We start from the raw sequence: 288,358 nt of genomic DNA on the forward strand, positions 1-288,358 counted from the left end.
GATGGAGGCGGGGAAGGTCGGAGAAAGCAAAGGGGGTGGGGGTGATCTTTTCAAGAAACACCCAACTGCTCCCTTTACCTTTTCTGCCTCCACTATGGGGGGGCGGGGGGGCGAGAGAAAAAGATGTCAATGACCATTGTTTGCTCGTTTGGGATATTGCTCCGCCCCCCGAGTCTGTCGTAAACCTGGCGCCGGACTAAAATAAACCCCAGATCCCGCAGCTCTAGGGGCTCGCCGCGCCGCGACTCCTGGTCACAGGCGCTGCCGCCGTGGCCGAGGTGGCGGCGACGAGTGGCCGCAGCGTCCCGCCCGCGCCCGCCCCGGGCCCCCCTACCTGGCCGCCCGCCGAGCCATGTCGTTGAGCCCCAAGCACACGACGCCCTTCTCCGTGTCCGACATCCTGAGCCCCATCGAGGAGACCTACAAGAAGTTCGGCGGCGCCATGGATAGCGCGCCGCCCGGCCTGGGGGCGTCCCTGGGGGCCGCGGCCGCCGCCTACCGTGCGCCGCCGCCGGGTCCGTCCTCCCAGGCGGCGACCGTGGCGGGCATGCAGCCTCCGCACGCCATGGCGGGCCACAACGCGGCGGCGGCGGCTGCGGCGGCGGCGGCGGCAGCGGCGGCGGCCGCCACCTACCACATGCCGCCAGGCGTCTCGCAGTTCCCGCACGGCGCCATGGGTGGCTACTGCAACGGCGGCCTGGGCAACATGGGCGAGCTGCCCGCCTACACGGACGGCATGCGGGGAGGCGCGGCTGCCGCGGCCACCGGCTGGTACGGCGCCAACCCGGACCCGCGCTACTCGTCAAGTGAGCGGGGCCAGGCGCGCGGGACGGAGGGCAGCGGACGGCGCGGGTTTTTCCTGCCATGGCGCGGGGGGCGCTGGGACCTGGCCACGGGCGCGCGGGGCGCCCTGGAACTTTGCGCGCGCTGGGATCCCGCCGGGAGCGCGCGGGATGTCCTGGGACCCTGCATGAGCGCGGGGGTGGGGTGGGGGCGCTGGGCCCAGCCGGCGGAGTGTGGGGGGCGCCGGGCGTCCTGCGACCCCGACCGCGGTCCGGTTGACGTCGCGGCCGCAAGGGCGCAAGAAAAGCCGGGCGGAGGCTGACCGGGCTTCTCCTTGGGCCCCTCCCCAGTCTCCAGGTTCATGGGGCCGTCGGCGGGCGTGAACGTGACCGGCATGGGGTCGCTGACGGGCATCGCGGATGCCGCCAAGTCGCTGGCGCCCTTGCACGCGGCGGCGGCGGCGGCGGCGGCGGCGCCGCGCAGGAAGCGCCGCGTGCTCTTCTCGCAGGCGCAGGTCTACGAGCTGGAGCGGCGTTTCAAGCAGCAGAAGTACCTGTCGGCGCCCGAGCGGGAGCACCTGGCCAGCATGATCCACCTGACGCCCACGCAGGTCAAGATCTGGTTCCAGAATCACCGCTACAAGATGAAGCGGCAGGCCAAGGACAAGGCGGCACAGCAGCTGCAGCAGGAGGCCGGCCTGGGCCCGCCGCCGCCACCGTCCCCGCGCCGCGTGGCCGTGCCGGTGCTGGTCAAGGACGGCAAGCCCTGCCAGAACGGGGCCGGCCCGCCGACGCCCGGCCAGGCCGGCCCGCAGCCGCCGGCGCCGACGCCCGCGCCCGACCTGGAGGAGCTGTCTCCGAGCCCGCCCGCGCTGCATGGCCCGGGGGGCGGCCTGGCAGCCCTGGACGCGACCGCGGGGGACTTCGGCGGCGGCACGCTGGGCGCCAACCTGCTCTACGGCAGGACGTGGTGACCGCGCGTGCCGGCGGGGAGGCGCGCCGGGGCGGACTCCACACGGCGGCCGAGTAAGGACGCTCCCTGGAGAGGGGCAGGCTCCAGCCTCTCTGCCGGAGGTGAGACGGCAACCACCCCGGGATTGAATAATGACTTTCACGCCCGGAGGCTTTGAGGTGGTGATTTCCTCCTTCTAGAAGTTCCTAAATTGTGTGAAAAGCCGGCTGAGTCCACATCCACCACGTCCCTAACCAAAGCTCTCGGAGTTTTAAACGTTGGAAGAAACTTCGTTGGTGTTTGTAGCTCTGCAAATCAACCGAGCTTTAACAATGAATTCTTGAAGTGGAACTTATCTTGGGAGATTAATTTTCGAAGCCCCCGCCCCCTTTAAGTGCAATTTCATTAATGTTTGATTGAAAGTAAATTGAATTCTAGCTCAAGGTGGATCATGCACATAGCAACATTATTGCAGAGGAATTATTGCCATTGAGAGAAATGGAATAAAAATAATCAAAATACTGCTTATACGGATTGATATAGCTTTTTAAATTTAATGCTGATTTTGAAATGTTTTGGTCATTATTTGGCAAATGAGTGTTTGTATATTACCCTAAAAAAGGATTTCTCCCCGTAAGAGGCAGCTCATTAAAAGAAAGAAGGGTTGTAAACTACTTTTTATATGGAAACTGGCCTCCCAGAATCAACGGATAAAATATATATCCCTATCTGGAGTAGACAAACGTTATTTATTCTTTGTAAGGTATTTCCTTGTCTGAATTTGAATACCTTGATGATGTACTAGAACCAGCAAGCAAAATTTCTAAAAAAGCAATTAAATAATCTGTATTTCAGAGCATGTCAAGAAGAAAGGATAAGCTGATTTATTGAATTGTAATCAGTATGTAAAGAATGAGTAAAGTATTTATAATTTTCTCATCACATGTAGAACTTAGTAGGGGTTACACACCAATTTTGTTGGTGTTTTCTTGTACAAATTATGTATTTACTCTTTAATATGCCAATTTATATTTCCTATGCTTCAAAAGAATATTTAAATATAACTTAAAAGAACCTTAAGAACTTTTTTTTTTTGGTAAAAGTCAAGTGGTCATTTCTTTTTTACTTAGTTGTGTAGGTTTGGTTTGGTTTGGTTTTACACTAGTTGGCATTATATGACAACATAGCTCTGTTTACTCATGATTTAAATAACTGGTAGCAGAGTAAAAATACTAAAAGAAAGCTGAATAATGTGAACTTATAAAATGAATGAAAATTAAAGACATAATATAGATAAAGCATGATTTATAAGTGAACAAAACAAAATCACCAGAGATCCTAAACCTCTTCTGCATTTGAAGTTTGGAATTATAGTTTGAAGCATTTTATTTCACTTCATTATTTGAGCGTTTTTCTGAATGTGTAAGGTGAATTCTTAAGATGTTTTAGATGTAGCACTTTCTCTAAATGTATTTTATATAACTAATAATAATTTTTAAAACTCAAGTTCCTTTCACAAAGGGGAAAAACACTAAAGAAGCAAGGAGATCAGGCTTTATCAAGGGGCTGTGAGTGTTTTTTTGCACAATGATAATTGACTTCAAACATTTAACATACAAAAGAATTTGAGAAGAAAAAATAACACGAAAATGGTGCCATACACCTACGGGAAATTCTCCCATTGTGGGCTTTTGCATATTCATAGAATTGACTTTGAAAATATTAGCCAAGTTAACATAACTATAGCTGATGTGCCAAATTTTAAAGTGCTTGTTTATTGATTTGATTCTTCATATTAGTACCAGAATTCTGAAATTTTACTTCTAGAAAATGTGTTCCAAAAGTTCATATGGTTTGTAATTTTTTTTTTACAGCCCAATTATTAACAAAAACATAGATATGGACTAAGGACTCCAAGTAACATATTTAAAGAAAATAAATATTCACAGACAGTTTTTTCCTTGATAATTCATTTCTGGAACAACAACAACAAAAATCCCTTAGACTAAGTGAACTCTCTGTCAAAAAGATCACTAAGAAGAAACAGGCTTCTTTATATTTTCTGAAAGTGTGTTTGGTACAGGCATACTTTTTCCTTTAAGCCTTCCTTTAAATAGTAAAGAACCCAAGCCCGAAGGAACTCCTATGCAGGAACTGGGATTCACATTCTACACCCAGAAATGAACTGAGTTTATGTGGACACCTCCTGGAATTAGGATAAGGTTTGATTTTGAAACATTAAAATAGGAACTTTTTAACTGTAGAATTCCACATTCTTGATTAATGCTTAAACAAGAGCTTTTTTCTTCTTTTGCAATTAGTGCTTTGCCAGATCTTTTATAGAAAACACAAACAGCCAGACTAGGTGAAACTCATTAACTGAAGAGGAGGATAAGTGTCTTTGCAACCAAGAGGGAGGGCGGGCTGGCGCAGGGATTGAGTGGAACAAAGCGCCTCCAAAGTTTAGCAGCGGCCACAGCAAAACCTGATTTCAGAAATGCTAGCTGAAGATGCGACACTTGCCTAAATATTTAGGGGTTTTAAAGTAATCTAACTCATCTTTTCCAATTGAGGCACAGAAACCCAAATCCAGAATCAAAATTGCTCAGAGGAACAGCAGGGATTGCAGGTACTTTTATGAAATCTGTGTTGGGATGCAAGTTGAAGTGTGTGTGTGGGGTTGCATGCGTGCAAGCATGTGCACGAGCAATGTTGAAGGATACAAGAGGGGTGTTTTGTATGTGGAAGGGGGAGTGTAACCTAGTTGTCCTCTATTTAAGACTTTGCTTAGAGCTAAAATCTAAAGGTGGAAACAAGTAGTCAGACTTTTATCAACAAAGACGTTGTGTTCAAGCCCCACTTTCTTGGACTGTTTACTTTCAATTTAAAGCAAATCAGAGACCCAATCTTGTTCACTAGATGCAAGTACTTTCCAAAGACTTGCTTTGTTAGCTGCACTGAATACTGCTGATTTAGAAAACATAAAGATTCATCCACTGGAGTTGTGCATAAGCTAATGCACTATGTGGTGGCAATATACATTTCAGCTCTAGTTCAAAGCATAAATGACAAGGCCCAACACAACACTAGTGTTCAACACAACACTAATGTGTGGATAAAACCCTAATGTTAATTATTCCAGTCCAGTTTTTAAAAATATTGCCACTTGCCATGCCCAAGCCCAATGAGCACTAGGATACATTTTTTTTTTAAAGCAAATAAATCAATAGACTTTTGCTGCTAGTGAGAATTGGTGAGCATCTGGAGGAGATTCAGAGAAGACTGGGAAGCCTGAGAACTGCGTGCACGTCTAGTCAGGAATGCCCTCTCACCACTAAGTACGGAGAGAACCGTGATTTCAAGATCACTTCTAATTATTTTTAAGCCTGAAGGTACTGGAAGCTTCTGAGAGGCTTTTTGATTTCACTTGTTTTTGCTTTAGTATGGTTACCTGCAATTGAATGAAAGGCCATTTGTTTCCGTTTTAAAATTCCGTGTTGCGCTTATTTCAGTAATTGTTTAGGTGATTGCTAATAAAAGTTTAGCCGCGAATATTGCCTAACAAGTTGTGTAAACTCTTGCGCAGTCGTGAAAGGCACTATTCCCAAGTCACACACGCACAAATTAAAGCACGTCCGCCCTTTTGCTTGCGTTCCTTGTATGCGCTATCAGGAAGCACGCAGCGCGGGCACTCAGCTTCGGCCTGGGTGCAGGAGAAAGCAATCCATGGAGAACGGCCGCCTCTTTGTTAGCTTGACCTTCCTGGTCAGGAATGGTGGGCAGTGGGTGCCAGGACTGGACCGGCGGCCATGCGGGCGGGAAGCGGGGCGCCGCGGGAGCCACCGGCGCCTGCGGATGTGGAGTCGAGTTGACCCGTCGGGGAACGTCTAGATTCTAGATTTCGAAGCATTGCTAAATTCTTCAAATTGCAGCCTCTTTCCTTCCAGGTCCGCACCCTTGCGGGAGCTGAGAAAAGCGAGAAGCGGCCGCACCGCGTTGGAGACCCAGGGAGGATGCGGCGCCCGGCCCAACTTCCCCAGCTCGGGCCCCGCGGGTTACCCCCGCCGCCCCACCGCCGCTAGGAACCCACCGCGTGTGCGGACGGCTTTGTGCTCCGAGCATTGAGCATTACCTCACTGCTCCTTAAAGGAAGACAGCTGCTCATCAAGGGCTCTCAGCGCCACGATACAGTCTGCCGTCTCCAGGTTCTGAGATTTAAATATTTTTCATATGAGACCCTGAAAAACTTAGCCCTGCTTAACGATGGTGTAATTGAGGATAGTTACTTACATCAGATCATGGAGGGGATATTCATAGCTTTAAGCATTCCATTTAAAGTTCCAAAAAGCGTTTACCTGTTGAAATGACGGCATTTTTCTGGAAGATCCAAACGTGGGGACAAGTTGGAAAGAGAAGCAAGGAGGGATTAGGAAGCCAGGGCGAAGGAGTGGAGCAGTAAGGGCTAGAGGGAAACTAGCCCTCCTAATCTTCCCATCAGGCTTTTTGCTTATCTTCACAATACTTTAAACATTACTTTTCAAATTTAACTTGTTTTGATCAGTTACATGTAATGGTGAAGTCAAAACCAATTATTTCACAGACACGCTCATGATAGCCTAAAACAAAATTAAAGATCTGAGGAAATAGGGGTTCTGTAGAAGTATGGGTCTGGGGTACTTATAGAGCCAGAGTTTAAGATATTTATTATGGGCTCCTCTGGAATATACAGTGCTTGATTTAGGTGCTTATACACTGCTAACATGTAGAAGAGAGAGATGTGTATGAGAAGGCATTGTCAGCACTTGCACGTATTGCGAAGGTAACATTTAACGGCTGTGTTAATTCCCAGTGGTGAGACTCTACTTCAACAATAAAGGAGCCTGTGCCATTCAACCATCCTCAGCAATGAACTCAATAGCTTCAAAATACCCCCAATCCAAGGTTAGGATGGGATTTTTTTTCCACATAGATTTTAAGACTAACAAGTGTGCCTTTGTAGAATATTAAGGTGAAACTGTCTTAAGTCAGAAAGTCAAAGAGAAACCTTATTTTACAATCTGAGGCTAGAATGGAAAAATGGGAACAAAGCAGCAAGTCTTTCTACGTGCCTCTCAGTTTGTCGTGGCAAATGAATATGCCCATGGAAGTGCTGTGTGTGAACTGCAAGCATATATCTAAGGAATTAGTGTGCTTAGCAACAAGGAAAAAAAAATGAGTACAAATTAGAATCTACTGTGAAGTAAGACATAAAATATGCCAAGGAACATAGACTATTTAGCTGGGAATTAGTCTCAGGCTTTTTTTTTTTCCTTTTTTTTGCTCTTCTATTGTGTTGTGCATTTTTTTCTTTCAATTGAAGTAAAAATGACCTATAGCACCATTAGTTGCATGATTCGATATTTCTATACATTTCAAAATGATCACATGTTAATCTGTCACCAAAGATATTGTGATGTTATATCCCCATGCTGTACATTTCATCCCATGACTCATCTATTTTGTAACTAGAATTTTGTACCTCAACCTCCCTCACCTATTTAACTCATCCCCACGCTCTTGAATTTCTTAACTTTTCTGACTTAAAACAAGTCCTTAAAACTGCAGCACAAGTCTAAATGAAATTTGTAAAATGTAAAAAATTGATTCTCATAAGATCTTACAGTTCACCAAATCAGTAGCAGACATACATGCTAATATACGGGTTGTCTGGATTGTCTTGCTGACCATATTCTATTAAAATCTACTTCCTTACTGACTTTCTTTTGACATCTAAATGTGAAAATGAATTGTTTTCTGAAATACTGACTTTGTCTTTTTATCTTTTTAGGGCCACACCTGTGACAAATGGAGATTCCCAGGCTAGGGGTCCAATCGGAGCTGTAGCCGATGGCCTACACCACAGCCACGGCAACGTTGGATCTGAGCTACGTCTGCCACCTACACCACAGCTCGAGGCAACGCCGGATCCTTAATGCATTGAGCAAGGCCAGGGATCAAACCTGCATCCTCATGGATACTAGTCAGATTTGTTTCTGCTAAGCCACAATGGGAACTCCTGAAATCTGATTAAAAAAAACACATGTATGTGGCCAAGATTTTTGCTTTAAATATTGTAAGAGATAAAAACAACAAAAGAGACCAGAGTTTTAATTTTTTTTTTTACTAAAGTCCAGAAAGTTCCATATGACAAGTACATTAATGAAATGTTCCCAAAGAAATAGTGAACAATATACACTCTAGTTGGCTGAGGGTTCCAGCTCAAGAGTTCATACCTAATTCTTGTGCATTAAAAATCAGCATGGATCTTAGATGATCTAGAATACACTGTGTTTTGAAATCCACAGCTGGTTTGATTTTTAACCATAATGAAAAACCAGTATTCCTATTCCATCAAATATGTTTTACAAGCAATAATAAATTCAGATCCACTGTATTATGCACACACATCTTTGGAAAGCAACATAAAACAGTGAGATCAGATCAGTAGAAATATACACATTTAAAAGAAATACACAAAATACTGTAGTTTTATTAAAAACTACTACTTGAGAAAGAAATCTTTCCACAAATAGCATAAAACTGTAGAACAATGAAAGGATTTGGGAAAGCTTTACAAAAGCCTAATTCCAACTGTATCTTCCTGAGGGTGGTGGCAAAGGGTATTTCCTTCCTTCTCTGGGATATCCCTAAAACAGAAAAAGCAAAGAGGTTATTTTCTGGATTAACATCCCTGCACAGTAATTAACCTTATTTTTCTATGGAAACACACACTGTAAAGAAGGTAAATATGTCTTAAAGGAGTACCACAGGGAAGGTCTCCATAGCCTGCAGCTTTACATGAAGCCGGTTGCAAAGCTGGCAGAAATGCTATCACTGACAATGGAACCAAATGAGCCTTAACAAGCGCTGAAGAGATTCCTTAAAATGCACACAAATGAACACTGCTAAGTGTCTTGTTTTTGTAAAACATTTGTGGTTCTCAATTTTCCCTACCGCCCTCATGGTAATTCAAGCCACATTTATGTATGGTAAGGTGCTCATCTTTAGACATATTACACAGGAGAGTCATTTTGCTTAACCAAGGCAGGAGCTTGCTGTGCCAGTTGTGGCTTAATGAACTATTAATTTTAAGGTTTTGTTTGTTTGTTTAGCCATAAATAATAGAGCATACCACATTATGTTATTACATAATCAATTACTCGCAACATGCATAAATTTCTAATGTGCTTGCAAATAATAATTCATCTCCTATACAACCTGAAGATGAAATGTGACACCCCTCCCGACAATCTTCTAGGCCTCGGGGATTCTGAAATGGACCCCTCCTGCATGGTGTCACTGAGAGCACTTCACTAGTTTAAATTATAACATGAATTAAATTATAGCATCAATTGTGATTTAATAAAAACATCTTAGGGGAGTTCCCATCGTGGCGCAGTGGTTAACGAATCCGACTAGGAACCATGAGATTGCGGGTTCCATCCCTGCCCTTTGCTCAGTGGGTTAAGGATCCGGCGTTGCCGTGAGCTGTGGCGTAGGTTGCAGACGCGGCTTGGATCCTGCATTGCTGCGGCTCTGGTGTAGGCTGGCAGCTACAGCTCCGATTAGACCCCTAGCCTGGGAACCTCCATATGCCGTGGGAGCGGCCCAAGAAATGGCAAAGAGACCAAAAGATAAAAAATAAAAAATAAAATTAAAAATTTAAAAAAATATAATGACAAAAAAAATAAAAAATAAAAAATAAAAACATCTTAGCAGAAAAAAAGACTGAGAAAGAAAGGTATCTCCACAAGGTCCTAAAAGAATTATAATAAATGTACCAACTGGTTACTCGCTATCTCCTAAGTGAATAAGAATTTCACCCCCTGAAACAGCTCCTTTAAAGGGAAGATCTCCTCTAAAGGAGGCAGGAGACACTGAACTGGGCTCAGATGTTACTGGTGTCCCCAGCTCTGCTGCCAAACAGCAAGACATTGAAGGTTTTGGCTCCTGACTGGAAGATGAGGAGACTGGCCTAAACTTTCTTCAGGGCTGCTTCTAGTTGTAAGGGTGCCTTCCTTTCAGCAAGATTCTAATGTAGGCTGCCGGTGTCACCCCGACTCCAGTGCATCAACAGTCTCACTCTACTGAGTCTATGGACATACTTTTGAGAGATCTTGGGCTGCCAGTATTCAAAGTAATATTCTATGAACTGATTCTAAAGAACTATAACCAGCTTCTCTCAAAAGACAATTGATTATTTTCTTGTAAAGTGAACTGAGACTTTGAAGAATACACCAAAAAATATGGGGAAAAAAAGGTTTTTTTTTTTTTTTTTTTTTGGCTGTCAGCAGAAGAGTCTTCTTAGCTGACAGAACAGTGGGACTCATGGCGAGAACTTGAGTTAGAAAATGAATATTCGCAGCTCTGCAGAAGGCTAGACAACATCAGGTAAGCAACTGAAAACTTCTTCACGTCACTGTGGTGCCAACTCCCTGAACACCACATGCTCTGAATCACAGCACCCAGATCCTGTTCTCTTGCAGGCATGTGATTAAAGAGCATATTAAGTACTGACCAGGGTATCAAACGGCTGGGGGACAAAGAGACGGAAGCAAAATAGAGCTCAGTCTTAAACAATGCTAAAACTGGATGCTATAAAGAGAAGGAAATGAAGCTTACACTTACTGAATTTGTGTAGGAATTACTATACTCATTCCACGTATAGCTGTTTAAATTTAGTGTTTTTTTTTTTTTTTTTAAGTGGAAAATTATGTAGGAGAGATTTCTTTCCATGAAGAGATGAATCAAGATAGAAAACTCCTAAGAGGAACAAAGATAACAGCTGAAAAGGTGAGATGATTTTTTTCAGCTTCTAGAAAATTACCATTCATTTTGACAGATCTAGTTTCTATTAAAACAAAGAGCAATATCCTTAAAGGATAAACAATGCGGAGTTCCGGTTGTGCTCAGCAGGTTATAAACCCAACTAGTATCCACGAGGATATGGATTCGATCCCTGGCCTCACTCAGTGAGTTAAGGATCTGGCATTGCTGTGGCTCTGGTGTAGCCAGAAGCTGCAGCTCTAATATGACCCCTAGCCTGGGAACTTCCATGTGCTGCTGGGGCAGCCCTGAAAGGTTTAAAAAAAAAAAAAAAAAAAGATAAGCAATGTGTTTTGCTGATGGACCATATCTGTGGTAAACACCAGACTGCTGTGTTTAAAGGGGCTTTTCGGGAGTTCTCCCCATGGCTCAGTGGAAATGAATCTGACTACTATCCATGAGGACGCAGGTTTGATTCCTGGCCTCGCTCGGTGGGTTAAGGATCCATCATTGCCATGACCTGTGGTGTAGATCGAAGACGAGACTCGGATCCCGTGTTGCTATGGCTGTGCCTGTGGTGTAGGCAGGTGGCTGCAGCTCCAATTGGACCCCTAGCCTGGGAACCTCCACATCCTGCAGGTGCGGCCCTAAAAAGACAAAAAAAAAAGGTGGGGGAGGCTTTTCGTCTGGAAATTCTTTAGCATCTTCAAGGCATATTCTATGCAGTGAGGCAGATGCTCACTCTGTCTACATTTGTAATGAGGGATCCAAGCTCAGAGGAGCTACTCCATCAACACCTTATCCAGAGATGTTTAAGAAACAAAACAAGAACCATGGAGTCCCAAGAGGCACGGCACGTCAGAGTGAGCAGTAGCTCCCCACCCCACGCCCACTGGCATCACCTGTCTCCCTCCACGGTCGTCGCGTCTGGGTGGGTACCCGCCTGGCCCTGCCAGCATCTGATACTGGTTTGGCTGGAAGGCTGCGTTCTGGGTTTGAAGCATCCGGTTCCATGGCAGCAGAGGTTCAGCCCCAACACCCCTGGAAATATACCATGTTTGCATTAAAAGACAAGTGTGAGTCAGAACCAAAAGCCTAAAATCTGGCAGCTATCATCTCCAAATTTTAGGACACTCCAACATGTCTAGATCTGTTGTGTGGGACACACAGTATTGGAGCGGCCTCACATCCTGTGTAGTTTCACATGTTTCATGAAGTACCAGCATTTTTATTTAAAAGGGTGTTTAAACTCAATCGAATCAGGAAGGGCTGACTTAAAAAAATATTTTGTTCACTTTCAATTGTAAAATTTCCTTTTCATAGTCACTTAAAGATTTGGCCCCAAGATCACCATGTTGGCAACATGTAAGATGCTATCCAAAGAGTAAACATGTGCAAGACAGGAGAATGAGGCTTTATTTTTAAAATGTCCAGGCTCGTTCTTGGAGTTCATTCTTTCCAGTTAATTGCAGGTTGCAAATGAATTCTTACTGCTGAGTACTTCGAATCTAGGGTAGGGGACTTGGCTGTTTTTTCCCATCCATTATTCTGCTCAATATGTCAGAAGGTCCAATCGGGAGGAAACCTTTTCAAGTTCTATTGATGCGGCTTTCAATTGACCACGGTGACCTAGCAACATGAGCACTAATTGGCACGGGCTGACTGGCATTTGGTGTACAGTTTACATGGGAACACAGACTCAACAGCTATTATAACCCAGTTTGCCAGCCCAGATTACTAGTCAAAAGAAATGTTTTAATTGTCTTCAAGTGCCTATTTTAACTTTGCAGATATAAAGCAACAGGTATGATGTATTAAATCATAACAATTTAAAACTGTCACAAAGACAATGAAGCAAAGCTTTACCCTCTAAAGGCAGTCACCATGTAACTCAGAACTTTCTTGAGGCATTTTCCTCAACTTCCATTTTACAGAACAGTCACTACGATGAATAAACAGAAGCAAAATTCTCCAGTATATTTTAACATTAGAAGCTTTGGGGCCATTACAGATGTTGGGAGGAATTACAGTAAAACTTTCAAGTTCGCTAAAGCACTAACTAGCTGGTACCAATATTAACCCCTGACAGAGTATGAATTTCACTTCCAAGGTCTTGGGGGTGGGGCGCAGAAGTTAGGCTCACTGGGTAATGCATTCTTCTCACAGCTATTCAAGCCTGAATCCATCCCCTCTACCCGTGACTCTCCTCCCTTCATTGGGAGGTTGCCTTTTTTTAAAAAAACAAAAAAACACCAAAGATAATTATTTGTGTGTGATGGCTCTCTAAAGGAACTCTAGAAAGGCCAATGCTAGTCTCCAAAGTTACTGGTGAAACCAGAGCCCTAATAATATCATTTGTTGTAGGTGAAACAAAATAAAATGAAAAATAAATTTGTACCTCAAAAAGAACATGCATAATATATCCAGAGCTTTTAATTTTTTGGATTCACTGACAGAAATATGTTTTAGGAGTTCCCGTGGCTCAGTGGTTAACAAACCTGACTGGTATCCATGAGGACATGGGTTCGATCCCTGGCCTTGCTCAGTGGGTTAAGGATCGGGCATTGCCAGGAGCCGTGGGGTAGGTCACAGATGCGACATGGATCTGGCGTTGCTATGGCTGTGGTGTAGGCCAGCAGCTGTTGTTCCGATTTGACCCCTGGCCTGGGAACCTTCATATCCTGCGAGTGTGGCCCTAAAAAGACCAAAAAAAAAAAAAAAAATTTTTAGCAAGAATGCCTCATCTGTTCAGCAAGAAGAGCTCCACGTACAGAGAAGGGCAGGGTCTCTTCTGGTCTCTGCAGAACTGGGTGGTGAGGTCTGTGCTGTGACCAAGGACGATCATCAAAACTGGCCATTAACACAAAATCCCTCTTGCCACAAGTACAGTTCACACATTCTATTAACAGTGACCAAATCTTCTTCTCAGTTTTACGAAGCTAAAACTCAAATGAGTTTCAGGAAAATCTACTGGTATGGATAAAATACATTGCAAATGCAATTTTACATTATTTAATGTTCTAAAAATAGATTAGGAACAAAGCTATCATTTAAAAGTACAAAGTTCTCCTTTCTGTTGAAGATGACTACTTGAAATATTTATTGACGCCCCCCAAAATTATAAAAATAACTTAATTAAAATTAAGCAGAATCAAGTAAGGGATGTGGACTACCTTCTTTCGCTTTTTAGTGGCAGAAAGGCCTTTCTTTTCCACAAGTTTATCATATTTCTGGGGTGCTCCCGTCGTGGCTCAGTGGTTCACAAACCCAACTAGTATCCACAAGGACTTGGGTTTGATCCCTGGCCTTGCTCAGTGGGTCAAGGATCCGGCGTTGCCGTGAACTGTGGTGTAGGTTGCAGATGCAGCCCAGATCCCACGTTGCTGTGGCTGTGGTGTTGGCCGGCAGCTAGAGCTCCAATTGGACCTGTAGCCTGGAAAGCTTCATATGCTGCAGGTGCGGTGGGCCCTAAGAAGACAATAAAAAAAGTTTATCATATTTCTACATTAATTATATCAGTCTGCAAATACTTCCAAACTGAAATCTGCCTCGGAAGATCATTTTAAACCTGGGGTGGAAGTGCTGAGGATACATTTAACTTTTTAAAATTAGTAGCTACGGATCTCAGCAACTTATCTGAGATATTCGGCATCAGGAATGGCAACAATATTCTTAAGCTTCTAAATAACTTTTTTTTGGAAAGTAGCTGGCCCATGAGGGTATTTTTAATTTACATATATGGCAAATCAGCTTTTAACAATGTTCTATGACTGAACTTAGCAGCCATAAGTGAAAAACTAAATGGCCATCTTGGATATGGCAGAAAGAGAATCCTCCACTGGCAAGGATGACAGAGACATAAGGGGCAGAACTCAGGTGATGACGGGAAGGCACAGGCTAGACCAAGCTCATCCTGACCATAGGATGGAGGGGGGGAGAGGGTGGGTGGCAGGCCGCAGGCTGTGCCTCTTGCATTTTTAAGTGAAATGAATTCATGAATTACAAACACTACTTCGAAGTAGGAAATAGTTCAAGAAACAGTATAGTTTATAGATATAAAAAAAGGTACACTCAAAATTTTCTTCTCTAATGGGTTCTCAACCATTTTCTCAAAATAGTGCAGTGAAAGAGTTTTGAACCAATGATCAGTAAAACCTGGTTCTACTAAGAATTCTACTTACCAGTTGTGACATCTCAACAAAGTCAACATGACTGTGAGTTTGTCTTTTCTCCTCTGTGTCTTATAAGGTCAGAATGGTTAGACTGACACATGTTACAGAACTGAGTGATGCACTGTGTCTGCTAAGAGGCTGGCTAATGGGGAAGTTCAGGAGGCTGCACTCAAACTTTGTTTTCTTTATGAATAAATGGTGTATTTCTTAAATGACCAAGATTTAAGACATAAGAAAGAATTCCGTTTTGCTCACGTTTAACTTTTGCTTTAGGGCATGATTTACTTCTGACTGAAACTAAAACAAAGATGCCCACAAAACTTGCCCCCCTATCTTCTGGGTGTCAGAGTCAGGAAGATCCCAACTTGGCTTTGACAGAAGAGATAAATGATGGATGCCAGGACATACAGTGATGACCTTAGGAAAACCTGTAGTGTGTCAAGGTGAGGAAAGCATTAGACCTGAAGAAAGTGGGCCTCAGGAGGGAGGTGGCGCCTTTACAGAATATGATGCTCAACACTCTGAGAATTTCCTTTGAGTGAAGTTTCTTGGTAAAGAATGGTACAGAGGAGGCGTTCTCACCCTGGCTCAGCAGAAATGAATCTGACTGGCATCCATGAGGATGCAGATTCAATCCCTGTCCTCGCTCAGTAGGTTAAGGATCCAGTGTTGCCGTGAGCTGTGGTGTAGGTCGCCAACTCAGCTTGGATCTGGCATGGCAGTGGCGTAGGCTGGCGGCTACAGCTCCAATTTGACCCCTAGCCTGGGAACCTCCAGGTGCCAAGGGTACGGCCCTAAAAAGCGAGGACAAAAAAAAAAAAAAAAGAATGGTACAGAAGAGGGACCTTAGATGAGCTACTGGACTTTTGTGTGCCTCAGTTTCCTCATCTGTAAAAAAAAGAAATATCTACTTCGAGTGGTGGTAGGAGGAATAAATGAATTCATGTTTCTGGGAATTCCCACTATGGTTCAGCAATAACAAACCCGATTAGTATCCATGAGGTTTGATCTCTGGCCTCGCTCGGTGGGTTAAAGATTCAGCGTTGCCATGAGCTGCACTGAGCTGTCACAAACGTGGTTCAGATCCCTAGCTGCTGTGGCTGTGGTGTAGGCCTGGGAACTTCCATATGCCGCAGGTATGGCCCCTTTAAAAAAAAAAAAAAAAAAGAACAAAGAAAAAAAAAAGAATTCATGTTTCTAAAAGCATATATAGCACAGTGCTGACATTCATAAGCAGGTGACAAATATTGGTGATTACTAAAAATCTGGGAAAAACAGCAAGCAACAAAGTGGTGACACCAAATCTTAAAATCAAACTTGACAAAGGTAATGTAGAAAGACAGTTATTTAAAATGATATCTGTTCAAATGTGATAATTTGTAATTTAGAAAAAATTTACCCCTTACACATTTGTTTGAAAATGGTGCTACTATGAGGATGTTCAAGTGTGCTTGGAGCACTTAAACGGAAAACAAAACGTAAATACAAGCAGTATCGGGTGTTTTAAATTAAAATGCAGCTTGCACCAAGTAATTGATACTAATAATAAACCACTGAATAACATAATTTATTTTATCTACTTGGAAAAAAGAATGAAGTTTTGGAGTCTCTAAAGAAAGAATTCTCTTAAAGGGGGTACAGGTTATAACCCTGTTCAAATAACAACACTGTATTCATTTCAGATGTGAACAGATCAGACTGCTGAAACAGCAGAGGACAGGAGAACAAAACAGATTAGAACTGGGAAGGCAAAGAAGGAAGCCGGGCACAGAGGGGGCTTAAATTCGTTTTAGCATTTACTAATGCTGGCAAAAGCAGCAGGACACGACAGACTTTAAAGCTGCTCTTAAAAAATTATTCTTCAGATGTTAATATAATTATTCATAACACGCCTAGCTGTCTTGTCGTGCAGAGATCACCTGACTTAGGAGCCACAACTTATCAATGAAAGAACACATGTCAAACACCCCTTGTTATTAAATCATGTCACACTCTCCCTAGTCCGTGGTACTTATTAGACTGCAGATCCCATAATCCTCTTCTGAGTCCCTTCTGCGTTTAATTCAGTTCAGTCTTAAGTAGTTAAAGAAACTGTTTTCAGTGGCAACTAATAACTACTGACCTACAGTGACACTGAACTACAATAGGCTTGTCAGCCCTGAAAAAGTTGTACCAAAGAAGCTGATTAGGACCTCAAGAGGTCTGCAGCAAGGATCAATGGCTGGTCTGTGCTGACGCTGCACTGCCGGCACAGAAATGATAAAAGTGGAACACCATTAGTTACGCCTCATTAAGCTGCACAACCCTCCTAAAAAAGAAATTTGTTTAGCCCGACCAAAACCTAATACAATTTTAAGCTTTCTGTGTTGCATTTTTCAGGGCCCCTCAAAAGCTTCAATAAAATAAAGGCCAGGAATCAAGAAAATAGGCAAGTACATAAACATGAATTTTACTTCAACATGTAAATCATCTATTTTCCAAGGGATAGAGAGGCACAGGAGAGGTTAGAAGGAAGAAGGTATATGTCAAACCATAAAAGAAGCACAATCCCCAAATGCTGACGTGAAAATTATTTAAAAGTCATATTTGCCTTAATATTTATTACCTGTCGAATCTCTGCTGCTGGAAAAGGGGAGGAGGACCTCGCCAGGAATCCGGAGGCCTCATATCTGGAAGAGAAACAGGAAAGAGTTAAACATGAAATTTTTGAAAAGTAATCATAATTCAGCTACCCACATATTTTATCATTAAAAATTCTTGAAACAAAGTGAGACAGAATATAAACTAAACAACTAACACAATTACACAACTAGAAAAGTAAAAAGATAGAAACCAACAGAGTCAGTACATTTGTTTAGTAAATTTTTTCTCTGATAACAAAACATAGTTTTAGAAGCCGTGGTCATTAAACTCACACATTTCTCTCTCCTTGGCTCTATGTGGGAGCCTATATGTAAAGGGATAGATATATTTTATGTTATATTTTAAATGCTGGGCAAAAGGAAATGATTTTGGTTTTATCCATAAATACAAACTGAATGAGGAATAACTTGCAAAGAAATCCTAAAATTTGCCTCCTTACAATATACACAGGAAAGAATTGGCCTCGCTAGGCTGACACAAGCAGACGGCACACTCTTCCGAACAGGCCGGAAGACATGCTCATAACGGGACTGCCTCCTTTTCCACCACTTTCCCGGGTCAAACCTCTCCCCCAACACAAAGCAAGAATTAAGCAGCTGCTGGTCCTCTGTGTAACCGGCATGACGGGCATCCACGGCACGGCCAGCAGGCTGGTATCGACCAACTGCCATTCTGGCCCCAGTATCGGTCCCCTCAGCCACCCTCTGGCTGGGTCTGAGAGTGACCTTTAATTAGCAGCTGTCCCAGGAGTTGTCTAGCGAGGCCTCGGTGTGAGGACGGTAGCCTCCTCCAGACTCCCGAGACCCAAGGACGACAAGGCTTATGGTAATGTATTCAGACTCACATTTTAATGGAAACACAAACTAGAAACATGCTTTTCAAAATTACTTTCTTAAGGGAAAGAAGAAATGAAAGCTTATCTCTGGTTAGGAACCAAAAAAATGCAATCTGGGTTTACTTGGTGGGAGAAAAAGAAAGAAAAGTAGAATTGTGCTTTAAAACTCTTTGCAAAGGAGACTCTGGCTGCTCACCGGGATTTCAGCGTGAACGCCCTGCCCCGGCCCTGGGTGTCCTCCACCTCCACAGGCCGAGGTGCCACCTGAAGAAAGCCCCCAGTTGGATAAACATGCCATCGCAGCCACCCTCCCCAAGGCCATGGCCACTCCAGCAGATGCCCACCGTGACCTGAAAGAAAGGCAGTCTTCCTAGTTCCCTTTTATCTATTCTTTAATCTATTTTAAAAAATCTATTCATTTATGAAAACCAAACCTGCAGGGGTCAAAGAGAACAATGCTGAGGAGGCTTCACAGCGGTCATTAGATAGTCAAAACCTGAACGGACACTCAGAAATTCATTACCACATAATCCACAGAAAACAGGGACAGGATGCCCGGTCTAGGCCCCAAATCACTTCTGAATCACTCACTACACAGCTCATGATCATCAGAAAATCATAATTTGAAGAGGTAAAACTAGAAATTCTTACAAGACAGCTATCATTTCATCTGTGTGGTTTATTTCTATGGAAAAACTTTAAAAACACTTACTCAATACACTACATGATTTCCAAAGAACTATGAGAAAGTAATCTACTGAAAGTAAAGCCAACATTTGGGCCACTTTTTCTGATCATTACTTTGTTAAACTTGTAGTCCATAACTATTCAGATATTGTACAAAAATCACATGAGTGAGAACTGGTTAAAATATTCCCAGCAGTACCATTTTGGTGTCTTACATATATAAAATTAGCCAATAAAACAAAAGTCAAAAGAAACAGAGTAAATTTCATTCAGACCCCTGTCTAGCTCTGTACTTCACAGGTCCCAGAATCATGGTGGTCACCCTGGAAACAGACTTCTTTTTAACATTAAGACTTAATTCGTGATCCTGGCTGCATGGCGTCTCTCTCCATGTATGGTATGGTCACAGAATGCTCACGGTACTCATCAAAGCTTCTACAGGATCTCTAATAAACGTAGACTTGAATGTAATAAAAAGACACATTTACATTAAGAAAAGCCTTCAGAGATGTTTATCCTGATGGTTTATGAAAAATAAAAGCAGGAAAAAGGAGTTCCCATCGTGGCGCAGTGGTTAACGAATCCGACTAGGAACCATGAGGTTGCGGGTTCGGTCCCTGCCCTTGCTCAGTGGGTTAACGATCCGGCATTGCCGTGAGCTGTGGTGTAGGTTGCAGACGCGGCTCGGATCCCGCGTTGCTGTGGCTCTGGTGTAGGCCGGTGGCTACAGCTCCGATTCGACCCCTAGCCTGGGAACCTCCATATGCCGTGGGAGCGGCCCAAGAAATAGCAACAACAACAACAACAACAAAAAAGACAAAAAAAAAAAAGCAGGAAAAAAAGCTGGTACATTTTCTCCCAGGAACAGTGTAACTGGAGAGAAGTCCTCACCATCAGGAATACAGATTCATTAGATCCAAACACGCTACATGTTCGATTAAGCACGCCAGTATTACTAAGTTCACTAAGTATAAACTTTTTTTTTTTTTTTGGAAGGGGGAACCCTTCTCGATAGTCTGACTATATACCTGTACGTGTCTAGAAAATGGAAAAAGTTCCCATCCCACCAATTCTGGTATGCCAGGTGCTTCCCACTCAGTTTGGCTTTTACCATTTCTCACCTCCAGGACAAATTTTTTCTTTTTTTTTTTTCACATAAACTCAGCATATGCAAACACTATAGTTTTTTTTGGTTAAAAATCTAAGCAAATTTTGTGAGACTTTAAAACAAATTCTGCCACACAATTATTAAAATATATCTTGTTTTCAATCTAAAAAAATTTTAAAAAAGGATCAAAGACAAACTTCAAGGCTATCTTTAAACAAATCTCTTCATGTGGCTCTGAGCAATATATATGGCCCTTAAGTGTTCATAAAGCAGAAATATTTCCTGGCTGAGAAGTAATGAAGTAGAATGTAAAACAAACTTATTATCATTCATTTGTATGGCTCTAAGAGAAGATCCATTTGAGAGGGAGAAAAAAAAATTCTGAGATAGTGAATTGCACTTCAGAAAGGCATAAGCAAGAGAGAAAAAATGACAGCTAATTTTTTTCCTGTGGTCTTTAAAAACTTATCCCTTTTCTAGAGCTCCAAGGCCACATACACCAAGCCTCCACCAATAACTCAAGTGACAATTTACCTAATCAGTGTGGCAATCACAGAAAAGATTCCATGTTTACTGATGTGCTAATCAAAAATCACTTTTCCAATGCGGCTGACAAGTTTACCAACTGAAATGAAGAGAAGTGACATGTCATGTTCTCTAGGCTGTAGAAATGAACGCTTTATTCATGCTGAGTACTCAGGGCTGCACTTGACTCCAACAAGTTCCCAATACCCAGACAATCACCCATCAGCCAAAAACTGACACATCAAAGACAAATCAAGGACCGGTGGTGGGAAATGCCTTCAGCAGACACTCAAAAGAGCCGGCAGTATGACCAAAAGGCTCTCCTTGAGCATAATTCTGCACTGCATGAAGGAATAGCTATGATACTACAAATATTTCAAAAGACTGACTAAACGGTTTAGATCTCAATCTTACTAAAACTATTTCTAGCCAAATTTTAAAGTTCAAAATTCTATAAAGAGGAATACTGATCTTTGATCACTTAATATTTTCATAGTACTCAATATGTGCCAGGTGCTGTTTCAAGTGCTTAAGAACTTAAACCCATTTACTGTGGATATTTTGTGAGATGGGTGTTCTCTGAACTGTTTTAGAAACAGGAAATGAGAGTACTGACAAAAGGTGACAAGGCTACGAAGGGAGGGAAAGCCGGGAGACCCCCACTACACTGCCGCTGCACGTGCACTTGCGGTGTCAGCCGAGGTGACTCTTCACATTATTTCACATCGGAATGGCCAGGAAAACCGCCTCTTCAACCAGGAGGCTCAGACACCCAGGGTCTTAAGAAGGCCAGACTGGGGATCTACAAACTACTTTCAATATTTCCAAAGTTTAGAATTCACATGATTACACACATCATAAGACAGGAAGAAAAAATAAGCATACTTATTATTAACACATGAGCTTTGGCAGGAAGCATCATGACAAACACAAATTTGTGGGGAGAAAATAAGAAAAGGTCTTGGGAAAAACATCTGAAACCACAGCTCTTCTTAAAAGGTAATACTACCCTAAAACTGTATTAAAAAAAATACAACTATAAATGTAAATGTAAGGGATCAGATACCAATTGGAACAGGAAATATATGGGGAGATATGGATGGATGGAGGGAGGGATGGAGGAACAGACCACTTGGACACAGGCAGGGATTACTTCTATCTGCACAAATATGAAATCCAGAGGTCACAAGAGACCATGAAATACACACGCCAGAAAAGCCTTAACGACAGTAAACTGAGAAAAAGAAAAACCAAATCTTCGCTGAGCTATGTGTAAAGAGTATGGGGGAAAACATCACAGAACAAGGAATTTCCCTTCTTGAGAGTGGCAGCATTTATCTGTGCTTGTCATACAGTATGACCAATTTTATAACCCTGTGATGACCATTCTAGATTAGGCCAATTATTTATCCAACACGTCTCTAACTACAGGGAATACTCTGCAAAATGACACAGCTGCCTTCCAAGGAGTCCAATCCCACAACCTCCAGTTTTGCTAGGCTTTCTCACAACCAAGGGCAATTAAAAGCCATTAATCTTTCCAAATCCTTCTTAGATGTTTACACTTCGGGCTTAGACGCACGAGCCTCGATTTTCTTCTCCAGGCCTGCCCTCGCTCTCTCGAGCAGGGATCGGCTCCGTGTTGCTGCCTCCGGGGAGATGATGTCAATGTCTTTGGGCACATGGGCGTTCACACACAAATCTGAGCCCTCACATGCTTCCACCTTCCTCCATCCTCCTGCGCCCCCAAATCCGTCAAAGGCCGGGCGAGGCTCCCAGGTGCCTGCAGTGCGCAGGAGCCCCACCCTGAACCTTCTCTCTCCAGCAGGTCACACATTTAATCATCCAGCCCTTTAGTTCCCCACTCCCACCTTCTCCACTCAGAACCCACTTCAGACCTTCATTCTCTCTCCCTAACGAGAACCACCGCCAAGACGTCCCACAACAGAGTATTGGTTCTGGAAAGGAGATGTAACTGCATACTCTCCTGCTTAAAAAAAAAAAAAAAAAAAAAAAAAAAAGCTTCAAAAAGCTCTTCAAAAGACAGGCTCGCACACAGACCACCGACTTCTAGGATTAAAACACAACAGCAATCTCCTTTACCAGAGAACAGAAAGGGAGGAAACACTTTCTAACGTGTTTTTTGAGGACAGAACATGTGAAGAAAGTCATAAATTAATCTCTCTTAACACAGAGAGGAAAAAATATCCCACAATATACTGACACAAAGAAGGCAGTAACATACAGAAGAAGACTGATGTACCAGAAAGAATCTGGCTCACTCCACCAATGACAGGCTGGTTTAACAGTCAAAAAAATCAGTGTGTGATTTCACCACAAAACAGAAGGAAAAAAGAAACATAAAACATTATAATCTCAAGAAATCGAGGAAAAGCATTTGATAAAATTTAAGACCCACTAGAAACGAGTTAACAGAAGGAAACTCCCTCCATCTGATAAAGGTGAAAAAACTATTGCAAATGTCATATTTATTGATAAAATATTACAAATTTTCCCCAAAGACTGGGAATGAAACATGATGCCACCATCACCCCTTACATTCAATTGCACTAGAGGTCCTAGCCAGTACAATAAAGTAAAAAGTCCAAAAGATGTTAAGATTAGAAGATGAATACATAAAACTCACTGCTTGCAGGTGACATAACTGAGTAGGGAAAAAATCCAAAAGAACATACAAACTTTCAGAATAAAGGAATTTTAGTAACACTGCTGGATTCAAAGTCAATATTCAAAACTCAAATATTCTGTATACAGCAACTGGAAAATGACATTTTAAAAGATATGACTTAAAAAACATGAAAACACCTCAAATATATGAGAATATTTTCCGTTCTCAATTTGTTATTGTTATGATTTCAAGGCCTATAGAAAAGAGATAAGAAGAGTCTTTCACCCACAGTCCCCAAATGCTGGCTCATCATCCAACACTAAAGGGAAAAGGCAAGCTATTAAGTGAAAAAAATATTTCTAATACAAAAAAAAAAAATCTCATAACCACAATATAAAAGAACTACTACAAAGCAAAAAGAAAAAGGCAGACAACCCTGTAGAGAAATGGACAAAAGACTCAAATAGGCACATCATCGACAAAAGGTATCCAAGCGGTCGATAAACATGAAAAAAATGCAGAATTCCTGTTGTGGCTCAGCGGGTTAGGAACCCAACTAGTATCCATAAGGATGCAGGTTTGATCCCTGATCTCTGGCCTGACCCAGTGGGGTTAAGGATCCCGCACTGCTGCAAGCTGCGACATAGAGCACAGATCCAGCGTGGCTGTGCTATAGGCCGCAGCTATGACTCCAGCTCAACTGTTAACCTGGGAACTTCCATATGCTATGGGTGTGGCCCTAAAAAAAAAAAAAGAAAAAAGAAAAAAATACTCCACTATCCACCAGGAAGAGGCTAATTAAACATCCACCAGAATGGCTAATGGGCTGACAATACCAGGGGTTGGTTAGAACAGGGAGCAGCTACACCTTCTCTGCACTGCTGCTGGAATGCGACCTGGGCCATGTGTCTGGCACTTACGAAGATGACCATGCACATAGCCTTGACCCTGTAGTTCTGGAAATGTACCCACCAGAAGCATTTAAATGTGCCTCGAGACATGAGAATTTAACAGCAGTTCACTCCAAGCAGCCTCGATTTGGGAACCAACCCCAACACTGCCCCAACCGAACAGGAAAATTCATATGATGGGGCACTGTGAGCAATGACTATGAATCAAGCCCGTTATAGCAACAGGTGGATAAATCTCAGAAGCAAATATAAGACAAAAGAGGGCAGATTTTGCAGTTCTGCTGTGGCACAGTGAATAGTTACAAATGTGACTGAGAATTCCCATTGTGGCCCAGTGAATTAAGAATCCACCTAGTATCCATGAGGATGGGGGTTCGATCCCTGGCCTTGCTCAGTGGGTAAAGGATCCGGCACTGCCATGAGCTACAGCATAGGTAGCAGATGTGACTCAGATTCTGTGTTGCCCTGTGGCTATTGTGTAGGCTGGCAGCTGCAGCTCTGACTCGACCTCTAGCCTGGGAACTTCCATGTGTGCAGTGGGGTCCTAAAAAGCAAAAACAAAAAAGAAAAAAGAACCTGACCGCAATGGCTCAGGTTGCTGCAGAGGTGCAGGTTCAATCCCCAGCCCTGCACAGTGGGTTAAAGGATCTGGTGTTACTGCAGCTGTGGTGTGGGTTGTAGCTGTGGCTCGGATTCAATCCCTGGCCCAGGAACTTTCATATGCCACGAATGTGGCCCTAAAATAGAAGGGGGAAAAAAAAGGCAGATTTTTAAAAAGCATTAACAATGTAAGAGACCATTAGATAAAGTTAAAAGAAGAAGAAGAAGGAAAAAAAAAAAACCTCAGACAAAACCATGGAATTCAGGATAGTGGCTGCCTTTAACACACAGAGGTAGTGGCTGAAAGAGGACACAAAGTGGGGTGGGGGGGAGCATGGGGGGCTTCTCAGGTTCTATTTTCTATTTCTTGATTTGAGTGGTGGTTACATAAGTATGATCATTTCATAAAATCAATCTAACTGTACACTTACGATTGGCATTTTGTAACACTTCAGTAAAAAGTATAGGTGAAAACACACATATAATAACCTCAATTTCAAAAATTAGTAAAAGAATCACTGCTTATTTCAGGATCATGGCCTATGGGCTTTTAAAAAATGTTTTACCTATCACATGCCACATTTTAATTAACATGTATTACGGTTATTTAACATACATTTAAACTACCAGTAAAAAAAAAAAGAAAAAAAAAAAGCCTGCCCACCTCTAATCAGTTCTAATGTGTGCTCTCCAACTAATTTTGTATTCTAACCTTAATAACTACCACCCAACTACTGCAATGTACTCAAGCTCATTATTTTCTCTCAGCCTGGACTATTCCAAATTCCCCCTTGTTGGCTCGATCTAAATTTCACATCCATAAACTTTTTCACTCCTCCCATCCCCACCCTCTTGTTTTTAAATATAATGAGAGGGAGTTCCCGTCGTGGTGCAGTGGTTAACGAATCCGACTAGGAACCATGAGGTTTCGGGTTCGGTCCCTGCCCTTACTCAGTGGGTTAACGATCCGGCGTTGCCGTGAGCTGTGGTGTAGGTTGCAGACTTGGCTCGGATCCCGAGTTGCTGTGGCTCTGGCGTAGGCCGGTGGCTACAGCTCCAATTCGACCCCTAGCCTGGGAACCTCCATATGCCGTGGGAGTGGCCCAAGAAATAGCAACAACAACAACAACAGCAACAACAACAACAAAAAGACAAAAAAGACAAAAAAAAATATAATGAGAGTCCTAGCACTAATCCCCAGGTGACTCAATGTTTACAAGTCACCAGGCAGACAGGGCCACTTATTTCTTGCTCAAAGTCAAGACCTACTTAACAAATTTCCTATTTTTTAATGAGGTAATTAAAGAGATTCTAACTGGATCAGATTCTAATCAACGTTTCTTTGTAAGTATAAACAAATTTTACCTGATAAGAGATATAAAAATGGCAAGTGAAGAATCAAAGTAATAAAAGGGAAGAGGGAATCCCACAACTTGAAATAGAATGCCCAGATACTGACAAGAGTCGTCTGTTTACAAAGAGGGCAAACTAAGAACTACAGAACTGTAGTCTTGAAGATACAAAGTTCTTTACCTCTGGTAGGACTTTGATAAGTAAAAGAACATTCTCTTTTCTTTCATTTACTGTTGGGGCAGGATCCTGCAGGGTGGAGGGGGACCGCAGATATAGTACCTGGATTTACATGAATCCCACCTGAGTGATTTTCTGGGAAGGCAGTCCATGGCTTTTACAGATTCTCAAATGGGTCTATGCTCCCTTGGTAAGATCCACTGGTCTAGGCAACGTTTCCCAAAGTGTGGCACATATCACAGGTGGTATAGAAGATGATTTTGGTGGCGGGGGGCAGGGGAGAGTCCATGAACAAGTTTGGTTTTTTTTGGTGGCTGTATTCATTTTGTTGCATATTTGAAAAAAAAACAGCAAACACATCAAACCCATAATATATTAATATAATTTATGAATTACGAGAAAATTACAAATTAGAAAGCTTACTGGTAAAAGCAAACAAACAGTAAAGGTAGGAAATCATTCACACATAAATATGCTACCAAAACCAGAAACTGAGAGAAGAGGAGGGTAGAATACTGCAGAATACTGGAGATACATTTGCAATTAAGAGACCAACAACTTAAAACAATCTTGTGTGTTTGTGTTTGTGTGTGTGTGTATACAGACCCCTATATCAAAACCCCATGGTAAACCGCAAGCCAAAAATCAACAAAAGATAAACACACAAATAAGAAAAAGCAATCCCAACACCACACTAAAGATAGCCATCAAACCACAGGATAAGAGAACAAGGGAAGAAAAAAGACCAACAAAAACAAATCCAAAACAATTAACAAAATGGCAGTAAGAACATACGTATCAATAATTACCTTAAATGTAAATGGACTAAATGCCCCAACCAAAAGACAAAGACTGGCTGAATGGATACAAAAACAAGACCCACATATACACTGTCTTCCAGAGACCCTCTTCAGTTCTAGGGACACCTGCAAACTGAATGTGAGAGAATGGAAGAAGATATTTCATGCAAACGGTAATCAAAAAGCTGGAGTAGCAAATACTCATGTCAGACAAAATAAACCTTAAACAACGTTACAAGAGAGAAAGAAGGGCATTACGCAATGATCAAAGATCAATCCAAGAAGAAGATGTAACAGTTGTAAATATATACACACCCAACAGAGGAGCACCTCAATATATAAGGCAACAGCCTTAGAGGGAAAACAACGCTAACACAATAATAGTGGGGGACTTTTAACACTCCACTTACAGCAATGGACAGATCAGACAGACAGAAAATCAATAAGGAAACAAGGCCTTAAATAACACATTAGATCAGGTGGACTTAGTAGATATTAATAGAATATTCCATCCTAATAAAATTTATGAATTTAAAATAAATCAATTTAAGTTTTAATCAAGCTTTCACGAAGTTTTAAGTGAGATGTCCAGGATAAACTATGATGGGAGCAGGCGGAAGATGACCTTAGTTAACATCAAATGGAAGGAAGGTGCTCAGCACAGAGCGTGTGCTTTCACCTCTGCTACTTGAACTTCGGAAAGATTTCTTGATGTAAAGCCTTATTTCCGGTGCCTTGGAAATCTCCAGGCACCACTGTCTTGAGAAGTCCTGGCTAAACTAATCCACAGAGATTATACCTGGCTCTGGCATCTGCAGCTCATCCCCCCTCCCCCATGTGGAAGCTGTGACACCATTATGGGTTAGAAGTAAATGGCAAAGAGCCCTAAGAAAAAAGGAAGTGATAGGGAACGTGTGAATAAACAGCTGGTTTAACAATGAACTTGACAAGCTCTCACCATTCAATGGTGAGAGCTCTTTCAAAGTGATTAGACCCCTCTGTTAATGTGATGGCTTGATACATATTCCACATACATGAACGGAAATACTCAGAAATGCTACTTGTTAAATCTGGGGGCAGGGGGAAGCAGCTAAGTGAACCACTGCACCACATGCATCTCCCAGAGGTTCTGATTCAACTCTGTACTTCCCTCAGTAAACAGAGTGAAACTGCTGAAGTCCACAAGTTTTGTGACAGAGTCTCACAACGCTTGATTCAGTGTCATTAAGCCACACAGAGAGACACACAGACACAAATCAAGTGAACACAAAACCCTGAGAGAAGGAGATCGTCAAAACTCATTTCATTCTTCTAGATGCTGCCGTGGCATATGGAAGTTCCTGGGCTAGGGATTAAATCCAAGTGGCAGCTGTGACCTGTGCCACAGCTGCAGCAACACTGGTTCCTTAACCTCCTGTACCACAGAAGGAACTCCCAGAACTCATTTCTTATAGGGCTTCAGGTTAAAAATGATTTTCTACCTAAATTAGCATAAAAACAGTGCTAAGTACATAGCCCAACAATCATCACTTTATCTGGTTCTTTCTCTGATAGGTATAACTTTGGTTTAAAGAGTTCTGAGGGTTCCCTGCAATACAGTCGTCCTCCATCTTTTTTTTTTTAATTTAATTTTTATGAACTATTTGAAACATTCAGAAAAAAACTTAAATGAATGACACTTGGATTTAACAAACGTTAGCATCTTGCCACACTGTCTCCTCCCTCACCAGGCAGGGGGTGACTCCTTGGGCAGTAACCAGGCAAGAGAAACAGAGAAGCAAAGTATTCAGCGGTTTTGAGCACTTGGCCCATGACACATGCTTTCTTGAAAATAGGCATAGCCATGGAGCTCAAACATAGCATAAAATGAAGAACACTTTAAAATTAATACAGGAGTTCCCATTGTGGCTTGGCAGTTTACGAATCTGACCAGTATCCATGAGGATGTGGGTTTGATCCCTAGTCTTGCTCAGTGGGTTAAGGATCCGGAGTTGATGTGGCTGTGGCGTAGGGCCGGGGGCTGTAGCTCCGATTTAACCCCTAACCTGGGAACTTCCACATGCCGCACCTGCAGCCCTAAAAAAAGTAAAATAAAAAAGTAAAATAAATACAAAATCTGTGAAACCTAACATCCAACTCTTTCTCTCACTTCCACAGCAATCCAAATGTCATGTAGTTTATATTTTTATGGTTAACATTTCTGATCCATTTCTGTCCACAAAACAAGTTATATGGGGTCATGTAGTTTATATTTTTATGGTTAACATTTCTGATCCATTTCTGTCCACAAAACAAGTTATATGGGGTCAGGGAAAGGCCATCGTCTACACTAATCACAGGTTAGAGGCATAGTTTTAACTACTGTAATGCCTGTCTTTATGTCAGGTAGCTACTGAGATATAATTTGGATCAAGAAAGAGATATTTTTGTCCTCCAAGTAATTAAGTGGTTCCAATCACATATCTATTGTATTTAATTGCCCCACTACTTGTATGAATGAAATAAAAGCAGTTTGTTTCACATACCTCATACCTATGTTCATTCAGAAGCAGATTTATAAATGAAAGTAAGAAATCAAATTTATTTTACTCAATTAACTATATATAGGTAAGATAAAAATATCTGAGGAGTTCTCCTGTGGCACAATGGGTTAAGGATCTGGCACTGGCGCTGTAGTGGCTTGGGTTGCTGCTGTGGCAAGGCGTGGATCCCTGATCTGGGAACTTCCGCATGCCTTGAGCATGCTCCCCCCACCCCAAATCTCAAAGACTGAATGAAGTATTCTCTTATAATTCTTTGAAATATTATGTTTTTAAGTCAACTATCTCTGCACTGACACAATCACTCTTTTTAGTAATAACGATCAGAAACCATCCTTTGTTATGGTATTCAAGTTAGCATGGAAAATAACCAACCAGTGAAAACTTACTTGACATAAGCTTTGGAATCTGGGTTTGTCCTCTCAGCAGGGGCCTGTACAAGTTTCCCTGGTAAGTTGCAGGTGGTGGTGCAGCATTACCGTAAACGCCAGGTCCTGAGCCTCTCGGCATAACATGGCTACAAAAGGAACCCCCAGCCAGAAGAGAATGATATACACATCTATCCATCATCACATCATGGTTGACACTACTTAAACAAGTGCTGGCAGCCGCCAGAGCTGTATTAAGATAATGCAAACTTAAAATATTTTAATGAACACAAGTTCAAAACAGCACCTGATAATGTGACAGCAAGTGTTCATTTGTCACATCAAAATTCTTGATAATCATGTAAATATTAATTACTTTATGCAAAAAATAATTGGTCTATTTCTCTTTTTTTGCTTTATATTTAGTTTTATCCTTAAAGGCTCAGGCTGTTGTTGTTTCTATTCGAACACCGTAGGTTTGAACTGTGCAGGGCCATTTATGGGTGGATTGTTCTCAGCAGTAAATACTAGGGTACTCCACAATCCATGGTTGCAGAGAGCGATGATAAGCCGATTTTCATCTCCTCAGAGGGTACAGTGCACCAACCCCAGAGCTTTCACGGGTATATATACTACTACTCTATATCTTACAATTTTCAATTTACTATGTCAAACATTTCCTAGATCTTTTACAGTCTTCCTCAGTGTGACATGTATACCTAGAGAATATTTACATGTCGATGTCTCCTATTTTACTAAATCAGTCCTTTCATTTAGTATTAGTAGTACAGATAACAACATTTAGAGTCCTGGGCATATAACCAGGCTCCTCTAAAATTATTTTCTCACGATAAATTCCAAGAATTAAGAATCAGGATCAAAAGTTCAGAGTAGGGGGTTCTCTTGTGGCACAGCAGGTTAAGGATCTCTATCACTGTCACTGTAGCAGCTCAGGATGCAGCTGTGGTGAGGGTTTGATCCCTAGCCAGGGAATTTCCACCAAAAAATAGAGAAAAAAAAATTCAGAGTATCTTTAGAACATAAGACTCTTTTCAGAGGTATTTCTGTTCTGTTTTCCAACATGGCTGAAATAATTCAAAAAAGCTATGAGTTGTATTTCTTTTACTATTAAAAATATAGACTTCTAAAACAACCAACCACAATTACAGCCAACATTTATACAGTGTTTACAAACTCTCAGAATTCCCATCTCGGCACAGGGAAAATGAATCCAACTAGGAACCATGAAGTGGCAGGTTCGATCCCTGGCTTTGCTCAGTGGGTTACGGATCCGGTGTTGCTGTGAGCTACGGTGTAGGTCACAGATGCGGCTCAGATCCCACGTTGTTGTGGCTGTGGCGTAGGCCAGTGGCTACAGCTCCAACTGGACCCCTAGCCTGGGAACCTCCAATGCCGAGAGTGTGGCCCTGAAAAGACAACAACAACAACAAAAAAAGAAACTCTCATAAGCAGTTAATCCCTACAACAACCTCATGAAGTAGGTATAACATTATCCCCATGTTTCACACAGGAAACAGAGGCACAGAGCGGCAAGAGTGACTTGAACAAAAATATCAAGTGGTAAGACAAGGCATCTGAATCCAGGCCTTTAGGATCCAAAGTCTGTGACCTTAACTGCTGTGTCACACTCTCCCTTACTAGTCACTGTATGAAATATATGCTGTGGATGCTAACCTACTGCCTAAAGCCCGCCCTGAATCTTCCTATGAACTGGGAAAATCTATTTATGAGTTAACATCAATTCAGAAACAATAATTCATTAATATTTGCCCCAGAACATTGATTTATCCCAGTTTTACATGCTGTTTTATGTATAGTTGTCTCTATAGTGAGGAAAAAGAATTCAATGGCTAGTAAGGACAAAGGATGAAAAAACAGAAATTCATGTAAGAAGAAATACAAATGACCAGCAGACATATTAAAATAGATGTGATCTCACTAACAGGCCAAAAATGCAAACTCAAGCCAACAGTGAGGCACTGCTGCTCGAGCAATGGGTTGGGCAAAACTCAAGGAGCTGGTGGCTCTGTGGGCACTGAGGTCCTGGTGACACTTAAACAGAGCCCCTGCCAGATGTTAATTTGGCTAACATTTTCCTGAGGGTAGAAAAAAGTCTTATTCTTTTGAAATAACTGGTCAGAAGGATAGCAAAATCTCTTAAAGAGAAAATAATGGAATTCTCAAGCAACACAAAGCAATAGTAAGCCAAAGAGAAATGAATTAAAAAAAAAAAAGAAAAAGCAGAAAAGTATCAAAGTCATTAAAATACCCACAAAATAGTAGTATTTAATGGTCTCAAATATTTGTGGCATAAATGCTGACTTAATGCTTTGTGGAAGATTCAGAAAAAGCAAATATACACAAATAGAAAGCTACCACTCACCCCAAAGTCCTAAAGGCTGAAGGATCCAGGTGGACGGGCCGCCGGTCCCGGTTGAAGCCGAGCTGGGGCTTCCACTGCCTCCCATTGCTGGATTTCTCCCAGTCGCCAGGTTTCAGCACTGGTGCAGGTTTTCTAAGTATTTGAAAAATACAATATTTAGCTATAGGGATGAACAATGTTCATACAAAAGACACCTAGAGTTTATGTTTTATAACTGAGTTGTTAATTACCTTGCTCCTGGAAGCATTACGGCTTTGAAAATGTAATCTTCAGCAAACTGTGGGTCTTTAAAATTAATACTAGAAGAGAACAATACACAATTTAATGATGTCACTGGACTTGCCTAGCTTAACTACCATGTAAACTGAGGGACTTTTGATCTTTTAACGGAATAACTAAAATTCAAAAGTATTCTCCAAAATTACTTTAGTAATAAATAAATCATGCCCAACTGCCAAATGGCTAAATATCTTCCTCACCAAACCACTGCTGGTTCCTAGGATGGGCCTCAGGCAACTTTCTGTGGAAGAGCTATGTTCTAACAAACTGTAGGTGATCACAGAGAAACAGCAGACATTGCCCACCCAACTCCTGAGAAATGCCAGCATGACATCAGAGACAGGGCCAAGAGAGTCACGACAACAAAACTTAACAGACACCTTTCATTTTGTCAACCATTATCCCTCTAGGTCTTAGGGAAGATCAGCTATTGTTGCAACAAGGATGCAAACACCAAAAGAAACATTTGCAAAATCAGGAAAATGAACACAAATAATCTGTGGGGGGGGGGGGACATTAAACCTCCCAGTTGGAAGCCCATATCCTGCTCTACTAATGCGTTTTTCTGTGAGAATATAATAGCCACAACTTAAAAATACACAAAGGCTGCACAATGAGACTTTTAACAAGCTAAGTCAAACTTCCTTTCTGGTGGGTGGGTGTGTGTGTGTGTATGTGTATGTGTGTGTGTGTGTGTGTGTGTGTGTGTGTCTCCCAAAGATTGGTAAGCACATGAGTCTACCTTCTGACACAGCAATGCCTCTTCGAGGACTCCGGATATGCACCTGGTTTATACTGGATACTCATAACATCACTATTCATAATGTTGAAAAACTGTAAAACCTAAGTGTATAAATAATACTGAACTGGTTAAAGAAACTATGGTTCTTTCTAAAAAATGGTATCCTCAGTATTTTTTGAAATGTAACAAAATCCTTAATGTCGTGGGAAAAATACACACACAACAGTCTAGACATACATTCATCATAAGGTTATGTGTACGATTAACCTTTCATTTCCTTCTTTGTGCTTTTTCACTATTTTCTCAAAAATCTTCCCAAGATTATAGATTCGAGTTGCAATCAGTTTAAAAAGGCTTTCTTGAACTGGTTAACATTTTAGAGAGCAGTTTTTTTTCTCTTTAACTACTGCCACTTAATGACAGAGAAATGTTTGTTGCAGGATTTACTGTGTATTTTTAAGTACACAAAAACAGCTTCATGTACAATAAAGACACAAGGTGGTCAAGAACAGCTGAACAACATTCCACCTAATTCAATCTGCTCCTCTTATAACTCACTCTTCATGTGGCAACTGTCTCTCCCTCAAATGTTCTCTACTCAAGATGGCTTAGCACAGGGCCAGGCGGGACAGGCAGTGTGAAATGTTTAGGGATACAAAGTAAAGACAGAAAACTGATAACAAAGCAAGGTTTGCAATTAAAGTATCTCAAAGCAGTTATCTTAGTGCAAGCAGACCTTTTGGGCAATTTACTCAACACATTTTCAGACTGCCCACTGCACACACAGTCTCAGGGTGGGAGTGGAGCACAAACACTGACCAGGCATCGAACCTTCCCCCTCTTCCAATACTGGAAATAAACAAGCAATGTTTCATACCAGTTCAATAAGGAAAAAAGTCAACAGCAGACACAGGAAAGATGGTGAATCAAAGCATGTGTGTGTACATGCCTTCCACGCACCCGTCCTTGTACATGTGGGTAAAATGTGTGTGTACGGAGGATCGGGGATCTTGGATCTGGGACCAAGGATAACATCACCCAATGGGCTATGACTAAAGGTGGGTCAGGACTGGTGGAGGAGGGCAGAGGAAATAGCTGGAGCAAAGACATGGAAAGGGGTCCCACGAACAAGGAGCGGCCGAGTTGAACTGGGGCAGCCTTTTCAATGGGGGTCAGAGAGAAATAACGAGCCCCACAAAAAATGATGAGTCACTAGGTTCTCAAGTCTCCCGAGGAAGATACAGAACTAGCACCGTTCTAAAGGCACAGGACACAAACTGGCTCATTACAGGCAGCAAATCAAATGTTCTAAGTTCTCTTTCTGGGTTCTCAGGTGAGACCCCCCCAGTGAGAAGGGCTGAATGGAAATGAAATAGGATGTGCACAGAGGTGGGCAGTAAGATGGGCTGGCTGAGCTGGAATGTTGACAGGAAGGGCTTGTTCTGGCCACAGCGAGGCTACTTCAAGCTGTCAGAGAGTAAAGGCAACCCGAGATGCAATCCAGAATGAACGGCCAGCCGCAGCACATAGTGAGAAGGCGCAGAGAAGCAGGAGTAGGTCACCGCACAAGTCATCCGCAAGTCATGCACAGAAAGACCTGACCTACCAAAGAAAGGAAACAGCCAAGGAACAAGCTCCTAGGGAGAAGAGAGAGTCCCAGGTCACAGGGATCATCTCCTGAACAACAATGAGGTTTGATAAGACAGCTGAAATTAATGTTTGGGAAAGCAAATCCATTTATTCATCAAAAATGTACAGTTTATCATATATCAACTGTTCCTCAATAAAATTGCTTTAAAATTCCATTATTCCCACTCATGCTCTGAAAGGGAAAAAGTTTCCAAGCTACTAGAACAATCTCTAAGATCTGTCCCACTTCCCCTCACGCTGCACTCAACAGAGAGACCTATGTGCTTAACATGGCGCAAGCCATCAGAAGACTAGCCATCAGGGGACAGAGCGGGAGTATCTAAAAATAAGTCTGGAGGTCCCTACTGAAGGGACAAGGGACACTACTTAAGATCTGAAAGAGGAACACCTTCTTTTCCCTTAGATCCTTGAGGACAGTTTGAAGACTTGTTCTCTCTCTGAAAAGAGTTATGCTCTCACTGGTTCAGAGATTTTTAATGTTTTAATTTGTTCCCCAAAATGCATATACTAAGAACTACTACGTTTTTTGAAATTAAAATAACAAAAGAAGCTAAAGACAACTCTACTGTACTTTTCCAATGTGATAACATCAGTCACAACTTAAACTTCCTAACAGTTTAGGACTTAGGCAGGAATCCCTTAGCCAAAGACCCAAAAGGTAATTTTTTACTTGGATCCAAGCTTTCAAAGTTTCTTTTTTTTTTTTCTTTTTTTCTTTTTCGGGCCACACCCATGTTATATGGAAGTTCCCAGGATAGGGGGTGAATCAGAACTACAGCTGCCAGCTAACGCACAGCCACAACACCACCAGATCCGACCCTTGTCTGCAACCTATACCATAGCTCAGGGCAATGCCAGATCCTTCACCCACTGAGTGGGGCCAGGGATCAAACCTACATCCTCATGGATACTAGTCGAGTTCGTTATCACTGAGCCACAATGGGAACTCCTTTTTTTTTTTTTTTTTCTTTTTTCTTTTTTGGCCACACCTGCAGCATATGGAAGTTCCCAGGGCAGAGACGGAATTTGAGCTACAGTTGCACCACAGCAGGAGTTTTTTTTTCCCAGAAAAGTTTTATGTAATTCAAATTCTTACAGGAACACTGAAAATAACATAAACCATTTTATTATACTAAAATATATGAATAAAAATAATGGAAATAATAAAGGTGAAAAAATACAAATTACTCTGAGAAATTTCCACCACCAGAAATAAAAGGCAATAATTGTGGGGAGTTAATCAGGAGAGGGAAAGCAGCAATACTGAGACAGCCAGAAGCACCGTGACAGAAGAGATGTGCTAACAGAACAGCTTCTGAACTCAACAGGCTGCCTGGCTGAGGTCAGAGAATTAGGTTTTGATTTATACTGTTTGGTGAACAAAGAAGTTTTTATTTTTTTCTTTTTAAGGCTGCACCTGTAGTATATATGGAAGCTCCCGGGTTAGGGGGTCAAAGCAGAGCTATAGCTGCAGTCTACACCACAACCACGGCAACACCAGATCCAAGTTCCACCTGTGACCTAGGCTGCAGCTTACCGCAACGCCAGATCCTTAACCCACTGAGCGAGGCCAGGGTCAAAGCCACACTATGTTGGGTTTTTAACCACTTCTCCAGGTGGAACTGTGCAGACTCAGCCAGCGTAAGCTTCTATCCAACATACCAGCTCTGACAAGGGACTGCATTTCAGATCCCTTCCTTGATTAGTAACCTCTCTATTATTTTATTGTCTTCATAAACACACTGAGGACAAAACAAAAATTTAAAACCTAAGCATAACTGAAAGGAAGGAAACTGAATAGTGCTTTTATTTGTTATCACAAGTAGCACTTTAAATACTAGTTGTAAGAAGAAAATACCACAGACAAGTCTCAATAAAAAAAAACCAGAATGTATAACACCTTTTCCAACTGCATTTGCTTTGAGAATTATCCTTAGATATGTATTTTAAGTACTATCATAGAGTGTTAGCACACTTCACAATGAAAGTGGAAAACACCAAATATCAAGTTTTATTTTTACCCTTCCCCGATACATCCCATAATTAATGCTTAATCAGCATATCAATGCAAACTGTTCTTGCAAGGGAAGCGTCATGATTCGTATTACTTGACATTTTAAAGGACTTAAAGAGTTTATAGGACTTAAGATGCCTTTTCTGACATTCTCTCAGAAGAAGTTAACCAGCTCAGTGTCCTATGAAGGATTATAGGCAGCAAAAGTTTGATTCTTCTGGAATTGCTGTTGTGGCGCAATGGGATCAGCGGCATCTCTGGAGCACTGGGATGTAGGTTTGATCCCTGGCCTGGCACAGTGGGTTAAGGATGTGGCGTTGCCACAGCTACACCTGTGTATAGTTTAATTCTCCCAAATGTTTTCAACCATCAAATCTGTTCCTGATTCCATGGCCTCCCACTTCTTCGGGCTTTGGGTTTCAAGCTACCTGCTTTCCCACCATGAGTCTTACAAACACCACAGTACTGGTCATATCAAAATCCTCAAAGAGATAAAACATTCTGTCCCTTGCCTGATCCATCCAAAAGTGAATACACAAAAGTTTCAGTAACAGTTCTCTGAAGAGTTCAGTCTGGCTTCCTTTTTTTTTTTTTTTTTTTTAAATTTTCCCTTTGGCCACACCCATAACATGCAGACGTTCCTGAGCCAAGGATCGAACCTGTGCCACAGCAGTGATAACACTGGATCCTTAACCTGTCGAGCCACATGGGAATGCCTTTCTATCGCAAAAAAAGGAAAAAAAAAACAAAAAAAAACAGTCTGGGTTTTTAGAAGACCTTGGCAAACACAGATTCCAACACCACAAACAACCGAGCTTTTGCCTAGGTTTAGAAGGATGCCAGGTGCCATAAGAGAAAAAGAGAAACCTGACCGTGCCACTAATGAAAATAAACTCTCTAAAGATTATGTAAATCACAGATTACCTCTGAGAAGAAAAGAGAAGCAAGGAAGAGTGAGCTACAAAAGAGATCAGTGGGACATGGAAGGGACCAGCCTGATGGCAAGGAGGGGCGATGGGGGTATGGGCAAAGAGCTATGGCTCTGCCGAATTATGGGAAGAATGGAGATCTCTGAGGGGCAGCAGTGTTTAAGAAAGATGAGACAAGGAAAGTGGAAGTAAAAAAAAAAATCAGCTGGGAGACCACTACAGCAATCAGAAAAAGTGCAAAACAGGCTCCCTGGGAAAAACCAGATATGAACAATAATTGGAAAGAACAAAATATTCCAGAGCAGTGGTGATCTGTGGAGTGAGGATCCAGAGATCCTAGGTCTGGCACTCTGGTCCAGGGTGAGAATGAGAGACGACAAGGAGAGTGGAGAGGTGTGCAGGACAAAAGGTCAGTGTGCTCAGAGACTCAGGTGAGACAGATGGGTATGTGTGTGTGTCTACTACTCCAGATCAACAGAAAATTGTGCTGCTGCAACATGAACATAACTTTTTTGTAATTTTAAACCTACATACAGGTTTTATATATTTAAAAATCACAAAGAATTATTCTAAAACTACTATGTCTATTTGTTTGCAAATATCTTCTCCCATTCTGTAGGTTCTCTTTTTGTTTTATGATTTTCTTTGCAAAATTTTCTTTTTAAGTTTAATTAAGTCCTATTTGTTTATCTTTGTTTTTACTTTCATTACTCTAGGAGGTGGGTCCAAAAAGATACTGCTGCAATTTATGTCAATGTCAAAGAGCGTTTTTGTCTGTTTTCCTCTGTAAGAGTTTTAAAGAATCCAGTCTTATATTTAGGTCTTTAATCTATTTTGAGTTTACTTTTGTGTATGGCGATAGAGAATGTTCTAATTTCAAACTTTTACATGTAGTTGTCCAGTTTTCCTACTTATTGAAGTGCTGAAATATCTGCAAATGAAGCAACTGAAAAGGGATTAATCTCTAAAATACACAGACAACTCATGCAGCTCAATATAAAAAAAAAAAAAATCCCAATCAAAAAACAGGCAAAAGATCTACTAAATGGGTATTTCTTCAAAGAAGACATATAGACGGGCCAAAAAGCACATGAAAAGGTGCTCAACATTGCTAATTATAAGAGAAATGCAAATCAAAACTATAATAACGTACCACCATCAAAAATTCTCCAAACAATAAATGTTGAAGAGGGTGTGGAGAAAAGGGAACCCTCCTACACTGTTAGTAGGAATGTAAATTGGTATAACCACTATGGAGAATAGAATGGAGGTTCCTCAAAGAACAGAACTACCATATGATTCAACAATCCCAGTCCTGGGCATATATCTGGAGAAAACTATAATTCAAAAACATACATGCACCCCAATGTTCACTGGAGCACTATTTACAATAGTTAAGACATGGATGCAACCTAAATGTCTATGACAGAAGAAAGGAAAAAGAAGATGTGGCACATATACATAATGGAATATTACTCAGTCATAAAAAAGAAGTGAAATAATAGGCCCACAGGTGGGCCTAGAGGTCATCATACTGAGTGAAGTAAGTCAGATGGAGAAAGACAAGTATCTCATCACTTACATGTGAAATCTAAAAAATAAATAAATAAATAATGACACAAATGAACTTACTTACAAAACAGAAACAGACTCACAAGAGTTTGAAAACAAACTTATGGTTACCAAAGAGGACAGGTGAAGTGGAGGGATGGATTGAGGGGTGGGATGGGCATATGCACACTACTGTATATGGAATGGATGGTCAGCAGGGACCTGCTGTAGAACACAGGGAACTCAAACTCAATATTCTGTGATAATTTATACGGGAGAAGAATCTAAAAAAAGAATGGAGATACACACACACACACACACACACACACACACACTGAATCGCTTTGCTGTACAACAGAAATTATCACATTATAAATCAACTATACTTCAATATAATTTTTAAAAGTGAAAAAATACTATGTCTAAATTCCAATGGTGGAGGCAGAACAGAATGAAGGGAGATGGCTCAGTTCTATTCAAAGTTAAATTACTACTCTGTTGAATGACTTATGGAAATAGAATTGGACAAAAAAAATCCTAGGTCACAGCTAACCATATTCTCTAAGGGTCCTTCTATGAATGTAACACATGTAAATACCTCTAAGATATACTTTCTCAACCCTACAGGTAAGACCTAAAATGATGGCAAGAATCACCTAAAGTCAACTTGAGGAAACAACTTCTCAAATATGGACTATAATTCCAGATGCATCTAAACAGAGAAGGGGTAAGTGTCAGGAGTCAAAACGGACAGAAATAGCAGGCAGCTGGCACTGGAAGCTACATTTTCAGATTTTTTTGTTTATAAATAGACAAAACAACACTGGGACACAAAAACAGCAGCCCTGACACAAATAAACACACACAAAACTACTGTAAGCTGCCTCTCAGCCTCAACATTATTACCCCTCAGAGAAAATTACCTCATAAGGTAAGAGTTAACTCTAGTCTTTCATGAATCCTTAGGAAACCAACTCAAGTCAATTTTATCATGAAGCTATATATTCAGCATATACCTGACTATACACTTGGATCTGAGATTTGTTGCATAAATGTAATAATCTTGTAAAAAGAGTGGATACCAAACAACATCATAAAGACCCCTTCGGGCTTAGAAATCACCACCACCATCACCATCATCACACAAAAAAAACCTCCACGATTTGTCAATTCTCTAACTCTTCCTTGGGCAACTCTCTATCCTAATTAGAAAGTTAAACAGAATTAACTATTTCTAGAAGGCAGGAAGGCAGGCCCTTGAAGTCATGCCAAGAAACTGAGGAGCAGAGCAAACATGTACAAATCCAGAAAGGACCGGGAGCGGTAACTGGTCTGAAGCTGAGCTGGGAGCACTGAGCCCGAGGGCTAATACCAAGGGAACACACAGGCTCTGCTGGAGCTGGATTGTCGGCAGTGGTCAGAAGAGCCTGGCTTACAGTTCTGAACTCTGCCCTTAACAGAAGAGCCTGAAGACAAAGAGCCAGGACAAGCTATGTGCAAAGATAAACAAAGACTGTGGGTAAAGATAAATAAAAGCAAGTAATCTAGAAAGATTTTCTAAATTCACAATGGTTTTCTTCAACTAAAAGCCTTTCTAGAATGGCAGTTGCTATCTAAATTCATAAAAGATATAAAAATAAACATGCTTATACTTGACAATAAGAAACCTAAGTAAAATCCAAAATATTCTCTGAGAGTAAGAGAAATAAGAATGTATGGGAGGGGAGTATTCAGAAATTGCTTTTACAAAATCCTTGAATTCCTGGAATGTGTTTGCCCTACTCTCAAGATTGAAGAAAACAACAAAAATAAACCCTCATCAAAATTAGTAATTATATATAAGTTACACAAATGAGTGGTGAATTTGGTGACTCATTTTTCTAAACAATCATATTTTACATACTCAATAAAAAATGCTGTCACCATTGAAGAAATGAAGTATAAGTTTTCCAGACAGCAGAAATTAGCCCTTTAAGTTTATATCAATGATTGATTAAAAAATTCCACAAATTCATTCTATCTCATTTTAACCAAAGTAAAGCACATAATAGTTTTGTTTTTAAACTCTGCAAGGCCATGATTTTAAATATAATTAAAATAACCTGTTACAATGCAGTGAAGCTCTGTGGGCCTCCAGAGTGCAGACTGTCTGTGCCCACACAGCAAACCACTCCTAGAAACTCCTACTTCCTACCTCCCACTTTTCTAATCCAGGAAGAATTAGAGGTTGTTAGGGGAAACCAGAAAGCAGAGAAGCAAGCTTGTTAAATCAGTAACCTTAACAATATACATAATTTAAAGTCAAGAGGCTCTACTCTGAGGTTTGCAACACAGGGACTCTCCAATCTCAAAGCACTGCTGGAATAATAGCTGCCATTTCCCTTGAATCAGAGGTCTTCTTAAACTTATTTGCAAGTTCAGAGCTGTATTCTGGGCAAATGCCGTGAATCTGGGGAAACTTACCTGATTGTCCCGTTCTGTGTCAGATCTCTTAACATGGGAACAGGAGAACATACTACTCTGAGGAGAAACAAGAGAAGAACCATCTGTTTGTAAACTGTAACCTTCTGGATGAGTGGAAGCAAGACGTCGCTATGTTTGTTAGGCTTTAAGAACCAGAAATCATAAAAGTGCACCAACAAAAACAATAAAATCATATATATCTTTTTAAAAGGACCTTTTCTTCCTCACTAACAGAAAACAAATACGGGCAAAGGGCTTATATCAGAATTTGTAAAGAATACCTACACACCAAAAAGGGAGATTGAATGGGGGAACAGATAAAAGAATAGAAAAACAGTATGAGTATTTCATAAATAAGAAAAACCAAATAGTTAAGAGATATACCATATGGTATTCAAGTTTATTAGTCATCAGAGAAATACAACTGTCAACCACAAGAGGATCCCAACAAGCACCCACCAGACTGACAAAAATTAAGGTGGTGACAATCCCAAGAGTTTGCAAGAATAGAGAACAACAAGATCTCTCACAAACTGACACAGAGATTACAAAACAGTGTAATCATTTTGGAAAACCACCCAACAGTATCTAGAAAAGATGAAGAAACATGTATTTTACAAGCCGCAATTCCAGTTGATCACAAGCTCTGATCTTAGAACCTTTTTACACTCCTAACAATAAAGGACGCCAAAGAGCTTCTGTTTATGTTGGTTATATCTACCAATATTTACTTTCTGAAAATTAAAACTAAGACATTTAAGAAATAACTAATTTAAAGATAACAGAAATAGGGAGTTCCCATCGTGGCACAGCAGAAACGAATCCAACTAGTATCCTTGAGGACGCAGATTCGATCCCTGGCCTCCCTCAGTGGGTTAAAGGATCTGGCGTTGCTGTGAGTTGTGGTGTAGGTCGCAGACGTGGCTTGGATCTGGTGTTGCTGTGGCCGGCAACTATGGCTCCAATTAGATCCCTAGCCTGGCAACCTCCATATGCCCCAGGTACGGCCCTAGAAAGACAAAAGACAAAAAAAAAAAAGATAACAGTAATAAACGTATTATAAAAAACCTAGTAGGACAACCTTGTAATAAGGCAAACATTAATTTACATAACGTTTTTAAATGGAAAAAAAAAACCCCTACATTTTATAAAGTAAAACAAAACCAAATAAGAATATCATTGTTTTAAATTTCCTTAATATATGGCTTAATATCTATCTTAACAGCAGATTCTATTACCTGATTCTGATTCAACCCATTTTGAGATATGGCACCACATTTAGCCTCTGGACAACTCCAGGATACACTCAAGAGGAAAACAGTAAGAAAAGCAAACACCATCATAACACCCTAGTATTATGAAAAGAGTTCTGACTTTGTGGATAGTCTCATAGTGTTTTAGTGACCCTATGTGCCTGAGACAGCTCCTGGTACAAAGTGACAGAGCTACTAAGTTCAAGAACTGGGCTTTGAGCCCAAGTCTTTTTTCAGTCCAGAGGTTTTCTATTGTGTTTTTCACTACTTTCTCATTATTATTAGAAAATTAAACATTTAGGCAACAAAGTAAAAATGTTAACTAAACATCTTTCCAGTCACCCCGTATTATACACAAATGAATGCTTACTGATCAGGAAGAATGGCTTCTTCATCCAAAGAAAACTTTCCTTGAATCCCGTGACATAGTTCAGGTGGTACGTCCACTGACTATGGAAAAATACATTCCTGATTACAGACCCAAAGAATGAAAAGCCAGAACTCAAACATACACTGGTGTTCAATGTTCACAGAAGCACCATCCTTAACAGTTCAATTCAAGCTCCCAAAAATTCAACAATTCAAGTTCCCAAACAATTCAAGTTACCAACAATGGATGAGTGGATAAACAAAATATAATGTATACACATCATGGAACATTATTCAGATATAAAAGAAAGAAAAATCTGACACAAGATGGCTGAACCTTGGAGTTCCTGTCACGGCTGAGCAGAAATGAATCTACTATCCCTGAGGACGCAGGTTCAGTCCCTGGTCTCGCTCAGTAGGTTAAGAATCCGGTGTTAACATGAGCTGCAGTGTAGGTTGCAGATGTGGATTGGATCCTGCGCTGCTGTGGCGTAGGCTGGCAGCTACAGCTCCAATTCGACCCCTAGCCTGGGAACCTCCATATACCACAGGTGTGGCCCTAAAAAGACAAAAAAAAAAAAAAAAGGCTGAACCTTAAAAACACAAGAGGACAGATATTATCTGATGAGATTTATGTGCGGAATGAAAATTAGGCATATTCATAGAGTCAGAAAGTAGAAGATAGGTTACCAGAGGCTGGTATATACTTGTACTGGTATATACCACAAGGATATACTGGTATATATCAGGAGGAGGATGGAAAGGTATTGTTTACCACTGTTTAATGGAGACAGTGTTTCTGATTGTGAAGAAGAAAAAGTTTTGGAAATGGGCAGTGGTGATGGTTACACAACACTGCGAATGGTCTTAATGCCATAGAATTATACACTTAAAATGGTTAAAATGGTAAATTTTGTTTACATTTTACCAAAATTTTAAAAGTGTATTCCTGATTAATCAAATAAATATACTATCTAAAAACACGTCATGACGGAACAGCTCATACCTCTGTGGAGCCTGTTTTGTACAGCTCTAATACGAAGTCATGCAGTGGGTGATGTTTCCCCACAAATAAAACATCTCCTCCAAGACTGTTTCTTCTGGCTGGGGGGAGTAAAGAATAAAGATCAAACAATTATATTTGCAAAAGTAATTTTTATAAGAACAAAATTAAAAGCAGCATCTAAATTTAAAACATTTAATTATAAGGCTTTTGAAAAACGAATTTAACAATAATAGGCCTAAATAGGTGATATATCTTACAGAATAAAAAAGACAAGAAAGTTTCAAAAACAATAATTATCAGAAAAAATAACTAAAAGATATCTGAATATAGGACTGTAAGATAAGGGTCAACGTTTCCTCATTTATACAGAACTCAATTTCTTATATACAAGATATATAAACATTCTCTGAGGAAACACAAACAAAAAACTGTTTCATCTGGAAACAAAACTATTCTAAGGATGGTTGATAGAGAAATCATTTCTATAGGTTTTTTTATACCAGTGTTAAATAAATTTCCCAGCTGAGCCCAGCCTTGAAATTTCCCAATATTTTAACTATCAGTATTAATGACAAAATCCCATTTTTGTGAAAAATAACATTTCAAGTTAGCACTCTGAGAGCAAATGCTTTTGACTCAACTGAACCTTCAAGCAGTTATTGTTATTTGCAGGGTGTGGAAGGACGAAGGGAAGAAGAAAGATGGAGAAAACAAACACTTATAACTTAAAATTTTCATTTAATTACTATACAATTTACAGATGCCATAACAAAGAAGTAAATCCGTTACAAAGAAGTAAAATCAATGATTTATGCCTTTATGAAAAATCTGACAAACGAAAAAAAAAGGTTCAGAGTTGCCCCTGTGACACAGCAGGTTAAGGATCTGGTACTGTCTCTGCGGTGGCTCGGGTTGCTATTGAGATGCAGGTTCCAGCCCCAGTCCAGCGCAGTGGGTTAAGGATCCAGCATTACTAAAGCTGTGGTGCAGGTCACAGCGGCAGCTCGGATTCAATTCCTGGCCCAGGAATTTCCATATGCCTCAGATGCAGCCAAAAAACAAATAAATAAACAAAAAAAGATCTAATTTCAGAAGGAAACTCAGACGGAGGCTGGGTGGGCGTCAGTCTTACTCTCTTCAGGAGTGAGGTCTGGGTACACCTCTTCCAGGGCAGCTCGCAGTCTTCGCTCATCCACGAAGGGCAGCAAAGCCACACCTGGGAAACAAACACACACCAACCGCCCCGACCATTAGGATCACCTCAGTTCCAACTGTCCAAGTGAACATTTCTAGTAGAACAGCCCTGCTAATATAAAAACGTTTTGAAACCGAGCTCTAATATTTCGCCTAAATTCAAATGTAGAAGAAAAATACTCCAAATTTTCCGTCCTTAAAATGGCTCATGTGGCAAAGCATGTTTGATCTTAACTTTGTGATAAAAATTTTTTTAAATTAAATGAACAAGTGGCCATCTAGACACCAGTGTCTTTTCTGCCTTCCTTTCTAGATGCCCTCAGGCAAGCCAGTCAATCTCCTGAGGGCTTGGGCTTATTCCTTCATTGTTCTAGGACTGTGGTTTCTTCTGTAAAGACAGATCATTCAACAAAAATACTCAGAAGTTCTGTTCAACTAGAATACTTGAAATGTCTTCTCTAGACCTAAAACTGCCTAGTATTCTGTTACATGTTAAAACCTAATAATTAACTTAAACACAAAAGAACTTTAGAGACTTGTTTGTTTAAATAACTTTGGGGGAGGATAGAATAGATGTTCATTTTCAGCCTGAAAATTGTCCTCTGAAGTGCCCTGAAATTAAGGTCATTGTTTTATTTGGACTTAGCATAATCTTCAAAGAAACACACCAGTAACACAATATCTATTACCAGAAAAATATTCAGTTTTTGAGGCACAGTAACTCCTGCTATATATAGAATAAATAGCATTTTAGCCAAATAAAAAATTTAAATAATAAAGAGAAATGCCAGATGGAACTAAATAATTCTGCGAGACTACTGCCACTTAAAACTGCTGTATTTGGAGTCCTGTCCTGGCTTAGTGCTAACAATCCCGACTAGTATCCATGAGGACACATGTTCGATCCCCTGGCCTCAGTCAGCGGGTTAAGGATCCGGCATTACCATGAGCTGTGGTGTAGGTTGCAGATGTGGCTCAGATCCTGCGCTGCTGTGGTTGTAGAGTGGGCCAGCAGCTACAGCTCCAATTCAACCCCTACTTAGCCTGGGAACTTCCACATGTTGAGTGCAGCCCTAAAAAGACATTAAAAATACAAACAGGAGTTCCCGTCGTGGCGCAGTGGTTAATGAATCTGACTAGGAATCATGAGGTTGCAGGTTCGGTCCCTGCCCTTGCTCAGGGGGTTAACGATCCGGCGTTGCCGTGAGCTGTGGTGTAGGTTGCAGACGCGGCTCGGATCCCGCGTTGCTGTGGCTCTGGAGTAGGCCGGTGGCTACAGCTCCGATTCGACCCCTAGCCTGGGAACCTCCATATGCCTCAGGAGCGGCCCAAGAAATAGCAACAACAACAACAACAGACAAAAGACAAAAAGACAAAAAAACAAACAAACAAACAAAAAAACACTGCTGTATTTGATTATTCCTCACCTTAAAATAAAAGGTTTCCAAAGTTGTCATTAATTATTTAGCTGCCATATATATATATATATATATATATACACACACACACACACACACACATACATACATACATATACATAATTTTTTTTTTTGCTTTTTAGGGCCACACCTGTGGCATATGGAGGTTCTCAGGCTAGGCAGGGGTCCAACTGGAGCTACAGCTGCCAGCCTATACCACATCCACAGCAACATGAGGACTCATGACACAGCCACAGCAACATCAGATCCAAGCCGCATCTGCAACCTACACCACACACAGCTCACGGCAATGCCAGATCCTTAACCCAGCCAGTGAGGCCAGGGATCGAACCTGCAACCTCATGGTTCCCAGACGGATTTGTTTCCGCTGCGCCATGACAGGAACTCCCCATATTTTCAAAGTTGGGAAATTTGTTCAATTGTACTCAGGAGAATATACATTATCATCATCATTATTATTATTATTATTATTTGGTCTTTTTTGCCATTTCTGGGCCACTCCCACGGCATATGGAGGTTCCCAGGCTAGGGGTCTAATCGGAGCTGTACCTGCCAGCCTACGCCAGAGCCACAGCAATGCTGGATCCGAGCCTCGTCTGCAGCCTACACCACAGCTCACGGCAACGCCGGATCGTTAATCCACTGAGCAAGGGCAGGGATCGAACCCACAACCTCATGGGTCCTAGTCGGATTCGTTAACCACTGCGCCACGACGGGAACTCTGAATATACATTATTTATATACATATACATGTTAAAAAGAAACTAAGTTCTAGTATGAATTTTATAGCACCTAAAAAATTGGGTAAACATGATGGAAAAAAACCTAGAGAGTTGTTCAAATGTAGTCATACATCATGAAAAAATATAACATTTTCTAGCTTTTGTCTTCTACCTACTAGATTTAGGATCTAAGCAAACTGTCAGAAATACTTTCCCACAGTGTCAACTCCAGAAGCTAACTCTAAACAATAAGCAACTTGCAGTGCTAAGAAAGCAATATGGTTGATCAAACCAGCCCCACTGGCCAGGGTTGGAAGGAATGCCTGCACCCAGATGTGCTGATGGTAAAGCCTGAGAATGAGCTACTTTTTCCTGAGCACATATTTCCTACGTTACCTGCATTGGCTCTTTTAATTCTCTCAACAACCCAGAGGCAGCCCAAATGGTGGTCAGACTCTCTGTGCCCAGATCTTAGTTCTGCCGCTGTGTGATTCTGATTAAATTACTCAAATTCTCTGTTCATACGTGAAATACACAGCATTCATAATGTCCATGCTATATTCGTCATATATATACCAAGCCAATATTATAAAAATACAACATCGCTATTACATACAATGTTGGTAAGTACACATGTTCCATAAATGTTGGAAAAGTACCCAGATATATTTTACCTTCTATCATTTTAAGATGTCCTCAACTTACACGAGAAATTAACCAAGTATTATCATTATATTCCATAAAGTCTGAAAGATAACAGTACTAAATTTTACCTCAAGAAAGGTTATGTTCTTACTAGAGAGTCTAATAAATGAAAAAGTGATTTCTTAGTTATGATACCAAAAGCAAAGGCAAAAAACAAAATAGTTTAAAAAAACTGGACTTCATTAAAATTAAAAACTTACGCATCCAAGGACACCATCGACAGAGTGAAAAGACAGCCCAGAGAATGGGAGAAAATACAAGCAAATTATATATCTGATAAGAGATTAGTGTCCAGAATACATAAAGAACTCCTAAAACACAACAAAAGCCCAGTCAAAAATGGGCAGGAAGTTCCCCTGAGGCACAGGCGATTAAGGATCCAGCAATGCTGCAGCTGTGGCACAGGCTGCAACTGCAGCATGGGTTCAACCCCTTCCCCAGGGACTTCCACATGCCATGAGTGCAGCCAAAAAAAAAAAAGAGAGAGAGCAAAGGCCTTGATCAGATACATTTCCAAAAAAGATACAGAAATAGCTACTAACCACATGAAAAAACTGATCAACATCACTAATCGGTAAGGAAATGAAAATCAAAACCACAGTAAGATACCACTTCATAGCCATCAGAATGACTATTACCAAAAAAAAGAAACAATAAGTGTTGGTGAGGTTGTGGAGAAACTGCTACTGAGGTATATACTGCCTTACTTTTCCTTTTATACTACAGTATAGCAAGTTTTCTACATGCTTATATACATTTACTTATCCATTTAATGAACACAAATAAACTTACTTATATTTTAATTTACTACCTCCTATTCTCCTATGTCTCCTCTCCCTTTACGTTAATCCTCCACAAACCATCTTCAAAAACAACCTAATTCCCCAACGCATTTATCCAGAACAAAACAGGACCAGAGCACATTTACAAGGCCCCAACCAATGGCATTTCTCATTATCATTCCATCAAAGTAAGATGAAATTCTTATTACTACATAAATCAAGTCTACCCTAAAAATCTCATAATTATTACAATTAGTAAATTATTATTATTAAATTGATACTATTCCTCTTTGCTCCATAATTCTGAGTCATTTTACTGGTCTCTGCACCCCGGGGAACAATCAAGGAAAAAAAAAGTGAAAACATGGTATTACCAAATACGCTTATCATTTGAGAAAAATATACAGTGGAAGAGGTTAAAATGCTTTGCTGAACGGGGCTTTGGTGTCAAACAATAGCTGGCTTTTTGTGAGAGAACTTACTGTGTTTTACAGTCATCACACATTTTTTGAGTGGTAAATATGACCTTGAATTTAGTACTAATTTTTATTGGCCATTCTTACAAAATGTGTGAACAGAGGAACAGATAAGTAATATATAGATAAATAAGAAATAAACTTTAGGAGTTCCTGCTGTCGCGTAGTCGGTTAAAAATCTGACTGCAGCAGCTCAGGTCACTGCAGAGGTGCAGGTTCGATCCCCAGCCTGGCACAGTGAGTTAAAGGATCTGGCATTGCCACAGCTGCAGTGTAGGTTGCAGCTGCGGCTGAGAGTCAATCCCTGGCCTGGGAACTTCCATATGCTGTGCGTGCGACCATTAAAAAAAAGAAAAGGGATGTAAAATTTAGGTAATGGTTAATGTCAAGTATTTAAATTATATTTCTAACACATTTTTCAAAAGTTTCCATGGTAAAACTGGGCTGTGATGATCACTGTACAACTATAAATGTAATAAAACTGAATTAAAAAAAGAAAAGTTTCCACGGAGTGTGAACCAATCTCCACATGGACATGTTTCTATGATCTCTCAGCAACTCCAACTCACGAGGTGTCAATGGTAAGAAGGAGCAAGTCCCAAGTGCCATTAATCAATCACAAAGGAGATCAAAGACAGAATGATTAATCTATTTCAACCCAATTTACTGTTTATTGCAATGTGACTATTAAAATCATCAGTCATTGCTAATACCAGGTTGGAAGGCAAAATATAAAATTTTTACATACAATTCTTAAAACATTTATCTTTTACAGAAATTCTTCTGTCCCACAAATCATGTTTGCTCAGTTTTACAAAAAAGAGAATATTATTTTAACAAAAAGGAATAATGTCTAAATTTTACCTTGCCATGCATACTTCTTCCCATTCAAATCAATAGCAAAATCTTCTGGGTAGAAGTCAATTATACTAGAATCCTATACCAGGGAAACAAGTAAAGATTCAAAAAGGAAAGTCATACATTTCTGTTGTAAAGAAATTGATATTACTCTTGATCACAGGCCTGATAAGAAAATGAGCTTTCATTCCTTTAACAAAGGGTGTTCTTTAAGTTGCAGGTCTAGTGAAATAAAATCAACAATTTTATTTTAAAAGAGGCGGGGGAAATCATTATTATAGAAGAACATGAAAGCAGACAGCTGTGGGCCCAAGACAGTGAAGAATTTACTGACAACTCACTCTCTAGCTGGGTCTCACTCCCCACACACAAAAGCAGCTCAGAGGGGATTACAAGTGGCCCAGTCTTCTGAGCTCTGTTAGCCACCACACAGGCTGGAACAAACAAAAATGATGCCCTACAGGTAGGCTGAGAGCAAAACAACTCTTCAAAGAACTTCTCCCAAACACAAATCGATTTTATTTACTGGGTACTGATGGCCAATGAAAGCAGAGAAATAAATAAATAAATAAAGTTGTGAAAAATATACAGAAGAACTCAAATACTTTGTTTCTACACTTCACTCTCTTACCTATGAGATGCAAAAGCAACTGTGACTAATGTTATTAGTAAAATGTACAACAAAACCCCGTTACCAACACAGTCAAAATACTAAAGACTCACAGGATCGCTCATGAGCTTCCGCCATGATGGAGGTAGAAAGTTACCACTTGCAGCTGGAAAAACTCCCATAAGTTGTTCCAGTGGTTTAAACTGCAGAAAAGAAAAAATCTTTAACATATGACACACAATTTTTATCTAAGCCCAATTCTATAGATTTTATGGCTCTAAATAGTTAAGCTTACCGGTTTTGTACCCTTCTCGAAATCAGAGGGCATATCTGCAATACCTTCGAAGTCTGAAGCGAACGGTGCATAATGGAATGGATAATACCACTTCCAGGACGCACAGCCCTAGAATCATTAAAACCAAGAATCTATGTTAATGATATACACAGAAAAAAAACAAATAAAGATTAGACCAACCCATAATATTCTAAAATACGTGACTTCTAGTGTGTATTCCATAGATTATTTCTTACATGAGTCCTAAGTTAATGATTAAATCTGAACTTTTTACTTCATACCAACGGCCCCTTGATTTAAAAAATACTGCAAAACATCTTTAATAAACAGTAGTTAATACCAATCTTTATATTCACAAACACAATTTGTTGAAGATTTTTATCCTTAAAATGTGTTTGGTGGCGTTGCTTTACAATTCTAGAGCTGCCATCGTCAAAGAAAATGAAGACCAGTTTCAGCTACACTCACTGAGCCTACAGGTAGGGAAGGGACATCACTGTGACTGAGAATAAAAAGGGCAATAGTTTCATTTTACAATTCCCTGTTACATTTTCAGTGGTAACTTTCTCTTTATTATAAAAGTATTTAAGCAAGCTTGTTTAAAACAAACAAACCAAGTTATATTCACAGAAAAAAGAAGTCCTACTGATACGCGTCTTGACTCTGTACCTGGTGAGTTAAAGTCTTGGTAGGAGTAAAACGTGAAAATAAAATATTTTATACTTGAAACTGAGCATATTAAGTTACTTTCTACTTACTAATTTCATCTATTCCCAGACGACACTAAACTTGCTTTACTCGAGCACAAAACCAGATATTAACTATCAGTGTTGCAATCCCCATATGCCTACCTAACCCCTCACCAATCTGACATCTCAATTATCAAAGGCTTTAAGTCAAATACAGATTACTCCAATTAGAAAGCACTTCACGTAATATCACTACATTATACGGAGGAGAGTGCATCATTCAGATCCCTTTCAAATTCTAATTCTAAAAAGCCTAGTATTTTCGGGCTTCCTGTTCAGTCATTTAGTTACTATTACTTGGTTATGTTTTGATTCCAATTAAAAAAACAGTAAACTTCAGTCATTTGAAAGACAAAATACCCTCAACCAGACTCCCTGATGTTGAAAGCTTTTAACACACACAAAAAAAGAGCTTTGTTTATACGTTAACACCTAAGAAGCTTTAGAAACAAGTATCATTTAAAGTAATGAAATTCTAAGTAGGAAGCCTAAAAAAATGAGTCTAGGTTTAACTTCAGAATACAGGTCAGTAATATATATTATTATAGAAATTATCTTCCTAAAATGATTAGCTAGATTTGGAGGAAACTATTCTCTTTGTACCTGGTAATAATATCGAAGAACCCAGCAGAGCCCTTCAACATAAGACTGCACAACTTTACGACGGAATTTTTCATCAGCTGCGTCAACATCAAATTTGTTCTTGTAGTAGCGTTGTTTCCAACCAGCTTCCCATAACCTGAAAACCAGGTAAAGCCAGTTTATGCTGAATTAATATACTTCTGATAACTGTGATATGTAAATGAACAGTAATACTAACAAACAGCTTCATTTAACTATTTCTAAAAAGTCCACTCACAGGATTTATTACCAATTCAATGATAAACATTAAGAACTCAAACAGGAGTTCCCGTCGTGGCGAAGTGGTTAACAAATCCGACTAGGAACCATGAGGTTTCGGGTTCGGTCCCTGCCCTTGCTCAGTGGGTTAACGATCCGGCATTGCCCTGAGCTGTGGTGTAGGCTGCAGACGCGGCTCGGATCCAGCATTGCTGTGGCTCTGGCGTAGGCCGGTGGCTGCAGCTCCGATTAGACCCCTAGCCTGGGAACCTCCATATGCCACGGGAGCGGCCCAAGAAACAGCAAAAAAAGACAAAAAAAAGAACTCAAACAGTGACTCTAGTAAGATCGTTATAAAACTACATTTAAAAAAAGAATAATCACTTACTAGATAAAGAGCACTTGTTGGCTTAAATTTTCATATTGTTTTACATACTTTCCAATTGTGGAATAATTCTAAAACTACATTTTAAAATTCAAATACTGAAGAGACATTGATGAAATTAATACAAAGAAAGTCAAATTACTTCCAAAAAAACCCAAAAAGACCGCAACGACTTACATGGGTCATTCTTTTCAAGGTAAAAAGCGGTTTATAAAATAATAATCTAGGCCCCAGGCAGTAGTTATGCATATACCTAACCCACTCTCCCCACCTGTGGGCCCCTCTGAGCTCAGAGCCGATGGCTGAAGGGAAGAATACATGCGTTTTGTATGTTCTGACAAAACTTAGAAACAGGTCAACCATTCACTAAATTATCATTAATCGCTAGAGACACAATGTGAAGAACCACATTTTCACCCAGAGCATATATTTTTCTAATTACTCATTTCTCAAACTCTAGGAAATTAAAACATTTTCTTGAAGGAACACAAAGAATACTCCCCCCAATCCCAAATCAGGACAGATCAGGAATATCAAGCTGACTCTACATTAATGTGATTGTCCACCACATGCCAGATCTGACAAATGAACTGCAGTCATGTTTCAGAATTCAGGTATGCCCAGAGTTCCCTTCCTGGAGCAGTGGAAATGAATCTGACTAGGAACCTATTGAACCTGAGGCTGCAGGTTCAATCTCTGGCCTCGCCCAGTGGGTTAAGGATCCAGCGTCGCCATGAGCTGTGGTGCAGATTGCAGATGCGGCTCAGATCCTGCATTGCTGTGGCTGTGGCGTAGGCTGGCGGCTACAGCTCCGATTCCACGCCTAGCCTGGGAACCCTCGTATGCCTCAGATGCGGCCCTAAAAAACCAAACAAACAAAAAACCAAAAAACAATACAGGTATGCCCTTCTTTTCACAAGTTTGCTTTATACCACTTTGCTTTTACAAAAGACCTAACATTAATACATGTTCTCCCTAATCAAAAGAAATCCAATGAGGATCTTCCCTTTAAAAAAACAAAAACAAAAAAGGGCAACAACAAGTGGAAATCATGTTCACCACGCACTCCAGGAGCAGTAGAGTCCTCTCCAGCTCCTTCCCCAGGAACCCACACAGAGCATCCAGCCCTCAGAGCTCTAAGTTGTGTCTGTGGGCTTCTGGGCTTTATCTCCATTTGTTTTGTGAGTCTGTCAGCAAGATGTGTCCTAAGGTAATTGCTTCTTCACTCTATGCCATTTTGGCTACGAAAGGTTTCATAGGCATCCTCCACTTTCAGATAGTGGGGGAGACCTGTACAACCATATCAATTTTCATTTCCCCTCCAAAACACAAAGCATTCACAGAATACCAATCAGGAGAAATATCCTCTATCCATAATGAGGATTATTACCATTTTACAGAAAATATTAGGAGAATAAATACTAAGACTCTCAAGCTTTTTTTTTTTTTTGTCTTTTTAGGGCTGCACCTACGGCACATGGAGGTTCCCAAGCTAGGGGTCTAATCGGAGCTGTGGCCGCCAGCCTACGCCAGAGCCACAGCAACGTGGGATCCAAGCCACCTCTGCAACCTATACCACAGCTCACAGCAACACCGGATCCTTAACCCACTGGCAAGGCCAGGGATCAAACCCACAACCTCATGGTTCCTAGTCGGTTCTGCTAACCACTGAGCAACAACGACAGGAACTCCTCAAGCATTTCTTTTTTTTTTTTGTCTTTTTGCTATTTCTTTGGGCCGCTCCCGCAGCATATGGAGGTTCCCAGGCTAGGGGTCTAATCGGAGCTGCAGCCACCGGCCTACGCCAGAGCCACAGCAACGTGGGATCCGAGCCGTGTCTGCTATCTACACCACAGCTCAGGGCAATGCCGGATCGTTAACCCACTGAGCAAGGGCAGGGACCGAACCCGCAACCTCATGGTTCCTAGTCGGATTTGTTAACCACTGCGCCACGACAGGAACTCCAGGCATTTCTTGATAGAAGCATTTCTACTTTGACTATCCTTAGCACTAGGTTTAAACAAGTACTAAATAAATCAAGTTCACTATTAAGCTAGTACTAATCATGGCAGCCTCATAGCAAAACAAAAAAAAACACTCTAAGAGGAAAATCCCTTGTCACAGAAGCAGAGGATAACAACTCAGGTCAGGTAAATGTTCCATGACAAGTCACCACAGATCTCAGAATCTGACATCAAAGGATATCTGGGAAATGCAGAACCATACATGACGCTTGTGAGGTTCCTAATCATAAATATAAGCATACCATCTACATCTTATATAAGAAGCATTAGCTGCAGACCACTATTGTTTGTTTAACTTTTGAACTATATCATTTTGGTAAATTCTTAATGAGTTGCTTTTATTTAGACTGTTGGCCTTTTGCCCTTGGAGTCCAAGATTCAAACTTGGATTTAATTATAGGAGAGGACCGTTAATCTTATTATATAAAGATCTCCAACTTCTGGACAAATTAAAGAAACAAGTTCCCTTTTATAAATGTTAATAAGTATACAGCTAAAGGGAAACTTTTCTGTCATGAAATGTAAGTGTGCATATGTTAAGTTCGTGGTTTTTAAAAATATACATATTTATTTCTTAACCAAATGACTTACGCATATTTCATCTTGAGGAAGAAACTTTTCAACTGATTAAAGCAAAACTCTATGAAGTATCCAAGTGTAACTGAACTTTCTGGGTTAAGCAGCCTGAAAATTTAATCTCAACACAGTAACATTCTGATCACATAGGCAGAGCTAAATACCTCATGTCTAGCCGATCTAGTGCCTGGTCTCAGAGGAAAAAGTGGCTTGGAGGACGAAAACCTGCACGCATACTAATCTAGATACTTAGGTTTAACAGCTACAGCTTACACATCTCACTGGAATTTACTGACTATTCTAACCCTCCAGATTAATTACTGGTGGATAAAAAGATCACAGGCAAGCATCTGAAGGCACTGCTGCTCTAAGCTAAATAGCATTAATTAGACCGCCTCTATTTCAGCAATTTGCTAACAAAGTGCTACCAAAAAATGGCTTCACCTGACGTTATCCTCTGGCTCAGGTTCACTGTCACTGTCTTCTGCTTTTCGCTTAATTCCTCCTCTTGGAGACGGGGAGCCATCAGAAATGAAACTCGTATTAGGAGATACTGAAGGACTCTGCAAACAATGATGACATTACAGAGGAAGGACTTAATTACTCGTTTCACATAAGAAGTGACACCTAACTGCTATTACCACCATGCTTCATGGTGATCCATTTTTTTAGGCTGTTACATCAATATGGTAAATATACTTAGAAAGCACAAAGGCTGATTGTGGCCTATTACACTCCCCTCTTCCCCCCGTCTCAAAAAAGTAGTATGGTACCAAGCTTCCTATGCTTAAACTCAAAAGAATTTGAACATTCTTAGGGTAAAAACTGATTCAGAAGGGGGGAAAAAAAAAACCATTAATTTTATAGATTTAAAAAAATTATTATTTATATATTTTTTCCCTTTGGGGCTTTCCTGATCTTATGAATTCACAATCACTTTACACCAAAGAGCAAAACTGTAAAGGGGATATATATATATATATATATTATATATATATATATATTATATATATATATATTATATATATATATATATTATATATATATATATATATATATATACACACACACACATACACACACACACACACGAAATGAGTAACACATAAAATAGTGAAGCTGGTGACAATGAAGTTAAATGGTATGTGTTCAACCTAGTATAACCACTCTGGAAAGTAACAGTTTAGTAATAAGACTCTGCCAGATAACTGCTGAACTATTTTACATACGCTGTTTTTAAAATTCAATGTATAAATACAAATCTATCAGTCATCTTAGAAAAAGCACATCTAACTGGTATTTCAAAGACCTTGATACTCCACTTTAAATTCAGTATTATTCTCTTCCCTTTGTACCTAACTCAGTAAAGATAGGAGTACCCCATAGTATTTTAATATTTAACTAAAAAATTAAAATCTTCTGCAACTTTAGTTTTATGTTAAATGACCAAAAACATAAGTGGCAGGAAAAGTTTCCATAGTAAAGGTTTTGTCCTAATAGTCACAGCATATTAGATATTATGAATAAAGTAAATTTTTTAAAATTAAGAGCTCAGTATTTTGATGAGACTATAAAACCTTAGCATGAAGATAGTTTACATCATGGGCTAAGAGAGTTTGGTTTCTTTTTCAGTCTTTTTAGGGCCACACCTGTGGCATATGGATATTCCTGAAGCTGGGGGTCAAATCGGAGCTGCAGCTACAGGCCTGCACCACAGTCACAGCCACACTAAATCCAAGCCACATCCTCAATCTACGCCACAGCTTGCAGTAAAGTGGGATCCTTAACCCAATGAGCAAAGCCAGAGATGGAAACTACATCTTCATGGATACTAACTAGTCAGGTTCTTAACCCAATGAGCCACAATGGGAACTTCCTAAGAAAGTGTGTTACAACAAAGCAAAATCATGTATCAAATACAGCTTGTAACACTTTCCTTTAAAAAATGTATAGTGCCCCACTGTCTTAGGATAGAGCATGAGGGAAGATAGTATGAGAAAAAGAGTGTGTGTGTGTGTGTGTGTGTGTGTGTGTGTGTGTGTATGCTATACAGCAGATACTGACATAACACTGTAAATCAACTATAATAAAAAATTATGTGTTTTGGATAAAAATATACCATGCTCATGGATTGGAAGAGTTAATATTATCAAAATGACTATACTACCCAAGGCAATCTACAGATTAAACACAATCCCTATCAAATTACCAAGGACATTTTTCACAGAACTTGAACAAAATTTTTTAAAGTTTGTTTGGAAGTACAAAAGGCCCAGAATAGCCAAAGACATCCTGAAAAAGAAAAATGGAGCTGGAGGAATCAGGCTCCCGGACTTCAGACTATACTACAAAGCAAGAGTCGTCAAAACTGCATGGTACTGGCACAAAGACAGAAATATAGATCAGTGGATAGAAAGCCCAGAATTAAACCCATGCACTTACAGCCAACTAATCTATGACAAAGGAAGCAAGACTATACAATGAAGAAAGGACGGCTTGTTCAATAAGTGGTGCTGGGAAAACTGGACAGCCACATGGAAAAGAATGAAACTAGAATACTCCATAACACCATACACAAAAATAAACTCAAAATGGATTAAAGACCTAGATATAAGACCAGACACTATAAAACTCTTAGAGGAAAACATAGGCCAAACACTCTCTGACATAAACGACAGCAACATCTTCTCAGATCCACCTATCAGAGTATTGACAACAAAAACAAAAATAAACAAATGGGACCTAATCAAACTTCAAAGTTTCTGCACAGCAAAGGAAACCCTAAACAACCCAAAAAGACAACCCACAGAATGGGAGAAAATGTTTGCAAGTGAATTGACTGACAAGGGATTCATCTCCAAAATTTATAAACAACTTCTGCAGCTCCATACCAAAAACAAAAAAAACAAAAAAGACAAAAAAAACAAAACAAACAAACAAAAAAAAAACCCATCCAAAAATGGGCAGAAGATCTAAACACACAATTCTCCAAAGAAGACATACAGGTGGCCAAGAAACACATGAAAAGATGTTCAGCGTCACTCATTATTAGAGAAACGCAAATCAAAACCACAATGAGGTACCACCTTACACCAGCCAGAATGGCCATCATCCAAAAGTCTACAAACAATAAGTGCTGGAGAGGGTGTGGAGAAAAAGGAACCCTAGTACACTGTTGGTGGGATTGTAAATTGGTGCAACCACTGTGGAAAGCAGTATGGAGATGCCTCAGAAAACTAAACATAGAACTACCATTGGATCCAGCAATACCACTCCTGGGCATCTATCCAGAGAAAACCACGACTCGCAAAGACACATGTACTCCATTGCAGTAGTTCACTGCAGCACTATTTACAATAGCCAAGACATGGAAACAACCTAAATGTCCATCGACAGAGGAGTGGATCAAGAAGAGGTGGTACATATACACAGTACTCAGCCATCAAAAAGAACGAAATACCAGCATTTTTTGCAACATGGATGGACCTAGAAACTCTCATGCTAAGTGAAGTCAGCCATACAATGAGACACCAACATCAAATGCTTTCACTGACATGTGGAATCTGAAAAAAGGACAGACGGAACTTCTTTGCAGAACAGATGCTGACTCACAGACATTGAAAAACTTATGGTCTCCAGAGGAGACAGTTTGGGGGGTGGGGGGCTGTGCTTGGGCTGTGGGATGGAAATCCTGTGAAATCAGATTGTTATGATCATTATACAACTACAGATGTGATAAATTCATTTGAGTAATAAAAAAAATGAAGAAAAAATAAAATAAAATAAAATGAAAAAATGTGTCAATTTCACTCATGATACTGTATGGCCAATACTGTCCAACCCCACCCCCCCAACACGGCCAATACTGTAAAAAAAACAAAACCAAACAGGTACTGCTGTACTTGGAAAATGACATGGACACTGGTTTGGGTTTGAAACACCAAGTTCAGCCTTTCCCAGCTGAACAGCCTTGGCAATTCACGTAACTGTGAGCCTCAACCTGAAACAAGGATACAAGATGCTCCCTCTTCACAGTGAGGCAAGGATTCAATGAAACAATACATGTGAAAGATCAGTAGCACACCTGATGCACTATGTCGTCATTATTTTTAAACCCCACACTAATTCATTTGGATTAGATTATAAAAGGAAATTGTATAAAAAATAAACTTCCTCAAATTGACAAAATACAAATTTTATCTTTGGATAACAAAAATAATATATCTTCAAGGAGGAAAAAAAAAACAAGGGCAGGGGTTTGCTCTTTAATACTAGGCCTCCACTGCTCTTTTCTCCTCTCTCTCTACCAAAAAAAGTATTCTTTCCTAAACATACCAGATTCATACCAACTCATTAAAAACTTTTTTTTAAAAAAAGCTGGTTTGCAATCAGATTCTGTTAAATTGAGACTGGCTGCAGATGTAATGAAGCCGTACTTCAGAATGCAAAATTTAAGAACACATATTGATGAAGAAAGAGAAGCCATCTGATAAAACACTGATAATATTGACCATCAGTAGACACTAGCCAAGTGCTACAGACTAACATGCCCAAACAGCTAACACAAACAGAAGTACATTAAAAGCAAAAATCCATAACTTTAAAGGCCATCTTTAGAAGTTTCCATGTGGCACAGTGGGTTAAGGATCTAGTGTTGCCACAGCTCTGGCGCAGGTCGCAGATGCAGCCTGGATTTGATCCCTGGCCCAGGAATTTCCACAGGCTGTAGGTGTAGCCGAAAAAGGAAAAAAGGGGGGAAGGAATCTTCAAATGAACTGGTAATAAAACTATGATTTCCTTAAATTCAGAACACTCTAAATGAAAATCCTTCTATGCAAAGACTCCAACAGAGATAACTTGTGTCAAGAGGAATTAAGACAGGATTAAATAAGCAACAGAAACACCAGCCTCCCCACTCTTACTCTTGTAATGGCAGACATTACTAATCAACAGTGGGCCTAGTTCTAAGGAGCCTGAATATAATACTGGAATCCTTCTCAGGGCAATCACAGGCGGCAAAGTTTAAACCTTTCTTGCCTCCCTGCAGTTAATTAAAACAAAAACGCATTCTATCAGCAACATGTGCTTGCCAATGCCAGTTCCTTTCAGTTCCACTCTTTGGGGACCGCAGTCACTATGATCTCAAATGATGGACGTCAGCTTTTTCTGTTTTACCCAAGTGTCTCATTGCAATCCTTTGCCCTGACCCTCCACACCACACTCTGCTAAGGGTGTAAAGAGTAAGACAACAAAAAATCAAACAGAACAAAAACCCAACAGAAAGGCAGCCTTCTTCTCTCAAGAGATGCAAAGCCTCATTCCTCAAATTCCGAAACTAAAGTCCTAAAACTTCTAGTTGTGAATTTGTGGGGATGTAAATTCAACAAGCCTCCTGAGATGGCAAAAATTCCATATACAGGAGTGCCCTACAACAAGGGACTGAGCCATCAACAGGATAACTAATAAAATAATGAAACAAATATCCAAACTTCCACACTTCCTTGGATATATTATAGTAAAAGTTTACATAGTATCTTTTATCCTTCTTCAAAACTCTCTCTCATGCCTACTGTTCTGAAATAAGCCATAGCTCTGGCTATCTGCTGTCTGTGTACACCAGTTCATGCTCCGTCCCCTCACTGCTGCTTGCTGTCCTGCCATGTGCCCTGAGCTCCTGGTCCTTTGTCAGTACAACAGGAAGCTAATGGACTGCATACAGCCTTGCTGGCTGAGATGATCTGCTTCTGCAGAGTGGATTACAAAGTTCAAACCAGGAGGGACACCGCAAGGCAAATCCATACAGTTTCTGAGTTTATAAATAGGGAGCAAGCAGAACTTGGGTAGTGAGAGCTACCTTAAAATACATACTCAGACCTATTTCATGACTGACTTGGAGAGTGAGAGTTAAGGCAGGAAGGAATACTTGTATTTAACAGACTGAGGAATACTATTCTGCAAAATGCCCATAACTGATCCCCAGAAGGAAAGGAGACACAAGGCAGCAAAGCCCAGCCTCTTCTCTTGCTGCAGGTATGAGATGTCTCAATGCCCCCTCATGCTCCTCCAGCACTTTCATACCTTTTGGGGAGGGGCAGGGGGCACTGCAGCCACTCAGCCATCTATACTTGCATGTACTTTCTTTCCTGTCACATAATTTAGATATGTTTGTATTGATAAAGATGGTTGAACAGAATTACATATATCTCAAGGCAAAAGGAATTGAGAAAAATCCTAAAACAACTCCGGGCTAAATGATCAAATTCACATACAATTGCAAGGGGCAACTGAGAGTTGCCACTCCTCAATGCTACATAAAAGTAAGCCACTTACAGAGTTATTCTGCATCCTCATTTCATAGGCTGCTTGTCTCGGATTACTGGCTACTTGAGATCCTGGTGAATTTCTTGAGCCCAGGGCGTGAGGAGTTAATATTCCACCAGGAGAGAAAGACGGTTGATCTCTCTAACATACATGAAAATAAATGAATGCAGAAATTAAAATTAAATCATAACACAGTAAGATGACAGGAAGAAGAAAGGGCAATGGAAAGAGTTCCCACTGAAAGCACTTAAAAGACAAAATGGATATATGATAAAAGTACTGTGTTGTCTACACCTTGATAAGGTAGTAACGAAACCTTGTAAACAACAGTCTGCAACAGTAACTCTGCTCTCAAAGCGCATATAATATACATATAAGGTGCTGGTAGATACACTGGGTGTTTGAGAATCCAGTACTTTCACTTCCACTCTGTGGAACAATTCTAGTCTCATTAGGCTGTTCCACTCCATCTACCTATAGCTTCTGAACACACGGAGACATAATTTCAGGCAAATAAAAATAACACAAAATAAATCATAACATAACACTTACCTTAATGGTAAAAAAAATACTTCAAGAGTTTTATTTCTACTTAGGAAATACAATTTTATTTACCTTTCATCTTCCCGGAATTTAACTCTTTGGTAACAATTAATTAAAGCTATTATAGCTAAAATATGTGACAGCTGTAGTTGATTGATAAAGCACTTTTAAAATAGATATTGACGGAAAGAAAATAATAATATATGGTACAAACTATTATGCATAAAATGAAGAAGCTACAAGGATATATCGTACAACACAGGGAATACAGCCAATATTCTGTAGTAACTGTAAATGGAATATAACCTTTAAAAATTGTGTATCACTGTATTATATGCCTGTAACATATACTACTGTACATCAACCACACCTCGATTTTAAAAGTTAACTTAAGAAAAGAAAAAGAAAATAATATATAAAGCAGAAACCAAATATGCTGCTCCCAATCCAAGTGGTTTGAAACCTACCTACAATAATAAATAACTCTACTTTTCTCCCTTCTAGGTTCCTGAAATTTCTCACACCCAATAAAATATAATAATGATGAAAGGCAGTCCCCCAACTCTGTGAGTGTAAAACTGAGGAAGGAAGACAAGAACCACCAGAGGTACTGGACAGGACTGTGCGACCTGGACCAAGGGCAGAAGCAGTAAGGGAGGCGAGGCTTGGGGTCAGGAGGGGACCGCAGGGGAAGTGCTGGCGGCTAGAGCTCCACCAGACCAGTGTGCTCTGCAGGCCAGACTAAGAGATTTGGACTCTGAAGGGACTAAGGTCTCACTGGTGACTTCGAGCAGAAAAACCACAAAGCTCCAAACCTCCTGTTCTAGGAAGACAAAGACACAGAGTGTAGTGACTTGCAAGGAGATACAAAGGATTGGCAGTTTTTATCTCAAAAACAGTATCTGATTATTGTAAACAACACAAATTGCTAAATGCCCCCTTGGCCCATCCTGCCCATCAAGTGCTTCCCTGCAGACTCCAGAGAGAGAGGGAGCTCAGAGAGGGTACCACGTCCCTAAGCAACTCCTATTGGGTAAGGAATAAAAAGCTACTGGACTGACCATCTCTTCTCAAATCGTAAACTTATACTATTACCAGACTGAGGGAATTAGTTAAAACTTACCTTCATTCTCTTTCTTTTTTCTTTCTGTCGTCTTCTAAAACTGTCCTAAAAGTATAAAATCCACATATTCTGTCAAATAATTACACAAAAATGTAAGAGTTAAACATTACCAGGAATGATTCAGGAGACAATTAAAGTTTTAAAGGAAGACCCCAAAAACCTAGGGACATAATTAAACTAAGCAATGGACTGTACGTTCATAACTGTAAATGGATGAAGAGCGCTCTAAATTGGGTTTAGATACAATTTATACTGTTCCTCTTAATTTTTTTTCAGATAGTCTTTAATATCATTTCAGGAAAGAATGCAAGACTCATGACAAAGACCTTTGGTGTTACCCTGGAATGAACAGGCTGCCGATATGAAGAAGATACAAATAAGTGAGAAAACAATTCTTCAAGTTGTAGCTGAATATAGCTATTAAGATGATAATTTTTAAAAATCAACAAGACAATTTAACAATGAGCCTCTATTGGGCTCATTGTTCCTAACCCTGTAACGTGTGGCACAAGTGGGAAAAGAGAGCAGTGGGGCTCTAAGTAAACACTCCCCACCCAGATTCCAGCAAGTTGACCTAATGAAAGAAAGGAAGAAAATTCAGACATCTGTACTGCTTATCCTGGACCAGTTTAATTCACAGGAAAAGGTCCAGTCTACAATGATCTTCCCCTCCGGTATTTTCAAAATGTAGCCATGGTTTCAAGTAGACAGGATTTAGGTTGCTCTTGCTCCCCACTGACTGGGCCATTCAGAGGCCTCCTCTCCCCAGAAAGCACCGCTCCCAGCCCGAGTTCCTGCGAGTATCACAGCTGAGGCAGCAGCAGGGCCCGCAGGGCTGCACTGATGAAGCATGAGCTGCTGCACCTCCATCATTCCAAGCCAGTGCTGCCCCTGCAATATGATACTGAGCTCAGTCTCGGGCATGTGCCTTCTGGAGGAGCGATGAATGCTGGATACAACGGGATCCTATGGCGTGAACACCACCAACTTCTCTAATCAAGCTCTTGCCCCCATCGTAATGAAACGTCTCTAATCTGACCATGACTCCTCCTTGCTCTCTGCCCTGGCTGCCAGGACACTACACTCACCTGGCTTGCTTTCTTGCTCTCTCACGCGCTTTCACTCTCTCTCTCTCTCTCTCTCTCTCCTTGTGGGCCTTTGTTCCAACCCCCACCCTCTCAAGGCTGGTGTTCCTCTGGGCCCAGTACTTGGACTGCTCCACTTCTGTGTTCTCACGGAAGTAATCACTTGTCTCATGGCTTTAAGACCGTCTATACGCTGATGACTCCCTGACCAGGACCTCTCCCCACTCTACTTCCCCACCGGGTGTCTTAAACCAGCATGTCCACAACAGAATCCCCACCCCCAGCTCTGCGCCTCCCAGTCTTCTCAGCACAGCTGCTCAGACCAGACATCTCTCAGAAACTTCGAGCCACACCTGGTACCTTCCTTCTCTCACAGCTTGGACTGCATCTCTTAGCCAAGCCCATGGCTTCTAGCTTCCAAACATGTTCAGAATCCAGCTTCCTATCACCCTCTCCGTGCCGCCACGGACTCCCTTAGATTACCCCAAACAAGCCTCTTAACTGGGCACACTGCTCCTGCCCATGCCTCCACACAGCAGCCAGAATGACCCTTTCAGAATATGTATCAGATCCTTGTCACTTTTATGCTTAAATGATACAGACTCAAAGCTGAAGCTCTGTAATGACCTAGAGCGTTCCACCAGATCCAACACCTTGCACCCTCACACCCTCCCAGTCTTTACTCCAAACCTTTTCTAGGGCTGCAACCTCCCCATCGCTGCCATCTGAGACACTTCCCCACCTGCTTACATTTCCTCCTCAGTCCTTATCACTAACACACGACACAGCTTACTCCATTTATTGTCCATTTCCCCCGGAAGAATATCAGCTCCATGAGGTCAGAATTTTTGTTTTTTTCTGTTTTGTTTTTTGTTGTATCAGTAACACTCAGAATACTATATAGCACGTGGTAAACACTTAATAAATATTTGCTGAATAAATGAACATTTGCAAGATGAAAGGTGAATATCAAAGCTCGTAAAGTAAAAAGCATGCATTTCTGATCTGTTCAATTTTAATAACAAACACTGATGTATTCCTGTTCTACTATCTACTTTGCTATTTCTAAGGGAGAACCCCTGGACAGGCCTTACTGGCTTTAACCTTTGTTTGTGCAATATATGCCTTTGGAAATCTGTCAAAAGCCGCAGACACACTTCCCAGGCAAAGACATACTCCCAGATACTTTTACATTGAATTTCTGAGGGTTCATATATTTCCCCAACGCCCAACCATGTGACAGACATCATATGACATCGGGGACACCAAAAAAGATCCAAAGCTGTAAAAGGCCCTCCTCTCTGCCAGGCCAGTAGGAAACCACATTTACTTAAATCTGAAGCACCCAGGCATCTATCACATGTCACACATCCACTCAAATGCCAAACACCATCAACATTTAACAGTACAGAATCTGCTAAAGCCACATAAAACGACTTTTCTAACATGATGTCTTTATACCAAGTAGTGCACAGTACGTGTGGTTTTGTCTTTAAGCATAAATGGCAGGAGGTGAAGTAGAACCACTGTAATTGTTGAGGACTTAAGTTAGACATTTGATATCCCAAAGTTAGTTCTGTTATTTGAATTTCACCTGTAAAGATTACCAAGTACCAATAACTCTGAAAGCATGCTTACAGTCCATAAACAGTACCCAAAGTTCTAAAGAAGAGGTCCCTAGCAGCAGTAAACAAAGCTGAAGAAAACATAAAACCTTGTCAGATGCAATGACATGATTTAATCTGCTAGGAGATCTAAAGCAACAGAGCAACAAATGTCATGCTGCCATTTGCTCGCAACAGATGAGTTTAGAATGTCAGTTTTTGAAAGGATTTCCTCCTCTTTCCCTCTGCTCATGGGACTCACTACTTTCCTCCCTTGCTCCTCCCCTCCACCCTCCCCGCTCCCCAGGGCTGCTGAACCAAGCTGAGGACTCAGGGCCTGTCCCTCCCACTATGACACCTTGGGCAGCACCAAGGGCTTCTCCTCTCTTGAGGGACCTCTTCCCAACTCTCTAGAACTGGCTCCTCCTTCTCCTAAAACACCCACACAGCTCTAGGCTCCTGATGGAGGCATTTCCACTCTCTAAGAGTTCTCAGGAATTTCAAGTTCACACTCACAATGGCACGAGCTATCTCCCATCTGCTAACAGTCCTCAAATCTCGTCCCACATACACCCATCCAACTGGTCCCTGGACTTTTCTCCTCTCAGGTGCCTTTGGCCCTTCATAGTCAGTATCTGCAGAATCAAACTCATCTCAACCTCATCCCACCCTGTCCTGCTCTAACCCCGGGGCTCTCAACTTCAGTGACCGGCACCAGCAAATTCCCAACTGCCCCAGTCAGAAACTTGGACTTTCCACCGTGGCACTCACTCACCCTACCACGTGTGGCCGATTCCCAAGCACGTGCTGACTTAATTTCCTTCTTTTACATCCACCTTTCTTACTCAAAGCTGCAACCCACTGCCTTGTCTGATGCAATCTAACCCAGACCCCCACACTCTGCCATCAGAGGACAGAGTTCCTAGACCCAGAACATAAATGATGTCTATAAAACACAGCAGCCACTAGTTCAAGTCCAGCATTCTTCTAGCCTTGGAACCCTCATTTCATGTCCTACTGATTAGACAGGTGTTTGGATTCATATCTTAATTAAGATTAAGAAGAGAGAAAAAACTACATTGCAGCTCACACAGTATGCAATACACAGTTCCACACAGCAAGCATCACGGCTTGTAAAAAATCATCAAGGCACTGACTTCTTAGGATTATGTTGACGATTGATACACTATAATGATTTAACAGCGCACTCAAAGAGGTTAAAAGGATAATCACAGGATCATCATAGCCTATTAGAGACAGGAGCAATTTAGCTACTGCAATAGAAACACTTTACCTCATCATCCTTTCTCTTTTTAAAAATGCTATCCTCAACTTCACCAACTGCTAACATGATCATCTGTACTCTCTGCAGATTGACATAACCACTTTCTGTAAGGTAACCCTGTAAGTGATAAAATACATGTGAAATGATCTTCTCACAAAAGCAAATACTTCTGTTTTGAAATGATTCAAGAGTGAACTTACCCCAGTTTTGTGTACCACATTTTTGTATATGTTAACCAAACGGTCAATTGCACCTTCCCTGCCACCAGGAAACAAACATCACGCGTTAGGACCAGAGTGTGCACTGCAAAGGCAAGAAGGCTAGACAGCGGTGTGGAGACAGACACACACACACACACACGTACCTAATCTCTAAGGATGGCAGGTGAGGAAGGAAGTCATTTCCCACAAAGAAGCACATGAAGACCCAGTCGTCAATGCTCCTCTCCACATCAAACGTGAATGGCAGGCTGGCCATGGTGAGCTCTCTTTCCAAATACTGCAACCAAAAAGGAACACCACCATTAAAGCCACCAAAAGGCACCCGGCTTCAGCGCACTGACGCCAAGGGCCATGCTACCTACCTCACGAAGAACACTGAGACGTAGGAAGATGAACTCTCCCTCTGCACTGGGAAGGCTGTCTGCCAGCTCGTCGTGCTGCGAGAGAGGGAGAGAGGGCTCAACACGTCTCCTCTGAACCCTGGAATTTTCTCCAACCAGACAAATGTTACAGCTTTTTCTAAAGCAAGATTCATTTTAACATCACCAGTATTAAAAGAAGACCCCATCAAACCATTTTAAAACTAAAAACTACCCGTAATTTCAATCACACCTAGACCAGGGATTGGTGAACGTCCTTTGCAAAGGACCAGCCACTAAATATTTCAGCTCTGGGGGAGACACAGACGGTCTCTGTTACATATTCTTTAATGTTTTATTTTCTTGTGATAATCCTTTAAAAACAGAGAACCTTCTTAGTTCACAGGCCAAATCTGGGGGCCGTGCTATGCCGACTGCTGGCCTTCACCCACCCAACACTAACACTCTGATGCATGTGCCTCACCCTTCTCTGTGAGTATGTATACGCCTTACCTGCTTTTTTCACTCAATGTGTCCTTGAAAGAGCTACCATATTCTTCAAATAGAAACCCCTTTAAAGGAGAATGGATATAATCAAGTGAACCCAAAATATGTAGAAATTAGGAGTAAGCTAAAAGTACCAAGAAGTTTAAATATTTGATCCGTAGTTCCTTCTAAGAAGAATAACCATTTGAAACAAACAACTTCCATAAAAGAACCATGTGCACTGGGCATGGTCACCTATGAGACCTCATCATCGTGTAGACTGAAGCTGTGTCAGGAAAAGTGGAGAGGAGAAAGAATGAATGCATGTGGCTGTTAACATGTTTACTTTCAAGAGCTCTGAAAGATACATCTTCAGCAGAGGTAACAGAGCAAGTAAGAGCCTAATTAACCACAGCCTTCCCTTTACACAGTTTAAAATGAGGCAACCTTAACATACTTAAGTGCCACTGAACGGTACACTTAAACATGGTCAAAATGGTATATTTTCTGCTCCATAAATTTTATCAATCAAAAATAAAATGATAAACTTTTAAACGCGGTTGCTACCATCTCAAAGTTCTTACCTTTCCCTTCTTTTCTCTTGGCAAACCTTCACAGTCCTTGACCTCATGTCCAAATTGATTACAAAGACCACAGGGTTTGGGTTTGTTTGGTTTGAATTCTTCTCTGATAATGGTAAAGTTGGGTTCGTGTGTAGCAAGGCCGAGCATAATGAGATCAGCTATCAAGCAACAACAGAACACTCAACAGTGAGCACTTCCAGAAGACCCTTACCATAGCCAAAGGCAAGACACTGTCATGATGCAACACATCAACACAGAGAAGCCAAAGTGTGCACACAGAGGCAGCAAAGCTGAAACGCCTAAAACTTCCATGGGTCTAGAATGTAATTACCACTGAGGAGTCAACACTTGGAAAGTTTTCATTTTAAAAGGTTGAAAAATAGAAAAATAGAAGTTCCCGTCATGGCTCACTGGTTAACAAACCCGACTAGTTTCCATGAGGCTGCGGGTTCAATCCCCGGCCTTGCTCTGAGGGTTAAGGATCTGGCGTTGCTGTGAGCTGTGTTGTAGGTCACGGACATGGCTCAGATCTAGAGCTGCTGTGGCTGTGGGGTAGGACGGCAGCTGCAGCTCCGATTTGACCCCTAGCCTGGGAACCTCCCTACGTCGTGGGTGCGGCCCTAAAAAGACAAAAGACAGGAAAAAAAAGATTGAAAAATAAAGGCAGATGAACACTAATCACAGATTAAACAAGTGCATACTAGTTCCCTTTCAGACATAAAATAAACAAGGTATTTTAGAATTCCCAGGCAACCACGAATAATCCATTACTACACACCAACCCATCAACCTACTTAATCTAAGAGATTCAGATCCCAAAGAAGAAACTTACCATCTGCTCCACACAAGCAATGATGAGTGTTTGGGTCATGGTTAGGCTGGGCTAAAGAGAGGGGAAACACGTATTATATTTATATATTGTATACCACAGGAACATCACATTTTACTTACTATTTTCTACACAATGGCTTGTCTTCTTTTAATAGAACATATAATCAAATATTTATAAGTGAATTTTACCTCTCTGTCTTCTAATGTAATCCATGATTTTATGTTCCCCTTCACCAGGAGCACTAGCATCAGACAAAATAACCTGTAAAAATAGTTTTTAACATTTTTAGTTCATCCCCAATTTTCTAGCACAAAAATCAACAGAATTGAGTTATCTTAAAATAAATTGGGATAATTCTATTAAGTGTTACTAATTGAAAAATTTTCTTAATATGGTGTGTATGTGTTAGACATCAAAATTATTTCATTGGTTAACTCACTACTTGCAACAGAATAAAATAAAATGTTTGGATCAAACTTAGCCATCAGAAAAACAGATCAGTTCACATGTTTCTTCTATGCTTACTGCTACTCAAGTATAGAGCACCAAACCACACAAGCCCTGAGAGTAATCAATAAAAAACCCATTAATGGAGTTCCTGTTGTGGCTCAGCAGTTAACAAACCCAACTAGCACCCACGAAGACTCAGGTTCGACCCCTGGCCTCGCTCAGTAGGTTAAGGATCCAGCCGTTGCCGTGAGCTATGGTGTAGGTTGCAGACTCGGCTTGGATCCTGCGCTGCTGTGGCTGTGGTTTAGGCCGGCAGCTACAGCTCTGACTGGACCCCTAGCCTGGGAACCTCCATATGCCATGGGTGCAGACCAAAAAAAAAAAAAAAGATGAAGTGAGACCAAAAAAAAAAAAACCCATTAAATATGATGTACCATATCTAATTAACAGGGAAACAAACCAGTGAATCTAAAATTATATAAAAGTTTGCTTGAATTTTACTTAAATCCCAGGAGACTATAGCCATTCTTTAAAGGCAGCCCCATGACTTTAATCTTGCTGTATTTTGATTTCTAATAAAAGAAATTACTTTCATATATATGTATTTTAAATCATGAGCCCCATTTTATGGCTTCACAGTGATGGTAAGAAGACAAAATTGGCACTGAGAGAAAAATTCAGCTGTCTCTAACTGGACCAAACAGGCACCCCACCTCTAAAAACCCGGAAGATTCGCTTTGCTCTAACAGCCAGCCAGCATTTTATGGGGGAGAAAAAGGACAAATAATAATACCAGTCACATCAAAGGAGAGCCTCAAATCACGACCGTGATCTTTCTGAAGGACGAAAATGTGGAACTTACTGTCAGATTTTTCCACCCGGGGTCATTATTTAAACGATCAGCTATGTAATAGCGAAGGCATTTAGCAAGATTGTCCATGAACTCAGTTCCCTAAAATGATAGAAGGAAATAAATTAACCTATCATTTAAGAGTTAGCAATAGCTAGCAAAGTATGAGACTACTTACTGGTGTAATACAGTTGCTGTCAAATCTCTCTTTTATTTCTTCTGGAGGAAGGAAGCCACCTAGAGGAAAAGGGGCAATGCTTTGTTCTCCCCATAAACTGTGAGGTAAATTACTCAATATTAGACCAGAACAACAAAAACAAAAGTTCAAATACAAGAGAAAGAGAGGTGTTGTCACCTGAGGAACAATGTTCCCCCTTTTCCAAAGAAAAGAAGATTCCTCCCCTCATGACTGTCAAACAATATATGGTGTACAAAAGATATTACACTGTTTTACAAACCTATAAAAAAATTAAGATGTTCTTCCTAATGCCCCTGCGACAGAACACACACACACACACACATACACACAGGTTAGGGGTTCTAATTCCAGTAACAGTTCTTAAGGTGAACGAGCCTTAGAAAAACAAAATTAAAATGCTGAATTAATCACAGCTTTAAATGATAAGAAATAAAATTATCAGGTAGAGGGATTTTAAAGTCCTATTTTTCCCTCTATATCACTGATTAGATTTTTCTAAAGACACAAATATATAGAATAACATCTTCAAGAAAGAAGACATCTTTAAAACCAAAGACAATCTGCTAAAAATAAAAACAGGCTGTAGAATATTAACTACAAACTGCAGCTAAAATAGGTATATATTTACATACATACATATGTTTAAAATAACATAAAATACATTCTAATCACAAGCCTAAGCTGAATACACTGTCTCTCTTTTCCCACCAGCCAAATGTAACATCCTGAATCCATGATGGTGGCTTTCCCGGTCGCCATTCTGGCTTATGTAAGTCACTCTGCCAACACGCACTCCACCCCCACACAAGTGTCTCGTGAGAAGCGGTCTCCAGAGGCCTCAGGACCCCTGGTCTTCCTGCCCTCTGAGACTTAGCCAACTCCTACCTCTGGACCCATCAGGGCTGTGATTCTACCCTACAGGTCCCTCCCCTAAATTGAGGGAACACAGGTGCCCGCCCCCCACCTCAGTACCTGTCACCTCAGCTTGTACAGAGCATGTATATGACTGAGAGAAAGCCTTGTAGCACAAGTCCCACCAGCCCAGGCCTCATACAGGCCTGAATTCTAAGAAGGAGTGAACAGGCCACCAAGCCTGACCTGAAGAAATGTTTACAAAACGGTAGTTTTCTAGCAGGCCCCACAGGAAAAGGAAAAAAGAGGCACTTTTCATGAACCTCTAGTTTATAGGTACATAAAAGTGAGCTGACTGGCTGCACTTGTGCTGACAGAAGTTGACAATTTGCTCTCCCTTCCAGAATTCCCTCCCTTTATTCCCAACTTTCCCTTTTACTAGAGAGTTTGGAAATGAACAGGCTTATTAATGGAATTAAGGATTCTATTAACTACTTTTCCTGAACAGTGAACATAAATTTCCCCTGCATGTCCTGGAACCCCAATTAAATTAAAACCTGATCTACTTGTAAGGAAAAGGTGCCACCCCTTCTGCAAAGACTTTATAAAAAGTCCAACTTCAAGATGCACATTCTTTACCTTTTGCCAGTATTTCTTCCCTGACTCGCTGCTTCTCTACTGCTGCTTCCATTCCTTCTTTGGATGCTCTGAACCTCCTTGAACGCTGCTGGTTCATTTTAGCGCGCGGTGCCTGAAAACGTGTATTTCATATTCACATAATAATATTCACAATATTTGTATGTAACTAAATCTGTACATTATCTTGAGTAAGTTGTTCTTACAAAAATAATACACTTGGGAGTTCCCGTCGTGGTGCAGAGGAAACGAATCCGACTAGTATCCATGAGGTTGCAGGTTTGATCCCTGGCCTCACTCAGTGGGTTAAGGATCTGGTGTTGCTGTGAGCTGTGGTGTAGACTGCAGACGCGGCTCAGATCTGGAGTTGCTGTGGTGTAGGCCGGTAGCTATATAGCTCTGATTAGACCCCTAGCCTGGGAACCTCCATATGCCACAGAGATGGCCCTGAAAAGCAAAATAATAATAATAACAATAATAATAATAATACACTAAAATGGAAGAGTTAAGTAACATATCTCAACAATCCTTCCACCACAGACAGTAGATCCTAAGAGCTTAAATTTGGACCAAGAACCTTAAAAGCTGAGCCCAGTCAGATGAGTGAGTGGCGTGTCAAAAGGACAAATCTCGGAATCTCCACCGTGGCTCAGCGTTAATGAACCCAACTAGCATCCATGAGGAAGTGAGTTGGATCCCTGGCCCCACCCAGCGGGTTAAGGATCTGGCTCTGCCATGAGCTGTGTGGTGGTTGCAGACACAGCTCAGAGCTGGCGTGCTGTGGCTGTAGCATAGGCTGTAGCTCCGATTTGATCCCCTAGCCCAGGAATTTGCATATACTGTGGGTGTGGCCCTAAAAAAGAAAAAAAAGGACAAACCACCCATGAAGCCACAGCACTTAATACTGTAAGGTCCATGACCTAAAGGCTTCTTCCACTGGGTATGGTGCTTCAAGGCACTCAAAACACAAAGCTTCCTTTATCCAAAGACTGAGCCATCATGCAGTGAGTGAGCAGTTTCTACGGAACCAGGACCAAGAAGCTATGCCCACACCTGAAAGGAAGGATAGTTTCCAAATGGGATTCCAAAATCTTTTCTGTATTTTTCACAGTAACTACCACTCTCTCTCAACAATAAGGTGCAGCAGGTAGAAAGGGAACAAAATCTGAATCAAAAGTTTTTTTTTTTGTCTTTTTGTTGTTGTTGCTATTTCTTGGGCCGCTCCCGCGGCATATGGAGGTTCCCAGGCCAGGGGTCGAATCGGAGCTGGAGCCACCGGCCTACGCCAGAGCCACAACAACGCGGGATCCGAGCTGTGTCTGTGACCTACACCACAGCTCATGGCAACGCCGGATCGTCAACCCACTGAGCAAGGGCAGGGACCGAACCCGCAACCTCATGGTTCCTAGTCGGATTCGTTAACCACTGCGCCACGACGGGAATACTCCCAAAAGTATTCTTAAATCATTCTAACCAAATATAACGTCAATCACTGGATGAGCCTGAATGAAGTGAACTGAACTGTAAGGTTCTGAAATTACTGAACTGGGTTTGGGGCTGGAAGAGACTCTCAAGTATCCGGTCTACATAAAATAAGTTACTTCATATTCTCTTCAATATTTCTCTTTCCCGGTGTTCCTGTAGTGGCTCAGCGGCTAATGAACCCGACTACTACCCATGAGGACGTGGGTTCTGATCCCTGGCCTTGCTCAGTGGGTTAAGGACCTGGTGTTGCTGTGAGCTGTGGTGTGGGTCGCAGACTTGGCTCGGATCTAGAGTTGCTGTGGCTGTGGTGTAGGCCGGCAGCGGTAACTCCAATTCAACCCCTAGCCTGGGAACTTTCATATGCCTTGGGTGTGGCACTAAAAAGACACACACACAGAAAAGTTCCCTTTCCTGTCAAATGAGACCACCTCCTCTAAACTTAACATTTACATTAAAAAAAAAAAAAAAGTTACAGACAAGGGCGTGTACATACACGTACAAACGTGCACATATCTTACACCTGATCCAGCAGAAGGGCACACCAGAGTCAAGTGAAAGCTCTTCTTCAAGAAACTCAGCTAATGGGAACTGGAATCTGCTCCAGATAAGACATTTTCCTGTCCCCTTTACTCTTTACAACACTTTCACTGCAACTGAAGTTTTCAGTAGGTAAGTCTTTTCTTTGAGTAAATAGAACCTTACAGAAGAGTTCATCTTCTTGCACCCAAAGTTTCCTGGATTTTCAAAACCATTCCATTAGCCACCAAGATTATTACATCTAAAAGAAAGAGAATCTATGTGCATACAGCTAAGCAGGGTTACAATTTACCTGAATTTTCTGTTTTCTTCCTTTTTATTTTGGCTGTGCCCACAGCATGTGGAAGTTCCCACAGGGATCAAACCTTCATCAGAGCAGTGACAATACCAGATCCTTTAACCACTAGGCCACCAGTGAACTCCTACCTTAATTTTCCCTGAAACTTGATACATAGTTTGCTGGTCATTCATTACCTAAGCTACTTGGTATTACCATTTTTTTTTGTCTTTTTGCTATTTCTTTGGGCCGCTCCTGCGGCATATGGAGGTTCCCCAGGCTAGGGGTCAAATCAGAGCTGAAGCCACTGGCCTACGCCAGAGCCACAGCAAGGCGGGATCCGAGCCGCGTCTGCAACCTACACCACAGCTCACGGCAACGCCAGATCGTTAACCCACACTGAGCAAGGGCAGGGACCGAACCCGCAACCTCATGGTTCCTAGTCAGATTCGTTAACCACTGCGCCACGACGGGAACTCCGGTATTACCATTTTAAGGAAGCTATTCCTTTCCCGAAATATCCTGATGACTACTCACTGCCTATGGGCTAAAATCCAAACTGAGTGTGGCAGGAAAGGCTTTCTCAAGCCTATCGCCCTTCTTCCCTTTCCGGTCTAAACACCTGCAGCTGTCTAACATGTCAGTATGGTCAAAGATATGCAAAGCACGCTTACCTGGCACATTTGAGACATCTGGAAGGTCCTCCTTCCCCACCTGTTCCATCCATCTCCCTGCACCACCCCACCTCCAATTATTCTTTACTCTTCAAATAAAGGTGACAAAAGCCCCCTCCTCTCTATCTCCTCACTCCCTTGGAGCAATGGCTCCCTCTCCACCAATGACTTGCATGTGCCATCTAAAGGCTCTGGGTACCTAACCTCACTCATCTGCCTCTGCCCTGTATAAGAAAGCCCTTCAAAAGCAAGGGCAGCCACCAACATCCCCAGCAACTCACAGCATCTGGCACAAAACAGGCTCATACACAAACAAAACACGTTTGAATGGATGACGAAAAGGTGAGGCTTCTTCCTCAAATTTACTATAATGTTCTTCATTATTTAGTTGACTTTCATTCTAGATAATGTGGGAACACAGCAAAATAAAATAGAGGATTTTAAGTTACATGACGCTTACCACTCCATCTATTGCCATGTAGAGAAGTCGTCTTGGTCTCACAATATTGAAAAGTCGGTCAATGTATTCAAAAATTGCAACCATCATTTCATCCTCATTTTTGGGTGCTGGTCTACAATGAGAAGCCAACAATGTAATATCAAACAGTGCTGCTCTGTAATTTATAAAATCAGTGAAAAAAATGGGTTACGTACTTGTCTTCAGGGTGAGTACAAGGATGGATGATTCCATTCATGTCCAAATACAGATTATCAAACTCCACATCATTTGGATTAGGCTTACTGGCATCGACAGGAATCTTTACGCCATTGCATTCTTTTGGCTACAAGAAAGTGATAATTAATAGTAGCTTGATTGTTCAAGTCTGAAATTGACATAGCCTAGGCTCAGTGCGAACCTGTGTCTCATTTCTGAATTGTAAATAAAATACTTTAAGTAATCTTTAAATTATAAGACGAGAAGCTATTTTTGCTCCTTAAAGCTTCCAATGCAACAAGTTAATCTTGACTACATAGGGTATAGTCCCCAAATCATTCAGTGTCCAAGTGAGAGACCATGGGAGTCACCTTAGAATTCTTTTCCCCTACTGTCCATTACCAGTAAGTCCTGTCCATCTCAGCTGAAAAATGCCTGTCCACACCATCTCTCATTCCTACCACCAACAATGGGCCCCACCTCTCATCCAAAGACTAAACGGCCTTCATACAAATGGTGTGCCCCACCCCTAGACTCCCCTGTCTCTAAGCCCACCCTCTATGCTGTCAGTTTTCTTTCTTAAATACAAATGTGGCTGTGCTTAGTTTTGCCTATTGCAAAGACACCATAGCAGGTACTGACAGTGAGCCGGCCCTTACCAGGCTCCGGCCGTGCCACAATGCTCGGGCCACCCAGTCTTCTTCTCAGTTTCATCTCTCACTGCCTGTGCTCCTCCCCCTCCCTCCCGGCCAACACCCACATCCTGAAATTTTATTAGTTCTGCAGGCATGAGATCCAAGGCCACTTGCTTTGAAACACTATGCATATGTCTCTCAAGAAATTAACGGCTCCTCCTGCATTTTCTCACAATTTTCCTTATTTACTTGGAGCACCTATGTGGTTCCCTAATTAATGTGTCATTCCAACCCCCAACTATATGGTCAGTTCTTCAAAAGGTAATAAGAACTGGGCCATTCTCACTTCTGGAGGCACTCAATTATATTTTTGTGATAAGCAATACCTTTTTCTTTTTCTTCCAGAGTGCCAGCAAATGATAGGGATATGAGAAGTTTTTAGTTTTGATGGGGGGAGGGATGGATGGGGGTTCTGTGACTGGCATGTGGACACTAGTGTATATGGAATTACTGGCCAATGGGGGGCCTGCTGTATAGCATAGGGAACTCTACCCAATGTTCCACAATAATTTATGTAGGAAAAGAATCTGAAAAAGAATGGACATGTGCACGTGTATTACTGAATCACTTTGTTGTACAGCAGAAATTATCTTAACATTGTAAACAACTATACTTCAATAAAACTTGAAAAAATACTAAAGTCACTTTAAAAATAACACAAACAAAGTATCATTTGTAATGATAAAACACTGCAAACAATTTAAAAGCCCACCCTACACATGAGGTTCATGGATGAACCTCAACCCAAACAATCTGCTATGTGAAAGCCAATCACAAAAGACCACAAAAGATCTCATTTACTTGATCCAGAATAAACAAATCTTTATTTTTATTTTATTTAATTCATTTATTTATTTATTGCTTTTTAGGGCCACACCCTCAGCATATGTAGGTTCCCAAGTTAGGGGTCCAACTGGAGCTACAGATGCCGGCCTACACCACAGACACAGCAACATCAGATCCAAGCTGCATCTGCGACCTACACCAGAGCTCATGGCAACACCGGATCCTTAACCCACTGAGCAAGGCCAGGAATTGAACCCGCAATCTCATGGTTCCTAGTCGGATTCGTTTCCACTGCGCCATGACGGGAACTCCCCAGAATAAACAAATCTTTAGAAAGATCAGCTTCAATCTTCAGTTGGGAGAAGGGTGAGGGAATTAGAAAGTGGCTGAAAATAATCACATTTCTTTTGGGAGTGATGAAATTTTTCTAAAATTAGATAAATGGTGATTGTTGCACAAATGTATATATACTAAAACCCACTGAATTCCATAATTTTAACAGGTGAATTTTATAGTGTATAAATTAAATCTCAGTAAAGCTATTTTAAAAAGAAATAAAAATAAAAGGTCCACTTAACTACAAAAAAAAGAACCCAGAGACTAGATTAATAAACTGTGGTATGTCCACATTCTGGGATGACAGACAAAGGTAAGATTCAAAGCAACAGAGCTAATGGTCACAAATATCTTATTAAGCCAAAAAGGCACAGTGCAGAGAATGAATATAGTATTCCATGTAGAGAAAGTTATAAAACAGACACAGTATCAGGCACTGTTCAGGGATGGGCATGTATGCAGTGAAAGCTCAGAGAAGAGCAGGGGAATGATAAACACCAATTGAGGAGAGCGGTTATCTTTAAGAGGAGAGGAAGGAATGAGACTGGGCTTCAGTTTGTACTTACAATTGGGAGAAACATAAATCAAAAGGGATCAAAGGGCAAAACAAGAAGAAGCGATCAGTGTCCTGTGCAGACATCTCATGAATCAGAAAAGAGAGGCCTGGTCAGAAGCAGTGACTGGGATAAGTGAAAGGAAAGCAGGAGGTCAATTCTGGGGTATCTATCAGAGAAAATCTGACAACTTCAAAATAAAAACAAACTCTATGAAGGTAGGAGGCGCTGTGCTTTCCATCTAACCTCTACAATCCAAAATTCACATTTTCCTTTCTCCTGAACCAAGCCAACACCAACTCAGGAGAATCCAGACTCACATCATGCTCTGCAGGAAGCAGCAGTGTTTCAGACTTGTTGACCACACGATCTCAGCTGCATTAACTCATTTAGGCATCGCAAAGAAAAACAGTCACAAACAATATGGACATGAATGAGTATGGCTGTGCTCCAATAAAACTTCATTTACAAAAACAGGAGATTACTGGCTTGCTATATTGCAGCTCTTCAAGGAATGCTGAATGCAGCTGCATGAAAATTCCCACTTCCACTACTTAGAAAGTAAAGCCTGGGGAAGGGGGCATAGGTGGGTCCTAATTTTGAAAAAAAGGTGCTCCAGGCATTCCCAAAGAGAAAACTGAACAGGGAGTTCCCTAGTGGCTCAGCAGGTTAAGGATCTGGCATTGTCACTGATGTGGCTTAGGTTGTGCCACCGTAAGGGTTCAATCCCTGGGCTGGGGAACTTCTGCATGCTGCAGGCAAGGAAGGGAGGGAGAGAGGGAGGAAAGATGGAAGAGAGGGAGAAGGAAGGGAGTGAGAAAAAGAAAGAAAGACAGTGCGCATGTAAAAGAGAGAAAGAAAGAGGAAGGAAGGAAGAAGAGAAAAGAAAGGAAGAAAGCCAACCATGTACTTTCCTCTCAGGAGTTCTGTAGATATATTCAACCCATTAACTGTAAATTCAGAGTTTCTTCAAGAGGAGATTCTGCCACTGAGGAAAGGAACCCACTCTTCAAGAGCCTTGCCACTAAATACAATGCAGTGTATCTCCTGCTGGGTTCCAGAGAGAGTCCTGATCAATCAAAGGGTAGCTAAAAAGAGAGCTACTCTGAACCCTAAAACCGATTCATCCCAAATAGCTTTTCATTGTCTTGTGGGTTTTCCAGATGACAAACTGAGCACACACTGCAGCCTTCCCTTTCTATCCCCAGACCACGTAAAAGACTAAAAACAAACACAAAACCACAATGGCATAACTGTGCTGGAGAACCATCACAGGAATGAAAACTGTGCAACTGAGAAATCACAGGAATGCCTAAAATGTGCAGAACTAGCAGACATGATTGGATAGAATGTACAGGCCCCCTCGCCTGCAGGCCCCATGTGGACCAATCATTCACGGGTGCTGGAGAGAAAGGGAGGCAGTACCCTGGCTGGCAAGCAGGTCCCAGGGACACAGAGCACACCTACCCAGGAGGCCAGCAGCCAAGGCAGCTCTGCCCTGAGGGAAGTCCTCTCCTCTACTGCATGGAAAATGAACAGGATATGTACAACCCAAACGCACAGCTGAGAAGTTACCACTTGTCACAAATATGTCAGAGTCAAGATAAAGAGGTATTTAAGGATGGTACAAATATACAAAGAGTGGGTCTGCATAAAAATCCACTCCACAGGTTGTGAAGGTTTTCAAGTAAAGGCCTCAAAAGGAATTTCACACTAATGTACTGATCCAGTCAAGCTCCTGGAGCTTCTAAGTAAATGCATGTTTGTGTGAGCCTGCACGATACTAACAGTAGCACTAAAAAATCAGGACTCATGCCTCAGGTTCCGCTGCAACAAGCATGCCCACCGTTGGATGGCAGATACTACACTGGAGAACTTGATTTTAAAGTCTCCAGAAAAGAACTGCCAAACACAAGTGATATGTGGGGAAGAAAGGGTCAAAAGGCAACTGAAAACTTCAAATTACAGTATATGAGTTAAAAATGCAGGCCATAAATTTTGATGTAGTTGCCAAATACAAAACCTTAATATTTTTAGTGATGAGTATTTTTTCAAGTTGTATGTATGTTAGATCACCCTTTTCTATAATGTTAGTCAACACTGTATAGTTACTTGTTACTAACGTTTACAGAGCACTTAAAATGTGACAGGGACTCACGACAACTCTGGGTAGTAGAGTATCCCACTTACAGATGAGAACACAAGTGTTTAGAGGGATTAGGTGGCTTTCCAAAGTCACACTTCCACCAAGTTCAGAGACCAGGATTTGAACCTAGTCCTCTAAATTCAGAGCTGGTATCTTAAGTGATATGTTAGACTGATTAATTATAATTCCACTAGCTTGAACATGAACTTACTGAACACCTATAACGTGTGTCAAGGACTAGAGAGGACACATAATATGCAAGGCGTATGAAATCTGATCCCCACTCTCCAAGACACAGTTCACATTAGAGAGCCCAGCTGCCAACACAATAGCAGAAAGAGTTCTACTCACCTGCTCCACAGCTAAACTAGTGAAAATCTTTAAAAAAAACAAAAACAAAAACAAAAACATTTAAAGCCTTTGGAAACAGTCTGAGGGCAAACAGCAATCTAGTCAAGAAAACCTATGAAATTCAAAACTGACTTCACTTGCAACAGAGCACAACGGAGAAGTTCAAATCTAAGGACATTCTCAAGAATGCTGTAAGCTGTGGTGAAAAGGAAATGAGAAGAGAATCAGGGATCTAATGAAGATACAGCCTAGACCACAGACCAGGTTGTCTGCAGGAGAGACCCAGGAAGTAAGACAGATGGGAGGAGCCTTCCTGGGGCTAGAACAAATGCCAAATATTAACCTCAGAAACTAATCCCTGGAAGGTGCCACAATTTCACTGGATTAGTCTGGAGAGGAATTTATGCCCTGGGCACGGCTGAAAACAACAGTGCAATAGACAAAAAGTAATGGACAAACCCAGTAATGCTGAGTGTGATGAGTGGGAGAGAGCCCTACTTCTCTGCTGTGGGCACACCCCAAACTGCACCTCCCTGAGGAGCAATATCAGAGGCTTAACACACTGAGGAAGAAATACACTTTAACCCAGCTCACTGGGTGGGCAAATAAATAAATGGTAACAACAACATACCCTGGAAGGACTTTTGGGGGTAGACCAGCACCCAGAGATGCTAAAATACATAACCTCAAATGTCCTGTTTGCAGAAAACAAAAACGAACAAAACAGGAATTCCTGTTGTGGCTCAGTGGTAACAACCCGACTAGGATCCATGAGGATGCAGGTTCAATCCCTGGCTTTGCTCAGTGAGTTAAAAGATCTGGCATTGCCATGAGTTGTGGTGTAGGTCTCTGATGTGGCTCAGATCTGGCGTTGCTGGAGCTGTGGCATGGGCCGGCAGCTGTAGCTCTAATTTGACTCCTAGCCTGGGAGCTTCCATATGCTGTAGCTGTGGCCCTAAAAAGTTAAAAAAAAAAAAACAACCCACCCCCCCAAAAAAAACACTAGGAGGCATGCAGAAAAACAGAGAAGTATGGCACCATGCACAGGGAAAAAGTCACGCCAAAGAAACCACCTGTGAGAGTATTCAGACATTAGATTTAACAGATAAGAGGATAAAGCAGCTATTACAGATATCTTCACAGAAGAGACATATGTATGGTTAAAGAATTAAAGGAAGGTATGGTGACAACCTGCATCAAATACAGAATATTAACAAAGTAAAAATTATAAAAAACAAAGGGAGACTCTAGCTGAAAAGTACAATAACAGATCAAAAATTCACTAGGGGGCTCAACAATAGACTTGAACTGGTAAAAGAATTCTTAAGCTTAGATTAATAGAGATTATGCAAGCTGAAGAGAGAAAAAAAGGATAAAGAAAAATGAACAGAGCCTGAAAGAAATATGAGATACAAATAGGTACATGAACATACACAGAACTGGAGTACTGGGAAGAGAGGGGAGAAAGGAGCAAAAAAAATATTCAAGGAAATAATAACAAAAAACTTCCCAAATGTATTGAAAACCAGTAACCTATATATGCAGACAGCTCTAAGAACTCCAACTAAGATAAACACAAAGAGACCATAGACAGACACAGAGTTAAAATGTTGAAGGTGTAAGACAAGGAGAAAACCTTGTAAGAACCAATAGGAAAAAAGACGGAGTCCTTATAAGGGAACTTAAAAGTTAAGATTAACAGCTGGCTTCTAACAGAAGTAATGGGGGCTAAAGGCAATAGGAAAAGTGCTGAAAGAAAAAATGGGGAGTTCCCGTCACGGCTCAGTGGTTAACAAACCGGACTAGCATCCATGAGGACTCGGGTACAATTCCTGGCCTTGCTCAGTGGATCAAGGATCCAGCATTTCCGTGAGCTGTGGTATAGGTCACAGATGCGGCTTGGATCCTGAGGTGCTGTGGTTCTGGCATAGGCTGGTAGCCACAGCTCCGATTTGACCCCTAGCCTGGGAACCTCCATATGTCGCAGGTGCAGCTCCAAAAAAGACAGAAAGAGAAAGAGATAAATGAAGAGAGAGAGAGAGAGAAGAGAGATAGAGAGAGAGAGAGAGAGATGATAGAGAGAGAGAGAGAGAGAAGAGAAAGAAAGAAAAGAAGAAAGAAAGAAAGAAAGAAAGAAGAAAGAAAGAAAGAAAGAAAGAAAGACAGACAGACAGACAGACAGACAGACAGGAAGGAAGGAAGGAAGGAAGAAGGAAGGAAGGACGGAAGGGAAAACAGCTAACCAAGAATTACATATCCGGAACTATTCAAAAAATGATGGTGAAATAAAGACTGTGCCAGACATACAAAAACTGAATTTGCTGCTAGCCATCCTGATTTACAAGAAATACTAAATAAAGTTCTTCAGGCTGAAACTAAGTGACTACAGTAAAGACAATGATCCATATTCTTTAGCCTTTTTTTCCCTTAACTGCTATTGCAAAAGAACAATTGTATAAAATGATATTTTATAACACACTATGGCTTACAACATACAATGTAATATAAATGTAATACATTTCCCAGTAACAGCCCCAAAAGAGGTGAGGAGAAGCACAATTGCAATGTGCTATTGAAGTAACCACAGATGGTAAAGTAATAATAAGGGCAAAGCACTGTTCGGTTTGTTACATTAATAGATATTACACATATAATGACAATACCACAAAAGTAAGAAAAGCTCTCAAGCTCTACAGCAGTAAAAGTTTACATATTATTGGAATTAAGCTAGTATAAATCTAAAGCTGGTAACATGTATACAGTAAATCCTAGAGCAACCACTTAAAAAATACATTTTAGAAAAGATCATTAATGAAATCTAAATACTACATTAAAAGTATATTCAGAGGAGTTCCCGTCGTGGCTCAGTGGTTAACAAACCCGACTAGCATCCATGAGGAGGCAGGTTCGATCCCTGGCCTCGCTCAGTGGGTTAAGGATCAGGCGTTGTGGTGTAGGTCACAGATACAGCTCGGACCTAGCATTGCTGTGGCTCTGGCATAGGCCGGCAGCTACAGCTCTGGTTGGATCCCTAGCCTGGGAACCACCTTACACAGCGGGTGTGGCCCTTTAAAAAAAAAAAAAAAGGCAAAAAAAGTACATACAGAAAACAGAAAGTAAACCACAAGGAACCACAAGGAAACTGGAGTGACGGTACTAGTATGAGACAAAATAGACTTAAAAATAAAGAAGCCGGGAAGTTCCCGTCGTGGCGCAGTGGCTAACGAATCTGACGAGGAACCATGAGGTTGCGGGTTCGATCCCTGCCCTTGCTCAGTGGGTTAACGATCCGGCGTTGCCATGAGCTGTGGCAGTCACAGATGCGGCTCGGATCTCACGTTGCTGTGGCTCTGGTGTAGGCTGGCAGCTACAGCTCCGATTAGACCCCTAGCCCGGGAACCTTCATATGCCGTAGAAGCGGCCCAAGCAATGGCAAAAAGACCAAAAAAAATAAATAATAAATAAAGAAGACGGGAGATCCTATCATGGCTTATCATGGCTCAGCAGTTAATGAATCCGACTAGCATCCCTGAGGACGAGGGTTCAATCCCTGGCCTTGTTTAGTGGGTTAAGGATCCAGCATTGCTAAGAGCTGTGGTGTAGGTTGCAGACACAGCACAGACACAGCTCAGATTCTGCATTGCTGTGGCTGTGGCGTAGGCCAGCGGCTACAGCTCCAATTAGACCCCTGGCCTGGGAACCTCCACATGCCACAGGTGTGGCCCTAAAAAGCAAGAAAAAAAAAATTTGATAATGATAGAAAGGTCAATCCATCAAGAAGATATAACAATTAGAAATACATATGCACCTAATAACAGCATCAATATTCATACAACTTTTAATAAATTAATAAATAACAAAAATGAAAGAAGCTGATAATTTTATTTTCTGCCGCACGTGCAGCATGTGGAAGTTCCCGGGCTAGGGATCAACCCTGTGACACAGCAATGACCTAGTCCACTGCAGTGACAATGCCAGATCCTTAACACACTGAGCCACCAGAGAAATCCAAAAAAAAGACAACTGAATAATAACAGTTGTAGACTTTAATATTCCACTTTCAATAATGGACAAAATATCAATAAGGAAACAGATGACTGGAACAATACTATAAACTGACCACACCTAACATATTTACAGAACACTCCACTCAACAAAAAAACATACATTCTCAACTACATATGGAACATTCACTGGGATGGACCAATCACTGGACATAAAACGAACCTCAATAAATTTAAAAGCATAAAAGTAATACAAAGTATGTTCTTCAACCATGATAAAGTAATACTGGAACTTCATAATGGGAGAAATTTTGGCAAATTCATAAATGTGGTAATTTAACATTCATGAGTAATCCATGGAACTGAAGAAAAAAATCAAAAGAGAAAGCAAAATAATCTGAGATGAATGAAAATGGAGACACATCAGACCAAAACTTATAGTGTACAGTCCCAAGTCAGTGCTCAGAAGTAAATTCATAGCTATAAACATCTGTATTAAGAAAGATCTCAAACCAATAATCTAACATTCCACCTTAAGACACCAGAAGAATAAAAGCAAACAAAACCCAAAGCCAAGTAGAAGAAAGTAACAAATAGCAGGGAGAAAATTAATTGAAATAGAGAATAAAAAGGGCAATTTTAAAACATCTATAAAAACCAAAGGTAGTTCTTTGAAAAGATCAACAAAATTTACAAACCTCTGGCAAATTTGATCAAGACAGAAAAAAAGGTGGGAAACCTGGATTTCACTATATGAAAACAGCACAATTCTATACCATGCAACATTACCCCCACTTTCACAAGGACACATGAACTACCGAAAATTAACTTACCAAATAAAATTCTGAAATACCAAGCGTTTCTGTGCAAGGCACTGTTTGAAGCACTTGGTTAACTGATTTAATCCACACAACTACCCTTATGTAACATATATGGTTGATCTTTTTTACTTATGAATTCCATATCTGCTAATTCACCCACTCATCAAAATTTTTCGTAACCCCCCCACCCCAAATCAACACTTTTGCACTCTCGAGGTCATTCACAGACACAAGCAGAGTAGTGAAAAATTTAAGTCCACTGACACACATTTCAAACTGATATCAAATAAGGCAACGTTCTGCCCTATTTCAGCTCTCATACAGAAATGACCAGAGCACAGAGACTGAACAGAGTGGTGTAATGCAAGAAAACTCCAGTTTTTCAGCATTTAGCAGAGTTTGAGTTATTCCCAAGACCAGGAAACCAGTGAGTGAGGACTGTATTAGCCAAGGACACGAAGTTAAGAAACTGATGACTGAATGTTCAGAGTATTTAAAAAGCCAAAAAGAGATAAAATGGAATGATAAAAAAATTCAGTCCAAAAGAAGCAGAACAATTGAAAAATGGAAACAAGTACAGATGAGATGGGCGAAAACAAATAAGAAGGTAATAAATTTAAATCTAACTATATCAATAATCACATTAAATGTGCCTGTTCTATATGCCCCATTTACAAGGCAGAGATTGAGAAAACAACTTAGCAGTTCCTCAAAAAGGTAAGCATGGAATTATTATATGACTCATCAATTCCACTCATATGTATATACCCAAAACAATCAAAAGCAGGGACCACTCATGGGGTATGTATCCAAAGTACTGATCTACTGTTCAGATAATTGTACACCAATGTTCACAGCATTAGTCACAATAATTAAGAGGTAAAAATAACCCGTGTCCAAACAAACAAAATATATATACATACAATGGGATAGTATTACACGCTTAAAAATTAAGTTACAGAATTGTGTACTTTCAGATTTTACAGATGCTCCCAAACTGTTTTCCAATAAAATTCATTATATTTTCATACAAAGGATTCCACAGTGAAATACTGCAGAGCAATGAGACAAATTCAGATAAATCCCAGAAACATGACATCTTATAAACACAGATACAAGAGAGGGTAGAGGTTATAGAACCATTTTTAATAATATAGCATTACCAAAACTCTCCTCTGCTACTAGAAGACAGGATTGTGGGGTGGCTCTTGTCTGGAAGAGAACAAAGGGGGACTTCCAGGGTACTAAGGTATGATAATATTCTGTTTCACAATATGGAAGCAAGTTATACATTTTCAGTTTGAAAATTAACAAGCTAAATGCATACTTCTATAACTTCAACATAAGAAAAATTTAAACATTTAAGTGCCTATATATGCATATATGTACTTGTGTATAAATCAATTAAAAGGTTTCAAAAAACCCTGATACATACTAAACATGGATCAATTTGAAAATATTACACTAAGTGAAAAAGTAAAATAAACCAGACACAAAAAGACAAATATTACATGATTGCACTTATATTTGTTCCTAGAATAAGCAAATTCATAAGACAGAAAGTTGGGGGGGAAGAGAAAACAGAACTGTTGTTTAGATGAGCACAGAGTTTCTATTTGGAATGATGAAAGGTTCTAGAAATGGACAGCAGGAATGGTTTCAAAATCTTGTGAATGTACTTAATGCCACTGAATTCTACACTTAAACGACAAGTTTCACATTATGCATATTTCATCACAATAAAAAAAGGAAGGGGCAACAATCAAAGTGTATAAAAAAGCAAGAACCAACTGTATGTTGTCTCCCTCCCCCAAAGCCACCAAAGATAAAGTCAAAAATAGGCTAAAAGTAAAAAGATGGAAATAGATCACATTAACACTGGTAAAAAGGTCTGGTCATATTAACATTGGACAAAATAACTTTCAGAGCAAAGAATATTAACAAGGAAAAAGAAGATCACTTTAGGAATTCCTGTGCGGCACACTGGAAACGAATCTGATTAACATCCATGAGGATGTGGGTTTGATCCTGGGTCTCAGTGGGGCAAGGATCGGGCACTGCCGTGAGCTGTGGTGTAGGTCACAGACATGGCTCGGGTCCTGTGTTGCTGTGGCTGTGGTGTAGGCCAGCAGCTGCAGCTCTGATTCAACCCCTAGCCTGGGAACTTCCATATGCTGCACTTGTGGCCCTAAAAAAAGAAAAAAAAAAAAAAAGGTAATTTTAGGGAGTTCCCCTGGTAGCCTAGCAGTTGAGGATTAGGCAATGTCACTGCTGTCGCTTGGGCTTGATCCCAGGTCTTGGAATTTCTATACACCGCAGGCGTGGCAAAAAAGGAAAAAAATCATTTTATAATGATAAAGAAGCATATTCACCAAGAAGACATAATAATCCTTAACTTTATGCACTAACAAAGGAGTTTCAAAATGCAAGGAGCAAAAACCAACAGAACTGAAAGAAAAAAAGAGACAAATCCAAAAAAAAAAAAAGATTTCCACACCCCTATCAATTATTGACAGAACAAGAAGTAGAAAATCATTATGTGTTGTTCAGGTCTTCCATATCTTATCGACATTTACAGAACACTACCCAACAACAGCAGTATTTGTGTCTTTTTCAAGTCAAAATGAAACATTTAACAAGACCACATTCTAGGTCATAAAACGAATCAGTTAAGCTTTAAAATAATTCAAATTAAGCAAAGTATATTCTCTGAGAAGGGAAGTAAATCAGAGTAACAGAGAAAAAATGCCCAGAAAATCCTCTGAACATCTGAAAATTAAGTAACATTCCTTTGAACGCCAGTGGGCCAAAGAAGTCAAAGGGGATATAAGAAAGTGTTTTTTACTGAATGAAAATGAAAAGATAACATGTCAATGTTTTGGCATGCAGCTGGCATTTTATGACGCTCAACAGAAGCAACTCAAAGAAGCATCAAGGCAATGACCTCAGCTTCTACCTTAAGGAATGAGGACAAGAAACACAAGCTAAACTCAAAGTAAGAATAAGCAATTAATAATAAAAATGAAACAAACAAAAAAAATCAATGAAATCAAAAGTTAGTTCTTTGAGATCAATCTAGCTAGACTGATAATGGAACAATATAGGAAGAACAAAATTAGTATCAGGAATTAAAGAAGTCATATCACTATGTTTTCTATTGACAGTAAAAAGATAATAAGGAATACTCTGAACTTTACATAAACAAATGCGACAACCTAGATGAAGTGAACAAAATGTGTTAAAGATATAAACTACAAAAGCTCATTCAAAAAGAAATAAATAATCTGGATGGCTCTACGCTGACTTACCAAAAAAAAAAAAAAAAAAGGAATTTGTAGCTAAAATCTTCCCCTAAAACTTTCAGATTCTGACAGCTTCACTGGTGAATTCTACTTAACCTTTTTTGCAATCTTTTTAGGGCCACACCCATGCATATGGAGGTTCCCAGGCTAGGGGCTGAATTGGCGCTGTAGCTGCTGGCCTACATCACAGCCACAGCAATGCTGGATCCCAGACCAAATGATCGAGGTCAGAAATCAAACCTGCGTCCTTATGGATACTAATCAGATTCATTTCCACTGAGCCATGACGGGAACTCCCTACCTAATATTTAAAGAAGCAATATAACACCAATTCTATACAGACTCTTGCAGAAAACTAGAGAGTATATACCTCTCCACTCAGTATGAGGCCGAGATACCCAAACTGGACAAAAACATTACAAGAACACTACAGACAAATATCCTTTTTGAACATATATGTGAAATTTTAGCATATTGACTCTAACAGTATATAAAAATAATACACATGCCAGGTAGGACTTATCCAAAGAAATGCAAGGTGCATTTAACATTTAAAAATAAATGTATATCACTAATTTAAAAAACTAAAACAGAATAGGGTGCACCTAAACTATAAGACATCTCTAAGAAAACAAGAAAAATCTTGGTAAGCTTGGCTTTGGTGATGATTTCTTAAATATAAACAAAAAGCAGGAATACAGAGGAAAAATAAAGAAAGCAGACTTTAAAATTAAAAGCATATTTGCTCTTTGCACTGCTAATAAGTAAAAAGGCAAGCCAAGAATTAAGAGAAAATATTTGCAAAAAAATCAATATATAAGAAACTACAATAAGACAAGAACTTAAAAATGGGCAAAGAGATCTTAATAGACACCTCACTTAAGAAGATATATGGAAGGCAAATAAGCAGCCAAAGACATGCTCAACACCATCTGCCATTAGAGAAATGCAAATTAAAACCACACTGAGATAACACTACTCTAAAACTAAAAAGACTAACCATACTAAGTATTGGCAAGGAAATAGAGCAACTAGATCTCTCATACACTGCTGGTAGCAATAAAAATGGTACAACCGTTATGGAAAACAATGTGACAAGTTTTCCTTTTTAAAACATCTACCATACCATGCAACCAGTTCACTCCTAGGAATCTTCTCTAAAGAAATGAAAGCTTGTCTACACAAAGATCTGTATACCAATATTCACAGAGGTTTGTTTGTTGGTTGGTCTTTTTGTCTTTTAGGGCCACACCTAGGGCATATGGAGGTTCCCAGGCTAGGGGTCCAATCGGAGCTGTAGCCGCTGGCCTACGCCACAGCCACAGCACCAGATCGGAGCTGTGTCTGTAACCTACACTACAATTCACGGTAACACCCGATCCTCAACCCACTGAGCGAGGCCAGGGATCGAACCCGTGTCCTCATGAATGCTAGTTGGGTTCGCTAACTGCTGAGCCATGATGGGAACTTCTGCTTTTTTTTTTCTTAAATAGCCAAAAACTAGAAACAATCCAAATGTTCACCATTCAGGTGAATGAATAAACAAAATGGGATACAGGCACAACATAGAATATACTATTCAAAAACAAAAGGAATAAAGTATTGATACAAGTAGCAACATGAATGACTTTTAAAGTAACTATTCTGAATCAAAGTAACCAAGCCAGGTTAATGGGAGAGAATAGATACTGCATAATTCCATTTACATGAAATGGTAAAAAATGAAAACTTCCTATCTATAGAGTCAGAAATCAGTGGTTGACTAAAGATGGGCAGCAGGGAGGGGCTGTGGGGAGGAACAACAAAAGGGCAGAAGGAATGTTTCAGAGGTGTGTTCATTATCTTGACTGTGGTGATGGGTTCATGGAGACACACAAATGACAAAATGTGTTAAATGTACACTTTCAGTATGTGCAGTTTGTTTAGGTCAATTATGTCTCAGGGAAGGAGCAAGGGGAGAACAGAAGGAGAAAGAAAAAACAGATCAATCTAGGAGGACCAGTATTTAGAGTTCTGAGAGGGCAGACAAAAAGAAAAGCAAGGAGAAAAAAAATCAAGGAGTGAGTTCCCCTGGTGGCGCAGTGGTTAACGAATCCGACTAGGAACCATGAGGTTGCAGGTTCGATCCCTGCCCTTGCTCAGTGGGTTAATGATCCGGCGTTGCCATGAGCTGTGGTGTAGGTCGCAGACGCGACTCGGATCCTGCGTTGCTGTGGCTCTGGCATAGGCTGGCAGCTACAGCTCCGATTCGACCCCTAGCCTGGGAATCTCCGTATGCCGAGGGAGCGGCCCAAGAAATGGCAAAAAGACAAAAAAAAAAAAAAAATCAAAGAGTATTCCCTGGAATAAAGAACAAAAGCCTCCAGACTCAGAGTAAACAAAGTACTGATCAAAATGAACTGAAATTAAAAACAACAACAAAAAATACCTGTATGCAAGTACATCATCATGAAAGTTTATAACATCAAGGATAAAGATCTTTTAAAATTTTATAAAGCAAAACAGAACTACAGAAGAATGAAAGCAAAAAAGTTAAGAGCACGGGCTTCCTGGTTTTGACACTGCTGTGCCACATATTAACCACGTGACCTTGAGTACATTCCTTAGGCCTTCTGTGCTGCAGATTTCTCATCGGTAATAAGTGGAGGAAAAGAAGTACTCCTGGTTGTTATAAGGATTTAATACATTAGTCTGCAAAGTACCTAGTATGTGTTAAATACTACTAAGTGTTAGCTAAAAATAATAAATCACATTAACAATCAACTTTCATCAACAATTCTGGATGACAGAAGTGAAAAGAACAATGCTTTTAAAGTTTTGAGGGAAAGTAATTTTCAAACTCAAACTCTGCCTAGCTAATGATCATTCATGGGTAGAATGAACTTACTAAACTCAAATGCCACACAGCACTTCTTAAGAATTCAATTAAGAACAAAAACCAAGGAAGGGTTTAAGCCAAGAGGGATAATTAGAAAAAAGTACCTCCAAATCATATATATTTTTTTAAATCTCAGGAAGCAGCTTTCCAGCAAGCCTAAATAACCAGGTATGACAGCAACAGAAATAAAAACCTCAAGCAGTCTCCAATTAGAAAGAGGACTTGATAAGAGTAGCTGATAAGAGTCTGGAAGGGGAACCATGTATAGTGGAAAACAGGCAACACACAGAAAAAGATGAAAAGTAACACAAGAGAAGAAACAGAATCACAGTACATAACCTGAATCGACACAGTGATGATAATCACCAGTACAATTTGATTTTTCTGCTTTTAAAACAAATCTGTACAGCCCAAGTCCTGACAACTTAATTTTGGACAAAGCAAAAACAGGTGACAAGCTTGAGATGAAGACTAAGGGCAGCCGGGGTAGAAAAACTAATATCTAATCCCAGAAGGTGAAGAGTCAAGAGATACTTTGTTTAGGAGATGGAATTTTAAAAAATAAATAAATAAAGGAATATTACTTTATAACTTTAAGTTTACCAACGAAAGAAATAAAGACAAATGATTAGGAGAACAGGGGGCGGGGAAGAGGCTGTATATGTGACTACATCGTCTTCTATCATAATTAGAATTTAACAGAAACACCCAAGACCAATAAATCAGACATAAACATTATATTTAGAGAAAAACCAAAAATAGAAGTGGTTATCACTAGAGAGTAGAAACAGGTTAAGGTGCAAGTAAAGTTAAAGTTTGATGAAATTTTATTTATTATTAAAGTATAAGTTTTACATAAGTTTTATAAAAGTTACATAAAAGCAAAGGAAATAAGCATTCAGTTTAACAGTTTTTCTTTGAGAAAAACACGGGGAGTAGTAGCTATGTCACCAGAACAAGGATTTCGCTTCCTCCTAGGATAGGAACTTGTCAAAATCAAGGTTTCACTAGACTAAGCCAAAAGTTCCCAGTGTCGAATGGGTACTTCCTCCAAAAACGAAGGGATGGGGAACATAATGTGCCCCCTGAACCCCCCCAATCTGGAAATTCTAATTAAGAGTACAAAATCGAACTTGGACCGAAACACGGAAATGATAAAAACAAAAGTCAAGTCTTCATGACACTAAAAACTAACAGCAAAAAGTATATTGTTCAAGTGCACCCAGAAATTCTGAAAATGTCAAAGGTATGCTGTCCAGCACTTGGGCACCTAGACAAGGGACCACTGAGAGACTTCTGTCCTAGCCGTTGCCGAAGTGCTTTTCTCTCCGGAGGACCAGACAACAGCAACAAATGGCCTCTCCCACAGAAGAAAACATTTCAGGATGGGTCAGGAGACAACAAAAAGCTCGTCGCCCGGGACTGCTTCACAAGGTGCTTAGAGGCTGGCACCTGCACCCGCGCAGCGCTAACCAGCTAACTCAGCGGACCGACAGCCACGGTGCCTCTTTCGAAACCCGACAACTGCCGAGCCGGGAGGAAACAAAGCCGTGGGCGGGGCCTTCGGGCCAGGAACCCGCGGACAGGGGAGGAGCAACTCTCCCCGAGCCCCGGCGCCCGGCCCTCACCCTGGCAAGGCCGCCCCGGGGACCAGAGTCCGAGCTGCCGCGCCCAGCGCGCGTCCGGCCGAGGCTGTCGGGGGCAGACAGGGGCGCGGGCCCCTGCACAGTGCCCTGGAGGCGGGCGGCGGGCCTCGAGGACCGCGGCCTGGACACTCCGGGCCTCCGGGTTCTGGCGTGGCGGCAGCCTGGAGCCTCCTTACCTTCTCTTCCACGCAATTGACAATGATGGACGGGTACTTGCGGCTGAGCCAGCGAAAGAAAGCCGGGACTCCCATAGCAGCGGCGCAGGTGGAGGTGGCGGCCCTGCCCGCGGACGGACGTAACCCAAGAGACAAGCAGCCGCGGGCACTGGCACTTCCTCCCACGTGCGTCCGGCGACCGGAAGTGAGGTCACGGCGACGCCGCCGGGGAAGCTGGGAAGGAGGCTCCGACGGGGCGGGGCCGGGCGAGGCTGGCCCCGGAGCTCCCGGGCGCAGGCTTCCTACCGCGGAATCCCAGCTTCCCGCAGGCACCCGGTCTGGTCTACTCACCCATCTCGGTTCACAGTAGAATCTAAGCATCTACACGCACTGGTTATTTTTTTCTTCCTGATTTCTCCTGGTTTTATGCCACAGTATCTATCTGGACTATCAACTATATGTATTTTTAAATATTTCGCTCCAATGATGGCTGGTTTGCATAACGCTCTTAAAAACAGTTATAAAATGTAATGTAGCATTTAGCATCTAATTCAACCTTCCAACTACATTTATGAGTATAAAATAATTGCTGGGATCACTCTCCAGTATTTATTTGAGCGCTTACATTGTGCTAAAGCACTGGCTAAGGGATTATCTCATTTGATCATCACTTGAGCCTTCCGAGGGTGTTTTTACCATCTTTACCTCACAGGTGAGAGGGCCAGGTTGTTAATGGGGTTAAGTCACTTCTTATTCACACAGCTTGTGTTTCTGTCCAAGTAAAGTTCATTTAATTCTCTGTCCTTGCACTAACAGGATACTTTTATCCCTTGTTTTCTGATGGCTTCAATACATTTTTTTCAGTATATAAAAAGGGAGGGGTGGAGGAGGAAGTATTCATGCTCAAGTCTGGAAGTCTGTCTCCCTGGAATCCCCTCTTGGCTTGACAGATCATGCCCAATCCCAAGGCTCACCTTAAGAGGCCTCAATGAAAGCATTTCTTCCTGCTGCCTGGCCTGCGGATTTCAGTGCCCCCTCCTCTGTGGTCTGTTGCCACTTTGTTTAAACTGCTGGTGTGGAATTGAGATAAATCATTCACCCATATTGTACCTAAAGACAGCCAAAACTATTGTTGGGAATTATGTCAGTGGTGAACCCCCTCATGTCTAGAAACAGCCCTCCTCATCAAGTATTTGGTTCTGGGGGGCCGGGGGCGGGAGAGGGGTGCTGTGTTCTTAACAGGACGGTAGGCATCTGATACAAGGATGGATAGCTGGGCAAGTTGGGCCTTTGAGAGTCCTTGCCCAGTATTTTCAAAACTTCAGGCCATGAGGAAGGCAAAGCAGCCCCTTCCAGATGGTTGATAGGTGAAAGATAAGAATGACTTGTTGACAGTCTGCAATAAAAGAAGCCGATTTAGTCCCTGGTTGCTGTGGTTTTTGAGTACAGCTAAATCCTCTTCCTGCAGTTTGGTTGGTAAACCTGTCCTTTAATTCCATGAGCCAATAAATTCTCCTTTTGCCCTAAGCTCTTTTGGTCTAAGTTCCTATCCCTTGCAAAGGAAAGAATCCAAACAAACCAGTAACAAAATTTGGGGAATATACAACCAATTCACTTGGGTGCTAAAATTGTTTAGCATAAAAGAGGTACCAAAGAAAAAATGGAATTTGGGGCACTCAGAAAAGGGGAAGGTGAAAGGTAGAGATTGGGGGAACCTGAAGGGTGACGGGAGGATATGGACTAAGTGTTGTGACACTTTCCCCAAGACAGTGTTTCCAGTGAGGTCTACCAGACTCAGACTTGGTGTGGGGTTTCTTTTGTTGCAGAAATTGAAAAAGAAGACGATTCTCGTGTTGGGGCCACTGTGGTCTAGAACACAGGGCTGAGCAAGACAGCAGAGCTCAAAGGGAAGAGGGGGCGAGGAGAATTTATAAGCATTGGAAATTAGCAGGAATACAGAACCAAGCTTTGAACTTCTACACTCTGGGCAAAGGAATGCCCCCAGCTGATAACTGGATAACATTAATATGAAGAATAATATGAAATACATAGAAGCCAGAATGTATACATTCATAAATGAGTTTTAAAGCCCCATATCACTGTAATTAGAGAAAATAATATTTGGGCTGCTGTAACAAAATACCACAGACTGGGTGGCTTACAAACAAGAGAAATTTATTTCTTCCAAGTCTGGAGTTTGGGAAGTCCAATATCAAGAGGTTGGCAGATTCAAGGTCTGGGGAAGGTCATCTTCCTCACTGACAATCATTTTTTTCACTGTCATCCCATGTGGCAGAAGGGGCAGGGGTCTCTCCCGGTTCTCTCTCTCTTTTTTTTTCCTCTCTATAGCTGCACTTGCGACATGTGGAAGTTCCCCCGCCAGGGGTCAAATTGGAGCTGTAGTTGCCAGCCTACACCACATCAATGCAGGATACCTAACCCACTGAGTGAGGCCAGGGATTGAACCCACATCCTCATGGATACCTGGTAGGTTTTGTTACTGCTGAGCCACAATGGGAACTCCCAAATTTCTAGGATTTTGATATATTCAGACCTTGTCTCAAATGCTTCTTGCAACCAAAAACAATGTGCAATCATTATCACCAAATGTAATTCACAGGCACAAATGAATATGACAGTGGTGAGCAAACACACAAAACATGTTTGTTCCTATGCAGTCCTATCCTCATGGAACTTCAGGATGCAGCTCAGAAATGTAAGTACAGAAAGGTAATTCAGAAAGGAAGCTAATTGGAGGAGGCATTTTTTTAAGGCCTCAATATGTACACACTGCTGAATACATCCAGAAAGATTATCTCCCTCTAAACGTTCTCAGTCTAAGCTCACATCTTACGTTAACCAAAGACGTAAAACAATGAGCAGCATACCCCAAAGTGTGTGAGAAAGGGGTTCTATGGTCAGATGACTTTGGGAACTCTGGGTTAAATTGAGGTAAGCAGACTACGTTTCTGTGGCCATCTTAGCACCTTTTTGCATGCCCCATCTCTCCATTTCTCTAACCACGCCCCCCCAACCTTTCTTGCAAGGTATTTTGTGGGCCTCGAATCCCTCAAAATATGCTCTATGTGTAGAAGGGAGTACAGGCTGAGATGGACATTTTAGCAAGCTTTGGCTGCATGTAGTTTGGCTTCAAAGAACAGGATTTGACCAAAAGCACAAATCTAAATCCATCCTTGTTATTCCATGGATTTCGATGACAAATCCCATAACCTCAAACAGTCAAACCTGCTAGAACATGACTTGCTTGTAAAGCAGGTACAAGACATCCTAAATCGAGCACCGTGAAAGGGTCCTGCTACACTTCATTCCACCATATGACATTTGAGAAAATTCTGGCAGATTTCTGTTTAAGGCCACAGGTTGTATTGTCTCCTAAAGCAAAAGACAGGAAGTTGACAGAAGGCATATGTTTCAAGGAGTTGAAGGGTAATAATTCCCTCTGGGGGTATAAATGGCGGAACCAGATGGAAAAGACCTCGTTTAAAGGATAATAAAGTATGAGGCACTCAGAAGTGTTGAAGGTACGACCTCAACCCTACAAGCTGATAAGCAGGCCCAGACTTTTATTTATAGTGACATGAGTGACATTTATCTGCCTTTCACTAGAACATCTAATCCTCTTGTCAAGGTGTGTCTTAAGCAGAGACCCGATTTCTGGTCAGAGTTGGCAGGCTTCGAATACAAATGTGACTGCCCTGGCTGAAATTCATCTTTGGAAAAAATATCATGGTGATAGGAAAGCATAAGGGAAATACATTGACTTGATTTCGGTTTCCCTCAGAAAGGACACATTGCCTGAAGAGGGTCTTGGCTTTGTGCTAGAAATTATGATCTGTCAATTAAAGCGGACATGGAGATGACTCAGTGAGAGGTTCACAAACTGCAGTAGCTCCCTACTTAGTCCCTAAGTTCCATCTTAATAGAATTGCAGCTGCCTCTTCCTTACACCAAATTGTTAACAGGACCTGAAAATCAATATGAATCAAGAACAGTCACAAAAACAGCCTGGCTGCTCTAGCACAGGAACTGGTGGGGCAAATCCAAGCTGTGGGTCTCTCTTCAGGAACTTGTAGCCAACAATAGAAGGCATAGCTGTATTTTTATTTTTATTTTTTTGGCTTTTTAGGGCTACACCCGAGGCATATGAAAATTCCCAGGCTAAGGGTCGAATCAGAGCTGTAGCTGCCACCCTACACCATAGCCACAGCAACTTGGGATCCAAGCCGAGTCTGCGACCTACATCACAGCTCATGGCAATGCCAATCCTTAACCCACTGAGTGAGGCCAGGGATTGAACGAGCATCCTCATGGATCCTAGTCAGGCTCATTACCACTGAGCCACAACGGGAATTCCCATAACTGTATTTTAAATTAAGCAGCAATAAGAGTTCTTGGGAGTCTTCTCTTGAACTGCTATTAAAAAAAAAAAAAATCCATGGTTACTTCCAAACAAACTAAACAAACAGAACTTCCTCCAAGAGAGTTCAGGGAGGAGGAAGAAGAAATGGCTGGTGTGGGCAGGGACTCAGGCAAGACTTCATGGAACAAGTGGACCTTGGAACAGATTTTGAAGGAAGAGTGAGATAGGTAACATTTTCACGAGAGGAAGGGCATTGATTAACTTGGGGCCGCAGAGATTCCATCCCACCTCACCCCTCCCCTAACCCCTCCAACATGCACGCCCAAGGGAGCTCTCTCCTCTCCCTGCTGTCTACCTGCTGCCTTCCCATAGCCCACACTGCTGTCCATGGTGCTGCAGTGCGGGGCCTCTAGGTCACAGGCTGCACCTCATCTTCTTACTAGAGGACAAGCACCTTAGGCAAGCCTTTCCTGTTTCTCCTCTTTGCCTTTGTAGGGCTGTGCCCAAATACAGTCTTAAAAAAAAAAAAAAAAAAAACTTTATCGAGGTATAATTTACTTACACTGAAATGTATCGTATTCATTTAAGTCTACAGTTCAATGACTTTTGACAAATGTAGGTACTGGGGAAGCTACCACTACAACCAAGAAATAGAACAATCCCATTGCAGCTTGATTTCAGTCCCTGGCCTGGGAACTTTCATATGCCACAGGTGCAGCCAAAAAAAAAAAAAAGTGTCATGACCAAGATTTGGCCCCATAATGTCTCTTGGGCTCAGATGTGGTCTCTGCAAGGTAAAGCTAACCATGAAGATGAAAACAAGGATGTTCCAGGAGAAGAATTGTGCATTTAAAAAATCACCAATAGGAGTTCCTGTTGTGGTTTGGTGGGTTAAGGACCTGACTAGCATCCATGAGGATGTGGGTTTGATCCCTGGCCTCGCTTAGTGGGTTAAGCATCTGGCATTGCTGGGAGCTGTGGTGTAGGTCCTAGATGCGGCTTGGATCTGGTGTTGCTATGGCTATGGTGTAGGCCGGCAGCTGCAGCCTCCTTTCAACCCCTAGCCTGGGAACTTCCATATGCTGCAGGCGCAGCCCTAAATAGAAAAAAAATTAAAATTAAAAAAAATCACCAGTGGCCCATTTTTCTTGTAAGACATTTTTGGTTTGAAGGAGAAAATACATTGGTGTGGAAAGTGTACAAGTGTCATTTTTTGTTTCTTCTATTTTTTAAAACCTGATTCCCACTGTTCTACAAATCCTCGTGTTCTTTTCTGAAAAGAATCTTCCACCTGGACGAGTACGTGTCTTTGTCCTAACACATGTTACTCAAATAGAATCACTCGAGAAACTTGAATAAGAATGAAGGCATGGAATTGGACGCCTGTGTAATGCAGAGATGAGTCATGATTTGGCTTCTGGCTGCACATTGTGGGATCTAGTCCAACAGCATGGTAGAGTGCCTTAAATTAATTAGTGCTCTCAGAGTTAACAAAGGTAAGCATCCAAAAGCTTTTCTGTGTGTGAATGGCAGTCACATGTTTCTATCTTTCTATTATGGAATCACTTGCTCAAGGAGAACTGGCTTAGAGACCTCTATCTTTTACAGAGAGCACTTTAGCTGATGGCTGGGAAAAACAGAAGATTTTATGATACCAAAGACCAGGAATATTTTTCATGCAGCTGATCCCACCTCTCAAGATAAATCAAACTCCTAAGAATGCATTTCCTTCTGTCTAGGACCCAGAGATCCCACAACGTGTGAGCCTGACTTTCACTGATCCATTCATAGTCTCTAAAACCTCATTTGTCTTTCCCCGCAGCCAGCACTGTCAAGCTAGGGATACTGGGTCCTACCAGGTGCTGCACTGGACAGAGGGGTGGCCCTTCCCTAGAGGAATAAGACATCTGGAGCTTTTACTTTAACCTCGTGACCCAAGTCACAGGCCTGGCTCTAAACCTTCTATTGTGTGGCCTTGAATGAGCCTCTGGCCTCCTTTGGACCTACTGCCCCCACCTGTAAAGCAAGTTGCTAAACTAAGTCACCTCTGAGGAGTCTCCTGGCTCTAAAGGCCCAGGATTAGACCCTCCCTCCCTTATCTGAATGCCTGTGACATCTGTGATCTGCATTGAAGATGTTGACCTACACGCCTTATTGCCACTTGTTGGGGTGTCCCTCCCTGGAGCTGAAACTGCACACCTCAGATTGGGACTCCAGTTGGAACCCAATCACACCTCACATGGGACTCCAAGCCAGCCAAAACTCAGACTGGGACTCAAACCCACTGTCATATAATTGAAATCACACACTTGGTCTTGGGACTCACTGAAGCTCAGGTTTTTTAAGTCTCAGCACAGGGGGAATTCAATGAGAGGCAAAATGATAAGTAAGAAGTAGATTTATTGAAAGACAGCAGGTGGGCCATCATAGAAGGTGAGAGGGGCCCTGAAATGTGGAGCATCAAGTTTTCATGAGCTAGGTAATTTCATCTGCTAACAAGAGAAATAAATAATGGAGAGGATTCTTCCAATTATTTCAAGGAAGGGGCAGGGATTTCCAGGAATCGGGCCACCGCCCACTTTTTGGCCTTTTATGGTCAGTCTTGGAACTGTCAAGGCGCCTGTGGGCATATAATTTAGATGCTAATGTGTTCCAAGGAGCGCATAATGCAGGTCAAGGTCCACCAGAAGTGGAACCTTCCACCACCTTGGACCTACTTGGTTCTAACCAGTTTGTTGTATCCTCAACAGCTATGTCATTCTTTTAAAGGTTGTGCCCTGCCCCCTTCCCTCCTATTTCAGAGTCATTCTTTGTGTTCGAGAACATAGGACATATCTTGACTGAGCAGCTCTTCTGTGCCAGACTCTATTGCTGCTGTCATGTTCAGCACAAAATGCCTGTTCTCCTTGATGTTATAGTCTTGTTTGGGTGGAGAATAGGGTAGGAGGGAGATCGCCAATAAGTGAAGAAACGCTGTATAATACTGTGTTGGGTTGTGGTAAGTGCTAAGGAGTAAAATCAGGGCACAGGGGAGTTCCCCATTGAGGCTCAGTGGCTTAAGAACCCAACTAGTATCCATGAGGATGTGGGTTCAATCCCTGGCCTCATTCGCCTCGGAACCTAGTACTTTGGGTTTTCCACAGGCTTCATCTAGCAGGCATGACGGATCACTAAGTCCATTTCCAGGTCCTCTGTCCTCTGAAATCAGTGGGCAGGACTGAAAGTTCCAACCATCAAATCAAGGTTGGCTCCCCATCCTCATTAACATCACAAAAGAGATGTTGATCAGCTCTCAACCCGAAGAAATTCCCAGGGTTTCAGGAGCTCTGTGCCAGGAACTGGGGCAGAGACCAAATATTTATGTCTTATAATAAGTCATAATATCAGAACCTACGTAAGATGAACAGATCTTAAATGTTCAGCCAATCAGTTTTGGCCATTGAGCAGACATGTGCTAGTTAAAACATGTCTGATCATTCCATGGCACTATTCTCATCATTTCCTTCCTTTGAATTTGGACTAGACTTAGTGACTTGCTTCCAATGCCCAGAATGCGACTTCTGAGGCTAGGTTAGAAAAGGTGATACAGCTTCTACCTGAAGCATGAGCTATCTCTCTCTCTCTCTCTCCTCCCCTCCCTCTCTCAACCCATCCCCCTTGCTGCAAGGAATCTGAGCAGCCACATGGACAGGCCACATATAGGTGTTCTGCCTAGTGCCCCAGCCTGAAGATGCTGATTTTCTCCTTGTTGAGTCCACCTGACAGGTGAGGATGTGGGGAGTCTGAGGCACAGAGCTTACAGTCATATATGGAAGGGGTTGGAGGCCAGGGGCAGAGGGCTGGTGGGTGAGGACACAGGTGCAAGGGGCTTCACCCCGACCTGTGGTCTGCCTCCCTCAGAGAGCAACCCTCACCCCACCCTCACGATGGGTATGTGTCCATCTGAGTCCTATCTATAACCACCAGGATGGGGAAAGATGGCTGTGACCCCAAACTGCAGCTATAATAAGATTTGACGTCTATTTAAAAATCACAGAACAAAGCTCTGTGCTGCCCTAGAAAAGGAGCTGCTTGTGTTCAGCATATGGATGCAGAGCTAGAACTGAAGGGTCAGGAAAGCTCAGGGATCAGTTCTGTAACTGAGCCGTGCAAACGGGGACCCGCTGTGCTCTTCTGGACTCACGTGGGCCAACGTCATCTCCCACATTCTGACAAGAGAGGCTTCCAGTGACTTGAACTTGAGGCTTCTGCTAGAAATTAGGAAGCTAGGGAGTTCCCGTCGTGGCGCAGTGGTTAACGAATCCGACTAGGAACCATGAGGTTGCGGGTTGGGTCCCTGGCCTTGCTCAGTGGGTTAACGATCCGGCGTTGCCGTGAGCTGTGGTGTAGGTTGCAGACGTGGCTCGGATCCTGCGTTGCTGTGGCTCTGGCGTAGGCCGGTGGCTACAGCTCCGATTCAGCCCCTAGCCTGGGAACCTCCATATGCCGCGGGAGTGGCCCAAGAAGTAGCAACAACAACAACAACAACAACAGACAAAAAGACACAAAAGACAAAAGACAAAAAAAAAAAAAGAAATTAGGAAGCTAGGAGCTGTGATGAACCAGAGCAGCACGGGCGGCCTAGAGATCTGTCTGTGCAGATGTGCTCTGGCCAAGACCGGCCCCAGGGGGAAGCTTTGAGTTTCCCTGCTCACTCTGAGCAGAGCTTGAGAGTCCTGCTGGGCTGAGAGGCTCTTCAAGGGTCTCAAGTCTGCCCGTGAGGGGTGATATTGACCTTACGATTTTAATCAGCGGTTCTTCTCCGGAGGCCACGCGGGAGACGGGATGCAATCTGTCCCTGCCCAGTTCTTGCAGAGCTGCCTCCTTAGGACAAGCTAGGTAGACATTTAAGTCAGATCGACAGCGGACATCCCAGGTCCTGGTACAGTCTGTGTGGTCCCTACAGCACTGTTCTCTGGAGGTTTCCTGGGGGAGGGGGTCAGAGGCGGAACATGCTAAAGTAGGGTCATGGTCCCTTTCCCTCCGGGCAGAGGACTCACAGGAAAGGGACTCCTCTTTACAGGACTGAGGTCATGAATCAACCATCAGAAGTCCCGGTAAACATTTTTTTCCTTTTTTTTTTTTTTGCCTCCCCGTGGCATATGGAGTTCCCTGGCCGGGGATCAGATCCGGAGCCACAGTCTCAACCTAAGCCATGGTTGCAGAAATGCTAGAGCTTTAACACACTGTGCCAGGCTAGGAAGCAAACCTTCGTCCCAGTGCTCCCAACCCCCATCCCATTGAGCCACAGCGGGAACTCCTGGTAAACATTGTTTAAACATTTATTAGAACAAAACAGTGGATCTCCCACATGATGTGAGGGCAGGCTGAGTGCACCTAGAATCTTCAAAATCCTTCCACGCTGGATGAAAAGGAGCTCACAAATTTATTTGGCTTTGGGCTATTGGGCAGACCAAGAAGAATTATTACTATGCCTATGCCTGCTTCTTCATGCAAAACAATTTTATTTAATGCCAAGACTAGGGGTAATAGTCCTCGGTATCCTGGATTCCTCTGTGTCTGTACTCCTGCTGCCTTTTCTACCAACAGAGGCAGGAAAGCCCTGGGTTTACCTACTTTTACTCTCATAACATTGCTTAAAAACAAAAAAACCAAAAAACTGTGTTATTTTCCCCTTCTCTTCCCAAGCTCCAGGTCGCGCTCTTTCTAAGCACCCCTTCCAGAATGCTTCATCTCTACTCAAAAAAGTTGCCCTGAAGTAAATGTGAAGGAGTGAGAGGTTCCTACAAGGGAATTGCACAGCTCAGAATGACTATACAGAGAAATCAGTGACAACCAGGAAATGAAATAAGAACTGGCCAAGACCCACGAAGAAACCAGTATATCAAGCAGTGATGACTCTAGGTGTTTAGCTATAGCCACGAATGAAAATAGTGCATGTGGAAGGTCTTAGTAACCTAGACTAGTTTATTTTTTATTAATATTATTTATTTTTGGCCACATCTGCGGCATGTAGAAGTTCCTGGACCACGGATTGAACTGGTGGCACAAAGCCACAGAGGCAACCCAAGTCAGATCCTTAAACCTGCTGCACCACCGGAGAACTCCTGGCCTAGACTAGTTAAAATAGTGTTCACCACAAGTTAGTGATGGCTCTTGTTGAAGGAGATGGGACAGGAGAGGGAAAAAGAGCTGCCTAGGTAACAACCACAGTGTGACTTCTAGTTGTGATCTTCTTCTCCAGTGAAATGTCTTTCAAGAATTCTTCATGCCTATAAAAAGCAAGTGCAATGGGTAAGACTTGGGAGGCTCCTGGAGTTTAAAAACAAACGCTATAAGAAGAAACTTTTTAGCACAAATAGTGAAATTAGAATAGGGACTACATACTGGATGGCATTACCAATTGACACGAATTGTTTTAATATGATAATAGTAGCGTATTGTGATGAGGTAGGCGGTGGCTTTACTTCAGAGAGGCAGGCTGGAGGATGAGGCTGTCAGGAAAGAAGAGGAGACCCCAGGGGGAAAGAGAGTGAAAATGATGAGAAGCCTCAGCTGCTCTGCACAGGACCTCACCAGGCCAGATGGAAAACATACTGTCTTGAATGTCTATCATGCGCAAATAAGCCAGCCCCAAACAAAAGGCTAGAACAACAATTGCTTATTTGCCTCCAATGTGCACATGGGCAGGCAGCTCATCTCTGCCTCCCAAGGCCTCACTGCCCTGGTGCTCAAAGGTTGGGGGCTGAACAGAACAACTCGCTCTTGGCTGGGTTCCTTGGGTCTTGTCCACGTATCCTCCTCACGTGGTTGGTGTGGCTTCCTCGCCACTCAGGGTGGGCCCAGAGCAGCCAGACTTCTGACACGGCCCCTGGCTTCCCACAAAGTGCAAACGTGGAAGCTGCCAGACCTTCCTCAGCTCAAGGCCTGGAACTTGCTCTGTGTCAATTCTGCCGCAAGCCACAGGGCCAGGTCAGATTCAAGAGATTTAAATAGCAGGAGGAGGGGGTCACTGGGGGCCACTAGCTGGACAGTTCACCATGCACAGGGAGGCAGAGCTGTGGCGAGTGGGAACTTCCTGGAGGCAAGAAACCATGGCAACAGGGCATGGGAGAGACTGTTCTTCCCCCATAAAGGTTTGCTTATGCAGCACCTCCCAAAGAAGAATTTCAGGATGCATATGAATTGGAGGTAAAATACAAAGTGTTTCCAGAACGCATCTGACCATGGTGCACACTTTAAAAAAAAAAAAAAAAAGACTATCATTTGGGACTTTAGAACTGTTAAGACTTCTGTTTGGATTTTAAAAATTTTTATTTTATTTAATTTATTTTTTATTTTTATTTTTTGTCTTTTTGCCTTTTCTTGAGCCGCTCCCGCAGCATATGGAGGTTCCCAGGCTAGGGGTCTAATCAGAGCTGTAGCCACCGGCCTACACCAGAGCCAGAGCAACGCGGGATCCGAGCTGAGTCTGCAACCTACACCACAGCTCACGGCAACGCTAGATCCTTAACCCACTGAGAAAGGGCAGGGATCGAACCCAAAACCTCATCGTTCCTAGTCAGATTCATTAACCTCTGAGCTACTACAGGAACTCCCATCCTACTTTCTATCTCTATGAATTTGACTACCCTAGCGACCTCATGTAAGTGAAACCATACAGTATGTGTCTTTTTGTGCCTGGCCTATTTATAGCCACCCCTGCTCTCTTTTGATTATTCTTTCCATGGAATATCTTTTGCCATCCTGTCACTTCCAACCTATTTGTCTCTCTAGATCTAAAGTGATTCTTTTGTCGAAACTATAGTTGGACCACGTTTTTTAGTCTATTCTGCCAAACTTTGTCTTTTGATTAGAGAGTTAAATCCATTTACATTTAAAATAATTACTGATAAGGAGGGATTTACTTGTATCATTTTGATTTTTTTTCTATATGCCTTAGAGCTTTCCTAGTGCCTCATTTCTACATTACTGGCTTCTTTTGTATTTAGTTGTTTTTTTGCAGTGAAATGTTTTTAATTCTCTTCTCATTTTCTTTTGTGTATATTCCATATCTATTTTCTTTGTGGTTACCATGGGGATTACATTTAAGATCCTAACATTACAGCATTCCAATTGGAATTTATGACAACTTAACTTCAATAAGATACAGAAACTCTGCTCCTAAACAACTCTGTCCCACCACGTTCAGTTATTGATGTTTCAAAATTATGTTTTTATATATTGTGTGTCCGAAACATAAACTGATAATTATTTCTTATGCATGAATAGCTTAAATTGTGTATAAGAAAAAAATGTGAAATTAAAGCCAAAATTATAGGAATAATCATTTTTAAACTAATCCTTTTGAAAAGATTTATTAGTCTCCTAAATCATGTAGAATATAAAAAATTGAGTTATAAACCAAGGTTAAAGTAATACTAGCTTTTACAATTGCCATGTGTTTATCTTTACTGAAATTGTGATTTCTTCACACAGCTTCAAGTTAATGTCCAACATCCTTTCATTTCAATCTGCAGGATTCCTTGCAGGGAAGGTCTAGTGGTAACCAACTTTCTCAGCTTTTATTTATCTGGGGATGTCTTAATTTCTCCCTCACTTCTGAGGGACAATTTTGCTGGGTATAAGATTCTTAGTTGACATTTTTTTCCATTCAATATTTTTAATATATCAGCCCCACTGTCTTCTGGGCAATGTTTCTGGTGAGAAATCTGCTAATAACTTTGAGGATCTCTTGTACATGATGTATTACTTTCCTTTTGCTGCTTTTAAGATTTTCTCTTTGTCTTGGTTGTTCTACAGCTTCATTATAATGTGTCTTGGTGTGGATCTCTTTGAGTTCCTCCTATTGGAGTTTGTTGAGCTTTTTAAGTATTTATAATCATGTCATTCATCAAATTTGGGATTTTTTCAGGCATAATTTCTTCAAATAATCTCTCTGTCTCTCCCTCTCCTCTTTCTGGGACTCCTACAATGTGTATACGGGTTCACATCATTGTGTCTCACAGGTCCCTTTGGTTCTGTATACTTTTCTTCAATCTTTCTTCTTTTTGTTCCTGGGACTCAATAATTTCAATTGTCCTATCTTCAAGTTCACTGATTTCTTTCCCTTTCGGCTACTCAATACGGCTTTGAATCCCTGTAGTGAGGTGTGTTTTTTGTTTGTTTGTTTGTTTTGTTTTGCTTTGCTTTGCTTTTTTAGGGCTGCACCTGTGGCATATGGAAGTTCCTGGGCAAGTTGGTTGGATCAGAGCTGCAGCTGCCAGCCTATGCCACAGCCACAGCCACGCAGGATATGAGCCACATCTTTGACTTATACCACAGCTCACAACAATGCCAGATCCTTAACCCACTGAGAAAGGCTGGGGATTGAACCTGCATCCTCATGAATACTAGTTGGGTTCGTAAACCACTGAACCATAACGGGAACTCCCTCTGTGGTGAATTTTTTATTTCAATTATTGTACTTTTTAGTTCCAGATTTTTTTTTTAGTTTATTTTTGAATTTCCTATCTCTTTATTGATACTCTTTTGCTCATATGTTGTTTTCTTTTTATGTCTTCCATTAGTTCCTTGAGCATCTTTAAGAGAGTTGTCCTTGTCTTTGTCTAGCAATTCTGCCATCTGGTCTTTCTCAGTGATGGCTCACTCTTTCTTTTTCTTTCTTGCTTTCTTTCTCCCTTTCTTTCTTTCTCTCTTTTTCTTTCTTTCTTTTCCCCCTTTGAATGGGCCATACTTTCCTGTATGTCTTGTGAATTTTTGGTGAAAACTAGATATGTGAATCTAATAATGTAGTAACTCTGAAAATCAAATTTCCCCCCATCTCAGGGTTTGCTGGGTTTTTGTTTTGTTTTGTTTTTGCTTGTTGTAGGTTGTGTCCATGCTGGGGATCGGCCTGAGGTATAAACATTAGGTCATCTCAGACCTTTCTCAAGCCTGCATATTTCCCTGGGCTTATGTGGTGACTTAATAAATTCCTCTGTATTTGTGGTTCCTTTTCAAAGTCCTAGGCTTTAAATGTCTGGCTCCCAAAAGGGAAAAGCAGAAAAATGAAGGGAAGGGGGAAAAGGGGGTGATGGCCTTTAATTCCCCAGAAGTTGGTTCAGGTGGAGGGTTAAGGGCTTGCAACACTGTGTAGGGGTTCAACATGGGCCAGTTGCCTGTTTCTTCACCTCCAAGATTGGAAGCAGCAATCAGCAATCAGACACAGATTCTCAAATTTTGGAGGTCAAAAATTATTATTATTATTGCACACCCTGGCCTCCAAAAGCTGCCTGTAAGCTGTTCCAGGAACTCATGCACAACTGCCTGCCACGTGGGTAAGGGTGGGTACCTGCTACCATCTGGGCGGCTCTCTCCAAAAACCTCTCTCCTCCTGTTTGGACTCTTGTCCTCCAGACATGGGAGATGAGTTTCTCAGATCACAATCCTGGCCTTTCTGCTGCCTGTCCCCCAATTCTCATGATGTATATTAATATTCTTTCTTCTCCCACATCCTCCCAAGGGGATTTGCTGAGTTCAGTGTCACCTTGTGGACAGAATGTAAGACTCAGGGAGCTTAACATGAGTTCTCTTGCTATAAGAAAATTCTAATCCTGCTGTGTAGCACTGGGAACTATGTCTGGTCACTTATGATGGAGCATAATAATGTGAGAAAAAAGAATGTATACATGTATGTGTAACTGGGTCATCAAGCTGTACAGTAGAAAATTGACAGAACAGGAGTTCCTGTTGTGGCGCAGCAGAAACAAATCCGACTAGGAACAATTGCGGGTTTGATTCCTGGCCTCGGTCAGTGGGTTAAGGATCTGGCATTGCCGTGAGCTGTGGCGTAGGTCACAGATGCAGCTCGGATCCTGAGTTGCTGTGACTGTGGCGTAGGCTAGTGACTACAGCTCCGATTAGACCCCTAGCCTGGGAACCTCCATATGCCATGGGTGCAGCCCTAAAAGGATAAAAGACAAAAAAAGAAAATTGACAGAATGCTGTAAACCAGCTATAATGGAAAAAAATAAAAATCATTATATATATATAAAAAAGTTCTAATTGCTCAGGGGTAAAAATGATCACCTGGGCATGTACCTCCCTTTTGCTCATGCATGCCCAGAATTACTGAATCCCCAGCAGTTCACTTGCTGATCTCCTATTGGTCCTTTGAGACTCAGCCCAAAGGCAGCTTCCTGACTAAATCTATGCACGGGCAGTCTATCCAGTCCTTTAAGCGTGCTTCCAAAGAATAGCAAATAATAATACCGTTGGCCAATATTTATTGTGTGCTCTTGTTAAGTGAGTGAATAAATTGCTATTTCTTTTTTTCTTTTTCTTTTTTTTTTTTAAGGGCTGCACCTGTGGCCTATGGAAGTTCCTGGGCTATGGGTCCAATCAGAGCTACAGCCACAGGCCTATTCCTCAACCACAGCAACACAGGATCTAAGCCACATCTGCGACCTACACAGCAGCTTGCAGCAACACAATGCCAGATCCTTAACCCCCGTTGAATGAGGCCAGGGATTGAACCTCATGGACAGTATGCCATGTTCTTAACCCACTGACACAATGGGACCTCCTAAATAATTATTTCTTATATGATTTTTTATATGACTGCAAAAATGTCTATGAGAAATGTTTGAGCCTGGAGACCGGATGCAGGCACCTCTGAAAAGGGAGGAAGAACTTGTCCTTGGGAAGAACTGGGGCCAGGATGCAGGACTGACATCATTTTTGTGGCCCAGGAGGAGCTATGTGGTCTGAGTTCAGTTGATTTCATGCCATGGCCATAAGCAGGCTCACAGGAGCTAGGATGGTCTGGCAACAGGACCCTACAAATGCCACTTAGTAAACCACCGAGGTGATTAAACTGCGGGATGCTGCCGAGTCCCTTCCTTGCTCTTTTCTCTTGTGTGTTCCCTCAGTCGAGAAGCATTCAGCTTTAAATTTGGGAAGGCAGGAGATGGCAGGCGTACTGTCCATCAGCATCATCTGTCGCCATCTTTGAGCTGCCAGCGTGACAGCTGGGGAAGGGCAGGATCAAGTTGACTGGCAGGATGTTTTACATCGAATGAGTTTGTGTGTAATAACAGTATAATAAATAAGGCTCTAGAGGAACCCGGTTATCACTTGCATTCCAAAAGTGAGATATGGCTTTACCAGAAGCTCACAGAGCCATCTGTCATCAAATATTAGTCTTTGTGTCAATGGCTGGACTGGCCCAAGGAAATGGAAAACCTCAGGGGAGGGAGGCAAAGGACGACACCATGTCTTTTAAGAAGATTTAAAGGGAGCTACCTCCAGGAGCCAGAGATTTCTGGATGATTTTGAGGTAAATATATAAAACCACTACCCAAAGTGGTTAGACTTGAAGTCTTGGCAGCTGAATGCTAATGGGCTTTTCCTCTGGATGAATTTGGTTTCTGTTGCTCGGGGTGAGTTCTTGAGTAATATCACCCTTATCTGCTTGGATTTGGGCTGGAATTATTGCGATCTCCTTTAATGTGTTTTTGCCAGTTGGATACATCAACATCTGATCGTCCCCGAAGCACTCTGCTGATGACACAACGGCTGGTGACAGGAATACGAAAAGTGGAGGAAAGCTTGAGAATTGGAGAAAAGCTGTTGGGATTTATAGTTGTTTGGTTTCCTCATTCTTTGTGGAGGAAAGGAGGGGGGAACCGATAAGCTGACGCAAGAGAGAACTGGGCATGAACATACCTTGCTGCTCACTAGCACAACCACAGGCTGAGTGTCTCAGACCACGTGGCAGCCAGGAAAGTCTGAGAGGGCAGAGAGGCACGTGGTCAGCCACTGGAAAAGGAAACGCCTTACAAAAGCAATCCTTGAGATGAGAAGTTCAAGGAGTATCAAGTGCCAGAGCAGCAAACGCAGCAGCTTTTCTGGGGCTTCTCTGGCCCTGGTAGGGTTCAGTCCTGGAGAACGTGTGATGGGAAACCCCGCATAGACCCCTGTTGGGAGTTACAATGATGGGTCCCGAAGGACAGTGTTCAGCGAGGTCGACTTTGGTGGTTCTGACTCCCAGAATTCGCCTCTGGGTTTTTGTTTTGTTTTTGTTTGTTTGTTTGTTTTTGCTTTTTAGGGCTGCACTGGTGGCATATGGAAGTTCCCAGGCTAGGAGTCGAATCGGAGCTACAGTCGCCGGCCACAGCCACAGCCACAGCAGTGCCAGATCCTTAATCCACTGAGTGAGGCCAGGGATCAAACCCAAATCTTTGTACTATCCTCAAGCCCGACCTGGATACTAGTCGGGTTCATAACCCACTTAGCCACAACCGGAACTCTGGGGTTTCCCTGTTTTGAACAATCCTTCCCCGGTGAATTCCAGGACTAGGACTGGAAGACATTTATTGCCCAGACAGCAGCATGATGCCTGCACCCACCCAGCAACGCAGCCCCCCCACCTCCCTGCCAGCCCCCTGCAGGACCTGGCTCCCATGACTCAGAGTACTGTTGCCCTTTGGGGAGGTTCCACCAATCAGATGTACTTGCGTAAGATCTGGAGACTGGTTTCATTCTTCAGCTGGGAACCGGGGTTGTGTAATGGTGACAGAGTCCCAGTTGTACTAAGAGGAGCTCTGGGGACAGATGGGGGTGATGGTTGCACAACGAGGTGAAGGTACTTAGTGCCACTGAACCGTAGACTTAAAAATGGGTAAGGGGGTTCCCGTTGTGAGTCAGGGGAAATGAATCTGACTAGGAACCATGAGGTTGCAAGTTCAATCCTTGGCCTCGATCAGTGAGTTAAGGATTTGGTGTTGCCGTAAGCTATAGTGTAGGTTGCAGATGTGGCTCGGATCTGGCGTTGCTGTGGCTGTGGTGTAGGCTCTGATTAGCCTGGGAACCTCCATATGCTGCAGGTGTGGCCCTAAAAAGCAAAAAAAAAAAAAGGGTAAGATGGTAAGTGTTATGTGTATTTTATCACAATTAAAATTTTTTTAATGATCAAAAAAAAAAAAAAAAGGAGTTCTCGTCATGGCTCAGTGGTTAATGAATCCAACTAGTAACCATGAGGTTGTGGGTTCGATCCCTGGCCTCACTCAGTGGGTTAAGGATCCGGCGTTGCCGTGAGCTGTGGTGTAGGTTGCAGATGTGGCTCGGCTCCTGTGTTGCTGTGGTGCAGGCTGGCAGCTATAGCTCTGATTAGACCCCTAGCCTGGGAACCTCCATATGCTGTGGGAGCGGTCCTAGAAAAAGGCAAAAAGACAAATAATAATAATAAAAATTTTTAAAATGCAGGGAACATATGGGAAATAATATGGAGCACCACCCAGATTGGACAGATATTTGACAAATTTGATGCTTTGCCATATTTGCTTAGAATATTTTGGTTTGAACCTAAAGGAATGATCTGTTCCTGGTGCACTGATGTTCTCTGTATGCACCCAATTATCCTACTGTCCCCGTTTCTTCCCAGAACTTCACTCTCTGGAAGATGTCACAGATCCCTTTATCCACATTTTACACTTTTCCTTTATAAAAACCCTTTCCTCCCTCTCTAGAAACAGCACAGGGTTGTATTTCCACTTTTACATATGATTTATTTTCTCTTTATTTTTTGGCCACACCTGTGTGGCACGCAGAAGTTCACAGGCCAGGGATCAAACCTGCACCACAGCAGCAACAACTCTAGATCCTTAACCCACTGCGCCACCAGGGAACTTCTCCAAGAGATATTTTTTATGCTTAAGTTCACAAAGGCATTACTCACAATAACTAGAACATGGATGCAACCCAAGTGTCCATGGATGGATGAATGGAAAAAGGAAATGTGGCACATACAAAGGATGGAATATGATTCAGCCTTAAAAAAAGGAAATTCTGACACATGCTACTACAACACACATGCTACAACATGATGAATCTTAAGGACATTATATTGAGTGAAATAAGCCAGTCAAAAAAAGATAAATACCGTATGATCCCACATATATGAGGTACTTGGATTAGTCAAAAATCATAGAGACAGAATTAGAATGGTGGTTGAAGGGGCGGGGGGATGGAGTGTTACTGTGTGATGGGAGCAGAATTTCAGTTTTACAAGATGAAATGAGTTCTAGGGACAAACGGTGGTGATAGCTGACACCCCTATGAATGCATTTAATAACACTGAATCGTACATTTAAAGATAGGTAAGGAGTTCCCGTCGTGGCTCAGTGGAAAGGAATCTGACTAGCATCCATGAGGATGCAGGTTCGATCCCTGGCCTTGCTCAGTGGGTTAAGGATCTGGTGTTGCTGTGAGCTGTGGTGTAGGTTGTTGATTCGGCTTGGATCCTGCTTTGCTGTGGCTGTGGTGTAGGCCAGCAGCTACAGCTCCAAGTGGACTCCTAACCTGGGAATCTCCATATGCCAAAGGTGTAGCCCTTAAAAAAAAAAAAAAAAGAGAGAGACAAAAAAATAGTTAAGATGGTAAATATGATATATCTTTAGCCACAATAAAAAAAAATATATATACTGGGGGAAGGGGAAGGGCATCAGATGTACCCTGAATGAATGAATGCGTGAATATGGGAGAGATGAAGGCGGTGAGGGAAGGAGAAGGGCCTGGATTTTCTCTAATCTAGAAAGAAAATGCCAGATGTTCAGATATGGAGGTGATGGAGAACAAGGGAGCTTCCACTTATTCTTAGCAGAACAGGGGAGGGTGAGGCCCAGAGGCGGGGGTGTGGGCGTGCTCTCTCGGGAACTGACAAAGGGCCACTGCAGATGTCACTAACTACTGAGAGCTAAATTGATGCAAAATAAATGCTTTCTGATTGTCATAAACAAATTTAATTTTGTGTTTGGCCATGTGGACTGCCAACTGGTCCAGCACCATTTACTGAAAAGTCTGTTACCACCTCACTGATTTCTAAAATGACATCTGTCTGTACCCAGGTCTCACGCCTGGGATTTTTTCTGGGGCCTCTATTCTGCTCCGTATTTTAATCCCTGAGCCAGGACCCTGGGCCTGATTACAATCTTTATAATAAATCTCGATGTTTGCCATGGCAAGACCTCCTCTTTATTCTCCAGAATTCGCTCAGCTATTTTGGACCTTTAAAGTCCTTCCAAGTTTAATGACCAGCTCGTCAAGTTCTGGAAAGACCTGTTGGGATTTTGACTGAAATAGCATTGATGTTTTGGATTAATTTGGGCATAATTTGTGATTTTCTTAATAGTCTTCCTACCCAAGAACAGGTAGTTCTTTACTGTCAATGAACGTTTACAATTTCGTCTTTCACTAATTAAAGTTTTAAGATTTTTGTTTGTTTTGTCTTTTTTGCCTTTTTGAGGGCCGCTTCCGCGGCATATGGAGGTTCCCAGGCTAGGGGTCGAATCGGAGCTGTAGCCACTGGCCAACATCAGAGCCACAGCCACGTGGGATCCAAGCCGCGTCTTCGACCCACACCACAGCTCATGGCAATGCCAGATCGTCAACCCACTGAGCAAGGCCAGGGATCGAACCCGCAACCTCATGGTTCCTAGTCGGATTCGTTAACCACTGTGCCATGATGGGAACTCCAGTTTTAAGATTTTTGACATGTAATTTTCATTACTGTAAATGGCATCTACACTGCTTTTTTTTTTTTTTCTCTTTTTTGGCCACCGTGCAGCATATGCAGTTCCGAGTCCAGGGATCAGATCTGAGCTATAGTTGCCACCTAAGCTGTAGCCAAGGCAATGCCAGAACTTTATCCCACCATGCCGGGCCAGGGATTGCACCTGCACCCCAGCATTTCCAAGATGGTGCCGATCTTGTTGTGCTACAGCGGGAACTCCTACACTGTTGATTTTTGAAGTTGCTCTTACATCAAAATTCTCATTAGTGCTAACACTCTGCTTGGAGGGCCTGGATCGTCTTTGTAGACAAGTTTGTCTATCACACGCTGTCAATCACACACCTTGTATCCTTCCCACCCCCAACCTGCAGTCACCCTTTCCCTTGGGTGCCCCTCCCGCCCGCATCCTTGCTGCACCAGTGTCCTGCACTAGCCTTGTGGAACAATGATTTCCTTTACACAAGTGCTGCTGTGCCTCTGGGCCTTGTGGGTGTCACTTCTCTGCCTGGAGTCTCCTCGTTCCCCCAGCTGTGCCCTGTCCCATGCAAATGTCACCTCCCACATGAAACTTCTCCAACTCAGCCACGGAAGGAGTAGCTTTTTCAGTCCTCAGAGCTTCGAGGACACAGGCATCTACCCCAAGGGACGGTACACAACATGCTATGCTTCAGGCTTTGCCTCCCTTACTGGAGGGTTGGTGACTGTGCCAGATCCATCTCTATACCCCAATGACTGGCCCCCACCCTCACCCCCATGCCCGACACTGGGACGTGTTGGGAAAGTCTTTGCTGAATGGGTAGATGATAAGCCTGTCAGAACTTCAGTTGGTAGAGCTGGGAGAATGGTTACCCCAGATCTAGAGTTGAATCCTTAACACTGAGTTTCAGGGACTGATTTCAAATTAACCAAGCTCACAACAGTGTGATCTATAAGTTTGCAGACTAGTGTGAAATAATAGAAAAAAATATATTGATCCCTGCCCCTGGATCCCGACACAGAGCTCAATTTCCTGGGCTACAGGAATGTCTTTCTTTTTTTTTTTTTTTTTTTTTTCCTACTGAGGTGACTCTGGGTGGGCTCCTGGAGGTCCCTAGAAAGACGAAGCCATGATCAGAAGCTTGGAACTTTCAGCCTCACCCTCCCGTTCTGTGGAGTGCGGAGAGGTGCTGGACTCAGAGTTAGCAATTGATCATCCCGACGTGATGGAGCTGCGGTAAAGAGGCACGAGTTTGCAGAGCTTCTGGGCTGCTCACGTCATGGAGGTGCTGGGAGGGTGGCACCCATGGCAGGGGGTGGAGGGGATGGAAGCTCTGTGCCCTTCCCCCATACCAGCCCTTTGCATTTCTTCTGTCTGGTTGTTCACCTCTACCCTTCATCATATCCTTTTACTGTAAAGCAGTAAATGCCTGCTGTGCAGCACTGGGAACTCTATCTAATCACTTGCGACGGAACATGATGGAGAATAATGAGAAAGAGAATGTGTATATAACTGGGTCACTTTGCTGTGTAGCAGAAGTCAACAGAAACTGTAAACCAACTATAATAAAAAATTTAAAGTTTTGGCTCAGTGGAAATGAATCTGACGAGTATACATGAGGACGCAGGTTCGACTCTGGCCTCGCTCAATGGGTTAAGAATCCGGCATTGCTGTACATTGTGGTGTGGCCCCAGATGCTGCTTGGATCTGGCACCACTGTGGCTGTGGCATAGGCGGCAGCTACAGTTCTGACTGGACCCCTAGCCTGGGAACCTCCATATGTCGCAGGTGTGGCCCTGAAAGACCAAAAATAAATAAATAAATAAATAAAAATTAATTAAAAAAAAAAAAAACCAGTAAACCTAAGTAAGGGATTTACTGGGTCCTATGAGCCATTCTAACAACTTGTTAAGCCCACAGAGGGCCTTCGGGAATAGCAATTTGGAGCCCAGCTGTGAAAATCTAAGGACCAGCTCCCTGTTATGAACCTCGGAAGTGGGGTTAGTCTTGGGGAACTGGGTCCTGAACCTGTGGGGGCCACACTAACTCTGGTTAGTGTCAGAACTGAACTGAATGGCCAGACAGGCTGCTGTACGAGAATGGGCTGATGTGGAGAAAAGCCCACACATCTGGTGTCACATGTCTTGGGAGCATGGCAGTCATCTGAGAGTAAAAGAAAACACAGTTTATCAACTTAAGCTATGCTTCTGCCCTTACCTGGGAAGCAAGACAAGCCAGGGCGTGGGCATGCACCCCCCCCCACCCCCCCGCCAATGAGCTTAACCCTGGGGGACCCTGCAGTAGTGCAGTAGGTCAGGGAGTTGTGTGGTGAGCAGAGCAGACCTCCCGGCTCCATCCACCCAGTCTTGCCTTCCTGTCTGTCACTCACACTATCATTTTCTTCATATATGTTAAAAGTTAATTCTCTTCTTTTCTTGAAAGTGTATTTAAAAAGGAAACTTTCTATCATGTCTTTACATTTTAAACCAGGGTCACTGGAGATAAACAGAAAGTCACTGAAAAGAAAAAAAAAAAAAGAAGCCTTAAATTTTAGCTGGAAAACTTTGCTCACTAACAGTCTTGGGCTCCAGGCCTGCTGACACTACTGGCTATGCCAAGGCAGGTTAGCAGTGGTGAGGCCCAGCACCCACCCAGACTTCCTTCTGGACCATCAGCGCACACGGCACATCAGCTCCAGTTAGGTGTTCAGAGGCAGGACTCTGTACATTCCGTCAGCATCACTGGCAACATCTAGTCAGCATCCTGGCTGAAGGACTTGTTTTGTCTTCTTAGTGGGTATAAATTGTTTACACTTGGTAAGATTTAAATTTAGAAATGTTTAAGTTTTTGTTTTTGTTTTTTTTTCTGGCCGCACCCAAGGCATATGTGTTTCCAGGACAGGGGATCAAATACGAGCTGTGGGTGGCAATGCCAGATCCTTAACCTGCTATACCGCAGTAGGGACTCCCTAAGAATCTTAAAAGGTTGATATGCATAGAAACAATCAGGAAGGGTGTGTCCCCCAAAAGTCAGTAATGTTGACTGCTGGGCTTCTGTGTGTGTGTGGAGTAATTCTGGATTTACAAGGAAGTTGCAAAGATGATACAGAGAGTTCTTGTGTACCTTTTACCCAGTTTCAGATTCCCCTGAAGGTACATTCCTCTCACCTCACATTTCTTCTGTGCATCTGTCAAAACTACGAAACCAACACTGGATGTTATCATCAACTTAAGACTTTATTTGGATTCCACCACATTTTCCATCCATGTCCTGTTTTGTCCAAGGACCCCACCCAGGGTCCCGTATCTCACTGTGTCGTCACGTCTCTTGTCTTCTCTGTGACAATTTCCTTCCTTCATTTTTGTGATCCTGACAGTGTTCTTCTCTGCTGTTAGTGCTTCTGGTGTCTCATCTAAGAAACTAAGCTTATTTCGAGGTCACAAGGATTCACCCCTAGGTTTTCTAAGAGTTTGATGGTTTAGCTCTTACACTGAGGTCCTTGACCCATTTTGAGTTGCTGCTTGCACACAGTGGGAGGAAGGGATCCAACTTCACTCTTTTGTTTTTTTTTTGGCTACGCCTAAGGCATGCCACAGTTTCAGGGCCAGGGATCAGACCTGTGCCACAGCGGCAACAATGCCAGATCCTCAACCAGGTAAGCCACCAGGGAACTCCCCAACTTAATTCTTTTGTGTGAGGCTGTCCTTCTTGTTGTTCCAGCATCATTTGTTGAAAATATCATTTTCTCACTGGTCTTGGCACCATTACTGAAATCTAGTTGACCATAAATTTAAGAGTTTACTTCTGGATTATCAATTCTAGATTATATATAAATCAATATTTCACGCAGTACCACACTGTCTTAGATACTGCAACATTTTAGTAAATTTCAAAATTGGAAAATGTGAGTCCTCCAACTTTTCCAAGACGGTTTTGGCCATTCTGAGTCCCTTGAATTTCCAAATGAATTTTATTTCATTTATTTTTGGCTGCGCCCACACATGCAGAAGTTCCCAGACCAGGAACTGAACCCGTGCCAGAGCTGTGACAATGCTGGATGCCCCACATGAGTTTTAGAATCAGCTTGTCAATTTCTATCAAGAAACCAAATGGATTTTGATGGGCATTGTATTCATCACTTTGCTTTTTGATAACACTGAAAAAGGAATATGCTAGTTCCTATTTATGTCATGAAATTCACTGGAATAACACTATGGTCCCAAGTTTTCGTATTAAACAATTAGAAAATTTAAGAGGACACATTGATTTTGAACATCACATCTGAACACAGGGTTTTAGAGTTTGCTTAAAGACTTTATTTCCAATAGATGTTACAGTTTATAAGTCATAAAAATCATCAAAATCATCAGTGGATGTGTTATGGTTTCTGGGACGCAAAGCAGCTTCGATGTCTGAGTTACTGTCATCGGACTCGCCCCAAAAGGCTGGAAGAGAAAACCAGACAGCTGCTCAACATCTCTGAGCTCTGACTAATAGGCTGAATCTGCCCTGGCCTACGAAAGCCTAATAGGGACCTGAGGGTGCACCTGACCAGGCACAAGGACGCAGGCCAGCACTGCACAGATGGTACGTCTCTCTGCAATGCTAGATCCTTCACCCACGGAGAGAGGCCGGGGATCAAACTCACAGCTTCATGGATAGTAGTTGGGTTCTTAACCCGCTGAGCCACAATGGGAACTCCTGAGATGACTTGTTATGTAGGACCCTATCTGATCCTAGCACCAACCTGGAAAGGTGAGTAGTAATGTCTCTGTTTCAATGAGCAAACCCAAGCAGAGAGGTTGTGACCGGCCACAATCACAGGGGCAGTGGGTGGTCAAGCCAGAAGCACTCCCGGGTCATGTGACTCAGACCCACACTCTCAGCTGGGAACGGGGTTTAAGAGACAGGAGTGGAGGGAACTCAAACTCGCAAGGGACACAGTGCTGGTGTGGCAGGAGGGCATTGATGGAAACACAGGAGCTCCTGGGCAGAGGAAAAGGGAGAAGAATGTCACAGAGAAGGAAGGGCGTGAGCAAAGGCAGCAGTACAGTGCTGAGCACAGAGAAAGCTGGACCCACAGGGGACGAGACCCCGGGAACGGGGCTGGAGCAAGCATGGCCAGATGACGGCCCTGTAGGTGGTGGGGGCAACGTGATGCCTCCCCTGCAACCTAAATGAGGATGTAGAGGTCGGAGGCCTCCAGGTAGAGGGCAGGCGGGAGTGGGGGAGAGTGGGCAGGAAAAGTGAAGATGGGGACAGAAGCAAGAAACATTTTGTAGGGAATAGATGGGAGGAAGAGGCCAGGATCCCCTGCAGATTCACACTTGCACATTACAATGCTACGCCTGCACACACTGTGGCCTACAGACCCGGCCCTGCCGCTGGAGACAAGTACTGAGAGGTGGCCCTGCTCCCCCCAACCCAGGGTGACCACAGGCAGGCTTTGCTCCCACAAGGGTGTGGATGACAACAGAGATCACAAAGCATCCTTTTAGTTAAAACACAAAATGAGAATCTGGTCTCCGGCTCTCTCTCTTACCTTTAGACTTTAAATTGGTAGTTAGGTTCTTTTTGTTTTCATGCCTGTAAAACAAAGAAATAACTTAAGTTCTGGGAAAAAGGAAAAAAAAAAAGAAGGGTGATCAGACTAACGTTTTTACCATGAGCTCATGTTAGTCACTGAGAGGCCAAGGGTTTTACATTCATTCCATTCATTCATTTTAAAAGCAAAAAGCAGGAGTTCCTGTTGTGGCTCAGTGGGTTAAGAACCCAGCATAGGAGTTCCCATCGTGGCGCAGTGGTTAACAAATCCGACTAGGAACCATGAGGTTGCGGGTTGGGTCCCTGCCCTTGCTCAGTGGGTTAACGATCTGGCGTTGCCGTGAGCTGTGGTGTAGGTTGCAGACACGGCTCGGATCCAGCGTTGCTGCGGCTCTGGCGTAGGCCGGTGGCTGCAGCTGCGATTCAACCCCTAGCCTGGGAACCTCCATATGCCGCGGGAGCGGCCCAATAAATAGCGAAAAAAAAAAAAAAAAAGACAAAACCCCCCCACAAAACCCAGCATAGTCTCTGTGAGGATGGGTGTTCAACCCCTGGCCTTGCTCAGTGGGTTAAGGATCCAGCATTGCCATGAGCAGCAGTGCAGTTTCACAAACACAGCTCAGATCTGGTGTTGCTGTAGCTGAGGTGTAGGCTGAGCGCTGCAGCTCCGATTCAGAACTTCCATATGCTGCAGGTGTGGTCCTAAAAAAAAAAAAAAAAAAAAGCCAAAAGTGCAAAGGCCACCATAACCATGGCCTGAGCCATCAGCTGATGCTTTGGTGGAAGGGTCCCAAGCACACTGTTGGCTCTTCAGGGACAGGCTGACCCCTGGCTCAAGAGCTGGGTTCCAGCTGGGGGGTCTGCCAGAGCAGGAGGCAGGACTCTGGGGAGCAGAGTGGTGGCGTGGGCAGCGGGGCGCCTGCAGCTAAGCTGAAGCAGAGGATCCAAGGTAAGAGGACATTGTCAGCTAGGAGGTTAAAGTACTTAACCCCATCAAGCCCACGACACCAATACTCACTCAACTGTTTGACAGAGTTCAAAATGCACTCTCAGTTCCCTTAATTCAGGATACTAACTCTTGGTAGAGACAAATGCAAGCAGCTTGGACACCTGTGTTTGTTTCCACGTGTCACACACATGAAAATGTGAGTGGTCTAGTCCTGGCCTCTACCACCTGGTGACCAGCTTGCTAAGCCACTGGGACAAGCAGCTGGCCCTGCGGGAGGCGGGCCCACCTCAGGGCAACTTCTCTGGAGCTCTGGCAGCTGTAATGCACATGAAAGTCCCCCCAGGGAAGGACCAGTCATGTTTATTACACTGAAATTCTTTTTTTTTTTTTTTGTCTTTTTGCCTTTTCTAGGGCTGCTCCCGCGGCATATGGCAGTTCCCAGGCTAGGGGTCTATTCAGAGCTATAGCCGCCAGCCTACGCCAGAGCCATAGCAACACGGGATCCGAGACGCCTCTGCAACCTACACCACAGCTCACAGCAACGCTGGATCCCTAGCCCACTGAGCAAGGGCAGGGACCAAACCCCAACCTCGTGGTTCCTAGTTGGATTCGTTAACCACTGTGCCATGACGGGAACTCCGTACACTGAAATTCTTTACAGCTCGTACTAAATGGTCTATGTGTCTGGCTTGACATTTTGATGCTTCTGCGTGGTTCTGTCAGAGCGCTCGCTCAAACTGACACCTGCAGAGGACTGGGTTCAGGCAGAGCCCAGCCCCTCCGTGGGAGGAGCGCCGGGGAGAGATGTGAATGTGAACCATCGCTGTTGCTCCCTCGGTGGGACCCTAGTCCTCTGGACGCAGGAAACCCTGGGAACTCCGTCCCTCTGGGTCAAGGCTGATTAACCTACAGCTTGGAAATCTGCCTTTTGTCATAGTCACCATAATGTACATTTTTTTCCACAGCACAACCAGCTCCGTGAAGGTACAGTTTTCTAGGCTCAACATGTGTCAGTGCTCCCTTTAAACTTGGTGCCTGTTTCTTTTTTTAAAATTGAGGTAGACTTGATGCACAATGTAAGTTATAGGTATACAACATAGTGTGCTGCAGAGTTTTTAAAGGTTATGTTCCATTTATAGTTGCTATAAAATATTGGCAATATTCCCTGTGCTGTGTAATATATTCTTATGGCTTATTTTTTACATAACAGTTTCTAGTTCTTAATCACCAACCACTATCCGCACCCCCCTACCACCACCTTGCCACTGGTAACCACTAGTTTGTTCTCTATATCTCTGAGTCTGTTTCTTTTTGTTTGTTTGTTTGTTTTTGTCTTTTTGTCGTTTGTTGTTGTAGTTGCTGTTGTTGCTGTTGCTATTTCTTGGGCCGCTCCCGCGGCATATGGAGGTTCCCAGGCTAGGGGTTGAATCGGAGCTGTAGCCACCGGCCTACGCCAGAGCCACAGCAACGCGGGGGATCCGAGCCGCGTCTACAACCTACACCACAGCTCACGGCAATGCCGGATCGTTAACCCACTGAGCAAGGGCAGGGACCGAACCCGCAACCTCATGGTTCCTAGTCGGATTTGTTAACCACTGCGCCACGACGGGAACTCCTGTTTCTTTTTTATTTTATTCATTAGTTCATTATGTTTTTTTAGATTCCACATGTGACATCATACAGTATTTGTTTTTTCTCTGACTTATTTCACTTAGGACAATACCCTCGCAGTCCATCCATGTTGTTGCAAATGACAAAATTTCATTCTTTTTTAATGACTGAGTAGTATTCCACTGTGTACACACACACACACACACACACACCCTTCTTTAATCCATTCACCTGTTGAAAAAAGAGAAACACTGGGGTTGCTTCCATATCTTGGCTGTTATAAATAATGCTGCTATGAATACTGCGGTGCAGGTATCTTTTAAAATTAGTGTTTTCTTTTTTCTTTTTCAGATATATATCCAGCAGCAGAATTTCTGGGTCATATGACAGTTCTATTTTTAGTCTGTTGAGAAAACTCCATACTGTTTTCCACAGTGGCTGCACCAATTTACATTCCACCAACAGTGTATGAAGGTTCCCCTTTCTCCATATCCTCACCAACATTTATTATGGTTTTTTTTTTTTGGATGATGGCCATTCTGACAGGTGTGAAATAATATCTCACTGAGGTTTTAATTTGCGTTTCTATGATGATTAGTGATGTTGAGTATCTTTTCATGGGCCATCTGTATGTCTTCTTTGGAAAAAATGTCTATTCAGGTCTTCTGGCCATTTTTATAATCATGTTTGTTTGACAATGAGTTGTATGAGCTGTTTATATATTTTGGGTATTAACCCTTTATCAGATATTGCATTATCAAATATCTTCCCCCATTAAGTAGGCTGTCTTTTGTTTTGTCAATGGTTTCCTGTGTTGTACAAAATCTTTTAAGTCTAATTAGGTCCCATCTGTTTATTTTTGCTTTTATTTCCTTTGCTTTAGGAGACAGATCAAAAAAAAAATTGCTATAATTTATGCCAAAGAGTATTCCGCCTGTTTTCCCTCTAGGAGTTTTATAGTATCCAGTCTCACCTTTAGGTCTTTAATCCATTTTGAGGTTTTTGTTTTTTTGGGGTTTTTTTGCTGCACCTGTAGCATATGGAAGTTCCCGGGCCAGGGGTCAAAACTGCACCACAGCAGCAACCCAAGCTGCTGCAGTAACAATGCCAGGTTCTTAACCCATTGTGCTGCAAGAAAACTCCCTTTTTTGAGTTTATTTTTGTACATGCTGTCAGAGACTATTCTAATTTCATTCTTTTACATGTAGCTGTCCAGCTTTCCCAGCACCACCTATTGAAGAGACTGTCTTTTCTCCATTATATTCTTGCTCCCTTTGTTGTAGACTGATTGACCATAAATGTATGGGTTTACTTCTGGGCTTTCTACTCTGTTCTGTTGATCTATGTGTCTGTTTCTGTGCCAGGACCATGCTGTTTTGATGACGGCAGCTTTGTAGTCAGAGAGCGTGATTCCTCCAGCTCTGTTCTCTCTCAAGATTGTTTTGGCTATTCAGTGTCTCATGTGTTTCCACACAAACTTCAAAATTATTTGTTCTAGTTCTGTGAAAAGTGGTATTTTGATAGGGATTGCACTGAATCTATAGATGGCCTTGGTCACTTTAATAATACTAATTCTTCCAATCTTTGAATACAGTATATCCTTCCATCTGTCTGTATTATCTTCAATTTCCTGCACCCAGTGTCTTGTAGTTTCCAGAGTATTTTATATCCTTAGGTAAGTTTATTCCTAGGTATTTTGTAATTTTTTTTTTTTTGTCTTTTCTAGGGCCACACCCGAGGCATATGGAGATTCCCAGGCTAGGGGTCTAATTGGAGCTGTAGCTGCTGGCCTACATCACAGCCACAGCAGTGCAGGGTCCAAGCCATGTCTGTGACCTACACCACAGCTCACGGCAATGCCAGATCCTTAACCCACTGAGTGAGGCTAGGGATCGAACCTGCAACCTCACGGTTCCTAGTTGGATTCGTTAACTGTTGAGCCATGATGGGAACTCTGGTATTTTATAATTTTTGATGCAATGGTAAATGGGAATGTTTCCTTAATTTCTTTCTGATAGTTTATTGTTAGTGTATAGAAATATAACAGATTTCTGTATATTCATGTTGTATTCTTCAACTTTACCAAATTAATTAATGAGCTCTTGTAGTTTTCTAGTGCTGTCTTCAGGATTTTCTATGTATAGTATCATGTCGTCTGCAAACAGTAACAGTTTTACTTCTTCCTTTCCAATTTGGATTCCTTTTATTTCTTTTTCTTGTCTGATGGCTGTGGCTAGGACTTCCAATACTATGTTGAATAAAAGTGACAAGAGTAGGCATCCTGTCTTATTCCTCATCTTAGAGGAAACACTTTCAGCTTTTCTTGGTGCCTGTCTCTTTATTTGATGGCCTTTGGCCATTTCTCCATGAAGAGCAGACAGCCCCATGGCCATTACTGACTGAGTCAGTGAGGCTGCCAGTCAGGTGGGTGACGACAGTGTGAGCCTGAAAGAGTCCACCTTCTGTAAGTGTGTACATGCACCACAACTGTGGGTTGTGTCTACTATCTACCCACCTCCCACTTCCTAAGGACATCAGGCTCAGTGCTGAGCAGAGTAGGGGAGGCAGACATAATGATGTGGAAGGATGTAGAGAGAGACCAATTTGCCAGCTGACGTCCAAACAACAAGAGCCTCAGGGTGTGTATGTGGGGGCAGATGGCAGGAATACACAGGAAGGAGGTATGAGTGCACGGGAGGGTGGTGGGGTGGGTTGTAAAGTAGCTGCAGGATCCTGGAGGAAGCAAGGCACCATCTGGACTCTGCTGTGAGAACTGGAAAGGGTTCCCAGGCCTGGACCGAGGTAGGAGAGCACATGCCAGGTCCTTACAGCCCGGCCCCTGCTCTGAGCTCCAGAAATAAGTTCAGTGCTTACATGCTAGCTCTACTTGGCTGCCTCCAAAGTGCCTGATGGCCAACACACCTGTCCACAACTGAACTCACCTCCTCTACCAAACCGGGCCTTCTCCTGTCTTGGCCACTGGCACCCCAACTAGAGTCCCTGCCAAGCCCCTTGCCACTCCTCTGCCATGTACACCCAAGCAGCCTCTAGGTCCCATCAAGTTACTTCCTGCACTTTCCAAGGTCCTCACTCTTGGCCTTCACACTGATACCACCTGTCAACAAAATCATCATCTCTTGCCTAGACCTTTCTAACAGCCCCCAATTGGTGACACTACACCTACCTTGTCCGCTATGATCTTGCTTTCTTAAAACACTTTGCCTCCTTGCTTAAAACTCTTGGAAAAAGAACTAAATCCTGAACAGCATCTCACGCCTAGATTCTGCTGGGCCCTCCAGCTGTGGACTCCCCCAGCCACCACCCTCCATCCGAGAGACCCCTCCTGGGGCCCTGGGTCTACTTTCAGGTGTCATGTAGCATTCTTATTCTTTGGATTTTTCCCAACCATTAAAAAATGTAAACCCTCTCTTAGCCTGCAGGCTGCACAGAACCAGGCAGAGGCCTGGGCCAGGCCCAGGGCCCAGCCATTCGGGAAGTATGGCTGCCACATGATGCCTGGGCAGCAAACCAAGGAGCCCGCCTGCCCAAGATCACAGGCCTGGTCATGGGCAACTCGTGGAATTCAAGAGAGCAAACTTGGTGTTTTTTCCCTAGTAGTTTACAATCAGACTGGAGGTCCTATTTCAAAACAGACCATTTTCAGGTAAGAAACCACAGAGAGCTGATGTGACTAAGGTATGAGTAGGTTCTGGGTGCAGAATGCTTGCAGATGGGATGGAACCCAAGTTGAAAACGAGTGTGCACATGGCCCTCTGCTCCCACACGCTCCTGCAGAAGGCATCGTGGGACGCCGGGTCCCCGCAGCTTGGGTATTGACACCCTACAAAGATGGAGACACCTATGCAACTGACTTATGAAGAAAAATGCCTGAGTGAAGAGAGGGACCATATATGGACAACCACTCACTCGGAAAGTCTGATGGCCATGGAGTACTGCTGACTGAGAAAAGCCTCCAACTCCAGGGAGGGGCTCATAGTGGGGGAAGGGCACCTTAAAGTGGTTCCTATTCCTGAGCTATGGATGAGGATAGAAATAGACCTGGGGCCACAGGAGGGGCCTCTTGGATGGCCAGTTCCTCTGTAGGAAACATGGATGGTTAAATTTTAGGCTGCCAGTGAGCATGGGTCCTAGGGAGGCAGGTCCAGGCATGGGGGGTACAGGCCACCGGAACTCCTCAGAGATGGTATTGTCCCGATGTTAGTAACACACCGACTCTCAACTGCATGGTCAATATCACAGTTTGGAAAGAAAAAAATATCCACAGCTCATTACCAACCACACCCAAGGAGTTCCTGTCATGGAGCAGTGGAAAGGAATCCAACTAGGAACCATGAGGTTGTGAGTTCAATCCCTGGCCTCGTTCAGTGAGTTAAGGATCCGGTTTTGCCGTGAGCTGTGGTGTAGGCTGGCAGCTGTAACTCAAGTTCAAACCCCAGCCTGGGAACCTCCATATGCCAAGAGTGCAACCACAAAACAAATCAAAAGCAAACAAAACCAAAAACAAACCAAACACACCCAAGTTACTGTGGCTGTGAGTTGGCAGACTCTGAGGGCCAGAGGTGCTGGGTAGAATGAGGAAGGGCCCCCAGCAGGAAGGGTTCCTGCAGTTCTAGGGTCTTACAGCCTGAAGAGAATAACTAACGTATAAGAAAATGCGGTCTCTAGACTCTGAAATTTGTAACTTTTAAGGATTTGACTGCTAGCTACAACCAGCATTAAAATATCTCATATGGCATCTTATGTTAGAATGTTCCGCTAAACATACTGTTTCTGAAAAATACAAAGCAAAGGTAAATAAATAAATTTTAAAAATCCCAACGAGTGTGCCAACAAATCCCCGCAAATCTTCAATTTTAAGTTCAGAGGCTGAGTAGCTTCAATTTGACAAAGTCTGAGCGCCCCCTAATGGTCAACTAGGGTCCTTGCAGCAGATGCCATTTCTTAAGGGGTCAACTTCTTTCCTTCCCTTCAGCTAATCAAGCAAGAGACAATTCTTTCCTGCTCTGTGAAGGAAAAACAAAGTAGTTGGGTTTATGAAGAGAAATGTGTGGAATACTCAGGAGGCTGCTAATTTGGCAGAATGTAAGGAGGCTGTGGATTTGCCAAGCCAGAGGCAGAGATGGGGGCTTTTATACTGGAACCTCAAAGACCTGCAAGAAAAACCTCCTTTTCACTTCACTGGACCAGGGGATCCTTGTGATCTTCGTGTTATTCACAGGATGTGGGGCGGGGGAAGAGCAACAGCGACCTGGGGAGGAGACAGACCTGCCCCACCCAAGCAGCGCTGCCACCTGGCGCCCTCCTCTGGCCGCTCCTGTGGTTGCAGGACTGGCACAGAATGCCACCCACAGCGGCCCTTCCAGGGGGCAGTGGCTGCGTGACTTCTGCTACCTTTTCCCCAAGCAATTATGTGGCAAGCACACATCCTTTTCTTCCAGTAAAACATTGTCTGATTCCAAGCAGTAAACTGAAGTTACATGGCAGGCGGTTAAAATACAACCTCCATTGAATAAATGGATCCGGGAGAGTGAAAACGGCTTCCTGGGGAAGACAGAGCGAGACAATGTTTGCGGAGGAGGAAGCTCTGGCATGCACCCCTGAACAAAAGGGGACAAGTGGTCTTTACTCGGAGAACAGCTTCCTATTAGGACTCACTCCTTCGTACATTATGCCTTTCATCCCCACTCAACCACAAAATGATTTTGCTGAAGCAAATACAATGGTAGAAAAAGATTTACACTGAAAGAATCTTTAATAATAAACTGTTGCCGATCTGCCTACTTGCCCATGATTTATAATACAATAAACATCGGATTCTATTACGGCTCAGGCACTGAAGCCGATGCTCTGGAAAACGGAATATGAAAGCCCCGGGACCCCACCACCATCACAATGAAATGAGCATGGATAAATGTGCTAAGAGTATCTCTTTGCATCTTTTATAGCTTGTGTGTATTAATCTGTAACGCTTATTAAGAAAGTCATTGCTATGCAAAGCAGCACCCAATCCCTTTCTCTGGCTTTTCAACAGAGTGCACTGTTTAGCCAATAGGACGGACCCTCTGGCCCTCATTCTGCATTCATCACAGGCAACATTTGCACAATGTATCTCTCAAAGGCGGCTGAAAGGAAGGCCTTAATACTCATGTAAACAACTGCAAACCAATTACTTAATGAATCAGGCCCACACATAATGAGGTGCAGACAAAGAGCTATAAATGCATTTTTGCGCCCAAGCCGCTGCTTTAAAGTAAAATCCCTCAGCTGTAGTTTGGGCTTAACTAGCACATCATAATTATTGTCTCTAGGACATCAGAGGAAGCCATTTTTTTTTTTAAGGTCCAGCAGGGTCCTTTTTTTTTTTTTTTTTTTTTTGAGGTTGCTCATCAGCTCACTGACAAAATAGAGCAAAGAAGAATTTTTAAAAGTGCTACAGCAGCACTGCACTGTTATGTTTATTCTCAAGTACTGGGTTTCGAGACCACTTGTAAAAGCAATAAAGCACGAGGAGTGACTGCAGTAAGTGGGATCCTTAAATGTAAGCCTCTAAGAAATTTCAGGGAATCCAGGCACAAGCAGCAAACCAGGGCTCTCCAAAGCCCAGGACGGCGAATAAACACCAACCCAGGACAAGAAACAAACCGTGACAAACAGTGCACCAAACCCACACACTTGATGCCCAGAACTTTTCATCACTGGATCATTCATTATCAAGTGTCGAGAACCAAGGGTTTCTTGAAGGCATCTTTTTTTTCCCCCCTTAAAGGGGATGATGGGATTACTTGTAATTTAGGAAGTTAATTTCATGCAGAAACAACAGTAATAATAAGAAGCCCCTGCGTCAAGTTGAAGCGGAAAAAACTTTGATTTTATAATGAAATATAGATGTTAAGATGTTAAATGATCATCTTTACATTTGAAGAGAAAATGTTCTATGGAATCTGCTTTCTGAATGCACTTAAATATCAAAGAACATATATAAAAAGCTTAAGAAGAATTGGTTTTTTTTAGTGACTTGAAAATCTAAAGAAAATGAACACCTCTAACATTATCTTTAAAAACTAAAGGGATGTATTAGGCCAAATGGTGACATTAAATCCTGGAAACTACCTGTAGAATTTACTGTCTTTCATAGTTTCTTTTAGAAGATGCAGAACTTGAGTTTATAAGTATAATCAGAAAAACAGAATACTTTAACACTCTTCCTGTCCCATAATTCATTGTCTTTCACTTCCTTCAAAAACACAGATGAAAACTCAGGTATTAAAGATAATAATTTCTAAAAATTAAATGAGCAATTCCCCAAAATTGAACATATCAGGTTTCTAAAAGCAAGAACCTAACTGCAGAAAATCAATCTCATTTAAATATATTCCAGGTCCTAAAAATATTGTAATGTTTTTCAAAATATAAATGAAAATGATATTTTTTCAGTGTAAAAAGACCACATTTCTAGACAAATAATTTAATCTTATGGAACATCAGAAATGTAAAATTCCTGTTTAAAATTTCATGGGGGGAACCAGTTAATTCAAATGTAACGCCATCATCCTAAGGCCATCTTTTAAAAGGAAAATGCTATTACAAAAGCAAACCTGTGCTGTTTCAAATAATTAGCCCAAAGCAAAAAGGCAGGTATTCATCAGATGGCTGTTACTCCCATCCGTAAATGCCTCCCAAGGGACTAGATGCCACTGCACGACTAGGGTCTTATGCTGATGACAAATCTAGCACACGACTCAGCACTGCTCCCAAAACTTACAGGAAGTGCTCCAGTTTTAACACACGTGAAAAGATAAATTCTGGTCTTGATGGAAAACAAGCAAGAAACTATCAGAAAGGGAAGGAATAATCCAGCCCAAACACTTGGTTAAAAAGAGGAACACAAAAACAAATACCCAGCCCGTGCTTGTATATATATCTGCGACTCCGAAAGAAGAAACGGGCCACTTTCTTTCTTTTCAGGCCCTGCGTTTTCCCTGCCCTCTCCGCCGCCCTCCATTGTGCGGTTTCTAAGCAGCCCTACTGCGAGCAGCTGTAGACGCTAATTTGTGGTTCACTGAGGTGTCAATTGAGTCTTAAACCAAGGAAACAACAGCTGCAAAACAATGCTTGGCTCTGGTGCAAATATTTTCAAAGGTAGACTAAGGTTTCAACTGTCATCTCAGAGAAACAAAACCCCCAAACATAACCTTCCATCAAGTCACACAACATGACAAGCTGCAGCCAGAGTTTCATTCCCAGCCCAGCGACATTTCTCATCTCTTGCCGCTATTCAGGGAGGCGGGCGAGCGCGACTTTACCTTGACAAAGGACTTCCTTCGCCGGATGAAAAACTAGCTTCTGAAGCAATTTGGGGAGCTGTCTTTGTCTTGAAGGTGCCGCTGCCAACATTCAAACCTGTAAGGAGCACAAGTGAGAGCGTGGCCACACAGCGAGGCCGAGGCCACCCTGGGACCTGAGATACACGTCACCAGGGGAAGCTCTGGGACAGGGGCGACAGGATGGTGGAACAGGGAGGAGGGGTGTCCTGTGATGCTCACACAGAAGCCATAGCAAGGACAAAGTCACACCATTCCAAGAGCACAGTTTCCGGTGGCCGAGATGCATGTGTGAGCACACGGTCTGGTGTGAGTGCACCACGCCCTGGATAACACACGTGCTGTGCCACGCGGGCAGCAACGGCCCACCAGGGTAGTGGGGGCTGGGGAACGGGTCTAGGGATAACTGACACCCCTGATGACAGCTGGCACCCGCCCACCTTCAGGACCCTCTGATAAATCCTCCATTTTTCTACCCTGCAAAAGAGAGGAATCCCCAACGAAAACCATCAAGGCTGCTCCTGAACCTGCCTGAAAAGGCTGATGGGAAGATGCACAACCCCCCCTTTTCCTGGAGCTGAGGGAACCGGACTGCCCCCTGATGCTCCTGGCTTGCCGGGTGACCCTCAGTTTGGACATTTCTGCTCCAAGTCTGACTCTCAACTGGTAGTCACCCAAGACCATGCAGGACACCTCTGCAAAAGGCAATTAACACCCTTCTAACCTGTGACCTGTGGGCCTGCACGGGACTCAGCAGCAAAGCGGTTCCTTAACCATGTGTCCACGTTCAGCCCCAGGAAGGTCTGCACCTGCCTAACAGGACCAGTCTTTGAAGGCATGAAAACAAAGCAGCTTTCCTCAGAGACAGGTGACAGCCAGAGACCTATCACCTGACACAGGAGCTGACCCGGGCTTCCACGTCTGTGGCTAGACTTGGGATAGTCCTGAGGTCAGGGACACGCCCCAGCACTGCCTGGAGTGGTGTGTGAACTTCCACACTGGGCACATGGCCCCCTCAGCCTACTTCTTGCCTCTTTTGGGAGCTCAGAGAAGTCCCTAGGGTCAGGGTGAGGGCAAAAATGAGAAAGTGATGCATGACCAAACATAAGATAAACTCCAGAGCCACCATCTAACTCCAAGACCAGCCAGCACTCAGATCCCAATGCTGGGAAGCCTAGAGTCTGGCAGAGAACCGGGTGTGATTCTGAGTGTGGAGTAAGGGAGCTGAATATAAGGCTGACTGGCTACACAAGCTGTGCTGCTCTATCACTTCACATGAATAAACAGATATGCTAATTATTAGCACATTACTAGTGCTATACTTTTTGATACATATCCATGGGACTAGAACCTACGTCAACTTACTCATCCTTTGGAGTTCCATCATGGCTCAGCGGTTGATGAACCTGACTAGCATCCCTGAAGATGTGGGTTCGATCCCTGGCCTTGCTCAGTGAGTTAAGGACCTGGTGTTGCCATGAGGTGTGGTGTAGGTCGTAGACGCGGCTCGGATCCTGTGTTGCTGTGACTGTGGTATAGGCTGGTGGCTGCAGCTCTGATTCGACCTCTAGCCTGGGAACTTCCATGTGCCGTGGGTGCAGCCCTAAAAAGACCAAAAAAAAAAAAAAATTCACTCCTCCTTTGAACGTGTCTAATTAACTATTGAAAATATACCTACCAAAAGCAGGTCTGTAGAGTCACCTTTCAAACCATGTAAATATGCTCCAAAAGAGGCTTTACTCGCCTGGGTAATTTGTGAAATAAGGGGGTGGGATAAACACTTTCTGAGATCCCTCTGGATTCTGATTCTGCGACTCAAATGTGCAAAAGGTGATAAAAGGCAAAGAGTGAAGGGCTCACAAGGGCTGCCTCTTTCCAAAGTGATGCAGACTCCTATTGGGCAGAGGCCTATTATGCCTCAACAAACTACAATGTCTCGTGCTTGTGGAGTTCTAATCACCACCATCCCTGACGCGGCCAGCCCTCCCTGGGGGCTGTTCTCTACCAAGCACTATGCTGGGCATTTAACCTGCAGTGGCTCACTGAAATCTCAAAACAACCAAAATAACTGAATTCTGTAGCAACCTATTCTAACACTAACAGTGTCTAGGAAATAGTCCTCCAAAGACCACCAACCAAGTCTGATGTACCATAAACATCTCCCTCAAAAACGTGTCTGTCTGATGAAGACATCTTTGAGACAGCTGGAAATCCGAATGTGGACTGGGAATTACGGGATGTTAAGGAATCACTGTTCTTTCTGATAGGTGGAATTCTAACCTGTGGTTTATAATACAAATAGAAAAGTCATTAAAGTACATACTTCCTTCCATTATTAATCCATGCACATTCACAAAGGAAAGCTGAGATGACTTATATTTTTAAAAAAATGTAATAAAGTAAAAACCGGTAAAAATATTACAAATATAATACATAGGAAAGCTAAAGAAATTACAATTAAAACAAAAACCCTAGACTGAAGGAATTACACTGAAGCTTAAAACTGAGCTTTCCCTCAGTCTTTCCATGTTCATTGGACCCCGCAATGCCCCAACCTTCTGGCAAGGAAGTAGAGCCCAGATGACACAACCCACTGCTGCTCCAGAAGCCGGAGGACGTGCAAAGAGAAGGGGCTTGGGGTGGCTCCTGTGGCGACAGGCCAGGCAGAATCCAAGGGTCTGTAGGGCCATCGCCAGCACACATCCTGGAGGGAGGACTACTCGTCCCAGCTCTAGTTTGTCTAGGACTGGAAAAGTCCTGGCTCATTCTGACCCAATGACAACTTGTTACAAAACCAAGTCCAGAAACCTTCGAAGCGGGAGCACCCTTCTGTGAACCCAGCCCTGCCACGGCCTGGGGCCTCCCAGACATGGCCCGTCTGCCCTGCTCACCCAACAGCTGTGAGGCAGGGGCTGCCACCTTCTGCGATTTGGCTTCATGCTGACGGGCGCTGTCCTGAAGGGTGGACTGCTTCAGCATCTGGTAGGCTTTCGTTTCTATAGGTCAGAAAAAGGCACAGAGAACAGAAGAGTCACGTGCAAAAGAATGAAGCTGGCTCCTTACCTACATCACACACAAAAATCAACTCAGGAAGGATTAAAGACCTAAAACCTAAGACCCGAAACTATTAAATTCCTAGAAATAAACGTAGGAGAAAAGCTTCAGGACAACGGATGTGGTAGTGACTTCTTGGCTACAGCACAAAAGGTGCAGTCAGCAAAATGAAGACAAACGGGACTATATCAAACCAAAGCCTGTCCATGTCAAAGGGGACCACTGACAGCCCCTAAGCTCTGCTCCAAGGGCCAGGGGGAAAGACCATTGGGAAAAATACACAACAAGAGTCCCAGGAATGGCTTGAGTGACACAACCGCCCCCTCTGCCTCGGGTCTCAGGGGTCCTGGTGAAACGGGTCCAGCTGAGGACCTCTGGGCACATCACCTGCCCCTACTTCGGTTGGTTTAAGGGCAGAGGGAAGGTGAAAAGGTGAAAGGATGAAGTGCATTCACTTGGAGGAGTAAAACTAACTAAGGCAGGACCAGAGGCCCCAAAATAGCCGGTGGGGATGGAGCAGACACTCAGAACCTTATCCACCCTTATTTTAATCAGAAGAGCTGCATAAAACAACACACAGAGGACTGAGAGATGATCCAAAAAGGGACAACAAAATTGAGTTTTGGTTAAAAAAAAAAAAGAAATCAAGCAAGGTTAAAGGCCACATGGCCTGTGTAGAAACAAGGGAAAAAGGGTTCAAGTACACAGATGCTGCAGCAAACAGACTGGACAGGGCAGGCCTGTGTGTACACCTGAGGTCAGGCAGCCATCACACATGTGCCACTCTGGCCACCAGGAGCAGCAGGAGGAGTGAGCCCTGGAGCCGCCAGGCGAGAGCTCACCCGGCCAGAGGGTACAGCTGTTCTCTGGCCACAGCCGACTGCTGCCAGGTAGCAAGGTGGGTCTAGTCTTGCTAGACTTCTGCCTTTAAAAAAAAAAAAAAAAAGCTAAAATATCGCATAGGCCAAACAGAACGTACGCACAATGAGACTAAATGGTAGTGAGCACATTTTTTCTGTGTTCACTGAGAATGGCACAAGAATATCGAGCGAAAAACTTCAGCCAAAGGCCTCAGGCTAGATGTTAGGGGCCGCTTTCTCGCTGAGAGAGCCGAGAGTGTGAAGGGAGGCTGTGACAGACGTCTGGAGGTTTCTCAGGAGCTGCGTGTCAAACCCACCGGCTCTCAGACTCTTTGGAGGCAAGAGTTTAACTTTTTGCTGGAGGTGCTTACACAGTTCAGATGTTCTCCGGGAATAAATACCCTAGGAGACTTGGCCAGGATGCAAAGCTACGGCCTTGAGGTTTGTGGCAACTCAGGCCCAGGCTTTTCTGGAAGGAGGAGGACAGACAGGGAGGAATCAAGCAATTAAAACTGCACGGTGAAGCCCTGCAAATTCATAGTTATCAAGTCAACGAGTGAACAGACACAGGAGCAAAAGGAACAAACGAAGAGGTTTCAGGTGGCCTGTGATAAAGGAGGGAGGGACAAGGGCCATCTATTTCCAGGGTGAGAGACGTCAGCATCTTCTCTGCAGAGATACCGTGAGTATGCAAAGTCCCGGCCCCTGAAGGCTTCACTTTGTAGCCTGTGACTCAGGACTCCAGAGAAATATTTCCTCCCATCAGTAATGCCAAACTCTCAGAAAAATATGGTACAAAGAATTAGATACAGCAAGCATTTCTAACACAATTATTTTCAATTAGATGCCCTGGTGCACACAGACACAACGTACATACACGCACAAGCTTTCAGCTCTGGGTTGCTCTGTCAAGGCTTCTATTTATTATATACCCTAGGCTCTGTCTATATTTAGTTTCAAAAGTAGAAAACCCTGCAGCTTAAAATACAAAATAAGACAAAGGTTTTGGGGGTTAAACTCGACCGTGGCTATCGATTCCAGACTGATGACACAATGAGATAAATATATTTTCCCTACTTTGTTACAAAAGCTGGCCAAACCCAGTCACCTATCTTTCAGCAAAGTGGTGAAGGATGACTGAGATTGTTTTTTTTTCTTTTCTTTTTGATACACATTTTGTGTCTAGAAAATGGGAACAGAGAAAGAAAATGAGAACGTGCTGAATAAAGGGAGGCAGGAGAGAGATGACTCTGAGGAGAGAAAGAAAAAGCCTCAACTTCTTATCGTCCACTCTCTTTTATATGCAAATGTACACCTGCTAAAATACTTCTAAATCTACAAATAAAAAGAAAATATCTGATGAACAAGTGCTTTTAACAACCCATTACAAGAGCCAGATAAACACGTGGTGCACCAGCCCTGGAGGGGTGTCTTGAGGCAGAGGATCTGCGGTGGCTTTCGTGGAAATCCCTAGTGAAAAAAAGATGAGTTGGGCCCAGAAAGGGAATAACAAAAGGAGAGGCAAACAATACTAGCTCTACAGCTATACAAGTGACCTTGAACTGACAAAGAACTGGGCATCTCTGAGTCAGGAAGGATAATTACAATTCCTGTATGAAGTGTGCAGAAATTCTAAACTTAAATTCAAAAAATATTTTCTGTCCACACATGCCCCAGTGTTGTTACTTTTTATGTATTTCTGCACCCAAGCCAATGTTTTGTTCATTCTGCACTAAATGCGCTGCTAATGCAGCAAACTAGGCATTTTTGCAAAATAAAACAAAAATTGTGGGATGTAATTCTAAAATTAATTTTATTTATTTTATTTTCATTTTTATTATTATTTTCTTTCTTTTTTTTTTTTGCCTTTTCTTGAGCCGCTCCCGCTCCATATGGAAGGTCCCAGGCTAGGGGTCTAATCTGAGCTGTAGCCACCGGCCTACACCAGAGCCACAGCACTGTAGGATCCGAGCCTCGTCTGCAAGCTGCACCACAGCTCACGGCAACACCAGATCCTTAACCCACTGAGCAAGGCCAGGGATCAAACCCGCAACCTCATGGTTCCTAGTCAGATTCATTAACCACTGTGCCACGACGTGAGGCTTTTTTTTTTTTGTCTTTTTAAAATTAATTTTAAAGATAAATATTATTAAAACACAGAAAGCGCTTGTCCAATAATCTACTCAAATTAAAACAAGAGAACGTTAGGGTAAGGGTTCTTTCACAATTTTGAAAATACAGAAAACTCATGTATATTTAAGATTTTTTTTTTTAATTGTGCCTGAAGCATGTGGAAGTTCCTGGGCCAGAGATCAAACCTGTGCCACAGCAGTGACCTGAGCCATTGCAGTGACAACACAAGATATTTACCTCATTGAGCCACAAGAAAACTCCCTATAATTAGGAATTTTATTTAAAAAAAAATGCCACATGTCTATGTGAATGTGAGATACACAGGCTGGACCCTTAACCAGAGTCATTTTTCCTGTCTAGCCTTTCTGCCGTTACTACCGCTCCACAAGCAGCCCTGGGCCTGGGAACCTCTTGCCAAGGTTTGTCTCTGTCCAGCACAGAGTGGGCTGATGCACAGACAAGGGAAAAGCTCCTGATGCCGATGAACGGCCTGGAGCTGCTTCAGAAAATTGGTGTTAACATCACATTCTGAATTTCTAAGGAGCAATTCAACAATTACTCCTGAAAATAAGTACTGGGCTTATAAGTGACCTTTAATGAACGTTCAAAAACTGAACTGAAATCGTTTTGCTAATATTACTTCACAGGTAAATTCACAACCACAGTGCATCCTGGTAACACTGCTCAGTGGTAGGAGATGAATTTTCAACTCTCAAGGTCAGGGAAACATTAGCTTTTGAGTAACCTGGATCAGGAAGCTATATTGGTATAATAACAATAATTATTCTTTTTAAATTATGGCCACACCTGCTGCATATGGAAGTTCCCAGGCTAGGGGTCGAGTCAGAGCTGCAAGCTGCCACAGCAACACCAGATCTGAGCTGCATCTGTGACCTACACTGCAGCTTGCGGCAACGCCAGATCCTTAACCCAGTGAGCGAGACCAGGGACTGAACCCGCATCCTCAGAGATTTGGGTCCTTAAGCTGCTGAACCATGATGGGAACTCCAATATAATTATTCTAAAACAATATTTTTAGCAATTTGTATGCAATGAGTTACAAGATGAGAAGAGTCGGAAATAAAAACAATAACGTTATCCTTATCATCTATTGTCCTCACTGTGAGATGAACCAGAAACTAACAATGTAAGACAGGAAGAGCTCCTCCTCATCCCCTGCAGTGGGTTGACTAGCGTTTTCCCCCTAAAGTTCAGGTCCACCCAGAACCTCGGAATGTGACCTTCTCTGCAAAGAGGATCTTTACAGAAGTAATCAGTAGAGGATCTTGAGATACAATCATCCTGGGTTTACACGGGCCCCAGATCCAGAGGGGTCCCGCTGGAATGGCAAGGGAAGGTGGAGACGGAAAAGGTGGGCAGCGAGGACCATGCAGGAGCCCCGGAGGCTGAAACAGGCCGGGAAGGCTACTCCCGGAGCCTCCAGAAGGCCCATTGACACCCTGACTTTGGACTGGCAGCACCCACTCAGTGAGAGAAGACAGTCTACGGCACTTCAACCTGACCCCAATTGTACCGAAATAACCCCCCACCCCCGCCTTCCACTTGAGTCTCTTGCGTAAAATAAAGGTGTTTCATTAAATGACCTCTTTTGGCTCTGACCCCCTGCCCCTTGGTTCTCAAATCTGGGGCTGCCCGGTGTTACAAGAGATGGATGCTTGGAGCTCAGAGGTTCTGAGGTAACGGGTCAGAGGTGCGGCTGGGGCGTGGGCATGTTTCAAAACTCCATGGGAGTCTGCTGTGCGACCTCGGAGGACAACTGCTCAGGCACTTTTGAGTGCCTTTCCTTGAATGCATCCTAGCACGGGGTAAAGGGGGCTTCCGTTCTTTGGTGTCCATGTTAAACAGGCACCACCAGCTGCAGCATCATGGGTGGTGTCCTCTGCTAGAGTGAGCAGCGGGCCCCAGGGCCGAAGCGCCAGGAGCCTGGCCACCGCCACAGAGACAGGGCCAAGTGGGCAGGCCTGGGGACAAGCCAGCAGCAGACAGTGGCTCGCTGGGCTTTGCATGGGTTAGGGGGCACATCCTGCCTTGACTGGGACAGATCGGGGGAGGCACATTCTTAGTGAAGTCTCAGAAGTGGGAGTGTTAGGCCACTAGCCCTAGGCAGTCACCGCAGTTTCCTCTCCAGGGTAAAGCAAGTCACGGATGTCAGTGGGGCCTTTGCGGATGGATTTCAGCCTTGTCCAAGCAATGATATTGGGGAAGCACTGCCCAGAACCCCAAGCGGACCTTCACCTCTACTCTGACCTCCCACACGGCTTCTAGACGGACGTCCCTCAGTGTGACCTGGAATAGCTCAGCTTGCCAAAGAGCAGCAGTGAGAAATGGCACAGTCAGACAACCACTTTCAACACAGCTTGACCAAGAGAATTGGTGTCAAAAGAACGAGAGGCTGAATGGACATTCTTAGAGGCTTAATCCTCTTGAGATAAAAGCTGAGAGCCCTTTTCACATGGAGCTTAAGAAGATGCGTTTTGCCAGGATGGACACGTGGGGTGGGAAAAGCACTGTGGAGGGAACAACTGAAAGAGACACTTTCTGGCCTGAATCAACAGCGTTTAAGGAAATGCCGTAATGCTCTCCTTTTTATTCACTTGTTGACAAAATGAGTGCCCACGGTGCCAGACACTGTGTCAGGGCCTGAGTTTTTAGGACATTTAGCATAAGCTGCATCATTTACTAAAATTAAAACTCACTCGCTAAATACAAATACATGTGCCATCATGGGAAATTTCACTTGGGGTGCGAGCAATTCACAGGGAGACTCTCCCTTAACCCTGACGAGAACAACTTCCATCCTGGCCGGTGCTTCTGGGAAACACAGCTCTGGCTCTGTGGCACCTGCCATGGTCTCAGGCTCGCCCAGGTGTATAGGTCCCCCCCTCCTCACAAGGGGCGACCCCTGGGAGCATCTGAACCGGGAAATCCTTGCAAGCCGCCCACCTCTCTAGGCTTTGATCACCATCGTCCTCAAAAGCATCCTTGCAAAGCTCATCTTTTATTAAGGTACAAACTGATGTTTCACTGGTCCAGACACCCCGACAGAGGCACCCCTTACCAAACAAAAGCAGCCGGCTGGCAGGACTGAAGGAGTTCAGGGCTTAAATCCCAAAGTTTGAGAGAGATTCACAGGGCACACTGGCTCTAGGGCCCTGAGCACGGCTCCCAACTGTCTGTAGAATGACATGTTACCAGCAGGGCTACTGGGAACATCAGAGATGACAGAGGCAGGGACCCAGTCCAGGGCTGTCCCTGGTGTTCCCAGCATTAGCCCAGGTAAAGGTGCACCATACATGCAAATCACACAGCATTATATACAGAAAATCATACGCCCATAGATAATCATGTTAATCTTTGATTTCTACTGGATTCTTTAGCATGAACTAATGAAAGGGACAGACTGTGTTAATAACATATTGCAGGCTGTGGCCGCACTCACTCAGGTTGTGTGCAGGGGGGGATGTGTGTGCAGGAGGGCGTCTGTGTCGCTCTCAGCAGAGACGACGAGAGCCAGTGCTGAGACCCACATCCCCACAGTGACGGTTAACAAGGCCGATGCCTTCAGAGTGAGAGTGGACTCTAAGGTTTTGCCCCTGAGCCTAGGAGACCTGAGAAAGGAAAGGGCTGAGCAGGATGGCTCCTGGGTCCCTTTACTCGGGATGAGGATCACAGGTGCCCACCCTCGGGAGCAAGGTTAGCGTTCCTAGGAGGAAGAGCTCCCTGCCCAGCATCCCTCAAGAGCCAGTTCCTGCAGGGATTCAAGCACCGGCACCAGCACAGAACCTCACACCTGGAAGACCCCCAACTAGAAGGGCCAGAGCCCTGTGTACATGGCTGTGGATTCCTTTGCTGCGAACTCACCAACAGGCCCCTGAGCGACACTCCACGACCGCACTTGTCCCGTTCTGCCTTGCATGTGGCTGGAGAGCTTTGAGTGCTTCTCAGGTTAAACTTTCCTAGGACCCTCTTCATTCTGAAAATGGCCTAACTTCAGAGCTTCTGCCCAACCTCCTGTGCTGGACCCCGATTTCCCCAGGGCCCCTCTCTCCCACATCCTGTGGGAGGCAGCTGTCAAACAGTCATACAGAACGACCACACTGAGGACTCGCCCTTCTGGATCGACCAGAGTTACTGCTGGGGGCAGAGAAGGAAGAGGGCAGCAGCAGGGCAGAGCAGCAAGGCTCCAAGTGTGAAAACACTTTGAAAGGTTTCTTCACATCTCCCAAGTTATTTTGTTGTCTAATCCTTTGGCCTACAGCAGCCACAAAGCATTTTTTAAGCTGCCCTCTATTGATGGATCAATGGTAGGTTGTTGGAATCACAACTTCTTTATTTTATTTACTTATTCTTTGTCTTTTTAGGGCTGCACCTGCAGCACATGGAGGTTCCCAGGCTAGGGGTCAAATCAGAGCTGTAGCTGCCGGCCTACATCACAGCCACAGGATTGCCAGATCTGAGCCACATCTGCGACCGACACTGCAGCTCATGGCAATGCTGGATACTTAACCCACTGAGCGAGGCCAGGGATCAAACCCACATCCTCATGGATACCAGCCGGGTTAGTTAGTATTGAGCCACAATGAGAACTCTTGGAATTACAACTTCTTTAAAACTCTTCATGGCAGGAGTCCCCTGGTAGCCTAGCAGTTGAGAACTCAGTATTGTCATTGCTGTGGCTCAGGTCGCTGCTGTGGCACAGGTTTAACCCCCTGGTCCGGGAACTTTCACATGCCACAGGTGTGGCCAAAAATATCTGTCAGAGCAAAGAGCCCTTACTACTTCTAGGCATGTCACACCTGTTTCCACATGAAGGAAAAAATCTGAAAGCTCAACTGAACTTCTCCTCTCTTATGAGGAAATTCTGAGAGACACACAGAGAACAGACTGGAGGTTACCAGAGTGGGGGAGTTGGGGGGGGCTGTGGTAGGGCAGGAGGGGTGGGTGGGGTGCGTGAGGTGAGCCACAGGCGGATGGGAGTCAAAGGTACAAAGTTCCAGTTATAAAATCAGTGAAGTCCCGGGGATGGAAGGTACAGCATGGTTAACACCACAGGGCCGCATATCTGAATGTTGCCGAGAGAGTAAATTTGACCAGTTCTTGTTACAAGACAAAACCGTGTGTGGTGACAGTGATGGATGTGAACTAGGCTTACTGTGCTGCTCGTCTTGCCATGGTTATGAACAGTGAGTCACTGTGTCATACACCAGACATGACAGAATGTTACATGTCAACTGCACCTGAGTTAAGAAGTCTGGCAGGAGAAGCACATCTCAGTAATTTGGGGACAGTCACAGACTGGCCGCGAGGGGTGAACGGAAAGAACCCTGAACAGACAACTGGGTCCCTTCCTGGTTCCTCCCCAATAAGCTCTTATGATTCAAACTGAGTTAAGTTTGGAGGCCACAAACAGCCTGCACGCAAAGTAAATGCCAAGGAAAAGCATCCAAGTGACTTCCTGGACAGCTGTGGTTTGGGATCAGCTACACTTTTATTAATTCTATTCATAAAAATATAAACAGAGAACTCTAGCAGAGCTTCCTCAAAATGAAGAACAAAAATGCAATAAACATATCAGTAAGAAAATGTTTAAAAGAAAAGAAAATCTCTGTATTTTGGAGTGAAATACTGTCTGATGCAGAATATATACAATAATTGCTCTACTATAAACTCCTTTTTCAAAATCAGAGTTCATCACAGATACATGGGTTGAAAAATTAATCATCAGGCCATGAATCGTACTGCTATAAAAGAAAGCCATTCTCTTCTGCTTATAAACAACAGAACTACCACTATGCAGATGCATGCCTCAGCACCTCGGCGCAATGGTGTATTTACTTGTATAAATATTTAAAGTCAGACCTTTGAATTTATAATGAAGTAGCACACCACTTTACAAAATAAGGTACTAGTAAATTCAGATGTATGACAAATAGAACTCTGTTCAGAATACTAATTGCTGCTGTTGGTATTCTAAAACTAAAAAAAGTAATGACATTCAGATTTCATCTAAACAAGCCTAATGCATGGGCAGAAATCTTAGTAGATCTTGATGAAACCTTATTGCTAAAATTTTTAAATGATCAGAAGGGCCCTGAAACTGAGGGACAGAGTTCCCGTCGTGGCTCAGTGATTAACGAACCCAACTAACATCCATGAGGATGCAGGTTCCATCCCTGGCCTCACTCAGTGGGTTAAGGATCTGGCATTGCCATGAGCTGCGGTGAAGGTTACAGATGTGACTCAGATACAGCGTTGCTGTGGCTGTGGTGTAGGCTGGCAGCTACAGAGCCAAAAGGACCCCTAGCCTGGGAACCTCCATATGCTACAGGTGCGGCCCTAAAAAAGAAAAAACAGACAAACAAAAGAAACCGAGGCACAAGCAAGCTTCCTGTCTGGCACTTTTTCTCCTGTTCCCATTTATCATAGGAAAGAAAAGAAAATCAAAAACATCCGCAGTTTGCCATATGAGGGCTGAGTGTTCCCCACGGAGCCTGAGCTTTATACACAGACGCAGGTGCTGAAAGGCTCCTGGAGGGCGGGGTGCTCACATGTGTAACATGTAAGTGACATGAAGGACTCAGAAGACGTGGTTGTTTTCCACCTTCACGCACCTCATACTCTATGCCCAGACCCCTGCTCCAGCACGTGGTAGCTGAATGCGCTTGCTCTTAGCTAAGCCCACAAACACTGACCTAAACAGTTACGTAGGAAAGTGAACCTGAGACCCTGGGGTGGCCGCAACTTTACCTGTGATGGGCATCCTTGCTTCCTCGCTTTCTTCGGCACTCTCCTCTCTGCAGTCATTTGAAACTTCTAAGAACCGGACACATGACAATGAAAATGCATTTCAAGGTTATACTGGTGGACTAGACCTTTGGTTTTTCAAGAGCTATTCCATTATTTGCCTTGCCTTCCCACCTTCTTTTTTTGGGTTAGTTTATGGCTTGTTTAAAATATATGGTTCTTCAAAGAAAATCTACTTAAAAGCTATCTCTATGCCACTTTCATGCAAAATGCTTAAGCCTGACCTCTGTCAAATTTGGGTGGGGCTTAACAGGTGAGCCTCAGGTCCTGCACACTTTCGACTTCTGAACATCCGGAGCAGCTCACGACTGTCCTAGAAAGGCCACTACAGCAGTTTACCAGCACGTCTTCACAGCAATGCTAGAATAATATTTCTAGATACTAAAAATTGGTTATTAAATTTTGGAGGTCATAAAGTCATGGATTCTTAACCATCCTCTTTAGACTTTCATATGGTTCTTTTATGGTTAACAAGAATGTTTACAAATTAGGAGCAAATTCTATTAAGTGGTATCAAAAACTTCGGAGTACTTTATGGCATCTTTTTAATGGAATCATCTTTTTCTCTGTAGGATGATCAAAAGTATCCACTGTCAACTGTTAGTTTTGTGAAGATTTCCTAACTTACAAAGACTTAATTTATTGGAAATTTCAGCAGAACTGCCAACCTACAATAGGTTTCCCACTCCTGTTAGACCAAACAAAGACATCTATTTTTGGAAGGTGGTATAAATCAAGCAGACATATCATGCCTCATGCATGCTAAATGGTTGCCTTTGTTTTTGTTTTGTGTGTGTGTGTGTGTGTGTGTGTGTGTGCTTTTTTAGGGCCACAGCTGTGGTATACGGAAGTTCCCAGGCTAAGGGTTGAAACGGAGCTACCACTGCTGGCCTACACCACAGCTACAGTAACTCGGGATCCTAACCGCGTCTGCGACCTGCACCACAGCTCACAGCAACGCTGGATCTGAGACCCACTGAGTGAGGCCAGGGGTTGAACCGGCATCCTCATGGATACTAGGTGGATTCATATCCGATGAGCCACAATAGGAACTCCTCACGGAGTTTAGGCAGCTTTATTTTGTGGGGACACCTTGAGAAAGAGGCATCATGTTGTTCCTGAATGCGTTTTGACTGTGGAGATACCCTTAACAATAGCTACCTTCTTTCCTTGTAGGACCACCGCTGAGCCACAGGGCGGGCTCTGCATCCTTTACTCCACTGCTGGCATTCAGGGTAGATGGTGAGCTGCAGGATGACTTCCTACTGCCAACAGCCGACCTCTCCACATCCTCTTCTGGAAGGTCCTTCCACAGTGCTGCTGCCACCTACGGTGGTGTTTAAAAGAAAACGCAAAGACATAAAAACAAACTGTAGCCACATTCCCCTTGGTCTCAAAGATCCAGTCTCCACATATTATTCTAGGTTAAGCTCCATTTAGGATTTAATTTGCTTCCTGACATTTAACTGAAATTAAAATATCCTCAAGCTAAAATAACATCTGAATATTTTCCAGTGTAATTTAATTCTTTTCAATGATGTAACTCACAAGAATACATCTGTTGAGGACTGACGCTTGTGCAGTGTTTTTCTAGCTGGAAGTAACCACGTGAGGCATGCCCACCCCCATTAATCTGAGTGGTTCATCCAAGATCTACTCTTCTGTTGTGCGGAGTCCTGTTTTCAGGTACGTAAGACAGAGCTGGTTTGGACTGAGGAGGAGATCTGGAAAAATGTGATCCTGGGTCCCCCTATTCTTCTAGAAATGACCCTGAACTTGCCCTCAACAGGAAGATTGTGGGAAAACTTCGGGGCTGGGGAGGATACACTAAAGCAAAAGGAGAAATGACCTTCCTGGAAGTCAAAACCTTCAGCCAAGGATAAAGACCTGAGTGTTTGTCACCAAGTCTGTGCAGGAAGTCGGGGAATCCAGCAGCCTCACGGCTCATCCGCTCTCACAGGGCAAGGAATGGTTTTACCCATCACCCCAAGTGTCCTGGGCAGAGAGATGGTACCACAGCCAACTTGATGGGTAGAAAGAGTGGCGATTAATGGGACAGGTTAATACCTGTGTGGCTTCATTTCAGGTCTGCACCCTGCCCTCAAAAATAAAAACATACTAGTAACCAGAGCTCAACGGCCATCAATGACCTGATGCCTCCCCACAGCCTGGAGCATGTCCCTCTCCTCCTACAGGGTCTGCCAGGTGGTGGGGAGAGGAGATCTTGGTGGTGCCAACCTCTGCCTGGCAGCCCACCCTGTGGGGATGGACAGCAGGCAACGTGATACAAGTCCACCCACCCCATGGGGGATGGTGCTGGACAAAGCCTCACAGGTCATCTTTTGTAGGAGGAATTCTCTAGTGAACAAAGGGAAGATGACAATCTTTCCTTGTCATTAACATGAAAGCACTGAAGAAACCCTGACAGGGAGAACCACAGAGGCAGAACCTCAAAGATCTCGCCTTGTGAATCTGGCTTTGAATGTACTGAAAGACCACTGTCGTCAGCCTTGACATCCCTGCCAGGCTCCTGCCTTGGGCCCCCTCTAGGACGGGGACCCACGGCCTAGCCTAATGGCCAGAGGCTGACTGTAGGGGACTTGAGTTCTACGCTCCTTGGCCAAATGACCTGGTGTCAAGTTAGCCTTGCAGCCAAGACCTGTCTGTCCAGTTCTTGTAGGCAGGAGCTTTCCCTCCATTTGTAGAAAGTAGGCCTTGGGGTTTTATTCCACGGGAGCTAGCTCTGTGGGATGATCTGTGCAATAGCCCTGTTTCTGCAGACTGGGGTTCAGGTGTGGCATCCCTCCCTCGACACTCAGGCCAGGGCTGGTTCCCCTCACTGGCTGCAACAGTGCCTCCCAGCTGCCTCCACGGACCACAGCACCGCATCTGCTTCCCGAATCTGTCCAGAGATACCGGACTACGGGGATGCTCTCCGGGTCCTCCTAGTACATCTCATTTCCAGATCTCCACCCATCTTGATCTAGCCTGTCTGTTGCACAGAGTGTTAAGCTCCTATTCTGTGAGCCTGATAATCCTGGGCGTATGAAAAAGGACCGGCCCAATCTCTGTAGCGAAAGCTAAATTTTCTTTTTCTGATATTTAAAATAATCCAAACATTCTTGGAGAGCCTCAGACATGTATTTCTTCCTTATATCATGCTATGTGTTCGCTGTAACTAATAATTTCTCCGTGTGACTTCACACCAGCCGCTGTTTTAACACACAGCTTAAGAACAACACTGTTAAAAGACTGCTGAAAGTCGCCATGCTTCCTAATGCAGAATCTGCAGAGTGGAGACTGTTCTAGATTGTTGGTAACTCAGATTACTGCTCACATGGTTTATTTATCTCACTGTTTGTTTGCACAACCCTTTCACGTGAGGACTTCCTTTGCAAAGTGCTGTAACGACACTGCAGACATCTTCCTAACAAGCCCTCGTAAGCTGGGTAAGAAGGCCACCCTGCTCCTGCTCCTCGCTGAGCTCCCCCTTCCACTCTGGTGGGCAAAGTGCTGGGCACACTGCATGTTTTCATATTATTTGTATTATTTTATCCCTTTTATCCTCGATACTTAATACTTGTGTCTTTACGATGTCTCTTTTTTTTTCTCTTACTTTTTTGATAGGAATGTTTATAAAAGGATACATCTTTTAAGATAACTCGAGAGATAACTTCTCAAAGATGAGCATTTTATATCTATAAGGGTTTTGGTGGATGGTCAAATTACAGCATGAGAATGGCTGGCTTGACTCTGCTGGACCATGAAGCTGACATCGAGAGCAGGGGATCTACCCAGCAGGTCACCGGTAGAGGAATCTGAGAGAGAAATGCCCGACAAGCAGGGAACAATGACAAGCAGGGGGAGAAACATGGGGGGCAGTCTCCACCAAGGAGCGGTCAGAAGGTCCATTCAGAGGTCCAGGCAAACACAACTTGTGCAGAGTCAGGAAAAATGTCTGTGATACATTCTCATGATGTATTTTCTGCAGATCCATGGGAAGATGCATTTCGAAGGAAAGCCCCAACCTGAAGGAATGTGCAGTGTGACACTGACAGCAAGGACCCACAACAGCGAAGGAACCAAAACCCAGGGAAGAGTGAGCAAGTCGCTGTGCACGTCCCTCAGGGGCTGAGGGCTCTGCACAGGGGAGCTCTCTATGTGAAAACAGCACTGAAGACAGCCCCTGATGGTGAGGAGGAAGGGCCTGTGCTGGGGTTTCAATGCATCTGTCTGCTATGAAGGCCCTCTGTGATCTCGCACGTTTGGAGCCTGGTTGGGGTGGGAGTGCGGGGTGGGTCCTGGAGACTGTCCATCGTTCTCAGCAGTCTACAGCCTAAGTCAATATCAATAAACTAGTCCCTCACATTTTTACCATCCCAGGAGCCGGGAGGAAACACCTGGAAATTCAATGTCCAAGCACACACATGTGCAGAATGACTGAGGGTGAAACCTCCATATTTCAGATCTTAGGAAAGGTAAATCATCCTATAAATTATACTTAGCAGGACACCTAGAATGAACTGGCCAATTCCACTAGAATTTTCCTCAAAATTCAGATTAAATATGGGTCCTGCTAGGTCTAGAACCCTAAGAGTCATCTAGGCTGACTCAGTTTATAACCAGAAACATATCAGTTGTGATATTCAAATGCATAAAGACATAAATGAAGATATAAATGGAAAAGACTTTGTATCTAAACGCCACTAAGGAAAATGAAAGGTGAAAATCAAACTGCTCACAATGTTGTAGCAAATAGTACACATTTATACAAAAAGAATTCTTACAATTCAATAAGAAAAAGATATTACTAACCTAATAGAAAAATGAGCAAAGACTGTGAACTGGCAAATTATAAAAGAAATACAAATGGCTAACAAATAGGTAGGAGAAAAGTCTAACCTCAATTGTCATATAAAGGTCAAATGATAAAAAAAAAATTGGCTGTCATTTGCACTTCTCAATTTGGTGCTTAAAAAAAAGTTGATAGATCGAGTTTCATAAGGAGCTCAGAGAAATGATATTTTCATCCGTTCCTGCTAAGTGCTGACCCTTCTGGGTGAGGTCCGCCAGCACAGAGCAGAAGCCTGAGAGATGCACACGCCCTCTGACCCCACACTCCTACCTCCGGGAACTCATTCTCAGGAAACGGCAAGAATATTCGCAAAATCTGGATTGCTCAAATGTTCTCTGCAACTTTTTTACTAGAGGAAAAATTAAAAAACAACATAAAAAACCCCCAGGAGCCTGGTTAGAGACAGTGGGAGAGCCACACAGGGCCCCTGTGCAGAAATGACGTAGAACGGCTCACCTGCGATGAGTGGGGAACAAGGGAGCTGAGCACACAAACAGCACGGCCCTGTGTGTATGCACACCACACATTAACAGCCACACACCACCATGCCAACAGGCAATTTCCTTCTTTCTGTTTATTCTACGTTTGTTTTTTTTTCCTGCTAGTTTTTTTTTTAAAGAAAACATATGCTAGGTCTAGAAGCATCTGATTTCTGTAATGGGTGGTATAGATACAAAGAGAAAATGAATGTGGAAGCATTTTTATTAAGCACTTATTTATTAATGAAGTTACCTTCATTGTGTAAATCATTGTTAAAGTAGACACCGAAACGCAAGAGAGTCAAAAACCACGGATGCTGGCGGCAGATGACACTTCCCCGCACACACAGGTTTAATGGACTGTGTGTGCGGGGAAGGACCTTCCTCTCGCATACCAGAAATAATTTTTTGATGTTTAAAGAGAAATGCAAGTGTCATCACTTAAGTTATATCTGCAGTATAGGAGAAGAAGGGGATATTATCTATGCAGCAATTAAAAGAAAGGAAAAGTATTCCCATGAGCCAGTGAACCAGTATTTAAGAGACAACAAGATGCCCGTCCATCATGTTGGAAGCAGTGCAGGGATTTATGTGGCTGGTCACACTTGTGATGTGGGTGACAGCAGCAGGCCGGCTGCTTTTGCCTGGAGAAGTTCCCCTGGGTGGAAGCAGGCATCACTTAGGAGAAAAGGAGTATTAAGGTACTTTGTATTTTAATGAAGCACCCAACTCATTTTTTTTCCACATAAAGTAATTACAAATTTTTCTGATTTAAAAGCATGCAGCTCAATTATGTAATTGCCTAATAGGTTATGCGGGTGCTATGGCTCTTATCTGGTCTCCAGGGGACATAATCCGAGTTTGGGCTTTAACGATGTATTTACACAAGAGACGGGACTGACTCCAGCTGACAGCAGGGGACCACAGGTAAACACCATTTACATATGGCTGTGTAATGAGCCATTTACCCAAGAGATCAAAGTAAATATTTCTGAGCTTTGTCAGAGTCATAGCCAGTGATTTCTAGTAGAGCTTTCTGAAATTTTGAAAATCTCTCACTTTTAAGATTTTTATTCACAGAGAAATTTTTAATCCACACTATTTACTAAATGCATATGCAGTTTCAATGCAGGGAAACACCTCAAAAATACTCAACTGCTAATTATAAAAAGATGCTGTGTGAATTGCAACAGCCCTAGAGCCCAGAAAAGCATGTGGTCCTCACGCTGGCCAGGCCTGCTCTGCCTATGTCACTCTGGCCTTGCTGGTCTTTAGGGCTGTGCGTGTCTTCAGTCACAGCTCATTTGAGAAACTGCCTGCCTTCTTTTATTGTTAAAGATGAATGTTGTTCATTTATTGGTAATTTTTATGGCTGTCACTAAGAAGATTTAAAAAGGAACAAAAACCTTCTAGGGGAGGCAGAATATCATTTGTCAGGCAGCCTCTTCCCATTGACGATAGAGCTATTATTTGAAAAATTATGAGTGGATCAGTTGTCTGAAACTTGGACTATGTTTTCTAATGGAAACAACATCTTTAAACAAAATAGATGAAGAGATGGCAAAGGGCAGCAGACCCATACTTATTTTACCCTTGATATGGCTGAGATGTGATGTATTTGCAGTGAGTGAGAATTGAAACCGATGCTGTTACAAAATAGTACTAAATACAACCTGAAAACAAAATCTTTCTTAGGATCTACTTTCATCAATAGATACAGAACGGAACACAGGTTCTGTTCTCCGTAAAGAACATTGTTTTTCTTAAAGAACATCCATACAGATGGTACCACACCTCAAACAGAACAAAACTCCAGATTATTTCTTTACTGAGAACACGTAACGCAGCAAAATGAAGATGGTGCAGGAAGGATGTGCACAAGGTTATCTGAAAAGGGCAGGATCTGAGAGGGGCACCCAGGGCTGCAGCTACCCCTGCAATAATTTACTGTGGAAGGAGGACAGCCAAGAGGAAGGAGGAGGGAAGAGAGGAGGAGAGAGAGAGAGCAGGGGATGGGAGAGGAAGAGGAGAGCGAGCGCTCTGAAACAACACGGAGCAGGGGCAACATGTGTGAACTTGGGTCAGTGGGTTCTCACTGAACCACTTCACGTATGTATGTCTGAGATGCTCAAAAAGTCCTACTCTTGGGAGTTTCCATCGTGGCGCAGAGGAAATGAATCCAATTAGTATCTATGAGGATGCGGGTTCGACCCCTGGCCTTGCTTAGCGGGTGAAGGACCTGGCATTGCCGTGAGCTGCAGCGTAGGTTGCAGATGAGGTTTGGCTCCCGAGTTGCTGAGGCTGTGGCGCAGGCTGGCAGCTGTAGCTGGTTCGACCCCTAGCCTGGGAACTTCCACATGCCATGGGTGTGGCCCTAAAAAAAAAGTCCTACTCTCTTTTAATGAAAGGGGAAAGGAAGAGGGAGTTGGGAAGGGCTGGAGGGAGATGGCAGAGGCTCGGGCTGCACGGCAACACAGGGGGCTTCAGGACGGAGGGGGCTAGCCAGGTCTCCATGAGAGGCACATGTAGAATCCTTGAACTTCGCATGTGATAAAAACAAAAGCTTTCAAAGGATCAAAGCCAGAAAACCCTGTATTATGTATAAGGATAAAAAAACATACTTTGAAACTTGACAAACTCACAAGACTTGGGAGAGGAGAGGCTGTGTCTGTGATCTCGGCTTTTCTAGGGAGTGACCTGGACCACGGAGTGGGGGTGGGGCTCTGCACCTGGGCTTCCCAGCTCCCCTCGAGTTGCCTGGGGAATCTGCTGTCAGTATGTGTCCAGCACTTTCATGCTCCATGGAGCCCTAGGTCAGCCCCACTGCCTGGGCCACTCGGGGCTGCGTCCTCTGCCGTCCCCCTCCCAATCTGAGTGGATGTAAGTCCCTAAGGCCCTGCAGCATCCTTCCGCAGCCCAGCCCAGAGCTCTGTGGCTTTGCAACCTCTGCTACACTGAGCAGCAGCTCCTGGCTGGGGCTCAACCCTGCACAGCAGGTTCCCTGACTACCCTGAACTTCGTTGTGCAGGCCCATGTCCCTGGCCCCACTCTTCAGCCACAGAGAATGGACCCATGTCCTGGCCTGTTCTCTCTTGCCCCTCCCAGGCCCACACCCTTGGCCTGTCAAAATCCCCTCTGTTTGAGGTCGCCTCAAATATCCCTCTGCTCCCTCCATCGTCAAGTCTGCCCTCACTGCTTCTCCAGGCAGCCTGGCTCCCTTTTCTGAGGGGCCATGTCCTCTGCCACGTTCCTCTCACAGGCCTCCCCCTTAATGCCATCCCTGAAAGGAGGAGCCACATTTTATTTCTCTTTCTCCCTCCAATGGATCTGGGCTGGTGCTGATGTACAGAAATGGATCAATACATATTGGCTGAGTTGACATTAATAATCATACAGTATTTAAATGATGAGTGCAGAAAGAAAACCAGAACTCTACAAGATGCTTCTAAGTTCCTTGGGCAAATGTGGTGGACATATTTAATTAGCTTACCTCCAGGACCTGGATAAACTTTATGGAAGCACTTGAGATTTCTACACAAGATACTATACAAAAGACCCAAGATCGGAGAGCTAAAACCAACCAACCAGAAAAGTCGTCACAACTTATCGTTTTTTTCCCAAATAGGTTAATCAATGTTAAGAATGTAGTTACCTCCTCAAATGACTAATTTGTACATGTTGAAACTTCCTTGGGAAAAAATTACTAACCCTCATTCTCTGGTCCATGTTCTTGACTGGGAAAACTTCAGACAGCTTCGCTACCTCTTCTTGGGAAGAATTATCATGTCCTTTCAAGGTGGCAACATGCTGACCCGATTGTGTCCTCACTAAGCCTGAGGCTTGTTCAACTCTGTAAAATAGAAACAGGAGATGCATCAGTGATGTGTAGCACTGCGTTACTCATGAGACTGCCACTTTTTAAAGGCCCCCGTAATCAAGTTAGTAGAAGACAGTTTTTTTCCAGAAAAGTCTAGAACCTAATATACTCTGGGTTAAGGGAATTTCCAGAGGCCAGGTTTCTTTTTTGAGGGGTAATTTTTATTTTATTTTAGTTATGATTTCATTGCTAGATGAGCATTCTCAACTCCATCTGTACCCTGGAACCACTCAGGGAGTTTTGCATAAACCAGGTACTTTGCCCCACCACTACAGAGTCTAGGAAAACTGGCCTGGCTGTAGCCCAGCTTTGGGATTTTTTAGGACTCAGAGAGTGATTCCAATGTGTGGTCATGATTTCAAATCACAGCAGAGATGATCAGGCTCCTCTTAAAGGTGGTTAAGAGAAACAGATCACATTTCCATCTCAACAATAGTTTATTCTTGTTATCCTCTTACTGTGCTCTACTTATAACTTTTAAAAAATTAAGACACTATTAAAAATGATTTAAAAAGTAAGCCTCTATTGCTGCCTAGACCACAGTCTTTAGATAGTTAAAGAAACCAGGCCGTTTGGAAAAATGCCCTCCTCTAGGTCTGGGGGAGGAAATGCACAAGATGAGCAGGAGGGTCCCGCCATCCCTGAAGGTGAAGAAGCGTCCAGAAATGAGCTGTGGGGCGGGCCTGGGGGTTATCTTGAAGGGGCTCCCACCGGCCAAAGACAGGACAATCTGAACACCAAAAGGATGATGACTACGAGGCACTGAAACACAGAGGCAGCAATCTGCCCAGCTCAAAGGAGCCCAAGGGCCAGTCTCTGGAATGAGGGTCTGGGATGAGTAGACGGAGCTGCCTGAGGTGGGGACTGAGAAGGACCAGCACCGCCAATAAGATCCTTCTGCCAGAAGGACTGGCCTGGAGGCAGATCCTGTGTCCAGATCTAACCACCAGTTCACAGAGAGTGTCATCTGGATCCCGATTCAAACACAGCAAGTGTAGACAGACTTTTCTGAGGTAATCAAGGCAAACTGACAAGACTAGGTAATAAGTAAAGAATTTAGTTAAATGGTAAAGTATTAAATCCTTGTACATTAGAGATATATTTGTGAGTGAAAAATGCTGTCTGTTTTAACCTACTCAAGAAAAAAGTGCGCATAAGGGAAAGAGCTAAAACAAGAAGGGGCAAAATGTTGACAATGGGAGTTTCTGTTGCGGTGCAGTGGAAACAAATCTGACTAGGAACCATGACGTTGCAGGTTCGATCCCTGGCCTCGCTCAGTGGGTTAAGGATCCAGCGTTGCCGAGCGCTGTGGTGTAGGTTGTGGATAGGGCTTGGATTTGGTGTTGCTGTGGCTCTGGCATAGGCTGGTGGCTACAGCTCCAATTACACCCCTAGCCTGGGAACTTCCATATGCCCCGGGTGAGGCCCTAAAAAGGACAAAAGACAAAAAAAAAAAAAGTTGACAATGTGTATATGCAAAATCTAATTTTTTTAAAAAAATCATACAAACGACCTTATTTACAAAACAGAAACAGACTCACAGATTTAGAAAACAAACGTATGGTTTCCAAAGGAGAAAGTGGGATAGGACGGATAAATTCGGAGTTTGGGACTAACAGATAAACACTACTATAAATAATACAGATAACCAACAAGGTCCTGCTGTATAGCACGGGGAACTCTACTTAATATTCTGTAATAACCTAGAGGGGAAAGGAATCTGAAAAAGAATGAGTATGTGTATACGTATAACTGAATCACTTTGCTGTACACTTGAAACACAACATTGTAAATCAACTATATTCCAATAAAATTTTTTTAAATAAAAAATAAAAAAAATTGACAATTGTGGATCTGGGTGAGGGTACACAGCACTTCATTATAGTCTTAAATCTGTTTTATCGAATGTTTAAAAATTTCAAAGTACGAGCTAAAAAGCAGTGTACTAATATCTGCAACTTACTGGGAAATGCATCAAAGTAAAAGATTGAAATTGATGGCTGAATGGAAAATGAGGAGACAGATCTGTAACAATACGTCCATGGTAGCATCTCGGTGGTGAGTATGTGGATACACGGTTCTTTTTACTTTTCTGGATGTTTGGAAACTTTTATAATAAAATGTTTGGGGGAAAAGTCAGTCTAAGTACAACTTCTTTAATAAATCTTAATTGTTATAACATTTTCTTGATCTAACCTAGTTTTTCCCAACGTGTGGATAAAGTGGGATGCAGCACTGGAATCCTTGAGCTTACTTAAAAACTTCCCAGGATGATTCCAAGGCTCCTGGCCGGTTTGGTAGGAAGCCCCCTCAGCAACCTGGCTTTCGTGGTGACATCCAGACCTCACTATGTCAAAAAGCCACCCAATTCCTTTGTTCTGATTCCACGTGACTGAAGCAGCCTTTGCATCTGTGCCTAATGTTGCATTATTTCCCTCCTAGGAAAATGCACCCATAAGCCATCAGCAAATTCTAGTCCAGTCAGCAGGTGTAGTCCTTATAATGAGTAAATCGACTATGTTTCTACCCTGAATGTATGTTTAGTTAAGGTGGAGTTAAACTTGAAAATGAGTTTATTTAGGATGAGTTAAATCACTTAAGTTACTCGGGTTGGGAGGAACTATCAGAGATCAGTCTCTCTGGTGACTGATACACATGATTCTGCAGAAGCAAAGCCAGGGCATGACTCTGATCACTAACTCCTCTGCCAGCTGTAACCACCCTCTGGGTCCTGATGGGAAAGAATGAGCTAAGGTTTCCTACAATTATTATACTTGCTTCAAAAGGATAAAAACCCATTGATTGACTTGCATTGTGTCAAAAAGCAAACAAACTTCTGGAAGACGTACAGCATCTAGAACCTGTGACTTCTGAACAGCTAGGCCAAGGCTCAGCAACAAGGAGGGCTCAGGTCTTGACCTTGCAGGGAGCCCCATCCCTGCCTATCTACAAACATACCAAACCAGAAACTCTACTGAGTGGTACAAGGGACTTAAAGGAGTTTTTTACTCCTTTGTCCACTTTACATTGGAAACTTAACATCAATGCCACATAGAAAAAAACAAAATGTGATGTCAGCTAAACTACAGTCCTTTAATTAAGAATAAATAGAGCAATAGACTATAGTCTATATTTAATTTCCTATATTTGGAATGGCTTCCAATCAGAAAACTGCAACTTAAGCAAATGTTCTAACATTTTCTAACAATAATCGACTTACAACACATTGGTAATTTGACCAAAGTTTTAAATGCAAAGTAACAAAAACCTTGAATTTTGTTCTGAACATAAATAGGATAAAATAGATTTCTACATACTATACTCTAAACACTATAAAGTGTTCATTAGTTTGAGAGCACAATTGATCAACTGTATCTAAAAGTGGCCACTAACAATTAGTTGCACCTAGAAAAAACAAAATCATAGGTAGTCTCATTATGATTTTCATTTAAGATAAAGTGATTTATTAAGGAATTACTTTTATGTCAAAACATATTTTCCAAAAAGCAATAATAAACAAACCTTTTTTTGGCTGCACTTGTGGCATATGGAGGTTCCCACATCAGGGGTTGAATCGGAGCTGCAGCCGCAGCCTATGCCACAGCCACGGCAATGCCAGATCTGAGCCATATCTGCGACCTATGCCACAGCTTGAGGCAACACTGGATCTTTAATCCACTGAGTGAGGCCAGGGATTGAAGCTGCATCCTCATGGACACTATGTCAGGTTTTTAACCCGCTAAGCCACAACAATTCCATGAATCATATTTTAAAACTCATAATTGTTTAAAATAATGACTTGGTCCTAATAATAGTAGACCTTTTCTAGGAAGATCTTTTAATATTGATATAATAAAAATTAATAATAATGACAGGAATGGTTTGGTTTTTTGCTTTTTGGTGTTTTTATTTCTTAGGGCCGCATTCACGACATATGGAAGTTCCACAGGCTAGGGGTCAAACTGGAGCTCCAGCTGCCAGCCTATGCCACAGCCACAGCAACTCAGGATCCAAGCCGCATCTGCAACCTACACTTCAGCTCATGGCAACACCAGATCCGAGATCCACTGAAGGAGGCCAGAGATCAAAACTGCATCCTCATGGACACTAGTTGGATTTGTTTCTGCTGAGCCACAACAGGAACTCCCAGGAATGGTTCTTTTTCTTATAAGACGCTTCATTTTTGTGATTGAAAATTCAGAAGGCTTCACTCTTTCCGAGTGTGCCATGAGGTGTGTGTCCCATTTTACAGATGGGATTAAAGAGACTGATGTCAACTGCCAAGGTTTGGCCAGGGGCACATGCAGGGTCACTGCCATGCCAAACATGGCTCCGCTCACAGGTTTTTGGGAGTTCATAACCTGTTACAGCCTTCCTACTCTGCCTGGCTTACAATTTTGTGACATCAATGTCTAACGATTACTAACGATTAAGGAACAAAAGTAGATCATTCTCTCCAAATCTGGGCTTCTGGAATGACTAGCTGACTGCTTTGGTCCAAGAGATAGTGGCTCCTGGGTGCTGAGGGACCTAGGAGGGGTGGGGGCAAGGAAGACAGGAGACACGTGATGCTGTGATCAAAACAGGCTGGGAGAGATCTGACCCGAAGACCTGACTGCTTGTCTCTCAAGGTCATGGAGACACCTGGCACCTTCTCTGAGGCTAGAGAGTGAATCAGGGTGCGTTAAACAGCATCCCAGTCACCACACAGGGTGATTCGGATTGTAACAGAACCAACAGTTGATGTTAGCAACTATTCTTGACTTCTTTATCTGGCTTTAAAAAACGATTGCAGCCGCGAACAGTTCTGAAGGCTCCAGATATTAATTTTAAAATTTGTGTTGGTCATAAAGAAGGATCATTTCTTCTGGAAGGGTGATTTATACATCACTGTAGATCAATAGCCATGTAAAACGCAGCCTCTCATAGTGGAAATCAACGCTCTATTATGCATGTCGAGAAACGGTAACAAACATTGGCCTTGGAGAAGGGATGTCATATCTTTTCAGCTAGGCAGAGTCTGGCAGCCCAGGTTAAGAGAGTCACACGATAAATCATTTAGTCTAACAACTCAGTTTGCAAGGGGAATTATGGATGCATATATGCTTTTTATGCTATACACCACAACCGTGGTGTATGCCAAGCAGTACATCAACAGACACAAAAGGCAGTGGAAAAGCGAGGGTCCCTTAAAGAGCCTTACAGCACACAGTCACCAAATGACCAGAAAGCCTCTTCCACACCCTTGTAAAGGGGTACTTTGAGACCGCCTTTTTTCACTTTGCATGATAAAAAACATGACAGAGGATTTTCACGCATTGTCTTTGCTGCTCTAGGTTGAAAAGCTGCTGACCAGGAGGGTCATGCCCCAGTGTTCTCCATAGTCTGGAGATCACAGTACAATGCAGAAGGTAATGTAAACACACTCAGGACTTGTGGACCCCACCTGTGGGCTGTAGGATGGAGCCCTGTGACTAGTCATGTGTTCTTGTGACAAGGGCCTTTTAGAGACCACTGCCCTGACTTTTCACACCTCGATGGGATCCCATACATACTGGATTTATGCTGAATACTATGCTGAGTAAAATCACATTATCCTTCCAGTTTAAATCACTGACATCAAAGAGCCCTTGTGGTACACCGAAGGGAGAGAAGAAATGCTGGATGGAAGACCACCAGACTCAGAGCGCCTCTCACTTTCAGCCAGACGAGGCCCTTTCAGACAGGCTGTCACCGACACACGCCTGCTGACCACACCTGGGTGGGTACTTGCCCTCTGTCAGTAATCAGAGGGGATGTATTTTAGTAAGAGGAAACAGAGTCAGTCCCCCAAATAAAAGCAGGGTTAGGACACTGGTGACACACACCATGAATCACGCCCCTACCAGGGCCAGCACCAGACAAACACGACATGTGTTATGCATTGGTAATTTCATGGATTCAACCAAGAAGTCCAGATGCCACAAAGCTTCCAAGGCCATGAGAAGAAACCTGGACTGCCGAGAAGGTAGGAGGAGCGTACAGATCTCTGATTTAGGAAGGACACACAAGAATCACGGTTCATGTGTCACAGCCACCCTACAAACTACCAACCCTGCTCGGATCCCAGGTTTCTAGCCATCTGAGGCACACCTCCGAAGTCTCCGGTGCTCTCAAACCCGAGGGAGCAGATTTCCCTTAACACTCATTCTAACCCAGGTGGCTGGGCCCCACCTCCAGATTCCTGATTCCGTGGGGTGGGGCTTGAGAAGGTGCCTGTCTAACAAGCTCCCGGGGCTTGGTGTTGCTGCTGGTCCAGGATCACACTTAGCGGCCTGTATCACGCATGGCCTTGGAAATCTAGGAAGCCGTATGGGGTCTGGACCTGCCAAGAACATTCCTCTAGCTGGTGGTGTGCACATGCCAGACAAAGCCCACCCGTGTTCCCTCCCCTCAAGGAATCTTTCAAGTGTCCCTACGAGCAGGGGTTGAGTGGGTATAGCCAATTAACAATGAGAAGCAAATACATCTTTGAAAAAGCAGATGTGAAATCACAATTAAACTGAAGGCTACAAGTGCCAAGCACGGTGCTGATGGTGTGGACGAGTGTCTCACAACCCTTATCTGGGAACAAGAAGGGCCCACCCACCACTGGAGCAACTCGGGGACAGTAATACCTGCCAGGGGCTTCATGGCTGCCACCCCCCAGGGAGAGTCTTGGAGGCTGGTGAAGGACGGCGGCTCCGCAGGCTTCAAGGTCTTCTTTCACAATGTCACGGTGATCAGAGAGCCTATAAAATAAAACAGGGGCTTCAGGAGATGTTTATTTAAGCACAGAGGCCATCTTCTAGAATCCATGGTGGCTCTTTGTGGTTTACTGAAATATATCTGTAATATAATCTAGACATAAAAACGCAGCAACTAGACTGACTCTCGACAAAGATGTAAAACGGGGTGGTTTGAAAAACTTGTCTGGGTGTATGTGGTAGTTTTAAATCCATCAGAGGAAGTGGCTTTTAACCCTTTGAAGACGTTAATGATGTTCAAATGCAGAGCTGTGCAATCTCATTCCACATTCCACCTGACTGATAGGAATGCGAGATAATCTTAACAGCAGAAAAGGCTAATTTTATATTGTCAATCATAACCAAGTTAGAGCTCCCCAACTCACATGAAATTTAGTGTTAAGAAATTGAAAGCTGCTGGCTGAAGTATAGGTTACGTCCTCAGTTTCTGAATGCAGAAGAATGACTACTATTTCTCCATTCAGATCCCATTGCAATAAACTTTTCTTTATTCTTAGCAAGAGGAAAGAGGGATTGAGGCCTCCTTATGTACTTCCAGTCTAGCGGGGGACCAGGGAGTGTTAACAATTTGGCCACTGTTTTAGGCTAGGTCTGTCACAATGGCCTCCAAAGAGACTGGTTAGGAACTTCCTTTAAAAAAAAAAAAAAGTCTGTTTTGGGGAAAGCATGATTCTCAAAGGCTATGGGAGAAGATAGCAAAGATAGACCAGTACTTCTCCTTTAAAGGAGCTGATCACGTATGTAGTCGGTAATATTCAACACATACCCCAGAGGAAAATGAAGCAACTTATAAAGCAATGTTAATTAGCAAAGTATTGCTAATTTGTAACTAGTACAGCAGGTGGTTAAGTTACTGGACCTATCTGATGGCCATGCACCTGACATGACAAGGATGAAAAAGGCCTCCTTTGTCTGCACAGGAGAGGCTCAGGACAGTCCACCCTGCAGCAGGTGCTCACCCTGGGCAGGAAACAGAAATGGGCCTGGGATTCAAGCCCTGCTCTGGGCTCTGGGCCGCCCTGTGGGCACTGTAGGTCCTCACCGAGTCCTGAGCTCCTGCCTAGGCGCTAAGCCTGGGGTCTCTGTGCCTGTGCGCCAGACCTGGTGCTGGGTCCTTCACTCCTGAGCCCTGTTCCCAAGCCCCCCAGCCCCTCAGCCCCCCAGAAGGTTTGACCTACAGCCCCTGTGAAGAGAAGGCAAAATCTGGGTTCTGAGTCTTCCTGGAAGGCTTTACCTTGTCAATTCACTCAGAGAGAGAAGACACCTGCCTTAAAAAGGGGCAGATAAGCCAGCTTGGAGCAGTAAGGGAGGGCGACAGTCCTGGGGAAGACAGTGGGTGCTAGGAGGTGGGGTCTCTGCTGGGAGGATGCACACAGAAGGGAGAGGACAGCTGAGGTAGAGGAGCGCCAAGCAAAAGTGCCCAGAATGCCCTGTCAGAGGGCTGTGGGGACCAGAAAGGAGATAAGCTGGCTACGTGGGGGCTGCTGTTGGTGGTGATGGGCAGTGATGGGAAATAAAATTTGTTAGAAAATTCTGGTGATGGAGTTCCCGTCATGGCGCAGTGGTTAATGAATCCGACTAGGAACCATGAGGTTGCAAGTTCGGTTCCTGCCCTTGCTCAGTGGGTTAATGATCCGTCGTTGCCGTGAGCTGTGGTGTAGGTTGCAGACGCGACTCGGATCCTGCGTTGCTGTGGCTCTGGTGTAGGCCAGTGGCTACAGCTCCGATTCGACCCCTAGCCTGGGAACCTTCATATGCCGCGGGAGTGGCCCAAAGAAATAGCAAAAAGACAAAAAAAAAAAAAAAATTCTGGTGAGAAAATAGTGATAAATCTCATGGATTTTTGTGCCATGGTTGGTGTCCTGGCAGCTGAGACTGGATGGGACTGGTGAGGGACAGACAGACAGGAGACTGACCCGGTGTTCTGGAAGGGAGGGAGGCCGGTGCGCAGTGTGGGGACTCAGCACCCACAGCTGGTGGGGTGGGGCATGCACCTCTCTCAAAGGGCCAGTCACTCCAGCCTCCCACCATGGAACATGTGTCTCAGGGAGGCTAGATCTTTCTTGTTTTCAAGAGAAGCTAGAAATTCACAACAGCTTGTTCTATTTTTATATGATCTCTCCCAAATTTTAAAATGTGACTAGATAATGTGCCTGACAAACAAGGCCCCTCTACTGGCTTGGGGTCCCCAGCTTAGGCTGCCTTTACCCTCATCTCCTGAGCAGGTATAAACCCGGAGCAGGGCCATGGCTTGATGCTTCTGTTCCTCCCTTCAAACCTCAGAACAGCAGGGAACCCGGCAGCCATTTGCTATGCTGGCTGCCAAGTGGGGGTGGGCCACCTGCCTCTGGCACCCTAATGCCAGCATCTGCACCACCCATGGCCCCAGCCCCACCATGGTGGGGCCAGTGCTCAATCACACCTGAGTGTCTAGTCAGGACAAAGGCCAGAAATCTCTGTTCTTTCCCCGGCTGATCGTCCAAATGTCAGGCCTGCTTAGACCAGCTCCCCTCACACTAGGTGGTTTCTCCGACCACCCCCTTCACAGGGATCTTTCTCTCCCCTGGATCCTCTAGCAGAGAGCACACGGCACCCCACCCGGTACCATTCTCCCATTAGCCCATTAGACCAGGAGCCTGTTGAGAATAGCAATTGGACCTGTGATTTCATGGGATACCGAAGGCACACCTAAGGACACTGTGGGTTGAATGACAGATCAGGATTTAAACCTAGATTAGAGGAATTCATGACCCATCTACTGTCACAGTCTGGTTTTATATACTGATGTCACACCAGTCCGGGGCTTCCAGGGCTTGGCAATGAGTGATCAATAAGACAGTCACAAGTACTGTACCCACGGAGCCATGGCCGACACCAGATTAACTCCGAACCTTGTCTGGCTGATCAATGAGTGGGTCTGTGTTGAGGGTTTCTAATAGTTGTCTCCCCACAGGATATCAGACTTTAGTTTGCAACATATCCATCAATCCTTTGCTGCAAATAACACTCAAATGATTCACACAGCATACAGAGCTAAGGATTAAAGACTATATGTTATGAAAATACTATTTTAGAATTCAAGACCCCAGTTTCATGTCCTCTATTTGCATTCCTGCCAAAAAAACCCAGTTGGAGGGCGTTGGCCTGACAGCCCAGGCCCAGTCTCCTGTGGAACATGTGGGCTAGCCTGGCACCAACTCACTGGACCTACCACCCCTTTGTTTTCTACAAAGTCCAGCAAGTGGACAAATGCGCTGGATGACAAGCAATTGCTAGAAACACATGGGGGCACTTTGGAGGTATATTTCATTTTATCCGACAATAATTACTCAAACAATAAATAAAATTATTTTGGGGGCCAAAATTTAAACTGCTTTCTAAGCAAGCTTCATTTCCATCTTTCAGTCACACAGAATTTTAGGACATAATTTACAAGAAAACAACTCCATGCCAGGCTAAATAATGTGAGCAATCAAATTTAGGTGGTTTGTTTTGTTTTGAAGAGAGGAAGAGCGCAAAGGTGCTTTGCTTTTTCTTTTGGTATCACAAGCTGAGAATTACTCCTTGGCAAACAGAAAATCAAGGTTCCCCTAACTCTGGTGGGTAACTCACACACACCCGTGGGTGTTACATGCGTGTTACAGGGTGCTGCAAGCTGGGCTTTTAGGTTTTACTTTCTCCAGGAACGCAGCCTCAGTGGTGTGGCTACCTGACTGCAAGGAGGGAAGAATCTGCTTACAGAATTCGTATGATACAATGTTACTTGTTAGATGTTTTATGAAATACCTTTACTGACTTTTTAATAAAACCGAAGGCTCCTAAGCAGCTGGTCCCAGCCAGAACAAAGTTTTAGGGAAGACCCGTCTTTCAGACGGAGCAGCAACGAACAGGCATCATTTATAGAGATGTGGAGAGCAGGGAAGTGAGGAACGACCCCCAGACAGGAGGGCAGGAGGGGGCAACCCCACAGGCCTGCCTCCATCCAGTTCCCCAGCTCACAGAAAACCCCACTGGGAACTCATGGCTTCCATCCCTTGTTCCTTCCACAACATCAGATGGCTTTGATCTTTACACGAAGAATACATGGTCTGGATAGAAAGGATTAGTTTAAAACGAACATTTCATCAGGTCTGAGACCTGATTTTCTGCATTTAATTCCCAAAGAAATTTGTTGGTTACAAGGAACAACATTTAAAAAAAAAAATCCTCCTAAAACCCATGAGCTTCTTAAATTTAAGCAGAAGCAACAGAATGCATTCCTGTACCCAGCCCACAACTGTGGCAAAACAACTTGAACAAACCAAAGCGGGACTGCTGTCAGTCAAAACCCGGGGCGGGCCGCTAATTCAATCTGTGTAGCCCATTAGTCCCCCTGGAGCAATTTAGCACCTTTCACCAATAGGCGAAAACCTCCAGCAACCTCCCACCCACAGGTACATGAATACAACACACAACGCCAAAGCAAAGGCCAGCAGAAGCCCTACCTCCATAAAGATGCAAATTAAGACTTAAACAGGGTAACAATTGGCCGGAGCTAATCCTTTTACAGAGGTGTAAATGGCCATTGAGGACTGAATTCCGGCTGCCAGCTTTTGTTAAGTCCCTTAGAGACAAATTTCACCCGAAAGCCACGCCAAACCATCAGATCTGAGGATGACGGAGAAAACGTTTCATCAAGCCAGCGGAATCTGTTTGCTTTGGTATCAAATTTCCCAACCATAAATCTAGGCATGTAAAAGCAGACCGCATCAAGAATTAGCGCCCGGGGAACATCGACGGGAAGCGACCGTCTCCAGCACGACACCCGCCAGCTGGACAGCTGTGTGTGCGGCCAGAGGGAGGTTTCTACGTGGGGTTTTGTTTGCCACACAAGATGGTTGTAGAAAGGACAAAACGTACACAGTTAAACAGTCTTTTTCTTTTAACAGGCTGTCTTACAAACCTATGTTTTGGTGGCCACCTCAGGGGGGCCCCTATTGTACAGCCCCCTGGGTGGTCCCTTCCAGGGGGCCACTTGAAGGGAGCACAAAGCCAGGAAGGAGGGAGGAGGGGATGGGGGCACAAAGGCCAGTGGTGGGGGGCGGGCTGCCGGAGGCCGGCCCAGGGGTCAGAGGACAAGGCGCCTCCTCTTTCCCCTGGGACAAGGGCTCCTCTTCACCTGGAGGCGGTGTGGTGAGGCCAGGTCTGCAGGGCACCCTGGGCTCTGCATTTAAAGCCACAGAGGCTGTATAGGCAAAACCTAGGCCCTTCTTCACCCTCAAAACAGACACAACTCTTTCATTCTGCCCCATTTCAATGTTCAGAACTACTCCCTCTCCCAGACTACTGCTTTTGTTGTTGTTGTTGTTAAGTTCCTTAATGAGGCACCAGAAGGCCTCATTTCTAACAGTTTTCCCCCATCCTTCAACAGAGCCTACAATCCTGAACCCAGAATGAGTTCTTACAGCTGGAACTGCAGATCCCAAGCTTGACACCCAGGGTGACAGAAGAACCCCGCCTCCCCTTGCTGGGAGGGTAAAGGCTGGAAGCATTAAACCCCTGATGTGTCACCAGAGGGGTGTCGTCTCAGGGTGCTCTCCAACCTGAGGTACGTGCGACAGATTCAGGGAGTTGGTCACTGAAAGTGACCAGGCTTTAAATATCTGCTGCAAAAATGAACTTGCAGGGTAAAATGACTTATCATACAACTGGATGACTTTCAAATATTTAATACAATCAGATCTTGTATTTTGGAACAGTTTAAAAAATACTATGAACTTGCTAAAATTAGTTTTTCATTAGACATTCTCATCAGCTCTATAATTAAACGCTAGAGGGTGCTTTTGGTAAAAGGGCATCCAATACTGTCAGGGCAGAACGACCTCTGCTGGGGCTTAATGACTGATGGGGGCGGTAAAACCAGAGTCAGACTTTTGCGGTGCTGTGTCATGTCTGTCTCTACATGTGTTTGTGTGTATATCTCCAGGGGAAGAGACAAGGAGGCTCAGCTGGGCTGGCACGTCACGCCTCATGAGGGAAACCTTCCAGAGGCACGACGCGTGGTGAACGGACTCACTGAGGGCTCAGGCAATGCTCAGACCCTGAAGTAAGTTAGTACGCAAGTCACGTCTCCAGGACAGGTGAGTCTCCTTCGAGACCAAGGAAGTCTGAAGAATGGCAGTGGGGTCCAGGGTGTCACTACTCAGATGAGCCAGGCAGGTCCCTCCCTGGGTTTGGACTCAGCGTTTCAGGTCCACCTCAATGATGACCATGAAATGGGAGGCAGTGGTACGCAGGGAGGGACCTGCAGGAAAGGAACTGAACATTTGGCCATCAGGGCTTTACCCCTGCTCTAAGACTTGGGTAGAAATCAGATACAGGGCTGCTGAAAAGACTGCAGTTTGCTGCTGGGCCCTTTAGAGAGTCTACACTGTACGACTATGAAGAAGCTGGATCACTTTACGCAAATGTTCACTCACCTAGGAAGCTGCTAAAAGGATGCCAAAGACAAAAAGAAGAAAACAAGAGGAAAAGAAGAAAACAAGCCCTTTGGAGAGTCTACACTGTACTACTACGGTTTCAGGATCCAGCGTTGTCACTGCTGCAGTGTGGATTCGATCCCTGGCCTGGGAAATTCCACATGCTGTGGAAGAAGAAGAAACAAGAAACAAAAAAGTGGATGATACCGAATGATCATTGTGACTGAATAAATGGATTAACCGTGGCGGAAAGGCGGGCAGGATGCAAGCAAGAAAACGAAGCTAACTGGCCCTCCTGGGTAGATCCTGGGAACCAAGGTGAAAAGGCTTCTCCTGTCAGAGTCCACGGGATGTCACTTAAGCACATCCCTAATTCCAGGTGAGTACACTTGAAAATAGCACAAACCAATTCCAAGTGTTTTTGTGATTATGGGTGTGACAATGCTCCTAAACAGCCGTGTCCAGCACATCTTCCTATAAGGTACACTGCAGCTGATCAGCAAGGACAGCAGCCCCAGGACTCAATACCTAAGAAATTATTTTAGGGATTTGATGGTCCTGCAAAGTAAGGCTTTTCAGTCGTTCCAGGAAGGACACCAGGAATTCACAGAACTTTTTGCAAAATACCACAGAGTATTGATGTATTTTGTCACAGAAATCAGAAAATTTTTTGTAAGTGGACAGTGAAGATATGTATACAATACAAAAACCAAACAAATATCCATGATTAAAAACAATCTGTCACAGGTCAGCTGCTTCCACGGTTTCATCCTTCTTCACTTGGTAGTCTGTTTATTTTGGCATCCTCTGGTGGGTGAGCTACAGCAGGTACCAACATTTGAAGAAAACGGTTTTGAGACAGTTCTCAAAATTACGATTCCCTTTCCTAACTTGGAAAAGCCCACTTTCCTCAACTGCGGAATAAGTCTACTGGAACATGTCTGAGAATCACTGCAATGAAGAAAACAAACCTAAAATTGTTTTAAGCAGCAGATTCAAATGCACAGTCAGTCCATCAAAATGACAAGCAAATCGAGGCGAATTTATACTGACAAAGGAGAGTAGTGAGAGAAAAGTCAGACATGAGCTGGAAGCCTCATAAGACAGGAGCAGGACCTCCTCACGTTTCTCTGGAGGTTAAGGTAATAGTTAAGTCTCCCACTGAGGACTCAAAACAGTGAGGCGAAAGGTAAAATAACAAGAAAATGAATCAAGGGCTCCCGTTTTGCGTAACTGCTGGTTTTCCAGGGTCTCCCCGCCTGGCCCAGGTGCACACACTCCCCATACAGCCCTCCCTTATCCAGCTCGAATGGTCCTCCTCTCATCCCAGCTAAACCGAATCTGGTCTTTCCAGATGCCTATCCCTGTTAGAACACGAAAAGGGAAGCAGAGCCATAAGGAACCTAAGAGGAGGAATAAAATGGCAACAAGATGGAGAGGACAGGGCGGAGGCTGGCCACCCAACAACTGGAAACGAATCCCAGCTCTGCTCTCATGACCCCTCCCCATCATAATCCACCCCTGGGCGTGTGGAACACCAGGCTGGTCCCAGGAAAGGAGGGCGGGCAGAGCCCAGGCATCACCGGCGGGGCAGCCGCCGGGAGAGGGCCTCCCACTGGGCTGTTCTGTGCAGCCCTGGAGCCCAGACTGAGGCAGGAGCAAGAGGGGGGACATAAGAGGGGGGGAGGAGGGAAGCAAGGAAATATATACTCTGGTCTCTTGCTGCAGAGGCTTTAACTGTCACACTCACGCCCGCACTGCTTGGAGACGGGCCTGTGACTGGATGGCCGTCGATGAGCCACGCAGGGGGTGGGGGAGGGGGGTCCCTGCAGGCTCTCCTCCTAACAAAGAGCCTAGAGAGGACCTCCTCTGTGGGTCTGGACAAGGTTCCTGCCCTGGCATCCGTCAGCTCAGGCTACTCCAACTAAACACCGCAGACTGGCATTTAACCAGCACACGTTTACTTTTCACAGCCCTGGAGGCGGGAAGTCCAAGACCAAGGTGCAGGCCGACCTGGCGCCTGGCGAGGCCCCCTCCAACTGCCCCCTCCAGGCTGGCACAGGGCTGCCTTCTCCCTATCCTCGTCGGGCAGAGAGGAGGTTACTTGGAGGTTTCTAGGCTCACCTCTGGGCCTGGGCTGCCACGACGTCAGGCTCTGCTGGGCCCCGTGCTGGCAACACCTGCGCTTGGCCTCTCCCTCAGGCCTGTCTGTTGCTGGCCCCCTGTTCTTAGAAACCCGGCCACGCCCCACCTCCCTACTTTGTCCGGGTCTGACTCCAGAACAAGCAGCGCAGAGCATGACTCCCAGCCTCTTCTTCAGCTTGCAAAGCCACAGGTAAACTTGTTCCACTCAGAACAAACTACTTTCAGGTCGCAAATATGTATTGTAGGAGGCCTAGCTCTGCTCCACCACCAGCAGGTCTGGCCTCACTACAGGCCCCTCCTGGCTGGTTTGCACCCCCTCCCAGCCTCCCTAGTTGCCAGCCTCCCCCTCCCCCTCCATCTCTTGTTTGGCTCTCACAGAGCAGAGGTGAGGCCCTCAACCATGCGATGGAAGCGCTCCCCACATGCTGTGATTTACCTAAATGTCAAATGGTAAAAAGAACTCTAGCAAAACAGTGGCAGCTGTCTTTCTTTTTTAAATTCTCTCTGAATTCCCATGGGGAGAGAGGGGTGGGGGAGGGAGAGAGCAAACCCAGAACTCACAGATAACCTCAGTCACAAAACCAGGGACAAACTCCTGACAGCAACAGAACCCGTTACACCTGCAGGTGTGCAGGAGGAAGTGGAGGAGCAGCAAAAGGACATGTGACGTTCCTGAGGACATGAGGACGTCAAAATCACTGTCATCAAGTGGCAGCTGTCCGCAGGCCCACTTCAAGGGTGAGGAACCTCAGGGCAGAGGTCTGCCCTGAGGAGAAACTGCGGGGAGGGAGCTCCAAATTGGGCAGAAAAACAGACTCCTTCCACCTGAGGTGAGGAAGGGGGAAAGAGCCAAAAGATATAAGAAGGTTGCATATGGCAACATTCTGGGAGAGCAACGGGAGAGGGCGCTCTGGGGCCATAAAACTGGGGACACCGCCCCTGTCTCCTCTCCCTCCCCTTCCCCCAGTACAGGAGAACTCACACAGGGGAACACAACCTGCAGGGGAACACAACCCAGGAAAGGTCTAGGCCCCCTTATCAGAAAGACTCAGGTAAGGACACCTGCGCTGCATAGGCAGCTGCAGGAGCTGAGATCAAGTGATCCAGCGGCTGGCACAGCACACAGGGATGACGCAAATGGTTACCATTATGAATATTAGCCTCAGGTTTACACAGCGACCTAAGCCGATCCCTCCAAGATGTGAGAGGTTTCAGGCAGGCCAAGGTCCCCCACATATTCCACGTCGTCCACCCTGGGCCCTGCACCTCTCTCGCCAGAACAGTACCCAACACACAGCCCCCCAGCCTGCTCCCGCCTTCCCCTTGGCTGCAGGCTGACCCTGTTCCAGCCATGCACACACACTTGCTTCTGGGAGACTGATAGAACTATGGCTTTCTGTTAAGATACATTTTTAGCCCTGATTAGTTTTTTTCTGGAAGGTACCCCATTTTTAGAAAAACTCATCACACCCACTCGGATAATAATTTCCTGACCACACTGTTGAGTTCTGGGACCTCATGGTGACCTCAGGTATTGATGTAACACACAAGCTATATCTACAGTGTGTCAAACCCACACTCCTCAATGAAAAAGGCTAAGTAAACTAAAATGCGATTTTGTCAGGATCCTGATTCTCTGATGCTAGAAATTAAATCCACCAAATTGCCAAGAGTCAGACGTAGGAGAGACAGAAGCCAAGTTCATTTCTAACTTAAAAAAAAAAGTCGGCCATTCCTGTTTCACCTCATGTATGTGCCCGTGTCTTGACTTCTGGAGCCATCCTATCAGATTACCACTAACTAATTAATTATCAGACGCCAACATATGCCAGCCACTGTACCAGGTGCTTGCGCTGAAAAATGAATCTGATGAAGGTGATAAATGAGAACTCAAGTCAAGGTCAGTCAATGGTCATCCTGGTCAAAGGAGATCCAAGATCATGGTCACAAGAAGTCAGGACTACGATTATTCCCATGATTTCAGAGTATGTCTAGAACTAGGAGGGATCAGGAGGACATTCCCAACCAAACAAGTAAACTCCTGACTTGCTTCTTGTGACCGTTTATGGTTCAGGGGAATCGGGGGGCAAGGTCAGCCTGATGGGAGAAATGATGAAAGGGAACAGGTTCATATGCTGGGTAATTGTTCATAACTGTGTATAAAACACAATCACATTCTGAGATAGCATATTCTGTGTGTCAGCAGCTGGTCATGAGTTCGGAAGGCTTTCTAGAAATCACACAGAGGAAAACAAGGAAGTATTGTGTACAATCTAAAGGGACAAATTGTTAACAGACTTGAGAGGGCTTGTCACAAGGGAAGCAAGATGACATGGAATGGGAGAAAGCCATCCCAGGAACAGCAAACCAAATTAGAAACGATTTTGACCAAAACTACGCATTTCATAATTAAAACTGAAGGAGGCCAAATGAGATCTGGCTTCAGAAAGGAAGCAGCAGCCAAGCAGAAGTGATTATGAGGGAGACAGGAGCAAGGGACCCGGGGGGCTTGGGGTGGGTAGGCTTTCGGGTGTGGATTCCTTGACTTGGCGGGGTCACCGGGTATTCTCTGCTAATTCACTGAGCAGCATATTCAAGACCTGTTCACTTCTCTGTAAGCATGCTGTACTTCAGTAACAACATTTACCTTGGAAAGTACACCTGCTAAGGACTCTAGCTTCTTGTAGTGCCATCTAGGTAATACAGGCTAATACCGGCACTAAACACACAAAAAATATATAAAATATGTCTTTGATAGTATTAGAGAGAGAAAGTAGGAAAGTATTACAGGACCAAAATCTAGAGAAAAAAGGAAATTCAGAGACCATGAGCCTAACACTTGGGCACCTTTTCTTTGAAGGGCTCATGACAATTTCTGAACAGGTAGCTGGAGTGTACAAAGCTGAGTGGGGCTTTGGACGACACCAGTAAGCGGGGAGAATAAACACTCCAGGTCCAGGTGCACCAAGGAAGGGAAACTCTAAGGGCTACTTCCTCCCTCCCAGTTAAGTCTGACCCTCTGAGGGACCACAGCCTGGCTTCAAGCCACCTCCATCCTCAGACCTGGATGAAAGTGATCCAGAACTTCTCCCCTGAGACACTGCCAGAAGCAAACATGAATACTCTCTAGAGGAAGAGAATTTTGAGGCCTCTGATCACTGGGAAAATGCTCTTCTATAATACCCATTAAGAAATTACCGGAGATTTGAGAAAATAAGACAGTAATTAAAAACTAAGAGAAATAAAAGAAAATACAGGAGTTTCTGTTGTGGCGCAGTGGTTAATGAATCCGACTAGGAACCATGAGGATGCAGGTTCAATCCCTGCCCTTGCTCAGTGGGTTAAGGATCTGGCACTGCCGTGAACCATGGTGTAGGTCGCAGACACAGCTTGGATCCCGTGTTGCTGTGGCTCTGGCGTAGGCCGGTGGCTACAGCTCCGATTAGATCCCTAGCCTGGGAATCTCCATATGCCACAGGAGCGGCCCTAGAAAAGGCAAAAAGACAAAAAAAAAAGAAAATACAAACAGAGCCGTAGGGAGTAAATGGAGATACAGTGTCTAAGATACTTATATTATCCAGAATAAGTATAAAAATATTAATTCATAATAGCTTCTGAAAGGTCAGAAACTTACAGATCAAACAGAAATTAGTAAATATACAGATCATTAGAACTATGTAGTTAACACACTTGAGCTAATGGAGACATATAGAACCTTGCCCCCAACCAAAAGTGCATGATACAGTCTTTTCAAGTGCACATGGGCATTTATAAAAATTGGCTGTTACTATGGCCAACCAACAAAGACCAAAGAATAGAAATTGTTCAGAGCACATCTTTGCCAAAAATGTGATAAAATTGAAAAGTGTAATGAAAACAGAGTCCTCTTTTCCCCCAATATGTTTAGAAACTAAAAAAAAAAAAAAAATTTAATAATGTCAAAGAAAAAAGGATAATTGTAAAAATTTAGATAATTAAATTATATAAAACTGAAGGACACTGATAGTATTACTTGCTGAAACCAATGGGGTGCAAGTCAAGCAGTATTTCAAGGGAAATTTAAAGCCTTAAGAACATATGCTTGAGTAGTTCTTGTTATGGCTCAGTGGTTAACGAACCCAACTAGTATCCATGAGGATGTGGTTCGATCCCTGGCCTTGCTCATTGGGTTAAGGATCCTGCATTTGGTATAGGCAGGCAGCTGCAGCTCCGATTCAACCTCGAGCCTGGGAACTTCCATATGCCATGGGTATGGCCCTAAAAAGCAAACAAACAAACAAACAAACAAAAATGCTTGAAAATGAGAAAAATTACAATTAGGCATTCAATGCAAGTTAGAAACACATAGTAGGAGTTCGTTCGTGGTGCAGCAGGTTAAGAGTCCAGTGTTGTCACTGCAGCAGCCTGAGTCACTGCTGTGGTACAGGTTTGATCCCTGGTCCAGGAACTTCCACATGCTATGGGCACAAATAGAAAAAAAAAAAAGAAAAAGGAAAGGAAGGACCACATGATAAAACCAAGGATAGTGAAAAGGGAATAATAAAGATAACAACAGAAACAAATGAGATTTTTTTTAATTAATTAATTAATTTTATTTTATTTTTTTGTCTTTTTGCCATTTCTTGGGCCACTCTCATGGCATGTGGAGGTTCCCAGGCTAGGGGTCGAATCGGAGCTGTAGCCACCGGCCTGCACCAGAGCCACAGCAACGCAGGATCCGAGCCACGTCTGCAACCTACACCACAGCTCACAGCAACGCCGGATCCTTAACCCACTGAGTAAGGCCAGGGATTGAACCCGCAACCTCATGGTTCCTAGTTGGATTTGTTAACCACTGCACCATGACGGGAACTCCTAAATGAGATTTTTAAAAAGCAATAGAAGGGGAGTTCCCTGGTGGCCTAGCAGTTAAGGATCTGGCGTTGTCACTGCTATGGCTCAGGTCACTGTTGTGGTGGGGGCTCGATCCCTGGCCTGGGAATTTCCATGTGCAGTTGAATGTGGCCAAAAAATAAAAATAAAAAGCAATAGAAGGGATCAAATTTGATTATTTAAAAAAAAAATTAACAGAGGAGTTCCCATCATGGCTCAGTAGAAACGACTCTGACTACTATTTATGAGGACACAGGTTCAATCCCTGATGACAATCAGTGGGTTAAGAATCCCGGCATTGCTGTGAGCTGTGGTGTAGGTCACATACGAAGCTTGGATCCTGGGTTGCTGTGGCTGTGGTGTAGGCCGGCGGTTACAGCTCTGATTTGACCCCTAGCCTGAGAACCTCCATATGCCACGGGTGTGATCGTAAAAAGAGCAAAAATAAAAAATAAAAATAAATTTAAAAAATTAAAAAATTAAAAAAATTAACAGAATACACAAATCTCATGTAGGATTTGATGAAAAATAGGGCAGACATAAAAATTATGAATCAGAAAAGGGAACATCCAACAAAATAAAACAAAAAACCCTCACAGATAGATTAGTGGTAAGATTAGAAAGGGAAAAGTGGGTTTGGGGGGTACACAAAATGGGTAAAGGGGGTCAACTGTTTAGGGATGGTGGTAACACCAATCACTGTATAGTGTATAGAGATGACAAATTATAATGCTGTAAACCTGAAACTCACGTACAGATATAGACACAGAGAGAGACAAAGATAGAAAGATACAGACATATAAAAATCACTCCAAAAAAGGAAAAAGGGAACATGATTAATGACAACAGTAAAAATTCTAAAATATAAAATATGCCCACAAATTTGATCGTATACAACACATTTTCAAAATTGACTAAATGAAAACCTGAATATACATTTGAGCATTTAAGAACTGGAATAAGTGATCAAAAAAAAAAACTGAGGGAATTTTCATCAGCAGGCCCATGTTGCTGGCAACAGAAGGTCTTCAGGCTGTAACCTTTTCAGGTGCTTCTTGGTACCCCACCCCCCCCCCGCCCCCCCCCCGCCCCAGTTCCTGCCTTGGTTCCAGGTCCCCCACCTCTTCTGACTGAGGCCAGTGCCTGTGATGAGATGGGTGGCAAAGATGGGGAGTCTGGCTGAGGCTGGTCCCTGGAGACTTCCTGGAACCTCTCTACACATATGACCAGGTGACACTGACTGAAATAACTGCCCCCTCCCCATTATTTGTCCAAAAGTGTAATATACAACCTTGCAAAAGACAGAATACATGAGGTGGCAAAAAAACTCAAGGGGGCACCTGTGTTGAGACGCAGAAGTCACGTCTAAGAAAAACAAGTAACAGTGAAGGAAAAAAGCAACTCAGAACAGATATCTGAAGCTGGCATCAGGTCTGAAGGAACAATGAATTTATCAGTATGCTTACAGTGAACTCCGGGCAAATTCTAAAGTACATGGTTATAACCTATTACTCCAGGCAACATGATTTCCAGCAGCAAGTATTTCTCAGATGCGAGAACTTATTTCCTATATTTAACTTTCAAGAGGGGCTAAAATTAAAATCACTGGATAAGACTCAATCTATGTGATCGCATTTTTATGACCTTGAGAAACCAAGGCTTTCATCTGATTTAGTTCAAAAGGCAGCATTACATTTTGCTTTCAGGCACGCTCCAGGGGAGAAAGAACAAAGCAACTTTGCAAGTACTTTGTTCAAGCCTGGAAGAAAGGCACAGGGTACTTCATCAGCTCTCTGTGAGCTGGAAGGCACAAAAATCAACACGGACAGAGCCAAAGGTCAAACTGCCACTTGCTTGGTTTTGCTTGGTTTTCTTCTTTTTCTAATTAAAGAATCTATTTGCTTCTTAGCCTCCTTATTCAACCTTATGAAAGATTATCTTTGATGACCCTCCAGTTATGTAGGCAGTGAAGGGTTATCTGGACCCTAGACCCTGGACCGAGGTGGCTGAGTTCAAAGCACACTGAGCTACTCTGAACACACATCTCTAGACTCCACTTCCGCCTCTATAAAATGGTGGTGACAGCAGGAATAAATGGATTGTGATAAATAAAGCTCTCCCAACAGTGCCTGGCACAGAGCTGGTGCTGCGGAGGAGCCCCACCATCATGACTGTGATGTGCCTGGCAGAGCAGAAACATGAGGAGCACGAATTCTGGCATCTGCCTGTCAGTCTGGGTGTGAACTGCACCTCCAGCCAGCTCTGTGACCTGAGAACGTTATTTAATCTCTCTGAACCACACCTGAAACTCTCTAATTGGCATCTCTAGCACAATCTCTCCTCGGTACTCCTCATTCTTCACTGCAGACTCTTCCCAGACTCCTCCTCTGGTTCCATCTGATCTTCCTGACCTTGACTGTAGAGTCAGTCCTCGGGATGCTTTGCTAGGTATGCTTATTTTCTTTTTTTTTTTTTTGTCTTTTTGCTATTTCCCTGGGCCGCTTCCGCAGCATGTGGAGGTTCCCAGGCTAGGGGTCTAATCGGAGCTGCAGCCACCGGCCTACGCCAGAGCCACAGCAACGCAGGATCCGAGCCTCGTCTGCAACCTACACCACAGCTCACGGCAACGCCGGATCGTTAACCCACTGAGCAAGGGCAGGGACCGAACCCGCAACCTCATGGTTCCTAGTCGGATTCGTTAACCACTGCGCCACGACGGGAACTCCGGTATGCTTATTTTCATGTTCCTCTCGGGGCCCATGGCTTTAAAATGCATTTATATGCTGATGATTCAGAAGAGCTGCAGGAAACAGTCAGTGCCTGGGCATACCCATTGTGGCTCAGTGGGTTAAGAAACCAACCATTATCCATGAGGATGCGGGCTTGAATCCTGGCCTCGCTCAGTGGGTTAAAGGAACCAGCATTGCCACAAGCTGCAGTGTAGGTCACAGATGTGGCTTGGATCTGGTGTTGCTGTGGCATGTGGCATAGAGGTCCAATTTAACCCCTTGCCTGGGAACTTGCATGTGCCACAGGTGCAGCCTTAAAAAAACAAAACAAAACAAAGTCAGCATCAAAAATCAGTTGCATTTCTAGACAATGAACAATCTAAAGAGGAAATTAAGAAAATAATCCTATTGACAATAGAATCAAAAAGAATAAAATACTTAAACTTAACCAAGGAGGCAAAAGATATACACTGATAACTACAAAACGTTGTTGAAATAAATTAAAGAAAATATAAGTAAATAAAAAGACAACTCGTGTTCATGGATTGGAAGACTTAACATTGTTAAAATACCCATACTACCCAAAGTTATCTAGATTCAGTGAAATCCCTCAAAATCCCAATGGCATGTTTACAGAAAAAATAAAAAACCCTAAAATTCACATGGAACCACAAAGGACTCTCAACCAAAGTAATACTGAGAAAAAAGAACATAGCTGGAGGACTCACACTTTCTGATTTTAAAACATATTACAAGCTAAAGTAATCAAAACAGTATGGTATTGGCATAAATACAGACATACAGACAAACAGAACAGAATACATCCATGCATATATCGTCAACTGATCTTCAACAAAAGTGTTAAAAATACACAATGGGGAAAAGATAAGTCTTTTCAACAAATGGCATTGGAAAAATGGATAGCTACATGCAAAAGGATGAAACTGAACCCTTACAGTTCACCATATAAAAATCAACTTGAAATAGATTAAAGACTTACATGTAAGATCTGAAGTTACAGCACTCTGGGATGAAAACAGCCTTACACTGGTCTTAGCAAAGATTCTTGGATATGACAGCAAAAGCATAGGCAACAAAAGCAAAAAAAAGACAAGTGGGGCCATATCAAACTAAAAAAATTCTACACAGCTAAGGAAACCAGCAACACAATAAAATGGCAACTAACTTACTGAATGGGAGAGAAATATTTACAAATCATATGTCTGATAATGAGTCAATATCCCAAATATATAAAGAACTTAAAGCAACTTAATAGCAAAAAACCCAAACAATCTGATTAAAAAATGGGCAGAGGATATAGACATCTTTCCAAAGAAGATATACAGCTGGCCAACAGGTACATGAAAAAATACTCAATATTACTGATCATTAGGGAAATGCAAATCAAAACCACAATGACATATCATCTTAGACCTGTCAGAATGGCCATCATCAAAGAGACAACAAATAGGAGTTCCCGTCGTGGCGCAGTAGTTAACGAATCTGACTAGGAACCATGAGGTTGTGGGTTCGGTCCCTGCCCTTGCTCAGTGGGTTAACGATCCGGCGTTGCCGTGAGCTGTGGTGTAGGTTGCAGACGCGGCTCGGATCCCACGTTGCTGTGGCTCTGGCGTAGGCCAGTGGCTACAGCTCCAATTCAACCCCTAGCCTGGGAACCTCCATATGCCGTGGGAGCGGCCCAAGAAATAGCAACAACAACAACAACAACAACAGACAAAAAAAAGACAAAAGACAAGAAATAACAAGTGTTGGTGAGGATATAGAGAAAAGGGAACACTTGCACGTGGCTGGTAAGAATGTATTGGTGCAGCCACTATGGAAAACAGCACGGAGGTTCCTCAAAAAATTAAAAATAGAAGCATTATATGATCCAGAAATCCACTTATCTGAAGGAAATGAAAACACTAACTTGAAAAGATTTATGCACCCCATGTTCACTCAAGCAACCTAAGTGTCCACTGGTAGATGAGCGGATAAAGTGTGGTATATATTTACAATGGGATATTCTTCAGCCATAAAAAAAGAAGGAAATCCTCCAATTTGACACAACACGGATGGACCCTAAGTTAGGGAAAGACAAATACTGTTTGATCTCACTTATATGTAGAATCTAATAATACTGCATTATATATTTGAAAGTTGGTAAGAGTAAATCCTTAAATTTTCACAGTAAGAAATTTTTTTTTTCTTGTCTTTTTGCCTTTTCTTGAGCCACTCCTGCAGCATATGGAAGTTCCCAGGCTAGGGGTCGAGTCAGAGCTGTAGCCACTGGCCTACACCAGAGCCACAGCAATGAGGGATCCGAGCCGCGTCTGCAACCTACACCACAGTGACCTACATGGCAACGCCAGACCCTTAACCCACCGAGCCCTCAACCTCATGGTTCCTAGTTGGATTTGTTAACCACTGCGCCACTATGGGAACTCCAAGAAAAAAATTTTAACCATGGGTGGTGATGGATGTTACTAGCTTCACTGTGATGATCATTTCACAATGGATATAAATAAATGTCATTATGTTATACACCTGAAACTAAGAGAAGGTTATATGTGAACTGTAGCTCAGTAAAAACAGCTGTATGTTCAAATGGAGGATAGTAACCAGCAAAAAAAAAAAAAAAAAAAAAGTTGACTTCTCATCAATATGCTAGAGTAAGTGGACATCCATACGCCAAAAAAAAAAAAAAAAAAGAATCTAAACACAGATCTTGTGCCTGTCAGAAAAATTCACTCAAAATGATTTTAAACATAGAACACAAAACTATAAAGTTCCTAAAAGATAATGAAAGAGAAAACCTAGGTGACATAGGATAGGGTAATGACTTTTTAGATACAACACCAAAGGCACGGATCCATGAAAGAAACAACTAATAAGCTGGACTTTATTAAAATGAAAAACTTATATTCTGCAAAAGATAATATCAAGAGAATAAGACAAGACACATACTGGGAGAAAATATTTGCAAAAGACATATTTCATAAGGGATTATTATCCAAAATGCACAAAGAACTCCTAAAACTCAACAGTAAGAAAATTAACAACCCAATTAAAAATGGGTCAAAGACCTTTAACAGCATCCCACCACTGAAGATGTGCATACAGCAAATAATCATATTAAAGATGCTCCACATCATTTGTCATCAGGGAAATGCAAACATAAACAACAGCAAGGTACCATTGCACATGAGAATGGCCCGCACTCAGAACACTGATAACACCAAATGCTGGTGAGGATATAGAGCAATAAGAACTCTCATTAATTGCTGGCAGAAATGCAAAATGGTATGGCCGTTTTGGTAGACAGTTTGGAAGTTTCTTACAAAACTTAACAAAAGTAGAGAACTATAAAACTTTAATCAAAGAAATCAAAAAAGATGTAAAGAAATGGAAAGATATTCCATGTTCATGGATTGGAAAAATCAATATTGTAAAAATGGCCATACTACCCAAAGCAATCTACAGATTCAATGCAATCCCTATCAAATTACCCATGACATTTTTCACAGAACTAGAACAAACTATCCAAAAATTTCTATGGAACAACAAAAGACCCAGAACTGCCAAAGCAATCCTGAGAAACAAAAACCAAGCAGGAGGCATAACTCTCCCAGACTTCAAAAAATATTACAAAGCCACAGTCATCAAAACAGTGTGGTTGGAGTTCCCGTCGTGGCGCAGTGGTTAATGAATCCGACTAGGAACCATGAGGTTGTGGGTTCGGTCCCTGCCCTTGCTCAGTGGGTTAACGATCTGGTGTTGCTGTGAGCTGTGGTGTAGGTCGCAGACGCGGCTCGGATCCCTTGTTGCTGTGGCTCTGGTGTAGGCCAGTGGCTACAGCTCCAATTTGACCCCTAGTCTGGGAACCTCCATATGCTGCGGGAGCGGCCCAAGTAATGGCAAAAAAAAAAAAAAAACCAAACAAACAGTGTGGTACTGGTATCAAAACAGACAGACAGACCGACCAATGCAACAGAATAGAGAACCCGGAAACAAACCCTGACACCTATGGTCAATTAATCTTTGACAAGGGAGGCAAGAACATAAAATGGGACAAAGAAAGTCTATTCAGCAAGCATTGCTGGGAAACCTGACAGCTGCATGCAAAGCAATGAAATTAGAACACACCCTCATACCATGCACAAAAATAAACTCAAAATGGCTGAAAGACTTAAATACAAGACAGGACACTATCAAACTCCTAGAAGAAAACATAGGCAAAACACTCTCTGACAGCAACATCATGAATATTTTCTCAGGTCAGTCTCCCAAAGCAATAGAAATAAGAGCAAAAATAAACCCATGGGGAGTTCCCGTCATGGCGCAGTGGTTAACGAATCTGACTAGGAACCATGAGGTTGCGGGTTCGGTCCCTGCCCTTGCTCAGTGGGTTAACGATCCGGCGTTGCCGTGAGCTGTGGTGTAGGTTGCAGACGAGGCTCAGATCCCGCGTTGCTGTGGCTCTGGCGTAGGCCGGTAGCTACAGCTCCGATTCAACCCCTAGCCTGGGAACCTCCATATGCCGCGGGAGCGGCCCAAGAAATAGCAACAACAACAACAACAACAACAACAAAAAAGACAAAAGACAAAATAAATAAATAAATAAATAAAATAAACCCATGGGACCTAATCAAACTGAAAAGCTTTTGCACAGCAAAGGAAACCCAAAAGAAAACAAAAAGACAACTTACAGAATGGGAGAAAATAGTTTCAAATGATGCAACCGACGAGGGCTTAATCTCTAGAATATATAAGCAACTTATACAACCCAACAGCAAAAAAGCCAATCAATCAATGGAAAAATGGGCAAAAGACCTGAATAGACGGTTCTCCAAGGAAGATATACAGGTGACCAGCAAACACATGAGAAAATGCTCAACACTGCTGATCATAAGAGAAATGCAAATCAAAACAACCAGGAGATACCACCTCACACCAGTCAGAATGGCCATCATTAATAAATCCACAAATAACAAGTGCTGGAGGGGCTGTGGAGAAAAGGGAACCCTCCTGCACTGTTGGTGGGAATGGAAACTGGTACAGCCACTATGGAGAACAGTTTGGAGATACCTTAGAAATCTATACATAGAACTTCCATATGACCCCGCAATCCCACTCTTGGGCATCTATCCGGACAAAACTCTACTTAAAAGAGACACGTGCACCCGCATGTTCATTGCAGCACTATTCACAATAGCCAGGACATGGAAACAAGCCAAATGTCCATCAACAGATGATTGGATTCGGAAGATGTGGTATATATACACAGTGGAATACTACTAAGCCACAAAAAAGAATGACATAATGCCATTTGCAGCAACATGGATGGAACTAGAGAATCTCATACTGAGTGAAATGAGCCAGAAAGACAAAGACAAATACCATATGATATCACTTATAACTGGAGTCTAATATCCAGCACAAATGAACATCTCCACAGAAAAGAAAATCATGGACTTGGAAAATAGACTTGTGGCTGCCTGATAGGAGAGGGAGGGAGTGGGAGGGATTGGGAGCTTGGGGTTATCGGATACAACTTGGAATAGATTTACAAGGAGATCCTGCTGAGCAGCATTGAGAACTATGCCTAGATACTCATGTTGCAACAGAACAAAGGGTGGATAAAAAAAAATGTAATGTATATAACTTGATCCCCTTGCTGTACAGTGGGGAAAGAAAAAAAAAAGTAATGGGAGTACTAGAAGAGGAAAGAGAGAAAGAAGCAGAAGGAATATCTGAAGTAACAATGGCTGAGAATTTTCCAAAGTTAATGACAGACACCAAACCACAGATCCAGGAAGCTCTGAGAACATGAAGTGGGATAAACACCCCAAAGAGCATATCTAGGAATACCATAACTATCCTTCATGTGTATGTATGCAATGACAGAGCATCAAAATACACAGGCAAAAACTGACAGGCCTGCAAGGACAAATAGATAAATTCACTATTACTTCAACACACCTCTATCATAACTGATATATCCAGTAGGTAAACAGTCAGCAAGGATCTGGGTGAAGTGGAGAGCACCATTAACTACCTGGATCTAACTGACATTTATAGGATACTTCATGCAACAATAGCAAAATAAACATTCTTCTTAAGCTCCCATGGAACATTTGCCAAGACAAACCACATTCTGAGCCATAAAACACACCTCAACAAAGTTAAAAGAATGAAAGTCATAGAAAATATGCTCTCAGATCACAATGAGATTGATAACAGAAAGATAACAGGAAATCTAAAAATGACTGGAGATTAAACAACATATTTCTAGATAACACATGGGTCAAAGGAGTCTTAAATTTTTAAATATCTTGAATTGAATTAAAATGAAAATACAACTTATTGAAATTAATAAGGCACAATGATACTGCATCTATGTATAATACTGCAAAGGTGGATGAACATACGACATTATACATTTGTATACAAAGAGCAAAACAAAAAAATTCTCAATTCACTGCTTCACTCACTAGAGGAAGAACCAGAGAAATAATGTCTGCATGAGAAACTGCTTGTTGGTTACTCTGAATGTGCACACCCACTTTTCTGGGTCCCCACCAGTCTACCCCACTCCATCCCTGCTCACCTACACCTGGCCCTGTGTGAAATGCACCTGCTCAGATGGTGAGGGTACAGGGAAGGGAAAGCACAGGTTACCTTGGCTGCTGGGCTGCTCACTCCATGCCACCCCTCTGCTCCCTATCATCATGTGTTCCCACACTAGCCCCCAACCACATATCTGATTTGGCCTGTCTGGTGTCACTACCTGCAGTGATTTCTACCCATACAGTCCTTGCAAAGTTATATTACTTGATTCCAATTCTTCTGTTGTATTAATTTTCTACTGCTGCATAACAGGTGACCACACAGTTTCCAGGGATCAGGGGTCTGGTTAAGTGGGATTCTCTGTTCAGGGTGTCACTAGGCTGACATCAAGGTACTGGCTGGGGATACAACCTCATCTAAGACTCAGGTCCGCTTCTGGGTCCACTGGTATTTGGCAGAGTTCAGTTCCTTATGACTGAAGGACTGAGGCCCTCAGCTGCCAGACGCACACACCATTTCCTGCCACGCGGCCTCCACAAGACAGCAGTTTACTTTTTCAAGGTAAACAGGAGTATCTCAGCTCCTTGAATCTCTGAGCCCAGGTCTTTCTAAAGTCTGATCCGTTTATGTCAGGGCCACTCTGGATAAGTCCTTTTGATTAGCTTAAAATCAACTGATTTGGGACTTCCATTTTATCTGCAAAATTCTTCATCTTAGCCATGTAACAGCCTAACCATGGGAGGGACTCCATCACCCTCACAATCCCTCCCACACTCAGGCAGGAGATTATACAGATGTACACCAGGGGGCAGGGTGAGTCATCCTGATCAAACTAATGATGCCGGATGAACTCTTCTAAATCAAGTTATTCACCATACGACGCTTCTCTCAAAAAGGACTTCACCAGTTCTGCAGAACATACAGATGAACTCTAAGTAAATTAACTGGATACTCAAGGCCTTTCTTAATCATGTCCCAGGCAACATTCCAAGCCTCTACTCCTACAACACCTCCTGGACAAGCCTTCAGTCACACTCTCTGCCTGGCCCTGCCCCTCCCTTGTGTTCTCTGTACCTGCAGTCCTAGCTTCACTCTTCCTTTAGACCCAACCCACCCTTGCCCTCCTCCTTAGTCAAAGTCTGTATAGCCTTCAAGATGCTGCACTGACACCTATATAAAAACCTTTCCTGATCCTTTGGACTCACACTGGGCTTAGCTTTATTTGAATTTGCCCCAAAATACTGTAGTGAGTTGCATAAACTTCTCATCCCCGAGAACACACCCTTTGCAATGCAACGATGCTGCTCATCTCATGTGTCTCTGGGTTGGGCCTGTGCATTTTCCTTAGCCAATGAGACAATGGCAAACATGCCACAAGCAGACACTTAAGAAGCATCTGTGCACTGGGCTTACCCTCTTGCTGTCTAGGAAACCTTGCTACCTCTACCAGGTGACTGAGGCCAGACTATTCTCCCAGAAAGAGGGACAAGTGGCCAAGTTATCCCTGTGGCTCCAACTGACACTGGGCCAAGAACCTGTCACATGACAAGTAATAAAGTCTAGTGTTTTTAAGTCATTGAGCTACATACCAACATTTGTAGCAAACTATTTACTCCTTAAGAGTATAAAAGATTGAAGGTCCTCCTTTTTAATATTTCATTTGTTCAGCTTCATTTTAGTAAGCGTTCTTGGGAGAAGAGTTAATTACAGCCTGTAATTACAGCATGGAATGGAGGGTTAGCGCATGTGCTGGTTCTGAGCATCTGGAGTATCCATGGGAGCAGGTCATGCATGAAGTTTCTCAACATCACTTGACCTTTAAGGTGGAAGCAATCTCAGTGTCCCATCAAGAGATGAGAGGATAAACAAAGTATGGTTTATCCATACACTGGACTATGATTCAGCCATAAAAAGAAATGAAGTTCTGATACACACTATGACATGGATGAACCTTAAAAATGTTATGCCAACTGAAATTAGCCAGATACAAAAGGTCAAATATTGTATAATGGGCATTAGAGTAGACAAATTCAGAGAGACAGAAAGTAGAGTTTACCAGGCACAGGGGTTGTGGGGGGAAACCATTCATATAGGGAATAGGAGATAGTGAATATTCTTAATTCTAGGCACACACATTTTTCATTTCAGAAAAGGACTAAATCCTTGGTAAGTACACCAGTCCTCCAGTTAGCCTACCAAAGTACTCACCTGCCCAATGAACTGCTCTAAAAAGAAGCCTATAGATACAAACCTAAAATAGAAACATTCTCTTTCCAGTAATAAAGTTTCCAATGATGTAGTATATAATCCCTCTGATGAAAGAGGAGTACTATTACTAGAAAAATCCATCTGGCTCACCTCTGCAACAAAGCCAATCTCCCAGGGACAGGAATTATGTTGGTTCTTCCATTCACAGGCAAGCACTCTGCACTTGGATTCTCTTAATCAACATTCCTTGAACATCAGTTTGGAGTCAATTTTCACCATAAGTAGATAATGAGTGGAAAGAGGCAATGTATTAAAATGTACAATGGTACTTTAAAGAGTACCTACACCCTCAAGTACAAGAACACCCACTTGGCTTTTCACTGTTGCCGGGACTGTTGGAGAAAGAGTGACAGCATCATGGATTAGCACCAGTCTGGGTGTGGGGTGGGGTTGGGAGGCTGCAGGGAGGGTCTGCCCCAGTGGCCTATGTGTTACTACCTTGGGTTGTTTACCAGGTTCCTTGTACCTCTAAGAGATTTGATTCTATCTGTGTACTTTTGTTGCAGAATTGGTGGTTCTCAACAGTTTCCACGTTTTCTACAATTCCACTGAGTACCTCCAATCAACAGTAAAAGATCATGTATGAGATTTTATGATTTAGATATAAGTGCTTAAAATTTGTAACACTGACATTTCTATTTAAACTTAAAGACTCCAATGTCCTCATTTTTACATTCAGAAAAGGAAATCTGGCTTAGATACCCACTTAGACTTATTAACTCATATTTATGATAAAAATGACACTATGGCAACAGATATAAGGATTAAGCAAATTAATTAGATATGAAGTTCTTAGTCTCTAAAGCTGAATTCCTAGTAAGTTTAAGTGTTTGTCACCTGTGTTACCACAACTTTAAAATGACTGATTCTCTGAAAGGATGACAGGTAAGGGGTAGGGGGAGTGACCCATGAATTAACTAGGGATTGTTTAGATATAATTACAAAATGCCAATCACCATGACTTTGGTGATATTCATGCTTAAAGCTATTTCATTAAAAAAAGAAAAAAATTCATCCTTATCTAAAAGGCTATTTATGAGACTTAAGGAATTTATCCATTCATGTTCAATAATAACTCCCAGTGGAACAGGCTCTAAAAATGTCTATAATTAAAAACAGAACGGTAAAAAAAAACAAAACAAAATTAAAAAAAAAACTGAATGGCTTACTCTCTTGCTGGCAAGTTAGTGGAGGACTCCTTTTTTGAATCCAGAGAGCTTACAGTTTGCACAATACAATTCTGTTTTTTAGTGGATAGGGCGTCTCTTTCTTGCTCAGAGTGGATTAGGTTTAAGGCCTCTATTCCATCTTCTCCCTCCATCGTATCAGCTGGATTTGACTGTGGTTCTGGAGTCTCTAAAATCAGATCATCTTCGCTTATAGAAACTGTGAGGTCACTGCTGCTGCCCGAATGCTCCTCTTGCTCTTCCTGCAATTTCCTGAAGGGCTGCTGTGACCCAGGGTCCCCGTACAGAGGATGGTCTGTAACAGGGGATATGAACAGACTGCTGAGCACTAACTTCAGGGAGAAGCGAGGCAAGGCATCTACCTCACAGAGCATGATTACTGGTCCATTTCAAACACAGAGAAACAAGCCACAACTAATTATAGCATTTTAAAACCCATTAAAATATTTCTAAATATCGTAGTGGGTTTCAAAAGCAGAGAATTTGCTTGCAAAAATATTTCCAAGTACATACTTAAGAACTGTTGGCAAACTGTTGGTAAAGTGACTACTTTGTTTTTTTAACAGAGATATAATTAGTATTTTTCAGTCTTAGGTAGACCACCACTACCCAGAAAAACTAAATACCAACAAAAATCAGCAAACAATCTCACCTCTCACCTCACCTGAGAAAGCTTCCTGAGCGTCATGCTTCTCTTGAGAACACTTATTTTCAGATGCACAGGATTCTGAGGCTGATAGCAAGGGGACTAGCGGTCTGGCTCTTTCTTCCTCAACTTCAATATGTTTCCGTGTCAGAATTTCTGCCTCTGTTCCCTCCAATCTGCTGGAACCGTCGCACTTTAAATCAGTGGTTCTGTTCTTTGGGCTTAATCTCGCCTGTAACGGGGAATAGAGCCCAGGGGACCTTCTGCCTTCAGATAAATGACTCTTGCCAAGACAGGCACCGCTTCCTATCTTGGAGCAATGAGTCTGTTCCTCCTCAGACAAGGCGCTGGCTGTGACGGGCATTTTCTCACCAATCTGAAGAGATGTCTTTCCATCTGTTTTGTCAGACTTATTTAAGCACTGCTTGTCACCATTAGTTTGTACTACATCGCTGTCTGTCACATCACTGCGCTGGGCTGTCTGTCGGTGTGAATGTGGGTCAGGAATTGAAAAGTTCTTTGTGGGCTGGGGAGATTTCTGCTCTGCACTGAAATCCCCCATGCTTGAGACGGCTGACATTTGGCGGCCCATAAAGATTGTTGCTGGCTGATACAATCCTCTTGACACAGCTGTCCCCAAGTTAATTTTTGCTGGCATTACAAGCTGCAGCACCAAAAGACATGTGAGTTAAGTATATTGTGTATGAACAATTACGTTATTTAGGTTTTCAGAAATGAAATGAGGCAAGGAAGCATGACTAATGAAATCAATACATACCCTGTTTTATAAAAATCATGGCTTCCTACAAAATGACCAAGAAAAAATACAGTCCCCAATATTTCATTGTAATAATGACGCTGGTTCACAAAGCAAATATTGTCCAGAAACTATGGAATCTATATTTTTCTAAAACATACTTTGCATTGCACAACTATGTGAATGTACTCAATGCCACTGAACTGTATACTTAAACATGGCTAAAACAATCAATTTTAATTCATGTATATTTTACCACAATTAAAAAAAAATAAACTTTTGAGTTCTAACCACTTTCCACAGAGAGGCTTGAATTTGATGAAGCTAGAGAGATAGCTCAATAAAAAAGGAGAGGGCATATAAACGACTATTGGGGGGTTAAAACCTCTATTTCTAGAATTGTGTGTAATATTAAAAAAAACTTTGATAATCACATACCAGGGTTGCATTAAAATATACTGCATATATGCAAAATAATATAATTTCCTATTAAAGAGCAAATAACAGCAGTTTTTCCTGAACAACTTAAAGTAATTTTAAAGACATGAAAAGTAATTTAAATTTACTGGCTTGTTTATGGGGAGAATGAGCATTGCCTTTTTCTTAAAAAAAGAGAGTTGGGGGACAAGGGATGAAGAAAAACAGAAGCAATTGGTTCAGTGGCTTGATCAAGGACATACAATGGGAAGCAGAAATGGAAAAACAATAATGAAGCCTTGAAGAAGCTAAGTGCTCTTCTTCCCAAAGGACCAAAGCATCTCCACATACATATCAGCATTTAGTCCACAGAGCACTACAGAGCTGATGAGGAGATGATTTGTACCCCTTCTCTGCAGACGGAAAAACTGAGGCCAAAATGTTGAGAAAATGGTATTCACATAGCCAAAACAGAACTGAGATCTTGCTTCTTATCAAACACACTGTCTCTTTTATTTCCAAAGATAAAACAAACAACTTTGAAGCTAAAAACAAATGAAACGCGGTGTCAGAGAAATGGTGGAACAAGGACTTCTCAAAATTCTCTACTCTGTAAATGCAACAATAACACTAGAAAATATCTTTAGAATAACTCTTCAAAACTGTGGAAGTTAACCAAAAGCTTGCAGCAATCTGAGGAGCATTTATTCAAGAAAAGCAACTGAATCTTGGTAAGAACAACAATTTATGGTTATTTTAACTTGCCCTATTCCCAGGTTCCCCTCCTCGAGTCTGTGGTAACCTTGAAAATCAGCAGCCTGTAATCACAGCCTGTAAAATAGCAGCCTTACAGATACTGACAGAAACAGAAAAGGACTGGAACTCCTTCAAAGCCCCATTCCCAGACAACTGTCACTATATGACCTGTCCAGTGGTTCCCTAGAAGACCACCCTCACAAGACTATCTTTATTTGATCTCACCTAAAGCTGACACAACACAAACAGCCTTTTGCCTGAGGCTATTTGTCAAAAATAATCAGAGGCCATTGTTTAACATGGAGGCTGAGGCAGTGGATAATATTTGGGCAAACAAGAGGCTTACTAAAATAGCTTAAAAGGGAAGGGTGGTGAATGAGCTGTCCACAGAGGGCTTTGAAAAGGTCCAACATATTCCTGGAAATCTAGACTGTGGACACATTCAAGAAGGGTGCTGAGAAGGGCTTAAGCTCTCACCTTAGGCTTAACTTGTAGCTCTGTGCAAGCACTGACATGAAAGCTAAAGTGGAGTTGAAACCTCCTGGATGGGTGTTGAAGGTGTGCCCCAACACACAACCTAGGCCCCTTGGCAAAGACTGTGAAACTTACAGGTTGTAGGCATTTAAAGAAAGTTCTGAGTAATTATTAGCTTGTCACTAAGCTAAGTGAACAGAAACTTCAGTGACCACACATGACAAAGAATAGATAATTTATGTAATTCAGAAAGTACTAAACAAACAAAAATAATAAACTCTGAAAGAGGGGTAAATCTGATGTTCATTTTCCTATTAAAAATGTCCAAATGAGAACAAAATATTATGAGACATTAAGAGAAATAAGAAGGTATGATTCATACACATGAGGAAAGAAAGTTGTCAACAGACACTATCCCTGAGGAAGCCTATATGTTCTACTTACTAGACAAAGGCTTTTTTTTTTTTTGTCTTTTTGCCATTTCTTGGGCCGCTCCCGCGGCATATGGGCGTTCCCAGGCTAGGGGTCAAATCGGAGCTGTAGCCAATGGCCTACACCAGAGCTGCAGCAACGCAGGATCCGAGCCGTGTCTGCAACCTACACCACAGCTCACGGCAACGCCGGATCATTAACCCACTGAGCAAGGGCAGGGATCTTCCAACCTGCAACCTCATGGTTCTTAGTCGGATTCATTAACCACTGCGCCACGACGGGAAATCCCGACAAAGGCTTTAAATTAGCTATTTTAAATATGTTCAAAAACGAAGGGAAATCACATCTAAAGACTAAGTAAAAGTATAAGAACAGTTTCCAAATAGAGATGATCAATAAAGAGATAGAAATTATTTTAAAAAGAGAACCAAATAGAAATTTTACAGTAGAAAAGCGCAATCACCAGAATGAAAAGTTCACTAGAAGGACTCATCAGCAGATATGAATAGGCAAAGAAAATAAACAACATATTTAAATGTAGGTCAATTGAGATTATCCAGATTAAGGAAAAGGAAGGAAAAAGCAAGAAGAACTTCACAGACTTGGGTACACTACCATGCATACCAATATATGCATAATGAGCCACAGAAGGAGAAGAAAAAGAAAGGTACAGAAAGAATTTTGATGAAAGAATAGTGAAAACTTCCCAAGTATGTTGAAAATCATTAATTTACACATCCAACAAGTTCAACCAAGTCCAAGTGTAACAAATTCAAGGAGGTCATCACCTTGACATATCATAAACTATTGAAAGCCAAAATAGAAAATCTTAAAAGCAAAATAGAGAAGTGACTCCTCACATAAAAGAGATCCTCAATAAGATTAACAGGTGACTTATCAGAAACCATTGAGGGAGTTCCCCGGTGGAGCAGTGGGTTAAGGATCTGGCATTGTCACTGCTGTGGCACAGCCTCGATCCCCTGACCTGGGAACTTTCACATGCCATAGGTGCAGCTAAAATTAACTATGGAAGCCAGCAGGCAGTAAGATAACATAATCAAAGTGCTGAAAGAAAATGACTGTTAATCATGAATTCTGTATCACCAAAACTTTCCTCCAAAAATGAAGGAGATAAGCAATGAGGTCCTGCTATATAGCACAGGGAGCTATAGACAATCACTTGTAATAGAACATGATGGAAGGTAATGTGAGAAGAAGAGTGTGTATATATGTATGACTGGGTCACTATACTGTACAGAAGAAAGTGACAGAACATTTAAAATGAATTATAATAAAAAATCTTAAAACCCAAAAAACAAAAACAAAAAAAGAAAAATACCCCCAAAATGTGTACTATTATAATAAAATCCCAATTTTAAGTGTAGGGGGAAAAAAGGGAGAAATTAAAGTGTTCCTCACTGTACAAAAAACAGAATTTCTCACTACCATACCTTCCCTATAAGGAATACCACAGGAGTCCTTCAGGCTAAAATGAAAGGACACGACATAGTAACTCAAGTCCACATTAAGAAATAAAAAGCATGCCACTCTCAAGCCTTTTGAGATGGACCTCACTCTGTGTATGGAATGTTCATCTCTCTAAAGAAATACACTTCTTATCTATCACTTTGTCTCTCACTGAATTTCTCCTGTGCCGAGACATAAAGAAGCTGTGCTTCACTAAATCCTGAGACTGGGTGTGTGATTTTAACTAAAAGACAGTGGGTTTGAGTCCCAGCTTATGGTTCAAGTCCCAGTCTGACTTTTGGCTGGGTCAGAATCCCATTTGAGACATACAGTTTCATGGTGAACCATGAAAGGACAGCAGTGGGCTAGATCGTTGTAGACACCATTGGGACACCTCCTGTACCATTACTTTGCAATGACTTTCGAGGCACTAACACCTGGTTGGGAGATTACCTTGGAAGGGATCGCATCTAAGATCAAACTCAGACCCCATCTGGTGAGGAAGCCTAGGCTTCCTAGGAAATTTTCTTCCTAGAAAATTCCATGGAAAAGCAAATTTAGGTGTTCTGACTGGCAGACAGGTTCTGCTGAGGTCTCAGTGGACAGCAGCATCCATCACTAGACATGTGAGTGAGGAAGACTTTAAGAGGACTCTGGCCCCTAGCTGCCATCTGCCTCATGAGAGACTCCACACTGAGAACTGTGTAGCTGAGCCCAGTGAGAGCTAATAGTAACAATAAAAAATGACTCTTGCTCTTTTACATCATAAGTATATGGAGGTTGGTTTTGCAGCAATGGGTAATTAACACTCAGATATTTCCCATGAATGAAACTTTGCTGCCTACTGCCAGCAATTTGCTATTTTTTAATCTGGGAATAAACTCTAGATGAATGTACCAAAGAAAATGAATGTGCTGAAGGATAATTGCAGGCCTGGACTCCATTCCTAATGGAGTGCTCTCATTAGTTCCCTCCAGGACCACTGACAAGCCCTGACAAGCTTTGGGCCTCTGGTTTCTCATCTGTTAAGAGATGGCATTGATGTTGACAGCTAGAGGGTACCATCTAGCCAAGTTGTTTGATTTCTCCTTTCTCCTACATTAAACTTGCATGGTAATTCCTGTTGTGGCTCAGCAGTAATGAACCCAACTAGTATTCATGAGGATTTGGGTTCGATCCCTGGCCTTGCTCAGTGGGTTAAGGATACAGCGTTACTGTGAGCTGTGGCGTAGGCTTGCAGCTGCAGCTCTGATTCAACCCCTAGAACAGGAACTTGCATATGCCACATGTATAGTCCTAAAAAGAAAAGAAAACAAAACAAAACTTCCATGATTATATTCCTCTTCCGCAACAGATAACAATGAAATATTGGTTCACCTGGACTTTTTATACTGCAATTAAAGGAAGAAAAAGGTCTCAGCCCACAGGATGATAAATCTTCATTATACATTATTCTTCTCTTCTTGATGAGGAAAGAGCAAATTCTTAGCAATTAAACTCCAAACTAAGATTTGAACAAACAGGTTTGAAATATTCTAAACTTATGAGGAAGCACCTTTTTACTCAATCCTTTTTAAAAATGTTCTGCTTGGGACAATTGTCACTAATGATGTTCCCTCTACCTTTCTGAGGCTGAGGATGATTTAAATCAAGATCTGTAGTTTCTAAGCCTAGGCTTTCAAAGTTAAGAAGCTAAATAAATTCCTGTACTTTTGGCTTGTTATGCTACTCTATATGTAGTTTAACCCCCACACATGTTACACAAAAATCAATCCAAATGGACTATAGATCTAAGTATGAAAAATAAATTAATAAAGTTCTAAAAAAATAAAAAGCACTCATAAGGGTAACTACATTATTAAATATGTATTTAACCCTATTGGTAAACACAAAAGCATAAATGTATTTTTTGCGTAACTCTTTTTTTCTTCTATGAATGAAAAGACAACTGTACCAAGCAATAATTTTTTTTTTTTTTGTCTTTTTAGGGCTGCACCAGCAGCATATGGAAATTCCAAGGCTAGGGGTTGAATCAGAGCTGCAGCTGCCAGCCTATGCCACAGCCACAGCCACACCAGATCTGAGCCACGCTGACCTATACCACAGCTCACGGCAATGCCAGATCCTTAACCCACTAAGTGGGGCCAGGGATCCAACTTCGTCCTTGTGGATACTAGTCAGGTTCGTTATCACTGAGCCACAATGGGAACTCCAACTGAGCAATAATTATAAATCTATGTTGATGAGCAGTATGTGAGATATAAAGACACAGCTTGTATTACAATAATATCACAAAGGAGCAGAAAATGAATGGAGCTACATAGGAGCGAAGTTTTTACATGCTATTGAAATTAAGTTGCTATTAATCCAAACTAGATGTTATAAGTTAAGATGTTAATTATAACACCAGAGCACCCACAGAAAAAGCAATGACAGGAAATTAAAATGGTACACTAGAAAATATATATTTAATGCAAAATAGGCAGTACAGAGGATTAAAGGAACAAAAAGATATATAGAAAATAAAGAGCAAAATGGCAGATGCAAATCCTACCTTTTTAGTAATTACATTAATTTTAAATGGATTAAATACTACAATTAAAGCCAGAGACTGGCAGAATGGATTAAAAAAAATAATAAGATCCAACTACATGGTGCCTAGTGAGACTCATTTTAGATTCAAAGACACAAATAGACTGAAAGCACAGGGAAGGGAAAAGATCTATCAACAGAGCCCCACGGAAAAAAATATACTATGCAAACAGTAACCAGAAGAAAGCTGGAGTGTCTATGCTAAAATCAGACACCAGACTTTGAGACTCAAAACTGTTACTAGACACAGGTCATTTTACAATGATAAAAGGGTTAATTTGTAAAAAAGATATAACAATATAAATGTACTCGTATATCTAACAATAAAGTCCTATCTGAATTAAAAACAGAGACCTAAAGGGAGAAATAGACAATTCAACAATAGTTGGAGACTTCAATATTCTACATCCAATAACAGACAAAACAACTAGATAGAAGATCATTAAGGAAATAGAGGACTTGAAAACCAACTAGACCTAAAAGGCATATAAAGAAGACTCCACCTGCCAACAGTAGAATACACAGATACAGATTCTTTCCAACGGTACATGGAACTTCTGCAAGACAGACCCATATGTCAGGCTATAAATTAAGTTTCAATAAATTTAAATGGATTAAAAATTTGTTCTCTGATAACAATGGAATGAAATTAGAAATCAATAAAAGAAGGAAATCTGGCAAATTCACAAATATATATAAATTAAATAAGAAAACTCTTAAATAATTAATGAGTCGAAGAAGAAATCACAAGGGAAATTAGAACACATTTGACATGAATGAAAAGGAAAACAACATACTAAAGCCTAAGAGAAAGAGTTTTTAGAAGGAAATTCACAGCTGTAAAAGTTTATTAAGAAAGAAAGAAAGAAGAGTTCCATTGTGACTCAGCAGTAACAAACCCAACTAATATCCATGAAGACATGGGTTCGATCTCTGGCCTTGCTCAATGGGTTGAGGATCCAGGGGTGCTATGGACTATGGTGTAGGTCGCAGATGTGGCTCAGATCTGGCGTTGCTGTGGCTGTGGCATAGGCTGGCAGCTGCAGCTCTGATTAGACCCCTGGGAATTTCTATATGCCGTGGGTGTGGCCCTAAAAAGCAAAAAAAAAAAAAAGGTAGAGCAGAAATAAATGAATGAGAGTAGAAAAACTGGAGAAAAAAAACCAAAAGCTTATTCATTGAAAAGATCCACAGATTGACAGACCTATAGCTAGACTGACCAAGAAAAACAGAAGACTTAAATTACTGTGTTAACAACCTTTAGAGATATAAAAAAGATTATAAGGGAATATTATGAATAACTGCTTGCCAACAAATTAGACCACCTACACAAACTGGACAAATTCTTAGAAAGACACAACTACCAAACTCACCCAAGAAGAAACAAACTCTGAATAAGCCCATAACAAGTTGAACAACTGAATTAGTAATCAAAAACTTCCCACGAAAAAAATCCCTGGACTAGAAGATTTCGCCAGTGAGTTCTACCAGATGTTTAAAGAAGAATTAACACCAATTCTTTCTAAGCTCCTCCAAAAACAGGCAAGGAAAAAATATTTCCCAACTTCATTCTATGACGCCAGCCCTGATACCAAAGACATCACAAGAAAACTAAAGACCAATATTTCTGATGAATATAGATGAAAAAATTCTCAACAAAACATCTGCAGGCCAAATTCAGCATAATATACATAGGATTATATCCCATGACCAAGAAGAACTTTTCCCAGGAATGCAAAGTTAGTTGAACATATGAAAGTCGATATTTACCATATTAATAAAGGACAAATAAAAACCCAAATTATTATCTCTATTAACACAGAAAAACCATAAGATAAACACAACATGAGCTCATGATTAAAAAAACACTCAGTGAACTAGGAATAGAATTCCCTAACCTGATAAAGTGCATCTATGAAAAACCCATGCTAATAGCATAGTCAATGGTGAAAGACTGAAAACTTTCTTTCCTTCAGATCAGAATTAATGAAAGAACGTCTGCTCTTAACACTTCTATTTAACACTGTACTACAGATTCTAGCTCAGGCAATAAGGCAAGAATAAGAACTGAAAGGCATCTATACTGCAAAGGAAGAAATAAAGCTATCTGCAGATGACACGATCTTACAAAAAGGATTCCACAAAAACAATCACAGCTAACAAGTTCAGCATTCTGTGCTCAAGGAACATAAGACAATATTGTTGGGAGTTCCCTTCGTGGCTCAGTAGTTAATGAATCTGATCAGGATCCACAAGGATGAGGGTTCTATCCCTGGCCTCACTCAGTGGGTTAAGTATCCTGCGTTGCTGTGGCTGTGGCGTAGGCTGGAAGCTGTAACTCTGACTCGACCCCTTGCCGGGGAACTTGCCATGGGTGCGGCCCTAAAAAGCAAAAAAAAAAAAAGACTTAATATTGTTGAGATGGCAATACTTGCAAATTGACTTACATAACCAATACAAACTCTACCAAAATCCCAGCTGGCATTTCTGCAGAAATCGGCCAACTAATACTAAAATTTGCATGAAAATACATGGGACCCAGAATAGCCAAAGCAATTCTCCAAAGAAGAGCAAAGCTCCAAATCTTTGGAAATAAATCCATGCATTTATACTCAACCGCCTTTTTAAAAGACATCATTTTTTACAGCAGTTTTAGGTTCAAGGCGAGAAGGGGCTGGAATTGGTTATACGTCCTGGCCTCCACATAGGAGGCCCGTGCCTTCTGGAGGTGGGTATTTCCTTCCCTCAGGTCAGTCAGACTCCCTAAACAGTTTCTCCTGAGGGCAGATGCCGTCAATAACCAGAATCCTGGCACACTGAGAATGCTTCCTTCCCCTTCCCCTCCCTGATAGTCACTGTGTGGACCAGGTAGAGCTGGGGGCCCCTGGAGTTCTCATCTCTCAGGAATAGCTCCAGCTTCCCCATCCTGGCTCTGTTTCCCACAGAGGCGTCAGCTCTGCTCCTGGAAGCCATGGTTCTCTGGGGTCACTTGCTGCTCTCTTCACTTTCAGGGGCAGCAGACTGCTGTGTGACCTCACTTCTCTGTCAGATCTAAGAAGAGTTGCTTATTTTTCCGTCTGATCAGCTTTTTACTTGTTAGGATGGAGAGATAATTTCCAAGCTTCTTATATGTTGACTACATCATAATTTTAAGAGCTGAGTATTATCCGAGTCTACAGATATTCCATAAATTATTTCACCAGGCTTGTTTTGATGGACTTCCTTGGTTTGCTTCCCATCATCTGCCCCTCCAAACAGCTGCAATAATTATCCCTGAGTGTATGTCTCTCTGCAATGTGTGAGCAGCACAGTCTCCTGGAACTGAAATCACTTGGTCAGGACCGCCTTATAGGATATTGCTATTTCGCAGTCCAGAGAAGCCATTATGTCATTATTAAGAACTTTCTGGAGTTCCTGCTGTGGCACAATGGGATCAACAGCATCTTCAGAGCATTGAGATGCAGGTTCAATCCCTGGCCTGGCGCAGCAGGTTAAGGATCTGGTGTAGCTGCAGCTTCGGCTTGGGTTGTAACTGTGACTTGGATCTCATCCCTGGCCAGGAAACTCCAGATGCTGCAAGGTGGCCAAAAACAAACAAACAAACAAACTTTCCATTATACCACATGGTTTAAACAGAAAAATTATATTAGCACTTTGATTCATCAGTATGAATGGTATTTGTAACAATACTTCCATTATTGACAACAAAGACAAATTTTAAAATAAGCAAAAATCATTTATTACCACTACCCTAAACTAATAACTACTTTTTTATTTTTCCTCAGGAAAAAAAAAAAAAGTTATTTAAGTAGTTCATTCCAAGAGAAAAGCTTGTGGAGTGCTTTTAGCTGGCCAAAGGCTGAGGACTCAGAGTGTATTCACAACAGGGGTCATTTGGTGAAAACTGAGGCCAATCGGTGATGAGACATAAGAGTTTGAGGCTTGATTTTTCTTTTCCAAGAGTCACTTAGGTGATATTAATGAACCAAGACCAGAACAATTACTAACCCAGCACAGGGAATACCACCACAGTCTTAAGTACCTACCCGGGTGTTGGTCTCCTAAAGGCCAAGGTATAAAGCCAAAGAGGCCGCAGGTCTTAGAGATGAGAAAGCCACCTGGCAGGGGCACATGCAAAGAAAGTGCCAGGGGTTGAACTGGCAACCTCATGGTTCCTAGTCAGATTCGTTAACCACTGAGCCACAACAGGAACTCTGAGACACTCCTTTCACCCAGGTATTCTCCAACTCCTCTACCCACTGAGAGAAGCAAAAGACTCTGGCTCATTCACTGGACATAGAACCCCAGACGCCAAGATCTGGGGAGAAACAACAAAATCTAAATAGCAACCTGCACGATCAACAAAAATAGCATGTACCCATGGTTAAACTTAGAGTAAATGCTTCCAGAACCACAGAGAGTGAAACAGTGACCAATTCAAGATGGCACTGTTAACAAAGGGTACTTCCTGAAAACAGAGGCCACAGTTCTCTGTGACAGCAAATAGTCATTAAGTGCCAATTCTACCAAACATTCCAAACTTTTTAGAATATGCAACTCTGGTCCTCATAAACTCTAGCAAAATACTAATTTAAAAAAATTTTTTTTAAATCTTTTTAGGGCCACACCTGTGACATATGGAAGTTCCCAGGCTAGGGGTCAAATAGAAGTTGTAGCTGCTGGCCTACACCACAGCCACAGCAATGTCAGATCTGAGCCACATCTGTGACCTCGACCTCACTCAGCAGATCCTTAAACCACTGAGTGAGGCCAGGTATTGAACGCCCATCCTCACGGATATTAGTAGGGTTCATTACCACTGAGCCACGATGGGAACTCCCAACTCTAACAACATACTAATTAATTACAACATTACATATTGGTGGCTATAATAAATAAGGAATTATGAAAAGGTGGCCCTTAATTATGCATAAAAATCAGCCTATGGACTAGTAGTGCATCATCTCCCATCAGGACCAAAAGAAGCAACGTGCATTTGGGGATTTGCTGAGACCCATTAAAAAGTTTTTCCTGGGGTTCCTGTCGTTGCTCAGTGGTTAGTGAATCCAACTAGGAACCATGAGGTTGCAGGTTCGATCCCTGTCCTTGCTCAGTGGGTTAAGGATCCGGCGTTGCTGTCAGTTGTGGTGTAGGTTGCAGAGGCATCTCGGATCCCGCGTTGCTGTGGCTCTGGCGTAGGTTGGCGGCTACAGCTCCAATTAGACCCCTAGACTAGGAACCTCCATGTGCCATGGGAGTAGCCCTAGAAATGGCAAAAAGACAACAATAACAACAACAACAACAAAGTTTTCCCTGTTATATTTCTAGGGGTTTTTTTGTTTGCTTGTTTGCTTGGTTTTTCTCTTTTCAGGGCCATACCAGATCCTTAACCCACTGAGTGAGGCCAGGGACCAAACCCAAGACCTCATAGTTACTAGTCAGGTTTGTTACCACTGAGCCAAAAGGGGAACTCCTCTAGGGTTTTTTTTTTTTTTTTTTTTGAGACGAGAAGTAACTCTTTTAATTAAATTTTTTATTAAAGTATAGCTGATTTACAATGTTGTGCCAAGTTCTGCTATAGAGCAAAGTGACAAGAAGTAATTTTTTATTCTGATATAATTTAAAACTTCCAGAAAAGCTCTAAGAAACATACAAGAAATTCGCCTAGATTTACAATTGTTCATAGTTTGCCTCATTTATCATTCTTTCCCCTTCACATATGTGCATATGTGAATGTCTATATATATATATATATGTGTATATATATGTGCACACCATTTTTTTCCTGAAGCCCTTGAGGGTAACTTGACGACACCCTGCCCCCTCCCCACAAAAACTTCAGTGTGCACTTGCTAAGCACAGGGACATTCTCTTCCAGGAACACAGTTCAATGACCAAAAATCAGGAAATTTAACACTGATAATACAATTTATCATCCACTCAACTGGCACAGTCATGTCCCTTATATGCTACCTCTCCCAGTTTAGGACAGAGCCTAGAATCATGTCTCTCGAGTCTCCTCTAATCTGAACAGATCCTCAGTCTTCCTTTGTTATTCTTGACCTTGACATCTGTTAAGAACACTGACTACTCTGTAGACTGTCTCTTAAAGTTTAATGTTTCCTCATGATGACATTCAGGCTATGCATTTTTGGCAGGAAGAAGTGTGTTCCTAGTTTTTAAGTGATATTTCTGACCAAGTAAGTTTACTAAGAGGGAGATTAACTCTCAATCTTCCCACTATCAAACAAAACAATGAAAAGTAATCATTTAAAAATTTGGCTTCTTACAATGCAATATCACTTTTATACCCATTATATTCAGTTTTTAAAATTAAAATTGTAAAACTCAATCTTGGATAGGGTCCTGGGACATAAAAAGGACATTAATAGAAAAACTGGTGAAATCTGAATAAGGTCTCAAGTTTAGCTAATACTAATATATACGTGTTGATGTCTTAGATTTAACGGAAGTGTCACTATAACGTAAGATGTTGACAACTGTGGGTGAGGGATCCAAAGGAACTCTTTGTAACACATCGGCAACTTTTTTGCAAATCTAAAATTATTCTAGAATAAAAAGTTTACTTAAACTTCATTTTACCTTACTTTAATTTTTTGTTTTTTAGGGCTTTAGCCATGGCATATGAAGGTTCCCAGGCTAGGGGTCAAATTGGAGCTACAGCTGCTGGCCTACACCACAGCCACAGCAATGCCAGATCCTTAACCTACTGAGCAAGGCCAGGAATTGAACTGGCAACCTCATGGTTCCTAGTCGGATTCATTTCCACTGTGCCACGACACAAAAATAGGGGGTTGGGGGACAGAACAGATGGCTTTAAGGGTACAAACTTTTAAGGAGTAGTATATAAGTCCTAGAGAGCTAATGAGTATAATGAGTTCAGACTGTACGGCACTGTATTATAATCATCAAACTTGCTAAGAGACTAGAACCCAACAATTCCAACCACCAAAAAAAAAAAAGATAATTATGTAGTGTTTATTACCACTAAAATGCAATCATATTACAATATAATGTATCAAATTAACATGTTTACCTTAAATTTACATAATATTTCTCAAATATATTTTTAAAATAAATAAAATGACAATCGTTGTTGTGGCTCAGCAGTAACAAACCTGACTAGTATCCATGAGGACGCAATTTCGATCCCTGACCTCGCTCAGTGGGTTAAGGATCTGGAGATGCTGTGAGCGGCGATGGAGGTCACAGATGCGGCTTGGATCTGGCATTGATGTAGCTGTGGTGTAGGCTGGCAGCTGAAGGTCAGATTCGAACCCTAGCCTAGCAACTTCCATATACCATGGGTGCGGCCCTAAAAAGACAAAAAAATAAAATAAAATAAATGGAGGAAAAAAACCCTAATTATGGAAAAAGGTTAAGGGAAATAGAAGCTCTTAAACTACTGGTAGCAGAATAAACAAGGCAGATCCTCTTAGAAAATAATCCTTGTTGCCTTTGGTTCTATAATTTTATGTGAAACACTGTAAGGAAATAATCTTAACAGGAAAAAAAAAGTTTGTATGCAGATAAACAAGTTCATTTGTAGCCTTATTTATAATCAGAAAAGTTGGAAGCAACATATGTGATTATAAAACAGGGCAAAATTATCTAGTCATAGAAATGAGTCAAATGAAGACTACATCATGACAAGGGAAATGCTCAGACATGGTAAATGGAAAAACCCAACATTATATACTCAGTATGCTTATATCTAGGTAAAGAAAAATCTAAACACAGGAAAAAAAATTAACCAAAATGGGCCTGTATATAGGATTATGCCAGGAAAATGAACACTGTTCTTGTGTTTCCTTTTTCCAATTTAATAAATTTAACTTGATTTAAACTGTTAAAATTAGTTTTATTGAGATCCAACTCACCAACCATAAAATTCATACTCTTAAAATACACAATTCAGGGTTTTTAAAAGTATATTTATAGAGTTTTGCAGTCATCACCCAATCAATTTTAGAATGTTTTAATCACCCTAAAAACATGCCCCATTCTCTTTGGCAATCACTCTCCATTCTCCATCAGCTCCCAGCCCTAGGCAACCACTGACCTACTTTCTGTCTCTAAATATTTGCCTACTCTGGACAGTTCATACAAATGGAATCAAACAACACATTTAAAAAAAAAATCAAATGAAAGATTAAATTCTAGAGTCTTCACAATTTGCAAAAGTTTCACACACATCATAACCTTTTCCCCCACCTATGGCTATACTGTCCCTCCCCTCTTTCCTTCCCCGATTAGTAACCACTAGTTTGCTTTCTAATAAACAGTACTTTTGATTGGCTTATTTCACTGTGCATAAGGCTTTCAGGGTTTATCCATGTTGTAGCAGGTGTAAGTATTTAATTCTGTTTAATGGCTGAATAATAGTCCTTTGCATGGATATATACCATGTTTTAGTTATCCATCTGTCAGAGGATGGACATTTGAGTTGTTTCCACTTTTCAGCTATTAAGAATCCTGATGCTATGAACATCTGTGTATAAGATTTTGTGTGGGCATATGTTTTCACCTCTCTTGAGTATGTAAGTTTGGGGTTGTACAGTAACTATGTCTAATACTGTGAGGTACTGTTTTCCAAAGAGGCTGCACTGTTTTATGTTCCTACCAGCATTATTTAAACTTGCACATCAAAAAAATACACCAGAAACCTGCAAAAAATGAACTGCTGCTTGCTATAAGGCAATGCGACATTTGAAGTGGCTCAACGTTTGCAAAATAAAATATGGCTCCAGTAAAATATAAGCTGGGCTTCCGTCAGTTGGCAGCTTTCCCACTTGCTGAGATCATGCACCAAGACAGGTGTCTCTCTCTCTCTTTTTTTCAATAGTCTGTCATTTTGTTTGCTTAGCAACAGGAAATATGGTGGTCTTTAATCCTAAAATTCTGAACATTATTATGTGTCTTCTCAAAATGGCTTCCAAGCCAGGAAAGCTGAAGAGAAAATGCCATGTTTCACATTATTGTTGACACTGGAATAATATTAGGAATTGAAAGTTTTTTGAGAGACAGACGTTACTGCCAAAGGAAGGCACGTGTGTCAGTGTTTAAGGATCTGATATAATGATCCATTTTTCTATACCTCCCTATTACTTTATGTAGTTGAGTGCTTGAGGTAAATCTATAACCCATGGTTTCATTTCATTCTCCCCCTTTCTTGTCACAGTCATCCATCAGCAGTCTCTTAAAAATACTGGAGAGGAGATGTGTTACAACTGATACCACAAAAATATGAAGTATCCAGATTACCATAAACAACTATATGCCAACAAACTGGACAACCTAGAATAAGCAGATAAATTCTTAGAAACATAAAACCTACCAAGGTTGAGTCATGATGAAATAGAAAATCTGGAAAAGATCAATTACTAGTAATGAGACAGAACCAGTAATCAACACCTCTCAACAAAAAAGTCCTGAATGAGAAGGCTACCAAACATTCAAATACAGGAGTTCCTGTCCGTGGCTCAAGAGTTGAACCCAACTAGTATCCATGAGGACACGGGTTCAATCCCTGGCCTTGCTCAGTGGTTAAGGATCCAGCGTTGCTGTGAGCTGTGGTGAAGGTCACAGATGTGGCTCAAATCCCATGTTGCTGTTGCAGCTCTGACTGAACCCTTAGCCTAGGAACTTCCACATGCCGTAAAAAACAAAAAAACCAACCAACCAAACAAACAAAACAAAAAAACACCACATACCAATCCTTCTCAAACTTTTCCAAAAAGCAGAAGAGGAGGAAACTCTTTCAAATTCATTTTATGTGGCCATTACACTGATACCAAAACCAAAGAGGCCACAAGAAAAGAAAATTACACACCAATATCCTTATTTTTTTCCCCAAGGATGCAAGGATGGTTCAAAACATGCAAACAAGTAAATATGACCCACTATATTAAGAAAATGAAGGGTGCATAACATATGATCATCTCAGCAGACATAGAAAGAGTATCTGACAGAATTCAACATCCATTCATGATAAAAACAATCAACAAAGCAAATATAGCGAGAACATACCTCAACATAATAAAGGACATGTATGACAAGCCCACAGCTAACATCATACTCAATGGTGAAAAGCTGAAAGCTTTTCCTTTAAGATCAGGAGCAAAACAAGGGTGCACACTCTTGCCATTTTTATGCAACATTGTATTGGAAGTCCTGGTGGGAACAATTAGGCAAGAAAAAGAAATAAATGGCATCCACATTGGAAAGGAACAAGTAAAAACATCACTACATATAGAAAATCCTTAAAGACTCAATCAAAAAACTGTCAGAACTAATAAACCAATTCAGTAAAGGTGAAGAATACAAAATCAATGTGCAAAAATCTGTTGAGTTTCTTTCTATATATTAATAATGAAATATCAGAAAAGAAAATTAAGAAAACAATCCTATTCACAACTGTATCAAAACAAAAAACCCTAGGAATAAATATAACCAAGGAAAGACTATATATTGAAAACTACAAGGCATTACTGAAACAGATTGAAGAAGACACAAATAAATGGGAATCTGTGCTTATGGATCGGAAGAACACTGTTACAATGTCCATGCTACCCAAAGCAATCTACCGATTCAATGTAATCCCTATCAAAATTCCAATGGCATTTTTCACAGAAACAAAAATCTAAAAATTTGATTGGAACCACAAAAGATCCAAATAACCAAAGCAATCTTGGGAAAAAAAAAAAAAAGCGAAGCTGGTATGCGCTTTGATTCTGAAACATATTACAGAGCTATGGTAATTAAAATAGTATGGTATTGGCATAAAAACAGTCACATAGATCAATGGAACAGAGTAAAGACCTCTAAAATAAGCCCACACATATAGTGAATTTACAACAAAGGAACCAAGAATATACAATGGAGAAAGGACAGTCTCTTCAATAGATGATGTTGGGAAAATTAGACAGCCACATGCAAAAGAATGAAACTCTCCCATTATCTTACACCACACACAAAAATTCACTCAAAATGAATTAAAGATTTGAATGTAAGACCTGAAACCATAAAACTCCTAGAGGAAAACATACGTGGCAAGCTCCCTGACGTAAGTCTTAGCAGTGATTTTTTTCAAACCTGACACCAAAGGCAAAAATAAGCAAGTGGGACTACAACAAACTAAAAAGCTTCTACACAGCAAAGGAAAGCATCAGCAAAAACAGAGCACAGCCGTCTGCAACCCAAAGAAAGCCCTTACCAGAAACCACCCCAGTAGGCACCTAGGTCTTGGACATCCAGTCTCCCGAACTGTGAGAAAATAAACTTATGTTGTTTAAGCCCTCCAGTCTTGTGCTATTTTGTATGGCAGCCCAGGTTAACTAAGACACAATGACAACGTGATTTTTTTTTTTATTACCCAATGAATTTTGTTACATTTATAGTTGTACAATGATCATCATGACCTGATTTTACAGCATTTCCATCCAGCAGTGTGATTTTTAACTCTTCTTTCATTTTGCCACTAGGGTAGATTATAAACTCAACCAAAATTTCACAACCAAAGCCACAAGATGTTATTGGTTATTAAATTCAATAGAGGTTGGAACTACCTAAATTTTAAAATGGATCCATTAAATTTAGGGTTCAAAGGCATGCTCTGTAAGTTATTCTGCAGTGTAATCACTCTGAAATCATTCATCACGACAGCTTTACTTCCCATTTCTCATTTCTCTGTCCCCACTGCGGGCCTCTCCACCATCATAGGAAGGTGGCAACGAGCCAGGACACCCTAGTATGGCCACCCGAGTGGAGAAGGAAGATGGTGATGACAGAGACAGTGGGGAGGGTGGCAAAAGGAACAGCGAACAGTGCCAAGCACTTATCAAGTGTTAAGTAGACTCATATTATGTTTTTAACCCTTGAAACACCCATACTTATTATACCCACTTTAGCAAGACTTAGAAAGGGTTTAAAAATTTGCTTTCAGTTATAGGATTCAAAACCCAAATACAAGGACTCTAGTGCCCATCTCTTATGCCATAATCCTCAAAACTGAATGAGTTAAACTCAAACTGTGTTACTAAACCACAGATTTTTGGGGAAAAAATAAAACTTAAAAATCCCTAATAATGAATTTGAAATGCATCTAATTTCTTACTAAATTCAAACAGTACAAAGTCATATCTCACCTGATTCAGCTGGAATATTACAGTATCAAGGGAGACCATTTCACTCTTTCCCAAGATTAAGGGAAAACGCAGTATTTAAATGAATAATTGAAATATTTCACACAATATGGCCAGGCTGTTTGTCTGTTTGTTTGTTTACTTTTTAGGGCTGCAATCGTGGCATATGTTGGTTCCCAGGTGAGGGATCCAACCAGAGTTACAGCTGCCAGCCTTCGCCACAGCCACAGCAATGCTGGATCTGAGCCACGTCTGTGACCTACACAACAGCTCATGGCAACGCCAGACCCTTAACCCACTGAGTGAGGCCAGGGATTGAACCCGAAGCCTCATGGTTCCTAGTTGGATTCGTTTCTGCTGCGCCATGACAGGAACTCCTGGCCAGGCTGTTTTCATCCGACCAGAAATTTCTCCCAGCTTTTGAGGTGCACTTCACCCACACGACCTTGGAAGGCCAGGTAACAAGATGGCTAATAACCCAGATGCTGAAGCCACATGGTCTGCCTTTGAATCTGGGCTCCCTCTAGCACTTCAATCTTGGGCAAAAGTTAACCAACCTGTCTGAGTCTTCCTATAAAATGAGGATAACAACTATTTACTTCAGGATTCTGAAAAGATGAAATGAATTGATGAATATAAACTCTGTGATGAAATTCTATAGTCCTCTGCATCCTCTGGCCCTGGCAGAGTATAATCTTCCTGTGAAATATCTGCTTTTAGTAGAACGTACATTTCACAGCCTAACAGTTCGAAGAAACTTCACAACCACCACCCCATAATTTATGTTCTCATTCACAAATGCCATCTCCATCTCTCTTGGGTAAATATGTTTTGATGTGTTTTATGGATATGCTTTAGCCACTGTTGACACAAAAAACTGGGCAACAAGAAGAACACGCCTAGAGACCAAGAGAGTGAGAATTTCCCCCCCAAATAGAAATGACAATGTATAATAAAGGGGAAGGATTACTGTATCACAGTAAAATCGTGACGATTCCAATGGGGGCCTGAACTTTGCCTTTTTGGTGTTTATTAACAAGAACAATAGAAGTTTACTAAGTAAACTAATACTTGAAATAAGCCCTGTGGGGGATGAACAAACCAATGATTACTTCTCTTAAGGAAACACATGACTCTGAAGAGCAGCGTGAGATTCATAAAACACTGAATGTCTTATTACAAAACTGAGCTGGAGTTTTATACTGAAAAGCAACCCGATCAATTTTCTTAGTAGAGCATCCAGGTTGCTGCTTTTGGCTGCAATTCACGCAACCACTTTTTAAAGAAGCTTTTTACAACTCGGGATGACCACATCTCCCCTTCACTGCTATTTTCCACCTCCATGGCCGCCCTGACTCGGGCCCGTGGGTAATGCAGTTAACTCCTCACGTCTGAGGCCTGGCTCCTCAGTTCCTCAAGCTCCTTCCTCCAGCGCATCCCGAATGACCCTGCCAGCCTCGCCTTCCTACGCCTGTGATGTAGCTGCTCGGAGACAAGGCCTTCCTTCACCTTGCCCCATCGCGCCCACACACACTGATGCCGGGAGGAAGTCTCAATTCTCCAACCTGGGACTAAGCTCCACGATGGAAACTTTCCAAGCTCATCGTCTCCCACTTCCTTACAAGAACAGTAGCCTTTCTACTACACCTTTGGCTTCCTGCCTCTACCCCTTCACTCACAATATCTCCTGATCCTAGAACGTCTATCATATCCCTAATGACCGACTTCCTACCCACCCTTCATGCCAGCTCACACATCGGCTTCTCAACCAAGCCGTGGGTACTCAGTTCAGAGGATGCAAACCTTTCTGCACGCAGCTCAGGCTTCCCTGTGTAACTGGCACTCAGCACACACTACCCCAGGCTCAGAAAGAACTTCACTTTATGGGCAGCACCTCGAGGGTGAGCACTAGGGCACTCGCAGAAGGACCTGCTATAAACAAAGCACATGCCCAGTGATTTACTGAATCCAACTCCTGTGCCCAGGTCAGTCCCCGGAGACCAGTGCTCTGGGCACAGAAACTAACCCATGAGACTGCCCCTGAAAGGTCAAAAGTAGCTCATGTGATAAGGAATTGTTCTGTTTAGTGTAAAATAAGGATTAACTAGTTTGGGATTTTGCTGACATGTCTTTACCTTTTAATTGATGGAACATCAAGGGGAAATTGAAAAAGGCAAGACAGAAATGTCTCAAAACATTACCTAATTGATTCTTACACAGAGCCAATAGTCAAAGCTTTTAAGAGATGACACTTTTCAGTAAAAAAGAAACACTTCTAATTATTTTATGTAGCATTATAAAGAGTTGTCAGCTCTGTCTCCTGCCCTAATTTTAAATATGACTTAAAAGGAAACTATATAACTCTACGTAAGGTGAGCAATCAGTAGTGCAAATAGAAAAAAAAAAGTCTCCTGTTTTACTTAAGTACCACTGACACGGCCATACCAACAATATGTCTGTCAGGAACAGCAGAGAAAGAACAAACTAGTTTATAGATTAAAAACCACATCAATTATTTCATGACCACATGTCAAACAGAAAAACTGCCTGAATGGCTCAGAAGTCTATCACATTATACCACATTTGGGGTACATCTAATAGCACAGAAATCATTTATCATTAAAGGACTTTTTACACAGGTCAAGGTTGCTGGGGCTTCTTGGGGTTTTGTATCTTACAGTTTAAAGAACGCTCTAAATTCTAGGTTTTTTAACTTTCTAATCTTTGGAAAGGAAAACTAAAACTTCCTATAAACTCAGATTAATGTCTGCTAATGCACAGAAAAAAGAAAAACTAAAACCTTGCTCCTACTATAAAAACAAAATAGTGTGGCCTCTGTTTCTTTTCTGATAAGAGTCTTAAATACCAAACAGTTAACTGCATAATAACATTTACTGGCAGCCAGGCAGCCTGCTTAGCAGATATATAAAGCAGGTAAAAGGAGAAAAAGTTAATTTCTTGGCTGAATGATTCCATCGGTAGCTATAGGGCAAACCTGAAAGTCTTTTAGTAAAGTAGCAGTTGATTCTTCTATCAATCTGTAGCACACATACTCTTCCAAGGAAAGCATTAAATATGAAAATCATATCCCGTTATCATCTGTTTCCAGCTTTCAGCCCAGTAAGCTTTTCTTAATGAATGCTGCAGCCTAAGGAACAAGCACGCTGTTGGCTCCTCTGAATAATGGAGTGATGCTACCGTTTTTGCTTATTACAATATCGACTGGCTGAGGGGGTTTCACACATAGTCACAAGTGACTACTCTTGCCAGCATGCTCCAAGTTATTACAAGATGTTTTTAGACATTTCATCTAAAAGAGCTTTACTGCTTTTAGTGAAGAAAACATCTATGGTCTTGAACAGAATCATTTATATGGAGATAGGCGGGAGGATTAGAAGCCTGCATTATGGCAGATACGTAGCAGAATTGAGTTAAGTATTCCTTGCCGTTCTTTTTGTCTGCTGCTTAGATATGCAATCCCTTCTTTCCACTTTATCTATGAAAAGGTTAAAATGTACAAAATTATGTGTACAGAGAAATGAAGTAAAATGCCACACTTTGTTTACTTCTCATTTAAAACATTTCTGGAACTAAGAAAGCAGCAGCTACAAAGCACTGTTTAGAAAAACACAATTTCGCCTACAACAACACTGAGGTTTTCTCTGGAATCCCTCTCTTTATAGCCACAGTGACTGCCTTTAAGCAAATTTAATTGAATTAGACATTAATGCAATACTCTATAAGCAGGTATGTTTAAATAATCACTCAAGGGTTAATCAAAAAGATCTCTGTAATAAGATGATTTTACTTAAAACAAAGTCTTAAAAACACAAACACTCCAGAAATCCTTTGTTAACAGCAAGTTTATCATTTATTACCTTTGCTCCATCCTCCTCTTTCACTTCACTCTTTTCCTCTTTTGAAAGTAGCTGCATCTTCTTAAGTTGAGTCTCATATTCAACCTAAACATAAGCAAAGTTTGATTTTGTGAAGGATATCATTATAACTAGCACCTGTCTCTATTATTTTTTTTTTGTCTTTTGTTTGTTGTTGTTGTTGATGCTATTTCTTGAGCTGCTCCCGCGGCATATGGACATTCCCAGGCTAGGGGTTGAATCGGAGCTGCAGCCGCCGGCCTACGCTAGAGCCACAGCAACTCGGGATCCGAGCCGCGTCTGCAACCTACACCACAGCTCACGGCAACGCCGGATCCTTAACCCACTGAGCAAGGGCAGGGACTGAACCCGCAACCTCATGGTTCCTAGTCGGATTCGTTAACCACTGCGCCACGACGGGAACTCCTCTATTCTTTAGTCTTTACGACATAAAAGGAACTGTGAAGAGAAAGCAAATGCTGATACTGCTGAGAAATTCAACTTATCTTGGGAAAAAGGCAATTTCACAAACACATATCAAAAACTGAATTCTATAAAATGTTATGTGTTTTAAATAAAGTAGCATTTGATGGATTTTTATTTAGTCTTTTACCATTTTGGAAATAAAATCTTGGTATAGTAAGCTGTCATGAAAATCCAGTTACTTTATTACAAAGTACAACATCAGACCATGTCTTCTCTGAAAAGTTCTGTCCTAAAAAAAAGGGAAAGAAATCAAGTCTACTACATTCTTAGCAGTATGACACCTATATAATATCATGGTCCTACCAGTCAAAGCAACAGAGTGTATTATTTGCTAGCTCATCAACTGAAAACAAATTCTGTTTTCTTAGTGGTAGAAATACAACACAGACATCAATGACCAGCAACACAGGAATCAGGTTTGCTCCGTGCTAACAAGCACATAAAGATGCCTGCATCATCACCACGCCACAACTGATGAAAGTGAGTCCATCGTTAAACGACTTCTTCTTAAAAGCAAGGCGTAAAAAGCATTTTGATTGATATGTTTGTAATTAAAGCCTTAAAAAGTCCCCGATTGTGGTCCATCAGGGATAAGTATCAGAACATTTTCTCAATCAGGCAGTGATGCACTGCAATTAGCAACACACCTATGAGATGATCAAATTAGAAAACTGTTTTCTAAGTTCTCAGTGTGAACATAAAATAGGGCCAAGCATTTGTTTTGACACAAAAAGTGAACAGACAATAATAACCAAAATTAACTTGTCTTCCTCAAGATATCTTAAAAGGTATTACATGCGGCCCCATTTTTAATAACACCTAAGCAGGGATTTCTTTTTCTCTATCAAAATGCTATTAACACAGCAGATGGTAGTAATGATATAAATAGATAATTAAATAAATTTTCATAAGGCCAGTAGAAATGGTGAAATAAGCCAAGAAAAGATAAATAAGGCAATTAAGAAAATATAATTTACATCTCTCTGTTCTATATCCACTCCTTTGAACTCAAGAGACATTTAATTTTTAACCCCAAGAGCTTTAAACAGGCATACTCTACAAATTCCAAGAGAAAATATTTTTAAAAAGAGATAAGGAGTGAATTACAAAATAAACAAGCAAAATACAGATTTATTAAATAATAAATTCTTTCTGTGGCAACAATTGTTTTCTTATGCTCTTTAAGATTAGTTATAAACATGCTATGGGCACTGTACCCAATTTCCTCATTATGGGATCATTTCAGAGCCATGACTTCCAAAGACAGGGCACTTTTTCATGGAAATATGTGAGTATTATTCAATTAACAGAAGCATGACAGAACTAACTGCACTGGGGCTTCCTAAAGAGCAATAAGGAAAGATTTTTAAGAGTTCAATGTAGATTGTTCTCAAAGCACCTGAAAAATTTACCAAACTAGGTACTCTTCTAAATGATGCAAATAAAAACTGTACATGTATTTGAAAGTTAAAAAGTTCCTATGATAAAGTTGGTAATCGATACAAACTGTAACTCTGCATGATCTAGGACCACGGATTTCCACCTAAAATTGTTTCTGCTCTCCTTCTTCTCCTTTTATTTACATACATGGTACTTGGTTATTATCCATCTAGTCCACCTCCTGAACACTGGAGAGCACAGGTTCTCAACAATGCTCTGCAAGAGCCACTGGGGTCCCCAGCTCCACTTTTTTTTTTTTTTTAATGGTTTCAAAACTGAAGTATAATTGATTTACAATGTTGTGTTAGTTTCAGATGTCCAGCAAAATAATTCAGTTATACATATATATATATATTCTTTTTCAGGTTCTTTTCCATCATAGGTTATTACAAGATATTGAATATCGTTTCCTATGCTATAAAATAGATCCTTGTTGTTTATTATTTTATTTTATTTTACTTTGTTTTATTTGTCTTTTTGCCTTTTGTAGGGCCGCTTCCCGCAGCATATGGAGGTTTCCAGGCTAATTGGAGCTGTTGACACCAGAGCCATAGCAACTCAGGATCCAAGCCACGTCTGCAACCTACACCACAGCGACCTACACGACAACGGTGGACCCTTAACCTACTGAGCAAGGGCAGGGATCAAACCTGCAACCTCATGGTTATTAGTCGTATTCGTTAACCACTGCACCACGACGGGACTTCCTGTTTATCTAGTTTATATCGAATAGTGTGCATATGTTAATCCCAAACTCCTAATTTATCCCTCCCCTTCCCCCTTTGGTAACTATCTTTGTTTTCTATGTCTGTGAGTCTCTTTGTTTTGTAAATAAGTTCATCTGTATCATTTTTTTTTTTAGATTCCACATATAAGTGATACCATATGATACTTGTCTTTGACTAAATTCACTTAGTATGATAATCTCTAGGTCCATTTATGTTGCTTCAAGTCGCATTATTTCATTCCTTTTTTTTTTTTCCTCTTCTGCTTTTTAGGGTGGCACCCACGGCATACGGAGGTTCTCAAACTAGGGATCGAATCAGAGCTACCGCTGCTGGCCTACACCAGAGCCACAGCAATGGCGGATCCAAGCTGTGTCTACGACCTACACCACAGCTCACGGCAGCACTGGATCCTTTAACCCACTGAGTGAAGCCAGGAATCAAAACTGCATCCTCAGAGATACTAGCTGGGTTATGTTACCAGTGAGCCACAGTGGGAACTCCAATTATTTCATTCTTTGTTATGGCTGAGTAATAGTCCATTGTATATATGTACCATATCTTCTTTATTCCTCTGTTGATGGATACTTAGGTGCTTCCATGTCTTGGCTATCCTAACTAGGGCTGCAATGAACATCAGGGTGCACATATTTTTTCAAATTAGAGTAGTCTCTGGATATATGCCCAAGAATGGGACTGCAGGATCAAATGGTAATTTTTTTTTTTCTTTTTAATTTTATGTCTGAACCCACAGCATATGGAAGTTCCTGGGCCAGGGACTGAATCCAAGCTGCAGCTGTGACCTAAGATCCTTTTTTAACCCACTGCGCCAGGCTGAGGATCAAACCTGTACCTCTGCAGCAACCCAAGTCACTGCAGTTAGATTCTTAACCCACTGCACCACAGCAGGAACTCCCATTTTTAGTTTTTTTAAGGAATCTCCATGTGGTTTTTCATATCCACTTTCTCTTTTATCTGCATTTAAACAAAGGGTTCTACCATGTTTAAAGTTTTATTTTTTTAAGTTTGGGAAATATAGCATAGATGAATCTCTCCAAGACTTTCCAGCTACAAACGTCTGATGAAGCAGTAGAGCATGTGTCCTCCTCTGCATCTTTTTCTCCAACCACATCTTTCAGTTTTACTCTGCCTCCTCTGCGATCAGGTCCCATGGGCTCCCTCTACCTCCACACCACATCAAGGCTGCAACTTTCTCTTGGGTGCAGACTCAGGTCCCCAGTCCCTTCTTGCCCCATGGCCTAGATTCTTCATAGTCAGGTTTGCTGCTTCATGCCCCATAGCACCTGCTGGCCCAGGATAATCTCCTCATCTCCAGCCCCGCCAGAGAAATCTGTCTTAATAAACCCATGAGCACTGACTTTGGCCATCAAGAACTTGCTCTGCACTGGACTGCTTGGCAGCACTGGGCTTGGCTGCCAACTTGAGTGCAGGAGGCCTTTCCAATTCATGTTGTTACTACATGCAGATAGTTCATTTCAGCTCAAGGGATGAAATCTGCTGATGGTGGTCTGGGTTGTGGGAAGAGGAAGTGGGGGTTCTGGCGTCTCGATGTGCTCCCCACACGCCCCATTTTTCTTTCTTTTTTTTTTCTTTTTGCCTTTTCTAGGGCTGCTTCCCGCGGCATATGGAGGTTCCCAAGCTAGGGGTCTAATCAGAGCTGTAGCTGTCGGCCTACACCAGAGCCACAGCAAAGTGGGATCCAAGCCACGTCTGCGACCTACACCACAGCTCACGGCAACCTGGATCCTTAACCCACTGAGCAAGGCCAGGGATCGAACCTGCAACCTCATGGTTTCTAGGCAGATTTGTTAACTACTGAGCCATGATGAGAACTCCCCACACGCCCCATTTTCCATCATGTTTCCTTTTCTCCTATTTTCTCACTCACATGCCTTCAATTCCCCTCGTCACATTGTACAACTGTCCTAAAAGCACCATGGCTACCTTTTTACCCCACAGACTTCCTTTCTTCATTGGTCTCTGGGTTTATACAGTAACTCTCAGTTACAGAGCTGAACAGACAGTGACAACCAGCAGGCCTGGCCTCCCTCATGACTGAGGGAGAATGGCCAGAGTTACAGAAATTGTCTGACTTGACTCTCAGATGGAACTAAGATTCACAATCTTCTGTGTTTTCTTCTATTTTTTCCAGTATATGGGCTTCCTCTGCAATGCTGAACTTTTACGAAAAGATATGGTATAACCATATATAACCTGATGACTGAATTTTCACATTTTAAATAATGACATTATATCTTCAGATATTTCTGCTTTTAAACACAAAGGCACCTGCAGGGTAGGCCACAAGATACAATCACAGCACATTTGTTTTCACACAGTCATTCTCGATCCATAAGAGAACAAGACGAAACTACGAAACTACAGAATTACTTACCAGTCAGTGCTTACTGAGCACTTATTATGTGCCACTGAGAGCACTGAAATAAGGAGACAAGCAGCTTGGGGTGAAGTGGGCAAACAGACATGTAAGCCATGAGAGTACCTGAAGAAGTGCTTACAGAGATCATTAGGACACAGACCTAAGCGGGATGGAGGGAGAGGCCCTTCAGCTGAAGGAGAGAGGAGGAGATGCAGTGCTCTGGAGGAAAGTGTTCAGCGTGTGTGTGACAGAGAGCAAGCTAGAGGTAAGATGCAGAGGGCGGTGAGAAGAATGGAGGGTGGGAGGGGGCAAGAGACAGGGATGGGGTGCAGGGAGAGACAGGAGGAAAGGAGAAGGTGGACAGGGACTAGCTGGGGAGACAAAGTGTGGACAGGAGCCTGAAGCTGGGGGGGGGGGCACGCTGGCCTGGGCTCTGTCCCGAAAAGGCCAAGCACTCAAGGATTTCAGGCAGAGGAGAGACAGAACCAGATGATAACTCTCCCAACCTGGGGACCCGCCCTGAGCCCTGGCATGCCTGCCCTCTGCCTGACACTTGAACGTTCGAAGCTAAGGCAGATGCTGATGATGCTCCACGTGCCACCCTGGGAACTTTCTGGGTGATATTCTTTAGTAGCTCATGATACAGGTTTTTAAAAGCATATCCAATTATACACAACAAATGCTCTGAACATAAAAATATTTACAAAGGATGATGTTCCCCTTCAAATTCCTCACACATTTAGTTATAATGAGAAATTAACAAGTAAAGCATCAATATGAAAATAAGAGGAAAACTTCTATTATTTTCTTTACTCTACTGGAAAGAAGAAATTCCCTGCTCCATCGCTTTTATTTTCTCTGTGAAACATCTGGAAAGAAAAGAGATTTTCAATGTTGATAAGGACATTTGCTTTTTGAGTTTTAAGCATCCCACTTGAACACTAAGAGGAAAAACCTGGGTGCTGACAGCTAAGACCCGCTTTTGCTTTAGCACATCTAGCCTCCAGATCCTGGTCTCTAAACACCCTTCCCTACTCAAAGGAACCCCAGCTCCTTGAAAAAGGGGCTAATGCCAGGTCTGAAGCAGGCAAGTATAAGGTAAACTTGGAACATCTTGTGCCCCAAAGCAAGGAAAGCTCAGAATTAACAGGGTCATGTCAAAAGGACACAGGAGCCAATTTGAAGAGATTCACTGGCACAATTTGGGAAAGTATAAGCAACAAAAGCATACAGTGATTGATAATATAAGGACTAAACAAAGACTCACAAGCCCCTGGTGATATTTAATGAGAAAGAGAGAAAGGAAACTCAACTCTTCTTTATAGAAGAATGCCAGCTAATAAATGTAGCAGATCAAATCAGAAAAATCACCATTTCACAACCTCCAACAGAACTGATTCAGGCATCATTAATGGCTGCTAAAACCACCAGCAAAAGGCTGTGGAGGAACAAGGTATTCTCAAGATGTCAAACCACCACTCCACAGATTATTTAATGATTTACAAAGGGAAAAAAAGGAAACTTACAACAGAGAAATCTAGAGATCACCATGTTACCCAGGGCATCAAACTCAGCCTCTCAAGGAGAACCACCATCAGATTCATGCACCTCCTGATGCGATGCAGGACGGTGTGACTATTGAGCTTTAATCATTAACAAAATTGAAATTCACAAGCTCTACTTTAAGTGCTCAGCAGCTATGTGTGGCTAGTGGCTGCTGTATGAGGTGGCACAAGTAGAGACTAGGTTTCCATCACCACAGAAAGTTCTCCTGGGCAGTGGTCCAGACCGAACTGCCCACTTACAGGAAACATAAGGGATGCTCACAAATGATACGTCAAAGACATCACCAGTCAAATTCAGAATGTAAATCATTCAACAAGCAACCAGCCTGCCTTCTTCAAAAAGCTAGTATCATTTAACAAAAACAAACAAAACAGAAGATCAGCAGGAGACTAAATTAGATTAAGACACTAAAAAAGGCACAATGACTGAATGTAATGTGTGAACCCCAAGTGGTCCCCAGTCTGGAAAAACACAGAGGCTTTGAGGGGAATTGGGGAAACTAAAACATCAGCTGAATAGTAAGTAATATCTTGGAACTGTTACTACCTTTCTCATGTGAGATATACTGGTATGATTATGGAGACTGGAGACTGCCCTTGCTCTTAGGGAAGCCACACTCACATATTTAAGGGAGAAATGTCCTGGTTTCTGCAGCACACTTTCAATAGCTCAAGACACAGGCAAAGCAAATATAGCAAACTATTTACCACTACTGCATCTGTGCAGATCGTGCGCTGTCTTGGTCCACTGAGGCTGCTGCAGCAAAACACCATCGCCTGGCTGTCTTATAAACAGCTAGTGTGTGCTGCCCACAGACTGGAGGCTGAAAGTCCAAGATCAAGGCGCCAGCATGGCTGCCTTCTGGTGAGAACCCTCTTCCTGGTTCAGACCTACCAGGTTCTCACCATGCGCTCACATGGTGGAAGTGGAAGGGGCCAAGGGCCCTCTGGAGCCTCTGTTATAGGGCACTAATCCCGTTCACAAGCCCCACCCTATAATTTAGGCCCCGCCCCACTCAAAGGTCCCACCCACTAGTAACATCACTTTTGGGGGTGAGGATGTCAACATATCAATTTGGGCAGGGGGACACAAACATTCAGACCACAGCATGAATGTTCATTATCATAATTCTTTTAATTTTCTGAGAACTTAAACTTTTTATAATAAAAGCCTAGGGGAAAACTGCAAGAGTGAAAAAGGGACTATGGAAGTCAGCTCCTCTTGTACACAGTACACAAGTGGGTTAATTTGGGCAACAAGTCCTGAGCAGCACAAATGGTGAGAAACAAGGCACAGTTTGTCAAGCAGCCTGAGGGAATGGGGAGCCAGGGTCAGAGGGGCAGGGAAGAGGGCGGCTGTTCTGGGTCACAGAGTCCACAGGCAGGAAGGTGAACTCTGCACGGCTAAGTTCTTCCTCTTAGCCTTCCCCAAGAACAGAGCAGCCCAGGCCACAGGAAAAAAAAAAAAAGCCCTTTGAAGAAGGAAGCAGTCTCTACAGGGAACCACGATGCTGCTCAGCTCCAGCTGCGAGGCCCAGAGATACCATGTACTGGGGCCGGTGGCCATGCCTGTTTAACTGCATGTGCAACAAAGTACAGATGTTCCAATAATTCCTCAAGTGAAGTGGAAATCTGAGAAAATGCAAACTCAAGTTCTCGGATCAAAATCTGGACACATGGTAATTAATTCCCACAGAAAACTGACAGTAAAGCTTATAAATGAACAGGTGAACACTCATGATTACTGTGGATCTGAAACTTCCTCATCACTATTTCCAATTTCAGCAAAAAAGGACAAAAGAACAGTAGAAAACAAGACGTCACCTTCAGTTCTTGCAGCTTCAGTTCTGCCTTTGCGGTAAAGTGCCCAAGGTGAGCTTGGATCTGCTCAAACCGCTTTAAGTATTCTTGGTTTCGAGTTCGAGCCCTCTTTTCTGATTCACATATTTCCTTCAGGTATTTCTTTAGTTCTCCATACTTCGGCTTAACTCTAGAAAAATAAGAGCAAATTTTTAAATAATGAAGTTAGACTTCAACAAATCTGAGGAGAATTCCCTTTAACGAAATTGTTAATGAGACAACACATCCTAAGATATTTTACCCAAATGCTGACGCCTAAAGGACAGGATATATGTGCATTTTCAGAGAGAAAATTAATGCAACGTCACTGAGGTATCACCTCTAGGCATAACTCTCCTGAGAAATGGATACGAGACCACATTACACTATTCACACATAAAGATTTATATGAATTTCTTTCTCAAAATTAAATGTGGTTTCAAGAGCAGTGTCTATGTGGCCATGTTCAGATGAACAGCCCATTAGTATTCTTTTATGTGACAGACAATTTGAAAACTACCTGCTCATGTCGAAATAGAATCAAACTATACACCACAATCCATAAACATTAAGAAATTATGAAATCTAAAATGCCCCCAAAGTTCTCATTTAGATATTTTAAACTTTTATTAGAAACTGCAATAGCACAGTGTATTATTAAAATATTTCACAATACATGCATTGTAACTCCACTCAAATTGTGAAAGAACCTGTGGAGACTCTCATCCAAAAGGCAACATCGAAAAACACGGTGGGAGTTCCCGTTGTAGCTCAGTGGAAATGAATCTGCCTAGTATCCCTGAGGATACAGGTTTGATTTCTGTCCTTGATCAGTGGGTTAAGGATTCACGCTACTGTGAGCTGTGGTGTCGGTCACAGACGAGGCTCAGATCTGGTGTGGCTGTGGCTGTGGCAGAGGCAAGCAGCCACCTGGAGTTGGCACAATAGCAACCATGCCTTCTCTACCTAGAGCCTAGTTTCACTCCTGCCCCCACATTAACCTTCAAAGCTGACCACATCAGTTGTCCGTCCATCCATCCATCCATCCTTGCAATCATTTAGCACTCTTGAGTATGAAAGGCACTCAGCCAGGGACAACAGGGGAAACAAAACCTTGGACATGCTAGCAAAACTGCAAGGGACTCTGACAGACTAGGCAACCCCACCTCAGTCAGAGAGGCCTTCCTAGTAGAAATTATTTTTCAGTTGAGACATGAAGGATGGATAAGAGCTAACCCCAAAAGGGGAAAAGTGAGTGTGAAAATGAGGGGAAAACATTCAGGCAGAGGAAGTAGCATGCTGGAAAGTTCAAGGGCAACAAATAAGAAGAGTAACAGTGATACTGACAAGAACTGTAATAAACAGTAAGTTATCGACTCTTACTCTGGGTCAGACACTGCTTGAAGGTTCTATTAAGTTCTCCTATCTATTACTATCCCCATTTAACAGCCAAAGAATTGGAGGCAGAGAATACTGAAGTTCTTGTCTCAAGGTCAGCCAGCTAAGAGCTGGGGAGGCTGAGATGAATGGAGGTACCTGGAGAGAGGGGCTACCTGCTTCACCACCAGAGACCTTGTCATGTTTCAGAAGCTGAGGTTTCAAGTCATGGACAATTTTAGGGAAAGGCTGGCAACAGACAGTCATGATGAGAACTCAGCAGGGGCAGACAATGGGGGCTCTGGTAAGCATGCCCTCATGCGCCCTCCTGCAGCTCCGGGTGCAGCCCCTGGCTGCACCTGCATCAGCTGCACCTGGTGTCTTGCTCTCCCAGGGCTGCTTTTCTGAGTTTGCAGCAGGGAAAGCCTGGGTGTAAGATGGAGCTAACACCTTCTGGGGCAGCCTTGACCCTCGGGGTAGTGGGGGGATGGAACCAATGGGTGAAGAGCACCTCTTTCTTCCCTTGAGTGGACCTTTGGGAGGAGAAGGAAGGCAGGCCTCCCGGATCATCTGGAGGTGCAGAGAGATGGCACCCTGCATGCCCATGGCAGTGACCAACCCCTGTTCTGCTCTTCCCAGCCCCGCTCTCTGGTTTCATGTGACCCCTTCTTAAAAATAAATTACCCCCTACACACTTACCCTGCCTCAGACTCTGCCTTCTGGGGGAACCAGGGGGAGGCAGCCATGCTAGATGAGACTGGATTTCACCCTACGGGCAGGGCAGTCAAAGAAAGCATATTTACAACAAACCCTACCCTCTGTCTCCCAGGAAACAAGAGCTGAGGCCTGGAGAGGTTCCCACTCCTCCCGCACCCACCCCCCCCAGCCCACCACCGTTACACCAGCAAGCCACGGAGACCTAGGATGCAGGGAAAGTCTGTGCTCGGTCCTCTGTCCCTTGAGGCAGGGGCTAGAAAAATGGCAACTGATCCTCTCAGATTCAGGCCCATGTCTGTGACCACGGCATCCACATCAGCACCATTTCTTCACTGTCTCCTAGAGCTGCTAGAAGCATAAGGCTGTCTACCCTGATCGGTATTTTTGGAAGAATAGACACTAAACTTAAAACTATTGAATTAGTTCTGAAGATGAGGAAATAAAATGCACCTGATAGGTGATTTGGTTTTAAAGGATCCTCAGTTTCTTTCTCTTCTGAATGAGATGTTTTCATTTCTCATTCATATTATGATGTGGATAAGTCACAAACTTAACTCCACCACAGCCAGAAAAATCCTATGAATAATACTGGAGGTAACACCATACATTTGGCTTAGGGATAAAGTTCAATTTACTTAAAATAGATTTTTTTTTTCTTTTTAGGGCCACACTCATAGCATATGGAAGTTCCCAAGCTAGAGGTCGAATTGGAGCTACAATTGATAGCCTACGCCACAACCATAGCAACTTGGGATCCAAGCCGCATCTGAGACCTACACCATAGCTCATGGCAACGCCAGATCCTTAACCCAGTGAGTGAGGCCGGGGATGGAACCCGAATCCTCAAGGATCCTAGTCGGGTTCATTAACCACTGAGCCGTGAAGGGAACTCCCAGAATTAAAAATATTAAAAATTTGCTCTTTATGTTAGAGTAAGTAACCTAAAAAGGATAATATGTGTATTATCCACTGCTCAAAATAATTTTGACAGTCATTGTCTTATACCCACAAATGAAATTCCATGTAACTCTGCCCACAATAGTTTGCTGTAGGGTTAGCTACAATAATTATGCCTCAATCATTATACAGATCCAATGTTTAAATTGGGACCAAAGGAGTTCCTATTGTGACTCAGCGGTAACAAACAACTAGTAGCCATGAGGATGGGAGTTCAATCCCTGGCTCTGCTCAGTGGGTTAAGGATACAGCGTTGCTGTGAGCTGCAGTGTAGGTCGCAGGTGAGGCTCGTATCCCGAGTTGCTGTGGCTATGATATAGGCCAGCAGCTGCAGCTCGGATTTGACCACTAGCCTGGGAATTTCTACATGCCTTGGATGCGGCCCTAAAAAGATGAAAAAAATTTTTTAAATAAAATAAAATAAATTGGGACCAAAGAGATAAGTAAGAGTACAAGGCATCTTATTCTTAAGATATTTAAGCAAAATAGATTCCTAAAATAACACAAATACCAAATAATGGTAATGCAATAATTTTTCTTATGCTGTAATCAAATTTATTCTTATATTTCACTGTGACTATATTAAATTAGCAATGTTTACTTGAAACAATTACATATTAGAAATAAGAGAATGGTAACAGTACTACGACTATGGCACTGGCAACATATATTAGGGTTAAATTTTTTTTTTTTTTTTGCTAATTCTTGGGCCACTCCCGCGGCACATGGAGGTTCCCAGGCTAGGGGTCTAATTGGAGCTGTAGCCACTGGCCTACGCCAGAGCCACAGCAACGCTGGATCCGAGCCGCATCTGCAACCTTCACCACAGCTCATGGCAACGCCGGATCGTTAACACACTGAGCAAGGGCAGGGACCGAACCCGCAACCTCATGGTTCCTAGTCGGATTCGTTAACCATTGCGCCACGGCGGGAACTCCTATTAGGGTTAAATTTTGATTAACATGGGCAAATTAAACTTTCACTGTCATATCTTACCTGCATATATCAGATTGATTACATTCATAGAGTTTCCTTTCTAGTTCCAATCTCTTCTTTTCACTGTAATACAGAAAGAAAATATTTTACAGATAAATTACACTGATGAGTAACAGGCAGGCAGATTCAGAACATGATCTCCTTTGTGAGAATATTCCTGTGGTCTAAGAAGCAGAAAATGCCAACTGCATTTGAAACTCAAGACACAAAAATACTTAGCAGTCACCATGGAAGTCCAAGAAAGCAAACAGGATACCAGTGTGAAACAAAAAGAATAAGATTCTCAAAGTAATTGGGGAAATGTAGGGAGAAAAGGCTGGGCAGTATTATTTCTCAGTGCCATGATGAGCCTGGCCCTGCTTTAGGCCTAGAGACCACACAGTAAATGAGCCAACCAAGGCCCCCGCCCTCAGGCAGTGACCTTCTGGGGCAGGAAAGAGGAAAGGGGGGAAGAACAGACAGCAACAAGATAAATATGCAAAATACAATATGGCCAAACACCTCTGTTAGTGACGGGGGGTTCCACCAGGTCTAGACACGCTTCCATAAATCCATCCTGGACTGAAGGCTGAGGGCTCCCTCTGTTTCCAACCAGACAGGCCTGGGCAGGGCCACATGGCTGAGTCAGGAAGGGATCTTGAGAAGCAGACATGGCCTCATTCATATTTAGTGGAGACCAGGTCCCCTTCCAATTTGGGGCATTTCCTCATAGAAGTGTGTAATAGCACCATGATTTGTCATTAACTGCTATTCCTAGGAGCTACCAGCAGTGAAGACTTGGCCATGGTGATCTGGTAAGTGCTGGCAGTGAGCCGAGCACAGAGGTGACCCGTACACCTGCACATCCAGCCTGGCCAGAGGTAGGGGAGACTGGGCAGCAGAGATGGCAGCGGCCAAAACCAAGGGGTCGGGGGATAAAACTGCTGAACAGGATTCGAAGCCATACAAATCTCAAAAAGAGCTCTTGGGAGGTTTAATCATAAAGGGCTCTCCTCAACCACCACCAGCATACCAGCTTCAACCAAAGGCAAACTGCTAATCTAATTTACCATTAATTAACCAAGGCTGAAAGAGAAATTGCTTAATGTCTAAGAGAAAAGTGCTAAGAGAAAAAAAGACTGAATCTAAGACAAGGAGTCCAGGAGAAGGTGAGCTCAAGCTGACCTCCTAAGCGGAAGGGGCTAAGCCTCTGTTCTACACAGGAGCTCTTAATTATTAGTTTCGTTTTCCTTCAGTTATTTTTTTCTTAAAAAACACAACAAAACCCCCAACAATGCAATGATTCACCTCTAAGAGGACAGAGAAAGAGCAAACTGTTTTTATTTCCCATTCCCAGGAAACTTCCAGACTGACAAAGCAGCTGTGACAACCCAGGGTTGCAGCCTTTAAAATACCTCTAGGGTTTTAGAAGACAATTTTGCTTATGGTCACTGGGACTGGGTGAAAAAAACAAATAGATAACATGCAAACACTCAAAGAGGATACAGACGATGACTTCACTGCCTGTTGCTTTACAAAACTACGGCTTTCAACTTTTTTACTTTAAAGCTCATTGCTCTACTAGAGGAAAAATAAAAAAACCTGTGGCCTTACTTTACATATTATTCAAGGCCCTTCGTCTCTGATGACAAGCCCAGGTCAGAGAAGTTGATTAACAAGCTCAAGGTCATACAACGGTAAGTGGGCTAGAACCTAGGTTTCCACATTTCTCCTGCAATTTTCTCTATACCCAAAGTTATTCGGCTCTGCTCTTTTTTTTTTTTTTGTATTTTTGTCTTTTCTAGCTAGGGCTGCACATAAGGCATATGGAGGTTTTCAGGCTAGGGGTCTAATCAGAGCTGTAGCCGCTGGCCTACGCCAGAGCCACAGCAACTCGGGATCCGAGCCATGTCTGCAACCTACACCACAGCTCACGGCAACGCCAGATCCTTAACCCACTGAACGAGGCCAGGGATCGAACCTGAAACCTCATGGTTCCTAGTCAGATTCGTTAACCACTGAGCCATGAGGGGAACTTCAGCAGCTTTGTACTTATTAACCATGAGTTAAAATTAGTGATGGACTTTTAAAATGAAAAATGAATGCACACAGTTTTGTACTGACTTAAAAATAAAACACACCTCCAAATGCAGGACCATGAATAGGCTATAATAGTTGACTCATATTCCTTATATAATTTCAATAGCCTCACCTTGCTTAGTAGTTAAGGCATTAAGTGTTAAACATAAAGTAAGTAATAATTATTAGTTATTATACCATAAGGACTATAAACAGCCAGGTGTTCTAGCACAGGAAGCAAAAACGGTAACTCATAATTTAACTTAGTTAAAAAAAATATGCCATTTGAACCTATAACATTTTTAAATTAGAACTTGGGTTAAGAAATAGAAATAAGTAGGAGTTCCTGTTGTGGCGCAGTGGTTAACGAATCCGACTAGGAACCATGAGGTTTCGGGTTTGATCCCTGCCCTTGCTCAGTGGGTTGACGATCTGGCGTTGCCGTGAGCTGTGATGTAGGTCGCAGACGTGGCTCGGATCCCGAGTTGCTGTGGCTCTGGTGTAGGCCGGCGGCTACAGCTCCGATTCGACCCCTAGCCTGGAAACCTCCATATGCCACAGGAGCGGCCCAAGAAATGGCAAAAAGACAAAAAAAAAAAAAAAAAGAAAGAAAAAAAGAAGTAAAGAGGAGTTCCAATCATGGCGCAGTGGTTAACAAACCAAACTGACTAGCATCCATCAGGACATGGGTTCAATCCCTGGCCTCGCTCAGTGGATTGAGGATCTGGCATTGCCATGAGCTATGGTGAGACGTAGCTCAGATCCCGAGTTTCTGTGGCTATGGTTTAGGCCAGAAGCTGTAGTTCCTATTCGACCCCAGGCCTGGAAACTTCCATATGCTGCGGGTGCAGCCCTAAAAAAGAGGAAAGACCAAAAAAAAAAAAGAAAGAAAGAAAGAGAAGTAAGTAATGGCCTGGGGTAACTAAGCTACTCTTTGAACAGAACAGTTAAAGAGGACTTTAAGTGTACTGATGCACAGAGCAGCGTCTTATCTCTTTATCAGCAGGTATGTGTAGACACTTTACACCGTCTGTGAAAAGCCACACTCCCAGCTTTCCTGGTTGGCTGGAAAATGGCCATTATTTGTGGCAATCTGTGGCTACTTGGTTCTACGAGAGATATTCACAACTCCTGGACACTAGCTGGTTGACTGTGGGATTTCGTCTACTTGTTCAACAAACATTGATCTACCCCCCGCCCTCCACTTCAGCAACTCTATAAACTAGAGCTAAAGATCCAGCAAAATAAGGTTCCTGTCCTGCTGAAATTCTCAGTCTAGGCAGAGAGTATGTCACTTGAGCCACTATCTAGAAGTGCTCTAAGAATACTTGGGGGGCATATAATTTGGGAAATGGCTGATTAATACTAGGTGCAGGGAAGGCATGCAGGAAGTGAGTGGCTTTTATTTTATTTTTTAATGGTTGCATCTGGGGCATGAGAATGAGGCGCTACCTACTGAGCTAACAAGGCACCTCACCTGGGGCATATGGAAGTTCCCAGGCTGGGACTGAATCCAGGCCACAGCTGTAGCAACACCAGGTCCTTAACCAACTGCACAGGCCTGGATCAAACCCATTACTCCGCAGAAACCTGAGCTGCTGCAACAGGATTCTCAACCCACTGTGCCACAGTGGCAACTCCATGAGTAATTTTTTTAAAAGTTGGGGGTGAGGTGAGTGGCTGGGTGAGTAACTGTATGTCAGGAAAAAAAAAAGGGATGTAGAAAAGGATTAAGAGGTAAATATGGGGAGGACAGGGAGTTCCCTTCGTGGCTTGCTGGTTAACGAACCCAACTAGTATCCATGAGGACTCGGGTTTGATCCCTGGCCTTGCTCAGTGGGTTAAGGATCCGGCGTTGCTGTGAGCTGTTGTGTAGGTTGCAGATGCAGCTCGGATCCCACATTGCTGTGGCTGTGGTTCAGGCTGGCGGCTGCAGCTCCAATTCAACCCCTAGCCTGGGAACCTTCATATGCCCCGAGTGTGGCCCTAAAAAGACAAAAAATAAAAAATAAAAATAAATAAATAAGGAGTTCCCATCATGGTTCAGTGGTAAATGAGTCTGAAGTAACCAGGAGGTTTCAGGTTTTATCCCTGGCCTCGCTCAGTGGGTTAAGAATCTGGCATTGCCCTGAGTTGTGTAGGTCGAAGAAGCAGCTCGGATCCTGGGTGGCTGTAGCTGTGGCTGTGAAGTAGGCTGTCAGCGGCAGCTCTGATTTGACCCCTAGCCTGGGAACTTCCATATGCTGCAGGTGTGGCCCTTTTAAAAAAGACAAAAATAAATACATAAATATGGTGAGGACCATTAAGGAGGCCTGTTGTAGATACCCTATAAATATGTGACAAGAATTAAATGTACCACAGGATGAATATAATTTCTTTTCAAAACTACTAATTTCTGCTTTACCTTACATGTAATCACTGCCATCTTAGAACTGTCACACATACAGCATTCCTCTTCACTAAAACGATTCTGTAACTTTTAACACTCATTAAACGTTTTGTTTTATCAAGAGATCCAAAAACCTATTTCCTTTCTTGTCAACTAATGAGATTTCCAACTCCAATTAGTTTAGCGGCTAAATAATAGTTCCAACTTATCTTTTAGGTAGTTATTTAGAGCCAATTGCTTTGTAATTTTCTCTCTTTTTGTGATCCAGCTGTTCTCAGTGGTTCTCATTTTTCAAGTCTTAAGGTATCATGGACCCTCTGAAAGCTGGACTTCTCTCACTGGAAATTTCGTCCTTTTGCTGGAAATCTGGCCCCCCAAAGTCTCCAGTATTTATATAGGACACGTGTTTGACAAATACACACTCTCCCGCCTGCGTTCCTGAACCTGTCATCACGGTTGCAGAGCAGCTGTCAGGGCTGGAAGACAATCTGAAGAGAGCTGGGGGCGGGGGGAGTGCAGAGGAGGCTGGAGAAATTCACAGCTTGATGGAGAGTGACAGGCAGGAGACTCCCACTCTCACTCCTGGGCAAATGCAGTGACGCGGCCGCATCCTCCCGAGGGCTCCGCCCATTGGGGGGTTTCCTTCCAGCCCCACCGGGAGCTCGATGGACGTCGGGGGCCTGGACCCCGGCCCAGGGGAACCGCGGGCAGAGGCGCAGAAAAGGAACAGAGATCACGGCTTCAGCGGCCCCGCAGGCGGGCCGACTCCCCGCCCCCGCCCCGGTAGGCCGTACCTGTCCCGCAGCCCTTGCTGGAGGTGGTCCAGCCTCTTGTAGTAGTCGGGGCTCGGCAGGTACGCGGATGGCGCGGTAGCCCGGCGCATTCCGCCGCCTTACCGGCTCCGCACAGCCTCGGGGCCGCCCGGACCTGGTTGTCTGAGGCGACGGCCCCACCATGCACCGCGGGTAGACGCGGCGCCCGGACGCCCAGACGCCGCGCAGGGGGCGGGACGCCACTGGAGGGGCGGGGCCCCGTGGAGGGGCGGGGCGGATTATCTGGAGGGGCGGGGCACCATGGAGGGGGCTGAAGGCCCGGAGGGGCGCCGCGAAGTGGGAGCTCGCTGCTGTAAGCAGGTAGTGGAGAGACGGCCTTGGGGTTTGATGCCCAGGCCTCTCCGTCCAGAGACTGGCGTCTTCCTCTGGACCCCCCAGAGTTCTCACGAGAAAGACCCTGGCTCTCCTCCGAGTGGGATTCTTCTCTACCCCGTGATCTTGTTCCCTTGGGTAGAGAATAGGGGCTGGGTGGGAGTAATTCATGTGATCACTTTTGGTTTTGACATCAGATTGCTGTAACTTTCCTAGGTGCATTCTCTCTTTTCCCCCCTTCTTCCGAGAATTTGCTGAGTGCCAGGTACTGAGCTAAGTTTAAACTTGTTTTCCTACCAGCACTTAAATAAAACAAAACACAAAAAAGGCAAAATCCGCAGTACTAAGGCAAATATGCTCAACCCTAACAGTAGAACAACCCCCTTTCTTGAAAAACTGTGCAGACCCTAAGGCTGTGGTTAAGACTGTAGGTCACATTACTTGGTGAAGAGAGGAAAGTTGCTAGCAAGTTGCTTGCAAAGCCGGTATTTGTGCAATCAGAGCTCGGTGGACAAACGCTCTGTACAATGCTTCAGCAGGGACTCTGGAGCCCACCATCTGGGCTCCAGTCCCTTCTTCCACTGCCCAGCTGTGTGACTGCCTACAAATCAACCACTTGAGGCCCAGTTTCCTCATATCTAAAGAAGGAAAGCTGTTATTGCAGGACCCACCTATTTCATGTCCATAATGATGAAATTCATTAATATGTGTTAAGTGTTTAGAAGGGGGCCAGCATAAAGGAAGCATTGTGTTTGTTTGTTTGTTTATCATTATCATCATCACCAACTTGGGGAAAAACTTCAGGGAGAATGATACCATATTATAAAACCCACAGGGCAGGAGTTCCCGTGGCACAGTAGTTAACGAATCTGACTAGGAACCATGAGGTTGTGGGTTCGGTCCCTGCCCTTGCTCAGTGGGTTAAGGATCCGGCTTTGCTGTGAGCTGTGGTGTAGGTTGCAGACGCGGCTCGGATCCCGTGTTGCTGTGGCTCTGGCGTAGGCCGGCGGCTACATCTCCGATTAGACCCCTAGCCTGGGAACCTCCATATGCCACGGGAGCGGCCCAAAGAAATAGCAAAAAGACAAAAAAAAAAAAAATAGCAAAAAGACAAAAAAAAAACCCACAGGGCAGAAGGAAAAAAAATAACCTTCCTTAGTCACGCCTTTGTTTTTTCTCAGTTATTAATTTCACTGCTCATGTGCCAGGTGTGACTTAAACTAGTAAATAGATCATCAGCAAGAAAGATGGGCCATTTGAATATGTAATATAAAATTATGATTTTTCACAGCCTTCTCTTCACAGTTGCCAGGTCCAGCCCTTTATTTCCCCACCCCCTCCTGCATGATCAGTGCTGCCTTGTGAGGCAATGGCAACACACACAGGCAGCGAAGTGTATCTTCCCTCCAGCCTCCCAGCCCAGCCCTCAGCCCCAGCCCCAGTCCACAATCCCACCTCTGCCCTCATCCCCACCTCAGGCAGCAGGGTAAGCACAGCAGTGATGGTCACTCCTGCAGGAAGGACCCCCAGGAAAGGGGTCTTCAAAGGCCTTGGAAAAGAGCTTAGGGATTTTTAAGCAGGGATATCTGGGAGCTGGATACCTAGAATGTGTCCTAGAAGGGGGTGGGTTGGTGTGTGTGTATGACCTTCCAAGCAGGCATGTCCCCTGGCCCTGTAGCCTCCTTGCCTTGTATGGAGTGGCATGGCCAGACAAAGGCCAAAACAGGCTCTGAAATATATAGAAGCCAGGGAAGAAGCCTCTTGTCTGGATCTAAGGGTAGTACTGATGTTACTTGTGTTTAGTTATTATATCAAATCATTATTCTAAATTGATCCCATGGTAGGGTGCCAAGGTTTACCTTAGTGATTTCAGTGCAAACAACATTTTACTACAATCCTGGCCAAAAAAAAAGCATGTTTTGACAACATTTTATTTAGGTCCATCCTTACCCAAGTTAGTTTTTTAAAGAAAAAAAACCAAACAATTAATAGAACTAATAATTTTCAGCAAATTCACAGAGTAAGCAGATGAGGCAGTCATTTAGCATCCTCAATTTTTACTAGGCCATTTTTAAGGGAATCTAAACTTAAATACAATTAAACCGTAAATAGACAAGTCAAAACAATTATAATGTGCATTCTTTGGTTGATTTATTAATGACATGACAAATCTAGATGCAAGATCCCTTTTATTAAGAATAATACCTAGCAAACTAAATGGATATTTCTAGAGTATTTATGCTAAAATTATGCATTCTCAATGGGACAGACTTTTAATAAATTCAGAGTTCTTCACTTTGAATATTTAATTTGCTGGAGCACTCTCTTTTTTTTTTTTTTTCCTTGGTCTTTTTGCCATTTCTTGAGCCGCTCCTGTGGCATATGGAGGTTCCTAGGCCAGGGATCAAATTGAAGCTGTAGCCACCGGCCTATGCCAGAGCTACAGCAATGTGGGATCCAAGCCGCATCTACGACCTACACCACAGTTCACGGCAACGCTGGATCCTTACTTAACCCACTGAGCAAGGCCAGGGATCGAACCTGCAACCCCATGGTTCCTAGTCGGATTCATTAACCACTGAGCCACGACGGGAACTCCGGAGCACTCTCTTTTAATATTGTTCTTAAATCCTTTTACAGGAACAGAGCTGATTTCCGTAAGCAGCTCTGCTTTTAGCTTACGTGGACCACAGGCCATCAAGTCTGCCTAGATGAGCAAGGCTTCCTATAAGCGGATCCTTAACCAGGGGCAAGGCCAGGGATCAGACCCGAATCCTCTTGGATACTAGTCAGGTTTATTACCACTAAGCCATGACAAGAACTCCATACCATGAAATTTTAAAATTAAATTCTGTGTTTTTGAGTCAATAACTGCTTGGACATGATATTTATTTCCTAGAGCTGCCATAATAAAGTACCACAAACTGAGTGGCTTAAACAACCAAAATGTACTATGTCATAGTTCTAAAGGCCAGAAGTCTGAGATCAAGGTCTTGGCAATGTTGATTCCTCCTGGGGACTGTGGGGGAGAATATGTTCCAGGCCTGGCCCCTAGCTTTGGAGCTCTGCTGGCCAACTTCAGCATTCCTTGACTGGGTAGATGCATTGCCCTCTCTCTGCCTTTATCTTCACATGGTACTGCCCCTGTGTGCATGTGTGGCTCCAAATTTCCCCTTTTATAAGGACACCAATTGTCTTAGATTAGAGACCCATCTTCCTCGAGGATGACCTCACCCTAACTAATTATACCTGCAATGACCCTGTTTCCAAATAAGATCCCATTCTGGGCGCTGGGAGTTAGGACTTCAACCTATGAATTTGGGAATTCATGTCTGTAATAGACATGAACGTGGGCAAGTATTTCATTTTGCCGTCACTTCACGGTTTATAGATAGAGATGACTCTGATGCAGAAGGTAGGGGGAATGTCACATGCATTTGTCACATGTCACATGCATATGTGCATGTAGCCTCTCCTGCCTTTGAGCATTTATAGTGGTGTAAGCATGTAGGGCCTCATTTAAACCCCACGAGAGTCTTTTGAGGACCCCACAAGCTTAAGCAACAGACCTAAGATCACACTGCCAGTGTATGTAGTGCTGGAAATTAAACACAGACCTTTCCCAGTACCAAAGTCCATCCTTTCTTACCCTGCATTCAATGTGGCCTTGAAACTCATCATTTTATAGCAACTGATTTTTTTTTTCCTTTTTAGGGCTGTACCTGCAGCTTATGGAAATTCCCAGACTAGGAGTCAAATCCAAGCTACAGCTGCTGGCCTACACTACAGCCACAGCAATGCCAGATCCAAGCCTCGTCTGTGACCTATGCTATCGTTTGCAGCAATACTGGATCCTTAACCCACTTTGAGGATGGAACCCACATCCTCACAGAGACTATGTAGGGTTCTTACCCTTCTGAGCCACAAAAGGAACTCTGGTAGTTGGTGATATTCTTTATTTTCTTTATATGAAGGGTATAAAAATATATACTGTGTGACCAAGAAGGTGCTTACGTGTACACAGTTTATTGTCTGTGAGGATGGTACTCCTTGACATAGAATGCATTTTTCGCATGCTGTGATACAGCTCTGTGTGTTCACCATTCTGTTAATTTCCTCCTTGGCACTCAGAAAGACTGCATTTCCCATCCTTTCTAGCAGTGAGATGGGCCTCTTTGATCCAGTCTGGGCAATGGAAAGTGAGCCCATGTGATGCAGCCACTTCTAGTCCTGGCCCCAAACATCCTGTGCTGTCTTCCCCACTTTTCATTAGGTGGCCGCCTGGAGGCAGAGGACCCAGTGGAGAACTCTGAAGCCCTGGAAGAAGAATGAATGGCTGCAAAGAGCCAGGACTGTCACTTGGGCAAGAAATAAACCTTTAATGTCTTGAGTCTTTGATATTTTGTGGTTGTTTGTTTCAGCATCTAGCATTACCTATCCTGACCAGTACATAGGCATTCCATGCAAGAATTACACAAAGGCATCAACTGTCTTTTTGCAACTTTCTAAGTGAGGAGGTATGGGACTCTCCCAAGGGCCAAGGAAACTGCATTCCTGAAACTCAGAGTCAGAGTCAACATCTAAGGAGAGAAGCCTAGGTAGCAAAGACAAAGCAACAGTGAAGAGGCATATAGAGCAGCTATGTCCACCGGGACTGTTGACAGTGATGGAAGTGTTCTCTTTCATGCTGTCCCATAGGGTAGCCCCCAGCCACATGTGGCTATGGAGAAATTGAATGTAGCTAGCACAACCGTGGTCTTGAATTTTTTATTTTGTTATAATTTATTAAAATTAAAATTTTGAGAGGATGTGTATTATCTAGTGGCTACAGTGAAGATCCAGAGATAAAGCAGAAAAATTGTTAAGCCTGGAGGGGTAGAGGGAGAGGCCATTAGTCATTAGGAAGCGGAAAGTAGGAACTAGAACGTGAGATGCCATCCTTGGTGATCAAGAGGGGAAATGTAATTGTTAATTTTATTTTATTTTATGTTTTGTCTTTTTAGGGCCACACCCACAGCATATGGAAGTTCCCAGGCTAGGGGTCCATTCAGAGCTACAGATGCTGGCTTATACCACAGCCACAGCAACACAGGATCTGAGCTGTGTCTGCAGCCTACACCACAGCTCACGGCAATGCCAGATCCCTGACCCACTGAGCAAGGCCAGGGGTCAAACCTGCATCCTCAAGGATACTAGTTGGATTCATTTCCATTGAGCCACGACAGGAACTTCTGATTGTTAATTTTATGTGTCAACTTGGCTAGGCCATGGTGCCCAGTTGCTTGGGCAAATACTAGTCTAGATGTTGCTATGAAGGTTTTTTTTTAGATTTAACTCAGTACATTTTGAGTAAAGCAGATTGCCCTCCGTTAAGTGGGTGGGCCTCATCACATCAGTTGAGGACCTTAAGAGAAAAGACTGAAATCTCCAGAAGAAAAAGGAATTCTGCCACCAGACTGTGTTCAGTCTCTAGACCACAGCATCAACTTCTGCTGAAGTGCCCTATGGACTTTGGTCTTGCTAGTCCTCACAATGGCATATGCTAATTCTTTAAAACAAATCCCCCCCCCGATATAAATACAGGAGTACCTTGGAGATATCGTGGGTTCAGTTCCAGACAATCCCAATAAAGCAAATATCACAATACAGCAAGCCATCCAAATTTTTTGGCTTTCAAGTGCATATAAAGGTTATGTAAAAAGTAAATAGGGAATTCCCATTGCAGTGCAGTGGAAACAAATCTGACTAGTATCCAGAAGGATGTGGGTTCAATCCCTGGCTTCACTCAGTGGGTTAAGGATCTGGTGTTGCTGTGAGCTGTGGTGTAGGTTGCAGATGAGGCTCGGATCCCAAGTTGCTGTGGCTGTGGTGTAGGCTGACAGCTGTAGCTCCGATTCGACCCCTAGCCTGGGAACGTCCATATGCCATGGGTGTGTCCCTTAAAAGGAAATAAATAAATAAATAAATGTTATGTTTACATTCTACTATAGCCTATTATGTGTTCAATAACATTACGTCTAAAAAAATGTACACAAGCTTAATTAAAAACATTTTATTGCCAGAGTTCCCGCCGTGGCTCAGTGGTTAATGAATCCAACTAGGAACTATGGGGTTGCGGGTTCGATCTCTGCCCTTGCTCAGTGGGTTCAGGATCTGGCGTTGCTGTGGCTCTGGTGTAGGTTGGCAGCTACAGTTCTGATTCGACCCCTAGCCTGGGAACCTCCATATGCCGCAAGATTGGCCCAAGAAATGGCAAAAAACAAAACAAAACAAAGCAAAAAACAAAAAACATTTTGTTGCCAAAATATACTAACCATCACCTGAGCCTTCAGGAAGTCACAATATTTTGCAATAGTAACATGAAAGAACATGGATCACAGGTCACCATAATGAATGGAGCTCAGCTGAAGAAGCTGGAAAGTGCAGGGTGGTCCCTTATAGCTGAGCTTTGGTGGAGCTATTGACTGGACCACTGTTCACATGGTCATGTGTCATTCAGCTACTAGCTGCCAAGAGACCACTCATACATTTCATTATTTCCTTATGAAGTAGTCCACCGTTCAAAATTCAACTGTGAAAAAGATGTAAATGAAAGCATCCTTTTTATCACTGCCACCAGCCTACAGTTTCATTTCCTGGGAGGTCACCATGTCCTTAAGTAACTTTCCTGAGTGATTCTGAGCACATATACATGTCTATGTCTATACGTATACATATATCTCTACATTTCTTTTTCTTTTCTTTCTTTCTTTCTTTCTTCTTTCTTTCTTTCTTTCTTTCTTTCTTTCTTTCTTTTTTTTTTTTTTACTGAAGTATAGTTGATTTACAACCTTGTGTTAATTTCAGGTATACAGCAAAGTGATTTGGTTATATGCATACATAATCTTTTTCAGATTCTTTTCCATTATAGGTTATTGCCAGATGTTGAATATAGTTTCATGTGCTATACAATAGATCCTTGTTGGCTATCTATTTTGTATGTAGTAGTGTGTATCTGTTAATCCCAAATTCCTAATCTATCCCACTTTTCCCCCCTCTTCCCTTTGGTAACCATAAGTTTGTCTTCTATGTCTGGGTTGAATTGGAGCTGCAGCTGCTGGCCTATGCCACGGCACAGCAATGAGGGATCTGAGCCACATCTGTAACTTAGGCTGCAGCTTGTGGCAATGCCAGAGCCTTAACCCACCAAGTGAGGCCAGGGATCAAACCTACATTTCCATGGATACTTGTCAGGTTCTTAACCCTCTGAGCCACAACAGGAACTCCCTGTATTTTTTTTTAGATTCCACATATATGTGATATAATATGATATTTGTCTTTGTCCGACTTACTTCACTTAGTATGATAATTTCTAGTTGCATCCATATTGCTGAAAATGGCATTATTTCATTCTTTTTATGACTGAGTAATATTCCATTGTATACATGTACCACATCTTCTTGATCCATTCTTTTGTCAATGGACATTTAAGTTGTTTCCAACTTAAATTTGGCTATTATGAATAGTGCTACTATGAACAATGGGGTGCAGATATCTTTTTGAATTAGACTTTTTGTATATGTGCTACGCCTGGGCATATATCCAGGATCATATCATCACTTTATTTTTAGTTTTTAAAGGAATCTCCATATTGTTCTCCAGCTACATTTCTATATTCTATAGTAATAGCTATTATATCATTTAAATATAGAGGGTAATATTCTTTACACACTTCTGCATCTTATATTCATGCTTTGCATCTTAGAGAGCTTTCTGTGTCAGTATACGGAGAGCTACAGAACTACCTCATTCTATAGGTAGCTCTTCAGTGTTTCCCTTTATGATTATCACACAAAACAATTTAATCAATCATCTCTTGATGGACTTGTTTTTATCTATAAAAACTGTGGCGACTTTTATTTTTTTAATAAATTTTTTTTTTTTTTTGCTTTTTAGAGCTGTGCCTGTGGCACATGGAAGTTCCCAGGCTAGGAGTCAAATCGGAGCTGCAGATGCCAGCCCAAGCCAGAGCCAAAACTAGAGGTTCGAGCCACTTCTGCGACCTACGCCACAGCTCATGGCAATCCTGGATCCCTAACCCACTGAATGAGATCAGGGATCGAACTCGCATCCTCGTGGATACTAGTTGTGTTCATAACCCGCTGAGCCACAAAGGGAACACCTGACAGTGGAGGCTTCTAATGCAGTAACTTCTATTTACTTTCCAAAACTTGACTTAATAAGGTCAAGGGCTAGGCATCTTTCTGACACACCAGAGCAACATCGCACCATAGCACTACTAACGGGTCATTGATCAAATGTATCCTGCTGCCATGCTTATGGAAACACGTGGTCCAGGAAAGGCTGTTGACTCATCTCTGGACTTTTAAAAACTTGCATCATTAAGTCTAGGCTTTGGCTCCTTAGTGGAGAGTACTTTATGATAGGTGACTAAGTAAGGACTTATTGAGCAATTACTCTGGGCCTAAAGGGTGCTTAACGCTTGGGGAGAAGTTTCCACAGAGATCTTAGAATATGAGGCAGGGACTGAGCATTTGTCCTTAAACACACATGATCCCATTGATCCTGAAAGTGCAGCAAGATAAGCATTATTATCCTAAGGCTCAGAGAGGGTGATTCTCTTGTTCAAGGTCCTACGGCAGACAGAGAGATAGGTCCCACCATGGTGTCTATATAATGAGTGTCCTGTTAGCTGGCTAAGGAGAGGGCAGAGGCCCAGGCTGTGTCTGACCTCTGATTTCACTGCCTTGTTGAGAATTAATAAGCTTATTAAGCTTGCAGGATGAAAGATCAAGATACAAAAATCAATTGTATTTCTATATGCCAGTCACAAACAATGAGAAATTGAAAAATCGAAATAAATGAAGAGAAATATGGATCCAGAGACTCAACATTGTTAAGACATCAATTCTCCCCTGATTGATCTACAGATTCAGTGGAATCCCAATCAAATTCCCTGCAGGTTTGTTTTGCTGAAAATGATAAGCTGATTCTAAAATTCATGTGGGGAGTTCCCATTGTGGCTCAGCAGGTTAAGAACCCAACTGGTATCCATGAAGATGTGGGTTCGATCCCTGGCCTTGCTCAGTGGGTTAAGGATCCAACATTGCCTCAAGCTGTGGTGTAGGTCGCAGATGGGCCTGGATCCCACATTGCTGTGGCTGTGGTGTAGGCTGGCAGCTGCAGCTCTGATTTGACCCCTAGCCTGGGAACTTCCATATGCTGTGGGTGCGGTGCTAAAAAAAAAAGAAAAAAAGAAAAAAAGAAAATAAAATTTATATGGAAATGCAAAGGACCTAAAAGAGCGGAAATAGCTCTAAAAGAGAAGAAAGTTGGAGAAGACTGATTTCAAGACTTCCTACCAGGCTATAATAATCTACTACTCTGCTCAGAAGGAAACTGTTTAACTGCCCCTGCATGATTTGAGTTGAAGAACTTGGCTGCACAGAGGCTGGAAGGTGGATGGGATCAGGCATGTTTAGGGCTGACCTGAGCCCAAGTCGTAGGCCAGTTGGTGGCTTTGCGACATTAGCACTCCAACGCAGTCAAGAAAATAAACTTTAACTTGCTGATTATACCCTGGCTGATTTCCTGGGATTTGTGGTTGCAAGAACAGGGACAGCATCCTTTCCAGCTCTCTCCATCACCAAGAAGAAACTGTAAATCAATGGGATGAATTTTAAGTACAAAATAGAGGGGATGAAATGATTGAGAGGTCTCAAAGTGACAATATAAAATGAAGAGAGACTTCAGGCCAGCTGGATCTTGAAAGGGGTATAGAGAAATTAAGCCTGTCTGGAAGGACAGGACCAAACTCACAGCTCTCCATCACGTCCCCATTTTCAACCCCCGACGAGATTTCTTCTCCCATATTTTCTGAATTTCTTACCTTTCTCAAGCTTCCTTGAATATTTCAAAGGTGAATTTCTCTATGGGAATAAATCTCTAGTGAACATGTTGAAAATTGTGGTATCATTACCTTTGGAAAATACAAGGACAGAAAGGGAAAGAATTTATCTGCTAGAAAGTGGAAGAGAAATACAAAGATTTCCAATGACCCCTCAAATCTCAAAGAAAGCACCTGGGCTTTTCAAGAGTAGGAGGAGAACTGGACCTCGTGTTATTTCCATTAAGATACTCAACTACATCTTCAGAATATTTCATCTAAATCATCAAAGAAAATGATTATCTCATATTCTACAGAAAGCCTATAGACAAGGTTAATGCCATGATGCTTGACTAAAGCATCAGATAAAACTCCCTCATCATAAAACCACAGAAATATTTTGTTTATTTAATCAACTCTACAGAGAAAGCAAAATAAAGCCTCTTCCACCTTAACCTACCAACGATTTAATTAACTCTATAACCTCTTCAGGCCCTATAATTTTCATAATTTGGAAACTGGTCCATGTTATGTTATTTCATTTTTATTAATTATTTCATATTTCGCTTTTCTTGGTATTAATAAAATGTGTGTTATCAATTTATGGACAGCACTATATTCCCTCTTATTAATGAGCCTTGAGACTTTGGGAAGAAAGTTTGAAAAGGCCTAAAAGGTAAATCTAGAAGATATTCACCATAGAGATAATGAAACAGAGGCCTAAAAAAGTAGAGTTTAGTAGATAATGTCAGATCCTTTTCTAATTATCTATTGATACATGTAAATTATTTTTTAAATAATTTTTAAAAATTACCTTTCATTCTTCTACGGGTTGACAGGGCTCAGCTAGGTGGTTCTTGTTTGGGGTCTATGTCAGTGAGCTTCTCCAGAGAAACAGAACCAATTATATACACAAATATATAATTATTTCTTTTCTTTTTTCTTTTTTTTTTGGTCTGTTTGCTATTTCTTGGGCCGCTCCCGTGACATATGGAGGTTCCCAGGCTAGGGGTCGAATCGGAGCTGTAGCCACTGGCCTATACCAGAGCCACAGCAACATGGGATCTGAGCCGCGTCTGCAACCTACACCACAGCTCATGGCAACGCCGGATCGTTAACCCACTGAGCAAGGGCAGGGACCGAACCTGCAACCTCATGGTTCCTAGTCGGATTCGTTAACCACTGCGCCACGATGGGAACTCCTAATTATTTCTTTATCTCTCTCTACCTCCTTCCCTTCTCTCACTCTCTCAGGAATTGACTAGAAACTTAAGTAGCAAACTTTTTGTTAAAAAAACACTTTTATTTATTTTGCCATACACATTACAATGTGTCTCATGTAATTTTCTCTCAGATTAAATTCTCTCAATATCAGAGTTCCTGTCGTGGCACAGCAGAAACAAATCCAACTAGGAACCATGAGGTTGAGAGTTTGATACCTGGCCTTGCTCAGTGGGTCAAGGATCTGGTGTTGCCATGAGCTGTGGTGTAGGTCGCAGATGCGGCTCAGATCCTGCTTTGCTGTGGCTCTGGCGTAGGGTGGCAGCTATAGCTCTGATTAGAACCCTAACCTGGGAATCTCCATATGCCTTGGGTGCAGCCCTTTAAAAAGCAAAAAATAAAAATAAATAAATATATAAATAATTTCTCTCAATATTTCACAGAAACATGTTTTTTTAATTTTTTTAAAATTTTGATTTTTTTTTTATTACTCAATGAATTTATCACCTCTGTAGTTGTATAATGATCATCACAATCCAATTTCACAGGATTTCCATCCCACAACCCAAGCCCATCCCCCCACCCCCAAACTGTCTCCTCCGGAGACAATACGTTTTTCAATGTCTATGAGTCAGCATCTGTTCTGCAAAGAAGTTCAGTCCAGAACCATATTTTTATCTGACATGTTCTTGGTCTAATCAGAGAAAAGTATATTGTTCCCATAACCATGTGGATCAGATGTGGAAAATACATACTAAGTTATCTAATTCATCCTTCTGCCAATACTGAATTCTTTCCTAAAGTCCCTTGGTCTATTTTCCAGATGTGTTACCTGAGTCACTAGAATTTTAAACAACATTCTTTATTTCTCCTTGTTTGTGAATTGATACAGATACCCTTCTCCAGTTTCTGCTGTCTTTGTAGCATTTGCTGATTATATACAAATATTAACTTTCAGGCAGCAATCTTGAGTCAGACTTTCTTCTTCTCTAGGAAACCTCAGGCTTTGCTTTTAAGGCCCTCACGACTGGATAAGCCCCACTCACAGTATTGAGAATAATCTCCTTACTTAAAGTCAATTCATTTTAGATGTTAACTACATCTAAAAAATACTTTCACAGCAACATCTAGAGTAGTCTTCACTTATTTACTTCTGTCTGGCATATGGAAGTTCCAGGGCCAGGGGTTGATTGAGGCCGGGGATGGAACTGGCATTCTCATGGATATTAGCGTGATTCTTAACCCACCGAGCCACAACTGGAACTCCTAGAGTAGTCTTCATTGAAGTAACTGAGTACTATAGCCTAGCCAAGGTGACACATAGAACCACACCAGGTCCCTCACATGGTGACAGTCCCATGTTTTCTGAAGGCTCTTTTGGGCTAGATGTCCAAGATGTCACCCCTATGGCTAGTGGTTGATGCCAGCCAGAAGCTGGGAGGGCAGCTGGGGCTGTTGACCAGCATGGCAGCCTGATCCCTCTCCACTGGTCTGGAATTCTCTCAGCATGGTAGCTGAAAGGGAGTGTCCTGGAAGCTAGGATTCCAAGAAAAAGGAATTGGAGGAGATTGCACCTGCTAGACCCCATCCCTGGAGTAGGATGTCACTTCCGTTGTGTTTTATTAGCAAAGCAGTCACAGAGCTCACTTAAATTCTAGAGGGCGATTAATAGGAGAATAAATATTTCAGGAAACGTCCTGAGATAGATTCCACCTCAAGATGGAGAGTGGCAAGGCCACAGTGCAGAACATACAGGCAGGGAGATCTAGCTGCGTACATTTTTGGAAAATACAATGGTACTTACCATTTCCATGCACATTGACCAGCCAGCCAACCACCAGCACCAGCAGCTCTTTGCCTCAGAGCTTCTCTGGTGGCCAGAGACTGCTCTGCCTCTTGTGGGACTGGTCTGGCAGCTATGGGAAATTAATACCCAATCAATGGGAGAGCCCAAGCCCCTGTAACAAATTAAGCTCCACTTGCAAACAATGGTTACATGCTTGCTGAGTTTACTGCTGCCTTCCCTTCCATGTTTCCCTTCCCCACTCTTGCTATGCTGTGGCTTCCTGAGATTAACGTTTCCTCTGAGGCACTGACTTGCCCTCTAATCTTTGCCTCAAGGTCAGCTTCTGGGGGAATCCAACCAGCAACTAGTCCAAGATCAGAGTTAAAACTAGGGCAAAATTGAGCCGGGGAGTCAACAGTACTTCTCATATTTGCTACATTCAGAAAGAGGCTCATAATATTAAAGTGCTTAACTTTATTGAGTGATGGAGAGAGGGCTTACAAAAGCGAAAAATTTGAGGTGGCTATGTTAGCTATCTTAAATAGATATTGTTTGGGAGTTCCCGTTGTGGTGCAGCGGAAACAAATCCAACTAGGAACCATGAGGTTGGGGATTTGATCCCTGGCCTCGCTCAGTGGGTTAACGATCCAGCGTTGCCGTGAGCTGTGGTGTAGGTTGCAGACGAGGCTCTGATCCCGCATTGCTGCGGCTCTGGTGTAGGCCGGCAGCTATAGCTCCCATTAGACCTCTAGCCTGGGAACTGCCATATGCCGCGGGTGTGGCCCTAAAAAGACAAAAAACAAACAAAAAAATATTAACAGATGTTGTTTGGAAAGAGCACTGGACAAGGAGGCAAAAAATGTGGGTTCTCCCTGTACGGGCCATCAAAAAAGAAAGAGAGAAAGAAAGAGAGAAAGAGAAAGAAAGGAAGGAAGGAAGGAAGGAAGGAAGAAGGAAGAAGGAAAAGAAAAGAAAAGAAAAGAAAAGAAAAGAAAAGAAAAAAAGAGAAAAAAGAAAAGAAAGGTCTAGCTCTTACTCTAGGAATTGCGAAGAAGTCACTGCTCAAGCTCAAGGAACAGTCTCACGTGTAGCAGTCCTGTGAGTCAAATGGGACGATGTCTGCAAAGGCAGTATCATGGAGAAAAATAGTCAAATGACTGAAAGGAATAATTTTTCTCATTTCTGGTGGGTCCCTTCAATAAAACATTTTGAGGTTTTGTGTTCTTTTCCCCCCACAAACTCACATGTACTTTTTTTTTTTTTTCCTTTTTCAGCTGTAGGGTACAGCGGCTTGATGTGGGATCTCAAATCCCAGACCAGGATATGAACCCTGGCCCTGGCAGTGAAAGGGCTGAGTCCTAATCACTAGACCACTAGGGAACTCCTGCTCACATATGCTCTTGGTCCTCATTTTACATTTCAGAAGTAGACAACTGGCCAGTCCCCCCAGTCTACACTGTCTAGATAATTTCAAGGTATGTTGAAGTCTCCAGTTTTAAAACAAAGTCTTCAGGAAGTTCCATCGTGGCTCAGTGGTAACGAACCTGAGTAGTATCCATGAGGATGTAGGTTCAATCCCTGGCCTCGCTCAGCAGGTTAAGGATCTGGTGCTGCCCTGAGCTGTGGCGTAGGCTGGCAGCTACAGATCCATTTCGACCCCTAGCCTGGGAACTTCCATATGCCTCAGGGGTGACCCTAAAAAGACCAAAACAACAACAAAAAATTAAATGAAATAACTAAAACAAAGTACTCAGACATCCCGGGGTTAAGGACTTGGCCTAGTAACTGCTGTGGCAATCATAGTTGCTATGGCTCCAGTTGGATTCCTGGCCTTGCTACTTTCACATGCCACAGGTGTAGCAAAAAATTAAAAAAAAAAAACAAAAAACAAAAACAGGTCCTCAGCTATGATTTTCAGCAGGCAGTTACCAATGGCCCACTCCAACTAGAAGGAGGTCCTGAGACAAAGAGCCCTCTTTTGGTCTGGACAATAATTGTCCCTATTATTGCACAACATTCATAGGCATGAACTGCCTGGGTCAAGACAGGATTTTTTCTTCTGCTGGTCTATTTTTTTTTAAAAAAAATCATACCATATTATGCTTTTTGCTTCACTACCTTTAGGATTTATGAATTTCACCTAGAAATGTGTGTACATGTGCCTGTTGAGTTTTTGATACCTATCTCTTTGTGTTGGTAGGGTACAAAAACACAAACAGATTAATAGGAGAGGAAACATTTTGAGAAAGGTCTTGGACATATTTAATAATAGTAATAATATTCTGTGGAAAAGCATAACCACAGGGTTATTCGTTCACTAAGTTGACCACACGTTCTGGTGGAAAATGTTCAAGCAGATTACCTGCTAAGGATTTTGAAACTCCCCTGGGTTTGACATTTGTTTTATGTTATATTTTTCAAAGGGAAATAATTCTTTATTTATCTAAGATTTGTTTAGAAAACTTCACCAACGTAGCTAAATTCACAGCCATTTTGTACTGGCCTTCTCTTACTATACACTTGCCTGGGCTTATAGTAATGTGGGGAAGGACTTAATTTGGGAATTATATTCCTTTCGAAGACAAATTGCAAACTGGGTTTTTTAAAAATGTTGGTTAGGGAGGTCCCATCATGGCTCAGTGGAAACAAATCTGACTAGCATTGATGAAAGCAGGTTCGATCCTTAGCCTCGCTCGGTGGGTTAAGGATCAGACCTTGCCAGTTGCCATGAGTTGTGGAGTAGGTCCCAGAGGCAGCTCAGGTCTGATGTTGCTGTGGCTCTGGCCTAGGCCAGCGGCTACAGCTGGGATTGGATCCTTAGCCTGGGAACCTCCATATGCTGCAGGTGCGGCCCTAAAAAGACTAAATAAATACATAAATAATGTTGGTTGACAGACTCCCACCCACATCACCCCCCAGAGGAAGGGGATGCTCTTTTGTTTATTGTTCTGTGAATGCTGAGAACTAATTACTCCCCTTTGTGCTACTGGGACTTTTTATGAGCACTTTTTTTTTTTTTTCCCATTGTATAGAATCAAATCCCCTGAACTTTTTAATTGGTTTATCCTTTTTCAAACATCCACCTAATAGAAGTAGGAAAGGGGGGAGACTAGAAAATAAAACCAGTTTCTAAAAACTTTAGAGGGAAACACTAGGATTATTTTTTAAAAGGAAACCCCGAATTAAGGATTTAATCAGAAAAAATCCTTCATTTTCCTTTCTTAGCATCCATAATATGCAAAAGGCAAGAGAGCCCCCTTTGAGTTGGCAAAGTTGTCCTTTGAAAGGACTTCAGTGATATGATTTCATCTGTATTTCAAACGCATTAATTTCATACCATCCACAGTAGGTAATGAAGATGCACAAATTCAGGTCAAAATCACCCTCCGGAAAAACTGCAAATTAAGATGCTGTTGATTGATTTGCCACCGACTGTCTTAATCGCCGTGATCAAAATCCAAATATTCAGGAAAGGGGCCCGAGAGGGATGCGTTTGGGCTTTTAACAAACCCTTGGCCAAACTCGGAAGACCACCTGCGCTTTTCCAAATCTTTTTCCAGGCAAGAGGCCCAGTCCACCGCATGGGACTCGCAGGATTTCTCCAGTGGTTCGACACTCGTCCCTCGTCCCCTAAACCCAGACACACCACAAACGGGTCTGGGCTGTCAAAGCACGCGACGGCGTGTTGAGTTCCAATAACTTGCACAATGATTAATGAGCGGTTTGATAATTTAATACCGCGTATGATTAAATTATAAGGCGTGGGGGAGGGGAGCCTGGGCGGACGCCGCGGAGAGAGCGGTTCGCCGCTACGCGCAAAGCCGCGCTCACCCTCTGCGCAGCGCTCTGCAAAGCTCGGAGAGCTGTGGGTCCGCGCCTTCCAAGGTCAGTGGGTCTCGGGAGGGGAACGCGGCGGGGCGGGGTTGGGGGAAAGGGTGGCTTGCGGAGGGGAGGGGAGTGCGCGCTCCAGGCCACCCGGGTTTGAGCCGAGGAGAAGGGCGAGCGGCGGGCTCTTCTCCAGCAAAGGCGCGGAGGGGCCGCGAGATGGCCCCTAGGCAAGGGGAGGTCTCTTTCTTAACTCCTCGCCTCTTGGCCACAGGGGCTAAGGAAGTCCCTAGGATCCCAGGGAAGAGGGGGTGCGGGGCCTGGCCCCAGTGGGGTATCCTCCCGCCCCCACCCCGTGCGCAGGATGGTTTTTCTGCAGGGGGGAGGTGGTGGCCGCGTTTCTCCCCTCCAGCCTTGGTCCTCAGTCTTGTCCCTTGCGGGGCGGCGTCCGCGCTAGTCTAGGTCCAGGAACGTCCGGGAGGAGAGAGGTCCTATAAGACGTACAGGAGCCTGAAGTCCCGGGAGAGCAGAGCGAGGTTAACAAAAACGTTGAGCATCTCCTGGCTTCCCGTCTTCCTTTACTGGGGAGGAGGCACAGGAACGTGATCTAAGCTCTTTCGAGGTTACTAGGGGGACTCCTTTCTTAAAGGCTGGTGGGCAGACTCGGGCGTGGCCACCCTCTCCACCCGAAGAAGTGGGAGAGCAGGTTTGGAGGCGATCCCCCGGCATTGGCCTGTGCGGGTAAAGGGGTCCGCCGTCCTCACGCTGTCTCCGCCGCCACGGCGCCGTTCTGCCTCGAGCGAGGCAGGCGGCTGCTTCTGCTGCAGGGCAGAGCGCCGGGGCGGCCGGGACCGCAGTGTGGGAGGGGGACCCTGAGAGGCCACTCGGGGGCAGAGGGAGTGTGACCTCTCACTTCGCGATCGCGTCGTTGTCTCAACGTTTAGCTGGGGGGGGGGGGACTCTCGAGAGGCGAGATGTCTCTAGAACGCCCTAGGAAACTGAATTCCTGGGCGGTTCAGATGCCGAGCTGCCCTCACCCAGGCTCCAGAGGGCCGGGCATCCAGGCCATGCCCAGGGCCCGGAGATGCTGGCAGTTTTTTCGGCCGGGCGACGAATCCTGGAGGGGACGCCGCGGGCTGAACCCAAGCTACCCGCTTTCCTTCAGCCAGAGAGGCCGGAGAGTGCTCCAGGAGCGGCCGACTGCTGTCCGGTGCCTTGGGCTCCAAGTGCGGTGGCAGAACCTGCTGCCGAGAAAGGAATGGACGCTTCCTCTGCGCGGTTCCTCCGGCAGGCGGGAATTAAAGCCTTCCCGATCTTCTCTAGATACTTGGAAGTAGCACCAAGAAAGGGGGAAAATCGTGAACCACCAAAGGGATTTGTAAACAAAGGTCACAGAATGGGGGCTGGGGGTGGTCTCAAAACACCCCCAAGAGAATATAAAAAAGATAAAATAAAATAAAACTGCCTAGCTAAAGCACAAACAAGCCACAAGTTGGTTCTATTAGGTTCAGTCTGAGCACAGGATACAATTCCAGGGTATTCAGAATACAAAAAATTCTATTTAGGAAAAAAGTTTGAAGGGTGGGGTGGGGTGGAGCAGTTGCCCAGAGGCTCTATCTCATCCTTGACCTGAGTGTGGCAGTGGGGGCACCTTTCTCTCTGGTGGGATTGGTGGGAAGGAACTCCCTCTGTCCTGGCCCACAGGCTCTATAGAGGCCGCTCACCTCACTGCATAATAAGTAAAAAGGGTTTGTGGACAAGGCTGCTGCCACTGCAGGGAATAATTCCATGGAGAGGTGGCCCCAGGTATTACCAGCGTTCGAGGTGGCGCTCCAGCCAGGCCACCCAAATGCCTCTTGGCCAGACGCAGAGGTTGCCCACTGCGCTTTGTCCCTGGGCATAAAACCATTCCTTAAATTTGCTCCACGCAGCTCTCAGACACAAGTTGAACCCCCATATCTGGTTGCCACCAAAAAGCTGTAGCTGGGCCCACGGAGGACAATTTAAAAGCTCAAGGCCAACTTTTTCCTTCAAAAGGTGCCACACACCCTGTTAATTACAGGTGCCTCCTGGACACAGTATCTTCGGCAGGAATTAAATTTGAGTTCTGGAAAGCGGACCGGGAAGATCCTAGACATAGGTGTGTCCTTGGAAGGAAGGACTCAGCGTTCTCAATATTAACAAGGGGAGAGGAGGGGAGCCAAGCTAGGTTTTATGTCCCAGGTTGTCCTCAATCTGTTGTCTGACTAAACGATGCCAGGACACTGTGAGGGGGCTAGCACTATCGGATTTCTAACGATCCCCAAAGTTGCCAGTTTAATTCTTTCCTCCACAAGATTGCTCGTGTCTAATGATGTCGGACACCTGCAAAATGACGTCGAAATCGGTGGCTCATCGGGTGGCATTGTTGGTCTAACGTGCCAGGATGCTAGCGAAGCGAGCGGGGCCGCCCTGCCGCTGCCTCCCGAGGGTGAGTTGGCGCATCGATTTCACCCCACGCTCTCAGCCCCGCTGCCGAACACCATTTAGGCCAAGATCGGGTATAATGGGAAACACTATCAGCAGACAATTACCCTTTCAGAGGATTCACTTCTCCTCACAGACACTGTTATTTGAGAAATAGGATCATTTGATTTCATATTGCACTAAATAACACCCAGCCGGTTCAAATTGCCAGCTTCTTAAAAACCGCCCATTGGAATAAATTGCAGCAGCCTCTTTTGCTTTTCAGGGCAACATGATGGGCAGCGGGCAGAACTCATAAAAACAACTACAAAGCCAGCCCTGAGCTATCGTTATTGGTGGGAACAGCTCTGCCACCCCGCAGGCAAAGGCATTCGGCCGCCGGGTTCCCTGCGACCGCCCCCTTCGCCCGCCAACTTAGAGGTGGTTCAACCTCTTGGCTTTGGAGTGAAAATATACAGCCCTGGCCGCCCAGAGAAAGCGCTTCGGGACTCGCGGAGCGTTAGTGTCTAGCGGAGAAAGATGAGTGGGTGCGCAAGACATTTACGTGCCTTGCGTGGAGACCGCCGGGGGTGTGGGGCTCCGTGGCCGGGTGTGCGCCCTCCAGTTCGCGGTCTTGGCTTCCCAAGCTAGAGCTGCCACTGCCGCCGCGCTTCGCTCCCCTGTGCGCCCGCCAGGCCTGCGGGCCGCAGCGCCCCTCTCTGACCTCAGCCAGGAGCCGTGGCTCAGGGGTCCGACTGGGGACAGAAAGGAGAAAGAATCTCGCTGTGGCTTCGGCGAGGAGTCCAGAGGGAGAGAACAAGGGCGAAGGGACAGGGAGGAGGCGGCGATCTCGAGTTCGCTGCACATCCACCGCAGGTATTTCAGAAAGAATTAATCTTTTTGAAGTTGGCCACAGCTGCGATTTAACTGACACCCTGTTCAACCGGGTGACAGTTGTTCAGCTTGATGGGGGCGACTCACCACCCACCCTTCATAGAAAACAAAATCTCACTCCCTGGTTCTTGGTTCTTTTGTACCAAGGGGCAGGGTGAACGTAAGACGGCCTGGGCCATGGCGAAGCTATCGAAGTCTTTATTCCATTTGTGTTAATGTGCTTCATTCACCAAAGCCGAATTAGACCCTCTCTACTCCAGGTAAATTGAAGGCCGAATCCGGAGACAGCTGTGCACCCCGATTCGGGGCATGAGATAGAAGGACCCTTTTAGTGCGTCCTGAAGACCAGGAGGAAGTTAGCCTGGGGGGACTCGGGGGCAGGGGGTGGGGGTAGCCTTTCCCTTCCCAGGCGCTGGGAGGAGCTAGGGAGCCGGGGGTTGTGGGCCTGCCTCCAGAGGGAAGGCTTCAGGCGCCAAGGGAGTGAAAACCAAAAGCGTGGGCAACCTAAGCTGGATGATGGGGGACTGAGTGTGCCAGCCCTCCGCACTGGGCCTTGTCCTACAAACCCTAAGCCGCTCCGCTTCTTAGTATTTCACCAGGTCACCCATCTACCCAGAAAGTGAAAGCACCGCCTCAAAGGCCCAAGTGTACCCAAGCCAAACCCTGGCCATCTCGGGCCGCGGGTCTCCGGACCTGGGAGGAGGCCGCGACGCGCGGCTTCCTACGCCGCCAGTTCTGGCCCCTCATATGCGGATCCAGGGCAGCCCCGGTGTGCCCACCGGAGACCAGGGAGAACCCGGGGCCTTGCTCCATCCAGGTCTCTTCCCCAAGGTCCTCGCGACCTCACTCCACGCGCAATGCACTCGGCCCCAGCCCCCCAACCTCCTCCCCGAGGGGACGCAGCCAAAGAACCTTTCTCTCATCAAAAATCACGCCCAAACGCGACAGCCTTTCAAGCAGGCAGGAACAAGGTTATTAAATTCGAAGGCGCCAGAAAACACATCTTGACTGGCTCCAATCTTCTCTGCCCGCGGGAACCGAACAGCAGAGCTACGGGTGCAACGGCCGCACCGCCGTCTTGGCGACTCTGACTTGGGCGGGAGCCCCAGAGCTGGCGGAGGCTGTTGCCGGGCGGCCTTTACCCCTGGGCCCCCACAGAGGACTCCAGGGACGCCGTGGGTGGGCCTTTCCCTCTGCCAGCACTTATTTCGGCTCAGAGCAGGGGCAGTGCGTCAAAGATCCGCCTTCAGCACGGGATGGGGATGTCTGAGTCCGCCCTGTTCCGGCCAGGGAGCCCAGGGTGAGGGCGGTGAGAATCAGTAGTCGCAGCTCCCGCTGGCTCGGCCTCGGGGGTTAGCTGTGGCTGGCAGGTGACCCCTTCCTCATCCTTCCCGCTCCACCCGGGTTCACGGCCGCAGCGCGGGCCCCAGCGCTCCCCTCCCTCGCGCGCTGTCCCTCCACGTTGCAGCGTTTACCGGCGCGTTTTGTTCCCCTCCGGATTCCGGGCCGAGGGGCTGTAACCGTGCTCTCCACCGACGGGCGCTAATCAAGTAATTTCCCCGTCCCAGCCCCATCAAATTGCTCTTTAGCTGTTGAACCGCGGAGTTTTGCTCGCCTTTTCACATGCTAATCACGCCCATTCAGCGGCTCTCGGTGGGGCTGTTTGTCGCGGGATAAATCTCCTTGTTTGCCGGCTGCATGATTAATTGATATTGTTGTCTGGCTTTTGTGGGGGCCGAGAGGAGCTGAAAGGCGGCGCGTCGTGACTACGCCGGGGGCCTCTGGCGACTTGTCGGGCTGCTGAGGTCCCGGCGAGGTCTAGCCAAGGCTGATGACATTATGCGCCCGATTTGGTTTCCTTATTAGAAAGATGATGAAAGACTCTGAGACCCCAGTTTTACAACCCACCACCGGGGCGCGGAAGCCGCACAGAGCTGAAATCACCAGCGCAGACAAAGCGCCGGCATTTGCTCAATTCAGAGGAGTGGGTGTCACTTTTCCATGCAGGAGACAATTAAATGCATTTCGGCCCACCCGGGATTTCAGTAGGAGTTGGACATGGGCGTGCTTGTTTTTTCCAACAAATAATAAGTCGGCTTTTTGTTTACTTTTTGCTTTTTTGGTTGGGGGTTGTAAAAAGGGTTAAAACCCATGGAAGAAAAGTAAAAGGAAGCCAGAGCTCCGACGGAGACCTTGTAGGCAGCTGTCCAGGAAAGCATCGCGAAGGCGCTTCCAAGGTTGACCTGGGTTTGCGAAGTGCGCGGGACTCATAGCGAATCACGCGCGGACCTGAGAGCACAGAATCGCGAAGGCCCGCGTCCACCTGCAGCCCAGTGTTTCATCTGCCACCGCCAGTCTCTGCTTATGGCCGTATTTCCCGCTGCCCGCAGGTGTGCAGTCAAACCAACAAATTCCTGCGCCCTCCGCACCCCTCCCGCCCTTTCCCTGGAGTCCTGGGGTTTTATCCTCAACGGGCTACCCTGAAAACTTGGAGATTCAATTAAATAATTCCAGTTACACGCTGCTCCTACTGCCGGCTTATTGCAAATATTTCCTTTTTCGAGTTCTAAAAAAAAAAAAAAAAGCAAAGAGAAGAAAAGAAACTGTCGCCTTCGCTTTCACTGCGCGCGGGGTAATTGATAGGCGTCATCGGAGGTCAGAATTTGCATAAGAATTAAGAGCAGTAAATTAATTTAATATTCCATGCACATCTCCAATTATTCCCGGAGACCTTTGTCTCCGCGGCTGCCAGAGAGGGGATTCAGCTGCTCTTCAGCCAAACAACATCTGTGCGGTTAATAATTTGATAAACAGCTCATACAAATAGTTTCTGAATTATCTGGCAGCCCGATGACTATTCAGTTGGAAACGTTTTGGCAGGGTGTCCCTGCATTCTCTGAGGGCCTCAGGCATCAGCACAGACAAATGTCTTCTTATCTTTTAAACATCAGCAGAGGACAATGTGCAAAATAAGTCATTATCATTAAGCAATAACCCAGCCCCTTAAAAATAATAAACAAAAACAAAACAACGCCTGGGTCATCAGGGTTGTCTATTCTGTCTATTAAACACTCTGAGATGGACAGACATTCTGGGTTGGGGACTGAGTGGAGGGGAACGTTGGTGTTGGGGAGGAACTGGACAGGGTGGAGGCTGCTTTTCTTTACTATTATGGATTGAAACAGCGATTGGACTTGTGCATGGAAATATCTACAAGATGAGGGAGAGTCACGGTGGTTCCCACCTGAAGAGGAACCAGGTAGGTGGGTGGGAGGGAGACCAAGTTTTCTTTGTATTGCTTCTTGTACCTTTCAGTGTTATCTCTGTCTAAATTTATTACTCATTGCACAAATAAATACCTAAGAAACAAGTTGAGTTCTTAGACAGAAGGAGAGAGTTGTTTTGACTGGACATGGGGCCTTACCTGACTTCTCTCCATCTTTCCTCCTGACCACACTCCATCCTTCCTACTTTCATCCTGGGCCAACACGACCCCATCCTCATAGCAGCTTCCCATAGAGCACAAGTACGTCAGCTACAACATTGAGTTGGCCCGGATTTTAGATACAAAAAAAAAACCAAACCCCAAAAACCAAAAAAAAAAAAAAACCCAAACAAAAACCCAAGCACTTGTAGAATTATGCCATCTCATTGTGGAAACAGCTGAATTGACACTCTTCCTTCGCCATCTCTTTCTCTTCACCAAAGGTTTCATGGCTGTGATTAGGTTCCTTTATCTTTCTTCCACCCCTAGCAGAGCCCTGTTCCTGATAGTCTAGAAAGGAACCATCTGATCTTGAATGAGACCCAGACGGCTCTAATATTTGCCACCTGTGCATTGCAGCTCAATTTACTCCAGGTCTGTGTTTACCCAGGAATTGTTCTGCACTGACTTCACTATAACACAGTGTTGGACTAGGATCCTTATCTCTGTCTATACATTCCTGCTCGTTTGATGTATACACTTCACCCATTCAATACTCTGCTTTCTGTTTCCTACACTGCTGACAATCTAGGTACTTGAAGCCACTGAAAACTACCCTGAAGTTCTGAGTCCTGTCAGAACAGTAATATGATAGAGCTTTGTCCTTGTACTCTAATGAGCCTGGGGTAGCACTGAGCTTTAAATGCAGTCAAACCCTTCAGACTATAGGTCTAAATATACAACTTTACAATGAATACAATGCTTGCCTGAGCTCAATGGAAGAATTAGTTTTCCAGAAAACAAGTCATTGTGTCGCAAGAACACAATAGCGTTTCTACCAGGAACATTCATTTCTATTTTTACCATTTTCTTCTTGCATTTCATTAGATTTTTTTTCCCCCTTGGAACTATAGACACCACCAGGCTTTGCAGGCTTTTATAAGCCTGCAAGTCTGCTCTGTTATTTATGACGGAGGGTCTCTGTCTGCATCTTTTTATTAATTTCTGACTTTGATTCAGCCTTCTCTAGTCAGCAGAGTGATTTGAAAACATTTCTTTTCTTAAATGGAACATTATCAATTCTTTGGGGAACCATTCTAATTTTAAACACCAACATATTCACTTTCTTAATCTGCAGCTCTGATGTTACTCATTTTTATGCATCCAACCTATCCCCTTTGGCGGTAGTTCGTTTATGCCTGATATTTATCTTCTTTACATTTGTTTGACTATTTTTCAAAGCAGTATGTAGGCAGAAAATGGCTATTAAACAGGAAGGCAGGGAACTCTGATTATGTTTTTGACTCAGTAAGTAAAGCCACAGAACATTGACATTTTGAGAATTTTTTTTTTTTAAACTAATGAGCCCTCTCCAGAAAAGCCGTCTGGATACCATTAAAGTTGATGAGTTTGGAAGGATTATCCTGATAAATGCTTGGCTTCTTGGTGATTAGACACATATTTTCAACACAGTTTCCTAAATGAGACTGAGGTCTGCATTTGGACGGAGTTTTGCTGAGCATAATGGGAAATTGTTAGAAAAAAAAAAGTGGAGTGCCACCTTACTTTGTAAAGTTCAAGTCAGAGGTAACCACACTCAGGTACACTTGCACTGGCAATATTGGAAATCTAGTAACAGGTGATGTTCGCTAACTTAAACCACACATACCCTGGTCATTTCCAACCTAACTGTGAAAGAAATATACCTTCTTTCTTGGGGAAAATTAAAAAATGGCTAAGGGGCAGGATAATGAGTTTAAAAACTCTGTGCTATCTTTATCACGGATAAAAGGATTATTTTTTAAATTTGAGAGATAAGAACAGTGCAGAGCCATTAAACAAATTCTCCCACTAAACACATTCTTTCAAGTCATTTGCTTCCATTGCCCTTAAAAAAAAAAAAGAGGAGTTCCCATCGTGGCGCAGTGGTTAACGAATCCGACTAGGAACCATGAGGTTGCAGGTTCGGTCCCTGCCCTTGCTCAGTGGGTTAACGATCCGGCGTTGCCGTGAGCTGTGGTGTAGGTTGCAGACGCGGCTCGGATCCTGCGTTGCTGTGGCTCTGGCGTAGGCCGGTGGCTACAGCTCCGATTCGACCCCTAGCCTGGGAACCTCCATATGCCGCGGGAGCGGCCCAAGAAATAGCAACAACAACAACAACAACAACAACAAAGAGACAAAAAAGACAAAAAAAAAAGAGAGAGAGAGTTGGAGTTCCCTTCATGGCGCAGTGATTAACGAATCTGACTAGGAGCCATGAGGTTGCGGGTTTGGTCCCTGGCCTTGCTGAGTAGGTTAAAGATCCGGTGTTGCTGTGAGCTGTGGTGTAGGTTGCAAACTCGGCTTGGATCCCACATTGCTATGGCTCTGGCATAGGCCAGTGGCTACAACTCCAATTAGATACCTATCCTGGGAACTTCTACATGCCGTGGGAGCAGCCCTAGAAAAGGCAAAAGGACAAAAAAAAAAAAAAGAGAGAGAGAGAAAGAGAAAATTTTTACATACATGGCCAGCTTAAACCCAACCCTAGTCAAAAACTGAATTTGAAAAATACAGGTTAGCATGTAAAAGTTGTGAAGAGCATTCACTTAGACATTCCTGTCTGCTCTCATTTCCCTCTGTTTTAATATTTCAGTGAGCTGTCCTGGGTGCTGATGCTGGATGGGCATCTCCGTCCCTGAGATGTGTTCCAAACGAAAGAACTTCAGCACTTAGGCTTGTGTGTGGATAACTGCAGACCATCTTCAGAGATGACTGTAAAATATCCCTGATCATCACAGATGTCAGCCAGCTCCATGGTTCTCTTCTCTCTCTCCCCTGCCCAGGACTCATGATTACAATTGACAGGTTGAAAACTTCTCCTAACTCCAGGGGTGCCCTTCACACTGTTGCCATTGTAGACTTGGATGGTATCTAAAGTCACTGTTGTGGTACATGGCAGTAAATTACCTTGAGGAAGTGGGCCATTATTATTATTTTATTTATTTATTTATTTATTTAGTCTTTTGTCTTTTTGTTGTTGTTGTTGTTGTTGTTGCTATTTCTTGGGCCGCTCCCGCGGCATATGGAGGTTCCCAGGCTAGGAGTCGAATCGGAGCTGTAGCCACCGGCCTACGCCAGAGCCACAGCAACGCAGGATCTGAGCCGCGTCTGCAACCTACACCACAGCTCATGGCAACACCGGATCGTTAACCCACTGAGCAAGGGCAGGGACTGAACCCGCAACCTCATGGTTCCTAGTCGGATTCGTTAACCACTGCGCCACGACGGGAACTCCCCATTATTATTATTTTAAACATTTGCCCTGGAGTTCCCTTCCTGGCTCAGTGGTTAATGAACCTGACTAGTAACAATGAGGTTTTGGGTTCCATCCCTGGCCTAATTCAGTGGGTTAAGGATCCGGCGTTGCCATGAGCTGTGATGTAGGTCACAGGTGCGGCTTGGATACAGTGCTGCTGTAGCTGTGGCTGGCAGCTACAGGTCCAATTCAGCCCCTAGCCTGGGAACCTCCATATGCCTCAGGTGTGGCCCTAAAAAGACAAAAGGCAAAAAAAAAAGAAAAAAAAATTGCACTAAAGGGCAACATGGGCTAACAGTAAAGGGAAGGCCATGGGCAATTGGAACTGGGGTCACGACTGTTTGCTTTAGCAGGAAAGTCCAATCCAGCAGCCTATTGTGAACTGAACCTGAGCGGGCTTATTCTGCTTTGCTGACAGGGTGATGAGGGGAGGTGGACCCTGCAGAATGTCAGACATAAGCATGGCGTTTGAGACTGGCCACAGTCAACTTGGAATCAGTGTGGGGGTAGAAGGAAAATAAAAGGTGGGCAGAAGGCTTATAATTCTAGTTTTCCTCTAACTAGCTGCAGGTACTTGGGCAATCACCTGATTCCCCTGTGTCAGAGCCTCCTGTCTGCCACTTCTCACCAATTTGTTCTCTTCTTACTGGGCATATGGCTGTCCATCTGGACTACATTTCCCAGCTTCCCTTGCAGCTGCATATGTCCCATGTGACTAGGTGGTCACCAATGGAATGCAAGCGGAAGTGATGGGAGTAATCGCCACCCCATCCTTGCACCTTCCTGTTCCTTCCTGCTGCCTGTGAGTGATGCGAAGGGAAGCTGCACATTGAGGATGATGGAACTCCCCCAATGGCCTGGGTTTACAAGATGACTTCCTGGAGCAGAGTTTGCCCTCTCTCACCCTGGACTGTTACTTGGAAAGAAATACATTTCTATTTTGTTTAAAAAACTGCACATTTTGGTTCACTTTGTTTTAGTGCTCACTGGAAAGAATCTGCATCCTGGCTTTCTTTTTCTTTCTTTTTTTTTTTGTCTTTACTATTTCTTTGGGCCGCTCCCGCAGCATATGGAGGTTCCCAGGCTAGGGGTCGAATCGGGGCTGGAGCCACCCGCCTACGCCAGAGCCACAGCAACGCGGGATCCGAGCCGCGTCTGCAACCTACACCACAGCTCACGGCAACGCCGGATCGTTAACCCACTGAGCAAGGGCAGGGACCGAACCCGCAACCTCATGGTTCCTAGTCGGATTCGTTAACCACTGCGCCACGATGGGAACTCCTATTTTTCTTAACTGTAAAATGAGTGTATCTTCGCTTGGGTTTCTCCAAGTGCAAGCAGTTTATTGGGAGGCAATGTCAGGAAATGCCAGTCAGAATTGGGGCTGAATGACAGGGATGGGAAGGCAGCCACTAAAGTGCATTGTAAACCATTGCAGACAGCTGGGATTTAGTTGTACCGAGGGAGCTCTGGGACACAGTGTAGAATGCCTGCCTTGGAGTGAGGCCACCTGAGCTGGGATATGTACACACCACCTCCTGTCAGTTATCGGCCGATGAGTTGTTCCTCACAGGTGCTCTTTCCCCAGCACTTCTGGCAGGCTGGCTTCAGGGGCCACAGGACAACAACCAAAATGCACCCAGGTGATGAGACACCAGTGCAGATGGTTGGATGTTGAGTCGTTGGTACACATTGAAGTGCAAGGCAAGGGCTGCAGACAGAACACTGACAGCATCAGCTCCAGAGGGCCCTGAGGGAGCCTCTTGAAGATACCCCCTCCCACGTTAAAGTGCCCTGGGCTCTATTCTTCTCAGTTTATTGAGCTCTAGTCTTCTCACTGCTAATCTGAAATGCCTGCTCTGGCCAAAATGGTTTACTGATTCAGGGCTCCCCAGGTCCAGAGGGGACTCATTCCCATTTTTTGGTGCCACCGTCTATATGTGGAAAACAGCTTAGCACCATGTTCTCCCTTTTATCTGCGCTGTATCAATTATCTATTGCTGCTGAACCAACTGCCCCGAAACTTAGTGGCTTGAAACAACAGCAATGTATTCTTTCCCACAATTCTGTGAGTTGGGAATTCAGGCAGGACTTGCTGGGCACTTCTCCATGGAGTGTCAGCTGGGCTCCTGCATCTGGAAGGACCCAGATGGCCTCTCATCCTCCAGGGCCTCTCTTCACGTGGTTTCTCATCACTCAGGAGCCCAGCTGGGACTTCCCCACAGCATGGCAGCCGGGCTCCAAGCGGAAGAAATGGGAGCCGCCAGTCCTGGTAAGGCTGTACGACTGCAAGCCTCCAAATGTCACTCCCATCCCCTTCTATTGGTTAGAGCAGGTCACGAGATCTGCCCAGATCTAGGAAGACAGAGATAAGCTCCTCCTCTTCATGGGAGGGGCTCTGTGTGTGTGTGTGTGTGTGTGTGTGTCTAAGGGGACGGAGGGCTGACATGGGCAGTGTTTTTTCTTTATTAAAAATTTTTGGGAGTTCCTGTCGTGGCGCAGTGGTTAATGAGGTTTCGGGTTCGATCCCTGCCCTTGCTCAGTGGGTTAACGATCTGGCGTTGCCGTGAGCTGAGGTGTAGGTTGTAGAGGTGGCTCGGATCCCGCGTTGCTGTGGCTCTGGCATAGGCCGGTGGCTGCAGCTCTGATTGGACCCCTGGCCTTGGAACCTCCATATGCCGCAGGTGCAGCTCAACAAATAGCAAAAGGACAAAAAGAAAAAAATTTTTTTTGTCTTTTTTTTCCCCTGTCTTTTTAGGGCTGCATTCGTGGAGCCACCACAGCCCCAGCAAGGCCAAATCCCAGCTATATGACGCAGCAGCTTGCAGCTGGTTGGGGTCCTTAACCTACTGAGCAAGGCCAGGGTTCCCACCAGCATCCTCATGTATACTAGTGGGTTCTTAACCTGGTGAGCCACAACTGGAACTCCTGGGCAGTGTTTTATTTTAATTTAAATCCTTAAGTCATACTCCTGTCTTTATGCAGGAAGCCTTTCCCAACACCCTAGCCCACCTGGGTCTTTCAGCCCCACCTGAACTCTTAGGGCACCTCTTGTGACACACACTTATTATTTTGTCCTTGGTCATTCGCTGTCTTTTGAGGCTTTTTGTTGCTGCTTCCTTTTGGCTCTTTGAGGGCAAAAAATGCAGGTTAGAGGTCTGAGAATACTTTTATAGTTTGGAGCATGCGATGGGCTCTAGATCGGCATCCTCTGTGCAAAGACAAAGGGAGGATGCAGAAGGGCGGGTGGAGGGGGAGATATGCCCTTGGGCTAAGATGTAGATCCAGGGAGCTCATTTCTGTCCATTTATCTAGAGGCATCAGCTGCTTATTCTGAAAATCAAATAATTCTGAACTTCTTCCAGCCTACCTGAGGCTTAGGCAACACACACATCTGTAGGCAGAAATGGCCAGGTGTGTCCCTGGCCTGGATCACATGGAAGGTACCTGAAAGGCTTCCTCTCCCCCTTGATGCACTATTCCCTGTGTCAAGCCTTGCCCTGTTATTTAACTTTAAAAAAAAATAATTTATTTTCTTTTTTGGGCTGCACCTTTGGCACATGAAAGTTCCCTGACTCGGGATCGAATTGGAGTTCCAGTTGCCAGCCTATACCACAGTCACAGCAATACCGAATCTGAGCCGCCTCTGCGACCTACACCATAGCTTGCAGCAACGCCAGATCCTTAACCCACTGAACAAGGCCAGGGATCGAACCCATATCCTCAAGGACACGATGTTGTGTTCCTAACCCACTGAATCACGAGGGGAATCTGCCTTCTTTTACTTAAAAAAAAAAAGTCATTATTGTTTTGGCCACACCCACGTTATGCAGAAGTTCCTAGGCTAGGGATCAAACCTGAGCTACAGTAGTGACAACACAGGATGCTTAACCTGCTGAGCCACCAGAGAACTCCAGAGTTGCCCTCTTTTAAAATGCAAGTACCGGAGTTCCCGTCGTGGTGCAGTGGAAATGAATCCGACTAGGAACCATGAGCTTTGGGGTTTGATCCATGGCCTCCCTCAGTGGGTTAAGGATCCTGCATTGCTGTGGCTGTGGTGTAGGCTGGCAGCTGTAGCTCCAATTAGACCCCTAGCCTGGGAACCTCCATATGCTGCGGGTGCATCCCTACAAAGACAAAAGACAAAAAAATTAAATAAATAAAATGCGAGTACCACCCATTGGAGATGGATGGGAAGTGGTGGGGAGGGGGGTAGAAATTTAAGTGTCTGATGTCTTAGTGCAAATTAACTAATAAGAACAGTTTTTCTTTTTCTCTCACAGAAGGAACCAGGGCAGCAAGAATATGCTGGAGGATTGGAGGCCACTGAGGTTGAGGGAAGGAGAACTGGGAAGGAAGGTCCCTGCGAACACGTCTCCCCCATGTCAGCCAGGCCAGTCATCCAGGAGACGTTCCGAATAATGCCTCATCCTGGGCATCTGAAAGTGGCTTGTGCTCTCATGGACAGTGGAGAAAAATGGAAACATGAGCCAAAGGAAGATTCCAGAACCTAGGAACATGTTTGTGTGGGTCTGCAGACAGCAGACAGACATCCCTCCATTCTCTGAGAGCCACTCTTCTGTGTTGTGACGGGACCCGTAGTCACTAGGTTTCCAAAGGCAGAGTAAGTCTGTGGGAAAACTGACCCCTGGTGTCCGCAGGGAGTGGAGTAGGTATTATTTGTTGTGTTTTAGTAGGACCTTTAGTGGAATCACTAAAGGAAGATCAGCTGACAACTAGGATGAGTATAAGAGCTGAAAAGTGACTTTCACGGCTGCCCCTGGTAACTAGAATACTTCTATAGCTTCCTGAATAGACAACCCCACCCTACTTTTTTTCTTTCTTCTTTGGCCGCATCTATGGCATATGGAAGTGCCAGGGCCAGGGCTTGAATCTGAGCCACAGCTTTGACTTGTGTTACCACTGCTGCAATATGGTTACTTTAACCCACTATGGGGGCAGGGGATCAAGATTGCATCTCTGCAGTGACCCAAGCTACTTCTTTGGCTCCTTAACCCAAGGCACAACAGTGGGCATTCCCCCCAACCCAACTTTTAATTTTTTTTTTTTTGCTTTTTAGGGCCACATTCACGGCATATGGAGGTTCCCAGGCTAGGGGTCCAATCAGAGCTACAGCTGCAGGCCTACACCACAGCCACAGCAACGCTGGATCCTTAACCCACTGAGCGAGGCCAGGGATCGAACCTGCAACCTCATGGTTCCTAGCTGGATTCATTTCTGCTGCGCCACGGCAGGAACTCCCCAATTTATAAATCGAATGCCCTGAATTGCCATTTTGGATCAAAAAGTTTCTGTGTTCTGTCAGTTAAACATGGCTTGCTGCAGCCCACCTCATGCTAAGGATAACAGATGTGTACAAGGTGATGGCTTCTACACATTATCATGACTAGCAGCTTTTTGTGCATTAGTGTTGGTTGGCATGCAGAAAATGCACTTTCCTGGGTCTGGAGAATTTGCGATGGTTGCTGGCTCTAGGAGAGGCAGAGAACAGCATGGATGCTGCCATGGCTTACACCTGAGTTTAAATTCTGCCTCTGTCAATAGCCTGATGACCTTGGGACAAACAGAAAACATATGTATGAAAAGGGTCCCTCCGCTGGAAAGCGGGACTAGCAATGCTGTAATCATGGAATTAGGAAACTGCTGTTTCTAGAAAGTTCCCTGGCACAACGTTATATTGAATAAATGATTTTTAAAATAAGGTTCTATTTTGTTACTTGTCGTCTGATCATTTTACCATGCCACTGTGCTTGCAGACTGTGTTACTGCAATTTCTATTAACCATCAGAAAATAGCCATAGGCGGGTGTGATTGCTAAAGATGGGGCAGAAATTCAGAGGATCTAGGATGACTGGCCATCCCGTTAATCAAGAGAATTTTTGGTGCTTGTTTGTGGGATTCATAAAGAAGATGAGGAGCATTAAAGCCATAACAGAAAGGAACTCTTTGTTATGGTGCAGATAAGAAATGAGATGGTTATAAAAACTGGCAGAGGCCCTTGGATGGAGCTGTTCCTTCTGCCTAGAACATTCTCACACACACACACACACACACACACACACACACACACACACACACACACACACACTCCTCCCCACACCCCTGCCTGCCCAGCTGCCCATTGATGGGGAAGTCACAGTGCTTCATTGTTACAACCTCTTCTCAGTGTGTAAAGAAATCTTTTCCTTGTGGATAACCCCTGGCTATTGACAGCCATCCTTCTCAGCATTCTCCGAATCCCAGCCACGCTGAGGCTTGCTCTTCTGATGGGAACCTTGGTAAATAGCCCTGCTTGTTCTTTTTTTTTTTTTGTCTTTTCTGTCTTTTTTTTTGTTGTTGTTGTTGTTGCTATTTCTTGGGCCGCTCCCTCGGCATATGGAGGTTCCCAGGCTAGGGGTCGAATCGGAGCTGCAGCCACCAGCCTATGCCAGAGCCACAGCAACGCGGGATCCGAGCCGCGTCTGCAACCTACACCACAGCTCACGGCAACGCCGGATCATTAACCCACTGAGCAAGGGCAGGGACCGAACCCGAAACCTCATGGTTCCTAGTCGGATTCGTTAACCACTGCGCCACGACGGGAACTCCCTGCTTGTTCTATCTTTATCCCTTGACCAAACTCCTCCACATGCAATCATGTCTCCAAAAATAAATCCAGAGTAATCCTTCCTGTCATCTTCTTCTCTTCCAAAGGCTATTTATTGGTTGATGACACTACAGAATTTGCAGTGTCCTTAAAGACTTGGTACAGCAAATATCTCCCCATTGACTCTTTAATTGAACTAAAACACACCCTGATGAGGGGGCTTTGTTTAGCCTTTTCAGTTAGTCATTTGTCAGGAAGCCAGGACCCAGGGATTTCAGAAAGAACAAAAGGAACTTGATAGCTTGACCAAACTCCTCTCCACAAATTTGAAAGAGGGGAGAAAAATGTCCGTAGAAAATTAAAGGTAAATATCAGACAGATTGGAAAAATTGCTGGAAATGAATGGACTTACAGGTGTCACCTTTCCAAAGGCATTTGGATTCTTGATATTCACCTCACTCATCATCATCTGTGCCCACTGCCAAGGATACATTCTTCCAGGAAACACGAAGGCAAATGTCTTGGCGTTTGCTTTGCTGCATTCCCCAGGCTGGAAAACTCACTAAGGAGCCATTCCTGATGGCAATTGGAGATGTAAATGTAATGCCTTCCCCTCATTTTAGTATTTGGTTGAGATGCCCCAAATGTTTGAAAGTCATTACATCTGCCCCAAGCAATAGTCATAGCAATAAGTCAAAGTTTTTAATACACGGCATCATTAAAGGGAAGATGGTAGTCCCCATCCAAGGGAAATTGAGATCAAGGTTGTATCCAGACCAGGGCTTCTTCTCCAGTTTTGGGCGGGGAGGGAGGTTGCACACTCCTCTTCCTGAGTTTTTAATCGAGTTGCTCTTCCACTCTTTCTTTTATGGAGCCATAGAAGTATCTGTAATGAAAGATGAAAATGGCGGTTTGCAGTGGCTCTGCCCAAATAAAATATGACAGCTCTCTCCTAGGCTTGATATGTAAGGAGAGAGAACTCTGCAACAAGCCTCCTTCCGCTCTCTGCCGTGCATGCTGAGGGCAAATTGTGTGGGTTATCCTCACTGCCATAAACAGTGTGTGTGTGCGTGTGCGTGTGCGTGTGTGTTAGAGAAGGAGACAGAGAGAAAAAGAGAGACTTCCTTCCAACTGATTATGAACCTCACACATAGCAAGGGTTGGAGAAACGAGGCTCGAATTTCCTGTAGCAGAGCGCGCACGTGCACGCACGCGCACGAGCGCGCACACACACTTACACACTGACAGGCTAATGGCTACTTTCCCAAAGAGTGGTTAGAACGAAGTACTAAATGGGACTGTGCTGATGCCGGGAGAAGACCCGGGCAAAGATCAAGATACCCAGCAACATATCGGATAACACATAATTGGCGGGTCACAGCCAAATGAGTGTAGTCATGCATCGCCGGGCAGGCCTCTGCCGGTGATAAAGGCACTTGTAAACAATTCAGTCCCAGAACATAGCAATAATACGTTGATCCGGCGTGTAATGAGGTGTCCCTGGAATCAATAAGCAGTCCTGGAGAGCAGGGAGCAAGGGCAACGGCTGTCTTTTTGATGACCTTTCCTCACCACCGAGGACCCCATCTCCCCTGAAGAGGACTTTTCTCATTTTGCAGCCGGCTCCGAGTGTCAGAACTTCCATTCGCAGCCAGCAAATGAACAACCGGGCCCTGCATGCTAATGAGGTCCAGGCTATTTTGCACCTTTTCATCCGCACATTATGCTCTTGACTCTGGAGAAGGTGGGAATTAGGCCGGACCCCGGTGTCAGACTGCCTGATGGCTCGGCTCCGGAAAACTGGTAATTGAAGCTGATGACTGATGTGAGGGAAGCCTGAATTTGGAAATAAACAGTTTCAAGCACTGCATGTCATTTCTAGAGAGACTGCTGAGAGAATGGAAATGAGCTCCGTTTCTTGAATCTAATGCAGTTTCGCAGCAGGAAAAACACCGTCTTTTAGACAACAATGCCAGTCATTAAGATTTAAATGTTCTGGCGATAATAGAAGAACTGGCCTCCTGGTTCACAGACAGCACTTATGTAAATGTCTTTCAACACCCAGATCTACATTTAATCCACGCCCTAGAAGATAACTGTGTCGGGAAGCGGAACCAAATGCAATTCTTAGTCTATAAATATCATTCATAAGGAGAGACAGGAAAGCAGTCAAATGGTTTGCCAACATGTCACATAGCCTCGCCTGTCAACCCCAGCGAAAACGGCACCTCCCTGTTCAGACAATGAAAGGCCGTTCAGAAGTCTGCAATAAAACACCCGGAAGCCACACTTTTACTGGTGATTTTTGCACTGCTGTATTTCTTTCCAAATAATATACCACGCTAGCCTTTAATGCCGAAGTGGCATGAATATTCCCTGCCTTATATGCAGAGTCTCTGCTCGGAGAGTGAGCTGCATGTTTAATGTGGCAACCGAAGCCCAAATCTGGACCCGTTTGTTTGAAATCCTTTAAAAGAACTTCTTTCATGGAATGTTTATCTCACCTTCTTTTAACATGACTAGGTTGTCACAAAACCCGGGACCAAACAGGACCTACTGTTTGGGTGCCCTCTCCCCGGTCTGCTGAGGTGAGTTGGGCCTCGTGTTGCTATTTGCACAAAAAACAAAAAAACCCGACAGAACAAAACACACAGGCGTCTGCGTTTTAAGAGGCTTTAAAACTCATGTTCACTAGACAGGCCCCCAGGCCGGCTCTCCCTGCGCAGGTGAAACACCTTCAGGGAGAAAATTATGAGCCTGCAGAAGAGGAGAACCAGGCTGGTGGTGTTTATCATGGCAGGCCAGAGCGATTCATGAATAACCATGGCTTTGCCTTTTTCTCGTTTCTCTTCCCTCCCAGAAGTGAGAGTTTGCTATTTCGGGTCTTTTTCAATTTGATGGTGACAGGCAGGGTTCTCACAAGCAGGCTCTGGTTTGTTAGCAACATCAAGGGTATCAGCATAACTCCAGAGAAACCGAAGCCGGCTGGGGTGTTATTGTCACTTCAGTTTAAAGGTAGCAAACCTATCTTGCCAAGGATCAACACTGAATTACTTCAACATTTCAAACATATAGATAAGCAATGCATTTCTAATAGCATCCTTGTGGATCCTGGATAGATCAATGAATATTCAGCAATCCTCTGCACGAAATACATGAAACAACTCGAAAAAGGATAAATGTTCAACACACACACAAACACACACACGCCCGCGCGCACACGCACACGCAGGCACACCTACCCCTCACTGGGACAATGTCACTCCATTCTGGCGTTATTTCTGTATCTCTTGGGGTCCCCCACGACATAATGGCTGAGAAAAGAGGGAGAAGATTGGGGTCACTACAAGGCAGTTATGATAACCGCAAGGTTCTCTGTTCTTGGGGTCCTCATACACTGGGAATTCAATATTGACACAGTGATTCCTTCTGTGGCCAGAGCAGTCTGATTTTTTTGAAAAGCTTCTATGTGTATTTCCTCACTGGACTCTCATTGCCAGCCCACGGTGCAAAAGTCCATTTTATTAACCCGGAAGAAAAGGGAAGCGAGAGAAATGATGTGGTTTTTCTTAGGTCACATAGCAACTCCAGTGATGAAGCCAGAATCGGAACTTTCTGTTTTTAAACATTTGCCGTGTTCTTTTCTATAAATCTTCACTCCCCAATAGAAGCAGTTATGCAGCATTTGGCTGTTTCTGCTTTTATCTCTCATGAGCACCCCTTCTTTGGTTGCTGTTATGAGGCTGAAATAATCATGACTTGGAAGCAGGGTGGGCAAATCCAGTTGCTCTAGGGGAGAAGAGTAGGAGCAGGATTTTTTTTTTTTTTTCTTTTCCATATTTGGCCTCCCAGCAGCTCCCAGGCCAGGGATCAGAGATCTGAGCTGCAGTCATGACCTAAGCTGCAGTTACGTGGGATCGTTAACCCACTGTGCTGGGCTGGGGATGGAACCTGCATCCCAGGGCTGCCAAGATGCGTCCAATCCTGTTGCGCCATCACTGGAGCCCCTAGGAGCAGGATTTTTCCAGTCTTTCCTGGCCACTGGTAGTGACTATTTAGAAATAGCATCCCTTTCATGTGGATAAGGAGTGATTCAGCACTGTGTGGGCGTCAAGAACATGGGTTTGGCTTTGGTTCAAATCTCAGCTTCATCATGGTCTCAGAAATCACAGAAAAGCAGAGTGAGTCACTTTTCAATCAGGTAACAGGAATTCCAGAAGGAGGTCATCTAGGGTGGAAGAGAATGGGCCCTATGATTCTCTCAATGTCCCAGGTTCCTTTCATCTTTCTGTTTGTTTTTTTGTATTTATTTATTTTTTTAATTAAAGTATAGTTGATTTACAAGGCTGTACCAATTTCTGCTGTACAGCAAAGTGATGCTTTTGTCTTTCTACTCAAGCTTTAAAAAATTTTATTTATTTATTTATGCATTTATTTATTTATTTTGGCTGTGCCACTGGCATGTGGAAATTCCCTGGGCCAGGGATCAAACCCAAGCAGCTACCCAAGCCACGACTGTGACAATGCTGGGTCCTTAACCCACTGAGCCACCAGGGAACTCCTAGTCCACCGTTTTTTTTTAGGCCATCACTTCCATCTCAAGGATGCCTCATGATCCCATTGCGGCTGCATGGTGGCAGTCATTTCATCTGAAGGAGGGAGAAGAGAAGATGGTAAGGCAAAGGGCCTGATCAGTATGTCCTCCCAAGGATCTTTGCAGGAGGCAGCTCCACCCCTAACTTGTGTTTATAGCTCTTTGGTAAGAACTTTCATGAGACCATTTCTACCCACAGAGAAGGCTGAGATGTGCAGATGCGAAGCTGGCATGTCACTGCTCCCTCCACAGCACAGGTTCTCTTACTTGGGAAGAAGTTAATTACAGAGATCGTGTAATTAACTAGAGGAAGAGTTTGCTGCCACAAACACTTACTAGATGAGAGAACTTAAGCTAGTAATTGAACTCATCTGCCAGCTGGGAAGAAATAGTGGCCCTTCTTCACTACTTCATCGTGGATGGCTTATGAGAATAAAAGGAAATATTTCATGTAAAGTGCCCTCTGCTGTCCCTGGTACTTAAATGTGACCTGAGAAATGAGGTCTGAAAATATGCTTATTTTACTAGTGACCAGGGAAATACAAATGAATACACCAACAGGAGGTCATTTTCCTCTTTCTTCCAATAGACAACAATTAAACCATAATGTGTGATGCTGGCAAGTTCATGGGGAAATGGGCCCCCTCAGAAACTACTAGTGAGATAATAGGGGCAGTGTGCTCGGAGGGCACCTTGGCAGCAATACTCCCTGAAATCGACCCTGAGGGAGTATTTGCACAAATGTGTAAAGAGATGTGTCTGACAATGGTCGTTGAAGCACTGTCTACAAGATCAAACAAGCCAACCAAACAAATGGAAATAAACCAAAAACCACCACCGGCACCCAAACAACCCCCAAACCAAAACACCCAAACACAAAAACCAACAAAAACTGAACATATTCAGGAGAGAGATATTTAATTGAGCTATAACACACCCCTGCCCTGGCTCATGTGCTGAAGATCAGAAGGAAGAAGAAGATCCAGTGTATGTATGTGACAAGGGAAAAAGCAAAGGGAGAAATATCCTGGCCTTGTCAAGTGAAAACAGCAAGCTGCAGGCTGACACGTAGGGTATGAGAGAGTATACTTCACTCATATTCCGTACTGTACTCCAGATCACTCTCTCTCTCTCTCTCTCTCTCTCTAGTTCTCTGTCTCTGTCTCTGTTCTCTCTGTTGGTCTCTCTAACATATACACACATAAATATATTAGCTATACATATAATTGTGAAAAAATATATATATATTTATAATTGTATGTACAGCTAATGGTCTGGAAAGGAATGTACACACCAAATAATGATCACTTCTGGAATCAGAGAAGAGAAACAGTCAAAAGAAATTTATCTTTGGGAGTTCCTGTTGTGGCTCAGTGGTAATGAACCTGACTAGTATCCATGAGGACGCTGGTTTGATCCCTGGCCTTGCTCAGTGGGTTAAGGATCCGGTGTTGCTGTAAGCTCTGGTGTAGGTCACAGACATGGCTCAGTGTCCACGTTGCTGTGGCTGTGGTGTAGGCCAGTGGCTCTAGTTCTGATTCGACCCCCTGACCTGGGAACTTCCATATGCCTCTAGTGCAGCCCTAAAAAGATAAAAACAAAAAACAAAAACAGGAGTTCCTGTCGTGGCGCAGTGATCAACGAATCCGACTAGGAACCATGAGGTTGCGGTTCGGTCCCTACCCTTGCTCAGTGGGTTAACAATCTGGCGTTGCCGTGAGCTGTGGTGTAGGTTGCAGACGTGGCTCGGATCCCACGTTGCTGTGGCTCTGGCGTAGGCTGGTGGCTACGGCTCCAATTAGACTCCTAGCCTGGGAATCTCTATATGCCACGGAAGCAGCCCAAGAAATAGCAAAAAAAGACCAAAAAAAAAAAAAAGAAGAAGAAGAAGAACTTTGTTCTCTGTAATGATTTACTTATGTAACTTTTAAATGTACAGTTTTATTGCAATATTGTGGGGAGGCAGTTCTCTGTAGGTCTCTCATATTTATACTGCATGTATTGTGAGCAGAGGCATTGATGGTTTTTTTTTCCAGAAATCTGTACAAGGATGTTTGTATAGTGAATAACCTTGGAAGACAGAGAGGGGGTTCCCCTCTGAGTCAAAGGAAGGTTTGTTTGCTGTCCAGTAGTGTAAAGATAACATTCACCTCTGAGACAAAGTTTAAGCAGTGTTGGTTTGCAGGCCCTTTAAAAGACTGAGATTGCCCAAACTCAGAGTTCATTGGGTCTGTTGCAGACCTAGTGTGTGCAGCCCACCTGGGTGCACCTCCATGTCACCTCATGATGCTTGGGGGTCAAAGGGAGCTGATGTAAACATGAACCCCATTATTCCTGTGAATAATAAAGCTTTTTTGTCTCTGATCCTGGAGTCTTCTGCTGGCATCCATGAGATAGAGGTGGGCTAAATTTTCAGCCCCTTCTTGGTTCTCAACAATGTATGGATCATCCAAACAGAAACTCGAGTCAACATGGACTTAAACTATATGTTAGATCAATGGATCTAACAGACATATACAGAACATTCCATCCAACAACAATAGACTACATATTCTTTTCAAGTGCACATGGAACATTCTCTAGGATAGAGTATATATTAGATCATGAAATAAGTTTCAGCAAATTTAAAAAGATGGAAACTATACCAAGCATCTTTTCTGATCACAATGGAAACTAGAAATTCCTAACAGGAGGAAAACTGGAAAATTCTCAAATATGTGAAAATTAAACAACATATTCCCGAATAACCAATGATCAAATATATATACATATTTTTAGGGCTGCACCTGCGGCATCTGGAAGTTCCCAGACCAGGGGTTGAATGGATGCTCCAGCTGCTGGCCTATGCCACAGCCACAGAAATGCCAGATCCAAGCTGCCTCTGAATCACCAGATCCTTAATCCACTGAGCAGGGCCAGGCATGAACCTGTGCCCTCATGAATAGTAGTGGGGTTTGTTATTGCTGAGCCACAACAGGAACTCCCAAAGATTTTTTAAACAATTTTCTGTCTTCCAGTAATTGCTTCCATACCTCTAATTAACACGGCCTCTCGAAGTTCTTGATTTTTTACCTTCCCACCTTTTTTGACGCAACTTCTGTTACATCACATGAGGATTTGATTCATGTATATCCTTTCCTATCTCTCTCCCCTGTTTTGGTAGGTAGAACTTTGTCTGCTGATTGTCTTTAGCAACCTTTCTTTCCATTTTATTTTTTAATTTAAGACACTCTGCCGTCTTTTGCTCCTATCTACATGCAGGAAAAAAATGTTTGCTTTATGTATGTCAGGCCATTCATTTACATGTCACTTTTCTGGCTGTAAATATTTTCTCCCTTTTGGTCCCAAATGCATTTTTCTCTTTGATTCAATCTGCATCACTGCAATTAAAGGACAGAAAAAGAAAACTCACATGGGAATCCTTGCGTATGTGAAATGGAAGCCTCATCAAATATGAAACCACAGACACACACATCCAACCAAACTCAACACCTGATTCTTCTTTTTATCTGAGTAACAAGGGTGAGAGATTCTTTGAAACCCTCCCTGGGATCCATGTAAATGACCAAGGCAGTTAGGTAGCAAATGATCATCAAAGTGGGCATCTTTCCAACAAATATTTGCATAGATTTCACTATTTCTAAAGACTGATTGATGCCAGAAAGAACAAAAAGGTAAGGCAAAACCCACCTTTTTTATCTCCCCGTCCTGTATTTGAGGGTGAGGACATGATATTGGATGGATTCATTTAGGGAATTTTAGACAGTCCCTTTGAGGGGGCAGAGATGGGCTGGTGGCTGGGCCGAGGACAAATCGAACCATGGCATCAGGTATCCAGAAGTTCTGTCTGCTGCCTGTTAGTTGTTCTTTACGACATTTGGGGATTCAGCTATCTAAATTGGGTCAGAGATAACCCACCTAGTTATGCTGACCTAGTAATTCTTATGCTGAACTTGTAATTCTTCAATTTTTTAATGCTCTAAAATGCAGTATGTCACTTGCATACTTTAGATGAAGAAACAAGAGTGGGTTTTCAGTGTCTGTTGAATAGAAAGAAAAAAAAAGAATATCGGATGCTTCATTCAAGAATTTCCTTGGGAGTTCCCGTCGTGGCGCAGTGGTTAACGAATCCGACTAGGAACCATGAGGTTGCAGGTTCGATCCCTGACCTTGCTCAGTGGGTCAAGGTTCCGGCGTTGCCGTGAGCTGTGGTGTAGGTTGCAGAAGCGGCTCAGATCCTGCGTTGCTGTGGCTGTGGCGTAGGCTGGCAGCTACAGCTCCGATTCGACCCCTAGCCTGGGAACCTCCATATGCAGCAGGAGCGGCCCAAGAAATGGTAAAAAGACAAAAAAAAAAAAAAAAAAAAGAATTTCCTGGCAGGAGTTCCCGTCATGGTGCAGCAGAAACGAATCCGACTAGGAACCATGAGGTTGCGGGTTCGATCCCTGCCCTTGCTCAGTGGGTTAAGGATCTGGTGTTGCCATGAGCTGTGGCACAGGTCGCAGACGCAGCTTGGATCCCACGTTGCTGTGGCTGTGATGTAGGCTGGCAGCTACAGCTCTGATTTGACCCCTAGCCTGGGAACCTCCATATGCCACATGTGCGGCCCTAGAAAAGGCAAAAAGCCAAAAAATAAAATAAAATAAAGAAATAGAAAAAAATATTTTTTCTTGGGATGAGGACTCTCAGGATGTATTTTCTTACCAGCTGTCATATATAATGTATAACAGTGTTGACTATATTTATCATGTTGTACATTACATACCCAGGACTAATTTATCTTATACTGGAAGCTTGTACCTTTTGATCACCTTCATCTGATTCCTCCAGCCCTACACCCTCCTTCAGTTACCACAAACCTGAGGTCTTTTTCTGTCTGTTGGTTTGTTTTTGAAGTAGAATTGACCTACAACATTGTATTAGTTCCTGTTACATACGACAGTGATTTGATATTTCTATCCATTTCAAAATGATGGCCAGGATAAATCTAGTTACAATATGTCACCACACAAAGCCATTACATTGTTATTGACCATATCCCCTACACTGCACATGCCCTACCCAGGACTCACTTATTCTGTAACGGGAAGTTGATACCTCTTTATCTCCATCACCTATTTCTCCTCCCACCCCAGCCCCTCCCCTCTGGCAGCCACCCGTTTGTACTCTGTATCTATAACTCTGTTTCTGAAACAGGTAAAATGAATGTTAATAATGCATTTCATTTAACCCAATGTGTTTAAAATGTTCTCATTTCAGCACATAATCACAGAAAAATTGTTAATGAGATAGGGTACGTATTTTTCATTCTTTCAAATGTCAGTGTATGTTTCACGCTGGTAGGTCATGGCAATTGAGACACAATTTTTTAAGAATTAGTGTAAAACCTGTCTCTGCTAAAACAGTAAAGTTGTGTTTCACTAAACAACACTGTCAGGCTTTTTTTTAATTTGAAGACTTAAATTAATTAACATGAAACAAAATTAAGAATTCAGTTCCTCAGTGGCACTAGCCCCAGTTTCAAGCACTCAGCAGTCACATGGCCCTGGGCTGCCATTGGGGGCTGGACAGCTCTCACCATAGGGGAGCCTTGGGATGTCCATGTGATCCAAGCCTGCCAATCTTCTAGCAGGAACTCCTTGGATTGGGAAAAACATGGTTTGTGTACATCCCAGCTTAATGACTAAACTGTGTGCCCCCAAATCCATGTGTTGAAGCTCTAACCCCAGTACCTCAGATTGTGACAGCTCTTGAAGACAGAGCTTTTAATGAGCTAATTACGTGACCATGAGTCAATGACGTTGGCCCTGATTCAATATGACTGGCGCCCTTATAAGGGGAGGAAATTGGGACCCAAGGAGAGACCTGAAGCCAGCAAGCACACAGAGGAGAGGAAGGGTGAGGTCACAGTGAGAAGCTGGCCATCTGCAGCTTTGGGAGATGGGCTTCAGAAAAACCAGCCCTGCTGACACTTTGATCTTGGACTTCCGGCTTCTAGAGTGTGAGAAGATAAATTTCCGCTGCTGAAGCTGCCCAGTCTGTGGTATTTTGTTATGGGAGCCTGAGCAGCTAATAAGGCCCAGCACACAGAGGGTTAAAAAAATCAAAGTGGCTTTTCAGTATTTCAGATGTGTTCTCCCCATTGTGTCACAGGCTTCCAATTTGAACCCTTAGAGCTTGGAACCTCTGAAAAGCAATTTAAGAAAGATAAACATCCAAGGGTATGTGTGCATGGGGTGTGTGTGTGTGTGTGTGTGTGTGTGTGTGTGTGTGTGTGTGTGCGCATTTAACTGGCTTTGAGTTTTTTAGTGTGTCCAGGATGCTGTGTGTTTTTCATTTGGAAGGAGGGGAGCAGTTAAGTCACACTGACAAACCACAAACACGTGGCGTCGAGGTACAGAATGAAGTGTCTGTGGCCATCAAGCCGATCCTCTTGCTTTTGTCCATCACAGCCGTGGGGCCTCTTCACCGTCACCAAAGTTGGTTAATAGCGTCTGTGTCTATGCTAATACAATCAGGAAATTATGCAGCCCATCTCTTCCTTCCCAGAGAGAACAGGGTGATCAGCCATTAGTGATTCACGCTGATGAGCCTCTGCTAATTGCGCAGAATGTAATTAGTGATTATATAATATTTGAGCTCTTGCAACTGTCATTAACTTCCACGATTCACCAGAAATGGGCCCTACTGAATGGGGTGTGATTGGCACGGCTAAATCTAGTTAATCCGGGGTATGTTAATCAGCACAGGATGCACTTCAGGCGGTGGTTAAAGGCCCTGGTGACCTCAGAGAAAAGCCTGCCATCCACCAAAGTCTGAATTGCTTACAATACGGATCCCTTTCCAAAGAGAAATTTAATAATTAAATGGCCTGGAAAACTTGAGGGCAGAGTTATTGGATGATATTAACATCTTTCGATTTCTCCGTAACAGAGAGGGTGACCAACATAGTGTAGCGGTGCTGCCATTAATTTAGGACATATTCGATATTGACTCAGGGAGCATTAATGCAGAAATTAGCATGGTTTCTGTTGTGTGGCTAAGGAGAATGGGATTAAGAAAGAGTTCTTTATAAGAGGAAAGATGGCTATTTATGATTGCCATCTTAGAGTACCCTTTTGGAGGTTTGTTTTATGGGTAGCAATTTTATTTTATTTATTTATTTATTTATCTATTTATTTATTTATTTATTTATTGTCTTTTCTAGGGCTGCACCCGTGGCATATGGTGGTTCCCAGGCTAGGGGTCGAATCGGAGCTATGGCTGCTGGCCTACACCAGAGCCACAGCAACATGGGATCCAAGCCACGTCTGCAACCTATACCATAGCTCACAGCGACGCTGGATCCTTAACCCACTGAGCAAGGCCAGGGACCAAACCCGAAACCTCATGGTTCCTAGTCGGATTTATTAACCACCGAGCCACGATGGGAACTCCCACAATTTTATTTCAAAAAAAATTTAAATTATTACCTTTCTTTAGGGTTGCTCCTATAGCATAGGGGTCCCAGGCTAGGGGTCAAATTGGAGTGGCAGCTGTTGGCCTACACCACAGCCACAGCAACACCGGATCCCAGCTGTATCTGTGATCTATACCACAGCTTGTGGCAATGCCAGATTCTTAACCCAATGAGCGAGGCTAGGGGTGGAACCTGCATCCTCAAGGACACTATGTCATGTTTTTAACCTGCTGAACCCCTGGATCACAATTTTGGAAGCAATAATGTTAGAGTGATACTTTGTGTCCTGGAATAAGTCTGGAATAAGTCCAGTTGGATACATGAGATAGTACCTTTCACTGTGTCTTGAAGTCACAATGGATTTTCAAGGCATTTGTAGCAGAAGCTCTGGGTGCCCAACCTTGTGCTCCCTTGTCAATGACTTCACCTGCAGCTGCACTGGACAGCACCTGCATAGACGGGAAACTTCCCACCCTAAGCATCTTTCTCCCTGCTTTTTTTCCCCAAATCTTTCTTCAGCACCCCATGAGCTTGATCAGCTCACTTGTACAGCAACCTGTAAGTGTCAAGGATTCAACAAGTTTGTGGTAAGTCTCAACAGAAGGGGGCTGGGAGTTGGTGGAACAATACCCCACTTCCCCCGCTGAGACTGTGTTCTACTGGGTTTCTCAGAGGCTCCCCGGCGCCACTGAGCAGCTTTCATCTATGGCGATGACCTACCTCCTCGTTAGTACTGTCGTCCCTTCTTAACTCCCCCCCTTATGTGTCCTGAGGTCACCTCCTGGGATGGTTAATTTTATGTGTCAACTTGACTGGCCACGTGGTGCCCAGATTAAGCATTATTTCTGGGTGATCTGTGAGGGTGTTTCCAGATAAGACCAGCATGTGAGTTGGTGGACCTGGGAAGGTAGACCACTTTTCCCAGTGTGGGTGGGTGCCAGCCAATCCCTAGAGGGCCAGAATAGAAGAAAATGCAGAAGAAGGAGGAACTTGCCCCTTTTCTCCTGCCTCACTGTTGAGCTGGGACACCATCTCATCTTTTGCTGCCCTCGATCTCAGACCGAAGGACACCACCAGCCTTGCTGGGTCTCCAGGACAGAGATGGTAGACTGTGGGGCTTTCCAGGCACCATAATTGTGTAAGTCATTCCTCGTCACATGGATTCTCCCACTGGTTCTGTTTCTCTGGAGAACATTGACTAGCCCACCACCCAAATAAACAGCATGCACTCAAGCCCTTGCCCAGGGGCTGCTTTTGAAGAAACCCAACTCAAAATCTTTCCTTTCTTACCCACCCCGCTGTCCCAATATTTCATCATTCTAAGGGAAGGTAACCTACTATGATAACTTCCGGTAGCCTCACTATGATAACTTCCGGTAGCCTCACTGTGGCAAGCCCTCTTGGTATGACGTTTTTACCAGTGAATTTAAGTGAATAAAAATCCTTTATGCCAGTCATAATTTGTGCTTTAAGAGACAGTACACATAAATGGTTGTTTCCAACACAGAATTTGTACAGGTTTACAAATTTCGGAGGCTCGAACAATTTAATATGGTCCAGTTTTTCATAAAATAATATTGCTATTGTAGGCTCCCAAGGAACACGGCAACTCAAGATTTATGGGATTTTCTCCCTTTTATGTCTTTTATATAAATAATAAATACACTGGGAGTGAAGTAAGTCAGACAGAGAAAGGCAAACATTATATGATAACACTTGTATGTGGAATCTAATAAAAATGACACAAAAGAACTTATGTATAAAGCAGAAACAAAAGCACAAGATTTCAGTGTGGTTACCATAGGTGGAATAACCCAGAAATTATTCACAGTGGTGGGGAGGGAAGAACTGGGAGGGTGGGAATAAAACTACTGTATAAAATAGATGATGAACGAGACACTACTATTGTCAGAATTGAGCCTCTGTGTGCTGGTGCCGAAGTGAAATGCAGAGACAGAGTTTTGGGTAAAGGAGAAAAAAAATAGCTTTATTGCTTTGCCAGGCAAAGGAGGGTCAGAGCAGGCTAATGCCCTAAAAACTGTGCCCCTCCTTGGAAAGAATTGTGAGGAGTTTTATAGCAAAAAGAAGAAAAAAAAAAGGTTTTTAGATAAGAGTCAGGATTGGGACAAACATGTATCCTTCTTTCTTTGGGGGTATCTTAGTCATCAAAGCTGGAGTCAGGAGATCTCGGCCTGATCGTGATGGCGGTCTTCTGGGTTATTGCCTTGAATAACAGTACTTGTGAAAAGGGCATATTGATCAGAGATTAGAACAAACTAGGAAAGTTCCTGAAAAACATCGTGTGCTAATAATCTTTAACCCACAGGCGATTATGCTCACGGTGTCTAGTTTTTAGCTTATGGGCGATTGTGTTTGGGGTGCAATTAAGCCAGGGAGAGGGACAAGGAGGGACTCTAAGCTGTTCCGTTTTAAAGTATTCATGTCTAAAAGAAGCATAAGGGGAGTTCCTGCTGTGGTGCAGTGGTTAACGAATCCAACTAGGAATCATGAGTTTGGGGGGTCGGTCCCTGGCCTTGCTCAGTGGGTTAAGGATCCGGCGTTGCTGTGAGCTATGGTATAGGTCGCAGATGTGGCTTGGATCCTGTGTTGCTGTGGCTCTGGTATAGGCCAGTGGCTACAGCTCTGATTAGACCCCTAGCCTGGGAATCTCCGTATGCCGCAGGAGCGACCCTAGAAAAGGCAAAAAAAAAGACAAAAAATAAAAAAAAATAAAAAAATAAAAGAAGCATAAGGAATATATCTGTTCTCTTAGGTATATGAGATGCCTATGTTATGATGTGTATCCCCTGAGAGGGAACCAGGATCCTGCCCCAAGGCTGTGCTATTTTTGCTGGACCGTCCCTCCTTTCCCCGATCAGCAACAATCTGAACATGTCCCTAGGAACTCAGGGAAGGTCACGGTGGCTGAATGAGGCTCATTTCCTAAGAACAGGAAATGGGGGACACAGAAAGGCTTTTGTACCCAGGTGCCACAGGGCCCTGCTTGGTTTCACTACTGTATAGCACAGGAAAAGCTACCCAATAGTTTGCAGTAACCTATATGGGAAAAGAGAATAGATATATTTTTATATGTATGATGTATTCATTTTGCTGTACACCTGAAACTAATACAACATTGTAAGTCAACTATACTCCAAAAAACTAAATTAAAAAAAACACACTGGGAATTTCCATCATGGCGCAGGGGAGACGAATCCGACTAGGAACCATGACATTGTGGGTTTGGTCCCTGGCCTTGCTCAGTGGGTTGGGGATCCGGCATTGCTGTGAGCTGTGGTGTAGACTGCAGATGCAGCTTGGATCTGGTGTTGCTGTGGCTGTGGCGTAGGCCGGCAGCTGTAGCTCCGATTAGGCCTCTGGCCTGGGAACTTCCAAATGCTGCAGGTGCAGCCCTAAAAAGAAAAAAAAAAAAAAATACACTGGCGTCTTTGCTTGTAAGGTGTTTTCCAGTGTTTGTTTAAGAAGCTCGAGTCTTTCTGATATTGTTTGAAAAAAGTTCTGCTGAGAAATAATAATGACAGAAACACAGATCACCATGTCACACCAGGTACTGTGCTAAGTTTTCTACTGTAAGAACATGCAGCGGAGGGACCTGTACTGTCCCCACTGTTCCCTTGTTGGACCGAACCGAAGTCACTTCCCAGGTGATTTGCTGGATGCTGCACCTGCATGGCCTCCTTCCCTGTCCTTCTTCCTCACTCTCCCACTCATGTTTCTGAAGCTCAGGACTCAGTAAGCCACATGCACAGGAAGGCTCATCTCAGGGGCTGCTTCTATAGAACCCAGACTGGGACAGAGGTTATAAAAGAGTAGATCAGTTCTTGGAGCCAATATCACCCAGGAAGGTAAACCAGCCAGACAAACTTAACTTGGAACGTATGAAGAAGCTTTTAATTATTTGAAAAAAAAAAATGATTGGAATATGGTTGGAAAAGACTGTCTATCCATAATGGATGAGTTAAATAACTTACAGCATATTCATACAGTGGAATGCTATGTAGCCATAAAAAAGAATGACGAGACTTCATTTTACATCAGTCGGAATAAATTCAATCTATTGAATAGGCAGGGAAAAAAAGAAAAGAAAATGTACTGCATAGAAAAGACAAAACAAGAAGGTAGACTAACCTCTAGTAATATTAGTAATTGTAATAAATGTATGTGGTTTAAAACAAACTCTCAGACTGGATTTTCAAATCCAATGATACATGCAAGAGATATCCTTAAAACAAAAAGGCAAAGAAAATTTGAAATTAATGGGATGAAAAAGCTATACCAGGAAAATAGAAATCAAAAGAAAGCCGGGGTCGCAACCATAGCAGTCAACAAAATAAAATTCAAGGCAAAATATCATCAACAATAAAACAAAATATTATTTAATCGCTGAGGTGAGATAAGATAAAATATACATCCATCCTAAGTAGATGTGGCCCTTCTATACCAAGTAACAGCTGATAGAACAGCAGGAATAATTAAATAAAACATCAGTTGTTTTCGAGGCTTTCATTTAGCCCTTTCAGAAACTATTAAATTAAGTAGATTAAAAAATAAGCAGAGGAGTTTCCGTTGTGGCTCAGCAGAAACGAATCTGACTGGTATCCTTGAGGACTCAGGTTCAATCCTTGGCCTTGTTCAGTGGGTTAAGGATCTGGCATTGCAGTGATCTGTGGTGTAGGTTGCAGATACAGCTCGGATCCTGTGTTTCTGTGGCTATGGTGCAGTTGGAGCTCCATATGCCTCCAGTGCGGCCCTAAAAAGACAAAAAAAAAAAAAAAAGGCAGAGATATAGCATACTTTGAGCTCAGACATGCTATGCTCTAGACTGAGGAAAAGAAGTGTTGTGTTTTCTTGATTACCGTGAAACTTTTTTTTTTTTTTGGTCTTTTTGCCATTTCTTGGGCTGCTCTCGAGGCATATGGAGGTTCCCAGGCTAGGGGTCGAATCGGAGCTGTTGCCGGCAGCCTACAACAGAGCCACAGCAACGCAGGATCTGAACCGCGTCTGCAACCTACACCACAGCTCATGGCAATGCCGGATCCTTAACCCACCGAGCAAGGCCAGGGACCGAACCCGCAACCTCATGGTTCCTAGTCGGATTCGTTAACCACCGCACCACGATGGGCACTCCACCACGAAACATTTTTGAAAACAAATCATGTATGAGGCCCAAAGGGAAACCTCGGTATATTCCAAATAACCAAATCCTATATTTTCTCTTTAAGGCTGTTTTCTCTGACGTAATGGGATCTATTAGAAATGAATACCAAATATTAGCTAAAAAAATTGATATATTTACAAATTAAAAAATGTATTACTAATTAACTTCTAAAGTAAAAAGGAAATCAATAAAAAATTAAGGAATATTTAGAATTAAATGATAATTAAGCCCTCTTTTTCAAAATTTGTGGTTCATAGCTAAAAATAGCACTTACCAGGCATTTTTAAAGTTGAAATACACTAATTAGGAAATGAGGAAAGTTAATAATATTCAACTCAAAAAATCTGGAAAAATCATAGCTGGGTAAGTCCAAAAGAAGGAAGGAATAGCCGTTCCCTGGTGGCTCAGTGGGTTAAGGATCTGGTGTTGTCGCTGTTCTGGCGTGGGTCTGATCCCCTGACCTGGGAACTCCACATGCCATGGCATAGCCAAAAAAAAAAGAAGAAAGCAATAAAGGCCAGACATTCATGAGAGAAAAAAAAGAATAAGATTTCTGAATCCAAAAATGGGTTGTTTGAAAAACTGGATAAGATAGGCTGACCTCTGACCTCTGCAAATAATGACCAAGGGTAAACAATTGCAGACAGAAATGTAAGTAAAGTAAAAGAATATTCTTCTTCTTTTTTTTTTTTTTGTCTTTTTGCCATTTCTTGGTAAATTCATTTCATATGGAGGTTCCCAGGCTAGGGGTCTAATCAGAGCTGTAGCTGCTGGCCTACACCAGAGCCACAGCAACGCAGGATCCAAGCCTAGTCTTCGACCTACACCACAGCTCATGGTGTTGCCAGATCCTTAACCCACTGAGCAAGGCCAGGGATCAAGCCCACAACCTCATGGTTCCTAGTCAGATTTGTTAACCACTGAGCCACGACAGGAACTCCAAAAGAATATTATTCTATATGTAAGCCAAAGAATTTAAAATCCTACATGAAATGGTTTCTTTTCTAGAAAAAGATCTAATATCCCCACATTGGTATAAAAAGTCACAAGTAATTTGAATAACTAATAAATATTAAATGAGTTGAAATTATGGGCAAAGACCTTTCTTCCCCCAAACCTCACATGTCTAGAGGGTTAAGATAAATTCTCAATTTTTTTTTTTTAAGGAGTAGCAAATTCTTGTCTTAAACAAGGTGCTTTAGAAGATAGTGGAAAGAATAAAGCCTGCCTGGTCCCTTTTATGGCATCCTCTTGACTTGATGAGAACAATACGAAGAAAGATCTAGGTCCACTTCATTAATGAACATAATTGCAGAAATTCTAAATAAAATACTGAATCCGATAGCAAATAAAAACATTTCAGGTTTGAGTAGGGTTTATCCCAGGAAAGTAAGGATGGTACATTCTCCATAAGAATTAAGTGAAGGAGAAAGTCATGGAATCTTCTTAATGCAGAAATGGTTCAGTATCAATTCACGACAAACTTAATAAATCAAGAATAGAAGGGAACTTCTCATAGATGTTTTATACCAAAAGTTGCAGAAATCATTACACTTAATAGAAACGTTAAATTCATAGTTTTTAACATAAAGACATTGTTTGAAAGTGTATGGTGGGGTCATTGGGCTGGAGGATGCCAGCTGCAATGAATACAATAACACCGTAATAAAAACAGAGGGGGAGTTCCCGTCATGGCTTACCTGTTAACGAACCTGACTAGCATCCATAAGGACACAGGTTCCATCGCTGGCCTCTATCAGTGGGTTAGGGATCTGACATTGCCATGAGCTGTGGTGTAGGTCACAGATGCAGCTTGGATCCCATGTTGCTGTGACTGTGGCATAGGCTGACAGCTGTAGCTCTGATTGGACCCCTAGCCTGGGACTGCCCATACGCCACGGGTGTGACCCTGAAAAGACAAACAAACAAACAGAAAAACAGAGGGATTAGCTGATCAAATGCTTAGACAAATGCTACATGCTGGTATCCTCACTTCTCTTTCTGAGCTTCCCAGAAAGCGAGAAGTCAAATCTTCTCAACCCAGATGCAAAGCTGGAAGTCTCCATTCCTGGAAATCTGAACATCCCTAAAGGAAATATCCAAAGACATGGATATGGATGGTTTGTTAATGAAAAGCCCACTCGGATGGCCCAGATGTGAGGCTTGACCATCATCAGATTGACAGATAAAAACAAACTAGCGGTTACCAAAGGGAAGAGGGAAGTGGGGAGGGGCACGTTAGGGGTAGGGGATTAAGGGATACAAACTCCTCTGTATAAAATAGAAAAGCAACAAGCTGTATTGTACAGCACAGGGAATTACACCCATTATTTTACAGTAACATATATGCTGGAACATCATCTGCAAACTTACTGAAGCCCTGTGCTGCGCCTCTGACACCAATATGATATTGTAAGACAACTGTGCTTCAGAAAAATAAATAAGAGGTTTTACAAATAACAACAGTTTTAAAGAGGTTCCTTTCCATGTTTAAGAGGTTCCTCTGACCTGGAGGATGACCATGGCATCTATATCCTCTATACCCTCTGTTTTTGTTTTTTTTTCTTGGCCATGCCTGAGGTGTATGGAAGCGAGCCCAGCCCCTGCAGTGACAACACCAGATCCTTAACCCACTGTGCCACATGGGAACTCCCCCTTGGTTTTCTTTGTTTCCTAGAAGAGATCCATGTGAAGTGGCCCCATAGAGTCACAGATGGCTCTATTTTACAAGTCCCCTCCAACTGCATCACCTAATTATTGATAATTTAGATGGAACCCTGCAGAGATTCCCCTCAGTTGGCCTAGACTGATGCAACATATAAGCTATAGCGAAATCTAAAACTGTAAGGAAGCTGATAGCAAGCAAAAAAGATCTTTTCCTTTTTTTTTTTGCTTTTTTTCTTTTCTTTCTTTCTTTTTTTTTTTTTAAGCTTTTTAGGGCCACACCTGCGGCATATGGAGGTGCCCAGGCCAGGGGTAGAATCGGAGCTACAGCAGGCTACGCCACAGCCACAGCAACGCAGGATATCCAAGCCATGTCTGTGATCTGGTAAATGCCGGATCCTTAAGTCACTGTGCGAGGCCAGGGATGGAACCCGCAACCTTGTAGATCCTAGTCGCTTTTGTTTCTGCTGCGCCACAACAGGAACTCCAGAAAAGATCTTTTCAAAGCAGCATCCTCAAGGACAGAGAAATATCCAAGCAACGTGGAAGCGAATGTGTTAAAATCCCTCCGACTGGATTAAGGGACTTGTGGCCAGCAAGCTCTGCCAGCGAGAACCTTTCCTTTGTCTCAGCATGCCCCCAGCTGGCAGATGGGCTCAAATTTGCTTTGCAATATCTTGGTCTGGCCACAGGATCTGGTGTTTAAAAGGAAAGGGGCACATGAAAATTTCTCCTGTTTGCATCACCCTGCGCAAAGAATATTCTTTGCCGGGTGATCTTTGGCTGTTGCAACACGTGAGGATTAACCGTTCAAATAAAGTTCCTTCTCTTTCTGAGCACAAGCAATTCATTCCAGCAGTTTATCTGCTCCAAGCTGAAGGTCTTTTGTATTTTTGCATCAACAGTTTCCCACTCCCTCCATCCCTGCCCCCATCTCTGGGGTGAGGGAGGAGAGAAGAGAAATTGTGGTCAGAGGCCCACGATCTGCTCTGTTCTAATCCAAATTGGTTAGCCAGTGAGCCTGTGGGGGACAAGAGGAAATCTGGATTCTGAGTTTGAGGGGTGTGGCAGATGCTGTGGGTACCCTGCCCACATCCCAGCCTACACCAGAGGAGGCCTGCTGGCTTCCCCTGAGGCACTAAGCTTCCTTCCTCCTGCTGGGGCAGATGGTGAGTGCCAAGGAGTTTAGACCCAGGAGTGATTCCCAAGTAAGGAGGGATGGGAACTGGCGGAAAAACATTCCAGTGTTCCGGCCTCTCAGAGGGGAGATGGAGCCCTTATCTTTGGGGGTGGGGGATGGAGCCCTAGTGACTCTGGTGACACCCTAACTAACATGTATTGGGTTCCCCATGCCTGACCGTCATCACTTCCCCACTGGGCTTCCTGAGATCAGCTCCCAAAGAAACTTTATGAACTCAAGTCCGTGGTTTTTTTTTTTTTTTTTTCTGTCTTTTTAGGATCACACCTGCAGCACACGGAAGTTCCCAGGCACAGGGGTTGAATTGGAGCTGCTTTTGCCGGCCTACCTCACAGACATGCAGGATCCAAGCCACCTCTGCAACCTACCCCACAGCTCATGCAACACCGCATCCTTCACCCGCTGAGCAAGACCAGGGATTGAACCCTCATCCTCATGGATACTATTCGGATTCTTAACCCGCTGAGCCACAACAGGAACTCCCTGAACTTAGGTCTTTGTCTCAGGTGGTACTTGGCGGGGAGCATGGGGTAAGTCAGGCAGCCTGGACCACAGTCGTGTCTGTGGCTGCCACCCCGGTGCTGGGAGCTGTTCACCACATCCTGTCCTTGTTTAAGTTGGTCCTTGTATCTCATCGACAAACATCACTGTCAGAGCAGGACAGTCTCTGGAAGGTCGCCGCGTGCTGTGGGGCACAGAGCTCCCACTCAGGAGAGGGGTCAGTGGAGGCCAAGATCAGCCTGTCTGGCTCTGCCCACCTACCCTGAGCCTTGTCTGGGGTAGCAGAGAAAGCGGAGCTTCTGCGAATTGGTGCATCCAGGGAGCACACCAGTCATCTCCCCATGGGGGGACTTTTATAACTGGCCCAAAGCTTCCTTAAGTCTGGCAGCCGTGGCCAGTGGAGGATCACCAATTGGTTGTCAAGGGTGGCCCTTTCTCTGGCCCCTGTCTTCTTGAAGAAGATACCATATGCCACCCAGGGGGAGGTCCCAAGGCAGCTGGAGGCCCTGTTGCCAGAAGACCTTGCCTCCCAGGCATCACTATCTCCAAGGGAAGCTCTGGGACTAAAGTCTATCCCGCAATTACAGCATAAAAAGTGTTACAATGCACTATACCTGTGTGTTTCATTTTCACTACACTGACTTGTATAAACTTAGACTCACATGTCATTAACAATAAATAACTTGTGGAGTACGCTGGTGGCTCAGCAGGTTAAGGATCCAGCATTGTCACTCATGTAGTGTGGGTTCAAACCCTTCCCCAGACACGTCCATATGCTGCAGGTGCAGCCAAAAAAACCCCAAACACATATAAACTATTGGGTTGTTTCTACTGAAGCTAAACATACATATTGTTTCTACTGAAACTAAACATACGCATGTTAGAATTTCACGCCCAGGCATAGATTCAAGAGAAATGATCGGATACGCCTACAAAAAAATGTGTACAAACTGACTGTTCTCCATTTCAAAACCACGGAAACGATTCCACCCTTGTTCTTTCACACCCAGGAATAAGTCAATGGTTCTGGACACCACACTGTCTTCTCTGCCCCTCATGGGGGTTCCACCGCTTGGTGTGTCCCCATCTGCTCTGAGCCCAGTGCATTGGTGATGTCCTTTATATCCCCAGGGCTGGGTGGCCCAGGATATGTGCTCACACAGCAGACAGGTCTCTGAGCCATAAACCGGTGAGCACTGTTCCTCACCTCATTTGCTCATCTTTCAAAGGAAGGGGTCAAATAATGATTCTTCTTTTGATACAGCTTTCGTGTTTTTTGCCCCTTCTTGCCGCAGGGCGGAACCTCTGGGCTCGCTCACTGCCGCCCTCTAGAGGCTGCTCTGCTGGGTATCCTGCAGTTGCTCTGTTGGTCCTCCTGGAAAGATGCCCCCAGGTGTTTCTAACCTCACCTGCTTTTTCCACCTCTGAGCGACCTGCTTCCCCAGCCTGCGTTTCCCACCAGATGGAAGAAGTTAACCACATGACGACCAAACTGTAGCCATGACATCAACTGCCATGATGTGAGAACTGGCCTCAAAGAAATGGGAAGAAACAGATCCTGGAATTAATTTTTTTTTTTTTTTTTTGCTTTTTAGGGTCACAGCCATGGCATATGGAAGTTCCCAGGCTAGGGGTTGAATTGGAGCTACAGCCACCAGCCTACGCCACAGCCACAGTAATGCAGGATCTGAGCCTCGTCCGTGACCTACACCACAGCTCACGGCAATGCCGGATCCTTAATCCAATGAGCAAGGCAAGGGATCAAACCTGCAACCTCATGGTTACTAGCTGGATTCGTTTCCGTTGCACCACAACGGGAACTCCTGGAATTAAATATCAAGTGTACTTAAAACAATCAAGATGATGCTGATCAGACCACTGAATGACCAATTTCAAGTTGACTGTCAGAACCGACTGTGCTGTTTCTGCGTGTAGCCCTCTCCTTCCATCTATCCACCCCTGAAACTCCCCTTTAAAAGCTCTTTTCCACTGACTGGCAGTGGGAAGCTGGCCTTTGGGCATGAGTCCATCTTCTCCACAGGTTGCTGGCCTCCCGAATAAAGCAACATTTTCTTTTTTATTTTTTTCTTTTGTCTTTTTAGGGCCACACCCATGGCATGTGGAGGTTCCCAGGCTAGGGATCCAATTGGAGCTGTAGCCACCAGCCTATGCCAGAGCCACAGCAACACAGGATCCAAGCCATGTCTGCAACCTATGCCACAGCTCACGGCAACGCTGGATCCTTAAGCCACTGAGCAAGGCCAGGAATCGAACCTGCAACCTCATGGTTACTAGTCAGATTTGTTTCTGCTGTGCCACAATGGGAACTCCAACATTTTCTTTCCTACAATATTTTCCTTTGGAGTATTGGCTTTTGGGCCTCAAGCAGCCAGACCTGAGTTTGGTAACAGGTTCACGGAGAAGCAGACAGAGATGAGGATGTGTGGACAAGTGTTTGCTGTGATGCTGTGAAGCACCAGTGGAGGGGGGTGTGTGTGGAGGCAGGGGGGACAGTGGAGGAAGGCAGCCAGAAGAGTGTTACCAAGTTCACCCCACTGTGAGCATCTGGGAGGGTGGGGTGGATCATGTGTCAGAGTTGTCCCATCTGAAGGGTAAAGAGTTGGGCTCTTTTCCCAGAAAATTTCATTCCCACTAATTAAAGGCTTCCCTGGAGATAATTCCTTCCTAGTACTCCTGGTCTGCTCCTTACTAACCATGTGGGTGCAGCCAGGAAAGCCCTCAGGCAGAGAGTGACAGCGACTTTCAGTAGGAAGTCAATAGCTGGTGTGGGATGAATGCCAGGGGTGTGTGGTCAGAGCAGCCATAGCGTCTGCTCTATCTGTTAAGGAAGAGAGCGTATATACAGAAATATCCTAACCACACTCACGTTATTAAGATGCAGTGTTCCGGTTACTGGAGTTCTCATTGTGGCTCACCAGAAATGAATCTGACTCATATCCATGAGGATGCAGGTTGGGTCTCTGGCCTTGCTCAGTGGGTTAAGAATCTGGCATTGCCACAAGCTGTGGTGTAGGCTGGTAGCTGCAGCTCCAATTGGACCCCTAGCCTGGGAACCTCCATATGCAGCAGGTGCAGCCCTAAAAAGCCCCCCTGCCAAAAAAAAAGAAGATGCAGTGTTTTGCTGTGTAACAGGCTAAAATTACCAGCGTGATCTCCAACTACTGTTTTATTACTGCTCGTGGTTTCTGTGGTCAAGAGTTCATGGAGTTCCTGTTGTGGCTCAGTGAGTTAAGAACGCAACATAGCATCTGTGAGGATGCAGGTTCCATCTTTGCACTTGCTCAGTGGGTTAAGGATCCCGCCTTGCCACAAGCTGTGGCATAGGTCACAGATGCAGCTCAGAACTGGCTTGGCTGTGGCTGTGGTGTAGGCTGGCAGCTGTAGCTCCGATTGGACCCCTAGCCTGGGAACCTCCATATGCCACAGATGTGTCCCTACCTAAAAAAAAAAAAAAAAGAATTTAGGAAGGCTTTGCTGGGCACATCTTTTATGTACTTGCCACCAGCCGTTGGCTAGAGCTGGCAGAGCAGATAGATGTCTGGAGCAGCTGGAGATGGGAAGAATTTCCTTCTCTTTCCGTGTGGTCTGTCTGCATGGGCACGTTTGGGCTTCCTCACAGCATGGTGGCCTCTGGGCCATTGGACTGGCCATGGTGGCTGAGGTCAGCAAGCTCAGGTGTTCCAGGTCTCATGGAACACATGGAAGCTGCTCTCCCTTTTATGACTTTACCTTGGAAATCACTTCTGCTGGACTCTGTGGGTCCAGGCATGCTACAGGCCAGCTCATGCTCCAGGGACAGTGAATTAGATCCCACTTATTAATGGGGAGTGGCAAGGTTCTAGAAGAGCATGTGGACGGATCAGAGAAGTGGCCCTTTGGAGAATACAACTTTCTGTGTGTGTGTGTTTTTATGTGTATGTGTTAGTAAATGCTGCCAACTTCGAACATCTATGAAATGAACTGGAGAATACAACTGGCTGTGCATGTGTGTGTTTCTGCTGCCAACTTTCAACATCTATGAAATGAACGGGACCCAGAGACTAGCACATGAAGGTGGGTTAGCACAAATGCCTGGAGTAAATCTGGGACAGAACTGTCCAAGTTGGGTGTCTGAGGCTGCCCACCCGCAGTCATTGGCCCAAGCTGTCATTGGAACTGCTGTTTCTCAGCTGGCTGGAGTGTGTGGGATGTGTGTGTGTGTGTGTGTGTGTGTGTGTGTGTGTTCACATGTGCCTTCTTAGAGGAGACGGCGTTGGCCATGATTATCAGCAACTACGGAAATGAAGGAAATCAG

General features: G+C 43.3%; 3 protein-coding genes across 9 annotated transcripts; 1 reads left to right on the forward strand and 2 right to left on the reverse strand.

Moving 5' to 3' along the window:
• Positions 1-352: 352 nt before the first annotated feature.
• NKX2-4 (NK2 homeobox 4) lies at positions 353-1,756 on the forward strand. The gene is made up of 2 exons (XM_047770358.1): positions 353-806; positions 1,134-1,756. The coding sequence occupies exons 1-2, from the start codon at positions 353-355 to the stop codon at positions 1,754-1,756; spliced, it is 1,077 nt and encodes a 358-aa protein (XP_047626314.1).
• Positions 1,757-7,878: 6,122 nt separating this feature from the next.
• On the reverse strand, positions 7,879-95,125 carry XRN2 (5'-3' exoribonuclease 2). Of its 2 annotated transcripts, XM_047771588.1 has the most exons (30): positions 94,956-95,125; positions 77,260-77,387; positions 77,066-77,177; positions 73,636-73,747; positions 72,124-72,182; positions 71,958-72,047; positions 70,834-70,906; positions 70,646-70,696; positions 69,814-69,971; positions 68,747-68,821; positions 68,528-68,661; positions 68,364-68,421; positions 68,173-68,280; positions 64,190-64,234; positions 62,533-62,664; positions 56,647-56,765; positions 52,981-53,116; positions 51,629-51,736; positions 51,447-51,536; positions 50,730-50,802; positions 45,680-45,763; positions 44,548-44,645; positions 43,543-43,622; positions 41,920-41,976; positions 32,522-32,590; positions 32,292-32,423; positions 29,909-30,036; positions 17,317-17,380; positions 11,442-11,580; positions 7,879-8,420 (listed from the first exon to the last, which is right to left on the reverse strand). In XM_047771588.1, the coding sequence occupies exons 1-30, from the start codon at positions 95,028-95,030 to the stop codon at positions 8,355-8,357; spliced, it is 2,853 nt and encodes a 950-aa protein (XP_047627544.1). In that variant the 5' UTR covers positions 95,031-95,125; the 3' UTR covers positions 7,879-8,354. The 2 variants fall into 2 exon arrangements, with proteins under 2 accessions (XP_047627544.1, XP_047627546.1); XM_047771590.1 differs by lacking the exons at positions 7,879-8,420; positions 29,909-30,036 and having other exon boundaries at positions 11,443-11,580.
• Positions 95,126-120,137: 25,012 nt separating this feature from the next.
• On the reverse strand, positions 120,138-228,906 carry KIZ (kizuna centrosomal protein). Of its 6 annotated transcripts, none has more exons than XM_047771592.1 (14): positions 228,712-228,906; positions 223,471-223,533; positions 219,409-219,574; positions 210,971-211,054; positions 188,052-188,697; positions 187,370-187,682; positions 161,030-161,143; positions 154,205-154,346; positions 146,324-146,489; positions 145,106-145,171; positions 135,182-135,286; positions 132,273-132,369; positions 121,387-121,430; positions 120,138-120,289 (listed from the first exon to the last, which is right to left on the reverse strand). In XM_047771592.1, exons 1-14 carry the CDS (start codon positions 228,798-228,800, stop codon positions 120,183-120,185), a joined length of 2,202 nt encoding a protein of 733 aa, XP_047627548.1. In that variant the 5' UTR covers positions 228,801-228,906; the 3' UTR covers positions 120,138-120,182. The 6 variants fall into 6 exon arrangements, 3 of the variants coding, with proteins under 3 accessions (XP_047627548.1, XP_047627547.1, XP_047627549.1); XM_047771591.1 differs by having other exon boundaries at positions 188,040-188,697; XR_007133911.1 differs by lacking the exons at positions 120,138-120,289; positions 121,387-121,430; positions 228,712-228,906 and adding an exon at positions 221,500-221,569 and having other exon boundaries at positions 132,345-132,369; positions 134,441-135,286; positions 188,040-188,697.
• Between the last annotated feature and the right edge of the window lie 59,452 nt (positions 228,907-288,358).

Source organism: Phacochoerus africanus, chromosome 3 (assembly GCF_016906955.1).
Source record: "Phacochoerus africanus isolate WHEZ1 chromosome 3, ROS_Pafr_v1, whole genome shotgun sequence".
Lineage (NCBI taxonomy): Eukaryota > Metazoa > Chordata > Mammalia > Artiodactyla > Suidae > Phacochoerus > Phacochoerus africanus.

Excerpts from the sequence above, each read along its gene's own strand:
- XRN2 (XM_047771588.1), bottom strand. The coding sequence starts at position 95,030 with ATGGGAGTCCCGGCTTTCTTTCGCTGGCTCAGCCGCAAGTACCCGTCC. Across the intron at positions 72,183-73,635 it reads GGAAGAAATACTGGCAAAAG|GTGGCTTCCTTCCTCCAGAA; the intron begins GTAAAGAATGTG and ends CTTTTCCTCTAG. Across the intron at positions 68,281-68,363 it reads ATGTGGTACACAAAACTGGG|GGTTACCTTACAGAAAGTGG; the intron begins GTAAGTTCACTC and ends TATCACTTACAG.
- NKX2-4 (XM_047770358.1), top strand. The coding sequence starts at position 353 with ATGTCGTTGAGCCCCAAGCACACGACGCCCTTCTCCGTGTCCGACATC. Across the intron at positions 807-1,133 it reads GGACCCGCGCTACTCGTCAA|TCTCCAGGTTCATGGGGCCG; the intron begins GTGAGCGGGGCC and ends GCCCCTCCCCAG.
- KIZ (XM_047771591.1), bottom strand. The coding sequence starts at position 228,800 with ATGCGCCGGGCTACCGCGCCATCCGCGTACCTGCCGAGCCCCGACTAC. Across the intron at positions 135,287-145,105 it reads AGCAAGGATGCCCATCACAG|AAACGAAAGCCTACCAGATG; the intron begins GTAAAGTTGCGG and ends TCTGACCTATAG. Across the intron at positions 121,431-132,272 it reads GAAGGAAGTCCTTTGTCAAG|GCATGAAAACAAAAAGAACC; the intron begins GTAAAGTCGCGC and ends TTTGTTTTACAG.